The sequence below is a fragment of the Urocitellus parryii genome, chromosome 6, assembly GCF_045843805.1.
Source record: "Urocitellus parryii isolate mUroPar1 chromosome 6, mUroPar1.hap1, whole genome shotgun sequence".
NCBI lineage: Eukaryota > Metazoa > Chordata > Mammalia > Rodentia > Sciuridae > Urocitellus > Urocitellus parryii.
This window is the reverse complement of record NC_135536.1, coordinates 97,422,274-97,674,372: the sequence shown is the minus strand read 5'-3', so window position 1 is coordinate 97,674,372 and position 252,099 is coordinate 97,422,274. Positions and strand designations below refer to the sequence as shown.

At 35.6% G+C, this 252,099-nt stretch overlaps 3 protein-coding genes, 1 non-coding gene and 1 pseudogene across 6 annotated transcripts; 3 read left to right on the top strand and 2 right to left on the bottom strand.

The window, feature by feature from the left end:
- The first annotated feature begins 22,061 nt into the window (after positions 1-22,061).
- Lysmd2 (LysM domain containing 2) lies at positions 22,062-38,408 on the top strand. The gene is made up of 3 exons (XM_026392353.2): positions 22,062-22,339; positions 36,386-36,717; positions 37,862-38,408. The coding sequence occupies exons 1-3, from the start codon at positions 22,067-22,069 to the stop codon at positions 37,902-37,904; spliced, it is 648 nt and encodes a 215-aa protein (XP_026248138.1). The 5' UTR covers positions 22,062-22,066; the 3' UTR covers positions 37,905-38,408.
- Positions 38,409-41,985: 3,577 nt separating this feature from the next.
- Positions 41,986-80,801, bottom strand: Scg3 (secretogranin III). 2 transcript variants are annotated; one of them, XM_026392130.2, is made up of 12 exons: positions 80,711-80,801; positions 79,840-79,892; positions 79,330-79,375; positions 79,020-79,235; positions 74,337-74,479; positions 73,224-73,373; positions 69,867-70,044; positions 65,423-65,539; positions 60,552-60,635; positions 57,539-57,676; positions 44,822-44,902; positions 41,986-42,114 (listed from the first exon to the last, which is right to left on the bottom strand). In XM_026392130.2, the coding sequence occupies exons 1-12, from the start codon at positions 80,799-80,801 to the stop codon at positions 41,996-41,998; spliced, it is 1,416 nt and encodes a 471-aa protein (XP_026247915.2). In that variant the 3' UTR covers positions 41,986-41,995. The 2 variants fall into 2 exon arrangements, with proteins under 2 accessions (XP_026247915.2, XP_026247923.2); XM_026392138.2 differs by having other exon boundaries at positions 60,567-60,635.
- A 30,934-nt stretch (positions 80,802-111,735) lies between these two features.
- On the top strand, positions 111,736-250,945 carry Dmxl2 (Dmx like 2). 2 transcript variants are annotated; one of them, XM_077799441.1, is made up of 44 exons: positions 111,736-111,868; positions 132,168-132,293; positions 133,184-133,255; positions 136,590-136,668; positions 137,481-137,616; positions 138,258-138,324; positions 158,174-158,352; positions 160,615-160,798; positions 164,081-164,255; positions 166,599-166,838; positions 167,392-167,663; positions 168,287-168,980; positions 169,352-169,473; positions 185,521-185,610; positions 188,006-188,123; positions 197,747-197,866; positions 201,449-201,676; positions 203,539-205,218; positions 208,089-208,199; positions 209,756-209,925; positions 212,961-213,058; positions 213,532-213,697; positions 214,705-214,969; positions 216,443-217,521; positions 217,894-218,085; positions 219,603-219,679; positions 221,142-221,269; positions 230,454-230,702; positions 232,499-232,677; positions 235,192-235,322; positions 235,880-235,965; positions 236,369-236,570; positions 237,777-237,894; positions 241,058-241,120; positions 241,912-241,998; positions 242,079-242,200; positions 243,668-243,806; positions 244,372-244,432; positions 244,561-244,688; positions 245,236-245,313; positions 247,046-247,137; positions 247,843-247,895; positions 248,155-248,372; positions 249,549-250,945. In XM_077799441.1, exons 1-44 carry the CDS (start codon positions 111,782-111,784, stop codon positions 249,756-249,758), a joined length of 9,171 nt encoding a protein of 3,056 aa, XP_077655567.1. In that variant the 5' UTR covers positions 111,736-111,781; the 3' UTR covers positions 249,759-250,945. The 2 variants fall into 2 exon arrangements, with proteins under 2 accessions (XP_077655567.1, XP_026246297.2); XM_026390512.2 differs by having other exon boundaries at positions 221,139-221,269.
- On the bottom strand, positions 129,801-129,925 carry LOC113186221 (small nucleolar RNA SNORA11). Its single transcript, XR_003301247.1, has one exon. It is a non-coding gene; the product is annotated as a small nucleolar RNA SNORA11 (small nucleolar RNA).
- LOC113183969 (small ubiquitin-related modifier 2 pseudogene) lies at positions 226,164-226,434 on the top strand (annotated as a pseudogene).
- Positions 250,946-252,099: the final 1,154 nt, after the last annotated feature.

Sequence of the window (252,099 nt, the reverse complement as noted above, 5' to 3'; positions counted from 1 at the left end):
GAGCGTCTGGGTGAGCATCGTTACGTGGAGTCTTGTTAAGACGGGGTTCAGGAAAAGACTAGGCCTGCTCGAGGATTTACTGGCTGGGCGAGGGCGTGGGAAGGAGGAGTAACTGAGTTAATTGCCTCTGGAAGAGAGATAAGCAAGTTGGGGTTTAACGAGGTTAAAATTATGTCCTGAGGATGTCGGGGAGCCCACGCACACGTGGTGGCTTCATTACTTGTGAAACTGGACGGTTTAGCCTATCTGAGACTTAGTATCCTCATCTGTAAAATAGGCTTAAAGCTTAAAGATGTACTGAGGATTAAAGGACCCATAACATATGCCTGTGTCAGGCACTTAGGGCATACTCAATAAAGGTTCCTTTCTTGGAAGTTACAAGGAGTTCTTGGGCACACTTCCTGCCAGGAAAGTCCTGCATATAGAGCTAAACTAAAGAGAGATGAGGTCTCATTGGGCTGGGTAAATGTTAAAATCCACTGGGTTTATTCCTAGTCGTTTATCCCTTTCCCTTCATCCCTGGATACGTACTGAGATGTCCTCACTTCTGTTTCTCAGGAGTTGCAAGATAGAGAAAACACTGTCTTGTTTCTGAAGCATCAAAGTTGGGTGAGATGACATAGAACAAAGCCAAAAATTATGAAGATACATGATGTAGTAAGAGTTTATTTCCAGAAGCTTATTCTAATTATATTTAGTTTTTCCTCCTTTTTAATCCCTTGCTGCACGCCCTGATTACAATCTTTGCTTATGGCACTTATCTCGACAGTTTCAGATATGTTGAGTTTTGTTCAGTTGCTACTATGCAGTGTTTCACATTATGGTGGAATTGGCACTTAGAGATGACATGGAGGAAATTGAACCAAAGGGAAGGATGAAGCATGGCTGTGTCATCTCTGAAACTGGCAAAGGGTGAATGGAGATGAAACAGCATTGTTGTCTGACATGGGGGATACAGTAATCATGTGGCCAAAATAAAGTGCTGTAGAGGAAATTCTATACTTAAAAATAATCACTCTTGTCTGGGGCTGGGGCTCAGCGGTAGAGCGCTCACCTCGCATGTGCGAGTCCTTGGGTTCCATCCTCAGCACCACATAAAGATAAATGGATGAAATGAAGGCATTGTGTCCAACTACAACTAGAAATAAATATTTTAAAAAATAATAACTCCCCTTGGCATTTGTGAAAATATTTTCCTATTCATCTTCTCCTTTGATTTTTTTCAACAAGCCTGTGAAATGGACAGGTATTTTTCTCCAGTCAGAGTTATGTGAAGAACACAGAGTTATGTGAAGGACACTTAACTCAAGGTCCTTCAGCTGGTCAGTAAGCATAGGGTGTCTTTATGCTTTCCTTTGTACATTTTAGAACAGGACCATATCTTTCCCGATAAGTGGGGTGGATCAGAAAATAAAGTTAATTCTCTGAGGCTCTTAGAACTAGTGTGATGAACTCTGGCACACAGTAGCTGATGACTTGGGAGATCAGTGTTGTTTCTACTGTCAGTTGTGGTAATGGTCTGTACTATGGACCTCCTTGTCAGAATGACAATTCTGAGCTGAAAAGAATTAAATGTACCTTGTTTCCATGAGTGCATTACTTTGGCAGAGACCTGGATGGTGTTTATTCTTTGGGATACTATGTGTGTGTGTATATATATACACACACACTCATGCATGTGTGTGCTCATGTGCTTGTATTTTGAAGTTGTTGCACTTGAAAATTACAGCTGCTCTAAATTCTTAAACACTGGAAAGCCATCCTTTGGTTTTAAATGGTGGAGGGTTAGTAGAAGAGTACAATGGTGGTTTTAGCCCTTTAAAGCCTTTGGATAGTAACAGGTTCTTACTAGCCAACTCAAAAATTCTTTCCTTGACTGAGTGTCTCTTTTAGTAGGGTTTGTTCCTGAAAGAGAATACTATTTTTTTGTTGTTCTTTCAACATTAGCTTGGGTGACTTGCTCTCTCCTGAGCACTCTCATGTCTTTAGTTGAAGGGGAAAAGATGATGGAAGTGAAGGGAACTGGACTTGATGTTTATGGTTTGAGAGAGGAGAAATTAAGTTTTAATTAAGAACTAACTTTCTGCCTCTAAATTGAGGCTTAGGAGTAAAGAAAAAAATTATCTTAAATTTAACATTTCATTTCAAATAGCATCAGTAACTTTTGAACTCATGTCAAGCATTGGGTAGTTGGAGATTTTTGTAGACAAAAACTAAATAAATCCAGTTTCTAAGAACCCAGGCTGAATGAGGCTCCAAGAGTCAGACCAACAAGTTTTATTCTATGTTGAGTTTACTGGTAAGAATATTATTATCTTGATACTACCTCTCAAAAGTATTGTCACAAAATGCCACTTATGAACTGAACGTTAGAGAGAGAGATACAAAGAGTTATATTTGACAGAAGCTTGATGAAACTCTGGCATCTATTTGCCCTACAATGAGGGCTTTTGCTCTGTAATTTAATTAATACTTTATAGATACATTATTTGTATGTAATTTTATAAGTGTCCATATTTTTTTCATTTTGCATTGTGTAAAGTGTACAAAATCTCAAAGTATAAAATACTGCTTATATTGTTTGTAATTATAGTGTGTAAATATTTTCTAATCATGTACATTGATGGGGTGGGGGACAAGTGGGTTATTCAGGTTTTTTTTTTAAGTGACCCTTTTGTATTGTAGTTTCAACAGATAACTGCCCATCAAATTTAAAACCACTTTAATACATTTTTATTTAGCAGTTCCAATAAGAAAAATCTCTATTTTTAATTGTCTTTCTCCATTAAAAGAAAAATATTTCATCTGTCCATTTAAAATAAATGGCCAGACATCAGTTTAGGCCCTTCATTCTCCAGGTTATAGTCCAGTCAGTATTTGAATTTGGGTTCTCAGAAATTTTGTGATTTTGTTTTAGCACAAGTAGCCCATGGTTTTTCTCCCAAATAAAATATTTTCCTTCACCCTCTTGAGTCCTTATGCTTTGTCTCCCTCCTCTTGTTGCCCAGTGAATGGGATGGTAGAGAGGGAGAAAATGTTCATTGCACACAGAATGTCAGGCTGCTTTTGGGACTTGGCAAACAAAGCTTGCACTGAGTGGTGGTGTGTTTGGCAATATTACTGTGCCAAAAATTACCTTGTTTAATTATCTGCATATATATGTCAAACTTATTATCCTTATTGCAAGCTGAAAATTAAGATACTTATGTTTATGCTTTTGTGTGTAACCATTTGCCTTTTCTAACCTGCTTTTCTTGTTAGCTGAAAATATAGTTCTGTTAGTTAAGTGAAGAGGCTCATGCAGAAAACACATTTACACGGTAGTAAAGTAACAGCATTTGTACATTTGCTGTCTATCTCCTGATGGCAGTGGTGCCTTTGTCACCTTTTGGAAGGTTGGCGCTTTGTTTTTGTTTTGAAATGCAAGTAGTAGCTTGCTTTTAACTTCACAAGATCTCCCCAGATGAAAAAAGATAAGTAATGGCATGTTATCATCCAGATTTAGTTGGAGCATTTGCATTTTTATTTTTATCAAAACAGGTTATACTTGTGGGGACTGGCCACTAATAATGTATAGGGTCTTTAAGAATAATTTTTAAATTAAAGAAATAAAATTTTTGAGAAATGACCCATTAACAAGTGACTTGAGTTGGAGAATTAGTAGTTGACTCTTCTGGTTTGTCTCTGAGGGAGCAATAATAGTACAGGTGGCTGCCCATGTAGAGCAGTTAAGCATGATCTTGGTGGTTATTTCTCACTCATCAGCAGTGTTGGTGCACCTCATTATCTATGCATTTGTTTTCTTAAGAGTTGTGTCAGCCAGTGAGTCCACCAGTTCTTAGGTAGTAAATGCAGATTTCCCTCTTCATTCATTTTTTTTCTTTTTAATATTTTTATACTACATCTTGTTTAAAGTCCTATGAATGTATATGTGTGTTGTTAAAACTGCTTTTTCTCAGTTTGAAAGAAAAAATAATTAAATGAAATGGACCAAACCCATTTAAATCATAGTCTCAAATGTTCCCATTTATTTGTTATTCCAAATATCCTGTATAACAGTTTGTCTGACTTTTTTATATTGTGCATTTGTTAAATATTGTGCCTTTCGTTAAATAGGAACAGAGCTGCTTACAGATCCAGCCATAGGTTTTCTAGAGAAAGCTGATGGTAGCCTAAAAATAATGAAGCAGTTTTATTCATATTGTAATGAAGAGTAGCAAAGATACTTGGTAGTATGCTATCCTTTTCTTTGGTTTTCACATAGTTCCTCACAAAGAAGATGGCTACACATGATGAAATGAATGGAACATTACTTTTTTTTTTTAAAGAAAGAATGTGAGCCAGGTTTATGACTTAGTTGAAACCCATCATCATTTCTGGACCATATCTTATAAAGTTTAACTTTTCAAATTGCTTTTTGGAAAGTGAAAGTGTAGAAATGAAACAGAACTTCTAGAGCTGGAAGGGAACTTACCAATCATCTTGTGTTGCCTCTTCTTTATGTAAACGAGGAAGTTGATATATTGACAACAAATGTCACATGGCAAAAAGTAAAACAAAAAAATCTATGTGGCAGTTATAGTGAAGTACTTTAGTTATTCAAAATGGGATATGTATCACATCTCATTGGGAACAGGTAGTAGATATTGTGGGTTGCCTACTCAACTTCCAATCTGCTCTCATGTTTTTCTTTACAGAGTTCCATATGAGTGTTCTTCCATCAGGGACTGTGGCATTAACATTACCTCAGAGGCATACTCCTAAGCTTATTGTGGGCAAAAGGAATAGGATCCTCTTAACTGTACAAGATTAGGAGTGGGCACCTGGCTTTGTTCTGACCGGTAAGACCCAAGGAGAAGTCTGCTGAAAACACTTCTGGGAAAGTTTTCCTTGTTCTTAAGAGACATAAAGGGAAATGTGGCACCGTCTCCACTGGATGCTATTGTATCTAGCTGTGTGACCTGAAGTTAGAATGACCATCTTAAAAACATGAGAGGATCCAGCTTCAGGACCAAAACAGTAAACTGATGACGGCAGAGTGAAGAGACAGAATGAACTGGGGTCTACAATGTTGTCAAGTCAATAAACCAATCAGCTTTGGTGCTGTTCTCCTTCTGGATTTCTTGTTATATGAGATAATAAATATCTGCATTGTTGAGTCAATTTGAGATATGGTTTCTGTTACTTGAAGCTGAAGGCATCCTAAGTGTGACTTTGATCCTAAGATGAAACCTGAAAGTAAGTCCTTTGGGTAGACTGAAAGACTACTTCCTAGAACTGATAAAAACAACCAATCACCACAAAATCACAGGCAAAGAAAATGTGAGTGCATCTTATTGCATCACAGATAACAACATGGTTTTAACATCAGACAGACAGGTTTGAACCCAGATATTTACTGGGAAATTGACCATGGCACAATTGCTTTAACTTCTCTAAGCCTTATTTTCTTCACCTCTAGACTAAGAATAATAATACCACAGGGAAATGTGGAGAAAAAGAGTAATATCACATAGAGGGCTGGGGTTATGGCTCAGTGGTAGAGCACTCACCTAGCACATGCTAGGCGCAGGTTTGATCCTCAGCACCACATAAAAATAAATAATAACCAAATAAATAAAATAAAGGTATGTGTCCAACTACTATATATATGTATATATATATACATATATACATATATATAAAACTACTATATTGCTAAGAGCCACAGCCAAGTAATATGATGCATAGCATTTTTGGTTGAAAGGTGACGCCAGCTAGCCATTGAGATGATATGATTATGTTAAGATTTACATTCATATGGATATTGGACTCCTGCTGTCCACCTCGGCCTGCTATTGGACTCCTGGAGAGTTCCCATTGGTTGGGGAAGTGTGGTAGGAGGGATTTTCCGGAGGAGGAACTTCCTCTTGGGATCTGGGAGATCGCAGCGTGCGTCGGCAATCTTCCCTGGAGCGTCGGGGCATTGGCGGCAGTTTTAAAAAATAAAGTTTGTTCCTGCTTGAGTGGCTCGTGATTTTGTGCCTAGCCAGACTGTGGCACTATATAGGTATAAATACATATATATAAAGTAATATCACATAGGGATGTTATGAAGATCAAATGTGATAATTTGTGTTATGTACACTAAAAAGTTTGTTAGTAAGGACTATAAGGGCAGCAACTATGCTAATGATGTATGAATTAAATCTTATTCATAATGTAATTTGCAGCAAGCATTTTAAAGTGAATCACTATGTAATAGTGATTATGTTAAATGACGCACAGTATAACCATCAGCAAAATCCAGAATATGGGAAACTACGTGACAAACAACACAGTTTCTTCGATAAGTAAGTTGCAAGAAAAATAAAACAGGGAGGAAGAGCTTACATATACATGGAACTACAATAGACAACCAAATGGAATATGTGGATCTTTATTTGAACAAAGTAACTGTTTTAAAAAAAAAACATTAATGACACAATTGGGGGAAATATGAACACGGGATGTTTGATTATATGAAGGTTCTATTTGAAATGTTTTGGATATGATGATGGCATCATGATCATGTTTTTCAGAGTCCTTATCTTTTGAAGTGATAAACTGAATATTTACAGAAGAAATAATATGCCAGATGCAGTGGTACACACCTGTAATCCCAGCAACTGAAGAGGCTAAGGCAGGAGTGTTCTAAGTTCAAGGCCAGCCTCAGCATCTAGCAAGGCTCCACCTCAAAATTTTAAAAATAATAAAAAAAGGGGCTGGAGTTGTGGCTCAGTGGGAGAGTGCTTGCCTAGAACATGTGAGGCACGGGGTTCGATCCTTAGTACCACATAAAAATAAATAAATAAATATAATAAAGGTATTGTATCCATCTATAACTAAAAAAAAAATTAAATTAAATTAAAAGGACTGGGATGTGGACTGGGATGTAGCTCAGTGGTACAGCGCTTGCCTAGCATGTGTGAGGCACTGGAAACACTTCTTAAATAAACTTCTTTCATTCAAAAAGAAAAGGAGAGAAAGAAAGAAAAGAAAAGAGAAAGAAAGAAAAAGAAAGAAAGAGGGAGGGAGGAAGAGAGGGAGGGAGAGCAAGTTGGGCTCAGTGGCACATACCTCTCTCTAAATCTCAGTGATTTGGGAGGCTGAGGCAGGAGAATGGCAAGTTCCAGGCCAGCCTCAGCAACTTAGGACCTAAGTAACTTAACAAAACCCTGTCTCAAAATAAAAAATAAAAAGGGATGGAGATGTAGCTCAGTGGTAGAGCACCCCTGGGTATGCTTTTGTGTGTAACCATTTGCCTTTTCTAACCTGCTTAGAAAAAAAAAATCCCCAATCCAAAAAAAAAAAAAAAACAAGAAAAGAATGAAAGAACTAAATTCAATAACCTAACTTTATTCCTTGATAAGTTAGAAAAAGAAAAGCAAATCAAACTCAAAGCTAACAGAGGAAGGGAATAAAAATTAAAGTTAATTTAAGAAAAACAGAGGTTAGAAAAATAATAAAATCAATGAAATCCCAGTCTCTGAAAGCTGGCAAACCTTTAGCTACATTGACAAAGAAAAAAGAGAGGAGGTGCAAATAACTAAAATCAGGAATGAAGTGGGGACATCATACTGACCAGACAGAATGATAATAAAAGAATGCTATGAATAATTGTATGCCAATGAATTAGTCCACATGAAGTGAACAAACTCCTAGAAGCAAACAAATTATATAAACTGAATCAAGAAGAAACTGGAGCGGGGTAAAAATGGGAGTTCATAATCCACTTGAATCAAATGTATGAAATATGATATGTCAAGAGCTTTGTAATGTTTTGAACAACTAAAAATAAAAAAAGAAGAAACTGGAGTCTTAGTGACCTACAACAAGAAAAGAGACTGACCCCAGTGGCTTGGGATGTTGAGGCAGGAGGATGGTGAGTTCAAAGCAAGCCTCAGCAAAAGCGAGGCGCTAAGCAACTCAGTGAGACCCTGTCTCTAAATAAAATACAAAATAGGGCTGTGGATATGGCTCAGTGATTGAGTGCCCCTGAGTTCAATCCTTGGTATCCCCCAAATCCCCCCAAAAGAAAAAGAGATTGAATTCCACTTTCTCCCAACAGAGCAAAGCCTAGGACCAGATGGCTTCACTGGTGAATTCTACAAAACATTTAAAGAATTAACACCAATTATTTTTAATGCTTAAAAAAATTAGAACAGGAGAGAACATCATTCTATGAGGCTAAAATCACCCTGATACCCAAATCAGAGAAAAACACTAGAAAATTACATATGGATCAATATTCTTTATGAATCTTCAACAAAATACAAGCAAACTGAATCCAACAGCCCATTAGAAGGATTATACACCATGATCAAGTGGAATTTATCCCAGAAATTCAGGCTATTTAACATAAGAAAATCGGCATCTTATTTGTAGAACATGTCATATTTATAAAACAAAGGGGAAACACATTATCATCTCAATTGATGCAGGAAAGACATTTGACAATATCAGCATTCATAAGTTATTTTTTAAAAAGCTCTCAGAAAACAGGGAATGGAAGGAAATTTTCTCAACATGAACAACCCACAGCTAACATCCTACTCAATGGGGAAAAACAAAAATCAGAAATGAGGTAAGGGTACCACGTCCTCTTTCCTCTTTCGTCACTGCTGTTTATCATTTTACTGGATAGCAAGACCTATTACATGAGAAAAAGAAAGAAAAAGCATCTAAATTGGAAAGGAAGAAGTAAAACTGTCTCTATTTGCAGATCACATGATTCTATATGTAGAAAAGGATCCACAAGAAAGCTACTATAGCTAATAAAAGAATTCAGCAAATTTGTAGAGAACAAGATTAACATACACACAAATCAGATGCTTCTATCCACCAGCAATAGACAATTGGAAAAGAAAATTTAATAAAAGAAATTTCATTCACAGTAGTATCTAAAAGAATAACATTCCTGGGAATAGATTTAACCAAGGAGGTGGAAGGCTTGTGCTCTGGAAATTACAAAACTTACTACAAAATGAAAACACTAGTTTTGGCATGAGGAGAGACTTACAGACCGTGGAGTATAATTGAGAGTTCAGAAATAAACCATATATCTAGGGCCAGTTATTTTTTCTATTTTCCTTTTAGCAATTCAGAGGATCCAACCCAAGCACTCATGAAGGCTAGCCCAAAACTCTACCACTGAGCAATATCCCCAGACCATCAGTTGATTTTTGACAAGAGCAATAAGTCCAAACAATCGACAAAGAATAGTTTCTTCAAATGGTGCTGGGAAAACTTGATTTTTCTCATGCAAAAGAATGAATTTGGTCTCCTATCTCAAGCCAATTTAAATAATTAATTCAAAATTGATCAGTGGCACAAATATGAAAGCTAAGACCCATCTTTGTGACCTTGGATTGGCAATGGATTCTTGGATATGATACCAAAGCATAAACACTTAAAAAATAAAATTGGACTTTATTAACATTGAAAAATTGTGTCCAACAAAGAACATTAACCAAAATTGAAGGGGTTGGGGATGTAGCTCAATGGTTGAATGCATGCTTAATATATAAAAGCCCTTCAATTAAATTCACAACACCTAAAACAAAAAATGTGGAAATACAAGCTACAGAATGTGAAAAAAAACATTGCAAGTCATATATCTGATATGGGTTTAATATACATAAAATACCAATAATGTAAAAACAAAAAAAAGACTAAACCCCAAATTTTTAAAAATGGGCAAAGAACTTAAATGGACATTTCTCCAAAGAAGATATATACACATGGCAAATAAGCATGTGAAATGACGCTCAACACTATTAGTCATTAGTGAGATGAAAATTAAAACCAAAATGAGGTCTGGGAGTGTGGCTCAGTGGTAGAGTATTTGTCTAGCATATGGAGGCCCTAGGTTCCATCCCCAGCACTGCCTCCAACACATACACACACACACACACACACACACACACACACACACTCCACACCCCCCCAAAAACCCCAAATTAATGAGATACCATCTCACATACTAGGACAGCTACGATAATTTTTTTTAAAGGAAAATTGCAAGTATTAGCAAAGATATGAGGAAATTTGGACCCTCATACATGGCTGGTGAGAATGTAAAATGGTATAGCTACTATGGAAAACAGCTTGGTTACTTTACTCAAAAGGCCAAACATAGAATTACCACATGACCCAGTAATTCCACTTATAGGTATCTACCCTAAGGCATTGAAAGTAGAGATGGGAACAGATACTTGTATTTCAATGTTCCTAGTATACCAGTTGGTATACTTTTGGCTAGTATATATATAAATATTGTATGTAATTTATATATATATCTTAGAGTATATGATATTTTATATACTTAATTTTTAGAATCTATTTGGTTCCTGATTTTCATATAAAAATTAATTGCATTTTATGTAATGAGGCATACTTCAAATATTTTATTCAAACATTTTTGGTTTCTTGGGATACCTGTATCCTCCCTCAGTTTCTAACTTGTTTGATTTTCTTTAAGGTGTCTTTTTGTTAGGCAAAATTCTTGTTTTAATTGTCTTGCTTGTCAATCTTTCTTTTATGAGTACTCGATTTTTGCCTTACCAGAGAAACCCTTTCTTACTCTGAGATTGTATTTCTCTGTATATTCTAAAAGTTTTGTCTTTCTCAACTAAGTTTTTATCTGAAACTAAATTTTGCATATAACAGGGAATACAGATGTGGATGACCAATTGCCTTGATTTTATGTATTTCATAAACTATTCCCCAGTGATAGACAATGCCATCTTTGTCACAGATGAAGTCCTCATGCATTTGTGGTTCTGTCTCCTGGTTGCACTATTCTTTCTTTTATGATTTTATTGGTGCATTATAATTATACATAATAGCATGTTCATTGTGACATATGAACATGCAAATACATATCATACATGCAAATAACAAAGGTTGATCAATAATTCCCCAGTACCTTCACTTCCCCTCTCTTTTTTCCCTCCCCCTTGATCCCCATCCTCTACTCCAGTGGTCCTTCTTCTGTTTTCAGTGAGATCCCTTTTTTATTTCCTTTTTCCTCTCAGCTTCTGCATGAGAGAAAGTATTCCATCCTTGACTTTCTGAGTCTGTCTGATTTCACTTAGCATTATGCTCTCCAGTTCCATCATGATTGCACTATTCTTACCCATTAGTCTCTCAGTGAGAATGTCACTCTCTATTAATTGTCTTCTTCTCTGCTGTACTGGGGATCGAACGCAGGGGTCCTCTACCACTGAGCTATATCCCCAGTACTTTGTATTTTTTATTTCGAGACAGGATCTCACTGGCCTGGAACTGGTGATCCTCCTGCCTCAGCCTCCTGAGTAGTTGGATTACAGGCATGCTTCACTGCAACTGGCTTCTATATCTTTATGTATTTGTTTAAGCACATTGTTTATGGTTCTGCCTTTTAGGTCTTTCTTGTTTGGATACATAAGGTTGTATGTATTTTTTTAACTGCCTGAATTTTATTTAAAATATTTGATCTAAATTGTAGGTATTTGTTTTAGGAGGACTCTATGTTAGTTTAGACAGCCAGGTTGTCAGAACCAGAGCCCTAGATATGTACCTTTTCAATTTTGCTAGATATTGCTCTATAGTTCTTCAAAGTGATTATACCAATTGGCACTGCTACAACCACTCTTCGAAAGTTGTTTGACAACCTCAACTGTTCTTAGAATTAATTTTTATTAATCTAATGCCTGTGAGATTGTAGTTTTAGGTTGAATTTCTTTGCTTACTGGCAAGGTTGAACTTCTTTTCCAAGGTTTAGTGGCCATTAGAGTTTTCTTTTCTGTAAATTATTTGTTCATTATTTTGACCATTTTTTTCTAATTGGTGTTTGTCCTTTAATAATTTGTAGGCATTTTAATATATTCTAGATAATAACATTTTGTCACTTATATTTATGGCAAATATCTTTACCCATTTTTATCTTGTTTATTCACTGAGTTGCTTAGCGCCTCGCTTTTGCTGAGGCTGGCTTTGAACTCACCATCCTCCTGCCTTTAATGCGTAGAAGTGTTTATTGTTAAAGTATAGGATTTATCAGTCTCTCTTTTTCTTTGTGGTTTGTATTTTTGGTATCTTGTTTAAAAAATCCTTTGCTATCTCAAGGTTACAAAAATGCTGTTGTAAAATTGTTAAGGTTTGATTTTCCCGAGTAGGTCATGAATTAGTGTGTAGTTGATTTTGGTGTATGGGATGAGGTAGAAATCCAACTTCAACTTTTCTCACTTGGATAACAGCAACATTTAGTGAATATGTAATTTTATGTCTATTATAGATTAAGTTCCATAATATGCAGAGGTTTGTTTCTGGGTTTTCCTTATTATCTTTTTGTTATACTCGTCTATCTCAGCATCAGTACTATTACTAGTTTAGTCTTAGTGGTTTTACTGTAAATCTTGATGGCTGTGAGGGCAAGTCCTTCTTTCTCATTCTTCCTGAGGAATGTTTTGTCTTGCTCTCTGCTTCCTAGTTTTCACGTCCAGAGCTGCTTTCCTTTGCCATGCCCTTCCCCCATGATGTTCTGCCCCACCTCAAGCCCAGAGCAATGAAGTCTGCTATTTTTGGACTGAACCTGTGAAACTGACTTAAGGTTTTACTAATCTGTAACCCACTGAAAATAAAAGAAGCTGTGTTTGAAACATTAACTGCCGGAAGCCACCCTGAAATGTGCGTGGACCTTTTCAGCATTGAAGCCATTGAGGGGGAAGATATGGTATCTGGGAACTCAAAGCCACAGTCCCACTAAGGAGATGGCCCCAAACATTTAAACTCCCACTCAGCTCTGCCCAAAGTTTCCGCACAGCACCACAGATAGGTGTGACCCATTAGGAACCCAGCATCCTACCTGTCCCCCGACTCTAGCCTGTTTTTTTTTTTTTTTTGGTACAAGTTACATTTATTCTATGTATGTATAATATGTCAAAATACACTGTACTGTCATGTATATCTAGAAAGAATAAATAAAAAATAAAAAAGAACATTAAGATTGTGTCACATTTTTTTGATTACTATTTTTGGATTTATTTTATCATTTTTATCTAGATCTTATTCAGGTATTTTCACATACATAATGTATTCACAAAGTTCTATAGTTACAAAATGTATGCAGTGAAAATTTCTTTTTTTAAAATTTTTATTTATTTTTTTTAGTCATACATGACAGTAGAATGCATTTTGATATATAATACATATATGGGATCATAATACATACATCAATCATATTGTCTATTCTATTCTGCTGCCCTTCCTATCCTGAGAGAGAGAGAGAGAGAGAGAGAGAGAGAGAGAGAGAGAGAGAGAATTTTTAATATTTATTTTTTAGTTCTCGGCGGACACAACATCTTTGTTGGTATGTGGTGCTGAGGATCGAACCCGGGCCGCACGCATGCCAGGCGAGCGCGCTACCGCTTGAGCCACATCCCCAGCCCCTAGCCTGTTTTTTTTGAAGAACTTTCTATTGAATCCCTTTCATCTGTTCCGATATAAATAAAGCAAGCAAAGGCTCCTTTCTTTGTTAGAAGCTGCACCCCTCTGGTCAGCTTGACCCGTCTCTGGCTGGCGCTGAAACTGTGTTTCTGTGTCCTGTGGTTATTTCGTAGTACTATTTTTTTAGCTTTTATTTCTTAGCCAGCCCATCCCTCCGAAACGGAACCCTTTCCCTTGACCACGAGGGATGTGTGCAATAATTAACTCATTGACTAGAAGCAACAAAAACTCATCCCAATTAGGGTACCTGTAACTTTTTTTTCTTTTTCTTTTGGTACGGGAGATTAAATCTAAGGTGCTCAACCACTGAGTCACATCCCCTGCCATATATATATATATATATATGTATATGTGTGTGTGTATATATATATATATATATATATATATCGAGACCCCTCGCCGGCGAGGGAAAAAACGACACAGGATTCTTCCTTCAGCAGTTTACTCATAATGAAAAGACAGGAACAAGAGAAGAAAGCGCGCGCCCGCCCGAGCGGTCGGTCGGCCCTAGCTTAAGTACCCAGCCTTGCCAATGAACCAGCACCACATGGAAGAGTCTAATAGGTGCAGTGCAGCGGAAGTAGGCCAGAGCCCAGCCCACAGCCCAACAAGGAGTTGTTTAACAACTCTAACCGCTGAGTCATCAGAAGCAGGAAGCCAGCGCCATTTTCAGGGTGCAGTCGTCGGCTCCCAACATATATATATATAGTTAGTTAGTTAGTTAGTTTGTTTGTTTTGAGACAAGTTTTTGTTAAGTTGCTTAGGACCTTGCTAAATTGCTGAAGCTGGCTTTGAACTCGAAATCTTCCTGCCTTAGCCTCCCAAGCTGCTGGGATTACAGGTGTGTCACTGCACCAGACCACTACCTGGAATTTCTGCAGAGCTATTTTCAGACTTTTTCTGAATGTTTGAATGATGCCATTTTCCCCTAATCTTTTCAGAACCAGAACTAGGTTTGGCAAACTTGATGATGACAGAGAAATGTAAATATTATAGCATGACAGAGCTGAAATCCACTTCAAGTCAATTCAGTGTCTTATTTCAGTGACATCTTCAAGCTTGGACCAAATCCAACTTACATCAAATCCAGACCATGCCTTCTTGCCATCCTGTGCAAACAGCAAAACCAGAAACTAAAAGTCACAGGGTTAAAAACCAAATATACATCAATGTACTCTATTAATTGTTGCAGAAGACTGAATACTTCAATAAAGTAAAATACTATGATTAAATATTGTAATTGTCTTTCCTTTAACAATAAGATGTATTTCAAACATTAACCTACCTTGTAACAAATAACTCTTTACTAGTGTTAATAGTTATTTCCTTAGAGAAATATTAAACTATCATATAAGTAAAAGTACCATGGCTACAGTGATAGCTTTATTTACAAGGATACATACTACTCTAATGTTATACATTTTTATCACCAACTTCTCAAACATACAAAGTAGAAAATATATGAAAAATGAGATAAATTGTGGTATATATACAAAATAGAATCTTACTCAGCCATAAAGAATAATAATTTTATGACATATACTGGTAAATGGATGAATCATGCTAAGTGAAATAAGCCAATCCCAACAAAAAACAAAGGTCAAATATTCTCTCTGATATATGGTGGAAGCTAATACACAAGTAGGGAAGAAGGAAAGAATAGAAGTTCAGTGGATTAAACAAAGAGGAATGAAGGAAAGGGAGAGGGGATAAGAATAGGAAAGACAGTAAAATGAGTCTGACATTAATTTCCTACTTGCATATATGAATACATCACAGTGAATGTAAATACTGTATATATCCACAAGACTGGGATCCTAATTAGAAGATATAATCCATGTTTGTATAAATATGTCAAAATTGACTCAACTGTGATATATAACTTTAAAAGAATAAAAATAAACAAATAACTAAATACACAGAAAATGAGAATATCACAAAAAATGTCTTGAGACAAAAATAAAATTAGAAATGGCCATTCATGAATCATCTATCCACAGAAAGTTCAAGAAGAGAAGGCCTGGTATGTACTCAGCAGAGTCCCGAGAGAGTTAAAGGTCTCTCTGGTGCTGGTAAAATGGGCCTAAAAAAGTGGAAGCCTTAGGCTGGGGTTGCAGCTCAGAGGTAGAGCGCTTGCCTAGCATGTGCCAGGCCCTGGGTTCGATCCTCAGCACCACATAAAGATAAATAAATAAAATAAAGATATTGTGTCCAACTAAAACTAAAAAATAAATATTAAAAAATGGAAGCCAATCCATAACTTCGATGAAGCCATCTGCTTTTCATCTGCTCGCACTTTCTACCAAGAAAATACTTCAGTAGACTAAAGAGAAAATAGACCTCAGTATATATTTCCAGGAGAAGTAGAAAAATCCCAGGAAAGGGAAAAAAATATCAACCAACCTCCCTCTTCTCCCCATTTCTCAGTGACCCTAAAGGAAATAAATAATGCTTTTCTTCTCAGGGGGCTTAACCAATATGTATTTAATTCTTTTATACAAGTGCACTTGCCCCACCAAACCTGCTTAATCTGCTCACCAAGTCCTTCCATTTTATTGAAAGGAGACAGAACCTAATAGATTAAAATATGTTAAAAGCCTGTTTAAGTTAGTATCAGAGATTTTCCTATGGGGCAGGGATTTTGAGGGTGGCAAACACAAGCAAATTAGTGCTAGAGCAGACGGTTCACTCCCAAATCAGAGAGTTACAAGAAGGGATGGTAAAACACTGAATTACTAATTTTTCCGAAATTCAGCTCTGACATTTTCCAAAATTCATGAATGATTAAAGTATAATTAAGGATTTTTCTCCAATACACATTTTAAAAATATATTTAAGAGTGAAAATTGCCCTTTGAGACATATAAATCTCATCAACATGGCCATTTCTGATGTTTTTTTCTTTTATCATCCTGACTTCATTGTGAAGGAGATTTGATCCCAGAGAGCCCATTGTTTCAAATGATCATTATGACATTATTGTTCTGCTATGTGCTTAAAAATAGGCTTAGATATATGGGAGAGCAGAATGAACCATAAAGTTACTCAGGGGCTGTTGGAATTAAGGCTATATCCAAGATGGGGCATTTCAATAAACAGGGCTTAGGTGAAATTCAATGGAAACTGCAAAGATGTTGGGATTTCTTTTAGCTTGGGAGAATCCAGGAAAGTTTCAAGGTGAGGATGGTTTAACGACTGGACCAAGAAAGGTAGGTAAGACTTGAATATGTAGAATCGAGAAGGCTTGGGGGGGGGGGGAATGCATTGGGGACAAACTTAAATGCATTCTCAAGTATTCTAAGTCTTAGCAATGCTTTCTAGGCATTTCCAAGAGTCGTATCCCAACAACATACAATTTTTCATTCTACCTTGCATCCCTCAGCAACTCAAGTACATTCTTACATGACCTAACTTCTGGGATCAATCATTGTCATTGTTCCCTTGCATGAATCCTCAATTTCCTATACTGGCTTGGCAAAACTCCAACCATGGGTTTAATTAAATTATTTTCCTATTTCATACCTATACCATGCAGATGAACATGACCGGGTAAAATTACATAGTCATGTTAACTTATCTGTCTTAAATTTGTTACCTCAGCCAGTTACCATGGCACATGCCTGTAAATCCCAGTGGCTTCAGAGGCTAAGGCAGGAGGATGGAAAGTTCAAAGCCAATCTCAGCAACTTATTAAGGATTTAAGCAACTTTGTGAGACCCTGTCTCAAATTTAAAAAGTTAAAAAAAGGCTGGGGATGTGGCTCAGTGGTTAAGCACCCCTCGGTTCAATTCCCAGTGCCGGAAAAAAAATTATTACTTCATGTAATGACTCTTAAGACAGGAAGCTGTATTTCCCAGTTCCTTCACTTTCATGTCCTTCCATTTCATATTTCCTTTTTTCCTTGACATCTAACACTTTTTTTCTCATTTGTCCTCTTAGTGACATTACCTTCACTTTTATTGAAAAAAAATGTTATCAAAAGAGAAAGTATGGGGCTGGCGTTGTGACTCACTGGGAGAGCATTTTCCTAGCATGTGTGAAGCACTGGGTTCAATTCTCAGCACTACACAAAAATAATAAATAAACAAAATGAAGGTATTGTGTCCATCTACAACTAAAAAAACAAATTTAAAGAGAAAGTACAAGCTCCCATTCCCACATATATCCGCCTACTAGTATTTATACCTAAATTTTGCCTTACCTTCTTATTAATAGAGATAAATTTTGTGCCTCCTCTGAGATTGACCCTTTCATTTACATAATGGATTTTACCCCCAGGACATTATGCCAGAAATTTATTCATCTCCTATCCCAGAATTTTCCTCCTCTTTTGAATTATTCTCAATTGTATAAATGCATGCTGTTACTTGTTCTAAATAAAAACAAATAAATAAATAAATAATGTTATGATGTATGAAGTATACCTCAATAAAGCTATTATTTAAAAAATTAAATTTGAACTAAAAAAAGGAATATTTCATCTCTTCTTAGCTCTTATCTTTCATATGAATTTTAGAATAACTTTGCCAGGCCTTTGAAGAATCCTGTGGGGATTTGGGGATTTTAATGAGTTTATACATTAGTTTAGGAAGAAAATTATGTTTTAATTACTTTATCATTTCCTATTCATAATTTTGTATATATCTGTTTTTACTTATATTTTCTGTTATGTCCTTCAACAAAGTTTCATATTTTTCCATGTAAGGTATATATCTTTTTATCTAAATTTATTTCTAGGTATTTTTGTTGGGAAGTGGAATATCATCTTTTTAACACTTATTTTTCTCTGATTGAGTAATGCAACTGATGTTTGCACATTATTTTTGTATTCTATAACTTTGACTAACTTTTTTGGGGGGTGGGTACTTGGAATTTTACTCAAGGGTGCTTTACCACTGAGCTACAACCACAGTCTTTTTTTTTTTTTTTTTTTTTCTGAATCGGTGTTTTGCTAAGTTGCTGAGGGTTTCACTAAGTTGCTGAGGCTGGTCTTGAACTTGGAATCCTCCTGCCTCAGCCTCCCAAGTCACAGGACATACACCTGTCCACCAATGCATCCAGTTGTAATTTTGATTAAATATTAATAGCTTGAACCATTTCTGTTGTAGACATTATCTGTGTAGCCTATCAACATTTATTATTATTGACTGTGTTAGTTTTCTACCACTGTGACAAAATACCTGAGATGATCCTAAAGAGAGGAAAGGTTTATTGTGGTTTATAGTTTAAGTCCATAATCTGTTTGCCTCCACTGCCTTTGGGCCCATGGCAACCAAAAAAGTAGAGAAGATGAGGGGAGGGAGAGAGAGGTGGGGGAGGGGGAAGAAGGGAGGGGGAGGGAGGAGAAGAGGAGAGGAGAGAAGAGAAGAGAGATCATGGTTTTAATATTCCCTACAAGGGCATGTTCCCATAGGAACACTTTCAGTTAGAGCCCACTTCTTAAAGGTTCTGCTACCTTCCAAATGTACTATGGACGAAGGACCAAACCTTTAACATATGGGCCTTTGGGGGATACATTGAAGCCTTAGTACCTGCTATCTGTAAACAAAGGTTTGTTCATTTCATTTTAAGTTTCTCTTCTTTTTGTCCCTTTCTTTTGCCAAGGACATCCAGAGCCATGTTAAATAGATGCAGTAACAGAAGGCTTCCTTTCAATAGTCTTCTCAAAAGAAATGCTTCTGATATTTTATTAATTGTGAAGTTTGTGCTCTGGTATGTAGATACACATAAAAGGAAAAAAAATTGGTACTAGGGATTGAACCCAGGGGCCCTTTACCACTGAACCATATCCCCAGCCCTTTTTATTTTTTTTTTTTAATTTTGAGATAGGCTGTCACTAAATTGCTTAGTGCCTTGCTAAATTGCTGAGGCTGGCTTTGAACTTGTGATTTTCTTACCTCAGGCTCCCAAATCGCTGGGATTACAGGTGTGTGCCACCATACCAGGCCTCAGTTTTCAAAGTTATCTTTCTGTTTCCTTATTTAGATCTGTATTTACCCTTTAATTCAACATTTCTCAAACTGCAGGAGATCTGAGACAAGAGTTTCTACAGTTACATATGTTTGAGAAATACAGTGTCAAATGAAATAAAATAGTTTACTTCTAGAGCTTCATTATTCTTATGTGCACTGTGAAACTCCAAAAAAAAAAAAAAAAGAAAGAAAGAAATACAGCTTGTAATATCATTCCTAATTGATTGGAACTAATTGAAATTAATTATGGAGCCTGGCACAGTGGCGCATGCCTGTAATCCCAGCAATTTGGGAGGCTGAGGTAGGAGGATCTCAAGTTCAAAGCCAGTCTCAGAAACTTAGTGAGGCACTTAGCAACTCAGAAAGACCCTGTCTCTAAATAAAATATTTTTAAAAGGGCTGGGGAAATGGCTCAGTGGTTCAGTGCCCCTGGGTTCAATTCCCAGTATCAAAAACAAAACAAAAAATAAAAATATAAAAGCAGAAAAGTTAATTATGGAATTTTTTTGCACTGACCACCTAATAACAGCTTATGTGACCTAGTTCTTTAATCTTCAGATAGAATCATCCAGTCTTTTACTATGCTTTTCTGATGGAAAACTTGTTATATGCTGTCTCATTGCTAGACTGTAAACTCTTTGAAGGTGGATACTTCTTTTTGAAACATTACCTGATTTTATGTATGTGTAGAGACCCTGGGGTTCTGCCTGTCTCTTGAGTCTTGGAAGGGGCACACTGGATACCACCCAGAAGTTCATGCATGGCAGGCTTGAGCTATTCAATCTAATTCAGACTTCAGGATCTTTTTGTTACATCTCAATTATACTACTTGTGAATTTAGGAGCTAGGTACTGCTGGAGCTTAAAAGATGAGTAAGACCTTGTTATGCTTTCCAGTAGCATTTATCAGTGGTGGAGATCAGACAAGTGCATGAATGATTCAAACAACACACAATGAGTTCAAAAGAAAACAAGAGGTACAAAGCACATTTGGAGGACAAAGAAACAACTGGGCAGGTGAGGGAGAGGAACAATTGAGAAAATTAAGAAAAAAATCTCATGGAGGATATATTATTTGGGACAGACCTTAAAGATTTAAAAAATGTAGACTTTTTTTAGGGTAGGGTATTTGGAAGAGTAGAATTACAGATGGAGGGCATAGCATAAGTAAGGCATGATGTAGGAATAAGTAAGCAAGTTCAAGTAGCTCTGTTTTGCAGGAACATTTGGAATATATGGAATGAGTTACAGATGACCATTGCGTAAATAATAAAAATAGAAATAGGAACTTGAATGCCAATTTGGCTTTATATTGATGCTGCTGTCCTCAGAGAGTCACTATAAAACTTTTTTAATGGAAAAGTGATATGGGGACAACTTGCTTCTCTCCCACCTCTTTCCTTTGCCTCTGTCCAACACAGAGCTATTCCCTTTGCCTCTGTCCAACACAGTAATATATCAAAACTTCAGCCAATAAATCAAACTTCCTGTTTCCTGATCTACCTATGGAGATATTTTTGGAAAGCTGTCCAAAATACTATAGAAACTAGGATATTAGAATCTAGTATAATGTGCCTGAATCTTTGTATAACATGCCTGAAACCAGGGTGTTGAGGAGAGGGTGTCTTGGAGAAGAACGTGTTTAGATGAAGAGTACAGATAAGAGTTCTTAGGTGGATTTAACAATAGTACCGAGGGGAATTATGCTTTCAGGTGTCAAAAAGGAAACCAGTAAGAAAAAAACAACAGATGGATGTATATGGCAAATTCCAACTAGTGAGCCAGGAGGAAAAAAAAAAAATGTAGCTAGTAAGCGGTTGTGAAAAGGTGAGTGAACTCCAAACAACTGGAGGGTTAGTTCGAGGCCACCCACCAGCCTTTAAAAGCGCTATCCCTCCTGGGGTTATGTTTTAAGAATTTCTAGTAGAGTTGAGATGGGCCTAGGGAAGCTGTGTTTGATGATCTTAATGTTTCTGTGACCTGGACTTTGAGGTCATCAGAGTAAACGGGTTGGGGGAGGAAAGTACCTTTGGCATTGAAAGTGCTTGAAGGTCTGGGCAAGCTGGTCCCTGCTGGGAATCAATAAAAGAGGCAGAGCAATGCTTCCAGGAGGTTTTTCCCCCCCTCACTGCTGCTAAGACCCGGTTCTACTTAGGCTTTGTCGGCAAAGTCCAGGTCCCGGGGTCCACTAGAGGCCAAGGACGCCTCCGGATGGGCCTCTTTTAGCCCCTAGGGCCGCAGGCTTTGGCGCGCCCCCGCTTCCTCGCTCCATAGGGCCCGGCGGGCTCGGGCGGGCAGGGTGGAGCTGCCGCAGTCCGCCAGACTGCTGCGGGCGCTCACTTCGCCCTTGGCCTGGTAGGTGCGCCTGTGTCGCCGGCACCCGGGGAAGGCAGGCCTTGCAGGAGGGAGACGCCCGCCATGCCCGGCCCGCAGCTCCCCTCCTCGGCTTCCCGCCCGCCGCCCCCGCGGAACGACCAGCCGCAGCCCCTGTGAGGAGGAAGAGGCGGCGGCGGCGGCGGCGGCGGCGGCGGCAGAGGAGGCACCGCCCCCTTGGCAGCTCCCCGACCTGGCGGCCTCGGCAGGACCCATGGCGGACTCCTCGCCCGCGTTGTCCCTGCGGGAAGGCGGCCCCCGCGCGCTGCGGCCCTCGGCCCCCTCGCCGCCGCCGCGCTCGCGTTCCGGCTCGGAGTCCGAGGAGGCCGAGCTGTCGGTGAGCCTGGCCCGCACCAAGACCCGCTCGTACGGTAGCACCGCCAGCGTGCGGGCGCCGCTGGGCGCCGGCGTCATCGAGCGCCTGGTGGAGCACCGGGTCCGCGCCGACGACACGCTGCAGGGCATCGCGCTCAAGTACGGAGTCACGGTGAGCAGGGCGCGCCGCCGCGGCCCGGGCTGGCGGCTCCGGGGCGGGGGAGGGGGACGGGAGGACTCGGGTGTGGAGACGGCAGCCAGCCGTCCCCTCGCGGCTCGGCCCCAAGCACTCGCCTGGCGCGCGCTGCTGGCAGCAGCGATGGTCGCCCAAGCTGGTCCTGCAGCCAGAGGGGCGGGCTGCCAGTGCTCCCTCCCCAGGTAGCTGCCTCCAGTTCCCAGCGCCCTGCCCAGACTCTGAACAGATCTGTTGGGTGAGGAAGATCAAGGAGGACCAGGACTTTGGTATCACCGGCAGCCACCTTCACCCGATTTGCTCTCGCCATCTCACTACTATATATTTACTCAAAGCCGCACTGAGGTGGATTCTGTTCTCCTTGTAAACAAGCTCTATGATGAGTCAGGAAGGGTACAGTTGTGCCCGTTGTATGGTACTGGTTCTATCGATTATGCTTCTTTATTTAGAAGTGAAATTACACCCCAGGGCTCACTGGCAACCGTGAATGTGACACCTGTGGAGAGGGCTGTGTTTATTACGAATTTATGTGTGTGCGTCTTGGGTATATTGCATTACACCTCTGGGAAGAACATGGAAACCTGAGGGAACAAATTGTTTCATTAAAATTACTTATAATTAACTCTGAGCTATGTGATGGCCTTTTAACATTTGAGTTGAGTATCAGTTTCAGTATTCTTTCCTGAAGCACCATAGACAGCAGTGAGAAGAAATGTGATCATATCTTTCTCTTGAAGTGAAACTCCGACTCATTGCCAAGGATGGAAGTAATCTATTTTGCATATTTAAGCAGGTATATGTTTACCATTAGGTCTCTATGTCAGTTTAACATTTTTTAAAATTAATTAACTTATTTTCATTGAGTTTATATGACAGCAGAACGTATTTTGATTCATTGTACACAGTTGCAGCACAACTTTAAATTTTTCTGGTTGTACACTGTGTAGTATCGCACCATATGTGCAGTCATACATGTATCTAGGGTAATGATGCCTGTCGCATTCCATCACCTTTCCTGTGCCCTTGCATCCTTCCCATCCATCCCTCCCCTTTGCCCAATCAAACTTCCTCCATTTTTCCCACCCGCCCCTATTATGGATCAGCAAGCACTAATCAGAGAGAACGTTCTGCCTTTGGTTTTTTGGGATTGGCTTACTTCACTTAGCATGATATTTTCCAGTTCCATCCATGTACCTGCAAATGCCATGATTTTATTGTCTTTTAATGCTGAGTAATATTCCATTGTGTATGTATACCACAGGTTCTTTACCCATTCATCTATTGAAAGGCATCTAGGTTGCTTCCACAATTTAGCTATTGTGAATTGAGCTGCGATGAACATTGATGTGGCTGCCTCACTGAAGTATGCTATTTTTAAGTGCTTTGGGTATAGATGGAAGAATGGGATAGCTGGGTCAAATGGTGGTTCCATTCCAAGTTTTCTAAGGAATCTCCATACTGCTTTCCAGATTGGTTGCACTAATTTGCAGTCCCACCAGCAATGTATGAGTATGCCTTTTCCCCCACATCCTCACCAACATTTTTTGTTGTCTGTATTCTTGATAACTACTATTCTGACTGGTGTGAGATGAAATCTTAGAGTAGTTTCCATTTGCATTTCTCTAATTACAATAGATGTTGAATATTTTTTCATATATTTGTTGATTGTATATCTTCTTCTGAGAAGGATCTGTTCAGCTCCTTAGTCCATTTATTGATTGGGTTGTTTAGTTTTTTAGTGTTAAGTTTTTTGAGTTCTTTATATATATCCTGGAGATTAGTGCTCTGATGTGTGTGGCTAAAATTTGCTCCCAAAATGTAGGCTCTCTGTTCACCTCACTGGTGGTTTCTTTTGCTGAGAAGAAGATTTTTAGTTTGAGTCCATCCCATTTATTAATTCTTGATTTTATTTCTTGTGCTTTAGGAGTCTTGTTAAGGAAGTCGGGGCCTAATCTGATGTGATGAAGATTTGGTCTTACTTTTTCCTCTATCAAGTGAAGGGTGTCTGGACTAATTCCTACGTCCTTGATCCATTTTGAGCTGAGTTTTCATTTTGAGAGCAGGAACCTTGCTGTGCAGTCATATACTGATATGCCATGGAGAACCCCTATTCTGACCTCTTGGGAGTTCTCTAAATTGAACATAGACCTATAGTTCTCCATGTGTATCAGTGGGGCCTGGTTTGGGTCAGAGCCAGAGAAAAGCCCAGTTGGAAAATACCCATAGCTACTCTTTGTTAATACTTGCTATGTGTCAGGCATTGCATTTGTCCTATTGCATCTTGATTTTATTTGACTCTCACAATAAGCCTAGCACATAGGTGGAATGAATCTTTTTACAGAAGAGAAGAAGTTAAGAGGTAAGGATCTTTTCCCAGTATGATTTTTATTGAGATCAGCTTGAATTAACACAGTGATAAAGGATTTGCTTTTCTCTAGATATTATTTCTGATATCTACTCTTATCTAGAGGTCTCTCAGCATCTTGGTTACTGAAGAAGGAAAGTCTTTTTTATTTGGTTTCTGTACATCTTTCCTATTAGGCTAGGGTGCCTACAGCTAGGAATTTTTATGATATCCAGGAGTGTTATTTCCTATGTTTTCTTCCCATGGTGATCTCCCATTACCCACAGGCCTTAGTGGTTTCTCTTTAGTTACTTACTGCTCCCAAACAACTGATCACTGTAGTTCTCTACCTTTGATCAAATACTTCCAAATCCATGTTTTGTCCAATATAAATCCTATTACTTATAACCTTATTACTCCCTTCCATTTGAGAGTAAATCAGATTTTTCATTGCTTTTATAAAGACTTTTGATTTTAAGATGTAACTCAGGTATGATGAATTGGGAAATATAGTCTACGGTCACAAATAGTCCTTTACAATGTTTTTCAATTTTAGCACTATTGATTATATGGACTTTGTTGTTGGAGTCTGTCCTGTGCATTGTAGGATATTTAGCAGTATCTCTGCCCTTTACCCACTGGAGGCAGGTAGCATATCCCTCTCCTCATTCAGACATTGCTAAACATTCCTTTGGAGGCAAACTCATGCCTGGTTGAGAACCACTGTTTTTTTCCATATATATGTATTTCATTACCTTGGGCTCTGGTCTGTAGTTGATGAAGTTTTTGGAGACTTCTCTACTGGTTGTATAGAACCAGTGAACATAATAATACCATACAGTGAAGTAATATTCTTGCTTTAATTAATACCTGTATACATTAATTGGATTTACTTAATGGCAAATGAGATTTTAGGTAGAAGCTTAAAGGTAGAAAGGTTTTCTGTTTTTTTTTTTCTTCTTTTAACTGAACAGAAAGAAGTTGAATGAGTTTAGTTTTCTAATATTCACTGCCAGGATCATCTACAACATATTCAAATTGTTGTTTAAAAGACTCAGTGAAGAGATGTTGGGGACCAAGGGGCCCACAGTAGTGTTCCTGGAAATTAAGAGTCAATCCAGGCAAACAGTTGACCTTAACATTCCATGTGTGGGGATAGAGCACAGCTCTGCAGCTTAGAGGAGTAGGAACTCTCAGGCAAGCCTGACTACTGAGGGCAGCTCCTCAGCCACCCAGCTGGGTCCCAGGCAGGACTTCAGTCCCTTAGTGGGGAAACTGGGTAAAAGTCAGTAGTGCTCTTTGTACAGGAAGCTTCCCAGAACAGAGACTCTGGCAAGGGGTAAACACGGAGACCTGATTGCCTTCCCTGGTTTCCAAGGGGAACAAATTGGAAGCTGGGTATCCAAAGTGATATTCAAAAGCTGGAAGCCAAATACATCTCAGGATATGGGGGTAGACCAGTGTTCCTTCAGCTGGCCTGGGTGGGAGAGGAGTGTGCTGGGGCAGACTGAAAATGAAGAGTCCAGCTGACCTCAGACCTTTGGGATCAGAATATCTGGAAAAGGCATCTATGAATCTCTGTTTTTTTAGAAGTGTGGCCTCTTTGCTTATTCCCAAAGTCTTTTCCCTTCTTGGGTTCATTGTACTTGCTATTCCATATGCTGGAATGTTTTTTTTCCAGATAGCTGAAGGACTGGATGAGTGCAGGAGCCGCTGCATGGGTGTGACCTATGCAGTTACATAAGGCCCCATGCTTAGAAGGGATTGTTACTTGATTTAATGCTCAGTTGTGTCTTAAAATCTTTCATTTGTAAACAAAGGCCCCACATTTTCATTTTCCACTGGGCTCTGGGCAGTGATCTAGCTGGTCCTGGTTTTGTGACCTGCTCCCTTATTGCCTTCAAAACTTTGCTTAAGTATTTCCTCTGTGGGATCTTGCTTGACCATTCTATGTCAAATTGCAACCCTCTTTCACACTGGCATTTCCCCCTATTTTCCCTGTCTTGTTTTCCTAAAGTATTTATCATTCATCCAATTATTCTTTTTTTTTTTCTTTTTCTAGTTCCACCTTTCTGGTGAGACATTCATGAACAAATAAAAATCCATGCCCTCATGGAACTTATATTTTAGTCAGTTAAGACAGTAAGTAAACAAAGTATGTTATATGTCAGATATTGATGAACAAAATAAAAAAAAAAATCAAGGAGAGGATAGGGAGGACCATTGGGGGTGGTTGCAAGTTAAAATGGGATGACCAGGGAAGGCCTTACAAAGGAGGAAAGGGAGGGAGCCATGCAGATATCTGGTGAAGAACATTCTAGGCAGAAGGAATAGCCAGTGGTGCAAAGGCCCTGAGGTGGGAGCATGATTGGTGACTTCCCAGGAAGAGTATGGCTGGTGTTTAGAATGCTATTGAGAATAGTTGGACAAGATTACTTGAAGCCTTGAAAGCAGTTTTAAGGTATTAAGCTCTATCTCTCATTGGGGACCCATTGACAGTAGTGGTGGTGGGGTTTGAGCAGAAGAGTAACATGATCTTACTTATGCGTTAAAAGGATCACTCTAGCTTCTGTTTTGAGAATGAGCTGTAGGAAGGCTGTGCCAAGGCAGAGACCACATAGGGAAGATTTTGCATGTGATGCAGGTGAAAGAAGACAGTAGTTTGGACCAAAGCTAAGAAAGGAGATAGTGAAAAGTGGCTGGATTTTGGATGACTTGCTGATATGCTAGAAAAGTTCTGCTTATTTGTTTACTGTTCAGTTTGAATATCTCTGCCCTGGGGATGCACCTGAGGACCCAGGAGGCTCCATTATAGGAAAAAAAGAATGTGGAGGTTCAAGGACCTGGCCAGGCTGACACTGATGGGTCCCAGTTTTTCTGTCAGTGACTTGGAAAATATTTTTATGATGTTTTCCCATCACCCCTTTTAAAATCATTAATACTTACTTACTAATAAATGGTGTTCATTATTTCTTTCCCACTTTTATTGGGTCTCTTTGTTTGAGGCCCTGTACTAGATGCTGGGACTACATGTTCTCTTTTCATTTATAGTGAATTTATCAGCTAACTCCTTTCTATCTCGTAACTACTTGAGAAGCAAGGAGCTTGTCTGTTTCATCTTTTACTTTTCTTTTTTCTTTTTTTTGGTACTGGAGATTGAACCCAGAGGCATTTTAGCACTAAGTTAAATCCCCAGCCCTTTGTTTTGAGAAGGGGGTTTCACTAAGTTGCTGAGGCTGACCTTGAACCTATGATCCTCCTGCTTCAGCCTCCCTAGTCACTGGGATTGCAGGCATGTGCCACTGCTCCTGGCTTGTCTGATGTATCTTTATATCCTCCCGGCCTGGTACATAGCACCTGGTGGGTCCACAGGGACCTAATCCACAAGAAAGCCTGACTGATATGAAATTGTAAGTCCTACAGTTGAGCAGGTCCTGAAAGACCAGGGCCCAGGTAAGGGCTGAGTGAGGAGGTGCAGCCTGCTGGAGATATGAACTGTATGAGGTAGTTTGAAGCACATTCTGAAATCTATGGGAGGCTGCTGCCCTTGCTAGTGTTGGCTGTTGGTTTCATCTCCTCCCATAGCTGTGGGTTTTCACACTGAACTACACATAGGTTTAGGTTCGGACATTTTTTTTTTTTTTTTTTATCAGAGTAGTAAGCATTTGAAGAAGTGGGTCTGGGTAACTGAAACTATTTGGGTCAGGTTGGGAAACTGTTAAATACAGTTCAAACCTCAGACATAAACTTGCTGGGGCTGGAATTTCCCTAGTTTTTTTTTTTTTTTTTTAAATAATATTTACTGAGACTAACAGGCCCCTTCCTTAACCCTGTGTTCTAGATTTAGCCATCGCTCTCTCTGCCATCCTTGCTCCTCCCAGTTGGATTCAAGCCTCTGCAGGAAGTTGACCAGCTCTAGGTTGCCACTGGGAACTTTTTGTTTGGAAACCCTGGAGAAACCTCCAGAGAACAGCATAGAAACTGAAAGTGAAAAGGAGGCAGCCAAGTGCACCTATTATTTGTATAAACTTTGTCTTTTTACTTCCCCCAGGGAACTTGCCTCTTTTCTAAGATCCAGAGGCCCCCTCATCCCCAGTACCCTCGGTGACCTTCTGTCTAGTTTTATTCCTAGGGTCTTCTCTTCCAGTTAGCTTCTTGGCCAAGTTGTTGCTTAACATTTTCCCACATAAAAGTTATCTTGATGATTAAAAAAAAAAAGTGAAATGATTGTCATTTTAGAATAAGTACTGTGAGTTAGAAGCAGAAGGGTATGTAAATCTGCAGTTTTATAAATACTACAGACAAATAATACTTCAGTCTGCTGCTGGTAGAGATTGTTGACCCTTGCTGGACATAGTGCCACTTATAGTGAGAGGTATAGTAAAATAGCCTGAAATTTGGGGTGCTAGTAGAGTGAGTTCTCACATACTTAAAAAAAAAAAATCACAGCAACTTGGGAGGCTGAGGCAGGAGAATCACAAGTTTGAGGCCAGCCTTGGCAACTTAGTAAGACCCTGTCTCAAAATAAAAATTTAAAAAATGCCGGGGTTGTAGCTCAGTGATAAATAAACCATTCATGGGTTCAACAACCAGTACCAGAAAACAAAACCAAAAGCCAAAAAATAAAAACAACAATCCTCCGGAGCTCAAAGATATAATTACACACCACAAAATCCACCCTGTTTTAAGTATACAGTTCAATGATTTTTTTGTAAATTTACACAGTTGTGCAACCATCACCAGGGCCTGTTCTACTCTTTGTTCTTTAGGCCAGGAAACCACTGATCTACTTTTTAGTTTGTAAGTTACCTTTTTTGGAAATTTCCTGTAAGTGGGACTATATTTACTCTTCTGAGAGTGTGGAGAAGAAAAATATATCTTTTTTTCCCCCATGAGCACATGGCAATGGAGGGGTCTGATTGCCGCCAACACCTGGAACATAACATGAGACAGGTGTGGAGGTGAATCTTGAGAGAATCATTTAGTATTTAAATCTGTTTCTATTAAATAAAAATCAAATGATAGTTGTATGCATATATAAAATTGTCCTGAAATATTTTCAGAAGGGCTTGTCTCTTTTAAGGAATGGAGAGGAAGCAAAGAGGTTTTGAATATTACCTTCACTGTTCAAGAGGTGAGCTGATGATGGTGGACCTAGTGCCTTTTGTAAGGGTTCTTGTCCATCCCTCAGAGCTCCTGAGGAGCTTATTCCCAAAGGGGGAATAAGCTCCTCAGGAGCTCTGAGGGATGGGAATAAGCATTGTGAATTCCCTCCTAAATAATTTCACCTTTACAAAATGTATTTATGGGAGTCACTTTAAAAGGTTATTTTTAAGTTATTGATAGCACTTGTCTACTTTATTTCACCATGATTGACCAGGGCCCATCCGGTTAGTTCTTCCTTTAGTTCTATAACCTGTTTCTTAGTGACCAAAGAGTGAATTTTATTTCACTGAGTCACACTATTCAACCCTGATTAGGAGAAAATGAAGTGAAAGCATTTGATTGCTGTACTTCCGTCCTAAGAAACAGAAAGTAGTTCTATGTCATTTGCAAAAGGTTGCACTTTCTATTTTCAGGTTTAAGTGGCTCTTAGGAAATGTTGTGAGGTGGGCAGGTGGGAAGGCTGTGGAGTTTTCCAGCCCTTCCTTGGATTGGATAATGGCTTTTCTTAGTTTCATGTGGGTCCAATTTCCAGAACAGGAAACCTAACCTATGTTCCAACAGAAGAATAAAACATTCCAAACAAAACGTCTTTCACTGTTTTAGATTACCCACGGTTCTCATATGAGCCTCAGTGCTTACTTCCATAGCTGGACTTCCTGTTTCCACCAGTGCTTCTTTCTTTCCAACCCATTTTCTGCACAGCTGCAAAGTGATCTTTAACTGTAATCAGATCATGTCATTCTCTTCCTTCATCTTCCAGTGGCTTCTCATCACATTCAAAATAAATTCCAAATTCTTTACCTCGGCCTGAAGTTGGCTTATTACTCCCTACATTCACCACACAGTTTGGGGTGTTGCTGCTGCTCTTTCTGGATGGAATCCTGGGTATGTTTTGTTTTGTTTTTTTAAACCAGGGATTGAACCCAGGGGCACTTAACCACTGAGCCACATCCCCAGCCCTTTTTTGTATTTTATTTAGAGACAGGGTCTTGCTGAGTTGCTTAGGACCTTGATAAGTTGCTGAGGCTGGCTTTGAACTCGTGATCCTTCTGCCTCAGCCTCCCAAGCTGCTAGGATTATAGGTGGAATTGTGGGTATTTGTGTCTGTTCCCCCCCTCTCTGGCTTTTTGCATAGCTGTTTCTTGCCTTGACATTGCTATAGGTAACAGAATTTGGAGCCTATGCTCTTGGTCTAAGTTAGTGTAAAGTTTAGGTAAAATTCTTTACTTTTTAAAAATGTTTTGTTGGAGATATGTTATTCATGTTGGCTGGTTTATATACAATCTTTATATATTCTAATTTTGGGAGAGATTTTAAAAAGTTTAATGGGAGAAAATTCCTATCCTCCTCCTTCTCATTAGCTAAATATTTGTTAACAAAGATTTGCCCTTACCTGTTGCTTTCTTACTTTTAACCAAATATAATCATGATAGTTACTAACATTTTTTAGTGCTTCCTCTCTGCCATGTATTGTTCTAAATATTTTACATAAACCAATTCTTTTAATCCTCATAGCAGTCATATTGCATGAGAGGAACTATTCCTATTCTTACTTTACAGGTAAGAGAACAGATGTAGAGAATGGTAAGTAAGTGGAAAAACCAGAATGTGAACCCAGAAAGTGTGGCCTGTGTGTCTAACTACTAACTTAAACTCATTTACCTGTTTCACCTTCTCACTCAGCTCTAATCTGTCTGTAGATTGGTTCCCATCTTGATGCTAACTACATCTGGATATCCCTAATTTACTGGTATTGAACCCAGGGCTTTGGGTATGTCAGGCAATTACTCTACCACAGAGCTACACCCCCAACCTTTTTTTATTTTACTCGAGACAGAATCTCATTGAATTGTCTAGGCTGACCTTGAATTTGTGATCCTCTTGCTTTAGCTGGGATTATAGGCATGGAGTACCATGCCCATCCCATCAATAAATACCTTAAATGCTTACTGATCATTCTGAGTGAAAACACAGTCCCTGATGCCAGAAAGCTCAGGACTAGTTACAAGGCAATTCTGTAGTGAATCACTTGCACAGTAGTGCACAGAAGAGCCTGGAGAGCCCTGTTCTTCACTGCCTGTAGTCTCTCTGACTGCACCCAGGCCCCCACTCAGTCACCTTGTCTTGTGCTCAGTATCCTTGGTCCCTGGCTGGACCTTAAAGGCCTGTGTTGTTCTGCATGATGGATGTTATCAGTCCGGGTCCTAGCTGGATAGAGAGAGCATACTCAGAGGACATGGCAACTTGGGAATTCACAGACTTTCATGAAGGGACCTTTATAGAGTATGAACAGGGTGAAGGGAACCAACAAGGGGTAGTGAGGAACTCAGACACAGCCACAGCAGGAAGACATCCATCCTAGGCCTAAAGAACCAAGGGAAATCCAGTCTTCCCTTGGTGGAGGGGTGGAGTCTGGGATGAGGGACTGCCTGATAAAAAATTAAGACCATTGAAGAATGAAACCACCAGAATTATGGTGTCTTCCTTTAGTTAACCAACTAACATTTCGAGAATATGGAGGCTTGGGAAATGTAGTTCTTTTTTTTTTTTTTTTTTTATTGGTCGTTCATAACATTACATAGTTCTTAATACATCATATTACACAGTTTGATTCACGTGGATTATGAACTCCCCCTTTTACCCCATATACAAATTGCTGTATCATATCAGTTTCCCTTCCATTGCTTGACATATTGCCTTTCTAGTGTCTGATGTATTCTGCTGTCTGTCCTATTCTCTACTATCCCCCCTCCCCTCCCCTCCCCTCCCCTCCCCTCCCCTCCCCTCCCCTCCCCTTTTCTTTCTCTACCCCTTCTACTGTAAATCATTTCTTCCATTTGTATTATCTTGTCTTGCCCCTCCTTTCCTCTTATATGACATTTTGTATAACCCTGAGGATCGCCTTCCATTTCCATGCAATTTCCCTTCTCACTCCCTTTCCCTCCCACCTCTCATCCCTGTTTAATGTAAATCTTCTTCTCAAGCTCTTCGTCCCTACCCTGTCCTTGTTTACTCCCCTTATATCAAAGGAGTCATTTGGTATTTGTTTTTTAAAGATTGACTAGCTTCACTTAGCATAATCTGCTCTAATGCCATCCATTTTCCTCCAAATTCTATGATTTTGTCATTTTTTAATGCAGAATAATACTCCATAGTATATAAATGCCACATTTTTTTTATCCATTCATCTATTGAAGGGCATCTAGGCTGGTTCCACAGTCTTGCTATCGTGAATTGAGCTGCTATGAACATCGATGTAGCAGTGTCCCTGTAGCATGCTCTTGTTAGGGCTTTAGGGAATAGACCGAGAAGGGGAATAGCTGGGTCGAATGGTGGTTCCATTCCCAGCTTTCCGAGAAATCTCCATACTGCTTTCCAAATTGGCTGCACCAATTTGCAGTCCCACCAGCAATGAACAAGAGTGCCCTTTTCCCCACATCCTCTCCAGCACTTATTGTTGTTTGACTTCCTAATGGCTGCCAGTCTTACTGGAGTGAGATGGTATCTTAGGGTGGAAATGTAGTTCTTAAAAGGTCTTCTCCCCCACCCCCTTAGTTGGGGCATGGTGGCACACATGCCTGCAATTGCAATGACTTTGAGGCTGAGGCAGGAGGATTGCAAGTTCAAGGCCAGCCACAGCAACTTAGTGAGGCCCTAAACAACTTAGTGAAACCTTGTCTCAACAAATGAAAAGGCCTGGGGATGTGGCTCAGTGGTGTGCCCCTGGGTTCAATCCCATGTATCCCCTCAATTAAGAAAGGTTAGCCCCCAGGGTTCAGAACAGGTTCAAGGAGAGATGGGGATGGATGGAGAGGTGAGGATAGGTTTAAAAGGAAAATAACCATCACAATAGATAATACCACTTCTCATTTAATTTTTTTTAACTTGGAATTAGTACTTAAACATTTTGTTTTGTTTGGCTGGAGGCAATTCAAACCATAATACAAAGTGTATAATATTTATCAATATCATTTAATTTTAATTAACTAAAAGCCACCTGTATGCAAAATCAAAGATTTTCTGCTTATCTATAAAATTCAAGGAATCAGGAGTTGGTAAACCTTTACTATAGTTTCATGTGTCAGGAAATGTGTTCTTCTGTTTGTTTTTTTCCCCTCCAACTGCGTATACATGTGAAAATCATTCTTAGCTTGTGTGCTATACAAAAATAGGTGATGGGTCAGATTTGGTTCCTGGGCAGTAATTTACCAGCCCTTGTCATATATGTCAGTCTTTTTTTTTTTTTTTTTTTATACTGGGGATTGAACTCAGTGGTACTGTCTCTGAGTTACATCCCCAACCATTTTTTATGTTATTTTGAGACAGGATCTTGCAAAGTGTTGACGTTATTTAACACTCTCCAATCTAAATCTAAGCAAGGCCAGAGATACTTGGAAATTTTAATTTTTTTCTCTAAAATGGACCTGCGCATGACTTTGGTCTCTTTCTTGCCATTTGCCATCTCCTGCAACTACCACACAAAGAACCATCCTTTCTCTGTTCTTTTGTAGTATCTTTTGATACTACAAAACAAACAAAAGCTTTGAAGGTACTATTTGCATGGATTCAGCTTATCATGGGAAAGCAGGAGGAACAGGATTAATTTCTTTGACTGTTGTGTCTTCAGGCTCTTAGAAGTAGAAACATAATTCTTTTTTTTGCTACTTAGAATCAATTTAGTATTAAATGCTCCCATAATTTGATTCCATTAACTATTCACTTTTATCCAGACATATGGACTTTAGAGTCAGACAGAACTTCCAGTTCAGATATTGATAGAGCTGTATGCACGTGCTCAAATCAATTAATTATCTCTTGTGTGCTTGAATTTCTTCATTGGAAAACGGAGAATGGAAAGTACCATCCACTGCCACTCCTAACATCTATCTAATATGTGTAGGACATTTGTAATACTTTTGTATATATTCTCTCCATATGTATATGTGTTATATCGACACACACACACACACACACGTATCCACACATAAGTTACATCACGAGAAAGAGTGGTACAAATGAGATGCTGGAGTGTGTGTGGAGTGCCTGGTGTGGTGCAGGTCCTCAGACTGGTCATCTGAAGTCTATAGACACATTATAATACAGTGTGATGAACATAAGCACAGACATTTTTCCAACAAGCTCAGGTACAGCATAGTTTTGAGTTTTTCGCTCACCAGCATTGTGGACTCCGGCAGGTCACTTACCTCTCTTTCCTCATTTGTGAAGAGGAGTTGATAGTATTAATATTTAGATTGTTTTGGAGTTTAAATGAGATAACTTGTATAAATTCTGTTCCCCCCTCACCCTTCTTTTTCACATCTGTGGTTTGAGGGAGGCATCCACTAGCTATGAAAGAATTATAGGTTAGAAAAATCTCTGTTGCCAACTGCAGTAGCACATGCCTATAATCCCAGCTGCTGGGGAGGCTGAGGCAGGAGGATTGCAAGTTCAAGGCTAGCCTCAGCAATTTAGCAAGACTCTATCTCAAATTGAAAATTTAAAAGGACTGTGGTGTAGTTAAGTGGGAAAGGCCCCTGGGCTCCATTCCCTGGAGTCCTCCCTACCCCCCCAAAAAATCAAAAAAACTTTCAAAACAACAACATATCTATATTAAATACTAGATTACATTATAAACATATATTAAATTATAGCTTCTTCATCTGCCAGTTATATGATGATTCTTTCATACATAATATCTTTTAAGCCTACTGTCTTCTGTTTATAAAGTGGATCTTCACATACCCATTCCATGTGGGCAAAAGAATGAGATACTGCATGTAAAATGCCCCCATCACCTTTCTTTACCCATGTCTACTCATTTTCAAGGCCTACTTGAAGTCAAAGAGTCAAAATCAGAATCCACCTTCTCTGTGAGACTGACCGTAGCTCTAGCCTATATCATTCTTCCAAATCTGGTTGTACTGATGCCTCTACTACCTCCTGTATCTGTTAATTCACCAAGCACAATTCTTGAGACATAGGAAGCTCTCCACAAGTAAGTAGCAATGATAGGAAACAGGTTTTAATACAGACAATGCAAATGTTAAAATAAGAATAAAATGCATTAAATAAATGCTTAAAATCCTATATTTTTTTAACTTCAGAGACTTTGGGCCATCAATGCTAAAGACTGCCTTATAGCAGAAATAATATAGTGGGGGAAAATGAGTTTCCTTTTTTAAGATTGGGAAACAGAATTTAATGACATCTCTTGATAACTCCTTCAGCTGAAGTCTGTAGATGTACTATAATACAGTGTGATAAACGTAAGCACAGATGTTTCTCCAACAAGTTCAGATGCAGCATAGTTTGACCAAACTATGGGGTGAACAAACTCAAGTGAGGACTCGAATCAGAGAAGGCATTGTACATACATTGCTCATGAATTTAGCAAGACTCTATCAGAGAAGAGTCAGTTGAAGAGTCAATGTTGCTCAGCATTGTATAGTAAATCCTCCTCCTGGACTTGGATATATGTAACTCTGTGTTTCATTTTTTTTTTTTTTATATTTTAGATGGAACAGATTAAAAGGGCCAATAAACTGTTTACCAATGATTGTATATTTCTGAAGAAAACTTTGAACATCCCAGTTATATCAGAGAAGCCTTTGTTGTTTAATGGACTTAACTCCGTTGATTCTCCAGAAAATGAAACTGTTGATAGCAGCTTTTCACATGAAGAGGAGCCTGTGGTGGGTGGGGAAGACCTCCCTCCTCCCAGTCCTCAGGAATCTGAGATTCAGCCTGTGCAGCCTGAAGAAGTGTCAGCCAGAGATTTCCTTCAAAGACTTGATTTGCAGATTAAATTATCAACACAGGCAGCCAAGAAACTAAAAGAAGAAAGCAGGTAAAAATTCCCTGGTAAAAAATGTCAGAGGCTGATTAAATCACTCTTAAGATGTCCTTGCTTTACATTTTAATTCTAGAAAGAGATTTCTAATGTATGAAGTGCAAAGAGAGCTACCGCATAATGCTTAAGGCTTTATCTGTTACAAATGCTTTTTTTTCTGTTATTTATTATAAAAAAATTGCTTCTTTGCTTTAATAACATTAATGTCCAGCTAGTAATTCTGGATAGCATCTTGTTGACTGTTCAAAGGAAGCAGTGCCATAAAGAAAACTTGGACAATACCGACCTTTATAAAATTTGTCAAAAACATTGTCTCTTATTTGTTACCAAGTGTTTCCTACATAAGATTTCCTGTGAAATCTTTTTTTAATATTTTTTTAGTTGTTGATGGACCTTTATTATTTTTAAAAATTTATTTATATGTGGTACTGAGAATCGAACCTACTTGATAGCAGTTTTTCACATGAAGAGGAGCCTGTGGTGCCTCCCCCATGCTAGGCAAGCGCTGTACCACTGAGGCACAACACCAGTCCTCCTATGAGTTTTTTTTACTTTGTTTAAAATTTGGTACTGGAGCAAACCTTTCTATCTCCTCTAGAATTGGTTTCCTTCTGGCTTTATGATTTTAAGAAGGTACAAGCTGTTGTGTTTCTTTTTTCCCCCTGCATCCTGGGAAACTTACAAGTAAAATAGCCCAGGTTTGACCTCTATATAGTACTTCTATGGTTACTTTATTGGCTTCCTTCTTCTTTCCTTAATCCTGATTTTTTAATCTCTACTTTATTCATCTTGTTATAAATATGCTGTTTGTTTTAGGTACCTCAGTACCATTTGAGAAAGAAGTGGCATATAGAAAGCAAACAGATATAAATATAATTTACATAAATGTAATATATTTAATTTTTATATATCATTATTTGTTCCAATAACTGAGACACCAGTAAGATGGAGATAGTAAGGTATGCCTTAATTAATATTTGTTTTTCATGCCACTTTCAAGGTGTGCACAATACTCTTAAGTGGATACACTCTTATCCAGTAGGTATTAAGTTGTACCTTAACATATATATATATGTTTTAGATTTCTGATTGTAATTTTAAATACTAATTTATGCTATATTTGTTGTTTTTGTTTGTTTAGAGATGAAGAAAGTCCCTATGCAACGTCCCTCTATCACAGTTAGGTGATTAGTGGCATGATTCTAACCTGGATTAAGCGGTGTTTGGGCCATAAAGAACCTGGTGACTGAAGATCCAGAAGCATCCCTTTTGGATTCCCATAGCACTCATCTTAAAATCACAATTAAGTCTACCTACTGCAGTTGCACTGAAGTGGTTATTTTCCTCTGGCTTTCTAAAATGTTCAGTTTTTATTATGGCATGATAGCAAAATTATATTCTGAAGCTTATTACTTTTGTAGGTGGTAATAGTTTTTAGACTAGCTTTTGTAAATACTGGTGGAGATAAGCATCAAAGACTTTATATATTTAAGCTGAAAACAGTGTTTAGCTCCTAATGAAATTCTAATTATGTGAAAAACATGGTGGCTGTTTAAGTGATGCTGAATTTGCTGTGTGTTTCTAACTTAAGTGCTATATACATATATATATTTCAATATGTATTACATATTCCGTATTAATACAAAGAACCAAATTTTGTCTGCTATTTTGTAAAAATAAACTACAAAAGTCTGAGAAAATAAACTATGTTTTCACATATGAGTCTTCATTTTTTTTCAAAATGGGAAAAAATTTATTTTTAAATTAATTTTTAAATTATGTTTTTAAATTAATGGCTTTTGTTATTATAAATGCAATTTTTGAAAGAAATTTTGATGATCTAAAAGCAAATCAATTCTAGTTCCTAGCATCCTTTGCATTTTTGTTGACCCAATGTGATTCAGATATAATGAAAATATAGAATACCAATAAATAAATAATACCAAGTTCTGACACATTTCTTAATTCTAGTTCAGATTTTACTACCAAGTCATTTTATAGAGTGTTGTGTATGTAATCACTGTACAGTGTATTCCAATACATCACTATGTAATATATTCCACATTATTTGAATTTAGAGTTAGGTTTTTGTCTTATTTTTTTTATACTACAGGTTATAGCAGTAAACTTCAAGCAATATACTATTTACAATTAAGTATGTTTTTGGTATCAATTTCTATTTAACCAGTAGATTAAGTCTTTATGCTTCCACAGCAGTTCTCTGTATTTACTGGTCATCACCATCCCTAAGCTCATCGGCATCACCTAACAGGTGTTTGTTGTCTCTGGAGCAAAAGGAATTTTCATTATTTTTTTGTTTTTTTTGTACTGGGGATTTAAGCCAGAGGTGCTTTACCACTGAGCCACATCCCCAGCCCTTAGTTTTGAGACAGGGTCTTGCTGAGTTGCTTAGGGCCTCACTAAGTTGCTGAGGCTAGCCTGAATTTGAGATTTTTTTGCCCCAGACTCCCAGGAATTACAGTTGTGTGCCACTGCACCCAGCCAAAAGGGACTTTTGTTGTCCCTTTCTTATTTTTTCTGTTATTTTCTTCCCTGTTTTGTTCCTCCAGATCTTCCATGGAACAGGAAACTTGTGCCTTTAGATGGCAGTGCAGCAGAGCTTGCAGAACCAGAACTGCATGTATCCAACCTGGAGGCTGATCAGCAGCCCGTTGATGGGAAGCATTAGCTGTCTGCTCTTGACTTGCTCATTTCTTGTTTATAACTTGACATGCATTATCCCCCCATCTTTTTTTCTTTTCTTCATGCTATTATAGCATCTTTGAAACAGGGTGCTCTATTGATTATGCTTTGCCATTTCCTTGTATCCACTACTACCTGAACTGTAGGGAGTTAGTTGGAAAAAGAGAAAGCTAAAAAAAAAAGGAGGGGGGGAAACAAAAATGCCTGTAAAAAAGGCCCAAGCAAACCTCTGTGGAAGCCTAGGGACTTTTTAAAATGTAGTTATGATATTTAACATAAAATGATCTGAAATTTAAGAGTAATCCAAAAGACAAATCCAAAGATACTATCCAAAACATATAAACTCAAATTTGAAATTAAGACCACAATCTTGAATTTTTTTCATTATTTTATTTTTGCCTCTTTTAGCAATTTCAGGTGGAAATTCTGTCATATCAAGTTCCTAACAACTTTGTGGCCATAGTTGAGCTGTACAGGTCTAGAGTACTTTAGTCCCTACCTTGGTATAGAATCACTATGAAAGAGTGGACAAAGACAAGAAACCTGGCCTTTAACCATGTCCTGTTAAGATCCATCTTCATCATCCAGGCCACATGAGTTTGAGTATGTCTTTTTGTTCCTTAGGTGAACCACTTTCCTCATTTATAAAAACAAAGCTAATGATTTCCCTTTTGTCATTGTTATCAATGGGAGCTAACGAAGGTCACTTTACTTTGCAAATTACAATAATCTCTCTAAATAAATTTCATATTTTTAAAAATATTGCATATTTATTCATATAGAAAAGTAAATGGATAAAATGTTTAGTCCAGGGGCTGGGGATGTGGCTCAAGCGGTAGCGCGCTCGCCTGGCATGCGTGCGGCCCGGGTTCGATCCTCAGCACCACATACCAACAAAGATGTTGTGTCCGCCAAGAACTAAAAAATAAATAAATAAATATTAAAAAAAAAAAATGTTTAGTCCAAGCCAGTTCATTGTCTGATATAGAAGCAGCCTGTTTGACGTGACTGCAGCTGGTCGTGTTATCCCAAGATTCATTAAAGCTGTCTGAGTTGTGCTTTGCAAGTGGAGTTTGGGCAAAGGCTCCCTCTCCCTACTCACTAGTGGGTACTGGCTTCTCTAGAACATACTCAGCTTAGTTTGTGTGTCTGTCAGGCTTTGGTTTTTGTTTGCTTCTGTAACTCTCTGAAGAGATTGGGAAGGGATGCATTGGTCTCCTACTCCTGAAAAACGGCCTTTAACCAAGTCCTGTAAGTTTCTCAGTCCTCACTGCAAGGAGAATACTGGTAGGATCCTCAAGACAGCAACACAGGCATCAGAAGGCCAATCTGAAATAGTGGCTGATAATATACAAAGCATTGTGTTAATTTTTGATTTTTGACAGTAGAAAAATATTTATGTAATTAATTTACACTGAATAATACATTTCAAAGCCTTCTTTGGGAACCCTGACTCATTATTAAGAGGAGCCCTGGCCTTTGTAAGCTTGTTTCCAGGGCCATGTCTGTGGTAAGGGGAGTTGCAGGAACCTAAAATTCACTAAACTTTTCCTTCAGGGAAGCACTTCTAACTTAGTTCACAGGGAATTAAGAGATTAACGGTTGTCAATCTCTATTTCTACTCTACCTGGTCCTTTGCTCTCTGTTGAGCCACCTTGCTTGGGTCAAATCCAGTTTAGATAACCAAGATCTGGTATAAATTTTAAACATGCTTTTATACTGTTTACAACCTCTATTATCTTTTTGGAGAGTACATAAGTAATCCCCCTTTATCTGAAAACTCAGTATCTAAGAACTCACAGAAAATGCTGAGTGGGGATAAAATGTTAATAAATTCAACAAATTTTTTTGTTGTTGCAAAACTGGGTATTGAACCCAGGGCTGAGCCTTTTTTTAAAATTTTGAGACAGGGTCTTGTTTAATTGAACAGGTTGGCCTTGAACTAGTGACCCTCCTGCCTCAGGCTTCCAAACAGCTGAAATTATAGGTGTACACCACCTTGTTGGGCAGATCCAGCAAATGTTATACCCATTTTCAAGTTCCTTTTTGTCCACTGGGCCTAGTAAAGAGCCTCCTAAAAAGAGCAACTGAAGAAGCAGATGGCTTTCAAGCTATAGAGGGTTTGCAGAAATGTGAATTTATTTCAGTGCCCACTGGGAAACTGTAGTGGAAATGACATTTTAGAATAAGGTGGTTTGGGATCCATCATGCTCTGACAACAGAACCCCCTTCATTCTTCAGGGAGTGTGTGTAAGTGTGTGAGACAGAAGTCTTAGTTTTATATTCAGTCCATGAGAGGCTTTTCTAGAGCAACATTGATTATAAAATGTAAATCTATGAAGAAATAAGAATTCTATGTACAAAATCTCAGCTTACATACAATTTTACTTTTCAGATAGTTTTTGTGGCAAGAAAGCTATGTTTTATCCATTTCTAAAAGGTTAACTACTGTAAACTCAGCACTTTCTAATAATTCTTGGGTAAAAAAAAAATTAATCACAGAATTAGAAGTGTTTTAAGCTACATTATGTTTTCTGGAACAGTCAAAAGACTCCTGGATCTTTTGCCATTTTCACAGGCTGCTGTAGATGCGCTTGATGGCATCAGCTTCTTCTTTATCAAGGATGCCTTTCTCCACATAAGCGTCAGCTTGTTGGTTGATGAAGTCCCTCATCTTCGAAAGGTCATAGTCTGGAAAATATTATTGAAGTATCATGAGCAAAGATCAAGAGAGACCAATCCCATTACAGTGATTACCATTGAGAAACACTTTGTGTAATAACAAGATTATCATCTGTTTTCGCATTGAGGCAGAGCTCTGCAGTTTAAAATGATGTTTATATGTATCATATTATCTCATCTGTTCTTTATCACAACCCTGTGAGGTGTTCAAGTGGAAAGTACCATCTCATTTGACCAAAGAGCAACAAATTCAGACCAGGGCTTTACAAATGTCAATGTTTATAAGCCAATCGTCTGGGGCTCTTGGGAGAGTTTCAGATTCATATTTAGCAGATTGGGGTGAGAACTCAAATTTTACATTTTAAACAATGTCCTAGGAGAACCTGGTGCTGCTGGGCTAGGAAACATCATGAGGTAACAAGGTCCTGAAGCTAAAGAGCTTTGTCCAAGATCACAAAAGCAGCAAAATTATGGTTAGAACCAGGAGTCCTGACTTCCTGAACTTATAATATCAGGTTAAATTCCTGTTAATGTGACAACCCACATTTTTGTTTTCCAAATTTAGAATTACCTTGTTTATTTAATGCTGTTTAAATTATATGCGGGGAACAAGAAGCCAAACCGTAACCTCTTTATGGCAAGAAAAAAAATCTGTATAAACATCAATTCATCCATAAAACACAAAGAGACCCTAAGTAAGAAGGTTGCCTGTGGCATTTTTCTGAAGACTTAAAAACCCCCACACCTTCCCCGATTATTTTATTAGATAGTTATAATCATAAATGACCAAACCCTGCCTTCTACCAGTTTGTAAGGGAGAGAGAAAAAATGGGGGAGGGGTATGAAAACACAGAGGCTGCACAGCCACCCTAAGTTGGGCTGAATGTAACCTGAACCTGGGCATCTTTAGGCACCTGTGTGAAGGGAAAATGAAGCAGGAAGGACCTCTCTGTAAACACTGTTACATGGAGGTGAGCCTGAGGCTGAGAGCTCATTTCCTCTGCAGCAAACAGGGCCTTTGTTCCTGGTTAGGGCATGTATTTAGAAAACACCCAGCACTGAGCACTTTACAACCATCCTCATATCTGTTCTTCACAAAGCCCCATGAGGTAAGCATTAGCATGCTCATTTCAGAGATGAAGAACCAGGGCTGACAGCAGAAGGTACTTGCACAGGTAGCAGCAGAGCCAAGTTCCGAAACCAGGTCAGTCTGTGGTCATTGCTTTGACCATTCTGAAACCTTGAGTACTGAAGATAGAGCTTCTGACAGGTACATTAAGCACATGTTGAATAAATGCTTGTTTTTAACTTTTTTCTTTCTCTTAGTCAGAAAGTAGAAGGCAAACATATATTTTGTGTGTATCTCACAGAGATGATTCCTGGATTCCCGACTCGGCACAGAGAAGCACCTCTTGCTTTTCCTTGGTTCATTAATTCTGACTCTTCAGAATGACTTGCACTATTAATATTTTTAATGAGACAAAAGGCAGACTCTTGATGACAGATAAGGTCCCAGTGATTTGAATGAACAAACAGAAAAATATTTTGTCTTTTTCCTTTTTGGTACTGGTGATTGATCCCAGGGTGCTTTACTACTGGGTTATATCCCCAGCCCTTTTAACTTCTTTTTTGAGACAGGATCTTGTTAAATTGTATAAGCTGAGAAGCATCACTCAACTCATTGGAGGAACACTGTTTTGCAGGTGCTCTTGCCTGATACCTGGAATGCAACCAGATGGCTCTCAAGTTGCTCATTTCTTTATTTCTTCTGCCTTGCTTTGCCTTGGTTTAAAGACCCATCACTTTTGCTCCAGATCCTGGCCTCCTTTTTCCTGCCTTCTGGGGTCTTATTTTTTCAATTGCAACCACACTGCTACCAGATGGATTTCTTTTTTTAACCCAATTTGGCCCCCCTGGCTAAAGCTATCCTCCTTTGCAGAGTGTACAAGCATCTTCCCAGCCTGGCTGCTGCTCCTCCCCACAGACACCCAGTCCTGGGGAAAAAAAATGGCTCTGATCCCCAAAACAGATCCTTCTGTTTCACTCCTTTATGTCTTGGCCCCTGGGTTCCTTCTTACTCCATTTCTCCTCATTCAGTGGATTCTTCCTTACCTTTGCATCACGGCCTTTCCTGCTGTCCTTTCTCCCAGCTGGCTCTATCATGGTGGGATGACACATCCCACTGTCTCACCCCTTTGGTGCTCCAACATCCATCTACCACAGTCCTATTTGGGTTCACCATAGCCACACTGACACCGTGAGCTCCTTGTTGTATGAGGGCTGCATCTGATCATCCTTTGAATCTCTGGCACTCAGAACAGGGTGTGTTTTGTTTTATGTAAGTGAGAGGCTGCTTTAGTGACTGCATGAAGCACTCAGTATGTGCTCAGAAAAGAAAGCAAGCTGTGTGTGAGGGGGGAGGTGAAACAAGACTGGCAAAATATTCATCCTTATTGAAGATAGGTGATGGACATGTGGGGATACATTATATTATCACTCTTCTTTCACTTGACATTTTTCAAAATCAAATGTAAAAAAGAAGAAGATGCCTTGAATAACAAGATAAGTGAGGTTCTGTTCCTCTTGTCATCTCAGAGGCAGCTGCCATCTTTTTGGACTGATTCTTTAGACTAATTTGATTGCAGGAATCATTATGTAACAAGAGCCGTTGGCAAATGGGTGAAGTTTGCAATGTACAACCACACTGAATTCCTACCTTCTTTATTTCCTTTTTTGTCGTGTTTCTTCAACCATTCAATATTTTTTCTAATGGCTTCCAAATAGGCTTCTGTTTTCCCTGCAAAAGATAAAAGAATCATATCAAATAGTCATAAACCATCACTGTTTCTTTTTTTTAAAAGAACATACTAATGTTCAAAACCATAAATATTGGACTTATGGAGCAATTGAAAGGTGATGTCCCTAGCTAGGCAGTGTGTATGTTTGTATAGATGTGTGTGTCAAGCAGATCAAATGGGAAAAGAGTTTAGGAGACAGACCAAGTGGGTAAGCATTATGCCCACACACAAATAAGTACAGATTGATATCCAGGCAGAGAGGAGTTTTGATTTTGTTTTCTAGTTAGATGGATCCCTACTACTGTTAGATTGGGTCACTTCTGGTTAGGGACAGATTTTTCAAACTGAGGTCATTCTCAAGGAGTGAATAAGAGTGGCAAATGCATGAAGACTCTATCACCTCAGTTAAAAGTTCAAATGTGTGGCTTTGTGTAAATCTCTACAAGTCTTCTGCCCAATCCTAGGCAGGAAGCTATAAAAACTCAAGAGAAAGAGGCTGGGTATGGTGGCACACACCTGTAACCCCAGATATTTGGGAGGCAGAGGCAGGAAGATCACAAGTTCAAGGCTAGCCTCAGCTCTTAAGCAACTTAGTGAGACCTTGTCTCCAAATACAGAATAAAAAGGATTGGGGATGTGGCTCAGTGGTTAAGTGCCCTTGGGTTCAAGGGCACCCCCCCCCAAAAATATATCTATCTATCTATCTATATATATACACCCCCTTAGAAAAAAGGGATGACCAGGGATTCACTTTAAGATTCCAATGGTAGGCAGGGCACCGTGGCATACGCCTTTAATCCCAGCGGCTTGGGAGGCTGAGGCAAGAGGATCATGAGTTCAAAGCCAGCCTCAGCAAAAGCAAGGTGCTAAGCAACTCCTTGAGACCCTGTCTCTAAAGAAAACACAAAATAGGGCTGAGGATGTGGCTCAATGACCAAGTTCCCCTGAGTTCAATCCCTGGTACCCCCTCCCCAAAATATTCCAATGGTAGACTTTAGAACTGATTCTAATAAAACTCCCCTGGATATATACATCCCTAGTGGGCTTCCAGGCACCACTGAGCATCTACTCTATGATTCCTTTGCATTATCATCTGTAAGTGAATATTACCAACTTAGAGATGATGAATCTGAAACTCAGAGAGGCTCAGTAACTTGGCTAAGGCCAGGAAACAACAGAGCAGGAATTTGGACTCTGATCTTAGTTTCTGATATCTCCTGCATTATCTGAAAGATAAGGCTTCATCTTCAGATATGGACACAAACTTAGCCTTGTTCTATACTGAAGAAATCAACCATTCCCTGAATTAGGTGGATCCCTAATGCTCAAAGTTTATGCAGAGAGACCAGGTAGTCTGCCTGCCTCCTGTCCCCTCACCCCTCCCTCTTTCTCTCCCCCCTCCTTCTCTCTCATCTAAAAGAAACACAAGAAAACAAAACCAAACAAACAAACAAACAAACAAACAAGTCATGGTGGCGCATGCCTGTCATCCCAGCTATTCAAGAAGTTGAAGCAGAAAACTCTCAAGTTCAAGGCTAGCCGAGCAACTGAGAGAGACCTAAGCAGCTTAGCAAGACCCTGTCTCAAAATAAAAAATAAAAAGAGCTGGGGATGTAGCTCAGCAGGAGTGTGACCCTGGGTTCAATCCCCAGTACAAAAACAACAACAAAATCCAGGGCCTCTGCAGAAACAATGGCTGTCCAGGCATGGAGCAGTGATCACCCCATTCTAAAGTTGCTTTGACCCCTCTTGTCTTTAGTCTACTGCATAGACCTCTTGTTTGACTGTCTGTACTGTGTGCTTAAGGGGCTGTGCTTTGTGCTCCAAAATTCATTCTCATTTACTCCTTACAACAACCTTTTGAGGAAATCCTCTTACCATCCCTATTTTACAGATGAAAAAACGGAGGCACAGAAAAATTAAAGAAATATATAAAGGTTCACATGATTTGTAAGTAGTAAAGCCAGTTTTAAATTTGGGTATTTCTGACTAGAGTCTATAAACAATAACATTATTATTTTAAAATTCGCCAGTGTTCCCATTTCCAACACTGCATTTACCTGAAGGACTTCCTGAGCATCATTTTTCCTCTGGTTGTAGGGTCACCCTTGCCTTACCACTCAAGAGGAACTTCTATGCAAAAAGGGATAAATGGATTTTTTTTTTAAAGTGATCTACAATTTTCAGCCCCTACTTGTTGGGGGAAACAAATGGTTTCAGTAGTTGGAAACAACATTAGATTCAGGACTTTGTTTTCAAGAATATCAGAGCATGTGAAGAATCATGTCCCCCAGGCTAATGCTCTAACACTCAGTACAATCGATGTAGAGATTGTCATTATTACTCATGACTGAGAAGATCCACTGGATTTGATAATATTAACAGTGATTTCTACTAAAATATTCAGTTAAATAAGGATTTTGAATAAGGAAAGAGATTTTGATGAACTCAATTCTATCTAAGATTAGGAGCCATCTCATCACAAAGTTATGGAATGTTCATTTCTGTTTTACTAAGATTTCTATTTGGCCTGACCATACTCTGAGGGCTAATCTTATTTGAAATTCCTGCCCATGCTCTAAACTCACCCATGCCTAGCTCTTCTTGACCAGATAACAACCCTCCCTAAAACCTTAGCAGCCCCTCATAAATTCTGATGTTGGAATCTCAATATATTCCCTACCTTGAGATGTTAAGCCATGCAGATCATTAACCTGCTATCTGCCTTTGTATTATTCTTGCCAGAACCCTGTTAGCTGTAAGTTCCAGCACACCCTCTTGTGCTATAAAACCTTTTTCCTGGAGAGCTGGGGTGTTGTCCTCGGGCCCTCATTTTGGGTGAGGCAGCTGCTGGCCAACTCTTGTGTATACAATTTAAGCTTTACTTTGGCTTAAAATTGGAATCTGTAGTCTTTTCTTTGCATCGAGGTTCAAAAATCTTCATGTAGTGTAGAATGCAAATTTATTATTTGCAAAAAGTTTAAATCAAATTTAGTCTTCTACATAGGACTTGCTTTAATAAAGAGATAATGATAGCACATTAGGTAATTAGGGTTTCTGAAACTTTTTTGAGTTTGCCTGAAAATAATCTTGTTCTTTAAATAATTTTAAGCATTCTTCCCACAATCTAAAGTACAATAACATATAATGATGTGGAAAGCTTACTTGAAAAAGGGAAAACCACAGCTTAGTCTCTTTTTAAATACTGCACTATAATTTTGAATTTAAGAAGGTAAAAAAGTATTATGAGGTTCTAGCATAGTATGGCAGACAATCCCTGCCTGGTGCCTCCCTCTTTTCAGATATATTAATAGAGCAGCCCTCAACTGATGGTAAACTATATTGATGATATCAATATAGTGAATAAAATTTCTTGTATTCATTCTTGTATTCATAAACTGATTGGTACATCATTCCTAAGCTTCCTGTACCTCAGGCAGTCTCCCAGGGATCCTCAGTGTGATCAAGCCCCTGTGGCCCAGGTTGAGGCCTGCTCATTAACACACTACACCGACTTCTTTTCCTTCCCTGTCTCATGTAACTTCCCCAGCTCCTGGTGGTGCCTCCTGGGAGCCCCTTCCAATTCAACTACACTACCTCAGGTTCTTCTCTCAGTATCTCTCTGTTTTGGGGGCACCCAACGTAAGACCCTTTGTTATAAAGGTCTCACTATTATTTTGTTAGGTGGCCTTTTGCTCAGGAACCAATTACCTATAAAGTGGTGTTGAGTTTTTTTTGTTTTTTTTAAGTTGTAATTGGACACAACATTTTTATTTTATTTTTATGTGGTGCTGAGGATCAAATCCAGGGCCTCTCATGTGCTAGGTGAGCGCTCTACCACTGAGCCACAATCCCAACCCTGGTGTTGAGTTTTTAAAAAGAAGTATGAATGAATACAAGAAATTTTATTCACTGTATTGGTATTATCAACCCACAACAGAGAATGAGTTTACTACAGCTTAAAGAAAGCTAGTGTGCAATCTATTAAGAAACTAATACCTTCCGAGTTATGACATAGGATTAGGACAATGTCTGTAATTTAAAATAGAACACCCTATTCCTCTCATTCTTCTTTTTTGCTTATTTTTATCCATAGGACTTTTTACCTTCTACCATATCATATAATTTGTTTTCTTATTGTTGAATGGGGCTCAGTGGGGCACATCTGTAATCCCAGCAACTTGAGAGGCTGAGGCAGGAGGATTGAGAGTTTGAGGCCAGCCTTAGCAAATCAGCAAGGCCCTAAGCAGCTTAGCAAGACTCTGTCTCAAAATAAAAAGTTTAAGAAAGAAAGGGTTGGGGATGTAGTTTAGTGGTAAAGTGTCCCTGGGTTCGCTCCCTAGTACAAAAAAAAAGTCTTTTTGTCTAAGAAATATCTCAATTTCTAATGTACTTTATTCCTAGAACAAAACCTGATACATGTCAGATTCTCAATAAATATTTACCAAATAAGTGGATAAAGGACATAGAAAACAAATTAGAAGATTGCTCAGTGATCATGGAATATAAATTAGGGAAATAATATTTTTTAAAATTGTCTTTTTGTAGTTGTAAATAGACTAAATGCCTTTAATTTTGTTTGTTTTTTATTTTTATGGGGTGCTGTGGACCGAACCAGTGCCTCACACATGCTAGGCAAGCACTCTGTCACTGAGCTATAGCCACAGCCCACAATATTTTTTAAAAGTATAAATAATATAGATCTCTTTTTCTGTCTCCTTTTTTCCTTTTCTTCTTCCTTCTCTGCCCCAGAGAAAATGAATTGTTTATTTGAAAGACTTGAAATCTAATGGATCTTTTCATCTAAATAAGTGTATCAGAAACAACTGAAACACAAATGTGCTAGACATCACAGAACTCTATGTAAAAAGTATTATTCCTATTTTGTTCATGAAGAAACTAAGTTCAGGAAAGTTAAGTAACATGCCCAAGGGGACACATCTCAGTAAGCACTAGAGACTTGTTTTGAGCCAGACTGAATCTTGAGCCTCTAATGAGTGGAGCTAGGTCAAATCCACAGTTTGGACTAGGAGGATTTAGTTCCTGTTGTTTTCAAACTAGCCAAAAAGGCAGTGGTTCTCAAACTGCTGCATATTAAAATCACTTTTAAAATTCCTAACGTCCAGGTTATTCCTCATGTCAATTAAATCAAACTAGCTAAAGGTAGGGAAAAAGCATCAGCATATTTTGTAATCAGTTCTGAGGTCAGTCTAGTGTATGGCAAAGTTTGGAAGTCACCGCCACCCGTACTGGGATCTCCATATGTTTACTGAAGCACTGGTAACAACAGCAATGAAATCAGGTGTTCCTCTGCTCGTGAAGAGAAACAGCTGTTTCCTATTTACATTTTCTTTTCTCAGAGTTGTAAAGCAAATCTTTTATTTTCACAGTGTGCACTGAAAGCCCATGAGAGTCCACTTTGGAAAGCCAAGCTATTTTTCCCCCCAATTTATTTCAGCTTCATTTGGAAAAAAATAGCTCATGACGGAGTTAATATGGAGCAAGCCTTAAAACATATGCTGAAGCAGATGGGATGAGGGCCAGAGTCAAGAGGCAGTCCTGCTTTTCTGTCTGTCCTGGTTTTCAACACTGTAAGAGAAATATCCCTTTTTATGCATGAGTTTGTCCTGACTCTGATAGGCTGCCCTGACCACTTCCTAACTCTGGGGGATGGCAGGGGTGGGGTGGGGTATAGAAATCAACAGGGTTTGCCTATTGAATGTAGTATGTACTAAAGATATTAGATCTTTTAAAAGAGTATTTTAAAAAATTAAGTTTGATATGATGTTTAAAATTATGGCAAGATTATATTATTATAGTTATATTTATAATTACTATAAATAGCAAAACAACTAATATTGGTAATTTTGATGCCACAAAAGCCACAAAGTCATTCAATTCAGGAACTTCTCCATAGTGATGACATTTTACTTGCCCATAAGATGCAGTGAGGAATACTGAAGAGCACTGGACTGGGAGTGGGGACAAGGATTCAAGGCCCAGCTCCATCACTCTCTGGCTATGAGATCCTGAACAAGTCATTTCATCTTCTGGGTACTGCTTTACTGATTTGTTAATTAAGGGTGGATTTGAAAAAGGCTATTCATGGTTTCTACATATGGGAAGAACTTTTCCTTTGCTGTCTTTGAGAGACCGCTCTCAGGCCTGTGCTGAGCTCTCAGCCCCCCTGGTGTGTCAGGGGAGAAGAGTAGACTGTCTTTGGACATTTGTAGCAGAATGCCTTGGGACTTGAATGGAGGCATGAATTGTCTCTTCTTATGTTGCTTAAAACACAAGAGCATTCACATGAGTTAGTCAATTTATTATCAATTTATTAATTAAATAGGCTAACTTTTCTGGCTTAACGTAAAAAAGATGGGGATGATAGGATATTGAGGTGAAAGTTATCTTAGTGATCACCTTCTCCAACTAATTCTATTATCTAGCCATAAACTTGACAAATGATAGCCCTGCAATGAATTTATGGGTGTTATAAAGCTTATTTCATCCCTTGGATGATTTTTTAAAAAGATTTTCAGTGACTCATACATGAGAAGTCAGTGAGTAAGCATCCAACTGGCGCAAAGAGCCACATTTAGATAATGGAATAAAGTTCTAAACATCTTTAGTCTCCAGAGGGTAATTTACTTGAAAAATTAAGCAAATTCATAAATGTGGTTGGAATTAGAATACATTGTACTTTATTGGCATAGCTCTAAGTTTAGAAATAATTATTGAATCATTCAAATAATTGTAAGATTTAGAAATCAACATGAAAAAAAATCTTTGCCGGGCACTATGGCCCAGTGGTTCAGGAGGCTGAAGCAAGAGGATTGCAAGTTTAAAGCCTGCCTCAGCAACTTAGGGAGACCCTGTCTCAAAATAAAAAATGAAAAAAAAAAAAAAAAGGGCTGGGGATGTGGCTCAGTGGTTGACCTCCCCTGGGTTCAATCCTTGGTAAAAACAAAAACAAAAACAAAAAACCCTAATGTGAGTCACTGTAGAAAGCAAGAATCTAGTCTAACTAACTAAAATTATATTCAGGTGAGTGTGTCATTTTTCATCATTGGTAATTGTTTTTTAACATGAAACTTCAACTGAGATGCATGTAGACATGTTCTGTAGATTGAAGTGTGGCATAAATGTAGGGGGGTGTTGTTGTTATTCCTAGTTATATTGCTCATGGGACTCTGTCCAAGACTTGGCATGATTAATAAATATCGATTGCAGTTACATGGGCTAACATCTCACATCCCAAGTCCAAAACAAACTCCCTACAGATATTGTTGCCAGCGCGTTCTGCTAACAATTATTTTCTTAAGCGGTTTTAGCTGGGCCATTATTTCATCCTTTGTTCTATTCTGTAATGCCCTCCAACTTTCCTTCCTAAAGGGAGCCTCTTCTTCACATGCCTGGCTCATCAGTAAGTGGGATCTGCGTGTGCTCACATGGCCTATGTTGTACTTTCCTACACAAGGGGTAAGAACTATTCCTTGGTTGTTTCAAACTTTTTAAAGTCTTCAAAGATAGGCATTGGGTTTTTGTTTTGTTTTTTGTTTATTTTGGTATTTGGAATTGAACCCACAGGTGCCTTACCACTGAACCATATCTTCAGCCCTTTTTATTTATTTTTTATTTGGAGATAGGGTCTTGCTAAGTTTCTGAGGCTAGCCTTGAACTTGTGATCCTCTTGCTGCAGTCTCACAAGTCACTGGGATTACAGGCATATGCCATTGTGCCTGGTGCATTAGTTCTTATGGTCCCTCTCTAGCTGCTTCCTGTACACAGTGCCAGGCATTCAGATGGAATAAGTGCTTATTTATTGCAGATAAATGTCTCAGGAAACCTAGACAACGTTGTCTTCACCCTATGCATGCTTTTATTTTTCTGCCTAGAGATAATGGGTGTTGTCTCTCTGGGTTTTGTGACAGAGAAGTAAAACAGCCCTTGGAAAAAAGCACAAATAATCAACTGTAAGTACAAAGATTAAAAAAAAAAAAACTTAGTATGTCCTTTGGGGGATTAAATATATTTCCCCAAAAAATGTTGAGCATAAGCTGAGTATAAGCTTGGTTTTGTTTTTTCTAAACTGTATTGGAATAATGGGGTCAAGGTAGTATGAATAAATCCTAATTCTAAATAATGGGGTGGAAGGCTAATTTTAACCTTAAGTATCTATATTCTTCCTAATGTTTCAGGAGAGCCATTACAAAGAATAACCCTAGATGATAGAGCTTACCCTCCTTGCTCCCCATTTCTCTCTAATGGAAATCATAACAAAAATGGGAAATATTTCCTTACTATTAATTTCTAAAAACACTGATATGGTTTGGTCTTGAATGTTTCCCAAAGGTCTATGTGATGAAAACTTGTTTCCCAGGGTGCCACTATTGGGAGATTGTAGAAATTTACAGAGGTGGGGCCTAGTAGGAGTTGTCTAGATCACTGGGGACATGTGCTGAGGGGACTGTGGGACCCCAGCCCCTTCCTCATTCTCTTTTGCTTCCTGGCCATAAGGCATGCAGCTTTGCTCGACTATGTGTTCCAAACCAGACGCGCTGCCTCACCATAGGTGTAGTCATGGGGCCAACAAATAATGGACTATGAGCCAAAATAATCCTCTCTCTTTATAAGTTAGTTAACTTAGGTATTTTGTTAGAGTATAAGAAAGCTGACTAACATCACCTATATCCTGTATGGGCAATAGTGGGCCACCAAGAATCATCTCTGGTATATTCCCTTTTTATATGTTTTCTTTTTTTTATTTATATATTTTTTCTTTTTTTATTGGTTGTTCACAACATTACAAAGCTCTTGACATATTTCATACATTAGATTGAAGTGGGTTATGAACTCCCAATTTTACCCCAAATGCAGATTGCAGAATCACGTTGGTTACACATCCACAATTTTACATAATGCCCTATTAGTAATTGTTGTATTCTGCTACCTTTCCTATCCTCTACTATCCCCCCTCCCCTTCCCTCCCATCTTCTCTCTCTACCCCATCTACTGTAATTCATTTCTCTCCTTGTTTATTTTCCCATTCCCCTCACAACCTCTTATATGTAATTTTGTATAGCAATGAGGGTCCCCCTCCATTTCCATGCAATTTCCCTTTTCTCTCCCTTTCCCTCCCATCTCATGTCTCTGTTTAATGTTAATTTTTTCTTCCTGCTCTTCCTCCCTGCTCTGTTCATAGTTGCTCTCATTATATCAAAGAAGAATCCACAAAGTTACAACTATCTTATATTTGATAAAGGGGCTAAAAGCATGCAATGGAGGAAGGATAGCATCTTCAACAAATGGTGTTGGGAAAACTGGAAATCCATATGCAACAAAATGAAACTGAATCCCTTTCTCTCGCCATGCACAAAAGTTAACTCAAAATGGATCAAGGAGCTTGATATCAAATTAGAGACTCTGCGTCTGATAGAAGAAAAAGTTGGCTCCGATCTACATATTGTGGGGTCGGGCTCCAAATTCCTTAATAGGACACCCATAGCACAAGAGTTAATAACAAGAATCAACAAATGGGACTTACTTAAACTAAAAAGTTTTTTCTCAGCAAGAGAAACAATAAGAGAGGTAAATAGGGAGCCTACATCCTGGGAACAGATTTTTACTCCTCACACTTTATATGTTTTCTTAAAAAAAAAAAAAGCAAAGATATCTGTCAGCATCTATTCCTAGGAATCTTTGCATAGTAATATAAGGTATTGTCTTAAGCACTGAACATTCGCCTCAGCAAGATGAAGGACCTAACCTATGTTCTGCTGTGTTCTAGTGAAACACAATCATTGTGCATGGCTTGCTGTCAGAGGGGGTGACTGAGGCCTACTGACTATCCGCTGGGGGAGAGCTGTCATGCTGTATGCTGGTTCTCTCTCAGGCCATGAGCTACCCTTTTCCTGGTTAGCTATCTTTCAAGAGTTCACCACTTATCCTCTGCCTCACATCCATTAGTATAAAAACCTAAACTGGAGCAGGGGAAAACACACCAGAAAATAGCAAGTATTGGTAAGGATGTGGAGAAATTGGAACCCCTGTGCATGCTGGTGAGAATTTAAAATGTTACAGCAATTATGGTAAACAGTATGATTATTTCTCAAAAGATTAAAAGTAGAATTGCCATATGATCCAACAATTCCACTTCTGGATATATATCCCAAAGAATTGATAGCAGGGCCTCAAGGAAATATTGGTATACCAATGTTCATAGCATCATTGTTCAAAAGGTAAAAACAACCCAAAGGTCCATAGACAAATGAATGGATAAATAAAATACAGCATATACATCCAATACATCGGAGTATTATTCAGTCTTAAAAAGAAAGGAAGTTCTGATATGCTACAACATGAATGAATCTTGATGATATTATGCTAATTTCAATAAGCCAGTCACAGAAAGGATGTATACTGTATGATTCCACTTATGTGAGGTACCTAGAGTAATCAAATTTATACAGAAAGAAAGTAGAATCATGGTTGTGAGGGGCTGGGGGAGGAGAAATGAGAGGTAAAAAGTGTTCTGGAGATGATTAGTGTTCATGGTAGCACAATAATGTAAATATACTTACTGTCACTGTGCTGTAGATTTAAAAGTAGTTAAGGTAGTAAATTTTATATATATTTCACCACAATTTATAAAAAGCTATCACTCATCCAGAGTGGACGTACAGGGTCCTCAAATATGGCACAGCTATTACCAGTTCTGCTTTCCCTTGCCCATGACAAATATTATGAATTAATCATCCCCAAAGTCTTTCTAACTGAGCCCATGCAAACTCATATCCTTTCTCCACACAGGCTACTACCAAACAGTTGGAGTGGATATGTCACCTGTCAATGTAAAAGAAAATTGTGACGGTTCATGAAATCCATGCTAGATTACAGTAATATAAAGCTTCATGAGTTAGGAAAACTACATGAACTTGTACATTAAGAAGAAAAAAATTTTCAGCCTGTCTCTAAAAAGGCCCCAACAGCTGAAATAGAAGCAGCAGTAGCAACTTTGGCCACTATCACAACATATTTATTCGTTTTTTTGTTTATTTGTTTTTTGTTTTGTTTTTTTAAATGGTGCTAAGGATTGAACTCAGGGCCTTGGGATGTGAGTCAAGCACTCTACCAACTGTACTATATTCCCGGCCCTATCACAACATATTTGAAGCCATAAAACCCAGGTTCAAGTCTCTAACTATATTTTTATATAAGAAGGAACTAGAACTCCTTGAACAGGAGTTGGTTTCAAGTCTTGTGAAAGGAAAGTGTGAAGTGGGCCCATAATACCCTGTTGTCAGAAAGTAGAGAGGATATGCTAAGCAGACAAAGGAGAAATGAAGGGGAATCCCACTGCCCAAGTTAACCTATCTCCACATCATCATAATTATCATCAACTGCAACAACTTACAGGAATGGAAAATGCAATATAAAGTGTTAATGAAGGAGGTAGTTATTTTAAAAAAGGGAATTAGTTTGTACATTTTTGCTATTATTGAATTACAAGGTATTAAATACATAGCTAGTTTCTTTTTCTAGATCATATTTAGGCATTGTTAAGTATGGGTCTATTATCAAGTGTGAATGTGAACGTGTGTCTATTTGTGTAAGCAGGAGAGACTGGGTGGGGAACTTACAAGTGGACCAAGTAATCGCTCCAAAATTAAGAGCTATATCATGAGCATGACCAGTCCTTGTAGTCTCACATCATATCACAGCAAGAATAAACAAAGTTCATTCATTCATTGACAATGATGGTTATACAAAATAACCAGTGAAAAAAGAGCCCAATGATGTGGTTTCAGATGATAAATTATCTAGGTGCCAAGCTCCCTGCCTCAAGAGAGAGCACTAACCTAGCTATGTTAGCTCCCAGGGAAAAAAACCTTTACATGAACCTACTAATGAGAAATTGGTAAGACATAAGTAGGGTTCCAGTTATACCAAAGAGTTCACTGTATCATAATGACCAAAAGATAAGGTAGGTTTCGAACCACATGTTCACAGCTTCTGGTAAAGACACAAGATTTCAGAAAAAGAGTATCTGAGATACAAGGATGTAAATTTTCTATGAAGCAACAACATAACTTTGTAACACAGGGGATCCAGCTGGGCATGGTGGTGCATGCCTGTAATCTCAGCAACTTGGGAGGCTGAGGCAGGAGGATTGCAAGTTCGAGGCCAGTCTTAGCAACTGAGTGAGACCTTCAATAACTTAATGAAACCCTGTTTCAAAACAAAAATGGCTGGGGATATAGCTTAGTGGTAAAGTATCCCGGGTTCAATCTTAGTAATAAAAAATATGGGTTTTGGAGGCAATTGGACCATTGAACTATACAATGAGGTCCATATTCTTTTCTGACCTGAAATCAAATCAGGGGACTGACAACTTAGAACCTATATACTCAATGAATCTTTTTCTTTGGGTACCTGGAAAAGCTTCTGAAATCCTGGGAAGAAGTAAATTTTATATTGCACAGACATATTTAAGCTATTTAAGAAAATTCGATGTGCTGGATTTGTGGTTTTTACCAGGTCCCTAAAGGTGTTTGTTGTGTTGGAATCACTTGTTAAATAATTAAGGAAATTTGCTTCCCAATTTCATTGCCGACCTAGAGCTGTCAATTCTGTACCTTTTGGTTCATCTGTCTTTCCTCCTGGGTTGGGGCTGTCATCTTTTGTGGAATCCTTCAAAGTTCCATATTCCTTTTCCATCTTAGCGGCTTCCTCCTTGGTACTGTCTGTTTCTTCATGGCTCTTCTCTGATGGCACTGTAATCAGATTGGGCATTGTTGTTACAGCATGATTTCCTATGCGTGCATTAATTCCTAATGCAAAAATAAACTTTATTGAAACGGTACAATTTGAGGTTAGATTTTTTTTTTTTTTTTTTTTGGTGATTATCTAGTTCAACCCTCTACCTCGCTTCACAGAAGAAACTGAGGACCAGAGAAGGAAGAGATATTCCTAAGATCACCCACTGAGTTAACAAAAAGCTGGCCCCCGCTTCCAGCTGTCCAGATTCTAGTTTAGCATTGTTTCCCTTACGCTGCAATATCACTAAAGGATAGATTATTATTATTTTATTTACTAGAGATGGGATCTCACTCTGTTGCCTAAGCTGGCCTTGAACTCCTAGGTTCAAGCAATCCTCCTGTTTCAACCTCTAAGTAGCTGGGATTTGTGTGCCACTAAGCTCAGCCCAGTTATTTGTCCTTTTTTTTCCCCACCCAGTGCTGGAATGGAATCCAGGGCCTTATGCGTGCTAGGTAGATGCTCTATCACTGAGCCACACTCTCAGCCTTGTTTGATTAAAGTAAACTTTAATCAGTGTTGATGATCAAGTGCGGGTATGCCAAGTCCCAAAGTGAATTTGGTGGTCTTGATTCCAAGTGAGAATAACTATAGTTATCCAATCTCAAGGATTTGGGGATAAAGCAGAACTCTCTTTTTACCCTTTCTTCATGCTCCATTATCCCTGGCTATTCTAATGTAAAGAAAAGATTTGGAATCTTGCTGTCAAAATGGAGTAACATTTGCTCACTTCTCACTATATTAAGTAGCTGTATTCCTTCTAGCAATCCTGTGTTGAACTGAAACTTACAACCTGTAGGTAACCACTGGAAAACAATTATCACTAACAATCAAAACTACTCTAAGATTTCATCTCACACCAGTCAGAATAGCAGTTATCAAGAATACAGACAACAAAAAACGTTGGCGAGGATGTGGGAAAAAAGGTGTACTCATACATTGCTGGTGGGATTGCAAATTGGTGCAACCAATCTGGAAAGCAGTATGGAGATTCCTTAGAAAACTTGGAATGGAACCACCATTTGACCCAGCTATCCCATTCCTCAGTCTATACCCAAAGGACTTAAAAACAGCATACTACAGTGACACAGCCACATCAATATTCATAGCAGCTCAATTCACAATAGCTAAATTGTGGAAGCAACCTAGATGCCTTTCAATAGATGAATGGATAAAGAAACTATGGTATATTTACACAATGGAATATTACTCAGCACTAAAAGAATAAAATCATGGCATTTGCAGGTATATGGATAGAGTTGGAGAATATTATGCAAAGTGGAATAAGCCAATCCCAAAAAACAAAAGGCTGAATGTTTTCTCTAATAAGTAGATGCTAATCTATAATGGGGATAGGGGTGGAGCATGGGAGGAATGGAGAAACTTTGGATATGACAAAGGGGAGGGAGGGGTAAGAGAGGGAGTATGGGGATAGGAAAGACAGAGACATCATTCCCCTAAGTACATGTATGAAGACATGAATGGTGTAAATCTACTTTGTGTACAACCAGAGACATGAAAAATTGTGCTCCATTTGTGTACTATGAATTGAAATGTATAACAAATTAGAATAAATAAGTTAATTAATTTTTAAACAGCTAGCAGGAAACTCAAGCTGTCTAACAAACTTATTTTAACCCAATATTTTTATTATAGGAAAGAAGAAATTGGTTTTTGTATTGTGTGAAATATTCCCTTGTGCACTGCATTATATAAAAGTGTATAGATTTTTTTCATATTTGTGGTATAATTTTGTTCCTTGCTTTGGTCTCTAAGAAAGTTTATTAAAAATTGCTTGACATGGGGCCCTGGGTTCAAATCCCAAAACAAAACAAAACAACTGCTTGAGGGCTGGGGATGTGGCTCTGTGGTAGACTACTTGTATGGCAAGCATGAGGCCCCAGATTCAATCCCCAGCACTGCTACAAACAAAACAACAACCAAAAGTTCTCCTTTTAAAATTAAAAAAAAAAAACATCTTAAGGGGCCATACATTATACTATCAAGAATATGTACGTTGGGTTGGGGATGTGGCTCAAGCGGTAGCGTGCTCGCCTGGCATGTGGGCGGCCCAGGTTTGACTCTCAGCGCCACATACAAAACAAAGATGTTGTGTCTGCCGAAAACAACAACAACAAAATATTAAAAATTCTCTCTCTCTCTCTCTTTTAAAAAAATATGTACGCCATTTCTGCTATTGGGGCAATATTAAAGTATAATAATTTGCAATTGTCAGTCCTTTCTCATTTTGCTCCATCCACCCCCCTTGAAAGGAGTCTTCTTTGCACAGCTCAGCTCCATGGTATTTGTTTGCTGGGCTGACGAGGGTTGTGGGTGGAGGATATAGAACTAAGTAACTGAGAAGGAAGGAAAGTCGTACTACATAGAGGCCCAGACCTTCCCAGAGGAGAGAGAAGATCTGGGAGAGAAGGACAGTGTGTGTGTGGGGGGGTGGCGGGTAGATGACCAGGGACAGTATTTTGGAAAAGTGGTGATCTGGGAAGAAAAAAAGATACCTAAAAGAGACTTTTAGAAAGGATTGCTCAGTTTTGTGATGTAACCATCTTTCCTTCTTCACCAGCCACCTCAGAGAATCTTTGGTAAAGACCTACATTACTTTTCAGTGCTTTTTGAGATCAGATTTTTGTGCCATGATGCACCACGAAATACCCAAGGTTATATTTACTTAATTCTATGGTTATATTTAAGATTTTAAGACTTTTTGGAATCTGTAATTCTGTGCTGATATGTATTAAATTATTTATCATGCAAAAGGATTATTCTTCTAAAAGCTAAGTTATTATAGGAAAAATATTTTTAAATATATCCTACCTGGAAAAAGCTTGCTTTTATTGTCAGTAGCATTTTTTTCTAGCTTGTTCTTGGTCTGAAGAGCAATTGTTTCATCCAAGTTTTCTGGAGAAAGGAGGAGAAGAAATATAATTTCCTGAGCGATGATATCAAAGTTTTACTAAAAATGTTTAAATCTCACCAGAAATATCACACTAACAATTCCAAAATATTAATGTTGCTAGCAAGGTGATTTGACCTTATTTTATTCCCAAGAATCATAGATTCTCAGGATGTAAGGCATTTCATTTGAGATTCTCAAGTTCCTCCTTCTACTCAGTTAATTGCAGAAGTTTCTTCTGCATCTCTGTGGCCACTACTAGAGTACTTCCGGGGTTGACACCAAAAGTAGACACCTGTGGTTTTGACCTACATAATACCTTGTGGTTACTGTACCTAGATTTTCCCTTGGGAAACCCAGTGTTCTCTCAATCTCAGAAATCTTGTCTACAGTGGTGACTGGGTAACCCACTCCTGATAACCAGGGTCTTCATAACCCTGATCAATAGTGACTGATTCGATGAACACTTGACTCAATCTAGGTCCATGAGACTCGATGCTAGGACCACTGAGAGAAGGTGGCTCTCTTTCCACAGGGATTGCTATGTGATGAAGATGTTAAGATTAGATTAGGGCTGTCCCAGGCATCTATTTCCCACAGGGAGCAGCCTGTCTGCAATGAATCAACTACTCATGGACTTCACAAACTCAAAGTCAAACTAACCCCCAAACCCTGGTTAACTTTTCAGTTACCCGAGGCCATAAATTACCTTTTTGCTTTAGCCAAACAGTTGAATTCCTGTCATTTAGGATCTTCACTAGGGCCTTGTATAAGGAGGCAGCTAGCTTTACTGTTAGGTAGTCTTTTGCTTTGGTTTGCTTTTATGATACTGGGACTTTTATGATTCTGCTTTTTATGATGAAGTGCCCAGGGGCACTTTACCACTGAGCTACATACCCAGATTTTTATTTTTTAGTTTTAGTTAAGGTCTCACTAAGTTGTTGAGGCTGGCCTTAAACTTGTGATCCTTTAGCCTCGGCCTTTTGAGTAGCTGAGATAATGGTTGTACACCACCATACCCAAATTGTCAATTTTCCTACTCATACTAAGCTGAAATCTGTATCCTTGTTCAAAATTAGTAAGTTCTACCTGGAAAAGCTGTTGTTGCTATTGATGCATAACATACTGCTACTCTTAGTCTTTTTATATAAATATAAATATAAAATTTGAATTTTTGGAAACTTTAACTGTGCTGTCAACTTTGGAAAAAGTATCCCAGTTTACTGTGTTAAGTTGGCATTGTACAGAAATTAACAACTATATTGGTCTAGAAACATTAAACATTTTTTTTCCATTTGTATCGGGGTAACACACTGTATTAAATATGTAAGGTCTTATCTATGTGGATTTGATTTCAGAAACTAATATTCTCTAAATATAAAAAAATTTAGTAAGTTCTAATTTTGCTCTTTGAAGTAACATCACATAAGTTTTATTAGACATGAAGTGTCTAGACTGACATCCACCAGGTAGACAATGAGTTAGAATCCACATCCTAGGCACTTCAATATTCAACCAGTCACATATCACACTTGCTCTTTTAGGATAGATTTTTTTTTTTTTTTGCCATTTGCAAAGAAGCATTTGTAATTAGTCGGTAAAAATTCCATTAGTATTTGGTATAATTTCTCTTCAAATAAACTCCTCCCACCCCACTCCTATTTAGAGTAGAAAAGTAGTCTATTCTGTTGTGTAATGCATTGTTTTCTTCTTTTTGAAATAGTAACGATAGCTGACAAGCTTTGTAATCACCATACACTGAGGGACGAGAACAGAATGCTAAATCCCTGCTTGTCACTGGCTCAGAGGTCAGGAGAAAAGGCTGGTTGATTCTCTCTTGTACCCATACTGCCCTCACTCAGGGACCTGGAGATGGAGTCCCATGTTATCTGCCAAAAATCAGTATGCTAACACAGAACAATACCTGAAAATACAGCTTATATTCTGACTGTAAGAGTTAAATATATTTTGGAGAAAGTTAAGAAAACAGGGTTTTTTGTTTGTTTGTTTTTTAAAGATAGTGTTTTACTATGTTGTCTAGGCTGGCCTTGAACTTCTGGGCTCAAGCCTTCAGAGTAGCTGGGACTATAGATATATGCCACTGCACCAGCTACAGAAAATCATTTCTAAAAGTCACACTTATTATGCTCAGAGATGTTTGGTATATTTCCTTTCAACCTTATAGGTGTGTGTATCCATATATACAAATGTGTGTGTGTGTGAACTTTTTAATTATGTGAGTATAAGTTCCAAAGCAGAGAAAGAAGAAGGGAAAATTAATGAGAACAAAGGCACTGAGGAATGAAACCGACATGCCATTTTAACATAAAGCATAACATAACATACATACAACATTTAATAGTATTGACTATATATCCTTTTTTTGGTACCAGGGATTGAACCCAGGGGTGCTTAACCACTGAGCCATATCCCCAGCCCTTTTTAATATTTTATTTAGAGACAGGGTCTTGCTGAGTTTCTTAGGGCCTCACTAAATTGCTGAGGCTGGCTTTGAACTTGCCATCCTCCTGCCTCAGCCTCCCAAGCCGCTGGGATTAAAGGCTTGCACCACCACACCAAGCTATATATCCATTTTTAACTCCAAAATTAGGATATTTTTATCATGAACATTTTCCCTTGTCACCAAACATATAATAAATGTAATTATTTTGAAAACACAAGTATTTAAAATAAAATATTAATAGTCTAAGATAAAAATAAGTAAATTATTTATTTTAGATATTTTCTTCTTGTGGAACATCTAGTCTTTCTCCTATAAACCAATATCACCCAACAGAACTTTCTGCAATGATGGAAGTATTCGTTTCTGTGCCATTCAACACATTAGCTACTAGCTACATGTGATAACTGAGCACTAGCTACATGTGCCTAGTGTAACTAAGAAACTAGATTTTAATTTTTTATTTAAATGGCAACTTGTGGTTGGTGGCCACCATATTGTAGTAAGAAGCAGTAGGAACACCTGCCTTGCACATAAGCCTTTGCAGCATCCATGATGAATTTGTTCTACTTTTTTAAAGTTGTAGATGAACATAATATCTTCATTTTATTTATTTATTTTTATATGTTACCAAGGATCAAACCCAGTGCCTGACATATGCTAGGCAAGCACTCTACCACTGAGCTACAACCCCAGCACCCCTGATGAATTTCTATAGAACAAATATGAGGAATTCCTGTGTCTGTATCTTATGTATTGATATAAGATAGTTGTGGGTCTGAAAATATCTGTTTTATTGGTAAAGGACTAGGGTAGGCCACAACGCACTGTGTGTAATCTGAACTCATTTTTTGTTAAGACAAAGAAATTACATAGGTGTATATACACACAGAGAGAAAAACATCTAAAAGTATATAAACCAAAATGTTACCAGGATGTTGACATTGTTAGAAATTTTCATTTCCTTTTAAATTTCTTTTTGTGTTGAATGATTTTTCAAAATAAATATGCTCATTTATAATTAAAAAAATCAGTAAAACTATTCTCATGTAGAAAAAGTGGAGTTCATGCAGCATAATTCTGAGTTTCCCTATGAGATTTCTTCCTCCATTTATTTATCCTTCTCCACTCAGAGTAAGGAGCCATGAGGTCTTCCTGCCCAAACCACATTGGGGATGAAAGGTATTTGTTGACAAAAGTCCTTTTTAAAAACAAACAAAAATTGAGTATTTGCAATGTACAACTGAGAATGTCTAGTGCAACTGAGAAGACTGATTTTAAATTATGTTTAATTTTAATTAATTACAAAAACAACCTGTATGTAACATCAAAATTTTTCTGTTTATCTATAAATTCAAGGAATCACGTGTTGGTAACTTTTTTTATAAGAGTCAGATCTTTTAGGCTTTGTAGGCCATACAGTCTGTAGCAGCTACTCAGCTCTGCTGTTGTAGCAGGAAAGCAGCCATGAAACAAATGAATGGCTATGTTCCAATAAAACTTTATTTATGAACGTGGAAATATGAATCTTATCCAGTTTTCATATATGAGGAGATGCTGTTCTTCTTGATGTTTTTTCCAATCATGTATACATGTGAAAGTCCTTAGCTTGTGTGCTATACAAAAATAGATATTGGGCTGGATTTGATCCATGAATGATATTAGAGTGTGTATGTATGTGTGTGTGTGTGTGTGTGTATGTGTGTGTGTGTGTGTGTGTGTGTGTATGTATGTGTGTATACACACACATATATTATATATATATTTTTTTTATACAAGGTCTTGCTAAATTGCCAAGGCTGGCCTTAATCCTGTGATCCTCCTGCCACAGCACCCAGCTCACCCCAGTCCTTCATTTTATAGATGCAGGAAGTGAGGCCCAGCACAGCACAGTGCCTTCCTCAGCTTGACAGAGATAGACCCAGGAGTCAGGACTCCTCTTGACACCAAGGCCAGTGCTCCTTCCTCCTCACCATACAGTCTTCAAAGGGGAAAATCAAGACTTGTTAGTCCCAGCCTTCCAAACACAATTAAAAAAAAACTAATAAGTTAAATTGTAATATGATTGCCATCATGGAGATTGTTAGAAAATGTGAATAGGATTAAATATGATAAATGTGAAATATCTGTACTCAATTTAGATCTATAAGGAGTTGAAAACTCTGGTTAATTCGGTTTGTAGGTGTCATCAAACTGGGCACTTCTGGTTATCAAGTGATTTGGGCTGTTTGGCATAAATAATCAAATTATTGAGGGAATTGTCATCAAATTCCAAATTTACTTTGAATAATAAAAATACCATAGTATAAACAAACTAGATAGGATTCTCACCAAGGTAGGAAACACCTTCTTCCGGAGAAATTGTGCCATACTTGACCATCATCTTCACAAAGTCAATCAATGTCTTCATGATAGTAATTAGTGTTTCTTTCTCTTTTGCTTCTTTTTCTATGTAAAAAGACAAAAATAACTCAAAGGAAACAGTAGAGAATAGCTAGATTTTTCAATTTCAATTTATTTTATTTTATTTTTAAAATTTTGGTACTGAGGATTGAACTTAGAGATGCTTAGCTACTGAGCCACATCCCCAGGCTTTTTTCAATATTTAATTTTTAAAATTTTTTATTTTTATCTTTTGTACCAGGGATTGAACCCAGGGGCACTTAACCACTGAGCCTCATCCCCAGTCCTATTTTTTTTTTTTTTGGTATTTTTTATTTAGAGACAAGGTCACACCGAGTTGCTTAGCACTTTGCATTTTTGCTGAGGTTGACTTTGAACTCACAATCCTCCTGCCTCAAACTTCCGAGCCGCTGGATTTACAAGTGTGCTCTACTGCACCCAGATTCAATGTTTAATTTTGAGGCAGGGTCTCACCAAGTCCTTAGGGCCTCAATAAATTGCTGAAGTTGGTCTCAATCTTGCAATCCTGCATTAGCCTCCTGAGTTACTACTGGGCATTCACCACCACACAGCTCAGTGTCAATTTATGAAGCAGAGCATCTTATTTATTTATTTATTTTTCTGGTACCAGGGATTGAACTCAGGGGCATTCAACCACTGAGCCACATCCCCATCCGTATTTTGCATTTTATTTAGAGACAGGGTCTCAATGAGTTGCTTAGCACTTTACCCATGCTTAGGCTAACTTTGAACTCAGAATTCTCCTGTGGCTCCTGAGCCACTGGGATTACAGGTGTATGACTCTGCACCCAGCTGAAGTATATAGCACTTATTAAAATATTTCTCTCTACATTTATAGCTAAAACCATACATATTTAACTTATGAAATTTTAGGGCTTGATTGGAATTCAGGGCAATGTACAGCTATACCAAACTTTTTTAGAAATGGGCAATAATAACTTTTCCATGAAGCTTTAATTTAATCTAAAATACTGCACTAATAAGTATTAAAGAGGCAGTTTTCAACCTGAGATGACATGAACCCAAATGGAAGAGTAGAGGACTGATTAAGTAAGTGGTAAGTTTTCTAAGGTAAGAATGATTTGTGTTCATTAATTAGGCTTAATTTTCTTAAAAGCACTTTTAAAAAAATTGTAAGTTGGGTTTTCTAACAGTAGCTTACATTGCTTTTAAACTTTTTTTTTTCATTTGAAATAATATATACAGATAGTAAAAATATTCCAATGATCCACCAGTAAATAAAAGTGAAAAGTAGCAATCTCTTTCTCACCCCTGCCACGGGTAACCACTATTAGCAATTTCTTGGGAACCTATGGTATTTGACATACTGTTCTGCATCTTAATGGAACAAGATGGCCATTGATACCATGAGTAGCTCAGAAAATATATTAATTCTAAAATCAGAAAAAATATTTTTTCCATTTTTGAAGTTAAAAAAAAACAATATCTAGAAAGGAGTCCATTTTTTTCTCTCATTTTAGCTGCCATGAAAAATTTTCTCCAAATATTCCTAGCCTCTTGCCATTTTTTTCCCATCCTCCCATCAGATGTAATTGTTAGGTAATAGCCATTAGTCTAGTTTTCTCAACGGTGGGGATTTGGACCCTCTTTTTTCCACAGTGTTATATATTCCAAATTTGAATTTTAAAATTGACAGAACTGTATGTGTTTATCATGTGCAACATGATGCCTTGAAGCACACAGACACCTTATGATTAAATCTAACTAAGATATGCATTAACTCACATAGTGATCATCTTTGTAACAGGAACATCATCTTTGTAACAGTAGTTGTAACTAACAACTACTCTCTTAGCATTCTTTAATACTGAGGCAGTTGGAGATGGGAATAAGGAGATGTTGGTCAAAGGATACAAAACTATAACCCAGGGTTTATCAGTAACAGAAATGACATTTTGGTTTTCTATCTGTTTTTTATTTCTCAATTGGTTCAGGACCTTGGGTGAGGAAGACAGGTACTAGCAAAGACGTCAGTATAAGTATTTAAATTAAGATTATAGAAAAATAAAGGCAATAAGGAATCAGATAAACTAAAAGATAAAAACAAATAAGGAATATTCCATGAAGTGGAATTTTTTAAATATCAAAAAACTCGTAGGTAGGGAAGGAAGAAATGTGATAGAAAAAGTAGGGGAGAGATCCTGGGAAAGAACTGGTAAATAATTGCAGCAATCACATGGTTTGTTCCAGGTCACCTCTGTACATTTGGTATCATGCCAACGCTCTACACTGATGAGAAGTGACTCACCAGGATGACAGAGGTTCTCAGTTGGGCATCTGCCAACCAATGGGGCAAGATGGCTTGGAACGGACACTCAAGACATACCACCCCTACAGACACTGGCAGAGGGGCCAGTACCATCTGGCCAATGTCTGGAACTGAAGGACAAAGGATGTTCTCCAGGAATGAAAGCTCACTTTGAGGTCCTTTCTTCAGGGAAATAGATTACAATGAGAGAAATCTTTATACAAATGTTCAATGGGGGCCTGCATTTTTTGAAGAGGGCAAAGAAAAGCCATTAAGGCACTGCAGGGCATTTGTCTTAACAATAACAACAGAAATGTTGGACATTATTATCCTCTTTACAAATTAATCAAAACAAAAACAACAACAACAACAACAAAAAATCATGGACCAAAAATCTTCCAGTTAACTCAGTGCACATATGAGAGAGGAGATGAGGACACATAAGGACTTTGTTTAAAAACAAAACAGTTTCCCAAATGTGTTTTGTGCTTCTGGCTTCCTCTCATCCAAAGTCCATTTTAACTCATCTGAAGGCGGGAGCTGAATATGTCTATCAGGCAATGTCTTCAGTAATCTAAAGAAGGGTGAATTAGGTTCCATACACACTTCCCACTAAGAGAGGAAAATGAAGAAAGCTTTTAAAAAAGGTTTACTGAAAAGTGGCAGGTTTCCTTATTGTTGTGTTTGCTTATTTTGGTTTTGATAATGTGATGAACTTAGAAAACATTATGCTAAGTGAAATGAGCACAGAAAGACTGTAGGATCTCACATAGTTGGCCCTCTGTATTTACAGGTTCTATATTCATGGATTCATTTAACCAGGGATTGAAACTATCCAAGAAAAAGAATTATGTCTTTTATTGAACATGTATAGATTTTTTTCTTACCAATATTCACCAAACAATATAGTATAATAATAATTTATATAGCTTTATTTTTTATTCAGTATTATAAGTAATCTAGAGATGATTTGGAGCATATAGGAAGATATGCATAGGTTATATAAAAATGCTACATTGTTTCATAAAGAACTTGAGCATCTGTGGGTTTTGATTTCTGAGGGTGATTCTAGAACCAACCCCCTGAGGATACTGAAGGAACAACTGTGTATGGAATTTGTAATAGTTAAACTCATAGATGCAGTAGAATGGTGGTTGCCAAGGGATAGGAGAAGGGAAAAATGAGGAGTTGTTGGTCAAAGGACATTAAGCTTAAGTTATAGAAAATGAATAAGTTTGGAGACTATACGGCATGGTTACTGTAGTTAACAATATTGAACTTTACTTGAAATTTGCTAAGAGGCTAGATTGTAAGTGCTCTTATCTCAACAACAACAACAACAATAAGAGAGAGAGAGAGAAAAGAATAAAGAAAAGGAAGAAAAAGTGGTAATTATGTGAGAAGATAGATATGCTAACTAGCCTGATTGTAGTCATTTCACGATGTGTACATATATTAAAACATCGAGTTGTGCATCCTAAAGATAAATTTTATTTGCCAATTACACCTCAATATAACTGAAAACAAAAGTTACAATAAGAATTGAAGCTTGAGCTGGGGTTATAGCTCAGGGGTACAGAGCTTGCCTAGCACATGTGAGGCACTGGGTTTGAGTCTCAGCACCACATAAAATAAAATAAAATAAAATAAAGATATTGTATCCATAAACAACTAAAAAATTTAAAAAATATAAAGAATTGTGCCTGAACTGGGTCAGGGCAGGAACACTGATTAATCACCATAACTGCACCTGATTCTTCCTAGTACTGTGTACACAGCAGATGTTCAATAATTGTTTGCTGAACAAATATAGGAGTGCTCTGTTAACAAAAAGATCAAATTATCCAGAAACCCTACATTTCCTGAGTACCCTTTCCTAAATATTTCCATTACTTGAATGCTTGTTTTGGAAAAAAAAAAAACCAAAATAAATAAAACTGATGTGAACTATTTTTCCTAAGCTTACAGTGTATGTCATTGAGGATTACAATTGGAAACTGAAAACAGGAACTTATAAAACCACCCACACACTTCCTAGAATTACTATTTATGCTCTGCATGGTCAGAAAACATAGTGGTTACCTGAATCAATACTTTTCAGTAGTGCATAGAAGTTGGGGAAATACTGGAGTTCCTCAAAGTTGTCTTCTCCATAGGTTTTAGTTCTCCTTTCCAAGCCATTTGTCAAGGTTAAGGTGTTAGACACTGTTTCATCATTTTCTCCATTATTAAAACCATCCTGAATTGCTGCCATTGGAGTCTCCAGTGAGGGGGAAAAAATCCACACACACACATACAAAAGCCTTTGGTTAGAATCAACACAACTCCAGATTAATTCTTTTCCTTATGGTGCCCTTGAACATGAAATGCACAGATTCCTCTGTGAAATGCATTCCTCTTTCTCAAATCCCTGTGGGTTCAAACTTATTTCTTGGCATGCATGCATCACAGTTACATGGAAACTGAAAAAGGTGTTCTCCCTTGAGGAAGACCCCCTGAAGACTCTGGCTCCTGTTCAGGGGAGAAGAGACAGGAAATCTTCAATGGTCCTGCTCAGCCAAGTTCCCCCTCTAGGAATCCTCATGAGCCTCTCTTCACAAAATTGCCCTTCCTTGAGGACTAATTCAAATTGTTCATACACTCTAGCAAGGGGGTGGTACAGTTACAGGAAAGCCTTTCAGAATGTTTAGCAGGAGCACAACAAGTACATTTGGGAATTTCTGGATGATACTTTAGGAGCTGTCGGGATGGATGCATAAAATTTTTTTCTCCCTAGACCTGTTTCTTCTTGGTGTTCACCATCTTAGTGAATTCACTGTTCAGTGGACTACACAGAAATCTAAGAGCTTTTCTTAGCTCTTCTTCCTTTCCAAATTCACTTCTATCAGCAGCCATGTTGACCCTCCTTTCAAATTTTATGGCAAATTTGAAATTTCTCTCTCCACTATCTCAAGCAGCCTTGGATCTCTCATTTCTAACTGGTACACCACCCATTAAAATCTCTTCTCAACACTGAATTTTCCATATTGCAGCCAGAGTTATCTTTTTAGTTGTTGGATCACATAGCTCTTTTGCTTAAAATCTGTTATGGTTTAGATGTGGTTTCTCCCTGCAAAAATTCAGGTTGAAATATGACTGCCAATGTAGAGGTGATAGGAGGTGGGGCTTTAAAGACATGATTAGGTCATAAGAGTTCTGCCCTCATGAATGGATTAATATTTTTCTTGTAAGACTGGTTTAGTTTTTTTGAGACTGGATTAGTTCTTATGGAAATGCTTTAGTTCCTGTGAGAGCAGGTTATTAGAAGGTAAGCCTGGCATTTCCTCTCATTCTCTTGCTCACACGCCTACTTGTCCTTCTGCTTTTCCATCACCACTGAGAGCAGCTTGAAGCCTTATCAGAAGCTGACTAGATGTTATGGCCTGATCTTCAGTTTTCCAGCTTCTAAAACTGAGCTAAATAAAGCTCTTTACATATTACCCAGTCTCAGGTATTCTGTCACAGCAATAGAAAATGCTACCAAATAACCTTTTAGTGTTTTCCCATGTCTCTTACAAAAATATCAGAAACCATCCATGGTTCATAAGGCTCTATATGGGCTGGTCTGGGTCCACTCCCCCATCTCAGCTGTCACTACCCTCTTGCTGTATCAGTCACACTGTCCTTGTTTCAGTTGCTTGGATACTCCATACTTCCTTCTCTGCATGCTGCCTCTTATGTTTACATGCTAACCTGTATTTGACCTTCAATACTCAGCTCAAATTACTTCCTGAGGAAAGCCTTTTCTGAGCCTAAGTGCAGGACAGTTTCCTTTTTTTTATAAGGTCTCATAGAACCATGTCTTTCTACAGAGCACTTACTGCAATTGTGATTAAAATGATGATTATTTGAAAACAATCTGCCTTTTCCACTAGACCTTAACCTTCCTTGGAAAAAGAATTACACCTTTTTAAATGAGCAGGGTATTCTCAGTGCTTGGTAATATAGTTAGTATGCAATAAATCTTTGTTGAAAGAATATTTCATTTGCATTGATGCACTTAGATAACACAAGTGAACAAGTCAAGCATATGGACATTTTAGTGGTGAATGAATGGAATGGGATTGTAGGACCATGAAAATATCATGACAGTTCAGACCCTTAAGCTTGAGTTGTGAGTTCTTTGATAAATCTATAAAACACATTTACATTCATTAGTGGGTGGATCTTTAAAAGCTATTTTTATAGACGACAGATAGTGGGGATTGGAAGTAGGGAGAGAGATGGAAATTTTTAGGCCATCTAGTGAAAAATCCAGACCAAATTTCTATTTTTTTTTAAATATATATTTTTTGGTTGTAGGTGGACACAATACCTTTATTTTATTTGTTTATGTTTATTTACTTATTTTATGGGGGTGCTGGGGATCAAACCAAGTGCCTAACACATGTTAGGCAAGTGCTGTATCACTGAGCCACAACTCCAGCCCCCAAATTTCTATTTTCTAACCTCTCTAGAACAGAACCACCACCATCCTATTTTAGATAGGACGTTGGAGGAGAAAAGGGGCCATGGGTCTGGGTGCTTGGTGAAGAAAGTCAAGGGAGAGATGAAGAGTTTGATATTCTCTTGTGGTCAAATTCAATTAGAGTTTTGATGCCAAGGAAAAAATGAAAAGGCAAGGAGTCCATCAAAGGGAAGGATGAATGGCTAGTGTGGATAAAGGATGACAGACAGGCTTCTGAACTAATGAAAGGGAGAGCAGGTAGAAGAGCACAGCCTAGAATAGGGAGGCAACATCAGGCTGGGGGATGTAGGACTGTTCTTCTGTGGCACAGGATAGAATCAACACACTCTTTGGCACAGTGTATGTATGTATGTGTGTGTGTGTGTGTGTGTGTGTGTGTGTGTGTGTGTGTGAAGCAGATCATGACATCCATTATGAATAGAAATTGAATATCAGGGCTGGGTATTAGTTCAGTGGTAGAGCACTTGCCTAGCACATGTGAGGCACTGTGTTTGATTTTCAGCACCACATTAAAATAAATAAATAAAATAAAGATATTCATCTACAACAACAAAAAGACCCTGTTGAAAAAAAAATGAATACTAAAAATGCTGTGAGATTTTTGGGTCTAGTATACTGGGACTATACAAATAGATATTATGTGATATTGTTATTTTATACATGATGTGTTATTTTATAGTGTGGTATAAGATGTAACCTTTACTATAAATAGAAAATAATATGTAACCTTTACATTATTTTCCAAGTAAAATTCATTCATATCTTTTACCTTATTAGCATTTTATGGATATGCATTTTAAGTGGGCTAGAAATGTCACATACTTCAAATCTTCTTTGGCATCAAGGAAGGACGAATTATATACAGATCCAAGTACACACATCTATGCACATGCACATACCAACACACACACACAACATACACATATACATACCACTTTCTCTGGTATTTTTCCAGCCTGATTCTCAGTCCTGCTGGTGGATTTATTAAGCTCCTCCTCATAATTGTTGGCTTCCTTTGAAATTAATTTTTGTAAAGCCTCTGCGACTTCATCTTCCAGTGTGTGTGCCTGGCTTTCTGTGATCTGTTATAAGAGGCAAAATATATGAACTGCTAGTCCCATTCTTGTGATTTAAAAAAAAATCTAGATTAAACTTTGCAGTTGAACATAAATTTTTAAAAGAAGTATCATTCTGGGTGCACTGGTGCATATCTGTAATCCTAGCAACTCAGGAGGTTGAGTCAGAAGTATTGCAAATTTCAGGCCAGCCTCAGCAATTTAGTGAGATCCTATCTCAAGATTAAAAAAAAAAAAAAAGGACTGGAGATATAGCTCAGTGGTAAAACATTCCTGGGTTCAATTCCTTGTACAAAAAATAAAATAAAATAGGAACCTTGTGAATTCTCTTTCTGGACAATCCTTCCTATTACCCTACTACATGCCAGCTGCTATAGTAATTGCCCAGCACTCTGGGAAGACATATCTTTGGGCCAACCACGCAAACTGTCAGTCCTGCCTGTTGAAACTCATGGAACACTTACTTTGAGAAACACCTGAAAAGTTGCTCCTCCACAGTTGCATGTCATAGTCAGGTAAACTTTGAAACTCTGCAAAGATATCACCTTACTCAAACCTGCCAGAGCTATGGTATCAAGCTGAGGCTGGCTGAAATTAGCTTACTTCATGCATTGCATGTCTTTGCTCCTGTTATTTCCTTTTTTGCCACACACACCTTCTAACTTTGCTAGTTATATCTTAACTACCTTTTTAAGCTCAGTTCAAACACCTCTACCTCTGTAGCCTTTCCTTACTGCCACTCCTGGCATCCTGCAATGTTCTTACTGGCTCTTTAGCAGTTTGCATTATGGCCGTGTGTATACTTGTCTAGTTCTTCTGACAGACTGTAAATACCTCAAGGGAGAACGATGGTGCCCACTACAAAGTAGATGCTTTATAAACACTTGGCTACTTGAGTCAAGTGGCTTGGCTTCTTGGCATACTCCAAACTGTGCTAAGATTTGATTTACTTTCTTTCATACAACTTACCAGGCCCAGATTCAGCAGTTTAGAAACAATCTTGTCAAATACTCCTCTGTCATTTTCCTCATAAATCCTGGTAGCAATCTTATGGACAATGTCTTCAGCCGTTAAAGGAGTTCCATCTAGTTGATGAAGGCCATCTGGATCATCTAGAGAGAACAATCATTATTTCATATCATGGTAGGTATTTCACACATCATATTACATTTATAATCTGTACTTTGCTTTTCTAAACTCAGATATGCTTAAGATGTATATAGTGGTGCTTGGTCCACATAAACTCTTGGTTTGAAATAAAACAAGGCTTTTTGAGCTAAGAACCTAGGATGATAATGGAAATTCTGAAAGCCCATGACTATAAAAGCTGAAGATAGTACAGACCTCTCCATTAATTAGTATCACTAATAATATAAATAATACTAATTTTATTTACAGAGTATGCTGCATTTATATTATATGCCATATTAGTCAAAGCATCCTTCTATACATTTTGTAATTTGACATTCTATTTCTGCTCTGGGAGTAGGTTGGTAAAATCTCCACTTGTCTTCCTTTTGCAGGCAAATTCCTGGGCTGGGTGCAAGGGAACCTGCTACACATCTAGAATTAGAGATGTGAATTGAAGATTTTTATGACTTACCTGGGATAAATATTTACTCCTAAGTGACTGTGCATCACAGTATCTTTATGGAATGTAGCTTAATCTGAGAAGCCCAATTCTCCAGAGAATAGGGAATTTATTTTATGAGCCTGGAATTGAAACTTAAAATATAGCAATAGATCTGCAAAAAGCAATATGTAAATCTTTGCAGAGAAGCATGAAAACAGTATCTTTAGTTTTTCTGGGAATATGTTTGGCAGCACTACTTCAGACTAAAGCGCAAGGGCCCATTCAGAGGAAAAGCATCAGTGGCAATGAGGCTTCAGAACACATCTATAGGCAACTACTAGGAATCTATTAGTCTTTTCCAATCTATACAATATTGAGCAGATCCAATTTACAAGGCAATTAAATCTCCCTTGTCACTTAGGCAGACTGGAAAGAACAGAATTTGAGCTCAGTAATATTTCTTGTTATCTTGGAACACTGCAAAGAATTATAAGGGTATCAATTTCATGGAATTTTTGTGATGATCAGATAAAATAAGATGTAAAAGCACTTTTTAAATCACAAAGTACTATACGAAAGTGAATGGATTATTGTAATTGTGTACAGTGGATTTGGATTTTGAAATAAAGGAACTACAATTATCTTCTAAAGAAAATGGAAATTGAATCCCTGGCCAGATTCTGCCCAAATAATCCTCATCATATTCTTTCAAAGAAATAACAACCTAGAATTTCTGCTCTGATTCTTCCCTTTTCTTCCATGGCTTTGAGAATTTGGATAAGGAATTTCTCTCATGACCTTTCTTCCGAGACTCTATGGTGATATATATAGCCGCAGGAAGAATATCTTCTTGTTTGAAAAGAAACTTAGGAAAATAAGTGGGGTGATTACACATGGAGGACTAAAGTTTTCTGTCAGTATATAACTGCTGAGCTGTTGACCAGCCTGTGAGCTATGTGCCCTGTTAGCCCTGAGTACCAGAGTGACAAAGGAGTAAAAAAGCCCTTCAGGAAAAAAAATTAAAACAACAACAAAAACCCCATAAAATCAGTTCCCCTACTGCTTGAAAGGAAATCGGGTTCATCATCTATTTTTCAGGAGTACAGACTGTTATTTAGGTCTGAGTTTTCCATTTGTGAGCTGCAAGTTAGGCTCTTGGGAATATAGTCTGCCCCAGTCTGCAGAGGTGGAAGAATTTATTTCCCTTCTCACTCATCCCTGAGGATCTCAAAAAGGAAGAGCCCTGGTTGCCTGCTGGAGCTGGAAAATAACTGAGATGACTGTTTTTCAGTTCATTTACTTCACAGCAGGGAGAATGTTAGTAACTCACTGAAGAAATATCCTCTTTCCTCTGCGGCACTGCTGCATATGCTGATCCCAGGGACATAGGTCTCCCACGGCAGAGCTTTGCTAGATGGGGTTAATAACAGAGCACTTGGCCACTAACCCCTACCTGACATTGATTTCCCTTGGCTCTTCTGAAATGGACAGAATCAGTCATAATGACTTCCCTGCTGCTCATGGAGGGAAAGTCCACCCTCTCTATAGAGACCCTCAGAAGGAAGTCAAACATGGATTCAAAATTTAAACCTTTTATTAAGGAGTCACAACATTCTGAGTGGATGTCAAAGGGCCATGTCCCAAGTCATCAACTGTCCAGTTATGTTTTGAAACCTTTGCATCTAATATAATATTTGACATTCATTTGTTCAATAAAGTTTTTAAAGTCTTAGTATATGTCAGCCATTGAAAATAGAAATGGATTGGTTAGTCATGGTCTCTGATTGCACAAAGCTTATTATCTAGTTCATTATCTGAAACAGAGAAATTACATGATAAATATTTGTTAGGTGAATGCACACAGGAGCCCTAAGGCACTACCACATGAGGGACTTGGAAAAATCCTGAATCACATGTATTATAGAACAAGCCTATAGCACAAGCCTATCTGGTGGATTCCTAAATGCATTATTAGATTTGGGAACATATACTGCCCAAATTAGTCTCCTTCGCCCTGTCTTCTGGGACAAATCTGCATGCTTCCAATGTCCTATTCATCTTGGTGGTTCTAAACCCTCTAGGTCTGGGATTTTCAAGATATTAAGAGAAACAAGAAGTTTACCCATAAAATATTCTCTGCAAAATCTTTGGTTTGGCTTCTTTGTGATCTCAAGGAGAGGTAAAATGATCCCATGGGTACAAATAAAGCTATCAGGGATGGCACTTGGTAGTTCTAAACTCACTTGAGATGGTACTATAATGCCAGACAATTTAAAAATGGGTTGTCAAGTTACAAACATATTTATGTCTCTGCTTGCTCATACAACCAGTCAAACATTAGACTGTTTTTTTGTTGTTGTTGTTTGTTTTGTTAAACCAGTCAAAAGGATCAAATCTATTTTGTGCAGTTATGCCAATGTCTATTTCTAGTCCAAATATTTTAGGTTAAAAAATAACATTCAAGATTTTAAAATTTCCCCAACTAGTACAGATTGATATGTGGCAAAATATAAGCCATCGCCTCCATTCTATATCCCACAAGCACAACATACTTCTGAACTTCCCTCAGGCTGTGGTGTCCTCTGAAAGTCAGATTTAACTGACAGTTGTTTTCTGGCAGAGATAATCAGCATGATTCTTTTGTTGCTATGGAGCAAAATAGGGACATAGAAAGCTTGTACTCACTCCTAATCATTGGTCTGCAGAATGGAGAACACATTCTCTTCCTCAATGCCTAAGTATAGCAATTCATTTATTCCCTCTTGTATTCTTTTGCTCAATCATTTATTCATAAATTCATTCAATGAATTCATGAGCATTTAGGTACTGGGGTTATAATGTAAAATTTTCAGTTTAGTTTTGGAGAAAGACATTTATCATAGGTAGTTACACTTATGAATGTAAAATTACAAACTGCCTGAAGGAAAGTTAACAAAGTTTCTATTAGATTATGTGTGTTGGATGAACCTAGAAATGTACACAGGAACCAGTCTATGCAGACTGTGGAAGCCACATTAAGGATTTTGGTTTTTATACTAAGAGAAATGGGAATCTATTAAAGGGTTTTATGAAAACCCCTAATTTGTGTGTTGAAAAGAATACTGTATCTAGTTGCCACATCAAGAACAGATTGAAGCCAGATGCGGTGGTATATACCTATAATTCCAGCAATTTGGGAGGCTGAGGCAGGAGGATTGCAAGTTTGACGCCAGCCTTAACAGCTTAGGGAGACCCTATCTCAAAATCAAAAATAAAAAGGGCTGAGGATGTAGCTCAGTGGTAAAGCACCCCTCGATCCAATCCCTATTGCAAGAAAATAAAATTGAGAGATACATGGGAAGTGAAAATCAAATTTGATAGACCAGAATTTGAGAGGTGGGGAAGAGATAAATTGTTTAATTCTAGATTTCTGAATAGCAGCAAAGATCACTCTAAAAGGTCTTGTGAGGTAGACACTGATCTATAGTTCAATTCTGGACATGTTAAGTTCTAAGTGCTTTTGAAAATTCCAAGCAAGATGTTAAGGTAAGCAGACAAGTAAGCCTATAGCTCAAAGAAGTCTGAAGTAGTGGTTTGGCACATCAGAATACATAAACAGTACATGAAGCTACAGAAAGGTTAGGATGATCAAAGGAGAAAGGACATACCTAGGAGAATATTAAAAAGAAAACAGTGGGTATTTCAATAAATATCCTACAGGAGGTATAATATATATAATATATTCTAAGTATGGGAGATATTTTATTGATCTAATTATTTGACAATTTTTGATAATTTTGTTTGTACAAATTGTTAAACTAAATGAAATGGTAAATGAATTCAACATAAAACATAGATATATTGATTTTATTATTTTTTTCAAGGCATCCCTAATGGAACCTTTAAAGTAAGAGTAAAATTTGGGACTCTGTGAAGTGGGGACTTTGCACATTATCAGCAAATCTGAGCTTCATCTACCAGTATTAAATTTGACTATTAAAAGATTATGAAAGTATAAGAGATGTTTTTAAAGATATAGAACTTCTTAATCAAATAGGAAACTTCAAACCAGAGAAAATAAGTTCTTTTTCATCATTTACCTTGAAATTTATGATCCAATCCGCTCTTAGTAGAATCATAATCATCAATCAATTTTCGATTCTTGGTTGAATCAACATCTTCCACATTCAATTTGTTATCAAATGAGGAACTTCTTACAGATTGTCTTTCTTTCTCAGTCTTTTCCTTTTCTGTTATTGCCTTTAGCAGGTTCAAGTTATCAACAAAAGAGTAATTGCTATCACCTGGCTTGTTTTCTGGAAGAAAAATCCCAAGCCCAACACATCCATTTTAATTCATATTCTGATAGTTCACGTTATTTAAATTAACATCAATATAATTTCTTTTTACCTGGAGGGTACGTTTTTTTAATCTTGTCTGCCTCTGCTTCAGCAATCTGTGAAACAAACAGGAGACAGACTTAGTTTAAAATCAATGCTTCACTACTTACCAAGAGCCAAACGATTTAATCCCCATGGAATTTAGTTTTCTTGTTTGTGAAATGTAGATAATAATTCCTATCTCAAAGCATTGTTACAGGTATAAATGAGATAATGGGCAGAAACTCTATAAATGTGATTTCTTTCTCCTATAATATTTGTGAAAGAACTCTGGTAAATTAAGCAATCTTACAATCGGGTGGATATGATGTTGAACTTACTGGGTTCTTGGATAGTCAGTTTTATGTATTATACAGAACTCAATGTAATTAACTGTTAGAGCATAGAAATTATCAAAAACTAGATTTCCCATCCTTATTTCTACCAATTTACTATTAAACGCCAGATGTCTGTAAACAACAACAACAACAAATAACTAAAGCAAAATGAACTGGCATTTATAATTTTGCTTCTGACCTACCTGTTCATTCAAAGGTCTTTCTGCACTTAATTCTCTATTATGTAGAGATTTGTCTAGAATAAACACACACAAATATAAATTTAATTGTGCATTGGAAAGAGAAAATACATTTCTCATTAAAATCTTTTTTAAAGCTGGGGTTGTAGCTCAGTGGTAGAGCGCTTACCTAGCATGTGTGAGACACTGGGTTTGATTCTCAGCACCACATAAAAAAATAAATAAAGGGCCACCAACAACTAATAAAATATTTTTTAAAAAATCTTTTAAAAAAGAAAATAACAAATATTAGGAAAACATTTCTGGATGACCGAAACAATATATGTGAACAAATAATATAAGACAACAAATATCAATATTTCCTTGTTTATGATCTTGGTATTATTTCCTGAGTTAAGGGAATCACACTCCCTCCCACCCCCATCAGAAATTTAACACATAGTTCTGACACTTGGCTTCCCAGCTTTTCTCAACTAGAGAGGGCATAATTTGGATTGGCATTATTGGCATATTAAAAGCTCTTTCATCATATACTGCACCTGTTATGAATAGAGTATCTGAAAAGAGTTGTAAAACAACAAACAAACAAAAAGCCACTTTAGGTGGAAAAGCTACTCCCTCCTCCCACTTTGAAAATAACATCTTTTAAAACACCCATATTATTTCAAAATCTCTCTTTCAAAATAAAGTGGATGGTGGTAAATCTGTCTTCCGTTTGGTTCTAAATTCAAACTGACTTGCCTGTCAACATGCACGGATATGATTTGATCAGAAAACGAAGCAGGGTGATTTACAGCTCTCGGATCATACCAGGCTTTATCTTTTCGTGGCGAAATGAAAGGAAGGTGGGAAGAAGGAAAGTGTCCACACATACCTTGGCTGCCTCCCAGTGTGGGGAAAGCTTGAATTAGGGTGCTGTGGAGCACCAACACCAGAATCCAAGTGCCGGTCCAAAGGAACCCCATTCTTCCACTCTTGGCTTCAGAAACAGCCTGGCACCAGGCTCCCGGAGCTGGAGCTTTTGTTATGAATGAAAAGAGGAGTAAAAAGCTGGAAGGGCCAAGAGGGCGGGCGGGTGCGGGGAGGGAGAGTGGCAGGGACCGGAGGCCTGGGGAGCTCGGCGTCGCTCGGAGTGAAGGGAATTGACGGACTCGGGCGCTCGGGAGCCGGGTCTCCAGGTGGAAGAGAGCGCTGTCCGCTCGTGGGTGCTGAAGTTCCTGTGACGCGGGGCCAGCCGCGGGTCGGCTAGGGCGTAGCTTTACTCCGGCTCCCTCCCGGAAAGGAAGTGAGGGAGGAAGCGCATGCTCCATGCAAGCCAGAGGCGGGAAGGGATGGCGTCAGCGACTCCGGGGCTACTCCAGTGCCTCGGGAGTGGAGCGGGGGAGGGGCGAAAGACCCGCTAGCGTATTTTCTGTGCCGCAGTCCTGGGGGTGCTTGTGCGCCCAGGAATAGCCGGATTGCTGTAAGCTTGACATCACTGTCGTAACCTTCCATGTAACCTCACTTCAAGGACTAAATGCCTTCTCCACCCGTGCACCTGCCAAGGAGAGTTAGATCACCTTCGGCAAAAGAGTTTTGCTTTGGGATTCTTCTTCTGGTATAACTGCTCCAGAATCTCTTCTTTCCGTTTCACCTACTGTATCAAAAGGTAGATATAATTCTATTGTCCTTAGAAAAGCCCTGCCTTTCGTGACTTGTGTTGACATACCGAACAACTCTTGGATGTTCTTGGTCTTAGCGCCACAGTCTTTTATCTTAATTTCATTTTTCTTATAGTGCTGGGGATCCCACTCAGGGCCTTGTGCATGCTAGGCAAATACTCTACCCCTGAGCTACGTCCTCAGCCCCTGGTGGAGTCTTGGGAAATTCAAGGAACTTTCCGATGTTGAAGGAAAAATCAGTAGTCAGATTACTGCAAAACGTTCTCACTCTTCCTGATGCTAAAACAATAAATCATTGCCTGTCCATTCCTGAGTAGATGAGCAGCAATGGGCCAGTTTTATTCTCCTTTCCCCAACCAAGAGGGAGAAAAACAAAACAGCAACAACAAAAACTGCACTTCTGTAAAATTCTTCCCCAGGTTGCAGGTCTCAATTATGCCTGTGGACTTTGCTGTTCAAGGGGGTTTTTGAAGAGAAGGGGCATCCATGAAAAGCGTTTTTCACCATAAGTCTAGAGGTGCTTCCTATATTCTGAGACTAGTCCCAGAAGCCTATGATTATTGCATACAAGGAGAAATCCAAAGAGTTTTAAGTAATGAATACAAGCAACATAATGTGAGCAGGGTGCTGAGCAAGCTCTGTAGTCTCTAATTTTTTAAACAGAACTTGGATCCTTTCCTTTGAGCCATGGCTTGCTGGGAACCCGTGTGAATAATGACCAAAGAGAAGGATTCAGCACAATCAAGCCTTTGATTTCTGTACCCCTGCTTTTCAAGGAGCAAGTTAGTTATTCAAGTACCTAAAAACAAACAAACAACCAAGCTGACAAACAAATCTCCTTCATTTTGGAGGTTTTTGAGTTTGGAGGTCATTCAAATATTTTCTTAAAGAATCTAAAAAGTACTGCTTTTTAAAATTTCCATGTGAATCTTTTTTTTAATTAACACATAAAAATTGTACTTATTTTGGGAGTTATGGAATACTACTAAATCTAATGGTTACATCAAATAGCTCTTTTTTCACAGTAATAACATAATATTATTATCCTAGTATACTGCATTCTTAAAAATTAGGCCATATTTTAAAATCCCAGCTAAGTAAAGGGCAAATTTCCTTGGTTTCTTCTTCTTTAAAATGGAAATGTAGGGTTGTGACTCAGTGGCAGAGAGCTTGCCTAGCATACCTGAGGCACCGGGTACAATTCTCAGCACCGTGTCTACAGTGTACTTACACATATCAATAAATAAAATAAAGGTCCATTGACAACTAAAAAATATTTTAAAAAATGGAAATATAGGCTGTTTACCTCCCACTGTTATTGTGGAGACCAAATGGGTACATGTTTTGAACAAGTCATTTTGATGCTGAGATTTTTGACACAGCCTAAAAAAAATGTCATGAAATGTTTTCAGAAGATTTTTTTTTTTTTGGTGGCAACTGAAAGAAATGTTGCCACCAAAAGAAATAGCATCCAATATTATGTAAAATAGTTATTTACTAAATCTGAGACTTACTCTGTCACTGACAATCTCTTAGTCTTCCTCTATCCTTGTCCCACTCCTGACTCACCTCTCCCCTACTCTATATTTGCAACTGGGAGACTCAGGAGCAGAATGAAGATAAGTGATGGCTATTAAGTCTTTCATTTCTTATCCCCCAAAGAAAAAGGATACTTCATTTTTCTTTGCTATTTGGGCTAAAGTGATTATGTTAAATTGACACTTAATTTGGGAATGTTATGTTTTTGATTAAATGGATTGTGAAGAACTGAGTAAACTAAGAAGCTTGATTTAGTTTACATTCTTTAGTCTTAAAGGTTATCCCACTGGACTTAGTATAAATCTATAAATGGAGTCAAGCCAAATTTCATTTATTCATTCATACATTTAACAGATATTTATTGAGCTTTTGAAATGTACCAGATATAGATAGATGCTTGGTGTACAGACAATTAAAATGTTGATATCTGCTGGTCTTATAACCTATTAGAGAAAATATTGTGTTTATAACAACACCTGTTTAGTAAATAGGTTTCATGGGCAACATGCTGATCTTCTTTAAATATAAGTGAACAAATACTCAATTACATGTGCAAAGTTCAGATGGAATCTAAATGTTGGATTTCTTTCAAAAAGAAGATGGCTCATGTATAAATGATAAAAGATTAAAATGTTTTATTCTTATATATAAGTACACTATAGACATTAAATAACATTTTAAAAATTGAAAATTACAAGATGAGTGCATTGACACAGATCAAATGATTTCGAAATAGTGTAGAATGCTCAGTGAGTCTGTCAATGTTGCTTATGTTCTTGTCAACACACAAGTAGATCAACTGTTATGTGCTTATTGCTGTTGGGAAGATGCCTTCTGAGCTGAGACTTGAAGATACATTTAAAAGATGTTTTTTGTTTATTATAGAAAAATTATTAATAATTATTGCATATTTTATTACATAAAATTTCAAACGCAAAGGAAGATAAAATCTTGAAATATGTACCCATGAATCTATTACCCAACTTCAATAATCATTGATCCATGTCCACTCATTTTATATACCGAGGCACTTCATACTCCCAATGAATTATTTACTCAGAAAAGCCCAGAGGGCATGTCATTTCATCCATCAATGTGTCAGTATGTTTATGTAAAAGATAAGGGTTATTTTTTCCAACATTATTGTAATACCTTTAACATATCTCATAAGAATAATACTGCCTTAGTATCATCAAATATCCTGTCAGAGTTTAAATTTCCCCACTTTCCTTACAAATATTTTTACAGTTGGTTTGCTTGGACCAGGATCTAAACAAGGCCATGCATTGCATTTGGTTGGCATGTGAGAAATACATAGAAGTGCAAGACTGAAGAAGTGCAAGGTTTGCTTTAACTTCCCCAGAAAAGTTAATTGCTTCCTTGGGATAGTGTGTATACTTTCAATATAGTATGTATTCCATTATGTTGCTTTTTGTAAATGCTTCTTTCCTCCTTATTTTAAAAAATAGCACTTGTGTAACATGTGAAAGACCCTATATTCAATCCCAAGTACTGGTGGGAAAAAAACCTATAGACACACCCACACATGCACATACATTGAGAGAAAATTCCTGAAAATACAGATAAACAAAATGCTAACTTTTGATCTTTGTCTTTTTGGTACACATTTTTTGCTGAGAAAATATTTTTATATATATGTATTTATAAAATTGTGTTGCTTACTATAAATATATGCTTACATATCTGGCTGTCTACATGACTGAACTGTGAACTTACCAAGGGAAACTATCTTATTTCACTCATCTTTGAGCCCTTCTTAAAAGTATCTGGAAATCTACTAGCTTAAATAAATGAATGAAGTAATGATGGGTTGCCTATTTATCGTTGGTTTCAAAAGAACTATGATAGCTGTATGCCTTTGGAGGAGACACTATCAGAATTGATTCCCCACCCAGCATTTTCATTACAAAAGTCTTAAAGAGGAGGTATTTATGAAAAGCAATGATCCTCAGGATCACAGAGTTATAGGAATGGATCTGTTGTTGTAGAGGAGACTGGCACAGGATGCCTATACTAGAGCTGGCTGCTGGTGTAACTCAAATGTCAAGTAAATATGGGCAATTTTTTTTTTTATTCCTCGGTATTGAACTCAGGGGTATATAACCACTGAGCTACATCCCCAGTCCTTTTTATTTTTTATTTTGAGACAGGGTCTTGCTAAGTTGCTGAGAGCCTCCCTAAATTGCTGAGGCTGGCCTCAAACTTGTGATCCTCCTGCCTAAGCCTCCCAAGTTGCTGGGATTACACGTGTGTGCCACCATACCCAGCCAAGAAATAAATGTGGAATTTGGAAATTTACTGTCAGAAGAAAGTTGAATTAACCAAGCATAGTGGAGCTAATAGCAAGACTAAAAACAATCAAGGAAAAGGAAAACATGGAATTGAAAAGAGAATATGAATAAGGAAAATGGGCCCCAAATAACTAGATGTCATAGGCCATCTAAATGTAGAAAATCCCCAAAATGAATCTGAGACTGGGTGGGAGGAGAAAGTAGCCAGACAGCAAACTTTTCTTGTTCACTTACCTTGTTTGTACCATGGCTAAGCCAGGTCAGATCAATGGGCTGCTCCACGGGCTGTTGGAGGAAGATGTGAGACTATGACTGAAAGCTTCCTCCGGAAACACAAGTGTAGCAGTTTCCCAGAAGCAATCAGAGTGAATATACAAGGCCAACACTACAACGGAGGCCCACTACACCATTGAATACAGTAATTAAAACGGATTAAACATTTTTGAGTGAAAGTATCAGGTTGCCTAGTAGCAGTGTGATTCCTATTATAAAAAGTGTGTGTGGGGGGTGTGTGTGAGAGAAATTTATCTGGTAGTCTATTTCCCACAATATTTATAGTAGTTGCCTGATTAGTGCTTTTTCGTTTGATCCTTAGGCAATCCTTGATTTTTAAAAATATTTTTTTAGTTGTAGATGGACACAAAACCTTTATTTCATCCATTTATTTTTATGTGATGCTGAGGATCGAACCCAGTGCCTCACACATGCCAGGTAAGCACTCTACTGCTGAGCCACAACCCTAACCCAATGCTTGAATTTTCTTTTCTTTTTTTGGTGGGGGAGGGTAGGGAGGAGTACCAGGGATTGAACTCAGGGGCACTCAACCACTGAGCCACATCCCTAGTCCTATTTTGTATTTCATTAGAGATAGAGTCTCACTGAGTTGCTTAGTGCCTCCCTAAATTGCTGAAGCTGGCTTTGAACTTGCGATCCTTCTGCCTCCATCTCAGAGCCGCTGGGATTATAGGCTTGCACCACTGCGCCTGGCCTTGAATTTTGAATATGAGTATATATTAATTTTATGATCTAGGCATATAGTCTATATAATAAATAATTTTGTGTGCTACAGTGTTTCATATGCCATTATGTTTTAGATGTGTATAATAAATTTTTTTTTTTCTGGGATGTGAAATACATTGTGATAAGGTCAGTGGAGAGGAAACTAAAATCTGGTAGAAAGGATTTTTGTGTATTCTCTGACATTCTCCTACTATTTGAATGCCATTCTAAACCATTTTCCAGAGTGCATTGTCAGTACTTCTATGTCCTTTTTATTGTAACCTCCTGGAGGGGAGGAGCTGATCAGGATTCATCTATTTATCTCAGTGCCTAGCATGTAGTAAAAAGGTCAATAAGTGTTTGTTGAATGGAACCTTATCATTTTATAAATCTGCCTGTAGCAGTACTCTTTCATGAAACTTAGCACCTTTTTTTTTTTTTTTTCCGAAGCCAAAAGTCTACCTCAAGTGGCTGAACTGCACAAAATCTCCATCAGCTCTGTGTAGATCCTCACTTTCTAGGGGCAAAGCTGCCAGATAGCTATGGTCATGCTTGGGGTAGTCTAAGGCTTCCCAAATGCTCTCAGGTTAGCATCTCCCCTTTTCCCTACCGGGCCCTGTTGCTCTAGGAATTAAGAGACAATTCCAATTCTTCTCCCAGCTCAGTGGTGCAAATATGGAGTTTGAAATTTGGGGGAAGAGAGATAAAGGATACAAACTGGGTTTCCCTTCTGTAGGTTCCAGCATTGGAATATCTGCTAAAAATGCACATTCATGTGTTTTTAAATGACAAAATATGTTCTTCTTTCTTCTTCTTCCTCTTTCCCTTCCTCCTCCTCCTCCTCCTCCTCCTTCTCCTCCTCCTCCTCCTCCTCCTCCTCCTCTTCTTCTTCTTTGGGGGAGCTGGGGATTAAATCCAGGGGCTTTATCCTGAGCTACATCCCTAGCCCTTTCTATTTTATTTATTTATTTATGTATTTGGTACTGAGGATTGAACCCAAGGGCACTTTACCACTGAACTACATTTCCAGCCCTTTTAAAAATTTTTTTATTTTCAGACAGGGTCTTGCTAAGTTGCTTAAGACCTTGCTGAGTTACTGAGGCTGGCTTCAAAATTGCAATCCTCCTATCTTAGCCTCCTGAGTAGCTAGGATTATAGGCATGTACCATCACAGCCAGCAAATGATGGGATATGTTCTGAGAACTGTGTCATCCTTTGAACATGCACTGAACCAGGAGACTAAAAAGTGGAAGTTCAGATGCAGACAGTCTCCAGTGGACCAAGGTGGTAGTCACTTCTTGTTTCTTGCCTTGGTTCCATATTAGGTTACTCCAGAGGGAGCTTCCTGAGTCTTTCCCCCAAAGAAAAATGATTATGTGGAGATTCAAGAGATTCTGCCTACTGCAACTAGAGTTTTCTAGAGCTGGCTCTTAAGTAGGTTAGAAGTCTCTCTTAGGTTATTTTCTGGGTCTTTCTTGCTGCATGTCAATTTATCTACTTAGTGAGTCATGGATCTGGAAGAAAATGAGGAATATCTGGAAATTTTGCCTAGAAAGTTGAGGCAGTTGGGACAGGAAGGCAGTGACAGGGATCTTTTGGGAAATTCTCTTTTCTTTCTCCACATTTTTTATTGGTGCAGTATAGTTATAAACAATGGTGGTATTTGTTGTTACATATCAGTGCACATAGACAATATAACAATATAATTTGACCAATATCTCTCTCCAGTACTTTCCCCTCTTTGGGGAAATTCTTAATTTTTCTACTTTGAGGAAAATCCAAGTACTTAAGCAGTCTATATGTGTCTGCATTTTTTGACTCCCCACTGTATCTCTGACTTCATCTTTTATTATTAGCCCTCAGACTCTCTCTAATCTAGCTATGTAGGATTCCTCAATTATCCTCAAACACAGCAGGTCCATTTCCACCTCAGGGTCTTTGTATTTGCTGTTATCTCTTCCTGAAATGTTCTTCCTGTTGCTTTCAGATAATTCTGAACTTAATCCCTTACATACATCATATCTTTGCTAAAAAAGTCATGGTCTCTGAAAGGTCTACCAGCTCAGGTTCCTTGGGCAGCAAATTCTGAATCAGAGATTAACGTGCAGGAAGTTTATTAAGGGGCTGTCTTGATTCGGAAGAGAAGGAATGGGAAGGAAGCAGGATTTGCAGAGGGAGAAATTGAATTGCAAAGCAATCTCATTTAAAGGTTTAATCAACCCTACAAGGAGGTCTGAAGATGAATGGACCCTTCAGAGCTGTCCAGGGATAGAGAGGGATAGGCCTTTATACTCCTTAGTGGGTAAGTCACTGGGTGTAAGCTTTCCTAGGGAGGACTCATGAGCTTGGGTGACAGGGTGTTTTTCAGCTGCAGGGAAAATAAATCCTTGGGTCCTGAAGGGGGATCTGAGGAGTGCACCCCAAATTTACTACACAAACCTGACCCCATTTAAAGTCCTTCACTCCTCATTCCTCCTACTGCTTGTCTTTCTCTTCCCTCCCCCTCCTTTCCTCTCCCCTTTCTCTTTGTTTGCAGAGCTAAGGATTGAACTCAGGGCCTTACACATGCTAGGTAAGTGCTTTACCACTGAGTTGCATCCCTGGGCCTATAATTCTCCATTGCACTTATCACCCTTTAACATACTCTATCATTTACTTTCTTTTTTTTTTTCTGTTTCTCACATCTAGAATGTGAGATTTATATGGATTATAATTTTTGTTCATATTACTCCTTTTCATTGTTATATTTTCAGTATGTAGAGGAGTATCTGGCATATAATAAGTGCTCAACAAATATTGATGCCTGAATTTAGTTTTTTAATATCCCAGGAAAAATATATAGCTAGGTGAATTGAGAAAAATAAGGTTGGCCATTTGCTGATAATTATTTAACCTGAGTAATAAGTACAGAGAGATTCAATATACTAGCCTCTCACATTTATATATGTCTGAACTTTTCATAATAAAAAGCTGCATTAATAAAGGTTTATTTTAAAATTTACTGCTCACTGGTAGAGAGAGTGGTGAGAGAAACTGTTCTCTCTTTTTTTTCTCCCAAAGGTATTCTCAGAATTAGACATCTTTCTCAGTGAAACAGAAAATCAATAGCTTTTCTCTGGTGCTCCAAAGGCCATCTTGCAGCCATCTTCGAAGGTGTGCTGTGGTCACAGTAACCCAAAGCCACTTAGCTGCCAACTCCCTGCAAGATAAGTTGGGCAGTTTACAAACATTGGGGAACTAGGACAATGTTTCTTGCTGAATGCTGCATAGGTGTAATTAAATAGACCTAATGCATTCTTTGAAAGTAACAGTGATTACTGATTTTTCCCACCCGTAAAACATGGAGCAGTGACTAGGAGGAGGCTGTGTGGGAGTGCTTGCTTCTCCTGAAAATGCAGGAAATATTGACTGAGGGGAGGGGTTCCTTCCTCTCTGCTGCTCCTGGGGCTTCTCTTTTAATTTTATTTATTTTCTTTCAACCTGGGGATTGAACCCAAGGGCATTTTACCACTGAGCTACATCCCCAGATTATTTTATTTTTATTTTTTGGTACCAGGAATTGAACCCAGGATGCTTAACCACTAAGCAAGATCCCCAGCCTTTTTAAATATTTTATTTAGAGTTGCTAAGAATCTCACTAAGTTGCTGAAGCTGGCTTTGAACTCATGATCCTCCTGCTTCAGCCTCACAAGCTGCTGGGATTACAGGCATGCGCCACCATGCCTGGTTTATTTTTTTTATTATAAGACAATAATTTGCCCAGGCTAGCCTGGATCCTCCTGCCTCAGCCTCCTGAGTTGCTGGGATTATAGGCATTGGCCACCACACCGGACTCCTATAGTCTCTCTAGCCTCATTTCCTTCTATTCTCCCTAGGCCCCTGAGTGCCAGCCACTCTGCCCTCTGTTGCTCCTGACATGACCAGACATATCCTCATGTTAGAGCTATAAGAGCTTGGAATAGTTTCAGCATGGCCGATTTCCTCATCTCCTCTAAGCCTTAGCTCAAATGCTACTTTCTCGATGATGGATTATTTAAAATTGCATCCTCTTCTTACACCCCTGTACTTCTAACCCTGTTGCTCTGCAGCTCATTTGCATTATTTCTTGTCATTTGTCTCTTTTGAACATGTTATGTAATTTGTCTATCTATCCATCCATCCATCCATCTATCCATCCATCTATCCTGAGTGCCTGTAATAGAGCCTGTCATGTAAATATTTACCAAAAAAAAAATGAATGAATGAATAAATGAGTGGCCTATCCATGTCCAAACAAACATTCAAGATTTTTTCAAGTCCATTCTGGTTTTAATTGTGTTTCTGTCAATTTTTCTCTACTTCCTTTCCTCTTGACTTATACCTTCATCCCTTCAGTTCATAGTTTAAAGTAACCAGAGTTACCTTTTGAAAGAAAAAAAACTAAGTCTGATGAAGAGTAAGGGTGAAATTCAGGTAAAGAGTGTAATTCAGAGACTGGTGGATATTAGAGGTAGGGCTAGGTTTTCATCAGCTGTAGGAGCAAAGTTAGCAAACAAACCTCTTTCTGATAGTGTGGCATTCAGAAGCATGTTCATTGTACTAACTTCCTATTGATTGACTTTCAGATGCAAGGCACAAATGGATTCCATAGCAAATTGGATTGAAGGAAATGGTCAATGATGGATTAAATGGATTTTAAACCAGTTCTGGTGGTTATTTTTAACTATGGTTACAGAACTATCATTTATTGATTAAGCAGGTCTAAAAAAACAGTTATGGTGACTACTTGTTACAATAGCTTCAATATAATCTACCCTCTCTTAGTAGTGTGGGAACTTTTTCTATTTTCTACCATTATCATACAACATAATAATAGTTCCTTAATATCATCTGTGATATTATGATATGTATATATTTTTGCTTTTGTCCATGTTCCTGGCTCATAGCTCCCTCCCTAAGGCAGACCATAGGAAGCTAGAATTTCTCTTTTCCAAGAGCAGGTCATAGAAACTAATCTTTTTTCCCTTTCTTTGACCTCATATCCAGTTGCCTATTGTACCTGATGACCCACATTAACTCAGGTCCCAAATGAAACTAGTCAAGCTCCTTCCACCTTCGCTCCTCCTGTATCTCAAGAACCCAACTATCCACTGAGCCACCGAGGGTCATATTTAACTGCAGTCTTATACCACAGCCTATCAATTATTTCTATTGTTTGTCTAATCCATATCCTTCCTCACCTTTCCCTCACTGCCTTAGTTTGGGCTGCCATCATTCATTTATTTATTCATGCAGTAAACATTAAGCACATACCATGTGCCGTTCACATTCTAGGTTTTGGGACACAGCTTCAGTGAACAAAACCAACACAAAAATCCTGCTTTTGTGGAGCTTACATTCAAGTGGAGAAGAAAAATAGACAAAACAGATCAATTAAGATGAATGTTGATAAGACAAATAGAAATATATAATTAGAAAGTGAGAAGACCTTAGTAGGAGAATAAATGGAGAAAAGGGATATGACATTTAAGGGAGAAGTTGAAGGATCTCAATAAGAATGTGACTTCTGAGTAGAGTTGAGAGGAAATGAGGGACTGGCCTTGTGGATATCTGGGGGAAGCCCTCCAGAGGAAGGGGTACATGAAAAGGCCCTGGGCTGGGATTGTGCATGCCCTATGCAAGGAATGGCAAAGAACTCAGTGGCACTGGAGTAAAGTGAGCAAGAAGCAGGGTAGAAGGGGATGGAATAACATCAGAGAGATAATAAAGACAAGATCCCCTGGGTCATTGTAAGGACTTGGGGTTTTATTCCAAGTGATATGGGAGCTATTGGAAAGTCTTGAACAGAGGAGTAATAGAATCTGACTTACTACTTTAAAATAAAAGGATCTATTTAGCTGCTATTTTGAGAATCAACTGAAGTAGGGAAAGAATAGAAGGAGGAAGAAAAAGGAAACTATTGTAGTGATCTAGTAGTAGGAGGTGCTGGTGTCTTGGACCAGTGTGGTGGTGTAGCAGTAGAGGTTATGAGAATTGGCCAAATTCAGGATATACTTTGAAGGTAGAACCAAGAGAATTTGCTGATTAACCAGATGGAGGGTGTGAGAGAGAAGTCAAAGATTACTTGAGAACTTGAAGGATGGAATTGTCATTAGTTTTGATAGGGAAAACTGCCAAACAAATATGAGTGAGTGAGTGAGTGTGTGAGTGTGTGTGTGTGTGTGTGTGTGTGTGTGTGTGTTTGGAATGGCCGTCTAGAGCTCAGTTTTAGACATATTAAGCTTGAGATGCCTATTAGGTATCCAAATGGAGATATCCTGCAGACTGGTGGACATATAGGTCTTCATCCAGGGAGAGTTCTAAGTTAGAGATATAAATTTGGAAGTTGATTGTACAGGGCTGGTATTTAAAGCCTTAAAACTGAATGCAATCACCATGTGAATGAGTCCAGGTTGAAAAGAGAAGTGGTCCAATGACTAAGCTCTGTAGCTTCAAATACTTGGATGTGAGATGAGGAGAAACCAGAAAAATAGATTTCAGAGGGAGCAGCCAAAATGATAGGAAGAAATCCAAGCAAATGAGGCATTTCTGGAACCTAAGGGAGGAAAATATTCTAAGTAAGAGAGAGTGTCAATTAATACAAATGTTGATAAGGCAAATAAAATGAGGTCAGAAAAATTAACTTAGGATTTAGTAGCATGGAGGGCTTTGGTGACCTTGAGGACAGTTTCAGTGTGAGTCCTGGTGTGGACCTAACAAGAACAGGTCCAGAGAGAATGGGCAGATGTGTGGCTGCACACCCATAATTCTAGCTGCTCAGGAGGCGGAGGCAGGAAAATCACAAGTTCAAAGCCAGCCTCAGCAGCTTAATGAGGACCTAACCAACTTAGTGAGAACCTGTCTAAAAATAAATAAAAATTAAATAGGTTGAGGATGTGGCTCAGTGGTTAAGCGTCCCCAGTTCAATCCCCAGTATCAAAGGGAGAGAGAGAGAGAGAGAGAGAGAGAGAGAGAGAGAGAGAGAGAGGAGAGAGAGAGAGGGAGAGGGAGAGAGAGAGAGAGAGAGAGAGAGAGAGAGAGAGAGAGAGAGAATGAATGAATGAATGAATATGAATATGAGTATGTGAGATGGAAACTGGAAACTGAGTTTCCAATAGACTCATATTCCTTGGAGTTCTATTGTAAAGGGAAAGAGGGAAAGAAGCAGGATCTAGAAAGGAGTTTGGGTCAGGAAGGTTTTTTAAAGATTGGACACATACAACATATTTATTGGAATGTTAATGGGAACAATCCAATGGAAAACAAAACATTTTGACTTGAGGCAGAGAGGGAAGAATTGCTGAAGGAATGCTTTGAGTATGCCAGGATTAGATTCAGGATGCAAGCAGAAAGATTGGCTGTGGTATGAACACGTCATCTACAGGATGGCAGTGTTTGCAGGTGTTGGTGGATGGCATGTGCTAGATGGCTTGTGGACATTTTCTTGTGATAGCTTAAATTTTTTAACTGAATAGGAAGCAAAGTCATCAATAGAGAATTGAAATAATGTTCCTGTAAACTATCTAGTACATGCTTCTTGAAGCACGTTTTTATGCTTTTCTGTTGGAGGTACATCTAGGGGTAGAGATGTCCTTTCTCTTCCTCCTGCTACTCTTCCCTACTTCATTCTCTTTTCCATAGGATAAAAATTGAACCAAATAGAATTTTTAGGATCAGAGTTTTTTTTTTAATTTTAAAAACAGAAACTACAAAAATTTTAAAGAGATATATAACAATTGTCTGTGACTGCTTGTCCTGGGAATAAGTACATTTTATAATTACACATTAATATATTTTAAATATATAAATATGTAAGTATATAGGTGTATTTTAGAATATTTTACTTCAATATAATAATTTTGGATGTGATTAATACTAAGAGGAAATGACAAGTCAATTTTATGTACTTTGATTACAACTATAAGAATATACTTAGAGAAAAAAGGAACAGAAAAGGACATAAAAATATGCTAATAGGTTATGTTATTAGAATATTTAAAATATCTTCAATATAATAATGTCTTTAATGAGAAAAACAACATTACAAGCTTTAAAAAAAAGCACTATTTGCTGTAGCAACTCTTAAAAAAACTTCTAGAATTACTCAACCGTATTGACCTAGTATTTGCTGGAACAATTCTACTTTTTTCCACTCATGTGACATTGCACGTCACTTTATAGGATTAGACTTACATGGAAAATACTCTTGAAATAGCAGATGATACTTATTTTAGCCTGAATGGTCAGGATTTGGAAAATATTAGGAAATACTGCCACCTAGTGGATAGTAGGAATTTTATGGTAGTTCCATGCCTTCTAGACTTAAGTACCTTGAGGCCAGGGCCTTAGTTGGCTACCCAGGTTCTCGCATCAATCACTATGAAAGTGCCTTGCACAGGGACTGGGGTTGTGGCTCAGTGGTAGAGTGCTCATCTAGCATGTGAGAGGCCCTGGGTTTGATCCTTAGCACCACATAAAAACAAATAAACCAAATAAAGGTATTGTGTCCAACTACAATTAAAAAATAATTTTTTTTAAAAAAGTGCCTTGGGGCTGGGGTTGTGGCTCAGCAGAGAACACACACCTAGCATGTCTGAGGCCCTGGGTTTGATCCTCAGCACCACATAAAAATAAATAAATAAAATTAAAGGTATTGTGTCAACTACAACTAAAAATATTTTAAAAATAAATAAAAATAAAAAAGTGCCTTGCACAAAGTAGATATTTTAAATGTTTGTTGAATGAATAAATTAGTGCTAGTCATTGATTTATAAATTTACTTATTAGGATTAGAATTTCTCTTAAATTGTGGTGGCTAGAAGTTGAAAGTATTTCCCAGACACAGTCTGAATCAATACAGAATTATTGATTAAAGGTCTTGAATCAGAGTATTCATTAAAGGAGACTTCTATTACTACAGGAAAGCAGTATGGAGATTCCTTGAAAAATTGGGAATGGAACCACCATTTGACCCAGCTATCCCTCTCCTTGGTCTATACCCAAAGGACTTAAAAACAGCATATTACAGGAACACAGCCACATCAATGTTTATAGCAGCACAATTCACAATAGCTAAATTGTGGAACCAACCTAGATGCCCTTCAGTAGATGAATGGATAAAAACAATGTGGCATATATACACAATGGAATATTACTCAGCAATAAAAGAGAATAAAATCATGGCATTTGCAGGTAAATAGATGGCATTGAAGAAGATAATGCCAAGTGAAGTTAGCCAATCCCCCCAAAACAAATGCTGAATGTTTTCTCTGATATAAGGAAGCTGACTCATAAGTGGGGTAGGGAGGGGGAGCATGGGAGGAATAGAGGAACTCTAGATAAGGCAGAGGGGTGGGAGAGAAAGGGAGGGGGCAGGGGGTTAGCAAGGATGGGGAAATGTGATGGACATCATTATCCAAAGTACATGTATGAAGACACAAATTGGTGTGAACATACTTTATATACAACCAGAGATATGAAAAATTGTGTTCTATATGTGTAACAAGAATTGTAATGCATTCTGCTGTCATTTATTTTTAAAAAATCAATAAAAATTTGGATTCCAATAGAAATTTTGGCAAACAAGATCGCTCCAAAACTATTCTCGTAATTGATATTTTTAAAACCTATTTATATTATTGGTTTGGTTTTTTGCTTCAGTTTGTTTAAATTATTTTGAATTTTTTATTTTGTTTGCTTCTGCATTAGGTATCCTGAACATATACAGATCTGATAATTAAAACTTTACTGATGTTGTACAAACCTTTCAGACTGAAGCAGAGAGGAGAATGACTGTCAGTGACTCTTCCAGGTGACCAACACACCACTAGCCCACATTTGTGGGTTATATCCTGTAGGTGATCCATTAGGCCAGTGTAACATCAGGTCCTCCATGGAAGGACTGGGAGCCAGGGAAAGCAGGAATTTAGATAATTTAAAAGCAAAAGCTAAAAGCAAAAGCTAAGATATGCAGAGCACATACTTTTTATAAAAAATATTGTTTAATTATCAATGGATCTTTATTTGTATATAGTACTGAGAATTGAACCTAGTGCCTCACACATGCTAGGCAAGTGCTCTACCAATGACCTACAACCCCAGCTCCCAAAACACATTCTTAAAGAAATGCCTGTGATTATTTTTACTCTCTGTGATAGCCTTTTTTCCTATATTTTTATTGGTGCATTATAGTCATACATAATGATGAGATTTGTTGTTACATTTTCATACATGCATATAATATGACACTATAATCTGGCTTGTTTATTTATTTATAATGACAAAAATTGCTGCATCCATGTTTTCCTTATATATATTACTGGGAAGCCAAATAGCCTATGATGAGTAGAATTCTTGTGCCCTCCACTGGAAACCCCACTCCCCCCCTAGCACCTTGAGTTATAGCTTTTAACATGCAGGTAGTGCCGCACTTGCCTGACACCACACCACAGGTGTCTATTTAAATCTTTTGCTTGGGATAAGTGAGATCCACATACAGTTGATTTTACCTATTACTGTCATATAATTTTTAGAAAAAAACGTTTAGGCTTTGGAGGTACATCATTGCTTTTACTTGTTAAAACTTTGTTTGACTGACAAGTTTTTGAAGACTAGCTCCAAAAATACCAAGCTTTGTACTTGGATAAGAATGTGGTGAGAGGTGAAATGTGGGGGCTGAAAGATATAACTATATTGTTTTTCTGTTCAAAATGTCTTTCTGTATTTATATTATGAAAAAAGACATTGAAAAAGTTCCAAATACTTTATAGAAGTGATCTTAGTAAGTAAGTCATAATGGCTACTTTTATTGAACAACTATTTTGTTCTAAATCTTACACGTGAATATTTTACATTTAGTCCTTACAATCACATTTTTTAGCAGTGTAGTTTTGTTCTCATTATTCAGATAAAAACACTGAAGACCAGAGAAGTAAACTGCATCAGGTCACAGGGTAAGTAACTGGCAGAAGCACTCTGTGAGCATCCTTCTGGTTCTACAGTCTATGTCCTTTATTTCCATTATATTCATGAAACTGGTGCTGTCCTATTTTTAAGATCATTGCTTCTTCAACATCTAAGTCCTGAATCACAGAAAAGTGGAGCATTAGGATGATGGTCAAGATTTGGTGAAGTAAATATTTTGATAAGAGTAAACCAATTATTGGACAAAATTATGGACCGGGATAAGATCTGATCTTGTTTTGGGAGGTTGTCATACAGAGTATAGTAGTTTGGTTCCATAGAAGTTTTAAAATAATGAATAAGGCAATACCATCTAGGTTCCAAACTCCTGTGGATTTCACTCTCTGTATAGCAGTTTCCAGACTTTTAGATTTTATAAATATGAATAAATGGAGAAAAGAGAAAAATAGAGTCATCAACCTTTAATTTTTGGCCAGTTAAGGAGTTTAAAAATGATTACACTACTTACTATTAACTTTGCTTCCATTTTAACACTCCATCCCCCAAATTGGAAGAAGAGAATGTGAAAACAAAGGATTGATTGTCCTTGCAAAGAAAGAGTAGTTGGTAATCTTACTTTGTCTATGTATTCTACATTGTCATTATGTTTCTCTTATTGGCCTTAAATGGGAGAACCTCATCTTTTAGTGTTTCTTATACAATCGTATCAGAAAAAAATGGAACAATGTATCTAAAGACAACTGATAAAGCTAATTGCTCTTGTTTTGCACTTAGGTCTTTTTATTTTTAAAAAATTGCTGAAGACTAGGGGTACAGCTCTGTGGTAGAGAATTTGCCTATCATGCATGAGGCCCTGGGTTCAATTCCCCATACTGTTAGATAGATATCCAGATAGATAGATAGATAGATAGACAGACAGACAGACAGACAGACAGATAGATGATAGTTAAGTAGCATTTCCATTTCTGGCATTTCTAGTGTGCAGCATAAAGTTATAAATTGTTAGTCATTTGTTTTAGGTGGTAACTGATCTCTGAGATCTATACACCCTGTTTGTTAGTATTGGATATTAGCCTGAGTCAGGGGTAACTGAAGAACTAACAGGAACTTCTCAATTTACAAATCCAGAGAGAAGAAAACAAGGAAGTTTCATTACTTCAAACAAATATTTCATTAAGTGCTTATTTTAGTGTTGGTTATAGACACCAATAATATAGTTTCTGGTGCCACTAGACTCCAAGATCAGTGAGGGCAGAGACTCTAGATCCAGCTGCTAACAGAAATCCTGGGCCAATCAAGGAGCTCAGATAAGTTTTTGAATGAATGGGAGAATAAGTAAAAGATGCTCATAAAAATCAGAAAGAAGACAAGGTGAGCAAAACTCGTTTACCAAACCATGAGAAACCAGAATCCAGAGATACCCCATGATAGTTATAAGTTGAATTTAGGAAAAATAAAGGAAACACAAGAAAAAAAGTAAAAGTAAAAGCAAGCAAAACCAAAATAATTCGAATCCAATGCCAAAAACAAAGTCTTTGCCTCCTAGCAGTACTTAATCCAATACTGGGGACTGATCCTTATTTAAGAAGACTGTGGGGACTGAAGGTGTAGATCAGTGGTAGAACACTTGCCTAGCATGCATGGGGCCCTGGGTTTGATCCCCAGCACTGAGGGTTGGGAGGATGAGAAGAAGACTGGAATTAGGCATTCAGATCACATGCTTATTAGATGAAATGTTATCATTATGAAAAATACATATGCTGTTTACTGAGAGAGCTCACTGACATAGGCATCTTTTCTGCTGATCTCATTAGAAGACAGAAATAGGACTGTATATTTATTATAAATTTCTGTTGAATTTTCCAAGCATATAATGCAAAAGATAGGTGCCATTTTTTGAGTACCTGGTTCATAGCAAATGTTGAATAATGGGTCTTTTGATTATTTCCACTAGCAGTTTTACCAGGCTTCCTTGTTTTCTTAATGATACAGATATATTTATTTTAATTATTCGATCTGAAACATTTGTATAGCACTTTTCTGTGCCAGGCAGTATCCTAACTGCTTTTTATGTGTTAATTTATTAATTCTTTTTTAATATTAAATGGTATACTGTAATTATTTTTTAATACCTTTATTTATTTATTTATTTTTATGTGGTGCTAAGGATCGAACCCAGGGCCTCGCACATGCTAGACGAGCATTCTACTGCTAAGCCACAATCCCAGCCCAATTTATTAATTCTTACAACAAGGTAGATGCTATTATTACTCTCATTTTATAGATTAGAAACTAGGATGCCGCATGTGTTATGGATTGGATCTGGAATGGTCCCCAAAGTCTAGTGTATTTAAGGCTTTGTCTCTACTGCAGCAATGTTCAGAGGTGGGGCTTTGGGGAAGGTATTAGATCATGAGAGCTCTAGCCTTGTCAGTGGATTAATCCATTGATGGATTCATAATTTGATGGCATTGTTGGTAAAAGGTGAAAGATTTATATGGTCTGAAGAGAAACCAGAGTATTGATGGATTTGTTGGGAGGTGGTGGAAACTTTAGAAGGTGGGGCCTGGTTGGGGAAAATAGGTTAATGGGGTCATGTACTTGAAGGGAATCACGTCCCCAGCTCCTTCCTCATTCTTTCTCTACTTTCTGACAGTGAGGTGAATTGCTTTGCTCTGCTATACTCTCTACCATGATGTTCTGCCTGGCAACAGGCATGGAAACAATGGAGCCAGGCTACCATGGACTGAAACTTCTGAAACTGTGAGCCAAAAGAAATCTTTCTTTCCTTAGGTTGTTTTTTTGAGGTATTTTGTTACAGTGATGGAAAGTGTTAACACATATGGTCACATAATTAGCAAATGGTAGATTCAGGATTTGAACTAGCACGTTTCCCTACTCTTTGTGCTAAACTTTTTTCTAATTAAATTTTGTTCATTATAAACACCAAAGGAAACCTATACTTGCTACTAAGCCAAAATCTCTGGAAGTAGGACCCAGGGTTTTGAATTTTAACAGGCTTTTCAGGTGATACTTCAGTAATTAGCCCAGCACCAGCCAATGGTATGACATTTGAGAACCAGAGCCCTAGGTCCTTTTGCTGCTTCTTGCACCATTGGTCAGGCAACCATCATGATAGGTTTTCATTTCCTATGCTTCTGCATCAACTCTTTAGAATAAGTGTCCACAGCTTGGGAAAAATTCCAGAAATAATACTGCAACACTCTTATAGAAATTCTTCAAAGCTAATGCTTTTGATGATACAGAGAATTATATGGTATGAAAAAAATCTGATATTGAATTCTTAGTGGAAAAGTTATTCAGTAGATATGAGATCTGGCTGGGCACAATGGCACACACCTGTAACCCCAGCTGAGGCAGGAAGATCACAAGTTTGAAGCCAGCCTCAGTATCGCTGCAACACACTAAGCAATTTAATGAGACCCTGTCTCAAAATAAAAAATAAAAAAGGACTGGGGATATAGCTCAATGGTTAAATTCTCCAGGGTTTAATTCCTGGTACAAAAAAAAAAAAAAAAGATTGTGATCTGAATAAAAGGGAGTGTGGGGAACTTTTGACCAATTTATTTTGCTTGTATGGTAGACCCCTTATCCTTGGGAACACATGTTCCAAGATGTTCCTCAGGGGCCTAAGATTGAGGAGAGTACCGAACCCTATATATACTATATTATACTGTGTTTTTTTCCTATACCTATACACCCATAATATAGTTCAACTTATAAAACTGGCAAAGTACGAGATTATTAATAACTAACAATAAAATGTAACACTTATTACAATATGCTGTAACATAAGTTACTTAAAATTTATGTATTACTTATTTCTGGAATTTTCCATTTAATATTTTTGGACCATGATTGAACATGGGTAACTGAAACTGTGGATAAGAGGGACTACTGTTTTTACTTTTTTTAGTATAGGCTCAAGAGAGATAAATTGCTCTTTTATTATTAAAAAGGATGGTGCAACTGTCTCAGGTTTTTGCATAGTAATATGTGGAATTACTTCTTTCCTGTGAATAATACTTATGCCACAAATTTGTCCTCTTAAGATACAACTCATATATTGTATATTATTTGTTTATGTATCTTTAATATGTACTAGAATAAGTACCTAACATCAGGGGAAGATATTTTTCTGCCTTTGTATCATGTTTACATACGTAAAGTCTTGTTTGGTGACTGGCGTGAAGTAGCTCTCAGTGTTTGGCCAATGCCTAAAGTTCTAGTTCTGAACTTATACTCTAAAAGGAGTATAGACACAGAAATAAGCTATGAATTGCCAAGAAGAATCATCCAAGGCTTGGAAAGAGGCAAAAAAAAAAAAACCAAAAACATCAGTGTACTGTCTAGGGTGAGCTGAGAGGATTATCTGATTCTATTTGATTGATTTGCTATTGACAAAGCTATTTTGAAACACTATAAGAATTAAAAGTCAAGTGTTAAAAACCTAATAGGAATAGAGGGATATAGTGATGCAACTTGAGAGGTGAAGGCAGGAGGAGCCCAAGTTCAAGGCCAGACTCAGCAACTTAGCAAGACCCTGCCTCATAATAAAAGTAAAGGGCTGAGGATGTAGCTCAGTAGTAAAATGCCCCTGGATTAAAATCCCAGACCCCCCGTCCCCCCCACCCCAAAAAAAGAGACAGAAAAAAAAAGAAAGAAGAAAACTAATAGGAGGGCTGGGGTTGTAACTCAGTGGTAAAGCTCTAACTAACACATGTGAGACACTGGGTTTGATCCTCAGCACCACATAAAAATAAATAAATAAAATAAAGGTATGGTGTCCAACTACGACTAAAAAAATATTTAAAAATCCTAATAGGAATATCATGCAAATGAACTTGGTCAGGTAAAAATATAAAGCTCTATAAGCCAAATACTCAGAGTTGTGGGTTAGAGGGGAGAATAACTTCTAGGCAAAAGCAATGGTAGACATGGTAGATCTTTGGGGTTAACACTGATTACCAGGCATATGTTTTAGAATGATCACTAGAGCCTTACTAAGCACTTTTCAAAGGTAGTCAGATCTCAGAGTAGGCTCTGGAATTCATCATCTGCTCTAAGATCAAAGGTCCAGTGGAAACTTTCAGGTATCTGAATACATAATCCTTATAGACTTATTCAGTAACCCTCTGGAATGCTTGTCTGTTAAACAAACTTAGATATGACTTTTGCATTCATATTTGAAAATTTTACATATGTGCACAAATTTGTGTGTGTGTGTGTGTATTTATTTATGTATGGGTACTGGGGTTTGAATCCAGGGGCATTTTGCAAATGAACTACATCTCCAGCCCTTTTAATTTTTTGTTTTGTTTTGAAAGAGGGTTTAGTTGCCCAGGCTGGCCTTGAATTTGTCATCCTCCTGCCTCTTGTCTCCCCAGTTGCTGGGATTATCTGTGTGTGCCACTGCCCCTGGCTAGAATTATTATATTTTGAAGATAGTGAAATATACTCCATAAACACACTTAAAATTTTATGCTGCAACAGAAAAACTGACATAAATGAGTATGGTTTCCTAGTTTGTTTGTTTCTTTTTTGGTGAGGGGGTACCAGGAATTGAACTGAGTGGCACTCAACCACTGAGGCATATCTCCAGCCCTCTTTTGTATTTTATTTAGAGACAGGGTCTCACTGAGTTGCTTAGTGCCTCGCTTTTGCTGAGGCTGGCTTTGAACTCTTGCTCCTCCTGTCTCAGCCTCCCGAGCTACTGGGATTATAGGCATGTACACTGCCTAGTTTCTTAATTAAACTTCATCAGAGACTTAAAGAAAGATCATTTGTTTAAAAATTTAAAATCATTATGTTTTCTCAATATAAAAATAATGCCACAGTGTCTATTTTGTAGCATGACTGATTTTTATCCCAACAACCAGAAGAATGTAGTAAGTTTATTTTAGTTTCTAAAATAATCTTGTTTCTCCCTCTTTAAAATTTTATTTTGCTCAAGCACCATCCTGGAAAATTAATTCATTTCTCCAGAGCCATAAAATGGTCTCTTGACTACTCAATGCTACTAGCCTTCTATCTCTATAATCACCTCTAACCCTCTCCAAAGGATGTAGTATTTTGTTTTCTGATGTTGTGGGAAGGTATATGAGTTTTTAAGTATTTGTGACATTTTCACTAACTCAATTTATCAATTTACATAATGTACCACTGATCCAGTTAATAACTACTTGGCTTAATAAACATTTCATGAGTTCCTACTGTGTTCCAGGCACTTTGCCAGGTTTTAGGAATTAAAACAACAACAATATCATCTAGAAATAAAAGATAGGATTAGGAATAACATTAACAAATATATAAAAAATAATGGCTTAAATAAGACAAGTTTACTTGTTCCTCATATAAAAATCCAGATGTAGTCCAGGGATAATAAGGGGACTCTGTAGTGGTCTGGGAGTATAGTGGAAAGCTTTCTATTTTCCATCTCTAGGGTTGAACCCTCATTCTTGTGTTTCAAGATGGAGTTGCAATCTTCATATCTATGTTCTAGGGAAGAAGGATGGAAGAAGAAAGGTGAAGGTATAAAGGATATAATAGCTACTTTTAAAGGAAAATTTCTAGAATCTGGTGTACTTTTGCTTCAGGTATCATATCATTTATCAGAACATGGCCACATGATGAATTGGCAGCAAGGTAGACAGGGAAATGTGGTCTTTATTATGGGCATCTACTTCCCACCTAAAACTTGGGGCTCCTCATGAGGAGAAAATAGATAATAGAGAGAAGGCAATTAGCAATTGTTATCATCAAGACACAGTCCCTGACCTGTGGAAAGATAAGGAAAGAGAATACTATAGGAGTGCATAACAAAGGAATCTAATCTACATTATGCAAAGTTTTCCAAAGATGAAGGCCTCTGAACCAAATTTCTAAATTTTTAAGAAAGTTAGGCAAAGAGAGTGGCAATGGTGATGGGGTGAGAGATAGGGAGAATGGTCAGTGTCTAGAAGCTTGGAAGATTGAAGGAATTCCTAGTACTTCAATGTGGTTGGACAAAAATTGTCAGGATTGTTGAAAGATGAAGTAGGAAACACAAGAAGAACTCAATTCTCATGTCTGGTCTACTCTACATAAAAATTATTCAAATGGCTGAGTGTGGTGGTGCATATCTACAATCCTAGTAACTCAGGAGGCTAAAGCAGGAGGATAACAAGTTCAAGGTCAGCCTCAATGATTTAGCAAGACCCTGTCTCAAAATAAAAAATAAAAAGGGCTGGGGATGCAGCTCAGTGGTAAGGAACCCTCGGGTTTAATCATTAGTACCCCCCCCCCAAAAAAAAAGATATATGTAGACACACATACATTTAAATGGATGAATATTTTTAAAAAGTCAGTTCATTTAAGTTCTCAATGAGTTTACAAAAGCACTAACCAATGATCTTTAAGGAAATAAGTTACATTTGTAGAACATCTTGCTTTTTTACAGAATAATCATAAATCGGTGTCTGCAAAGATATGAACACTGGTAGCAATGAAAAATCTAATTATATGGAACATACACCCTACACAACCACTAATGTCACCTGTCAGACATGAGACTGTCTTATACTTTCTACTCCAAGAGACCCTTCCATTTGAATGCAACTTCATGAAGGAGCCCAAGTGAAACCAGAAGAGGAACTTCCCAACCAATGCATAGAGCATAAGAGATAATAATGATTGTTTTTTTTTTTAAGATAGAGAGGCGGGAGGGGGGGAGAGAGAGAGAGAATTTTAATGTTTATTTTTCAGTTTTCGGCGGACACAACATCTTTGTTTGTATGTGGTGCTGAGGCTCGAACCTGGGCCGCATGCATGCCAGGTGAGCGCGCTACCACTTGAGCCACATCCCCAGCCCCAATAATGATTGTTTTAAGCCACTAAGTGTGAGTGGTTTGTTACACAGCAGTAGACAACTGAAATAAGGTCATCCCCATGATATTTTAGATTAGAATGTGTAACTGCTATAGGTTATGATTCAAAAGCAATGAAGGTATTATTACTATTTTCAGTCCTAAAACAAAAGATTGCAAAAGTTATTGGTAATAGAGAGTCAGGGCTTCTGTTATCAACTGAAGAAGTAGCAGGTTAAAGTGTTAGACATCTGTAAGCAAACTGTAAATCCCACAACCAGAAGAAATATTTAGAAACATGAATATTAGACTCTAGAACAGAGTCACTTGAGACATTCAATATTTAAATTATATAGATAATTCAGCAATGAAGAAACAATATTAACTGTTTTAAAGATCAGCATTATGGTACTCTAGATTTATGAGTAGAAATTCATGTTACCTCTGTAGGTATGAAAAAGAATAATACAATCATGTCCCACCCCCCTTTTAGTTTTTGCCCCTTGACTTTTTTTTTTTGTTTGTTTTCGGTGGTACTGAGAATCACATCTATGGCCTCATGCATGCAAGGCACGCACTTTACCACTGAGCTACATCCCTAGCCCTTGCTACTTGATTCTTGAAGATAAAATTCTTGAGTTCTGTAATGTGGTAGATGGTCTTCAAGATGACTCCCTATGATTCTTTCTTCCTTGCACTCCATCTCTTGGGAAATATACAAAATAATGACTGGTCTATGTAACTAATGAAATATGGTGGAAGTGAGGATGTATGACTTTTGAGACTGGTTTGTAAAAGGTATTGCAGTTTCCACCTAGGTCTCTCAAATCATTTGCTTTAGGAGAAGCCAGCTGCCATGTCTTGAGAACACACAGCCCTATGGAGAGGATCATATACTGAGGAACTGTGTTTTCCAGACAATTGGAGAATCAACTTTGTCAGCCATGATAGTGTGCCATCTCAGAAGCAGGTCCTTTAGTCTCAGTCAAGCCTTTAGATGACTCCAGCATGGGTGATATTTCTTTTTAAGATAGTTTTATTGAGGTTATAATTTATTTGTCATAAAACTTACTAATTTCAAGGGTACAATTCAATGATTTCTAGCAAATTTAAAGAGCTACTCAGCCATGACTACAATCTAATTTTAGAATATTTGAATCATGCCCAAAAGAAACCCTATGTCCATTAGCAGTTACTCTGTTCCATCTTCAGCCCCAGGCAACCACTAATCTATTTTCTGTGACTATAGATTTAACTTTTCAGAAAATTTCACACAAATAGAGTCATATAAATATGTGGTCTTTTATGTCTAGCTTCTTTTATTTAGCATCTAGGAGACATTTTGACTCCAACTTTATGAGAGATTCTGAACCAGAATCTCCCAGCTTATCTATTACTGAATTCTTGATCCACAGAAACTGTGAGATAATGAATATTTATTTATTGGTCAGCCACTAAATTTGGGTTAATTTTTTACTCAGTAATAGATAACTATTATACATGGGCTATAGGATTACTGCTGGGAAGTTAAGTCCCTCTGACATTCCAAGTGCCATTAAATCCAGCCGAAGGTACAACATTTGTTACTATTAAAATTTGTGGACATGAGAAAGTATAGTTTATAATTATATAAACATGTTTTGTTAATGACATAAAATTGTCATTTAAAAAAAAATTTTAAAGAGAGAGTGAGAGAGGGGAGAGAGAGAGAGAGAGAGAGAGAGAGAATTTTTTAATATTTATTTTTTTAGTTCTCGGCGGACACAACATCTTTGTTTGTATGTGGTGCTGAGGATTGAACCCGGGCCGCACGCATGCCAGGCAAGCGCGCTACCGCTTGAGCCACATCCCCAGCCCCTTAAAATTTTTTTTAAAAAGAAAATAATTTCCAAATCAGAGGAAATAATTTCCAGTTTACTTTTAGGTTTACATAAAAGACTGGATGGACAAGGAAGGAATAAATGAAATTATGTCAAAATGTGGCCCAACAGTTCTGATGGACAAGGAAAGTTGCCATATTAGTTGGGACTGAGTTTTAGTTGATCATATTGGACAATAAAATTCTAGGTTATAATTCCAGGAGACTTAACTAGCCAACTGGAACCTTGAGATATATTTATCAAGAAGTCATTTAAATAACTCATGAGGGAAGAAAGGAACAGGTAGATGCAGGCTTCAGATTTTGAGTTAATATTGAGTGAAAGAAGGAAGAAGCTTACAGTTTCACAGCTGTGTAATGGGTCAAAACTTCATGGAATGCTACAAAACAAGAACCAATTGTGAAATGGTTTAAATAATGTGGAATTAGTAATGCTCTTGGCAACCTTATTAAGATTGATTTGTTGTTTGATAATGGTTTTGACTCAGTTTCTAATATGGTAAATGTTGAAGATCAAGAGATTCATCTAGAATCTAGTATTAGTTTTCAGGCTTTAAAATAGTTTCAAACTTTAAAACAGTATATCTTTAGGTTTTGAGAGGAAGATTAAAATCTTTATGACACTTAGAAGCAGTGTTTACTTCTAGTTATATAGCTGTTATTCCTAAAACACACATTCCATTTTCTCCTGTTATTTGATGTATATTAGTATTTGGTAAAATATTTGCTTTTATGTGTGAATATAATGTAGGAATTCCTTCAAATTTGCTACTTTGCTCTAAGTTTTGATTTAGTTTTTACTTTAATGGTTGCCTATAGGAATTAAAACTTCTTATAAAGGAATTTACTTGAATTCATTGTATTTAATTACTTGCTTTACATAAATTTTCACTAATACATGCTGTGTCTATATGTACAATACAAGAATTCTCTAAAATTTATTTGCTACTGTGATGTGTTTTTTAGTTGCTAATTCTAAGAGGAATAGCACCAGTATTTGCCTTCATGGATTTTCATGCAGAATAGTCTTCACTGATTATTAAACATTTTTGTTTTGTTGTCTGCTATATTTTCAATAACTGAAATAGTTAACTTTCAATAACTGTATTTTAAATATATTTATTTTAGTTATGCAGCTTAGTACCTTTACTCATGGTTAGTAGTACATAAGTATACAGAACCAGTAATTCCCTAGAACTCGGCATACTATACCCAGTGTCAAAAGGCAAAGATTACAACAAATTTAAAGATCTTCTTTGTTTTTATCTGTGATTCTAGAATCAGGCAACATTCATTCTATAAAATAAAATGGATGTTCTGATGAACTGAGCAAAAGAGGTTGGCATGATATATAGAAAAGGGCTGAGAAAAGCCAAATCAGAGAACAAAAACAGACTGACGACTTCTAAGTTATTTTCCTTATAAAGTTCAGAGCACAGGGGACTTCCTTATCATGATGGCTAAAATTGGCTTGTTTGGAGATCTGGCTATCATTGCTCACTCTCCTTGTTTCTCAAATCAGATAAACAACTTAGTTTTGTCTTAGGGACATGGAACTGTATTATGAATTTCTCCATTTTGGTTTGCTCTGGTCTGTTGGGACCTAGTGCAGCAGCTCAGCCCAAAGCAGTAGATTCCTGTAAGTTATATTTAACAATAGAATACACTATTTACCTGAATGTTTTTCTCCATAAAAACAATATAACATCATTTAGATCATTTTTCAAATACAAATAAATACATGTATAATGAAGGGTACTTTTCTTGCACAATTGGATGTTCTTATTCACATTTAACTCTTATTTGTCAGCAAATAATGTATTATGATTCGGATATTAGGAAAACAAAGAAAATCAGATACTGACCTGACTTGAAATATCCAGGATTCTAGTAGAGGAAACTGATATACAGTATAAATAAGAATTGTTATGGGATATGTGGCATATGTGTTTTACAGAGGTGGAAGACTCGAGATGTTTGGGTGGGGTCAAGGAAGGTTTTACTGAATAGATGACTTTTGAGCTCATATGTGTTTGTCAGGGGCTAGGGCTGTAACTCAGATGCAGAACACTTTCCTAGCATGTGTGAGGCAATGGGTTCCAACCTTAGCACTGCATAAAAATAAATAAAGTAAATTTTTTAAAAAATATGTTTGTCAGGTCAGCAAAGGGGACAAAGGCGTTCTAAGCAGGTGCTCTACCACAGAGCTATATGCCAGCCCCAGGAGGGCATTCTAGAGGAAAGAGCATGAGCAAAGGTAAGGAAGCATAAAAGAACATAGAATGCTCTGGAAACAGTATTAGCACAGTGGGGCTGGAGACTGGTGGGTGTGAGAGAACAGCCTGAGATAAAACAAGATTAGGCAGAAACCAGATTAAAATGGCTTATCAGCCAAGCCAAGGAGTCTGTCAAACTAAGGAGTTTGGAGTTTAATTGATAGGGAGGGGGAGATACTACAGGATTTCAAGCTGAAGAATTTTTCCTTTAAAAAATGTTTCTCTGGGGCTGGGAGCATAGCTCAGTAGTAGAGCTCTTGTTTAGCCTGAGGCCCTGGGTGTAATTTCCAGTACAAGAAAGAAAGAAAGAAGGAAAGAAGGAAAGAAAGAAAGAAAGAAAGAAAGAAAGAAAGAAAGAAAGAAAGAAAGAAAGAAAGAAAGAAAGAAAGAAAGAAAGAAAAAAGATTTCTCTGAATGGATTGGAGAGCAAAGCAAAGGAACTGAAGGCAGTTAAACCAGTTAGGAGGAGGTCTGGAGTGACAGTAAATGACTGTAAAGATGAGAATGAACTGGGAACCTCAAAAAAGAACCCATGGATATGGGGAAGGGGGCAGGGGAGAAAACCCTAAAGTGGCTCTAAGGTTTTTAGTCTGGGTGAGTGGGAGAACAGCTATGCCACTAAATGAAAAGGAAAATACCTCAGGTCACTGGTCTTTTGATTTCTCTTGTTCCTTTCCATTGAATAGATGACCATCTAGCCAAATCTTCGCCTCTAATCTTACTCACCCTTCACTTAATGCTTCAAAGTGCTACAAAAGTATCTTCCTGGGCTAGGGTTGTGGCTCAATGATAGAGCACTTGCCTAGCACATATGAGGCACTGGGTTTAATACTCATCACCATATAAAAAAATAAAGATATTTTGCTCATCAACAACTAAAAATATTTTTTAAAAAGGATCTTCCTGAAGCAGTTCTGATTATGTAAATTTCTGCTTTGAAACATCTGACAGATCCACTGTATGTAGAATGAAATCAGGGCTTCTTGAGTAGAGCTCTGAGACTTTCCACGTTCTGGCATAGCAAGAGATAAAGACCTCATGGATATCTTTATCTCTTATTAACTATTATTTCCTTTCCCCATCCTATATATGGTTCCATCTGCCTCCAAACATTAATCTTTGCACTCCCCTAAGCCTTAGTTCCTGCTATTTTCTGTTGGAATACAGTCTTGCTTTTCCCTCTCAGCCTGTCAAAATTCTATCCAGTTTACGTCAGGTTCTGTTTCCATAACGCTTTATCTATGCCCTTAGTCACCATTATTCTTCCTCTTTTGTGGTGCATAGACTTTTGTTTCTCAATCACGACACGTCTGGCGTTCTGAAGGCTTTTTAAGGTAGTTGTGCCTTCGTATCCCTTCTACTTCCTTGTTGTGACTTACAGAGTATGAGCTCGAATATTTTGCGATGAATTGACCTGGAGCAGAGATCTGATCCCTGTGTTAAACACTCAAAGTCTAGCAGACAGTCTGGAAAAATCAGGCGATTCTGCGACTACAATGACATCACCAGTAAGAAAAAACAAAAAAGGTGGGGGGGGGGGTGTCTAGAGGAATCACCTGTCTCTACCGGGACTTTTTGTTGTTTAGAATAAGCGTGACCAAAGGTGGAAGCAAAATAATCTGCCGTCAGGAGAATACGTTTCTCTAAATCGCTGCAAGATGTAAAATAAAGTATCTTCTGAACTGCACTTTAAAAAAAGACCCAAGGGCTTTAAGAATTCTTGAGATGGAATTTCCCAGTGACTGTAGTGTCCTTCTCTTGAGGTCAACTGCACTGATCATTACACACCGTACCGGGAATAGATTAAACACGCAGCAAAACAGGCCGGCTGCGTGTCCCAGGAGCTGTGTTGCTGTGTGGCTCCGCCCCCGTCCCCAGAGGCCGCAGTCCCGGCGGCTCCAAGGGAACTCCCGCACGTCTGCGCGCGCAATCCCTACACAGGGGGTCGGCGCGGCGCGCGCAATTGCCCTGGAAACCTCTGCAAGCGCACGCGCAAGCGCGGGGTTGTGGTGGGGGGGGGGAGGACCGGGCGGTCTCACTGAGAGAGGAGGGCTTTACCCTCCCGCTCGACCGTCGCTCCCCGGCGGTGGGCGTGCGCGCGCTGGTCTTTTCCCTCAGGCGGAGCGTCCCTTCTAGCACGCGCCCGGCTCGCGCGCTCCCTCGGGCGCCTCCCCCGCCTCACACGCACCCTTGCCCTCCTCCCGCATTTGTGCGCCGGTGCAGCAGGCAGTGGGAGCATCCGGGCACTTCCGCAGCCAAGCGGCGACCCGGGCGGCGGCGGCAGTCGAGGACCTCCCATGGCAGGGAAGAGGCGGGGGGGAGGTGAAAGGGGAGCGCGGCGTTAAGCCGGAGCCGCGGCGGGGTGGGTCCCGAGGGAGGCGGAGGGGGAAGTGGATCTGGCGGTAGGAGGAGGGCCGGGCGCGGGGCTTGTAGCCCCTTTCGCGCATTCCTCAGTCCAGCCTGGGCTCCGGAGATGCATCTGCATCAGGTCCTCACCGGGGCTGTCAACCCCGGAGACAACTGCTACTCCGTGGGCAGCGTCGGGGATGTCCCTTTCACGGTGAGCGGCGACCGGGAGACCAAGGGGGAGAGACCGGGGTCTGGGACTCCCTAGCCAGGGCCCACGCCTCCCTGGAGGCTGCGAAGGGTTAGTGGGCCCGCTGGCTCCCCTTGTGCAGCCTTGGCATTTAGTTTCCCCAGGGGCCGGTGGGAGTGTGTCCTGCGGCTGGGGTTGTAATTACTCGGCAGTGGAAAGGATTAAGAATCCAACGCGCTCGTCATCCTCAGCAAACAGGCGCGGGTGACAGGACTGGAAGGTTCCTCCTGGGACGGCCCTTGAGTGTGCGGTGAAGGAAGGTGGTTGCAGCTGCCAAAACCCCGGAGTGTCGGTTTCGCACCTGCTCCTGGTTGGAAAGGAAGAGTCGGTCTTCCTCTTGGAGCGTGGAGGCGATGCTGCGCCTTGGCTCCCGCAGCCAGTTGTGTTGGGGCAGCGAGGAGCTGCTGGAGCCTGTGGCTTTAAAGCCGGCTGTCTGTATCTGATATGGGAAATCTTAACACTAACAAGAAAATTGAAAAAATTTTCCCTGAAAGATTTGGAATGGAAGGGTTAGAGTGACAGTGGCCACGACGAGGTCGCTGTTTGGTAATCCTTCTGGGTAATATTTTAATCTGTTTACCTTTCTAGGTAATATTCTAATCTGCTTGCAAGGTAGGCTTTTTTTTTTTTTTTTTTTTTTTTAACCGAGGCAGTGTGAAAATTTTATGACTTTTCCTTTCGCGTGTGAGGAAAAATGTACATAAACATAACATTTTAGGACCTCTTTAATATCTGGGTGAAATAGACATATATTGGATTAATCAGTCCTTTTTGGGAATGCTAGGTTCAAACCAAGTCCTAGAGCTTCTTTTTATCAGAGTCCCATGGATTAAAGAGTTTTAAAAAAATTTTTAGTAAATTTATAAATGATCCTCCTTAGGAGAAACTGTAGGCAGTGAGATCTCGGTTAAATGCACATTGTTATTGATAACATTCTGCTTGATAAAATTGGAAATGCTTTTTAGACAAGGGAAAACCTTTGATCTGATGTCTGTTTTCCAGCAGCATGTTTTTAAAACTGCAGGAGGAAAAAAAAAAAAAAAGCCCCAGCAAAACTGCAGAATCATTATGTAGCAGTGCATTCTGGAACAGAATTTGTCTGTCTTTTAATGTTTTGTGATTCATTAAAAATAACCCCACAAGGTTGTTTTTTGGCCATATTAGTTTTTAAATGTAATCATCTTGGCTTTGTTCCAATTTAGAATGAATCCCTTAAAAACAGGATTTTCCTGACCTATATGGTAACTCCAATTGCAATTAATGCTGTCATCTGTATTTTGTTTACATGTGACTTAAAAGATCAGTGTAGAATTGAGCTTGGATTTCAAGTATGTAGAGAATATTTAGGGAATAGAGAAAATTTCTCTATTGCTCAATTGTGTAGACAGGGAGGAAGTTCATCAAGAAACAAATCTGAAATCTTTGGTATGAGGTATTTTCCCACTATCAAGGTGGTGATAGTTTACTGCTTCCATCTAAAGTGGAATATTTTCTCACTGCAGGACTGTCATAGAGAGTTGAACATGTTCAAATGCCATCTGGAAAAAGCTAGTGTTAGAACTGTTAGTGCCTAGCAGGTGTGGTTATGTTGTATAGTCCATCTCTGACCAGATACTTGGAATCATTTTCAACTCTTTACCATTTCTCTATCCTGCCAATCATCAAATCTAGCTGACTCTGCAGTGTTTATTCGATTTACCTCTTTTAATGTCTAAAGTCACCATCTTTATCAGAGAACTTTATTTACTTAATATAAAACCTTCCAAATGGGTTTCCTGACACTCATCTCTGATCATGTCAGTTCATCCCCCACACAGCTGTTAGGATAATTTTCAAGTACCATTTTATCATATTACTTTTGGTTTAAGAATATGTAGTTGTTCCTAATAGCTGTGTTAGGAAATGTAAGCTTGTTAAATATTCTCCTGCTGTGTATGTACTCTTTTTTTTTTTTTTTAAAGAGAGTGAGGAGAGAGAGAAAGAGAGAAAGAGAGAGAGAGAGAGAGAGAGAGAGAGAGAGAGAGAGAGATAGAGAGATTTTTTTTTTAATATTTATTTTTTAGTTCTCGGCAGACACAACATCTTTGTTTGTATGTGGTGCTGAGGATCGAACCTGGGCCGTACGCATGCCAGGCCAGCGCGCTACCGCTTGAGCCACATCCCCAGCCCACTCGTTGTACTCCTTACCTTAGTCCCACTGTTACATACTAATCTTCTTATTCTAGCCTATATATTTATGTTGCAACAAGAGAGTCCTTGCTTCTCATCTTGCCAAACACAACTCAAAATGTACATAGTTTAGAATGCCTGCTGAGACCCTGATTGTTATTTTGGTCCTTTGACAAATGGAAATACAAAGCCATTTTACACACCATCTTGCTTTAATTCCTTAGTTATGAATGCAGTGATCCAGTTATAATTTTACCATGAGTTAGAAATGACCTTTTGAGCTCTGAAAACAATTAAAAAAAAAAAGTGAGAATAAGCTGTTTTCAAGAACTCTAGAATCAACAAATGCTGTGAATGTCTATTTTTTTAGTAAAAATAAAATTAAAAAATTAAAAATAAAGTTCCTTTAAATGGAGTATGCTATTTAATATATATATGTATATTATATATATACATATATATTTATTATAAATATATACATACACATATATATTTATTTTAAATATATATAGACACACATATATATGTATATATTTATTGTAAACACACACACACACACATTTAGGTGTAAATATCTTTATTTTATTGATTTTTATGTGGTGCTGAGGATCAAACCCAGGGCCTTGGACATGCTAGGTGAGCACTCTACTGCTGACCCACAACCCTAGCTCTGCTATTTGATTTTTTATAGCAGTCAAATGGAAAAACTTTAGTTCTGCATCAGATGACTGAAGAGGGGACCAGGCAGGATTGGAATCAAGGTCTAGTGACTACTCATCTGGTGGGCTCTTTTTAGTAGTATATTTCCTTTTAATACTGGGCCTGCTCTAAACCTCTTTTTTGTGTGGAAGATCTTTTAGATGTGGTTGGTATAGAAGGAAATAGCCTTGCAGCTCACTAGTGGTTCTTAGTCAATGTAGTGTTTCCTGAGAAGTTTTTCAAAATAGGGTAGATAATTCATCTCAGTCTAGCTTTTAAAAATGGAATTATTATAAAAAGATTTTGAAGTGCATATGACATTGTAATAATTGAAAAACCAGGTACTATATTTTGCTGTACATAGTGGGTGGTTTGCTTGACTGGGCTGTGAATGACTGCTTGGTAATGCCATGATGTCCCAAATTGTGCTATATTGACATGGTGGTGCAGTTTGTAGTGGACATTCCCAGCGATGTGTGTAGGTTTAGTGGTGATATGTAAGCTATGGTGGTCTTTACTTTTTTTTTTTTTTTTTTTTGGGATAAGTAACAGCATTTTAAAAACATTCACTGTGAAAAACCTTCACGGTTGTATATCTTTGTGGGTGTGTGTGTGTGTGGGGGGGGGGCTGGGGACGGGGCTGGGAATTGAACCCAGGAGTACTTTACTACCGAGCTTCATCCTTATTCCTTTTTATTTGGAGATAGGTCTTGCTTAGTTGCTTTGGGCCTTGCTAAATGGCCGATGATGGCCTTGAACTTGTGCTCCTCCTGCCTTAGCCTCCCAAGTCACCAGGATTATAGGAGCCACCACACTCAATTATATATTATATTTAAAAACATCACTTTTTTTGGTACCAGGGATTGAACCCAGGGTCACTTAACCAAGCTACATCCACAGCCTTTTTTTAAATGTTTTTTTTTTTTTTTAATTTTGAGACAGGGTCTTGGTAAGTCCGGAGGTTCTCACTAAGTTGCTGAGGCTGGTCTCGAACTTTCAATCCTCCTGCTTAGCCTCCCAAGTCACTGGGATTGCAAGTGTGAGCCACTGCATCCAGCTAAAGTATCACCTTTTGATAATTCTGTTCTTTTCAGTGTAAAATCTAAATTTTGGAAATATTATCATGCATTAAGTTAGAGTCTAGGTTATCCAAGAAGAGACCTACCATATCTGAGCTTTATTATACTTGATTGTTTTTCCTTTAAGGTTTTTTTTTTTTTTTTGGTACCCTGGATTGATCCCCACATCTCCCATTCATTTTTATTATTTTGAGATAGGGCCTCACTAAGTTGCTTGAGCCTAGCTTTGTACTTGCTGTCCTCCTGTCTCAGCAGGAGGTATGTGCCATCATCTCTTATTTTTTAAAATATTTCTAACTATCCTTCAGATAAGTGAAAGGTTTGAGGCTTTGTGCAATAGGTATTGTAAACTTCTCATTACTTATGTTATTACTTTCTTGAAAAATAGTCATAGAGTACCTAGTTTCTTTTACTTTTCTATAAATATTAAAATATTAATTAAGATAAGGATTATACATAATGATTACAAGTATAATTAAAAATGCTCATCATTTGGCCTCAGGAGTGCAATCTGTGTTTTCAGATGTGCAGAGGCAATTGATGTTTTTCCAGTCTGACATGATTTAACATCTTGATCAAAGTTTACAAAAATTAGTAAATCATTAGCACTCTTACAGAGTTTATAATAAATATACCAGCAGAGATTAAAATGATGCACATTATTGTAACATTAGGAAGATGGAAGAGAGCATATATATATATATAGTTGGAGATAAAAAGTTTCATGGAATATTGACATTTGGCAAAAGAGATATTAGGACTTTCTAATGGCAAGAACTATAAAAAACAAGGAATGGTGTAATTAAAAAAAATAAATTATTGAGTATTCTTTTCACAAAACAACTTCCTTTTTTAAATGTAGGACTTCATTAAATGTCAAATACCCTTAGAAGTTGAAAAGTATAACTTGGAAACATTATGCATAACTTTTTAAGAAAACATCTGGTATGCTGACATTTTTGACTTTTGTTATTGATTTTATATTTTATTAAAGTACCACTAGACATTTGGCCTGAATGAAAAACCAGTCATTTAAAAATTAGAACATAATGTTACATAGCCTCTTTTCTGGCATTTAGGTGTGTTTTAACTCTTCTTGTAAATTATGGCAATACCACCCATTGAAAATGATCATTCTGTTTATACACTTAGCAGATTTTTGTTGAACACACAGGTGTACTAGGCTCTGGGAGATTAAAAAAAAAAAACCCTAAAAACATAGTCCTGATTTCAGGGAGTTTATTAAATAGTGTAGGAATCTGGTGACATAATAGGAGAGTTAAAACATACACTTAACCACAGTGGCCAGCTGTACCATGTTATTAGGCACTTGAATTGTGAGAATTCAAGAGGACTAAGAGGTTATTGTTGGCCAGGGCTGTTAGGAGTTGGACAGAAAAATGATTCTGCATTGGCATGTATAATAACTCATGCATTAATCAACTATGCATAGACTAAGGGGAAAGGCAGAAGTCAAGAATTTAGAAGGGACTAGTTTTACAAGAGCATTTGGCCCATTTATTCTTGGAGTATAGCTTCTTATTTATTTAAGTTGATATATACTATTTCAAATTTTATGGGCTTGCACTTAGTGTCACCTTGCATGTGAGTATGAAGTTATGTAAATTCTTATGTTCCTGTGTAAATTGTTAGTTAGACTTCTTGCTTATGATGGGAAGATATTAGTAACTACCTATATTCTGGTGTGATTCTGAATAAAGTCTTCCCCCAAATGGGAGCTTAGAGTCTAGCTACATTGCATGATCTTGGCTAAATCACTTAAACATTTTTAAGTTTTTCATATGTAAAATGAAGTGCTGCCCCCCTTCCCACATTGAACCCAGGGACTCACATGCTAGACAAGCACTCTACTACTGTGCTACATCTTTTGCCCTTTTTACTTTGAAACTAAGTTGCCTAGTTTAGTCTTAGATCAGCCTCATAGTAGCTGAGTAAATAAAGTTCTTAAATTAGGTCCTCTCCAAGTATTTAGGCCTTGAATGAACCTTATATGGGCTTCATTAGAGATTTCTAGGACTGAAAGAGAAAATGGACCAGAAACAGTGGTTTTAGTAAAGCAATAGGTATGGAGTCTTGGTTGTCTTGTTACCCCTCCACTTACGTTTATAAGACTGTTGATCACAGTTTGGTAGTCTATTCTTCCTGGCTCAGTAAATAGGCCATTCAGAGAATTATAAAGTAGTTGATCTAGGAAAGAGTCAGTCTTTGGACTCACAGTGAAGGAGAAGGCTCTTGTTTATGACTGTGTCCTCAGCACTTGACAGAGCTGTAAGTAGTTGCCTGGGACAGTCATAATAGGGGATAGAAGATAAGACCAGTGTGATGGTGTTCAGGTCTTTCTTAGGAAGGCCCTCTGGCCCTCTTTTCTTTTGCCTACTCCCCAACAAATTATTCCTTTACCTACCATTCTTAGAATTTGGGATATTTAAAATATTCTTTAGATATTAAAATCATATTATCTTAACTTGGAGCTTGGAAAAAAATTTTTGTAGTTGTAGATGGACAGTATGCTTTTATTTTATTTGTTTATTTTTCTGTGGTGTTGAGGATTGAACCCAGTGCCTCATAGGTACAAGGCAAGCACTCTGCCATTGAGCTACAGAGTGCTTGCCAGCTTGGGAAATTTTTAAAACAAATCAGTCTTAATATTTAATCATCAGAAAGAGCGGATGTTGGAAAAACAAGTCATGCCTGACCAATTTAATTACCTTCTAAGAAAGCAAGCAAAGCATTATTTAAAAGGGGATAGTAACAATATCTGTAATTCAGATTTAAAGGCTTTTCTAGTTTGCCACTTACTTGTGTTTTTTTTGGTGGCACTGGGGATCAAACCCAGAGGTGCTTGAACCCTGAGCTCCAACCTCAGCCCTTTTTATTTTGTTTTGATATGGGGTCTCCCTAAAGTGCTAAGGCTGACCTTGAACTTTTGATCCTCATGTCTCAGCCTTCCCAGTCACCAGGATTATATGTGTGTGCCATTATGCGCAGCTTCCCAGTTACTTTTTAAAACAAGTTTGGAAGCCAAATATTTTATCTGAGAGCAAAGTAACAGGACTTATTAGAGTAATAGACAGCAGAGCTCCCAAAGGGGGAGGGGTTCCAAGAGAAGGATACCTGTCAGTCATATACTTTAGAAGAAATCTTAGGGTTTTCAATGTTTTTGAGATTGTAAAATTATTTTGCATTATATTTTTGCTCTGGAACCCTAATTCATGATGTAAAAAGATAGGATCTCATTTTTGTTCTAATTAGTTATATATATGAAAGTAGAATGCATTTTGACACATCAAGTATAAATGGAATATAACTTCTCATAGGCCCTCTTTCAAGGAGGAGATATAACTTACACAGGTGCTATAACTATATTTTCTTTTTCTTTAGAAATAGCACATGTAACCCTGGACCTTTATGTACACATGTGAAACCAATTGCCTGTTCTTTTTATTTTATTTAAGTTATATTTTTAGTTATAGTTGGACACAATAATACCTTTATTTTATTTATTAACTTTATGTGGTGCTGAGGATTGAACCCAAGGCCTTGCCTGTGCTAGGTGAGCACTCTACCGCTGAGCCACAAACAACCCCAGCCCTGTTCTTTTTATTTTTAAACCTTCTCATTTCATGACTACTGAAATCTTCTTTAGTGTTCTCCAATTCTAAACACTTAAAAAAATGTGATGGTAATCTCATTATCCTTCTAGAGAAGTTAGATGTAAAGGGGTCTGGCTAAATAGAAACGGACTCCTCAGAACATAGTACATGCTAATTTGGTGGGTTGATTTGAAAGACATAAATAATGCACTCTTAGATGGGTTAACCTTGGAAATATATGTTCCTTTAGGTCTGTTTTCTTCTCTAAATATTAACTGCTTCAAGGATAATAACATTTCATTATAAAATTAATTAGTGATGTTTTCCTTCTTGACTGTAGGAGAAATCCAGGAAACATGAGTTCATAAGGACATTGTGCAAGTGGATATAGATACAAAAAAACCATAAAATTTTTGATTTAGATTCCATTCACAGGTACATGTAGCTCATATGGTAGCTGTAGTTCAAGAATAAGATGCCCCAAATTTTCTCAGGAGTATTGACTTTGGTTTTGTGATGTGGTAGCAGTTTTTTTCACACCATCTCTGGCCTTGACTGTATCTACATTTAAGAGGATCCAGTCAGCAGGAGGTTTCTAATTATTTTGTACTCTACCCATAGCATCTTCTGTCATTCTTTTATGTGAATGAATAGCCAGGGTTTTTAGCAAAGGACACTTTCTCTACTTAACACTGGTTTTTCTAAACTGGGGGTGATTTTGCCCCTCAGGAAGCATTTAGCAGTATCTGGAGACATCTTTCATTGCCATGACTAGGGTGGGGGATTGATATTGGCATCTAGTGAGGAGAGGCCAGGGATTGTGATAAGTATCAAAGAATGGACAGGACAGCCTTCCACAGCAAAGAATTATCCAGCTTAGAATGCCAGCCCCAATGGTGTTGAAGTTGTAGGAAATGCTGTTTTATATGCTAAGGTCCCTCTTTCCAACTCAAGGACATTGCTCTGTCAGTTTCCCCTTTTTCTCTTGTAAAATTGCTTTTTCTGTTCTATTGAAGTTCTTTGTTCCTTTAGTTCTCTTTGATTTCCTTTCCTCACTTAATTTCTCCTTTTCAGCCTGCTTCCAGATATATATATCCAGCTGTTTCTTTGATATTTCTTTTTTGAATGTGTAATAACTATCACCAATTCCTCAACTTATCAGTTTTTTACACAGACTTTCAAATCACTTCTTTTTTTCCTTACACTCCAAATAAAATCCCAAGTGCCTTCAATGTCTTTTATTGCAGTTACTATAACACCTGGAGCAGAGCCTGGTAAAATGTGTAATAAATTAATAAATGAGAAGGACACAACATAACATATTTTTGCATAAATACAGTGACCAGTTTCTTAATAACTTTTTGATATAGATCCGTGGCTTTGAGTCGGACTTAGAAAAATCAGTTTTACAGGATTGGAGCAGAGAGCTGATATAATACAATCCAGGTGTAAAGCTCTGCTGGTCTGGTTAATTCAAGGATGTATATTAATGTATTAGGAGGTATTGACAGATTATACTCATTAGGCAGTTCTCAAATGTTCTTTAGTTAACTCTCTTAAACAACTTTAGTATGTGACAAATTGTATTAATCTGACAAATATCTGATGTGTAGAGATTCTGTATTTAAGAGTTTGAATTACACATTGTATTAGTTTGTGTAGTATTGGCTGCCATAATAAAATACCACAAATTGAGTGACTTAAACAACAGAAATATGTTTTTTCACAGTTCTGGAGGCTGGAAATCCAAGGTCAAGGTTGGGCTGATTTTCTTTCTCTTGAAGACTTCTCCTTAGCTTATACATGGTTGGTTTTCTTCCTTGCTATCTCCTACTATTGCCTTTTCTTTGTGTACATGCATTCTTGGTATCTTTTCCTCTTATAAGGACACTAGTCCTGTTAGATCAGGAGACACTTTTAAATTTGAATTTATTTATTTTTGCTAATATATGAAAACAAAAATTATACATATTTATGGGGTACCATGTTATATTTTAATCTAGGTATGTATTGTATTATGTTTAAACCAAGTTATACATGTATCCAGACATTTATAAACATTTCTTTATGGTGAAAATATTGAAGCTCTTACTTTCTAGCTTTTTGAAATATATAAAACTCCTTTCTTTTCTAATTATAAATTAGTACCCATTAATCAACCTTTTCCTGTTCCTCTTTCTCTAGTTTTATGACATCGTTTAACCTTAATTACTTCCTTAAAGACCTTATCTCTGGGTCTGAGGTTGTGACTCAACAGTAGAGCACTCGCCTAGCACTTTGAGGCCTTGGGTTTGATCCTCAACACCACATAAATAAATAAATAATTAAAATAAAGGTGTTGTGCTCAACTACAACTAAAAAATATTAAAAAAACCCTTATCTCTGAATACTGTCACATTGGAAGTTAGAGTTTCTACTTAACGTTAGGTCATTTATTTGTTGACTTTCTTCTTTTAAGGAATGAACTCCGTGCAATAAACTTTCCTCTTAATACTGCCTTTATAGTGTCCCAGAGATTTCAATATGTTGCATCAGTATTCTCATTTACCTTTAAGAATTTTTTAATCTCCCTTTGCTGTCTTTTGCAACCCATTGTTCATTCACTAGCATATTATTTATTCTCCATGTTTCAGTAGCTCTATTTTTAATTTTATCATTGATTTCTAATTTCATTCCATTTTGATCTGATAGAATTCAGGGTAGTATCTCTACTTTCTTGTATTTTCTAAGAGTTGCTTTGTGGCACAGTATATGGTCTGTTTTAGAGAAGGATCCATGTGCTGTTGAGAAGAAAGTGTATTCGCTCTGTGATGGATGAAATATTCTATTATTCTGTTAAGTCTAAGTTATTGATTTTATTATTGAGTTCTGTAGTTTCTTTGTTTAGCTTTTGTTTGAAAGATCTATCCAGTGGTGAAAGAGGTGTGTTAAAGTCACCCAGAATTATTGTGTTATGGTCTGTTTGACTCTTGAATTTGAGAATAGTTTGTTTGATGAATGTAGATGTTCCATTGTTTGGGGTATATGAATTTATAATTGTTATGTCTTGTTGATGTATGGTTTCCTTAAGCAGTGTGAAGTGTCCCTCTTTATCCCTTTTGATTAACTTTGGCTTGAAGTCTACTTTATTTGATATGAGGATGGAAACCCCTGCTTGTTTTCACAGTCTATGTGAGTGGTATGTTTTTTCTGAACCTTTCTCCTCAGTTTGTGGATGTCTTTTTGACCCATGAGATGGGTTTCTTGAAGGCAACATGTTGTTGGGTCTTTTATTTTTAATCCAGCCTACCAGTTTATGTTTTTTGATTGGTAAGTTTAGGCCATTAACATTCAGGGTTATTATTGTGACATGACTTGTTTTCCTGGTCATTTTTGTTTATTTTTTTGGTATTTAACTTGACTTAGTTTCCCCTTTGATTGGTTTTTCATTTAGTGTAATATCTCCCTTTACTGATTTTCATTTCCTCCTCATGGAATATTTTGTCGAGGATATTCTCTAGTGCAGGCTTTGTAATTGTAAATTTTAACTTTGTAGTTGTAATTGTAAATTTTAACTTTTGTTTATCATGGAAGGTTTTTATTTTGTCATCAAATCTAAAGCTTAATTTTGCTGGATAGAAGATTCTTGATTGGCATCCAACTTTTTAAAATTCTTTATTTATATATGAAAGCGGAATGCATTACAATTCTTATTACACATAGAGAGCACCATTTTTCTTATCTCTGGTTGTATACAAAGTGTATTTTTTTTTTTTTTTTAGTTTTAGATGGACACAAGATATTTATTTATTTATTTGTGGTGCTGAGGATCGAACCCAGTGACTTATTATATATGCAAGGCAAGTGCTCTGCCACTGAGCCACAATCCCAGCCCAGGTCATCGTATTAAAAAAATATATATATTTTTAGTTGTAGATGGACACAATATTTTTATTTTATTTATTTATTTTTATGTGGTGATAAGGATCAAACCCAGTGCCTCGCATGTGCTAGGCGAGCGCTCTACTGCTGAGCCACAGCCCCAGCCCCATGTCATCATATTTAAAAAAAATTTTTTTTAATATTTATTTTTTAGATGTAGTTGGACACAGTACCTTTATTTTATTTATTTTTATGTGGTGCTGAGGATCGAACCCAGGGCCTTTCATGTGCTAGGCAAGCACTCTACCACTGAGCCACAACCCTAGCCCCTAGGGCATAGTATTTTATCAATATTTCCTGACTTTGATAATTGTACTGTGGTCATATATGAATATTTTAAAGGAAATACTAAAGTACTAAGGAATAAAAGGAATCATGCCTCCAACTCTCAGATGATTTCAGATAAAAATATGTGTGTATAGAGAAATGGATGAAGCAGATGGGGTAAAATATTAACATTTGGGAATCTAGATAAGGTATATACAAGAATTCTTTGTAACTATTCTTACTACTTTTTGTAAACTTGAAATTATGTCAGTCAAAAGTAAAAATGTTACAAGAGAAAGAAGACATTATTGATAATATGGACTACTTTAAAATAGGAACTTCCTCAAAAACATTATTAAATCTGATGTGGTGGCACATACCTGTAATTCTAGCCATTTGGGAGAGTTGCTGAGGCTGGCCTAATTTGAGGCAGTGGGATCACAAGTTCCAAACCAGTCCAGGCAAAGTAGTGAAACCTTTTTTTTTTTTTTTAATTTTGTTCTTTTTAGTTACACATGACAGTAGAATGTATTTTGACATCATACATACATAGAGTATAACTTCCCATTCTTGTGCTTTTACATGATGTGGAGTTGCACTGGTCGTGTATTCATAAGTGAACATAGGAAAGTTATGTCTGATTCATTCTATTGTCTTTCCCATTCCATCCCCTCTCCCTTACCCCCAACCCCTCTTGTCCAATCAGATGAACCTCTATACCTGCCCCCATTGTGAGTCAGCATCCACATATCAGAGAGTTTATTGGACCTTTGGTTTTTTGGGATTGCTTATTTCACTTAGCATGATATTCTCCAGTTCCATCCATTTACCGGCAAATGCCATAATTTCATTTTTCTTTATGGGTGAATAATATTCCACTGAGTGTATATATCACATTTTTATTATCTGTTTATCTCTTGAAGGACACCTAGGTTTGTTCCATAGCTTAGCTATTGTGAATTGAGCTGCTATGAACAGAGACCCTTTTTCAAAATAAAAAATAAAAAGTGCTAGGGATGTATCTCAGTGCTAAAGGGTTCAATCGCTAGTGTAAAACAAAAACAAAAACTGAGTTAAAACAGAACTAGTCAAGGCAAATTACCTTAGTAATGGGTATTTATTATAATTCTATAGAAGGGAAGTAGAATATAAATCTGCAAAGAATCTTGTAATACCAGTTTTTGTACACCAGAGTTTCAGTTATTAGGAACTTGTCAGCTCTGTGGACTGGTTACTTTGTGGGCTATGTGATCTCATACAGTGTTTTGGTCTCTCTTTCTGTGGATCTTTTAAAACCTACTTGCATGAGAACCATTGTCTTGGCCTCTGCATGTAAAGTCCTTTGGGTTTAGTTTTGTTATTATCTGCTATAGTTTTTGCTATTTCTTAGTTGAATATCTGGGAAAAGAAATTTGGCCCAGCTTATTTTTTTAAGCTAAGCCACACCACATTATATTTTGCTTCCCAGTTTACAGTTTTTGTTAATTCTTGGCCTTTGGATTCATGTGTCAATCCATGGTCCAATAAGTTATATGCTGTGAGTATTTGTCATGTGGTCTGCCAGGGTTCCCCTTTCAGAAGGATAGTGGATGGGGCAGTTTTGCCTAGAAAGGCCTGTGAGTTAAGATGGGACAATATACTTGATATGATAATGCATGATTTTCTATTATGGGATGTTTAGGTCATTTCTACTTTTTATTTCATATAATGCATATCTTAGTACATATCTTAGTACTAATTATAATCTTTGTTTGCATGTTCAATGTTTTCTTAGGATAGAGTCCTAGAAATAAAGTTACTGAATCAAAGTACTTAAGTTTATTCACAGTCTCTTAATTTATATTTTCAAATTGCTTTCCAGAAAAGTTGTGTGGTTTTATATTGTAGTAGTGTGAGAGTGATAGATATGTCGTGCTCTTGCTCATTATTTTTCACTATTCTTTATTAAAGCGTAAAAAAAAAGTACATTTGGTTATCTCATGCTCAAAAGCCCTACTCTCTAGGTACATATTCTGAATCTCAAGGGATCACAGATCCTATATCACTGTTATACATCCTACTTTGTTAGCATTTTATTCTAGCATTCGCACTGTATTCCCTACTCTAATGTCCTAGCCAATTCTATATTTTCTTTAAAGTTGCATTTTGAATATTGCCAATGCTTCATCAATTTGGGGTCTCTTCAGGACAAGAGACAGATGTATTGAAGTAAAAGCAAGATTAATTGTCCAGGTATCCAGTGAACCATCAAAGAAGGGCAAATGGGCTTCAGAGTGATTGGAACTACAAAGCTGGTAGGATCAACTTCCTTCTCTTAGGGTTTTTATAAACTTCTTTTCTTGTGGTTTCTTCTTGTCTTCAGGCATCTGATCTATTTACTTCTTGAATTGAAGGATTCAGGTTCAAATCCTACATGTTTCTTAATGGCTGTCTTATTCCTTATATGTATTTTCAGTTCAACTCTTCTTGGGTTAAATTCTCTAAGGTGGGTTAATTGGCTTAGCTTGTCTTTGCCAGCAGGCTATTAGCCACTTGTCATTATTGTGGACCATCTTCTAATCTTGGCAGCAATAAGCAAGGGAAAAGTCAAAAGACAAGAACAAAATGTGCCCACCTTCCTGGGGCTCAGTAAAATAGTATGCACTGCATTATTTATTTATTTATTTTGTAAATGGTACTAGGGATTGAACCCAGGGGTGCTTTACTATTGAGTTACATTCCCAGCCCTTTTTATTTTTTATTTTGAGACAGGGTCTAACTAACTTGTCAAGGCTGGCCTGATGCTTGTAATCCTCCTGCCTGTCATGCTTCCTGGTATTTGGAATTACAGGTGTGTGCCACCATGCCTGGCTTTTGGGAGCTTTTTGGAGCACATTTATGTCCTCACAGAATTATAGTTTGAAAGTTGAAAGGAACTTTCCCTTTCATTTATAGAGAGATTGTGATTTGCTCATTGTTATAGTTGGTGTTAGCACCTCTAAATTCTTAGGAATGTACTCTTACCATCATATTAAAGGTATAAGTTTAATTACAACTTAATAATACAATCATGTTATATGAGCAAAATATTTAAAAACACTGGTAGAGCCATCTCCCTCAAAACATTAACACTTAGGTTAATTGGTTTTCTGGAAATTTCTTATATATATATAAAGTATTATGAAGTTGTAAAAAATATTACATATTACAATTTGTATAATATACTTTTTAAAACTCTTTCAAATGTAAAATGTGTTAAGAACAATTTAGAAGCAATGTTTGGTCACAAAATATTATAAATTTAATATCATCAAAAAAGTCATTATTTCTTTGAAAGTAGTCATTTTAAAAAGTGGTATTTTGCTTTATTGTTTTTTATGAAGCAAATTGTTATATACTCCAAGCTTGAGAGAATGAATTTGAGGCCAAAAGGTAACTTCAAGATTTTACATGCCCACAATCCCTGAGGCTGGTGTTTTTACCCATATTATTATGATTTTCTTTTTTTTCTTTTATTTTGTGATTTTCTTTAGAAGTTTTTGATCATTAGTACTTTGAGAATGTTTATTTATTTATTTATTTTTTCCTGTACTGGGGATTGAACCCAGTGGCACTTTACCACTGAGCCACGTCCCTCAGCCTTTCATTTTTTCTTTTGAGACAGGGTCTTGCTAAGTTGCTAAAGCTGACCTTGAACTTGTGATCCTCCTGCCTCTGCCTCCCAAGTTGCTGGAATTACATGTATATACCCCCATGCTCAGAAAAATGGTTTGTTTTTAATGCTAGCATATAAAATAGTTATTTATAAGAGATAAGTTCTGGTTTCTGTTGTTAGATCTACCTTTTAATAGAGTGCATGCAAGACGGAGACAGAACAGGTTTTGTGATGGTTAATTAGAATGAATTATTTAATTATTGCATATTTTCCTTTTCAAGGTTTCATTTTCCTTTTAGATTTACTAGCATCAGTAAACATTTTTCTTTGTGCAGCAGTATAGAATTAGTCTTATGGTAAGTAACTTAGTATGTAGACATTTGTCATAGTTCTGTTAGCAAATTATCAAAATCAGCTAGTTTTTGACTAATATTAAAATTATCTTTTGAAATTTAAAATTTTAACTAAAGAAAGCTTTTTTGAAAAAAAAAAGAAAGTTTTTTTTTTGAGGGGGGCTCAAGGGCCTTGTCCATGCTAAACACATGTGCTACCTCTGAGCTATACCTCTAGCCCAAGAAATTATTATTAGTAGTATTATTATTTATTGCTTTTTGGTAGTTATTATAGAGAAATAAAAATAACATTTTACCTTATACTATTTAATCACAAACAAAATATTTTCTCATTTTATTCTATCTTCTTTATAACCATCTATTTTTGTTTTCATATATTTGTATTCAAGTTTTGTCTTCTGTTTTGTTCAAAAACACCACAGGTAGCTTTACTTTTTTCTACTGCTCTTTGTAAGTACTATTAATTTTACATTTCCTGATGTCAGTTATTTCTAAAACAAATGTTCCCTTTGGTTACCACACAATGATTATTAGATCATTTCTAACACTCATCATTGACCTAGGGTAATTTTTTTCCTCTTTATACATAGTATTAAGTTCTTTTTTGTTTTTTTATTTTGCTCACTCAGTACTCTTTTTTAAACTTTTTTTTTAGTTGTAGATGGATATAATACCTTTATTTTATTGATTTATTTTAATGTGGTGCTGAAGATCAAACTCCATGTGTCATACATGCTAGGCAAGTAGGCTACCACTGAGTCATAACCACAGCCCTCACTCAGTACTCTTGAGTGGACGTTAGGTGTTGCAATGACTAAATTGTGTCAGTAAAATGTGTTCTCACTCTTGTGGCAAGAAGAGCAGCTTCTTCAAATGTTGCCCCCTTGCTGCTTTTCTAACTGTAGGGTGAAGTTACAGTGAATGGCAGGGCTTTTCTAACTGTAGGGTGAAGTTACAGTGAATGGCAGGAGGTTTATTTATTTTGGGCGTGGTAGTGGTGTGTATTAGTTGACAGAATAAGCAATGGCTCTCAGCAAGTAACTAAAATGAAGAGAGGGAAAGAATGTTTTCTTGGGATTTTTTTTTTCTTTCTTTTTTTTTTTTTTTTTTGAGACAGGATCTTTCTGTGTTGCTGTGTTGTCGTCCTCCCACTCTTGGGCTCAAGTGATTTTCCCTCCTCAGCCTCCTGAGTAGGTGGGACTTCAGGCCTTTGTGCCTGGCCTCTTGGGAAACTTTAGTCAATCTGTGCTTTACCTTCCTGATGGAAATATTTTTCCACAGATCAGCATTGGCCTCCCTAAGACTACTTTCAGAAGAGAATTCTGTACAACCAAGTGACATAACAGCCCTCTTTCTCTTTAGTCTTTCGTTCGTTTCTAGAGCACTTTGTCATAGTCACATAATGATGAAATTATCTAACAACATGTTTTTCAGAATGTGTCCCCGTTGAGTGGCACAGGACTATATTTGTACTCTGTATTTCCATAGGGAAGGTCATGTTGGTATAAGATTTTAAATAGTTTTTATTTCTTTACTGAACACTTTTAATTTATCTGAGATACAAAGAATATCTGAGAAATCAGAGCAGTGTTTGTGGGATTAGATTGTTTTCCTTTCTGAAAATAAGTCAAGACAAATATATAAAAACTAAAGTTAGAGAAGACTGAATGAGTCACATGCACTTAATCATTCTTCACAATGACATTAAACTCTCTAGAGAAGCTAGCAGTATCTTTATTATGGTAATTTAGCATGTCATTTCAGAGAACTTTATAACTTCAGAAGATATTTAACTTTTTTCATAAAGTATTGCAAATATTTTCTTTAGATGTAGAAACTTGTAGAAGAGATAAGTGGACCAATAGCATGAATACTTAGTTTATAGAGATGAAACACAAGTGGCTGATACATATGTGAAAAGATGCTTAACTTTCCTTCTAATGAAAATACAAAGTAAGGGCTGGGGATATAGTTCAGTTGGTAGAGTGCTTGCCTCACATGCACAAGGCCCTAGCTTCAATCCCCAGCACCACACACACACACACACACACACACACACACATTTTTTTTTATTAAGGTAAAAGAAGAAGCTCACTTTTTTTTTAAGTCTCAACTATTGGCAAGGCTGTTCTGATGAAATTTTGGATATCACAACTAAAAACATCAAAAGGAACCTTGATAAGGCCACTCCATTTTTGTGCCCTTCCTTAGAAAACCCCAGATTCCTATTGGGTGTATTATAAACAGAGGAACCAATCTTCAGTCCCCTGCTCTGAGCACACTCTATGTGGACTATTTTACGTCTCTTTGATATACAATGTAGGGAAAAGATGTAAGAATTTATAAGGGCCTGAGTTTGAACACTTTCTACTTACTGTATTATCTTGGGCAAATTAATGCATCTTTATACAGTGATAAAATCTACTTTCCTGGTTTCTAGCAAAGATTAAAGAGGAAGTGATGTAATATTTATTGAGTATTTCTTTTGTCTTTTGGTAATATTTTGTCTATATCTGCAATGGCAGTTTGTCATTTAGTTGAGATTGGTGATTCACCTGTCATCTCCCCATTAAATTAATGGGGGCCCATATTTTGTGGTTTTGTATTCATAGTTCCTAGCCTAGGTGCATTGTTCTGTTTCTTAAATGAATGATGGATGTTTAGCACTATGCAAATAGATTTTCTACTTTAATTTTCAGTTTTCCTAAGAGGTAGATAATATTTCTTGAATTGTATCATGGAGAAATACTCAGAGAGCTTAAATAACTTGCTTAAGATCACACATTATGGCAGAACTAAAATTGAAAACTCTTATGTATGATTTCAAACTATGCTTTTGTATCATTCTGCTTTTCTGAGGTAGTATTAGGCACTTCAGAAATTGTGATATGTTCAATATAAGATTTTTTTGCTATTTATTAATATAATTTTAAAGATTAGCATGGTGACACAAACATTTCTTCTCTTTATACTTAATATTCCCTTTCAGTTTAGACTTCCTGACTGCATGGTACAGTAAGTCTGCCTTGTCTATAAGAATACAAATAGTCACTTCCTCTTGTGAGGGATTTTCTTATTAATTTTGCTTAAAATTCTGTCTTTGCTTTTCCTTTAGAGAATTTTTTTTGATATTTATAAGTACATGGGTTGAGGATGATTTATACTAATTATATCAGAATTTTGGTAACATCAGAAGTTTTAGTAATCAGAAGAAGTAGTTTGTCTCCTATCTGCTTCTTATATTCATTTTTCTTTTTCATTAGCAGCCATAATAGATGCTATGGGCATAGGTCACTGATTTAGATGTCATCACATGTTAGCACTGCCTTTTGGACCTCTTTTATAGGATATTAACACATTACTTAAGGGCATGGAAATAGGGAGAAAGATACCACCTCATAAATTTTATATTTATGTTGTTTTTATTGAGGATTTTTCATTTGAGAATCAGGTTGTTTTGGATATTTCATCATAAATAAAGTTTGAAAGAAAAAGAAAAGTTTACTCGCATCTGTCCCTTATTACCATTATAAAATTCACAAAATTGTAAAACAGATACCAATAATGTGGCAATAGAATAAATATGTGGTTTTTGTCATTACAGTTACATTGAATGAGGACTTCTTGTTTTGGGCACTTGGGATTGACCTGAAGGGTACTTAACCCCTAAGCCACATCTCCAGTTCTTTTTATTTTTTATTCTGAGACAATGTTTCCCTAAGTTGCTGAGGCTGGCTTCGAATTTGTGGTTTTCCTGCCTTAGCCTTCTGAGTTGCTGGGATTATAGGCATGTGCCACCATCCCAGGATGAACAGTTTTTAGTAGCTCTGTGTTATAGTTTATTTTTCAGACTATAGAGTTATTCTTACTCAATATTTTATGTAAATCATTTTATTTTTAAATTTATTTAGTTTTTTTTAAAACCACTTTGGGTTGGATTCTTTTCTCCCTATACCTGGTTGGGGGTGAGCGATAGAGGCAGGCTACATCTTGGATTCTCTTGAGCAACTGATGACTTTAGTTTTTGCCTCACTGCATGTAATCCTGCCTTGGGTGTTCATCTCTGTTTAACTAGCTCTTTAAGCTATCTGGAATTGTGTTAGAAAGTGCATGTCTGATTTCTCTCTTGATTTTTCTTAAGGCTGGTTTGAATCCTGGATATACAGTTGTAATTTTCAGTAGTTTTAATATTTTCAGGTAGAGGTTTTATTCTTTAGGGTTTTCAGAGATGTGCTTTGGAAAGAAACTAAACAGAATGATTTGTGACCTGCAGGGACAAAGACTGCAGTAAAACTGGAAGAACTCATTTCCTGTTAGTAGCAGTTTTTGAATGATAATGCTTGGAGTTCCATCAATTTATTTTTTGATGTGACTTTTAATATTCTTAGTTGTCAATTGATACTCTTATATTAACTATTTCATAAAATGTGTCAATGTATATATTAAAATGGCAACAAAATCTAAGATCAAATATAATAATAATTAAAAAGTTATATATATCTTACATATCATAAATCTTCTTTTTAGGCATATGGATCAGGCTGTGATATTGTCATTTTGGCAAGTGACTTCGAATGTGTGCAGATCATTCCTGGTGCTAAGCATGGAAACATTCAAGTCAGCTGTGTGGAGTGTTCTAACCAACAAGGAAGAGTAAGGGATTTAATTACTCAATTTGTCATTTTTAATGTATTTAATAATGTTAGAATATTCTTATGCTTTTATGTAAGGCTTTTCTATGATTTTTATTTATATTTCTGTGTAAATGGCTATTGATTGGAGTTGTAACGGGAAAAGTTGTGTGCAACTTGTAAAGTGCTCTTAAGCTGACAATGTCATAATTATTTGTTCTACAGGTATCTACTGTTTTGAAAGATCTATAGCTCTCACAATCTCATACATACTCCTTTTCTGGCAGTAGATAATTCCAGCAGCAATTAAGTTAATAGAAGGGAAGTAGTAGGCTTTTATCTTCTCTATTTGACATTCCTTATGTGATTAAACCTTAACTTAAGTCCTTTGAAGACGACTGTTCAATTCTTTTCCCTCCAGGTACAGTGGATGACTTCGTGATATCTCCTTAGTTAATTTCTCCTTCTTGATGGTTTCTCAATTAGCATTTATGTTTGATGATACAATTAATGCCATTTTATTTGATACATTCTTAAGACCTGATGATGTCTTTCTCTACTTTTCATGGTTTTTATATTATTTTTTACTGGATTATACAATTTCTGATAAAGAGATGTACCATTGAAATGTATTTTTGTCATTGAAGTTATTTCTATATTTAAAATTAAATAATTATTTTGGAGAAGATGATTTCTTTAAGTAGGTGAGCTTTGTATTTGTTACATAAAGCCTGTTGAATTTGTTGATAACCCAGAATATTAAGTCTGGTACACTTCCAGGTATGTCTGTGGAAGGAAATAAACCACGAATGCTGCATTCAGATTATATTGTATGTAATTAGTTTTTTGAAAAGAAGATGGTCTTTATTTTACTTTTTCCTAAATATTAATGTTATGTTCATTCTTTTTTAGATTGCAGCTTCATATGGTAATGCTGTTTGTATTTTTGAGCCTCTGGGCATAAATTCTCATAAGAGAAATTGTGTAAGTACTAATTGATAGTAGAATACCTTAGAATCTAGTTAACTTTACTTTTTTATTGAAAAACTTTTACTTTTAATCGTTCTAGTTAACTTTAGAATCTAGTTGGTAGAAATAAAGAGTTAAGAGCTGGTGCTGAAAGTGGGCTAGAATATCAGTGTAAAGTTGATAAGGGTATTTTAGAAACCCACATTTGTAGAGTATTGCTAATTGTCACTTCTTATGTTGAGATTTATGCTAGTCTGAACTATTCTAATTTCTTACTATCTCTATCTGATGTCTGGTTCCCTATTAATTCTTCTTTTCCTCTTCCCATCTTTACTCTCAACAGAGCAGGTTACGATACTTCTTTTATTTAAATTCTATAATTACTCCATATATCTCTCAAATTAAAAGCCCAAAAGCCTTAAAATAGATTATTATTTTTTTAAAAATATTTTTTAGTTGTCAATGGATTTGTATTGTATTGTATTGTATTTATTTATTTACATGATGTGCTGAGAATCGAACCCAGTTCCTCACACATGCTAGGCAAGCGTTCTACCATTGAGCTACAACCCAGCCCTTAAAATAGATTATAACCTCCTTTTCCCCCAGTGCCACATTTAATTACCTCTCAGCTCATCTCCTACTGTTCTTATTCTCCCTGATTCCACTCCAGTTGCACTGGTAAATTTTTACTGTTCCTCAATTACCCTCCCATTTTAGGGCTTTTGCATTGGCTATTTTGGGAATGTTTTTCCTCCATATAGCTCCAGGGCTAGCTTCTGCATATTTTTTTTTATAGATTTTTGTTGAAAAATACTTTTTCAGTGAGGCCTACCTTGACCACAATTTTATAAAAATTACAACTTACTTCTACTCTTCCTATCTATTTTAAACTTTTTTCCATAACACTTATCTTGTGTGTTTGATGTATCCATATGGAATAGGGAACATTATTTCTTTTGTTCATTGATTCATTATAAATACTTGGTACTTGTAAATATTTGTTTATTGAAATCAGAGGCTTTGATAAGTTCACCACCAGCTTCGTGATCTAGTACACCACATTGAGAAACATTCACAATTATACTGAGTACTGAATTTTATTTACTATTCAGAAAATTTTACATTCATTTAACCATTCATTCTGTTAAAAATTACTACATGCAGCTGGGCATGGTGGCATACGCCTGTGATCCCAGTGACTTAGGAAGCTGAGGAAGGAAGATTGCAAATTCAAGCCCAGCCTTAGCAATTTAGCAAGACTCTGTCTCAAAATAAAAAGGCCTGGGGATGTAGCTGATTTGTAAAGTGCCCTTGGTGCAATTCTTAAAACAAAACTACATGCATCAGAATTCCTCAGTCACTCAAAATAATCAAAACTGCAAATGTTAAATATGAATGTTGAATATCTATTTATAAGTAATTTTAAACTATATTTTTCCTTCCCTTCCCTTCCCTCCCTCCCTCCCTTCTTTCCTACCTTCCTCTTTCTTTTCTGCCTTACTCTTTCTTTTCTCTTTCTCTGTTTTCCTCTTTCTTTTGAAACAGGGTCTTCCTCTGAGGCCCAGGCTAGTCTCAAACTCCTGGATTCAAACCAGCTTTCTGCCTCAGCCCTCCTGAGTGACTGGGACTATAGTTGTGCACCACTATGCCCAGCTTCTTTAAAAAGTTTTTTAAAAAATGAAATGCATTAAAATTAGTTTTGGTATATTTCATTAAATATGTATATTTGATAACTTCTTTATGTTTCTAAAAAAAGTTGAATTAAAATGCTGTTCTTTATAGTAATACTGTGAAATGAATGTCAAATTTTGAAGTACTTATGAGTCACTTAGAGTGCTTACTCATAGAGTGTTTATCTAGCATGCATGAGCCCTGGTTCATTCTTGAGCTCTGTGAAAAACAAAGCAAAACAAAACATTGTCACCTAGAGTACATATTTAAATTCATATTCCCTCAAATTTCTGCAGTTGTAGCTGGTTCATGGATTACATTCTAAGGAACACTAAAAGAAAGCATATTAGATAATTATATATATATATATATATATATATATATATAATTATCAAATATATATATTTGTTTTAAATGTCTGATTACACTGTGATATGGTCTTTTATACATACTTTCATTACATTTCTTTAAAATATACATTTATTTTAAAGTTTGTAATTTTAGGAATTATTTAATTATTATTTTAAAATAGATTTGCTGAGTAGTTTTTAAAATACATTTGTTGAGTAGTATTTAAAATACTTTTGAGGTTGATGTTGGTTAGCAATGGTAGGCTTTAAAAAACAACTTTTCCCTGATTATAAAATACAAAATTATTTTTAGATAATGAAATGCAGGTTTACATGTAGAAGTACTCAAGAAACCTTGTATAAATTATTTATTAAAAATTTAAAAAATATTATAAAGAGAAAAGGTATTTAAAAACATTTTAGTTGCTAGACAGTTAATGTATAACTTATCTGAGGATATATGGCTTTACATTGCACTGTATTTTTACAAAAGGATATTATATTTACATACAGCAAAGAAATGTGTTAACTTTTATGCTGTATTTCGTGTTGAAGGCTTTCGACTTTGAAACTTTAAATCTCCTTTTAGAATGAAAATATTTTTTAAAATGGGTGGAAATTATTCAAATATAATATACCTCAGGTTTGTGCATTATAGGTTATGTAATCTGTTGACTTCTTGAAGTATATTTAATTTTCTTTTAGACATTAAATCCATTGGATTATGATATGCATTTCTTTCTTTACACTTTTTAAAAATATACATTTATTTTATTAAACATTTTTGGCCATCTTTGTAGCAAGCATTAATAAGACTGAAGATACAAAGACTTTTATGGTATAGTTACTACCCTTAAAAAGTTGCAATTTACTAAGAGAGTCAGATACATAAATGACTGATAATTATGTCATCAATGTTTTAATGACAGAATGTCAAAGTGCTTTGGGTGCTATCAGAGTGTCAGAGAAAGCTTCATAACAGACATGAAGATTTAGCTAAATCTTAATGGAAACTTAGGAATTTTCAGATGGAGAAGAGGGGAATATATCTTAAGTATAAAAATATACTTATAGACGTGGAAGGAAGCCTGAGAGAACATGCTTGTTTGGGTTTGGCCAACAGCTTAATGTGGCAGAATAAATGCTAAGTGGGACCATTTATTGGAATATTATTTTAAAAATAGCATATGAAAATAATGGTGAAGTATTTACATCTTCATTTTAGATCATAAGGGCTTAAGTTGAAGAAAATAATGAAATGGTGATGTTTTGGGATGTTTTTAAAATATATATTTTTCTTTTTTCTTTCTCTCTACATGTTTCAGCAACTCAAGTATCAGTGGCTTAAAACTGGGCAGTTTTTTTTGAGTTCCGTGACATATAACTTAGCATGGGACCCTCAAGGTACTTGGCAGTTATATTTACAAATTATTAAAATTAAATATTTGTTTTAAATGTATGATTACAGTATGATATGGCCTTTCATAATAAGAAAACAATCAATATTATATTTTCCTTTTGTTGATGAATAAGTATACTTCTTTCTTGATATATACTGCTTTGAACAATGCTTAATTTACTATTCTGTGCTTTTTTGTCTTTGCCTTTTAGTGTTTTATTTCAAGAAATAGTGATTTTTTCCTTAGTTAACATGTGCTTCACCTTACTCTTATCATATTTACTAAGAGACAAAATCGTCAATAAAACAGAGACCAAAAAAACTCCACCGTATTTTGTTATCATTTATAATTCAGGAAATTTCTATCTTTAATCTCCAAAGATTAGGAACTTCTAATGATAATAGCTGTTGGCCCCTTTTACATTCACAATTAATAAAAGTTATTTTTATATTCCATGTAGAAAACCAAATTTCATTAATTTGTAGTTATGCCTCATGTCATTTTATACTGTATATAGTATAAAATGACTATATACAGGTTTGGGGATTTCTTATTCTACTTTTACTCTCCCTCCTTTTTTTTAAAGACTTGCTAGATACACAATAGCTCTTCACTAGTAAGCTTTTCTTGTTTAGGGATTCTTTTTTCACTCTCTTCTAGGGGATGCTTCTAAATATGTATACTCCAAGTGTTTTTCATAGGAAAGTATTGTGTGTTTTTCCTCTGATAGTTTGCAGACCAAGGCAGAGGCCCACAAGTGCATTTCTTTCCCAAGATAATCCTTGCTTATTCATTAGAACTTTCTTTAATTTTCAGATAACAGATTGTTGACAGCAACTGATTCTGTTCAGTTGTGGGCTCCTCCAGGAGGTGATATTCTGGAAGAGGAGGAAGAAATTGATAATAAAATTCCTCCCGTTTTAAATGATTGGAAGTGCGTCTGGCAGTGCAAGTTAGTGTCTAACTCTGTTGTTATGATCATTAATTTAAAAAAATGCTTTCTAAATTATGTTTCCTTTTACAAAGATTTTTATTTTTTGATGGTACCATTTCATTCAGAAGCCTCAAAAGTAGAATTTTTCTAACCAAAACCGATTACATTATAATGTCATCCTTCAGTTTGTGCCATAAATGTTTATAAAAAAGTATAGCAGTATTTTCAGGAAAGCTCCAGGACTTGAGTTGACAGGATTGACATGTAAAAATTATTAATTAGTAGGTAATATATAAACTGGGAAGCTTCCAGTTATTCTTTCAAGTGGAAGGATGGCTGCACCATTAACATTAACATGGATTATATGAAAAGGGCCAGTTAGAGAAGATGATGAGCTCAGTTTTTAACATTTTGTGGGTGGAGGTACCCTGTATTCATATTACTTACGTTTTTTCTTTCTCTAAAGTGAACTTTGTATTAGCTTTAATTAATTTGTTATTAAGAAGGTGTTTTTTTTTTTTTAATTTTTAGGGAGGCAAAACGTTCGTGTTCTGATGATTGTAACTTTGATGTAATGAAAATTTTATCTTGATCATTTAGATGCACTGGGTACCAGATTTTAAAAATGCTAACTGTTTAAGTTTGTTTTTTTGTTTTAGAACTTCAGTCTCTGTACATTTGATGGAATGGTCTCCTGATGGTGAATATTTTGCTACTGCTGGAAAGGTAAAGGATCAAACAAAAAACTAAAACAACTAAAAATGTTCCTTATTCATCTGTATTTTCTATTTCTTTCTTTGTAAAATTGGGATACTGCTATTCTATACAGCTGACCAGAGAAATAGTAATAATGTTTATGAGGTTGGGAATATAGCTCAGTGGTAGAACACTTGCTTGCCATTTGTGAAGCCCTGGGTTTGATCTCCAGTGCAACCAAAAAACCCCACAAAAAAACAATAGAAAAAATATAAACCATGTGTAGAAGACCTGGTATGTACTATGTGGTACACAGAGAAATAATGGCTATTATTATTAGTTTTACTTGAACTTAGCTCATATACATTTTTAAAAACTAATTTTTACATTTACAAATAGTGTATTTAATTTAATTTTAGTTAATGAATTTATTTTGGTACTGGAGATTGAACCCAGGGCACTTTACCACAAGCTATATTCCCAGACCTTCATATTTTTATTTAGAGACATGGTCTCCCTAAAGCTGGCCTTCAACTTGTGATCCTCCTGCTTTCAGCCTCCCAAATATAACTTTTTTTTTGGCACTGGGGATTGAACCCAGGAGCATTTAACCAATGAGCCACATCCCCAGCCCTTTTTTGTATTTTATTCAAAGACAGGGTCTTACTGAGTTGTTTAGGGCCTTGCTAGTTTGCTGAGCCTGGCTTTGAACTTGCAAATTCTCCTGCCTCAGCCTCCCAAGCCACTGGGATTACATGCATGCGCCATCACACATGGCCCAAATATAATTTTATTAAAAGGAAAATTGTACTACTGGATTCATGATGAAAAGAAGTTCTTTAACCCATTCTTCCCACTCTTATTTCCAGTGTATTGAGGCAATTATTCATCAAGTTGAATGTTTTGATATTTCCTTCCCTGTTCCTAAATAACTTGCTAAAACTTATGTTTTTTTCTACCCTGTTTTATGTATCATTTCTTACCTTCCTAGGAGGGAAGCTGAGATTTTAGCTTTCTAGCCGCTGCTTCCAGCCCTATCCCCACATCTAATGCATATTTGCTTTCCATACTTTAATCTTCCTGGTGTAGATATCTGATATTTTGGGGTAAATTGGTATTTATTATTACATTGTTAAGATGGGCCTGGAAATGGGCCTCATTCTCCTTCAAATGTGTTTCTGCTTTCCCAAATGAACCTGTCTCTGGAAAAAAAAAAAAAGAGATTGTATGATATTCTTCATAGGTATAATTACTTTGTAGACAGTAATATCTTATACCTAACTAATTCTTCCACAGAATTACTGACAGAATTTGGTATTATATCTCAGAATAATCTCACATAGAAAATATCCTGGAAATGTGTTTTCTCTGCTCAAATCTGGCTTTGTTTCTCTACAAGTATAAACTAACAAAACTATCATTTGAGGATTTTCTTTTACCAACTGTGGAAATTCTCTTTGTCTTTCTGCTTTGTTAAATTCTGTTTTTTTTAAATCATTATTTATCTTCTCTCCTTGTTTTGATAGAGGTATGCTCCAGTAGGTTTCTGAGAAAAGAATAGGAATAAATGTTTTTGAGGCCTTGTATATCTTAAAATTTTTTTTCCTTCTCCTTGATTTGGTTGGGCCTAGAATTAGTTTGAAATCACTGTTCCTAAGAATTTTTAGTGTCAGTATTTTATTGCCTCCTGGCTTCTAGTGTTGTTACTGAGAAATACAATACCAGTATGGCTATACTCCCCAGTCTCTAGCTACAGAGGTTTTGAGGCGGTTCTCCTTATCCCCAGAGTTCTGAAACTTCATTATGATGCCTATGTTTTGAGTTAGTCCTCTGGAAACATTTCAGTATCTGCCTCTAATGGATAAAGACTTTGTTGTTTAGGCTATTTGGCGGACCTGCTTAATCTAGAAATTCATGTCCTTCAGTTCTGAGAGAATATTTTTATAGTATTTCCTTCTCTGTCTTTCTGGATCTCTTCTTATTCAAAAGTGTGCCTTATTTTCTAACCCTCTAATTTGCTATTTTTCCCTTCTATATTTTCCATCTCCTCATCTTTTTACTTCATTTCTGGGGTATTTTTCAGCTTAAATTTTGAAATATTTTTTTTTCCCTGTGATTACATTTTTAATTTCCAAGAGTTCTTTCTTATTATCTGTTTCTTTTTAAAATTATATTTTTTATGAGTACAGAAAGTGTGTGTATATATATATATATATATATATATATATATATAAAACTTATAACATACTTTGTGTGTGTCTGTGTGTGTGCATGTGAAAATTGAACCCAGGGGTGCTCTACCACTGAGCTACACTTCTGGTCCTTTTTATTTTTTAGTTTGAGACAGGGGCTCAACAAGTTGCCAAGGCTTATATAACAAATTAAAATGAAACAATTTAAAAAATATAAAACAAATTAAAAAATCACTACTCAACTGGAGACAACTAAAATTAATGGGCCCCTTATCTTCCTCTTTACATCTCTTCTTTCTCCTCCCACCCCAATCAGAATCTTGAATTTTACGTTTTATCATTTTATTGCTTATTTAAAAAAATAATTTCACATGTGTAAATTCTCAAATAATATAATGTTTTACTACAGTTTTGAGCTTACACCATATAGTTGATTTTTTTTATGCAACTTAATTTTCGTAATCTTTGGAGGTATTGCCAGTTTTCCAAAGCATTTATACTACTTAACACTCTCACTAATAGTGTACATAGTTCCTATTGTTTGTTGTCAGCACTGATGTAGTCAGACTTTTAATCTTTTGTATTTGGTGAATGCCCATGTTACCTCATTGTAGGTTTAAAGGACATTTCCATTTAATAAGGTTGTTAAATACCCTTTCATAGGTTTATTGGATATTTGGATGACTGATTTAAAACCAAACGATGGGTCAGTCCCTTGTCTAATTTTTAAACAGTTGTTAATCTTTTTTCTTACTGATTTTTTTTATTTCTGGGTATGAACTCTTTATCAATTGCATTTTGTAAAGATGTTATCTCACTTATTACTTATTCATTCACTTTATTAATGGTATCTTTTTGTGAATAGTGGTATTTAATTTTAACATCAAGATTATTAAGTTTTTTTCCTTTAAGGTTGAGCTCTGTTTAATAAATTTTTCTATGTTGAGATTCTGAGGATTTTCATATATTAATAGTAATTTTTCCCCTCTTTTTTTGGTATCAGGGATTGAATCCAGACATGCTTAACCACTAAACTACATTCTCACACATTTTTTTTTTTAATTAAAAAAAATTTGAGAAAGGGTCTCACTAAATTGCTGAGACTGACTTCAAACTTGTCATCCTTCTGCCTCAGCCTCACAAGTTACTAGCATTACAGGCATGTACCACTGTGCCCGGCTTATTGTATAATCATCTAGATGAGTTTCTTAAAGTTTTGTTTTGTGTTTTTGTCTTTTATCTAGTGGAGCCTATATATCCTTCTAAACAGTATTATTTTTTAAAATGCATAAAAGAAAATACACAACATTATAAAGGAAATGTTAAGATAATGACTTCATGATACTGAATTTTGTGATAATAGACATATATATTTTAATAAATGCATATAGTAACAAAAAATTAGATCTCAAATATGGACAGGTTAAAGTTTAATTGCATTTCATTTTTGCATATGTAATAAAACTTCCATATATCACTTTATAAAGTAAAGCTAAGCTTTCCAAGAATATCAGTATTTATCCATGGCTCTTTGAGTTAATCTCTAGTTGTGAAAACATTCAAATTTACTGTTTTGTGGTTGCATAATTACTTGGCATAGAGTTAGTTGCTCAATAGTTACATGAATAACATAGACAGGAAAACTGTGCAGCACATTATAGCCAGGAAGATTGCAATCATGTGTAGTTTAGTGGTAGTTTCAATAACAAACAGTTTCCAAGTAAAGATGAATATAAAAACATTTTGATATATAGCAACTGTCATATGATATGAAAATATTTATGATCTCTAAGATCATGTGTAGTGCTAATGTTACTTTGGTTTATTGAACCATTTCCTTCAATTAGCAGTTTTGAAAATAGAGAATTGTTCTTCTAGTTCATGGTACTACTGGGTCTTAGTTTTCTTAGTTTCCCTAGATGTAGACCTTGAGATAAGGATTCAAATATCAGTAGTTAATATGGGAATGATTACAAGAAATATACTGACTTTGAGGAATACATTAATGAACTTGAAAATATACCCTTTTTTTAGTGCCTTTCCAAGCTTAATTCTCTGGACACCCTGGTAGCCAGTGTTCCTTGCACACAGCATTCTTTACACATGTTCATTTTCCATACACGTCAAAAATTGAGGGCTGGTGAGGACACAGCATTGATTCTCAGCACTCAACCAGCTCCTTGAAAACTGCAGGCAAAGATATGTAGATGCATTCAGTTGAAACTGGCACACCAAAATCTAAGGCACAATGAGATACAGATGATGTATTGCAAATATCTTTTGTATCTTGACTTCTAACCATGGAACCTTTGGGTCAGGGGACCTGAATTCCTATTCTAGAATCTGGAAATTTTATGTTTTGTTTTTCACATTTAGGTCCAAAATCTTTATGGAATAATTTTTAGGTATGGTTAGGAAGAGACCAAGTTTAATTTTTCTATATGACTATCCAATTGTCGTATACAACTTATTAAAAAGCCTTTCTTTTCTTCATTGCTCTGTATGCCTATTTTTGTTATAAAATCAAAGTCCATATTTCTGTGGGTCTGTTTCTGGGCTCTTTTCTCTAGTCCATTGGTCTTTTCTTGTGCCAGTGTCATCTGTCTTAATTGCTATAGCTTTTAAATTGTTTTGATATCTGGTAGAGCAAGTTCTCCCATCTTGTTTTTTCTTTTGTAAGATTAGTGTGTTTATTTTTGGCCCTTTGTATTTCCATATAATTTTAGAATAAGCTGATAAATTTTATAAAACAAATGAACAGAAACTCTTTTATGATCTTGATTGGTATTGCATTGACTTTATACGTCAGTTTGGGGAGAATAAACATTTTATAACATTTAGTTTTTCCATCTAGGAACATAGAATGGACATTTGTTTATTTAAATGTTTCATTTTCCTCAGTAATATTTTATTAATTTTCTATGTGGAGTTCATAAACATATTTAGTTAGATTCATTCCTAGGTGTTTGATATTCTTTTTTTTGGGGGGGGGGCGGTGGTTACTGGGGATTGAACTCAGGGGCACTTGACCACTGAGCCACATCCCCACCTAAGGGTCTCACTGAGTTGCTTAGTGCCTTGCTTTTGCTGGGATGCTGGGATCACAGGTGTGCACCACTGCGCCTGGCTGTTTGATATTCTTGATGCTGTTATAGATGATATCATTATGCAAATATCACTTAATAATTGTTGCTAGTATATGGACGTGTGATTAATTGAAAAAAAATTTTATTTTTTAGTTACAGTTGGACACAATACCTTTATTTATTTATTTATTTTTATGTGGTGTTGAGGATCGAACCCAGGGCCTCGCATGTACTAGGTGAGCGCTCTACCGCTGAGCTACAGCCCTAGCCCCTGATTAATTTTTGCATATTGGCATTATGTCCAGCAATCTTACTAAACCCATTAATTCTTATAATACCTTTGTAGATCCTTTTGGATTTTCTCTATACATAATTATCTATGAATAGTGAGTACTATTAGTTCATTTTTTATAACACTCATGTTTCATATTATTTTCTTTTTTTAACTGAAATATCTAGGACCTCTAGTATAGTATTGAATAAAAGTGCTGATAAAAGTTATCTTTTTCTGGGGTTGGGGTTGCATAAAAATAAAATAAAGGTATTGTGTTCACCTGTAACTAAGTAAATATTAAAAAAAGAAAATAGTTATCTTTTTCTTATTTTTCATTTCAAAGAGATACCTTATACTATGTCACCATAAGTAAGTATATGTAAGGTATTTATTGTAGATATTCTTTTTCAGATAAAGGAAGTTTCCTTTTACTTGTAGTTTTTTTTTTTTAAGAGAAAGAGAGAGAGAGAGAGAGAGAGAGAGAGAGAGAGAGAGAGAGAAGAATTTTTTAATATTTAGTTTTTAGTTCTCGGCGGACACAACATCTTTGTTGGTATGTGGTGCTGAGGATTGAACCCGGGCCGCACGCATGCCAGGCGAGCACGCTACAGTTTGAGCCACATCCCCAGCCCTTACTTGTAGTTTTTTGAGGGGGGGATTGAACTCAGGGGAACTTGACCACTAAGCCACATTCCCAGCTCTATTTTGTATTTTATTTAGAGATAGGGTCTCACTGAGTTGCTTAGTGCCTCACTTATTAATCTTTTAATAAGGTGAAATACATAGACTGATTTTCAAGTATTAAACAAACATTGGATTTCTGGAATAATCTCAATTTGATTATAGTGTATTATATTCTTGGATTCTGTTTGCTCTTGTCCCCCCCCCCCCCCCCCCGCTTTTTTTTCGGTACTGGAGAATTGAACCCAGGGACGCCACTACTGAGCTACATCCCCAGCTCTTTTTACTTTTTATTTTGAGACAGGGTCTCACTAAGTTGCTTGGGGCTTGGCTAAGTTGCTGAGGGTGGCCTCGAATTTGTGATCCTCTTGCCTCAGTCTCCGTATGCCACGACACCTGTTTTTTTCTTTTTTTGAAAAGCCAATTTAATCCTTAGAGATTGTCTTTGGGGTTTTCTTGGCAGTGTGGAAGTGCTTCTGAGCTGACTTTTCATAGAGCTGTTTTAAAAAAAGCTTTAGCATTTGCTTACTGTAGGTTCATTCCAGAGATAATCAGAACACAGGTAACGTTCTACCAACTATCTATGTCTGTTCACTTCTCTACTATGTATCTGTATATTCTGCCGTGTCTTATTTTACCATAGATGGACTCTGTGCTTTTACATAGGGCCAATTCTTTCGCAAATATATATACTAGATCTTATTTGCTTGTTTACTTAGGGGCATCATTATTAGTTAACTCTTCTATTTTCAAATCTGTTTTCCCTTTTCTCCTAGGTCATTTAATTAGCCTGTGTTGTAAACTGAATGTTTGTAACTCCCCAAATTCATACACTGAAGTGCTAACCCCCAGTTTGATGGTGGTAGGAAATGGAGACTTTGGGAAGTACTTTGGGTTAGATAAGGTCACAAGAATGGATGTGTTAGGATTAGTGCCCTTACAAGAAGAGATAAGCAAGCTTGCTTTTTCTGCCATGTGAGGGTACAGTGAGAGGATGGTCACCTACAAGACAGGAAGAGAGCCCTCACCAGAACTCAACCAAGCTGACACCCTGATCTTGGACTCTTAGCTTCCAGAGCTATGAGGAAATAACTTTTTGTTGCTTAAGCCACCCCAGTGTTTCTTTTTTTGTCTGTTTGTTTGTTTTTTGTTATGGCAGCCCAAGCTGACTCATACAGCGTGGTATACCAAATGTGCTATAATCGTGTTCATTGTAGAATAAGTAAATAACAATAACTCGTGGCTTTCCCTCCCAACTTCTGCCACAGTTCCCTGTCTTCCTTGTAAAATCTAGAAAGTGTTGCTGTCTGCCACAGTTCCCTGTCTTCCTTGTAAAATCTAGAAAGTGTTGCTGTCTGCTTGTGTTGAGCCCTCCCACCATCACTTCTCTGAAACTGTCCTCATGAGACTTCCTATTACTGAATCCTGTGGTTAATTCTTACTAAACCTATCAGCATAATTTAACTTGGTTGGTTATTTCCACCTTCTTTTAAAGCCTTACTTTTGTTTAGAGAAGTTTTAGATTCCTAGCAAAATTGAGAGGAAGGTATAGAGAAATCTTATATACGCTCCACTCCCAAACATGCATAGCTTTTCTCACTAACAGCATCTCCCAATAGAGTGGTACATTTGTTGTTAATGATGCACCTACATTGAAGAATCATTACCACTTAAAGTCAGTACTTATATTACACTCTTGGTGTGTACATTCTGTGGGTTTGGAAAACTATAATGACATATATCTATTACAATGTCATATTGGATATTTTCACTGCCCGAGAAATCCTGTATTCCTCTTTTTAATTGTGGCTGCCTTTCCTGTTTTTTTGGTGTCACAGTCTCTATTTTTAAATTTTGGGGTACCTAGGACTCATTTCTTGGACCTCTCCTCTCTCTATACTCTTTATTCTTGGAGATCTTGTCTTATGGTTTCAGATGCCACTTAATTGCTATTTTTATATGCTGATGACATTCAAATTTATATCTTTTGGCTGTATTTCTCCTCTAATTTTCACTCCCCTCACCTTGAATTATTCCTCTGATGGCTCTAACTTCAGAATATATCTACATTCTACTCACTTGGACATTATAATCTGGTTGAAGTCATCATTTATCACTCATATATTTTGTTTTTAAATATATTTTAGTTGTCAGTGGACCTTTATTTTATTTATTGATACATGGTGGTGAGAATCGAACTCAGTGCCTCACATATGCTAGGCAAGCGCTCTGCCACTGAGCCACAACCCCAGCCCTTATCACTTGTATTTTTACATTATTTAAAAAAAATTTTTTTTGGTGGTGGTACAGGGGATTGACACCTGGAATGCTCTATCATTGAGCTATATCCCCATTCCTTTTTATTTTGTATTTTGAGACAGAGTCTCAGTAGGTTGTCTAGGGTGGCCTCAATCTTATGATTCTTCTGCCTCAGCTTCCTGAGTCACTAGGATTATATGTGTTCACCATTGTGCTTGGCTTATATATTAAAATTTTCATTACAGTATTTTTCCAGTTTTTGCTTTCTTCCTGTAATTTCAAACCGACTGGTGGAATTAATCTTTTAAAAATGGAAGTCAGATCATGTCACTCTTCTGTTAAAAACCGTCAAAAGGTTTCTCATTTTATTTCTGAAAATCCTGAGTCTTCATGATGGCCTATCAGGCCTTATATGTACTAGGTCCCCCATCACACCTTTGACCATATCTCTGGTTATTTTCTCCCTGTATGCTGGACTCCATTCAAACCTCATTGTTGTCCCTAAACAGGGTAAGGATGTTCCCATCTCAGAGTTTTAAACTTGTTGTTCTCTTGGCTTATAAAACTCTCTTTCCCCAGAGATCAGTAAGGCTTTCCCCCGTTAATTATCACCTGAGTGTGGTTCTCCCTAAGCACCTCTTTTAAAATTTTACAGTATCTTACTCTGCTCTATTCTTTTTGCTTGCCTTAATTTTACTCATAACATTTATAGGTAGGAGTCTTTATTAGTTTTCTTTTATCGTGTAACAAATGACCACAAACTTAGCAATTTAAAATCAAACGTCAGGCTGGGGCTCTAGCTCAGCGGCAGAGTGCTTGCCTTGCATGCATGGGGCACTGGGTTCGATCTTCAGCACCACATAAAAATAAACAAATAAAATAAAGGCATGCTGTCCATCTACAACTACAAAACAAAAAAACCCCACCCAAATATCTATTAGCTCCTGTAGATTAGGAGTCCTAGATGGTTTATCTAGAAGCTTCTGATCAGGGAGGATCGGAAAGGTAAATAAAAATGTCAGGGCTGAGTTTTCATCTGGTGGCTTGACTAGGAAATAATTAATTTTCAAGCTCACTCAGGTTTTTGTTGGAATTTATTTCTGTGCAGCTGCATGACTAAGGGGTTTGCTTTTTGACTACTGTTTGCTGAAGACTTCTCCCAGACCCTAGAGGCCTCTCCCAGACTCTAGAGGTTGCCTGTAGTTCTTTGCCATGTGTGCTCCTTTTTGCTTCCCTTCCTAAATAATAGAGCTACCTAAACAACCTGGCTAAGCAGAAATCAAGGAGCCTAAGGGAAAAAGAGAAAATAAATACAGCTAAAATAAGTGGGAAGGGAAAAAACTTAAACTGGATTTAAAAAATAAAACCCTGAGAATTTTGATAAGCCAGTTCAATCATCTTCAAATTTAAAAAAAATCCTTAATATGCAGAGATTCACAAAGAATTTTTCTTGATGTCCAAGAAGCATGGCCCAATAAAGGAAAACTTTTCAGAATCACAGGAAAAATAGTTTGAAAAATAAAAATAGATTGTACTGTCATGTATAACTAAAAAGACCAAATAAAAATAAAAAAGAAAAAAAAGTTTGAAAAATCATGTAATTCATGCTTTTGATCTCTTAAATTATCAAAGTTAAATTACCTTTAACTTTGGATTTTTAACAGTTAGTGCCCCATTACTTTTAAAATTTAACCATGAAAAATAATTCAGATTTTTTTAAACTCATATTTCTTAAGATTAGCATAAGTGAATACTTAGGATAGTCAGTCATTCCTTTGACTTAATGAGACCATTTTGGTGAAGTCTTGAATGATTTAATTGAACCAATTCAGTATGATCAGAGAGCTGCTCTAGATTCCTATTGGAATGTAGCTTTATAATATTCCCAGTTAGTCATTGCTTTGATATCAGCTTGCATATTGTGCATACTATGTATTTAGAACACATTTTCCTGTTATCCCCTTTGAAATATCATTAATGGCATTATGATTATGGGCAGGTAGTATATATACTTTTATTTGAGACATGTACTGTATTTTATTTTTTTAGCTTCCCCCCCATAGCTTTATTGAAGTAAAATTGAAGTATAATAAAATGCACATATTTGAAGTATGCAGTTTGATCAGTTTTGGCATGTATGTAACTAATACAATCAATATAAAAAGCATTTCCATTACTTTTTTAAAATTTGAAATCATGCAGACTGTGTTTCCTGTATGATTTATTACATTAGAAATCAGTCACCTTAAGATATACAGAATCCCACCCCCACATGTCAGCTATTTCAAAATTAAATGCCACACTTATAAATATCTCAGAGGTCAAGGAAGAAAGCATAAGGAAAGTAAATAAAAAGTGCTTTGAACTAAGTGAATATAAAAGCTTAAAATATCAGGATCTCTGGGATGAAACACTACTCAAACGAACATTTATAACTTAAAGTACTTGTATCAGAAAGAAGCTAGGAAATTTTATTTTCATATTATGTAGTAGAGGCCTGGGGATATAGCTCAGTTGGTAGAGTGCTTGCCTTCCATGCACAAGGCCCTGGGTTTAATCCCCAGCACCATTCCCCCCCCCCCCAAAAAAAAAAGTAGTAGGAAGGAAAAAACTAAGATTTAGGAGCAGAAATATATGAAACAGATAAGAAATAATATAGCTAAAATTTGATAAAAATCAAACAAATCTAATTAAGAAAAGAGCAAGAACACAAAAATTAATATCAATGGAAAGGGAGCTATCAGAATTATTCTACAGGTGCTAAAAATATATTAAGGTAATATTCCAATTGTATGCTGACATATGTGACAGCTTACATAACATGATTTATATTAGAGAAGGATCTATGTGCTGCTGAGAAGAAAGTGTATTCAGTCATTGATGGATGAAATATGCTATGTATGTTTATTAAGTCTAAATTATCAATTGTATTTTCTTCTATAGCTTCTTTATTTAGTTTTTGTTTGGAGGATCTATCTAGTGGTGACAGAGGCATGTTAAAGTTATCCAATATTATTGTGTTGTGGTCTATTTGATTCTTTTTTTCTCTTTTAAAATTTTTATTTGTAGAACAAATAGTTGTACATGACAGCAGAATGCATTTTAATTCATCATACATAAATGGAGTGCAATATTTTTATTCTCCGGTTGTACATGGTGTAGAGATGTACCATTCATGCAATCATACATGTACCTAGGGTAATGATGTTGATCTCATTCCACCATCTTTCCTATCCTCATAACCCCTCCTCACCCTTCCCTTTGCCCAATCCAAAGCTCCTCCATTCCTCCCAGGCCTGCCCCCCCATCATAGAAAACATTTGGCATTTGGTTTTTTGGAATTGGCTTACTTTGCTTAGCATGATATTCTCCAACTCCATCCGTTTACCAGAATGCCATAATTTTATTCTCTTTTAATGCTGAGTACTATTTCATTGTGTATATATACCATGGTTTCTTTATCCATTCATCTATTGGTGGATGTCTAAGTCAGTCCCACAGTTTAGCTGTTGTGAATTCAGCTGCTGTAAACATTGGTGTGGCTATGTCATTATAGTATACTGATTTTAAGTCCTTTGGATATAGACCAGGAAATGAGGAGGTTTGTTTGATGTATGTAGATGCTCTATTGTTTGGGGCATAAATTTATGATTGTTATGTCTTGATGTATAATTTCCTTAAGCAGTATGAAATGGCTTTCTTTGTCCCTTCTGATTAAGTTTGGCTTAAAGTCCACTTTATCTGATGTGAGGATAGAAACTGCTGCTTGTTTACGTGATTTATGTGAGTGATATGTTTTTTCCCACCCTCTCACCTTCAGTCTGTGGATGTCTTTGATAGTTGTTCTTATCATGATAGTCTCTTCCTCATTTCTCTTTCTCTTTGTGTGTGTGTGTAAAAGAATTGATAGTACGTTTTTGGAGGAAAACTATTAGGTAAGTCTTTTTCAGACAGCATATTGTTGGGTCTTTTTTTTTTTCCTTCAAACTTTATTGTATCTTTTTTGAATGTCTTTATTTTTATTTATTTATTTTTATGTGGTGCTGAGGATCAAACCCAGTGCTTAGAAATGCCAGGCAAGCGCTCTACCACTGAGCTACACCTTCAGCCCCAGGTCTTGTTTTTTAATCCAATCTTCCAGTCTGTGACTTTTGATTAATGAATTTAGGCCATCAATGTTCAAGGCTATTATTGAGATATGATTGGTATTCCCATTTATTTGTGTTTATTTCTAGTTTTTAATTTGAATTTAGTTTTTCCTTTGATTGACTATTTCTTTAGTGTAGTTCCTTCCTTTGCTGGTTTTCACTTTTTTCCCCCCATTTCATCTTCATGGAATATTTTGTTGAGATTGTTCTGTAGTGCAGGCTTTCTAGTTTCGAATTCTTTTAACTTTTTAAAACATGTATTTTAATATGTATATTGTTTAATGTATTTTTTCATGGAACTGACCAAAGAGAAGATATTTCAGGATTCTCTAGGATTGGGGCTCGGTGGCAGATCCCTGGGTTTTGATACCTAGTACACATTCCTCTTCTGCCCTCTATCCCCCACACTAGTCACCTACACTTGTAAGATGTATGAGAATCTTTGATAGTTGTTCCTATATCATGATAGTCTCTCCCTCATTTCTCTTTCTCTATAGATGTGTGTGTGTGTGTGTGTGTGTGTGTGTGTGTGTGTGTGTGTAAGAGAATTGATAGTACATTTTTGGAGGAAAAACTAATTTGGAATTGTACCTGAAATTAACCTAATTCCCACATATAACAAATATTCTTTTGAATTTTGCCATATATCCTGAACTGTTCATGATGAATATGACAGGTAAGGTTCCTATCCTTGTAAAAATTACCTTCTAATGAGGAAAGAAAGACAGGAAAAACATCAAGTATTAAAGAGTGGTATCCAGGAAATTAAGACAGGATGATGTAGTAGTGCAACTGGGTTTCTGTTAGAATAGATAGTCTTTATAAGAAGGTTTTTTGTTCAGGGAACATCAAGTATGAAAAGTATGAATTATCTGAGGTTGAAATTAGCAGGGATTTTTTTTTCGGGGGCAGAGGGAGTACTGCGGATTGAACCCAGAGGTGTTTTATCACTGAGCTATATCCCTAGTCCTATTAAGTTGCTGAGGCTGGCCTTAATTTTGAGATCTTCCTGCCTCAGCCTCTTCTGCTGCTGGGATGATAGGTGTGTTCCGTTATGCCTAGCAGGAATAAGTGGAGATTATTGCAGAACAACAGAATGTTATAGTGGCTAGAAGAGAATTTAAGATACATCCAGGTTAAGATGTCAAATAGGAAGGTTCTTTTTTAGAGAGACAGGAGTTTGCTGGAAAAGTCAAGATTAGAGATGTGGAGTTTGAATTCATGAGCAAAAGGTGGTGTTTAAAGTTATAGGCCCAGTGAAATTAACTGGAGAGACAGTTTATAATAGAGAATGGGACTCAGGATCAAATCCTTCAAGCATTAAGTAGGAAAAAAGGGGGAGAAGCCTACAAAGAATTCTGAGAAAGAGTGGCCGTGCAGTAGAAAGAAAACTAGGAAAATGTGACATTAGAAAAGTCAAGAAATACAAAAGAGGGCCGGGGTTGTGGCTCAGTGGTAGAGTGCTTGCCTAGCGTGTGTGAAGCACTGGGTTTGATCCCTAGCATCACATAAAAATAATAAAAAAAAAAATGTATTGTGTCCATCTAAAACTAAAAAATATATATATTTAAAAAAAGAAGAAATACAAAAGACTCAAGAAGGAGGAATAGTCAAATCTATCAAATGGCCTAGAACACATGATAGAACAGTTTGAATGTGTGTACGTAGTCTAGTCCTAACAGTGCATAATTAAAATATAAGCTTAAGGAAACTCAAAATCATATGATTTTATGATTTTAGCTATCACAGAAGAAGCTGTAGTTTTTAGAGATATAGTCTACTTCTCTGCCCCTCCACTTGGGTAGGACCCAAGTTAGCACCTTCTTAGATCTAGACCCTTAGTGTACTCTCTTAAATGGACCCTCCTGTAATCCACTCTTCTCACAGAAGTTAGTTGAACATACCACTCCCCTGTTCATAGTTCTTTAATGACTCATATTTGCTCATAAGATGAAGATTACCAATTCTTACCCTGGTCTGTGAGGTTCTTCTGTGTAATCCGGCCCTTGTAGCTTCTCTCCACCTTAATATCTACCACAGTGATGTCCTTTCAGGGCTTTGAATTTGCCAAGCTCTTTGCTGCTTTCAAGGCCTTTAGTCTTCCATTCTCTCTGTTTAGGGAACACTCATCCTTCCCTGTTCATCTTCTAAGCATTCTCCCATTCTTTTTTTGGTACTGGGGATTGAACCCAAGAATGCTTTCCACTGAGCTATATATCCTTAGCCCCTACTCTCTTTTTAAATTTTTTTAAAATTTTGAAACAGGGTCTTGCTGAGTTGCTTAAGGCTTTGCTAAGTTCCTGAGACTGGCCTCGAACTCACCATACTCCTGGTTCAGCCCTCCAGTTAACTAGAGATTATAGGTGTGCACCACTGGCTGTGTCCCTCCATTCTTGATGTAACCTCTGACTGTGGTAGGCCGCCATGTCATGTGACCAGCGTTTTTCCTCTCCTGATTGGTTGAGGCACTGTCGGTCACTTTCAGTGATCTGGCCACTTTTAAGTGGCTGTAGATGGTAGCCTAGCCCCGATTTTGAGAGTAGTAAAAAAAAAATGTAGCAAATGTTTGTTCATCATGCATAGGCGTGTCTTCCTACAGCCCCATGGGTCGAGCTATGCTCACCTGTTCCTTTGTGATATTAATCCTTTGCTCTGATTGAGATAGAATGTTCCATGGAAACGCCCTTTGTGTGTCCCCTTCTCTTACTCTGCCCTTGGGTGTGGCCTTCCTAGACGTCAGTCAACCTGCTGACAGCAGACATCATGAAGCTAGACTCAGCCCCCTGAAACCTGACTCCTTGCCTCATTTGAATGGCTTTTCCTCAATAAAAGGGGTCAGCACGGGTTTGCGCTCTCTATTTTTCTGTGGACCCTTAAGGTCAGAGGAGCCATCACAGGACCCCCAAAGAAAAAGGTATCTCTGTCTCTTATGTGGTTATTTTGTGCAGCCCAGTTCCCCTGGAGTGATTCTGAGTGTTTTAGTCACGAAGAATGTGACATCTGACCTCCCAGATGGGGTCAAATCTCCCAATTAAATGATTTCCTAGTTCCCTCTATTTTTTATCTGTAGAATTTATTTCATTTATAAATGAAATGATAATGTGTGTCCCTATTAAGTGTTGTCTTTCCTTCTAAAAAATATATTTTATTGTCCCTGTCTCCATCCCTGCCCCAACTGTATCTCCAGCAGTTCAGCCTGCGTTTAATAAATATTTGTTGTTTGAATGAATCTTGTAACTTATTCTGTAGTTGTACAGGTAGTTAATACCATACCATTATAACCCATTTGTGTACTACAGGTTGATTTTGATTTGAAGTAAAAAAATGGCCTGAAAACCTTTGAATTTCCTAGGGTGACATTTGGCTCTTTAATAAATCTGTATCTGGATGTGAACAAATGCAGTAAAATAATTGGTTCTTATGAAATATATTTTAAAAGGCATGTAATTGGATTGAATTATAAGTATGTTTGGGATGGGGAGTTTATTTCAGTGGTAGAGCCTTTGCCTAGTATGTGCAAGGCCCTTGGTTTGATCTCTAGCACTGTCAAAAGAAAAAAAAAGGAAAGAAAAAAAGAATAGTATACTGATACAAATTTTGTGATTTTTAACCCCTCCCTAGAAGAACTGTTAAATACCCACAAAAAATATTGTTTATTTTCAAGATTCTTCCTTTTCTGTTAATGATTTCCTTCCCATTGTTTTCATGTTTCTAATTATCTCTCTTTGCTTACCCTAATATGTGATTGTTTTCTTTACCTGTAACAACTGAGTAAACACTGGGATTATTTTAGGGTCTATGGTCTTTAGATAGAGTCCCTTAATACTTCAAAAACTACTCAAGACATATGTAAGATAATCATTATTCATTGTCTGAACATCTCTTTGAACTCTCATCCCTAATGAATCTAAAGGATGCCTTTGTACTTCCAACAGAGATAAATAATAATACTGAAAGCACATTCCTCTTAAATGGAGCAATTAGGCTTTAAGCTTCTTAATGTGGTTCCCCTCCAGTTTGTGTACTCCAGTATCTTCTTTGAATTTTTATTGCACACAGACTTAGAAGTAGATCATGGAGGATTTTTTTTTTTTCATTGTTTAAGTCATCTTGCTCTAGGCATCTTATGTTCAGTTCTCTTAAGAGCTAAGTATTTCATAATTCTTATGGAAAGATAAGAATCCTTTATTGGTAAGAATCCTCTGAGGGTTAAACAGATGTGTCTTGGGTTTAAAAAGTTTATTTCCTCATGATTTTGAAAAGATACCACATCTAATTAAGCTTCTCTTGATAAAAAGAACAGAAATTAACTTCAGAATGTTGGGCAGTTTTTGCTACCCCCCCCAATCTGTTTTGCTTCTGTTAATAAAGCTAAGTTTGTCTAACTTCATAAAACAGATGGTAACCATGTGGATCTCTCACTGGAAGGCATTTTCTACCACCTCTGCTAGACATGACAGGATTTCAATTTAGGAGTTATGGGACCCAAATCCAATTACTTTCAGAATTTTTGGTACTATAGTTCATTGAATACTTTTGTTGATATGGTCCAATTAAAAAAAAATGTGGGGAGTTATATTTTTCTTGGGGTTAAGAGTATTTGGAATTTTTTTTGAGCTTAAAATAAAATCTTACTTATTAAAGAACTGTTTCTCCCCACAACTCATATCTGACTAATTTTTTTTTGTCATTTATTTTTTTAAATTATTTATTTATTTATTTTTTATTTTTTTTATTGGTTGTTCAAAACATTACAAAGCTCTTGACATATCATATTTCATACATTTGATTCAAGTGGGTTATGAACTCCCATTTTTACCCAGTATACAGATTGACTAAATCTTTAGTTCAAGAATTGGTTTCTTTAGTTTATTTGCTAGAAAGTGTTCTTGAAATTCTGTTTGTTTATGTTCATAAAGTTTATCTCTCTGAACATTTTATATGTAACAGTTTGGTTAATTTGTAAAAATTTTCAGGTAATTTAAAATATTCTGATTTCTTTATTAGAAGATTGCGTCTTTGAGTGAAAACCTGAGCTTTCCAAGACCTAGAGTGAGATTTGAGGGGGGTGATTTAGCAGGAAAGAGGATAGGGCCACAGGTTTTCTAGAAGCTTTTTTTATGAGAATGCTGTTCCCAGATTCAGTGTTTCATTTATTTAAGAATTGACAGAGCAACCTCTTTTCCCATTTCAAAATGGAAATCTTTCGTATTTTTACCATAGGATGGATTTAATATAAAAATGTGGAAAGTTTTCCTGCCATAGTATGTAACCCCCAATTAAAACAATTATTATTTTCTATTTAATATATATCTTTACAAACTTTTTAATGCCTTTGCAAGTAATACAGCCTCAAATTATGTCATGTTCTTAAAACTTAATTTCTTTCACTGGATGCTTCAACCATTAGAGACATTTCTTTATTCATGTAATCATTAAAAGCTGTGTATTTCCTTTAACCACTATTATGTAACTGCAACTGCCATGTATTGTTATGTTGTGCTTCATTTTCATTTAGTTGAACTTATTTCATTCAGTTCTAATATTTCAACATATTAAAAATATTCCTTATGAATTAGAAGAAGTGTTTAGTTTTTAAATATCTGGGAATTTTTAAAGATCTCTTTCTGTTATTGAATACTCATTTAATTCTGTTGTGGTTTTAGAGTTTCAGGCAGTAACATGAAAGTGGGGCTGCTTCATTTGAGGGAGAGTCCGTGGAAATGGGAGAAGGTACTAGAGTACCACCTGCTTGTGGAGTTCTTTTCCTTTGTCACTTCTGGGGCGGTCTCAGGTACAACTAGGGTTTTTGAGGTACATAGTCTGTAAATTGGTTACTAGAAAATGATGCTAAGATGAGGAAGATAACATAGAGGAAAACACCTGGTACAATGTTAGGTGATTGTTTCAAAGTAGGTACTGAAAAAGCTTTATTGTATGATTAAAATATCCAAACAAGTGAGACATTAATAGAAACATAACATTTCTTTAATGCAGTATAAATTGAGACTACCAGGGAAGGAAAAAACATAGATTTGCCTAACCCAGATGAAAATATTTGAATCTATATATGCTTTTCAGAAATATTTAATTCCAGTGTTTCTTAAGAGGTTGATATTTTTGTATAAATGATGATATTTATTATTTTCTTTAATGTACTTTTCACTGTCCAGGATAAAGTATTGTAAAGCAGGTAGTTTCTATTAAAGAAGATACAATTACTTAGGTCTATAACAAAATAGTCAGAACTAAGTAAAATGATAAAATTAATATCTATACCTTTAAATATTTTAAATAGGTATAGAAATGATTCTTGACAGCTTCCTGAATGCTTTCTCATCATTTAGAGTAGGGATCAGAAAACTATTGGCCTATGCAATAAGAATGTTTTTTACATTTTAAACAGTTGTAAGAATAAAACGAAGAATAATCTGTTTTGCAGATGTAGTGACCCACAAAACCTAACTTATTTATTGTCTGTCTGGCCCTTTAGAGAAAAAGTTTTCTGATTCCTAATTTAGAGCAGAAAGTAATTCGTATTTAAGAATTTCACCCTTCACCTGCCTCTAAGGTGTCTTTGGTTTCCTGTCTTTGAACATGAAAGATTTGGATTTGGAGAAGTCTGGAGCCAACTTGCTCTCTTATGCTCAGAGTCAATTATCCCACATAGAAAGAAAAACCAACAAAACAGTTTCACCTTTTGAGAATTCAAAAAGGAAAGGATGATAATAGTGACTGATGAGATAACATGGCATATTTCTTAGCCATTTTGAACTTATCTAAGAAGATACCATCAAAATCTTTTCAGTGACCCATGGATCTTGAAATAGGAAAAATTGGTATCAGTCTTTATTTCAAAAACTCCATTAAGGGTTGGGGTTGTGGCTCAGTGGTAGAATGCTTGCCTAGCATGCACAAGGCACCGGGTTCAATCCTCAGCACCACATAAATGTAAAATAAAGATATTGTATCTACCTAAAGCTTAAGAATAAATATTTTTAAAAAACTCCATTATGCAGAGAAGATTGCTAATGAAAAAATTGTTCCTTTGTTTTTCAAGAATTGTGTTCTTTAGATCATTTTAGGTTTGTTTATATATATAATACATAGGTTTACACATTAGTTTTTAGATCTATCTTAAGTTTTTAGAGATGTCTTAAGTTTTTAAAGTTTATACTTCTTAAATTTTGATTTGTGTATGTGCAAATTAATTTTATATTGATGTCTGATATTTTGCAGGATGACTGTCTTTTGAAAGTATGGTATCCTATGACTGGTTGGAAGTCTTCAATTATTCCTCAGGATCACCATGAAGTGAAAAGGAGACAGACTTCTACTCAATTTTCCTTTGTTTATTTGGCACATCCCCGGGCAGTGACAGGTTTTTCATGGCGTAAAACTAGCAAGTATATGCCCAGGTTAGATAAATTTAACATATTTTTATATCTTTATAAACATAATGAAAATAAAATCCTTTTACTGTGCTGACATGGTTGCTCAACAGAATAGACACTGGAGTCAAGCTGTCTCAGTTCAGGGCCTGCTATTATCACTAGCTTTATGAGCTTGTGACTTTATGCTTTTGAGCTCTTTATGCTTCAGTTTTTCTTTCTGTAGGATAAATTTAGTTTATCTAAAAAACTAAATTTATCTCTGAGATACCACCTCAGAGAGTTATTGTGAGACGAAATGTGTTTATGTGTGTGAAGTACCTAGTATGTGCCTGGGAAATGTTAGCTGGTATTGTGAGTAGTAACTGTCATACTAAAAGATTCTAAGATTTATATGAAAGTAGTAGGAAAACACACAATGAGGGCAAATAAAGCATAGTAATAAGCTGTCAATAATACATGTGGTGATAATATATACAGTGAATAAAATGCATTTTTTAAATTTTTATTTTATCTTAGGGCTATCAACAGAACTTTCTCAGAGAATTTTTCTTATAGGGGGCTTTACTAGGAATTGAACCCAGGAGTACTTTACCACTGAACCACATCCTCAGCACTTTTTATTTTTATTTTTGAGACATAGTCTCACTAAGTTACTTAAGGCCTCTATGAGTTGCTGAGGCTGGCCTTAAACTTGCAATCCTACTGCCTCAGCCTCCTGAGTTGTTGGAATTACAGGCATGTGCCACCATGCTCAGCCTTTTCAAAGAATTTTTTTTATTGTTGTTGATATTCCACTGTAAATATCTGTTTTTTTCCCCTAATGTCAATCAGAAGATGCTGCCTTTTTTTTTTTTTTTTTTTGAGATGATGTCTTGCTGTGCTACCCAAGCTGGTCTTGAACTTCTGGGCTCTAGTGATTCTCCTGACTCAGACTCCCAAGTGCTGGGATTATAGGTTTATAACACCATGCCAGGATTCAAAGTATTTTCTATTACATCAATGCTCAATATCCATGGGACATTGTTTCTGGGACCTCTCACAGATACTAAAATCTGTAGATGCTCAAGTACTTTATGTAAAATGGTATAAATTTTTCATCTAACCTACATAATCTTCCTATATACTTTAAACCATCTCTAGATTACTTATAATACCTAGTACAATGCAAATGCTATGTAAATAGTTTGTTATACTCTATAATTTAAGGACTAAGGACAGGAAAAATGTCTGTACATACTCAGTGCAGATGCAGTTTTTTCCTCCACAAATATTTCCAATCTGCTGTTGAAAATCCATAGATACAGATTCATGGGCATGAAGGGCCAACTGTGTAAATTTTCTCTTATTGTTTTGACATCTCTTAAAGGTACTTATAAAATTTTTACAAAACAAGTTATACAGATGATTCTTGTATATACAGATCTAAGAAAGCTGTTTGACATTCAGAATCTTACATAGACATTTGTTTCCTCCATGAAGTAGGGTTATTTCACTTGCTGAATGAGAATAGCATACATTATAGAGATGCTTAGGAAAAGAAAACAGGGGAAATGTATACATTTTTGGACTTCAAATTTAAATATTTTTCTATTTAAATTATTCACATATCTTGAAGACACTTGTAATATACTTTTTTGACTGAACTAGATTCTGTATAAACATTTTTTGAAAGGAAAATAATTTTTTCTCTCACAGTAAGCAGTTACTTCAACTGCTTGGTGCTATGATGTTTTTACTGAATTTAATAGACATTGGTTTATAGTTTGTAATAATAATTTACAGTTTTATTATGAAGATGCTTATTTGTTTGCCTATTTATAGTTGCTTGAATTATAAGAAGTATGATGCAAAATAAAACTTCTGCCATAAGGCAGATTATTTAATTACATTTAATGGTCTTTTATTATAATCATTCTGTAACTTACAAGGGTTTCTTTTGATGTTCTGTTTCAAAAATAATATTCCTTGAGAGAGAAAGAGAGAGAGTGTGTGTGTGTGTGTGTGAGAGTGTGTGTGTGTGTGTGTGTTTACTGGGGCTTCAGAGTCTGGTTTTCAAGCTGCACATATGTAATCAGACCTTAATTTCTATTGCTTTTATCAAGAGCACTTCCCAGTTTTTATGATTGTACAGTGATATAGGATTTTAAGCTCTTTGATTGCTTCTGCCCATACAGTGTTTTATATTAATGTCATCTTCATACATGAAGAACCAAATATTAATAGCTTTTAATTGATTAGTGGAATTGTTATTCATGGAAACCTTTGTTTACTTCTCTTTGATGTTAGGGGTTCTGTCTGTAATGTGCTGTTAACTTCATGCCATGATGGCGTGTGCCGGCTCTGGGCAGAAACTTTATTACCAGAAGACTGTCTTTTGGGTGAGCAGATTTGTGAGACTACTACTTCCAGCATTGCCAGCACCCTTTCTCATTCTGGAAGACAAAAAGACAGAATACAACATGCTCTTGAGGTATTGTATTATTTAAAGTGGTAAATGAATTTCAAAGGTATTTTTCTGTCCCAAATTCATAAGCTAAGATAGCAGACGGTACTTGTAATGATGAAATTTATAGCAATAAATTCTCATTTATTTTATGCTTGTGAGTATATATATTTTATGCCACTGTAAAGCCAGATAGAAATAGTAATGATCTCAGACATGTAGTCTAGGTAAGTCATGTAATTTTAATTTTTTATTTTGCATATCAAATATCAAAGTCTATGAAAGTAGCTAAACATGTAAAGGTTCTTGAAATTAGTTGTAATTAAAAGTGTCTGGTTTTTGTTTCATGAGGTTTAAACTTTATTTTTATTTGTCTCATTAAAAATGACCATTTGTTCCTTAAGAATAAAAATTTTGTTTTTTTTAACAAAACAAATAAATCATATCATTGCTTTATACTAAGGTTGAATATTTTGAAAATGAAATCATTGTTTTCATTTTGTAAATACAGTATGAAAAAAGGTTCTTTATAAAAGATTAGATTACTTATGATATATACCATCAACTGTTGTGTCTAGTAGGGATTAATGAATAAAATGAGATATACATATATCTTATTGAAAATTATCAAAAATTTCTTAAACATAAGTTCCTCTTTTTCTTGTGACTATTTTTATTACATAGGAATTCTTATTCACAAATTAGACTAAGAAAAGGAATGTATAATCAAGCCAATTCAGTCATGCATGTTAAATATATTTTTCTTCAAAAGATTGAGATCATATAATATAGAAATGTTTTATAGCTTATTTTTATACTTAATATATTATCAGCATCTCTCTACATTACTAATTATACTTGTACATTATATATTTACAGTAATTGTTTAATAGTTGCATAATCAAAGTGGTTTTGCTAAGCAGAAATATTTTATGAGTTGAATAGTTTAAGGATATGGTCCTTTAAAATTTTATATAAAGTAGGGAAGCTATGATACTATTTGTTATTAGCCATTATTTATATGCTTTTTACAATATTCAAAGCATAAATGAAATTAAAAGTGGAAGTCAGAACAGTTCCAGTTATCTTTTGTTTTGATATTGAAATTTAGTATAAGACAGAGTCCTAAAATTTAACTTTATATTTATTTATAATCATTTACATACATAAACTCATGTAAATTGGTTTTTTTTTTTTTGGTACTGGGGATTGAACCCAGAGGTACTTTACTACTGAGCCACATCTCCAGCACTTTTAAAATTAAAAAAAAATTTTTAGTTTGAAACAGGGTCTTATTGAGTTGCTTAGGTCCTGGCTAAGTTGCTGAGACTTACCTCGAACTTGAAATCCTCTTTTTTTTTTTTTTTAAAGAAAGAGTGAGAGAGAGAGAGAACTTTAATATTTATTTTTCAGTATTTGGCGGACACAGCATCTTTGTCTGTATGTGGTGCTGAGGATCGAACCCGGGCCGCACGCATGCCAGGCGAGCGCGCTACCGCTTGAGCCACATCCCCAGCCCTTGAAATCCTCTTGTCTCAGTCTCCCTAGTTGCTGGGATTACAGTCATGTGCCATCATGCCCAGATACTCATGTAACATTTTATCTTCAAATTACATAAAGCCTTTGGAGACTAAAGGTTTTTAGACATCTTTGTATCATCCATGCTCCCTAATATGTTGCTCTTCAAGTGTTAAAATGAATTACTAACTGTGACATAAAATAAAACAAAAAAGATTGGTAAACATGTAACTACAGATTTGACAAACATTTCTATGTTTTAATAATGTCATTAATAATTATATTAATAATGTTACTTAATGATGTTATTAATAATTAAAAATATATATTTTTAAAAAGCCTGATTGACTCTAAGCTATTTTGCTTTCTGATAGCCTTTCTTATAAAATTCCTGTTAGGTCTATATAACTGTATATATATTCTTTTTTAATTTCTTTTAAAAATATTTTTAGTTGTCGATGGTCCTTTATTTGATTTATTTATATGCGGTGCTGAGAATCGAACCCAGGGCCTCACACATGCTAGGCAAGTGCCTTGCCACTAAGCCACAACCCCAACCCCATGTATATATATTCTTAAATTATACTTTTTGTTACTAGGAGAAAGTACCATTGGTATTTGGTCACTTTTGCCAATATAATTTAAAATTATGATAAATGTCAGTGATCTACTGAGAATAATTTGATAAGCAGTTTGGACCAATGGAAATAAGAAATCCATAGTAGACTAGAGGCAGAGGACATACCATAGAACTGATAGTGTTTTCTATATGAAAAGGGATAAGGGTTAGAGAAATTGAAAAGGAAGATCAGATATATTACTTTAATAGAGAAATAATTGATAGCATGCTAGTTTATTTAATTGAATGTGGGAAACAAAGGAAAATAATTAGAAAGCATGATATTGGGGGCTGGGTTAGGTTAACAGATTAAAGAAGTACTGTGAAATGGGGTTATGATGTGAAGAAAAGATCATGTCCAAAATAGTCCACATGAGCAGGTAAGCTAGTGAAGAATTCTAGTCATACAGATCTATTTCAATTTAAATCACATAGGTCAACACTTGAATAATGAGGACTTTCCTGTCTATTCTTATCTAAGTAGGTTTCTCTTGTTATTTTAGTACCTAGTTTTCTTCTTTATATTAGAGAGAATTTAATTTGGTTGTTTAGCTCACTGTTTAGTTCTAAGGAAGAATTTTGGTAGGCAATATTCTTCCTGGTAGGAAGATTCAGTAGTTTTATTTTTACTGTTCTGATTAGGAAATACCATTTCAGTAGGTAGAGACCTACTGAAAGCAGTCTTTGAACCTCCTAATCTTAACCAGAAGTATTTGTACCTTGAATAAGTATTTCTGAGAAATTTATAAATTTATAAAAACTGTAAAGAATATATTCAAAATTGTTCTACCATAATTATGAAAGATGGGGCTGGGTTTTGGCTTAGTGGTAGAGTGCTTGCCTAGTAGGCACAAGGCCATGGTTCAGTCCTTGGTACCACTACTACCACCACCACAAAACAAAATGAGAAAAAATAAATGAAAAAGTTTTTCTTAAAATTGTCAGGTTCTACAGGGAGGAAAGTCTTAAAATTTTTAATAACCAACAGTTATTTGGGGGTGTGGGAGTATAACCTAGTGGTAGAGTGCTAGCTGGCATGGTGAGAGACACATTTTGATCCCCAGCACCACAAAAAAGAAGAGAAAAAAAGAAGGAAAAAAAAAAACAACTTCTTTGGTTAGCATTTATTAGACCTTCCAGAGTTGGGTTCAGCAACTATATTTTTATTTTAGACCATTCACCATTTGAAAAATTTAAGAAAAGGACAAAGGAGATCTTCTGTTCTTGTAACTCACACTGATTTAACACCTGACCAGATGGCAACACATGAAGTTCAGAGACACATTTCCCACCATGCCAATGCACTGTGTCATTTTCATATCGCAGCAAGCATCAACCCTGCGACAGGTAAAGGGTAGTATGGTTTTTATTGCTTCTAAATGTGTTGAGGTAAGGTAAAAAATTGAAAAGTGTGACGAATTTTTATAACCTTTTTTTAATTTTATGTTATTATACCATGTTCCCTTTAAAAATACTTATTAATTGGAATGTGTGTGTGTGTTTGTGTGTGTGTGTGTGTTTTAAGAATGGTAACAATTTCTTAAATTGGGTGCATTAGTCAGCTTTGCATTGCCATGACCAAAATATCTGTCTGACAAAAGCATCTTAGATAAGGAAGAGTTATTTTTGCCCATGGTTTCACAGTTTTCAGTCCATGGTCGGTTGGTTTCAAATCAGAAACATCATAGTGGAAGGGGTGGGGTAGAGCAAAGCTGCTCAGCTCATGGCAGCCATCAATGAGAGAGAGTGGGTAGAGAAGGAGGGTTGTGGGGGAAGGTCCCCTAGAGAAGGTAAACCCATTCAGGGCAGGACCCCAGTGACCTACTGCCTTCAACCTGCTGCATTGGAAACCTTGTGTTAAACACGAGACTTTGGTGGACATTCAAAATCCAAACCATAACACTAGGATTTATGTACTTCTCAGAGTATGACTTCCATAAGTGTTTTTGAGCACCTTTGTCTAGAATCTAACAAGGGTTCCAAGTAAATTAGAGCTTGATTGAATCTGGAAACACAAATGGTGGTAGCCTAGTTAATTAGTAAAATTTGTATTTAATATATATGTTTTTAAAGTTATAGTATAATATCACATATAAGTGCACCACATTTCTAGCAAATACTAATTTTTAAATCTCTGGGATTATTGGCATGCATCACCATGCCTGGCTCATAATTGTCAAATAAGAAGGGGATTTGTCTTCATAATCACAATATTATTACTGTATTCATGGAATATGGATAAAATAATATTATAAATAATATAGTTTATATTTAAACCTAGATTTTTTTAAAAAAATACATTTGATTGTTATTTCTCTTTAAATTCCTCTAATCTAGAATAGTCCTTCTCTCAGTTGTCAAAAAAAAAAAAAAGTCTCTGGTCTCAAAAAATTGTCTCTCAGTTGACTTTTAGAATGTGTTGCAGTCTGAGAATGTTTTGCAGTTTGAATACTTGTCCATTATAAAATTTAGATTCAACATTTTTAGCAATAGTATGTACATAGGTAATGTAGTGTTTAATAGGATTATTAACTTATAAATCTTATTTTATATGAATTACTTGATTTTTATCATAAAATCAGGATTTTCCTCCTGATTAAGAAAGAAAGGGAGGGGGGGGGATGTGGCTCAAGCGGTAGCATGCTGGCCTGGCATGCATGCGGCCAGGGTTCGATCCTCAGCACCACATACAAATAAAGATGTGTGTCTGCCGAAAAGTAAAAAAATAAACATTAAAATTAAAATAAAAAGAAAGAATAACTTAGAGCATTAAGATTGGTATTTGTTACCAAATTCAACCAGAGTCTTCTATCTTAATAGACTTTCACTCCCTTTTGCAAAGGACAATTTTTTCTTTCTGTTGAATGAATAATTCATAATATGGATTCAAATTAAAGAGATTAATTTTTTGATTTAGTTTGTTTCTCATGGACTTATCTGTATCATGGATTTCAGTTACCCAAATGGAGAAATTCTGCTATACTTAGAAATTTATCTGGTTTTTGTATTCTTTTGTGGCATTATTTCCTCCCAACTTTTCAGGAAAGTTTTAAACATTCAGAAAAGTTGAATGAATAGTACAGTGAATACTTTTACATGTTCCACTTAGATTCAACAGTTGTTAACATTTCACACAGTTGCTTTATTCTCTCCATATACGTGTGTGCATGTGTGTTCATGTGTGCATATATGTGAGTGAATTTTTTCTTAATCTGCCCTTGTCATGGCACACCACCCTTACTACATAACTTTTAGCAGGTATCTCATAAGACTGAGGAACATCTCTTACATGATCATAATATCATTATTATACCCAAGAAAATTACAAATATTTCTGTAATATCTAATATTCAATTCATATTTAAACTTCTCCAGTTATCTCATTTTTAGCTGTTTTTTTGCTTTATCTTTCCATCTCCCTATCTCCAAACCAGGACTTAATATATGCATTGGTGTATTTGGGTTTTAAATTAGTACTTTAATTTCATGTGAGTCTATATCATTAGTTCTTAATATTTACATTTATCTTTAAATTCAATTAAGGTTTTTTCAAATATTGCTAGAATCATGTTGACTTATTGTTTAGCATCTTTTCTGTGTAAGTTTTTAATTAGTTATTATATAAGTACTAATCATATTTTTAAAGAAATTAAGAAGTCATATTAAAATCTTATCTTTTTTTGTTCGTAGATATTCCAAATGTCCTGATTGGCACTGCATTTAACATTGATGATGGAAATGGGGGATTTGTAGTTCACTGGTTAAACAACAAGGAATTTAATTTTACATCATCAACTGAAATATTTATGCATCAATTACGAAAACTTTCAGAAAAACAATTAGATCATGAAGGTGATGAAACAGATAGAGAAGATGAAGAACGTTCACAGGAGGAAAGAGAAAGAGGTTTACATATGAAACTAGACCATGGTTAGTATCCTGTGTTCAGATTTTTCTATCTCTGAAGTTAACAACTTTCTTTTGTACAGCTTTTAGTTTGAAATATTTTCTTCTTTTTACTTTCCCATTTATTCCATAAGTATTGATCATCTGCCATGGATCAGGCACACTGTGTTAATATTATCTAACTCTCTCTCTCTCTTTCTCTCTCTTTCTGGTATGTATGTGTGGTTCTGGGGATCAAATTCAGGGAATGGTTCATGCTAGGCAAGTGCTCCTACACCCCCAGCTGAAAGTATATGTTTTGTTGTAACAAATTGCTTTGAGTAATATATTACTTCAGAAACTGTATCCTTTTGGGGGGAATAGGTTTTGCTAATCTTAATAATAATGGTAATATGAGTGAAGTAGTAAATATAGTAATTTTCAATTCAGACCAGAGTATAGTTTTCCTGACCATAAGTCAAAAAGGGGATTTGTGGTTTCCAAAGGTAGGGTGCTATTTGTTTATAGTCTTAATGAATAAGTGAATTTTAATAGCATTATTTAATATGTATTCCAATAAATGTATTTTCTGATTCAGAATTATCCCTGGATAGAGAATCTGAGACTGGTACAGGATCATCAGAACATGAAGATGGAGAAAGAGAGGGAAGTCCTAGAATCTATTCACAACCTAGCATCTCAATGCCACTGCCTACAATCCTGCTTGATCGGAAGATTGAAATGCTACTAACAGAATGGAATAAGAATCCTGACATGCTTTTTACAATACATCCTGTAGATGGTACCTTTCTAGTGTGGCATGTAAAGTATTTGGATGAATATAATCCTGGAATATTTAGACAAGTCCAGGTATATTTTTTTGATGAAGCAGTTGTTATATTTCTTAAAAGAAGAAATAGATGCCATGTAGACCTAGCAGATTTTGTTTTTGATAAACAATTTAAAAAAGAGTCTTTTTGCTTTTGAAGAGGACCAATGGCCATTCATTTTGAAAACCTAGTTAGTTAAAGAAAATGAATTTTGGATTTTTTTCCCCCAGTACTAAACATTTGAATATATATATTTTGACTTTTTTCAGAATTTGTGGTATTTTGAGTAAAATTAAGAAAATATTTTGAAAATAAGATTCAGGATGACTCCCCTCCCCCCTGTATTCTAAGATTCATTAGCTAAATTAAAAGCTTTAATGTATTATGTTTCTCAACTTTAGTGCCATGTAGATCATGATCATTGGTCATTTTGATATAAAAGCAAGGCATTAGAAACTTTTTTCTTCTCTCTTTCCTTAGGACATGAATACTGATATGATTATGCATAAATCGAAGAGGGGGATTAGACTGTAATGAGGTTGAAAATGATATGTTTTTGCTAGGAAGCTGGGATTTGGTATTTTGAAAATAGAACTATTTTTGGAGGACTTTTTTGAGAAAAGGCAGATTCGTTACACTGAATTGTATAATTGTGTTTTTCAGGTTTCTTTTTCTTCTCGGATTCCTGTTGCATTTCCCTCTGGTGATGCAAGCTCTCTTAGTAAAAATATCATGATGTATGCCTGTATAAATGCTATGAAAGAGTCTCATCATACTCCATTACACCAGGAGCTGATGTCTGTAGACAGTCCTCATGGATCACAGCCACACAAATCACACACTACAAATGTGAACATTTTAGCTCCCACAGTAATGATGGTGTCTAAACACATAGATGGATCTTTAAATCAGTGGGCAGTCACATTTGCTGATAAGTCTGCTTTTACCACTGTTCTAACTGTATCCCACAAATTTAGGTATTGTGGTCATCGATTTCACCTCAATGACTTGGCATGTCATTCAGTTTTACCACTGTTACTGACATCCTCTCATCATAATGCTTTGTTGACTCCTGAATCAGATTGTCAGTGGGATTCAGACAGTAAATTAAACAGAATAATGGATCCTGTAAAAAATATAAAAGCTTTGTCAAAACAACCTCTCAGAAATGCAGCAACCCGTACATTTCATGACCCAAATGCGATCTACAGTGAACTTATTCTTTGGCGTGTTGACCCAATAGGGCCTTTGTCATACACTGGAGGAGTGTCAGAATTGGCTCGAATTAACTCTTTACATACCTCAGCCTTCTCTAATGTGGCTTGGCTTCCAACTCTTATTCCCAGTTATTGCCTTGGTAAGTGTTCATTTTAATTGTGAAATTAATAGAAGCTTTAAAACTGTTATTTGTTATACTCAATGATTTACATTTTGTCATTACTAAGACATTTTTAATAAGTATCGGGATGTAGGCACCAGACTTATTTTTAGAACCTTTAAGCTTCTTTGTGATATTTTCCTTCTCATAATTTTCTTGTGAATTTTTGGTTAATAATTTTATATTCATTAGTTGTATCTGTTTAATTATGATTCTGGACCATAGTTATGCCTAAAGAGAAAAGTGTGAATATTTGTTTCTCATACTTTTTTATTGACTAATTTTTAGTCAATAATAAAGACTAAAAATTCAGCCGATAAATATTTTAATTCATATTTTTTCTTTCTCAGGCACATACTGCAATTCTGCAAGTGCTTGCTTTGTTGCTTCTGATGGCAAAAATCTGAGATTATATCAAGCTGTGGTAGATGCAAGAAAATTATTGGATGAACTATCAGACCCAGAGTCTTCAGTAAGTATTTGCTAATCATTATTAATACAGCTAAACTGATAAGGAACTTTCTTTTTATTTTGTCTAGGACCTTTATTTGTTAGTTGGTGTTTATGAATAAACATTATGTCTTGACTCTATATGACATACATATGACAAAGTTTTTTGTCTTAATGTGTGTTTCAAGGTACATGAATTAAAATTCCAGTCTATATATCGCACATCAATACATTTACCATATATAAAGAATTTAATAAAGTCACACTATATGCATATATAAATATACCACAGGAAGTTCCACCTTTATGTGTATCTGTAAAGCATCAATCAAGAATAAATAAATAAGCTCAGCATGGTGGTGCATGCCTATAATTCCTGCGACTTGGGAGGCTGACATGGGAGAAACTTAAGTGTAAAGCCAGCCTCAATAATTTAGCAAGGTTGTAAGCAATTTAGTAAGACCCTGTCTCAAAATAAAATAAAATGGGCTAGGGATGTGGCTCACTGGTTACGTGTTTCTGGGTTCAATGCCTAGGACCAATAAACAAACAAACGAATGAAAGGAAGACCAGCAGAGTAGTGGGGGGAAATAAGGGAGAAAAGGACAGGCAAGAAAGGGGGCACCAGGGACTGAAATGGAGTTAATGAAATTCAATGCATTATTTTGTCACAGTGAACCCATTTACTATGTATAACTATAATGCACTAATAAAAGAAAAAAGAAATAATGTGTTTTGAAAAATATGTGTTCCTGACATTTTTCACTCTCTAGTTTGATTCTTTTAATTTTGCTTTTCTCGAAAAATATTTTAAGGAATCTTTACCAAACTGTATGTTTAGGTTGAAAATTTTGAACTTTTTTCAAAGGTTGACTCACCTTTAAGAGGTCCTGTAGTGGGCCAGCATTGTGGTTCAGTGGTAGAGCACTTGCCTAGCATGAGCGAGGCACTGGGTTCGATCCCCCGCACCATATAAAAATAAGCAAATAAAGGTATCGTGTCCATCTACAACTAACTAACTAAATAAATAAAATTCTGTAGTTAGATTATGTTATCAATGGGAAATAGTATCTAATTCTAGTAGTTCTGTATATGAACTGGAAGTCGTATATATTAATTAATATGGAGATTTGAATAGTGAATTTTTAACTTCCCAATGAAAACATTTTATAAAACAACTGTTCTGAAAAATATTTCCAGTATTAAACACTAAATACTGTTTTTGAGTGTCTGTGTACCCATAATTGTATAAAGGATATAAAATACAAGTTTCAGTGCCTACTTTTGAGGGCTTTTAATTTGGATGTGAAGACAAATTATTAATGAAATATTAAATTACAGTTAAAGACAGAAAGAAGAGATATCTAGGGGTGATATGTAATTCATTGCCAGAAGGATGTTATTAGAAGTGTTTTACAATTTAGAGGAAAGAGAGATCAGGTTAAGGTATATATGGAAGCCTTTTTCAAAGACAGTATTTTTGGTTTGTTTAAGATTTAGAAAGATGATACTTTGTCTTTGCCTGGATGAAAGAATGACCTAAAATTAAGTGTCGAGGAAAATATGTGTAGAAAGCTTGTTCAGAGATAGAAAACCAAAAGGGCTAGAGCTAAAGGTTTTGCATAGAGAAAGCCTAGAATAGTACCATTATAGAATTGGAGTTGGAAGATAGTATTTTAAAGGTCATTTAGTCTGACAAGCCATCTGATGTTTTATTCCCTTCTACAACATTGTTGCCAATTTTCTCATCTGGCCACCATTGAAGGAAAACTCAACTCCAAATGCAGGTCATTCTGTCTTTGCATTACTTTTAGTATTTAATTGAATTTCATTTTCTATTGTAAGTCCTAGCCCCACTTGGAATAAGTCTAATATTCCTTGCATACTAGAGTAATTTGGATAATTGAATATAACTTATAACCCCTGAACCTTTTTTCTTCATGCCAAACCTGCTCTTCTCTCAATTTCTTTAACTGTTTTAGTTTCAGACTTGACTACTCTTGTGAGCAGATTTCAGTTTGTCTATACTAAAGCATTATAGGATGAATAGAATAAGTAGTATTATGATCTTTCTTGTTAGATATTGTTATATTTGGTGGTAATTACACATTTTTTGTAATTGATTAATATTGAGCTGAAGTTTTATTTTTGCAGTTAAGTCCTGTGTTCTCCATTCTGTATTTGTGCATTTGAATCTGAAGTCAAAATATAGGCCAATTTTCCCTGTTATATTTTTGTCTTACTTAGTTCAGTGTAATAGACTAACCTTTCATTATATTTTTGAATCCAGATTGTTATTCAATATATTTACTGCTGCTTTATACTTATGTCAGCAGCCTATTTGAGGAATGTTGTTTCTGTATCTTCTAAGTCACATTTTAAAAAATGCTCAACAGGACAGATCTGAAGAAAGAGCTTAGCAATATACATTTGAAATCTTTATCCAGTTTTAATTTCTGGAATATTTTCTAGTTGTCCCAACAATTTCCATGAAGCAGATTATCATATATTTTTCTGAAATAAAATTTTTCCTGTCTACCAAATATTCTGTAGTAAAAGGAAGTAAAATTCATAAGAATGACTCATTTTAATGTATAAATAGGCTTAATGTATAGGCCATAATGTCTCTTCATGGCTGAAACACTGTGCTAGATTGACATCAAGCTCTTTGGTCTGACTTATAGAGGTATGTTATTTTCCTTTTTGAAAACTGAAATATTTGTCTGTTTTGAGTTTTTTGCTACCTGTGGCATTCTCCATGATTTGGAGGGTTTGATCTTTTCTTATGGCCCTATTTGGTGTCCATTAAAGGTTTATTAGCTACCCTGTTTTGTTTTTGTTTCCTCTGAGGTTTACAATATGCATTTACAACCTCTTACAGTCTACTTTCAAGTAATGAAAGTGTGATTTAAACAACTTATGACTATCCTTTCATTAGTCTCCCTCTTCCTTTTGTGGTGTTTTCAGCATAAAAGTCCTTTACATGTTTTGTTAGGTTTATACCTAGATATTTCTTTAATTTTAGTCATTGTAAGTGGTTTTTATTTTAAATTTTGGTGTCTATGTATTCATTACTAGAGTATACAAACATGGTATATTTTTAAATGTTTGTCTTATATATTGCAATCTTGCTTAACTCAGATATTAAATGTAGGAGACTTTTTTTTTGGGGGGGGGAGGAGGTGTAGATTCCCTTGCATTTTCTCTGCAGATATAATGTCATTATAAATAGGAAGTGTTTTCCTTTTTAATCTATATGCCTTTATTTGAATTGCTGGAGCTTGAACCCAAAACCTTGCACATGCTGGGCAAGCACTGTACAACTGAGCTATACTTCCAGTCCTGTTTTCCTTATTTTGTTGCACTGGCTAGAACTTTTGGCACTATGTTGAATAAAAGGGATGAAATTAGATGTTCTTGTCTTGTTACCATTTTTAAAGGGAAAACATGCAGTGTTTTAGTATTAAGTCTGTTAGCTGTAGGTATTTTATAGTTGCTGTTTACCAAGTTGAGAAAGTTTTCTAAGTTTGTTAACTTCTTGATACTTTTTAAAGAGCCTGCTTTTTTTTTGGGCTGGAGATGTGGCTCAGCGGTAGCGCGCTCGCCTGGCATGCGTGCGGCCCGGGTTCGATCCTCAGCACCACATACCAACAAAGATGTTGTGTCCGCCGAGAACTAAAAAAAAATAAATAAATATTAAAAATTCTCTCTCTCTCCTCTCATTCTCTCTCTCTTAAAAAAAAATAAATAAATAAAGAGCCTGCTTTTTGTTTCCTGAGCTTTTTGTTTTTGTGTTGTTTCCTTGCTTTTATTTTTATTGATGTCTGCCTTCATTGTTCCCTTCCTTCTGCTTACTTTGAGTTTTTCTTTTCTTTTTGGTTCTACTTTTTCTAGTTTTAAAAGCTTAAATTGTTAATTTGAAACTTTCTTGTTTTTTAATATATGTATTTAGTGCTATGAATTTCCTACTTGAAATTTCTTTAAACATTTTTATATGAAGAATTTTCATTTTCATTTAACCCAACATATATTTTAATTTTCCTTAATAATTCCTATTTGACCCCTTGATTATTTAGGAGTATGTGATTTAGTTTGCAAGTGTTGGCCATTTTCCTGATTTCTAGTTTGAATCTATTCTGGTAGTAAAATACACTATATGATTTTGTCCTTTTAAGTTTGTTCAGGTTTGTTTTATGATCCAGATATTGTCTTTGTGTATTTCAGCACTTGAAAAGAAAGTATATTTTGTTGTTGTTGGATAGAGTGTTCTGTAAATTGCGGATTCTATTCTGACTGATGTTATTGTTGAGTTCTGATATATCTTTGCTATCTAATTTTTCTATCAAATATTGGAGAAGGATGTTGAATTATCCAACTTTAATTGTGAATTTGTCTGTTTTTTTCCTTCTAGTTCTAAAAGTTTTTGCCTAACATATTTTGCAACTCTGTTTCTTGGTGCATATATGTCAAGTTTTTTTAAAATTTTATTTGTGCTTTTTAGATATATGTGGCACTAGAGTATATTTTGACATATTTATACAAACATGGAGTTTTTTCTTATTCTAATTAGGCTCTCAAGTCTTGTGGTCATATATAATGTTGAGATTCATTGTAGGCAAGTTGTCAGATTCATTCTACTATCTTTCCTATTCCCATTCCCCCTCCCTTCCCTTCATTCCTCTTTGTCTAATCCACCAAGCTTCTATCCCCAACCCCTTGTTGTGTATTAGCATCTGCATATCAGAGAGAACATCCGGCCTTTGGTTTTGGGATTGGCTTATATTACTTAACATGATAGTCTCCAGATCCATCCATTTATTTGCAAATATCATAAAGTCATTCTTCTTTATAGCTGAGTAATATCCCATTGTGTATATATACCACATTTTCTTTATCCATTCATCAGTTGAAGGGCACCTAGATTGGTTCCATAGTTTAGCTGTTGTGAATCTAGCTGTTATAAACATTGATCTAGTTTGAAATCAAGGTGTTGTCAAAGCCATGCTTTCTCTGAGTCTCTAGGAGAAAATCCTTCCTTGGCTATTCCTAGTTTCTGGGTGTTCCTCGTAATCCTTGAGGTTTCTTGGATTGTCATTCTATCACTTAAGTCTGCTTTTCTGGGTGTCTCTGTGTCTTCTTCCTTCTGAGTGTCTCTGTGTGTCTTTTCTTCTTAAGATACCAGTCAATAGATTTAGCAACAACTATAATATAGTATGACCTTAAGTTATATCCATAAAGACCCTATTTGCAAATAAGGTTACATTCTGAGATTCTGGATGGACATGACTTTTAGGTAACACCATTGAGCTCAATACATTAGCTGACTTGTTTTTTCCTTATCAGTTATATTTGTTGTTGCTTAGTTAGGAAACTTTAAAGTCTATTGAGCCTCCAGATGCTCTTGAGCCATTTTGACTTTCAGAGCACTGTACTCTAAGGAATTCTAGAGTTATTGCCTTTTAAAAATAAAGTACAGAGCTTTGCCCTTATTTTTTATATTAAACTCTTAAGATGATATGATTACTTTTGTCAAGTTCCTTATTTCTGCTCATTTTTTTTTTTGTAAGAGCAGCTGTTCTGGTTACTTCCTCTACTAATTATGAGCCAGTGTAGCAAGAAGTTGTCACATGCTTTTCTATTCCTCAACTTAGAGTTTTAGTAGATGCTGAGTAAAGGCCAGCTTTTTTTTCAATAATAGATATTGAAAATATTTGAATTTTGTCCTGTAGATAGAGAGGTGGATTTAGGGGAGAGGTGGATTAAGGGGATACAGAAAGCGTTTGGGCAGAGAATTAAAGTGGTTACCTTGTGGGATGGAGTAAACTTGGTATGTACTAGAAGCATGGAGATAGCAAGGAATTGTTTTGAGATCAACTAGATGTTGGAAAACCTGAGCTACAGTGGAATTTGGTAGATAGTGGAAAGGGGAGAAGAGCAGTACTTACTAGTTGCTTGAATATGGAGACAAAGAGATGATTCTGAGATTTCTAGTTTGCAATAGTGGCTCCACAAGTGTGGTAATGTTGGTGAGGTATTTATGAATACTTAAAATTGGGATACACTGAATATGAGGTGACTATAATATTAGATTCCTAAGTATGGTTTAGATGACTGTTTTGTAGGCAATTAGAAATAATTCCTAGTGTTCCACATTAACTACTAGTATACATTTGGGATTTGTTATTACAAAGACAGTACTAGAAGTCATTAGACCTGTACAGGCATTAATGATAATTAATGTATATAAATGTGACCTTTAGTCATCAAAAATTTATATTTACAAACTATTTATGAGAGCAGGGTTATTCAGATATTTCAAAAATTTCCTTCTAAAATATCAAAGATTTTGTTGCCTAAAACAAATGTTTGACCAGACATAAAAGAAAAAAAAAACCCACAAATGTTTGCATATCTTTGCCCAGTGATGCCAGGGCAGCAATATCCATTCATTTGAAAATTTTTTAGGAAATGCTTAATGAGGTTGTCTGTAATTGAATAAAGGAGGAGAGAAGGATGATGTTGTAGGTGCTGCTACTACTAAAAATGTGTTTGGAATACCAACCATATAACATGTAATTTGTTTTCATTCATTTATTTGTTTAATCTTTGATTTTTTTATTGAGAACCATGCTGCATAAGCTGTGGTACATTCCAGAATAAGTATATATTGTACCAAGTGCTGAGAGTGTTAAAATGAGTAGACATAGTTTTTACCCTTAAGGTATATATTTGTTGGGTATATAAATACATGCAGTGTGTAATAAATGCTATGTTAGGAGGACAAAAAGGCCACTATAGAATTTGAAATGCAATTAAATGACCTCTGCTTAGCGAGCTCCCTGGATGCTGTCCTTCCTTCTGCAGAACATAAGACTGATGCACCAAAGTAGTATACTAGGCCTTATGGATTCTAAAAGTTGAGTTGTAGTCTTAATAATAACAATAACAAGCTTTATCTAGTTATTATTTTGTGCCAATCACATTTCTAAATACTTTTCATATATTAACTCATTTAATATTCCTAATAACCCTATGAAGAATATAATATTATCATTACACTTTAGAGCAGAAGACACTGAAGTATAGGGAAACGTAACTACTTGTGCCATTTAGTCAGGTAGCAATGGTAGAGCCAGGATTTGAGCCCAGGCCACCTCCCTCAGCTGTTATCTGGATTGTTGACCACATCTTGAGAGCCAGTTTTGTTCATTTCCAAACTTGTATTTGTCAAGTTGTTTACATTTTTATAAGTGTGATTATAACAATGTAATTTAGTTAAATATTTTATAAATTGATGAATTGTGAATGTGAAAAATGTGTTTTTATTAAAAGAACAAGTGATTTGGAAGCTATTTTGCTAAAAATAATTTTTTAAATTGGACATGGAGATGACAACTATAAATTCAGGGGATTTTTTTTTAAACATCACTCAATTGCTTTGTGTAGGTATCTTTGTGTTTTTATTTCAATTTAAAGAATTGAAAAATGTAGCCAGGGCCTTACAGGGATGTCATAATGTTATACAAAAGAAAGGTCTATTGGCAAACCATACTCAAAGGCCTTGACTCTACACCAAAATTTTGGTTGTTTATGTATGTTTATATTTTACATAAAACAATGTTTAAGCTGTACATTCATTATTAAAAAAAATGATTCTCTGGGTTAAATGGCCTCGCTGAGTAATTTGTAATTTATCCTTTCTTTGTCCCAACTATGTCAGATAAGAGAGCTTTTCATACACAGTAGTAACAACTTAATCAAGATTATATAGTCTAGATTGTGGTGGTTAGGAAACACTTTCTGGTAGAGATGATATCTGAGATGAGATTTATTAAATTAGTGTGGATTGAAAGTGAAGGAGGAAAAGAATAGGTATAGGGATAATAACAATTAAAAATGCACAGAGTTATAAGAATGTGTTTGGTCAGTGATGGACTGCATATATCACAGTGATCCCAAAAGATGATACTGGAGCTGGAAAATTCTTGTTGCTGAGTGATGTCATTCATAGCTATAGTAACTTCATATAGCGACACATTACTCATGCATCTGTGGTAATGCTGATGTGGACAAACCTACTGTACTGCTAGTCATATAAAAGTGTAACATCAGTTATTTACAGTATATGATACTTGATACTTGATAATGATAATATATGACTGCCCAACAACCTCCTAACTTTGTCTTCATATTTCATTGATTTATGTATTTACTGTAGTATGTGTTTTGTGGTTACTTTAGACTGTACTCTTACTTATGAAAAATATACCAAGTTTACTGTAAAACAATATGCTGTGTTATGCAGTAGCAACCTCATACATCTCTTGATTCATCAAGATGCCCTGTACAGTGATTGAACTACACCATCTAGGTTCGTACAAGCACATGCTGTGAGGTTCATACAACAATGCATTTCTCAGAAAGTTTCCCTATCATTAAGCAGCATACAACTGTATTATAGTTTATTCAGAAATGGCTTAGAATATAAATGGCTGTTGGAAATAGCTGAAACTTGATAAGCAGGTAGAGAGGCTAGATTGCGAAAAAATTGTATTTCTCTCTTTATGATTCTGTTCTTCTTTCTTTCAGTCTATTCACATTATAGGAGTTAGAATGATGCTTTAAAAATATAATTCAGATAATATTATTCTTAAGCCAAAGTCTGTACAGTGACCCATGAGGCCCTTATGCTTTTACCTTCCCTCCCCCATTGGCCCTCTTATTTCTCTCCTCTCCCCCCCCTCCTCCTTCTCTTCCTCCTGATGGACACAATATATTTTTTTTCTTGTTTTTTAAATTTAACAAATATTTATTTACCTACTCTAGTCAGATATAAATGTTACATATAATAATATTAAGGTCCTTATCTAGAAAAACTTGTGACAAGGGAAATTTCATTTCCTTCAAATAGCATTTTCAGAAAACAAGTTAAAAGATCTAAATTATCCAGAGTTGCATAATTCATTCTGAAAGAAACAACAACAAAAAAAACACCATACAAAAATTAGAAATAAGCAAGTCTATTTCCTTGTAGTTGCTATTATATTTTTATAGGATATTGAGAATATGAATTATTTCATTGTTTTGAAAACTATTTTGCATTTAAAGATTAAAAATTATTATGAGACAATTTCTAAATTATTTAGAAAATTGGACACAATATCTTTGTTTTATTTTTATATGATGCTGAGGATCAAACCCAGTGCCTCAAACGTGCTGGGCAGGTGCTCTACCATTGAGCCACAATCCCAACCCTCTTCTTATTTCTTGATTCTATATTTTTAATACATGTCCTCTTGGTTATTTTGGCTTCCTCCCTGCTAACTTCCTGGATGGTCCTGGAATGTGCCTAACAACCTCCCAACTTTATCTTCATACTTTACTCTTCTCTCTGGGTTCTACCCCCAGGTATCCACATGGCTTGTGTTTTTATTTTGTGGTCATGAGTCAAATGAGGCCTTCTTTGACCATTTCATCCCACTGCTCCCTGTTTACTTTTCTACTTTGTTTTTTCCTGCAGTACCATCTGATGAACACTTTGTTTATTTATTTGTCTTTTTTCATTTGAATATTAAGATAAGGGTGGTGCTGTATCCTCAGTGTCTGATACCCGGGAAGCACTTAATAACTATTGTTGAGTAAGTGAATAAATTAAAGAACATCATATTGAAGAGTTTTATTATCTGTTGAAGGCAATGGGAAGCTAGCAGTCTGATTTGTATTTCATTAGCAGACTCTGTTAGCATGTCTTTTCCCCATCCTTTTTCTTTTTTCTCTGAAAATCTTCACTATTTGGAAAAGATATCTAGGTGTTTTGATTTGTATGCTTTTGATTACTGAAGAAATTGACTGGTCTTTCATACATTCTTTAGGATATTTTTATGTATGTAGGTATGTATGTTTGTGGTACTGGGGATTGTACCCTGGGCCTCCATATGCTTAGCAAGTTCTGTACCACTAAGCTACATATCCAGGCCTATATTTCTTTTACTTTCTTTAAAAAATTTTTTTTTTAGTTGTAGATGGACACAATACCTTTATTTTGTTAACTTATTTTTATTGTGCTGATGATCAAACCCAGCACCTCAGCACCTCATACATGCTAGGCAACAGCTCTACCACTGAGCTATACTCCCAACCCCCTATATTTCTTTTTTGAGCTGCTTGATTTTGTTCTTTGTGGGAATATAGCATTTAAATGCAACAGCAAAACTGTAGTACTAGGAGAGAGAGCATGAAGACCTCTGTGTTTCGTGAAGAACACATTGTTAAAGGTTGCACTTTCCTAGTGAGAGACAGACAGTACTACCTTGACTTAGTCTCTGGATCTCTCTGGGTCTGAGTGAGAAATAGATGACACATTCATAAAGATGTAACTGAGGAGAGTTAAGTGCAAGAACTCCGTACAAGATGTGTATATGATTGACCCAGAAGGGCTAGTAAAGCACTCAGGATCTAGTAACAGGATGAATTGTCCAATGGTAGGTAGAGTAAAGGGTTCTCAAAGATGTTCACATATGCATGCCCAGGACCTATGAATACGTTACTTCAAATGACAGAAGATGCTTTGCAGATATGAAAAAGTTAAAGATCTTAAAATATGGAGATTATCCTGTATTATTTGGATGGTCCCATCTAATCACGTGAGTCCTTGTAAGTAAAGAAACTTGCCTGACTATCGACAGAGAGAGATTAACAGAAGAAGAATGATATCAGGACTGGTATTGCTGGCTTTGAAGATGGAGGAAGGGAGCAATGAGCCAAGGAATGTGGACAGCCTTTAGAAGCTTGAAAAGGCAAGGAAATAGACTGTTCCCTAGAGTCTCCAGAAGGCATGCAGCCCTGCTGATACCATGATGCTAGTTTACCAAAAACGGCTTCAGACTTCTGACTGCCAGAATTGTAAGATAATATGTTAATTTTTTTAAACCACTAAATTTGTGGTGATTTGTTGCAGCAGCAATAAGATAAATAATATATGTACTTATGCCTGAAGGGATAAGAGGGAAATAGGAAAGTACCAAGACCTAGTGAGTGCCAGAGCTATGGAAAATGAGCACTACTGGAACTGTGGGGAGCAGAGAGAATATATACTCCTACCCTTTTTTCTTTTTTTTTTTTCCTCTAATCTCTGGCCAGTGACTCCCATTGATTGAATTTTACCTGAAGCAGAAGAGGGCATAGGAGCTGGGTGATATGGTTCAAAGGTCAACCTCCTGGAACCCAAAGCAAGACCAAGAATTTGGAGAATAGATCAAGGATTGGATGCAGATAAAGCATAGCTAACAAAATCTATTCCTTTAGCATCTATTTCTGTTTTTTATTTAAATGAAGAAACTTTCTCTCCAAACTAGGGGAAATACAAATTCTCATTAGGCATTGTATCATTGTGTAATTCCAGTTTAGTCATAATCTCACTTGGAGCCTGAATTGTAGTTGTTAACCTTTGGAACTGTCACTGTTAGGAAAGTGGTAAAAAAATACAACAGGAAGGGACACTTAAACAGCCAGTGCTTCCCTAGATGGACACAAAGCCTAAGTTCTGTAATCGTAGCTTCCTCTACCACCAAATTTCACATTCCCTCAAACTTCTCTGCTAGCACCTTGATTATTAGATCCACCCTACCCTACCTTTTTTGTGTGTTGTACCTGTGTGTGGTACTAGGGATTGAACCCAGGAGTACTCTTATCATTGAATGCATCCCCACTCCACCTTAAAAATTTTTTTAAATTAAATTTAGAGACAAGGTTTTGCTAAGTTGCTGAGGCTGTCCATGAACTGATCTTGCCTCAGCCTCCCTAGTTGCTGGGATTACAGGCATGCACCACCATGCCCGACTTTTTTCTTTTTTTCTCTTTCTTTTTAAACCTGATGAAATTGCCAAAGGATCCAAATGCTCTTTGGGGTTGCTACTGTTTTCTGTCAACTTGTCATAGATTATGGTAGTGCCAGAAAATTCATAGATGGCAAACATAGTCTTCACTTCATGTTTTAGTTACATAGCAGGATTGGTCACCCTGACCAGTCACTCTTCTCAGCATCTTGGTCAAATAATCTGAGTTCAAAGTAGTCAAGGGCCAATCTCAATTTCCAATATAACAGTATTTTGTGTTTTCTCATGGAATATTTCTTCCTTGAGCAATAGCATGCTGCAAATACATTGAGCCCAGGTTATGGAGATAGGAATTAAAAATTCTACACGTGAGTTATTAGGTGGTAACTCCAGCCTTTAGTTTGCAGATATGGGTATTTTGCCTGTGGAGGAAATGATGGAATCTTTTTTGGTAATTAATTGAAGATATATGCTGCAGAAGGCAGCACACTACCCCTGCCACAAGGGAAATTATTCCCTGGTGGTACTCTGACTTCGGGAGACATTCTACTGTTCTGTTAACTTCAAATTGCTGCCAGATGAAGAGCCACACGATAAGCCTGATACATTTTGTGGCAGGAGACACACTGCCCTCTTCTTCCAGCTAAACTGGGATTAGGGTGAATGAGGCACTCACCTTGGGTGCAGAATTTAATAGGACACCAAAAATGTTAGCAATTGTGATAAACAATATTTTAAATAATCAAAATTAATATGAAAAAAGAAACCTGTTGAATAATGTACCAAAAATTTATATAAAGACATGATCCAGCAAGGCCATGATAAGTTGTATTGGAGCCTGAAGCTAAAAGAAAAAATGTGTACTTCTATAAATATATGTTTCTGTGTTTTTTCAATGTTAATTTTTCCTGGAACACTCACATATTGAAAATAATGAGAATTGAAAAGTAAGTGTATTAAAACTTTCAACATTAAGTTGAAATATCTTATTTATATCAAAATAATATTTATTATAATTTTATTTTTTTGGTTGTAATAGAAGTAGATTCTTCAGTACTATTATCAAAATATTAAAAAGCTAAAAAAAAGGAAAAGAAATCCCCCAAAACAAAAAATCTATTTCTTGACTTATCTCATTTTCTCATTTTCTGTTGAGAGTTGTAAATTACAAAAAATGAGAAAAAGTAATTCAGAAATTATGTTCGATATGAATATCAGGTAGGAGGTATGAATATAGTTCCTGAACCTGAAAATGAAAAAAAAAAAGACAGTGGAACTGCACAAATTACTAGATGTAATATTGGAAAAAGTGCATATCAGATAAAAAAGTAATGATTATAGAAGATTATAGGCACCTGTATTAATTTTCCTATTGTTGCTGTAACAAATGTATTATCAGATGTATTCTCTTATAGTTTTGGAGGTCAGAAGTTCTAAAATCAAAGTGTTGACAGGGTTGCATTCTCTGTAGAAGTTCCAGGGAAGAAAATATTTTCTTGCCTTTATTAACTTCTAGAAGCCATTAGTATTTCTTTGCTGTTGGCCCCTTCTCCGTCTTTAAAGCTAACAGCATAGCATTTTCAAGATTCCTCTGGTTATTGCATCTGTTGTCGTATCTCTTTTTCTGAATCTAATCCTTTTGCCTCCCTCATATACATCCTTGTGGTTACATTAGTCCCAGTCGAATAGTTCAGGATAATCTTCCCATTTTAAGATTCAGAGTTTACTCACATCTATAAAAGTCTCTTTTATAAAATAAGGTAGTATATTTATAGGTCCTAGCAGACATGAGGAGTAGACATCCTTGGAGGAAGGGCACATTATTCTAATTATCACATCATACTAATTTTATGCTTAAATTGGAGATATAAAAAAATTAACTGAGGTATCTATAGATTTGAATTTTTAAATAGATAAAAGTTTTGTTATGTGGATATATCTGGTTTACATAAAGCAGCCACTGACTTGGTTCTTAAATATTGAAAGTTTAAATTCTATAGAAGTTCATCTGAAATAGTTTTAAGTGGCATGCAGTGTTGATATTTTGTAATGTAAAATTAACTTTTTGTTTGGATCTTTGAAAAGTGATGCACAAATTTTTCTTAGTGTAATATCCAAATTTTAGAATGGACTTGAGATTTTTTTTTTTTATAGTTGGTTATCCTACAAAATAAGTTTCAGTGAGCAGTTAAACAGTTAATTAAAGATTACCTGAGGCTACCACTTGGTCAAGAGATATTATCAAATAAGGGAGTTATTTTTATTGAAAACAAAGAAGTAGTTTCTGAAAGTTTTTTTTTTTGTACTGGGGAGTGAATCCAGGGGCGCTTAATCACTGAGCCACATCCCCAGCCCATTTGTTTGTTTGTTTGTTTATAAAGTCTTACTGAATTACTTAGGGTCTCCCTAAGTTGCTGAGGCTGGCTGTGAACTCATGATCTTCCTCCTTCAGTCTCCTAAGCTGCTAAAAGTATTATTATGGAGTTTGTGTCCATTAAACCCAGAAAAATTGTTATAATTAATCTTGTTTTGAGTATAAATAAATTAAAACTTTAATGTTTTCAATTTTAATATACCTGCTTTTCAGTATTTTTCAACTGCTTTAATGTGGAAAAAATTAATTATTAAAAATCGCATAGAAACATGTTTGTACAGTTTTCTTTTTGCCTCAGGCTGGAGACACTATTAGAACCTATATTTAAATTTTTTAATATTTTATTCATTATGGATTTTTGTATTAATTTTGATTTAAAAATTGCATTAAAATATTATTTGTCATAAGTTTTTTGGTTCTTTCTAAAATTTTGTGCCCAAGGTAAATACTTTACCTTCATCACACTGATTCCAGTATTATCTTCCACTGTAAAACGAATTTGTTAGTAAAGAGTGAGGTTGAGTGGGATTCTGTAGATTGAATAAGGTTTTTGGTAAGTCCACTGGTTATATAGTACTAGCAGAGAGTTGTGAGCAGGGAATATAAATCCTTAGCTGGAACATGTATCTGTTTCTCTGAGGGAATCTCAAGTCTTGGCCACGTACTGGAAATACCTGGAAACTTATGATGATTAGATTACACCCTAGATTAACAAATCAGTCTCTGCGATTGGGGCCTAAGGATCAACTATGGATAAAACTCTGCAAATGAGTCAGTGTGGATCAGCCAAGATTGAGAATCACTGATGCATCACAATCCTTATTTTGTGTGCACAAGAATTTGGAGATCCTGTTAAAATGTGGATATATTACTTTGAGACCTGAGAGAGCATTTATAAAACATTTCTTGTTGCTGTTGGCCCATTGACCACATTTTGAATAGCAAAGCTTTGTTGTGTGCTAAAGAAATTCTGATAGTTTAGCTTCAAAAATTGTAGGCTGCAGTTAATATTTCAATGAATAAACCAAGCACACTGTCAACACCATTGTAGGTGTTTAACCTAGTACTTTAAATCCTCAATCTTGGGTGAATGTATTCATATTAACAAATTCAACCCTACCCAACCACTTATATTCCCATATATGTTCCCTGGAATCCTACTGATAAAAATGTAAAGATCCTACAACTCCTGCATGGATATTGTTTTATCTTAGAGCTGTCTTTCGGTTAAGTTGGGGTCTAAATTCATAGCCAAGAGGCAGTGAAAGATAGTGGAGATGCGTGCTGAGGAGAATGGGTATCTTTTTTTGAGGTGAATCTCTCAGGTGAAGTTATGGAAAACTTTTTACTCAAGAGAAAGCTTCTTGGATCGTGGTAGAGGGAAGACTACTTTGTTTCAGCAGAAAGTTTGGGAATTTTGTTGATCCAAAGTTAGGTTTTATGTATTAATTCAGACATCCTCATCCTAAGATGCAGAGTCCTAGTTCTTCTCAATCATGACCCCTACCTTTGACCTGGCAGGGTTGTACATTTAAGTGGTGTTGCATATCTGCACACCACACACTTAGGCTTTGGGTTAGATCCTTAGTCACATCTGTTTTGAGCTTTAAGCTTGCAAACACAAAGAAGACATGTTAGAACTATGCTTTGAAGTTATGTAATATTTATGTAAACTGTCAATTTTTCTAACTTTTTGATGTAATTTTAAAAGTGAAATTGAATATAGAGAGTTGACATATTTCCTTGAATGTATTTGTTGCCATGTCAATCAGTGAATATTTAGTGCTCAAGATACTGTATCATATTGACAGTAGATTCATAAATTTATTGATTAGTAACATTTGTATGTTTTTATTTACAGAAACTTATTGGAGAAGTGTTTAATATTGTGAGCCAACAGTCTACTGCCCGACCTGGCTGCATTATTGAACTTGATGCAATAACTGACCAAGTAAATGCTTGTGAATTGGTGATATTAATAGACATTTATTCCAGAATGTTTTAGATGCATATATTTCAGTCTGAGAATAATTATCCTTTGATACTAAATACAGTCAACTTTCGTTGATACCCATAGTGAAACTCTACTAATGATATAGAAATTTTTATTTTCCAGTTGAATTATATTTGGTTCCTTTTCTTCTGTAAGGAAATTTGATTCAGTCAGGGAAACTGTGATCTTGAAATTGAAATGCTGAGGGAAAATATAGAGGCTCAGGTTGGGAGTTCTACTTTTATGTGATTAACCATTTCAACTCAGTAGGGGGTGGGTGACCTCAGCTATACAGTGTTTGCTTTTTTAGGCTTCAGACTTGGTATTTTTATGAGGACCATTGAGATGCAGATGAAAATAGGATCAAAGTTTATCATATTCCTTTGTGTAGGCAGCATTCCTCCCCAGCTACTCCCTAGGAAAGAAGGAGAAACCTTCTCCCTGCAAGGAGTTTGTAAAACCCATTTAGACCTGAGGATATTTGTTTCTTCAGGATCATGTTTATGGACTGAGGTATAGAACTACTATAATCATTTAAGTGTAAAAAGTATGATTACTTTGGTGAGGAAGTTACCAAATCTTTTGAACAAGGAAATAAAGAAAGAACCAACTATATTTAAAAACAAGTATAGAATTATGTCATAATTTTTCCATGGAGCTTTGAACATTCTGTGGTAATCATTCCCACTATGTAGAGAAATTACCACAACAGCTCTTGGTAACAGAACTGGAGCTGCCAGACTCAAATATAATTATTAATGGCACCTAGAAAATCCTTTACTTTTTTTTTTTAATCCCCAAGCTCTTTGCTTTTGCTTTAAATTCAATCTATGATTTCCTTTTTTTTAATTCCCCAGGGACCTGGAAGAAGGGTATTGTCTTCTTTTCCATAGATATCTTAATTTTTAATGAACTGGATGTTGAGTTTATTCCCTACTTTGGTCCCTCTGCACTTTTTACCATGAGTCTGACCTAGTATTCTTTTTACTTCATACTTACTCTTGATTTATTTCCTGTCAGCTTAGGCTGTTCTTAACACAATGGTGGTAAACTGCAAGCACTGATAAAATGACTTAGGCTTATATGACAAAGTTTAAAATTCATTCTCTATTTGTTCCCACTACGTTCTTTGATTTCTGTATCCATGAAGACACCACCCTTCCCCTCCCTCCCTCCCTCCCTCTCTCTCTCTCTCTCTCTCTCTCTCTCTCTCTCTCTCTCTCTTTCTTTCTTTCTTTCTTTCTTTCTTTCTTTCTTTCTAAAATATTTTTAGTTGTCAATGGACCTTTATTTTATTTATTTACTTATATGTGGTGCTAAGAATCAAACCAGAGCCTCACACATGCCAGGCAAGCACTCTACCACTGAGTCACAAGCCTAGCCCCTCATTTATTCTTTTTTACTTGAGAAGGTATCCTTTGATATTTTGAATGCAAAGAGAGTTTTTATGTTTCTACCTGGAAAGACATAAAAACACCCTTTAACTTTCATAAAATCTTTGTGGTACAACCAAATATTATATTCCTTTATTTCCTTCTATGTAAGGAGGCTGATTTTCCTTTTTTTCCTAAAATCATTACTTACTTCATCCAGTGCCAACACAATCATAGCTGCTTCCCTTTCTTTAAAATCTGTGGGGCAGCCATCTAATTGTCTTGACACACATTCACAATATGCTTTTGTTTGGGTCTAGCCTTTTCCTTGAATTTCAGCTCACCTTTGTGATTCTGCATAGCCCTTTATGATTATCTTTTCACCATGTAGTCCTCAAACTGTGATCATGTAGCCTAGCAGCAATCCTCCTTACTTATAGTAAATATATTTCTTTAGAGGTATGTCATCCCACTGGCTATTAATAGGATCCTGCATCATTCCCATGAGATAGGTTGAGGGGGTATTTTGAGGACCTTTCTGAGGTTTTTGCTTATTTATTTTTGTTGTTCTCAGGTGGAATTTGAAAAACTATTATTTCTGTACTAGTTTAGTGAGCCTTATGTAGTTAGCATAGCCCTCTCTAGCCAGTCATGAGTCTGTTGTTTTTGGGGTACAGATCCCACTTCACTATGGGTTGTGAGGTTTTTTGTTTGTTTGTTTTTTAAGAAGCAAATTTGTTGATCTATTTTTACCGGAGCTCTTCTGTTCTGCTATTGACTGTGACATCTTTGAATGTAATTTTTCTCTGACCAGGGTAATTTTAATGATTTTTTTCTGTTGCTCTTTTGTGCCTTAGTCAGCAGATTAAGAATAGAAATTACTAGAAAGATTTATTTCTTCTATATTTGTGTTGGGAAGTGGTGGGTGGGAGATAGGGAATTTCAAAGATGAAAACTGTTTTTTTTTTCCATATTCGTAGTGTGGCTCAAATACACAGTTGCTTCATGTATTTCAAGAAGACTTCATTATAGGATATAAACCACACAAGGAAGATATAGAGAAAAAGGAATCAGAAATATTTTTTCAGCCATCACAAGGTACTCGTGTGTGTGTGTGTGTGTGTGTGTGTGTGTAAGTATGTATGTTTTGCTGAGATTGAAACCAGGGCTTTCAGGCATGCTAGGCAAGCACTGTATAACTGCTCTATATTCCCAACCCCCACAGAGTACTTTTAAAGATGAACCTGAGTATACTTACCTTAATCTTTAAAACAAACAAATAAACAAAACCCTCTAAGCTTTATTGAGTATGGATCTTCCAAAGTCATTGCTTTTATTTATTTATTTATTTATTTTTTAGAGAGAGAGAGAGAGAGAGAAAAAAGGAGTGAGAATTTTTTAATATTTATTTTTTAGTTTTTGGCGGGCACAACATCTTTGTTTGTATGTGGTGCTGAGGATTGAACCCAGGCCGCACGCATGCCAGGCGAGCACGCTACCGCTTGAGCCACATCCCCAGCCCCCAAAGTCATTGCTTTTATAACTTTTGGCAGATATGTCTGTTAGTTCTGTTAAAATTGCTTGTTTGTGCAGCATACTATAGTAATGCAGCCACATCAGTGTTTATAGCAGCACAATTCACAATAGCTAAATTATGGAACCAACCTAGATGCCCTTCAGTAGATGAATGGATAAAGAAACTGTGTTTTATATATACACAATGGAATGTTACTCAGCATTAAAAGAGAATAAAATCATGGCATTTGCAGGTAAATGGATGGAGTTGGAGAATATCATTCTAAGTGAAGTAATAAGCCAATCCCCCAAAACAAATGCCGAATGTTTTCTCTGATATGTGGATGCTGATCCATAATGGGGATGGTGGGGGAGCATGGGAGGAATGGAGGAACTTTAGATAGGGCAAAGAGGAGGGAGGGGAAGAGAGGGGGCGGGGGAGGGTAGGAAAGATGGTGGAATGAGATGGACATCATTACCCTGAGTACATTTATGAAGACACAAATGGTATGACTCTACTTTGTATATAACCAGAGACATGAACAGTTGTGCTCTATATGTGTACTATGAATTGAAATGCATTCTGCTGTCATATATAACAAATTAGAGTAAATATATAAAAAAATATTAGTCGTGATGTACAAGGTAAAAAAACAAGAGTTCTAGATACTGTGGTTTTTATAAAGGCTTTCCCTTTTACCTATAAGAATGAGGTAGGTCTTGTGATAGATTTGTCTTTGCTCAAAAGAGAATTTAAGCATTAGAAAGAACTTGGGACTTTCCCATCCCTCTTAGGGAATATGAACAGAAAATACTGTTCCACTTCCTTCCCCACTTTATCTAAAAAGAATACAGCTATGATTTGGTTTTAAAAATAACTAAAATAGGAAAAATAATTTCTTCAATATGAAATACTGAGTTGTAAGTGACATGTACATGTTCAAGAAGGGGAAATTATGGATGGTGGGCCTTCCATTTTGGAAATAATAAAGATTGCTAGTTTATGATGCCTGGGGTATTCAGGAAAAATATTTGTTACCTTTACTTCCTGTGTCCCATCTAACTTTACTTGCAGTTTTCAACAGCTTCCTTTATGATCATTGTATTCCTTGTGTTTCTGGGACAATATTTTAGGTTGTTTATATGTGTCCCAATTGTTCAGAAAGGATGTAAGTAAATTTAGTAGCAAATATGTATGAGAGTTAATTTCTGTAGAATATATATTCCATATATAAATAATAAGAAATTGTTTTTAAAAGTAACATTTATTTCTGAGATATTGCTACCCTATTAGAGTAACAAACGCAATAGTAACTAACAGTTTAGAGATAAAGCATCCTGTAATTTTGACCTCTGAATTGTTATTATTTTTTTCATTATCACTTTAAATAAATATTTATTTATTTAGTTAGTTAGTTTTAGGTAGACACAATATCTTTATTTTATTTTTATGTGGTGTTGAGGATTGAACCCAGTGCTCTGTGCATGCCAGGCGAGCGTGCCACCACTTGAGCCACATCCCCAGCCCTGAACTGTTATTTTTTAAGAGTTTTTTTTAATATTTATTTTTTGTAGTTGTAGTTGGACACAATAACTTTATTTTATTTATTTATATGTGGTGCTGAGGATCAAACCCAGGGCCTTGCACATGTCGAGGTGAGTGCTCTACTGCTGAGCCATAACCCCAGCCCCAAGTTTTTTGCAAGTTTAGTCAGTGGATTGAGGTTCTGGTAAATCATCTCCAAAGATATGAAAAACTAACTATTTATATTTGTATACAAATGTAGAAAATGAGCACATTGTTTCTCTTGTTAACAATTTCATCTTATAACTCTCATTGCATGACCATATTTTAACTCTGCAAGGGGAAGTCCAAGAAGTGTTTACTAGAAGCATAACTTCACTACTTTCTCTACAATTGATTCAGATGAGTATCCACCGACACAGCAAAACAGAAAAACATTTACAACATAAAAATTTTCCTCTTTTGCCATTTCGGAAATCCAGGAGCATTTAAATCTTTTCGGTAAAGAGCCAGCTCAAGCCCTTAGGAACACCAGATATATCTGTCAGTTCTGACAGATGAAAGTTAAAAGTATTCCAGTGTTAACATATTTAACATGGGGTAATTTTTTTAAAGTACTTATTACTCTTTAGTATTTATTTCATCCTTTCTCTGTGTACAAATAATTTTTCGACAAGCTTAGGATAGATAATAATTTTTTAAAATTTAAAAGTATTTCTGCTGGCCTTTGTCAAAGTCCTAAAGTGATCAAGATGTCTATGGGATACTTGTTGAAAAATATATGGAACTAAAATAAAGGATGAAAAAGGCACATGCTGTTCTTCCCAAACAACTTTCCTTACATCTGTTTTAAATACTGGAGTACCTCATAAGTTTACTTGTCAAAAGTGGATCCAGCTGACAGACGTTTGAAACCAACTCTTCTAATTAAATTGCAAGCCATAAAGCTATCCATTTCTTAAGAAAGAAAGAGTCAATTTAGAAAGAAGATCAGATAAACCAATGTTTACACAAAGAATTACAGATAGGTGGACCATTAATTTGTCATCTTTTAGATAATTATTATTCACCTTTTTACAGAAGAATTAAGGCCACTTCTTTGTTACTCTCAATTCTTAACAATGCTTGTGGTACATTTTAAAAATAAAAGTATTAAGTATCTTAATCATTTATATAATTTGAGGCCATGAATTTGCCTACCTTGCAGCAGTAAACACCTAACAATCCCCAGAAAGGGAAAGGCATAGCTATATGGTGTTAAAAGCAGGTGTCTTTATTCATGGATCATGTAGAGTGTCTTTAAGAATTATATAAAAAAAATTAATCCAGATTGAGATAAATGATTAGTAATGTATGCAACAAACTAAAATATTCCCCCTTACTCTGAAAAACTACATAAAAAGACAAACCACAAACTGTGCACTAAACTAAGAATTAGAAAATCTTCCTTTTCATGATTTTGGCCACTTCAGGGTAAGTCTGTATGACCGATAGTAAGTTACTTTACTTGAATGAGCCTCTGCAACTTATCTGTAAAACCTGGGTGTGGAGAGGGAATTTGAAGTAGGTTTTCTCCAAGAGCTTCCATGGGTATAAAGTTATTTGTAGTTCTAGCAAACATCTATTTGCATCAATTTTTTTCCATTAAAATAGGGTGGAAATTTGCCACCAAAAAGTGTTGTGCCTCCAGTCCAAGTAATTACTAGCAGCAGGAGTGACCCTATAAAAACAATTAAAAATGTAAAAACATTACATGTAGTAAATATGTAGGTTTGCTCCTGTGATCTTCTATTTCTTCTTCTACATGTGCTTAATTTTTCCCATTTTCTTATTTCAGCAACTTTCCTCTTGCCCCTAAATTTCTTTTTTCACCCTCTTCATTCTCAACTCTTTGATTACAAACTATTCCACCACCTGGCTGGGAAGAATCTTTTAAACTAATGGGAGCAGTACAATAGATCTCAAGGTTAAAAACATCATATTAATGTATTACCCCTCTAACCAACTTCTAGGTTAAGATTCTTAATACAACCCAAGTGTAAAACATCACAGTACTAATGGTGGGATTACAAGCACTGTGGAAAGATGAACATGAACCCCACCAAGCAGCATATTAATTTTCTATTCCCCCTCTAAGGTGGTCCTGGACCCAGACTAATAGAAAAGTCATTTAGGTTTGTAATATATGAGTCTATATATTGCCATGTTTTCATCTATAGGAATAATATGATTAATTTGAATACTTCTTCAGCTCTAAGTGACATAATCTCACTTAAAAAAAGAAACGTAACCAAAGCTTTTTCTGTCTGATTAGGAAAGCAGTGAAGCAGAAAGAACTTCATAAATAATCAAAAAATACAAATCAATCATTATCATCCTGCAGTATTTCTGTATTGGGTCTTATTTTGCATGAGTTTTGCCTACTTGTTTTTATTCACTCAAGGGTCTCATTTTATTAAATATTTTTAAAACATGAAAAAATTTGCTTGTTTGTGGATGAATGCAACATGTGGGTGAAACTTACATTTAGAAAGACAATTCATAGGTGTCATAGACTTTTGCCAGGAAATGGTATTTATGAAATTCAATTTATTTTAAAAGGTGACTTTGTTCAACTCTGTAATTAGTTGTTTTGATTGGTAGTAAATTCCCTATGATATCATGAGGAGACCAGTTAATTCAGATAGAGGTTTCAGAATGTTCCCCGTAAATTGCCACAGGACAATGATAAATGAAGTAAGGCATTATGTTGCATGTTATGCCAGAAACTTCATGGACATGTGAGTTAAAAGTACTATCTCGGTTTTCCCCTTTGAAGTGTAGTATTTCTTTTTCCTTTTTGTGAAAGAAAGTTATTTTTCCATAAGAACCTTCAAAAACAACATTGTATTTAGTTTCAGCTTAAAATAATTCATTTATTTATTTCATTTATTCGTTCATTCATTCGTTTATTTTGGGTACCTGTGATTGAACTCAAAGGCACTCCACCACAGAGCCAACATCCCTAGCCCTATTTTGTATTTTATTTAGAGATAGGGTCTCACTGAGTTGCTTAGTATCTTGCTTTTGCTGAAGTTGACTTTGAACTTGCGATCCTCCTGCCTCAGCCTCTTGCGCTGCTGGGATTACAGGTATATGCCACTGCATCTGACAAAATATTTCTTTTAGAAGTTATAAGTTTGTAGTTATAAAACTGTCATGTTCTATTTGAATGAAAAAACATATCCCATTTTAAGAATTTTATTTGATGAACACATTTTTAGTTAACAAAGAGTTTCCGTATACTATATCTCATGTGGTCATGTACTATGAGTGTCTAGATGGACATATTTAATTTCCTTAGTATGGTCTTTATCACAGAATTATGTATAGACATCTAAGAAACTTTCTACTGAATTTGTGCAAATAATTTTCTTTGCTATAGAGGAATGTTTGAATGAGGTCCTGTCTTCTATGAAGCTGAGCTCAAATATTTTTTTACCCTCAGACTAGAATTTTTTTCTTTCATGCATCTGTTTTTGTAAATCAGAATTTTTCTTATTTATAAGTTGTTGTCACGCTCAGGTTTATTGTATTATCACTGCAGCATAACAGCACTACTTTATAGATTTAAAATTTGCTTTTTTGTATATTTTAATCTTTATCTGGGTTCAATTTTTAAATATCTTTTCCAACAAGTCTAACTACCATTCATCATGCTATTTCCAAAAGTAAATACATGCCAATCTACTAGAAAACAATGCTTAAATAAAGTTAGTATTTTTCTTTATAATATTTTGAATCAACAGGCTTAAATTTAGAATTTTAAAAACTTCTCTTTTATTTCTTCTGCTTTTTCCAAATCAGGCCAGAAGATTTTCTCACTGCTTTCTTGGTTTTACTTTAGTTTTATGTTAAGTTTTCCTGTGGTTTTCTTCTAAATTTAATATGTTTTCTTAAAGGTTTTAATATGTACATCTGTTGTCTTCCCTGCCCACTTCTTATTTGTACTTTCTAAATTTAAATTAAAAATTAATTACTCTTTTAATTAAGAAAAATACCAAACATGGATAAAGGTATTTTGAGTGCAACTCCATATGCTATAACATCAATTGAAGATTTTAAGATTTTATTATACTTGCATTATCTATTATATTTTCTTTTCCTTTTTCCCTGATATACTTCAAAGCAAATCCAGCCATCATGTTATTTCACTCCTGTGTACTTCCATATGCATATCTAAAAATTACTTGCTTACGTTTAGCCATTTCAAGTTAATAAAAAATTCTTAGAATCATGTAATAACTAGCTTGTATTTTCTTCAGTGAATTGTTTCAAAAATGTTGGCTTTTTTTTGTTTATGTGGTCCTTTTTTCTTCTTTTATTTTCCCACATTTTTTGTTGGTGCATTATAATTGTACATATATTGATGGGATTTGTTGTTACATATTCGTATATGCACACAATATAACAGTATAATCTGGCCAGTATCACCCCTCCTTCCCACCTTTGGTCTCTTTCTTCTTCTGATCCACCTTTGATTTTTATGAGATCCACCCACATGTTTGTTTTCCTTTTTCCTTTCTAGCTTTTTTATATGGGAGAAAACATATGACCCTTGACCTTCTGAGTCTGACTTATTTCATGTAATACGATAGTTGCAAATTCCATCCATTTGCCTGCAAATGTCATAGTTTTATTTTTTCTTTATGGCTGAATATAATTCCATTGTGTATATATACTACATTTTCTTTATCCATTCATCCATTGGTGGACACTTAGGCTGGTTCCATAGTTTGGCTATTGTGAATTGTGCTGCTAAACATAGATATGCATGTATCACTGTAGTAAGATGACTTTAATTCATCAGGGTAAATGCTGAGAGGTAGTATAGCTGAATCATATGGTGGTTTCAATGCCTAGTCTTTTTGAGGAGCTGCCATACTTATTTCCTTAGCTGTTATACTAATTTACAGTCCCACCAGCAGTATGAAAGTGTTCCTTTTTCTCCACACCCTCTTCAGCATTTCTTTTATTTGTATTCTTGATGACTGCCATTCTGACTGGTTGGTGTGAGATGAAATTGCCGTGTAGTTTTGGTTTGCATTTCCCTAATTGCTAATGATATTGAACATCTTTCATGTATTTGTTGGCAATTTGTATTTCTTATTTTGAGAAGTGTCTGTTTAGTTCATTTGCCCATTTATTAATTGAGTTATTTAATTTTTGGTATAAAGTTTTTTGAGCTTTTTATATATTCTAGATATTAATTCTTTGTCAGAAGATAGCTATCAAAGATTTTTCTCCCACTCTGTGGGTTCTCTCTCTCTTCGTGTTCCTAATTGTTTGCTTTGTTGTGCAGAAGCTTTTTAATTTGATGCCATCCCATTTATAAACTCTCAGGATGATTTCCTGAGTTTTAGGGGTCCTATTGCTAAAGTTGTTACCTGTGCCTAAAAGCTGAAGTGTTGACCCTGTGTTATCTTCTAGGAATTACATAGTTTCTGGTCTAATTCTGAGGTCTTTAATTCATTTTGGGTTGATTTTTGTGCAGGGTAGGAAATAAGGATGTAATTTTATTATTCTACATGTGGATACCCAGTTATCCCAGCACCACATTTTTGAGTTTTTAATTTGTTTTGTTTGAATCCAGATACAAACCAGGTCCACACTATGTTTCATTGTCTGTCCAGAGTGTTTTAATCTGAAATAATTCTCCTACTATTCATCTTTATTGTGCCACCAACATTTTAGAGCACTATCTTTATTAGGAACTTCTTTGACTACTTGCAATGTCATTTGAATTTTTTTCTTGTCTACTGTATTTCCTATAAAGTGGAGGCTAACTCTGGAGATTTGATTATATGTAGGTTCAATTTCCTAGGTGATGTTGTATATTTCTTGCTCCAACTTGGTTTCTTCCATTGAATATTTAAAAATTAGTTACTTAAAATTAGTCATTTCATTAGGGATTGAAAAATTATGATTTTTCTATTTTTATCAGTTCTTGTTTACTTATTAGTTGGCAAACATCTGTAAAGAAAAACATTCCCTTATCAACTAGTACTATTTAATTACTCTGGAAAACAGAATTATTTTGGAGAAAAAACATATGTGCTTAGTTCCTTCCCTTTGACAATTTTAGAATAAGGAGTTTGTGCTCTAATTAACCCTAGTGTAATGATGAATTTCTTGTTGTTTGGCTTTCTTTGTGTTTTGAATATCATTATGAATCTATTTTTTAAAAGCCCCTTATTGAATGATAATATACAGAGAAGTATTCATATAACTTACGGATTTTAATGTACTTGGCACATTTCAATTAGTTTGCAATCATTATTCTTTAAAATGTTCATTGCCTACTATACTAGACTAGTATACCTCTTCAGGTTTGTTCTGACTCCTTTTGTCTCATCTTCATTATTCTGATAACTTACATTCTTTTAAAAAGAAGATATCTCAGGCTTATCTGGATATCTATCCTTTATACTGTTCCTTTTAATAAGGAATGTTAGTTAGAAACCACAATTTGAGCTCTAACAAGTTCATTGCCAATGAATTGTCATCATGAGTTTTCAATGTAAAAGAAAGTTTTTATTGTCCTGTGGAGATCTAATTTTCATTTATGAAGAATATAATTGTCAGTGGGGAAATTACGTTTACATGTCTTTTCATAAAAAAATACATGAAATTTCTACAAAGTTTCTGTGGCCCTTCACTGCTACCCCTCCCCCAATTACTTTTAATTTTAAAAATGCTATTTTCATACAGGAAAGGTAGGTTAAATGTTATTTTGTTCTTTCCTTTTAATTGCAAATTTTCCAAAAAGGAATCAATGCCCCAGTTATTTGAGGGGGCTTTGTTTGAGGCTAGCTTGTGCTCTTATATGTTTGGTTTCTCTCCTCTCTTTTCTGTCCTTCTCCTGTTCCTTCCTTTTCTTTCTTGCTTTGTGTGTGTCTCTCTTTCTCTCTGTATTTTGATGAACTCTTTGTTAAAGTATGATCAATATGTTTTAATAAATTGTATTCATTTTTATTCTTTGATTCTTTGAACATCAAAGATTGTTCCTTCTTGGGTTTCCCTTTGTGTTGGCTTTTGTGTACTTTTGACATAGTCTCATTAGTCTTTGATAGGAACCCAATAGCAAAAAAATGGTATAAAAATTCTAAAAATCTATTTTTCCTTGTATTAGTCTTTTTTTTTTTCTGTTGCCCAATAATACAATACCACAGACCTGGTAAATTATATTTAAAAAAAAATGACATTTAATTTGGCTCACAGTTCTGGCCAAGGTTGAGAGGCTGTATCTGATGATGGCCTCCTTGCCAGAAGAATTCTGAGGCAGCTCAGGGTATCATTTGGGGAGAGATAAGGAGTGTTTGCATGTGTCGTGATTTTTCTCCCTCTTCTTAAAATGTCACAGTATTCAATTATAGAGGCTCGACTCTGATGACCATATCTAATCCTGTCTCCCAAAGCCCACCTCTAAACACTATATTCAAATTATATTTCCACTTTCTTAATATCTCACAATGGAAATTAAATTTCAGCATGAGTTTGCGGGAGAAGACAGATCATATTCAAACTATAGCATTCCTTTTTCTTTCCAACTTCCATGCATGTGATGTTTTTAGCTTTTAAAAAATGTTTTTTAACCTTATGAAACACGTTAATTTAATTATTGTTTCCCTTTGAATAATAGGGTATCGTCCACCACCATTTTCAGAAAAGTTTTTTCTAGTAGTAATTGAAAAGGACAGCAATAATTACTCTATTCTCCATATGTGGCACCTTCATCTTAAATCTGTACAGGCGTGTTTAGGTAAGTAATTATATTACAGTTTATACAGAGATGGTGTGAAATCAATTCACTTTATAGAATATGCTTGCTGGTGTGGTGGTGCATGTCTATAATCCCAGCAATTTGAGAGACTGAGGTAGAAGGATCTCAAGTTTGAGGCCATCCCCAGCAACTTAGAAAAATCTTGTCTCAAGAATAAAAAAGGACTTTGTGAAAATGAAGACAGTTTAGTTTAAAAGTACTTTTGATTTCAGCTGTAGCCTCCTTGCAATCATGTAAAAATAATTATAATTCAAATGAACAAATGTTAAACATCAAGCTGTACCATTAACAGAGCCTTATTCCATAAAGCAATTATCTCTGCAAAAAAAAGAGGACTTTGTAGCTAGGTGGTAAAAGGCCCCTGGATTCAATCCCTAGCTCCCCTTTCCCCCTAAAATACACACACACACACACACACACACACATGTATCTACTAAACTCTTAATTCAAGATTATTGTAAAATAGGGAAATCCTAAAATCAAACCAATTATGAGCATATTACACATTGAAAATAATTTTTTCAATTAATCTTTATTGAATGTCTACTATAATTCTTTTCCAAGATGTTGTCTGCAGAATTAATATTCTACTTTTTGTTGATAGTGCACATTGCCATCTGATAGAGTGTATAACAACATTAGCATCTTTATTTTACTATTTGATAAACTATGCTAGAGCACCTGAAACTTATAAGCAGAATGGTTTTGGAGAATGTTAGGAAATTCTTCAATGTGAATAATAAATTACTTCATATTTCTGCTATACACATTCAGCTTAATCTCTTAATAAATTATGAAATCTGTAGTATGAGGCAAAGAAATTGATCATAGACCTTTTCTCTTTTGTTGTTTTTGGTTTTTGGTATTGGGGATTGAACCAGGGGACATGATACCAATAACATACATCCCTAGCCCTTTTAACTTTTTTATTTTGAGACAGGTTCTTGCTAAGTTGCTGAGGCTGGGGTTGAACTTGAACTTGTGATCCTCCCACCTTGGCCTCCTGAGTTGCTGGAATTATAGGCATGTACTACTGTGCCTGGCTTGATCATAGACCTTTTCTTTTCTCATTCTTATTTTTCAGTGCTGGGAATTGAACTTAGGGCCTTTTACATTCTGGGCAAGTGCTCTACCACTGATCTACACTCACAGCCCAGATTCTTTGTTTTAAAAAAAAACAATTTTACTTTTTGAGAGATAATTATTAAAGAATTGCATGGATAGCCATATCAACTGAATCTACCCTTTTAAAAAAGATACTAATATTTATTTATCATTATTCATTTTTATTTAAAAATATATTTTTATTTTTAATTGACACAGTAGTTAGACATGTTCATGGAGCACGGTATGGCATTTCAATACCTGTATATAATGTATAATGTTCAAATCATGTCAGTTGACATATATATTACCTGAAACATTTTTTATTTCTTTTTTAAACTGAATCTGCTCTATACTAGTTAACTAAAAATATTTAAAATTTGTAAATAAATTGTATTGTTTCTGTTAATTATGTAATTTAACCAGTATTCACATATTAAGCAGTTAATATAGTGAACCAATGATATGTATTTTTTTATTCCTTTTATATTGCACATTATCACATAACTAACTGGGCCATTAATTGTCATTAGAAGAGCCAAATAATTCAATAGAACTTTGACATGTTAGTTGGGTCTAGTTTTGAGGCATCAGAAATTTTTAAAAATCTTTCAAAGTCTTTTGAGTAAATTTTTGGCATTATATGTTGTTTCACAGAGATGCAAGACTGAGGAATATAAAACTAGTTGGTCAGGAAGAGATTTTTATCTCACAGAGAATGTGATATTTTGTAGAATTGAGTGCAGAGCCAGGGATGCCTTTGAAGAGATTTTCAGAGGTAGTTACAGATACTTGGTTTAAAAACCATGTGATACCTTCTGTTGCCAATCTGTGAGGGGAGCGTCCCACTTTTGTTGCCCTAAAGCCAGGATTAGTGTTAGAGTTGCTTGCCTACCCTGTTTTGTATGAGCTCATAGGCATTGAGATTATAGTAGAAGCAAACAAATATGTTCTCTTCAACTCTGACAGGAAGAACCTATCTTTGATTCTGACATTCACTGCAGGTTGAACATAATGTGTACTTCCATTCACGGCTAAAACTTGAAATTACCAGTGTGTTGTCTATACTATGACTGAATGAAATGATTGGCTTAAATTTAATTGGGGGAAGGAAATATGTTGTACTTTCTGGATTCCAGGCACTGAGATTGGTTCTTTGCATATGTGAAATAGATATTATCTCCATTTACTAATGGAGTAAGGGTAAGTGGCTTAACCAAGTTCCATTCATTATATACTTAGTTATATAACCAAGTTTCATTTCAAAATCAGGCCTTCCCAGCTCTGAAATCTTTGCTTTTTTTTGCTCATATTTTCTTTTATAGTATGAGATATACAGTAGACAATTGCCTGGTTTATAGGAAGAGAAATGATGTAGTTCAATTTTATTTTGTGGATGAGAAAATAGCTAGAGATGGTGATGTGCCTTGCTTAAGGAATTACATCTAGTTAGTGACTGGGACTCCTATATTTTGATGACTGATGCATGCCTATAATCTGATTCCATTTTTGAAAAACGTTTTCATAACTTTTATTGATTGACCTGCCATTGTAAGATAGACTGACATGTTTAGCATTCACAGAAGCACACGGAGATTATCTCTTGAAATGTCCTGGTACTCCTTGAGATGTACAAAGCAATGAGAAATTATCCCTGCCCTTAATATATTCAGTCTGTTAAGGGGGAAAGAGACACATAAAAAAAATAATGTGAAATATCTCTCACCTATTACGGAAACACGGATAACTAAATCTGCTTAGAGATTTATCCTTCACTCTTGATATGGAAACTCTTTGGAAGAAGATTAAGGTTAACATACCTTATAAAATGACAGTTAACTAATATTATTTTAATATGTTTGGAATTTTTTTTGGGTATTTGTTCTTGAAATCATTATCTTGTTTGAGCACTTGATAGTTAAAAGGATGGCATTCCAGAGTGTTGTCTTTGCTACTACCTAATTATATGAGCTATTCAAGTTTAAATTTATTTATCTGAGGCAATATACTGTTATTTCTAAAAGTTTGATCCATGATTCATTTTTGCAAGAAAAAGCTAGTCTGCTTATTAGAAATACAAGTAATTGGGATCTACCCCAAATCAGTGGAATCAGTATCTTTATGGTTAGACCTGAGAATTTGTATGTTAACAAATGCCTCAAGTTTTGAAGGTTTCTAACACTGGGCTACATAATTAAAGTTTTATTTCTAGCTCTTCAGTGTTATGGTTCTCACCTGAAAGTTTCCCTGCAAAGGAGTTGGTGATGCTAAGGAATAAAGTAGCTTCAAAATATATGTATTTATTAAGGAGACCAAGAAAAAAATCTGAAAATTGGCCTTGTTTCCTAAGAAGTACTTCTAAGAAGACATAGTTCTTAAATAATAATAAAATATTATTATAGCTTATGTGTCTAGTGATGGTGATACATTTCATGAATTTATAATTTCTTTTCAAAGCCAAAGCTTCAGAAACTATTTCATCTGAAAATCTACTTTCAGTCCCTGGACAGAAGAATGTGGACTCATCTCCAGAAACTTCCCCTAGCATGAGCCCCATGCCACATTCTTCATCAATTGCCAATCTTCAAACTGCTAGTAAACTTATTCTGAGTTCCAGACTGGTATATAGTCAACCTCTTGATCTCCCAGAAGCAGTTGAAGTGATAAGAGCAACACCTTCTGCAGGTAAGGTATTTTTAAGACTGAGCAATTATAGTTTAGACTAATAAAGTAGATGAACTCTTCTGAAGCATGTGCTGTGTAGACATTGAAATAAAGATTTGTTTTATAACAATGATACATCTATTTAGAAACGTGTTCATTAGAAATAATTTCTTGAGGCCAGGTGTGATGGCGCAAGCCTGTAATCCCAGCAGCTTGGCAGGCTGAAGCAGAAAGATTGCCGAGTTCAAAGCCAGCTTCAGCAACTTAGGCCCTAAGCACCTTAGCAAGACCCTGTCTCAAACTGAAAAAAATTAAAAAGGGCTGTGGATGTGGCTTAGAGCTTAAGTGCCCCTGGGTTCATCCCTGGTGTTAGTAGTAATAGTACTACTAGTAGTAGTAGTGGTAATATATTTATTATTATTATTATTATTATTATTATTATTATTATTATTATTATTGTTTTTGTGATAAATGTCAACTGGACAGAAAGTGTGTAAATATTTTAATATGAAGTGTCTGTCTATACTTTGGAAGCTATGATAGTAAAATTTCAAAGAACAAATGTATTCATGTATGAATTGCTGAAGTTTTATTTTTAAGACTTCATATAGTCATGTCTCACTTTTATTAAGTATGTTTGAATGAGGGCTGATGAATACTTTGGGGGGAAAATGTAGGATAAAAGGCTATCATTTGGCTTAAAATGATATTGAATTTAGCAAGATGGATGAGATCATTTGGAGGACAGAACTAGAAGCTATATTTAAAATGATCTGCCACTTACGGAATTCTAATTAAGGAGCTCTAAAGTAGTGTTTTTAGGGAACCCAAATTGGAGGTTCAACACTCTTCCAATTACTGGTATTGAGTATGGGAATTTTCTTATTCCTTAAAGAGGTTTGCATTCACAACTGACAGATAACCTTGAGAAGAATTTATTATGTTTTTTTGTGGTGGATATAGATCTAGATGAATTTTTTAATCTTTCAAAATATTTGCAAGGTTTGGGATATACTTTCATAAGTTTATTGGAGCTTGTCATAGTAATCTATATTTTGCAGGGGCTTTATACAATGTTTTCAGATGTCTTATTGATAATAATATTCCAAGGGAGACAATAACTCTTCCCTGTTATTTAGATGGAACAGGCTTAGATGTTTAAATGTCTTTTTCACTCTTTGGGAGTTATTAATGGAATGAAATTTAACCCTGGCTTTCTGACCTCAGAATTACACCTTATATTGTACTATAGGTGGGTAGTGTTAGTTTTTGACAGTCTGGGATAAGTGAGATTTCTGGTTCAGTGTTTAAAGTGAACACTGGTAAGGTCGGGGGAGGGGAAGAGGGAGAGGGAGAGATCTCCATTGATATGTTTAGTCTGAAAAAAAAATTAATGGTAGGCGTAAATCTAGGGTCTGGATTATTTGAGGGCAGGTTTGGCACATTTGATGGACAAATTGCAATGACCACTTATGCTTCTATGATGAAAGTGGTAAAATAGAGAGAGTGAAAGTCCAGTGAGGCATGTTCTGGTGGAAAAAACACATAAATTCTGGCAAATAATACATTTATTGATTAAGGGTTGACTTGGTTTTTTTTTTTGATTTTGAGTTTTATTTTGTTTACTTCATTTAAACCTAATTACCTAAAAACAAATTTTGTGATTATTTTTGCATATTTTTATTTTATCAATTGTTCAAGACTTCTATAGATATCTTGGCCAATGAATGGGCATTTAGTGTAGGACACTAATTAGGTGGGGGATGGCAGAGTTACTCTGAAGAAGCCCATAGTGGCTTTTAATTTATGACATTTTAGAATTTTATTATTAGCATTTTATTTTGTGGTTCTAGTGTTGTAACTGTCTGCTTTTTGTTTTTAAGGTCATCTGAGTTCCTCTTCAATTTATCCAGTATGCCTTGCACCTTATTTAGTGGTTACAACTTGTTCTGATAATAAAGTACGCTTCTGGAAATGTTGTATGGAAACAAACCCACCAAATAATACAAACAATGAGAAAGAAACCTATCATTGGAGAAGATGGCCCCTAATGAATGATGAAGGAGAAGATAATAGCAGTACAGTGAGCATTGTGGGAAGACCAGTTGCTGTTAGTTGTTCATACACAGGTCGCCTTGCAGTAGCTTATAAGCAACCTGTCCAGCACAATGGTTTTGTTTCTAAAGAATTTTCGATGCATGTTTGTATATTTGAATGTGAATCTACGGGTGGGTCAGAATGGGTTTTGGAACAAACAATTCATCTTGATGATTTGGTTAAGGTTGGGAGTGTACTTGATTCAAGAGTCAGTGTCGATAGTAATCTGTTTGTGTACAGCAAATCAGATGCACTTTTAAGCAAGGATAGATATCTTATTCCAAATATCAAGCATTTAGTACATTTGGACTGGGTGTCAAAAGAAGATGGCTCCCACATTCTCACGGTGGGGGTTGGCGCTAATATCTTCATGTATGGGAGGCTTTCAGGAATTGTGACTGAGCAAACCAATAGTAAGGATGGAGTAGCTGTCATTACTTTACCACTAGGTGGTAGTATCAAGCAAGGAGTTAGGTCAAGATGGGTTCTTCTTAGATCTATAGACTTGTTGTCTTCTGTTGATGGTACACCTTCACTGCCTGTTTCTCTTTCTTGGGTAAGAGATGGGATATTGGTGGTGGGAATGGATTGTGAAATGCATGTATATGCCCAGTGGAAGCATGCTGTCAAATTTGGAGACCCCGAAGCTGATAGTCCTGTTGCAGAAGAGACAGCAGTACAAGATCATTCTGCCTTTAAAGCTAACATGTTGTCAAGAAAAAGTATTGTTGAAGGAACAACTATTGCTGATGATGTTTTTTGCTCACCAACTGTAGTTCAAGATGGTGGCTTATTTGAGGCTGCACATGTACTTTCCCCTACTCTTCCACAGTATCATCCAACTCAGCTATTAGAATTAATGGATTTAGGTAAAGTTCGAAGGGCTAAAGCCATTCTCTCTCATTTAGTAAAATGTATTGCAGGTGAAGTTGCAATAGTTAGAGATCCTGATGCTGGAGAAGGAACTAAACGGCATCTTTCTCGAACCATTAGTGTAAGTGGCAGTACAGCAAAGGATACAGTCACCATAGGGAAAGACGGTACTCGAGATTATACTGAGATAGATTCTATTCCTCCATTACCACTATATGCATTGCTTGCTGCAGATCAGGATACATCCTACAGAATTTCAGAAGAAAGTACAAAAATGCCACAGAACTTTGAAGATCATACCGATAGTCAATCAGAGGATCAATATTCTGAGCTGTTCCAAATCCAGGATATAACAACAGATGATATTGTTTTAGAGCCAGAAAAGAGAGAAAGCAAATCAAAAGTTATAAATCTTTCTCAATATGGACCAGCTTACTTTGGCCAGGAGCATGCTAGGGTACTTTCAAGTCATCTTATGCACTCAAGTCTACCAGGCCTTACCCGTTTGGAGCAGATGTTCCTTGTAGCATTGGCTGATACAGTGGCTACCTCCAGTACTGAACTCGATGAAAACAGAGATAAGAATTACTCAGGTAAATAGTCTTAAGAAAATTTTATAAAGTTATAAAGTTGCATTATCTGTATAATGATTCACATATTGAATTATGGTCTTTCTTTCAAACCTTGTAGGGAAAAGGTCTCCCTAATAGACAATTACTACTATTTAATATGCTTAGATGAAAGATAAAAGACAGCTGAATCAGGCTATCACTGACATGTATGCAACTGAATTTGTGATATATAGGCATTTTCACACATGTTCTTACACCGAAAATTTTGTGTAATTTTGAATATCTTTTCCTTTTTTTTTTTAAGATTAATTCCTTTTGTGGGTTTTTTTTTTCCATTGCGTGAGTGATAAAAATGGCCCAATTGTTAATTTTGCCATCAAATCATGAGTCTTCTGGGATCTCGTTGACTCAATTTACCTTCCCATTACTAAACACAAAAAACTTTTATAGTTATGTAATTTTCTACAAATGTTGACTTAAGAAAGAAGTTTTTAGACATTTAATATTATTTTGTGTGATTATTCTGTAACTAGAAAATTTGCAGTTGTCTTTTGAAACTGGATTTTATTCTCTTCTATACAGCTAGTTGAAGGTAATTATGTTGACTGAAATGGTGACATTAGCAAAGGAAACAAAAAATTATTGATCTTTCATTCATTTATTCATTCATTCATTCAATATTGTAGAGGAATGAGGAATTACTATGTGCCAGACACTTTGTGTGTTTTATCCCATTTAATTACAATAATAATCTTATAGTAGGTAGGTGGCTACAATTGTATTTAATTTTATAGATAAAGACACTGATCCCTAGGAATTTGACTCATCTAAGATCACATAGACATTAAGTGGGAGAAATGGAGTTCATAGGTAAAGGATGTTGCTTCCAAGCTGGCACTCTGTTTTTAACTACTTCATGAGATTTCTAGTGAAAAATCACTTCTTCTCAAAGCCAGTTAGAAAATCTCTCTTTAGATAGATTCACACCCTTGCATGTGTGCCCAGTATTTCCCTTTAGGAGATTAAAATAACAGGAGACCTTAAAGGATTTTTTCTATGACCTATTTTTTCATTGTGTTAGAAGGAAAAAAAAAAAACACCTTTTAAATTGTGAGGTTATGTGCAATTGAGTGAGGTTCTTCCCAGAGTAAACCTTTGTTAATATGTATTAGTTTTCACTCTGGGGTATTAAGAAGGCATGCCATAATCCATGGAAAATAGTTTAAATTTTCTGACACAAACTGTATCATTGGCTAGGAATATAAGCAATAGCTTATCCTGGTCACAGTAGACATCTGTGAGGTAGATAAGACAGGAATGAATGTCTCCATTTCACAGGCAAGAAATTGAAAATCAGAGATTAAATGAATTGCACATCTCAGTATAAGGATTCTGAGTAATTGGATTCTTCCATTTATTGAGGTGAGAAGACACAGGTGTTAGTAACTCTGCTTTCTCTCATACTCTATACCCAGTCTATTGGCAAATGGTGTCATTTCTTTTACATCCAGAATCCAATCATTTCTTATCACCTCTGCAGTCACTGTTGCCCTGCCTAGTTACTGACAGTCTCCTAACTGCTTCATTTATGTGAATTCAATCTGTACTTCACAAAGGACAGTGACTCGTTTGAAGTCAAGATACATTAAATCTCTCCTCTGCCTAATATGTACCAGTGGCTTCCCATGTGTCATGTTAGAGTAAAAGTCAAGATCATTTTAGACTTCTGCAAGGTCCCACATATCTGGGGTCATTTCCATTTCTATGTTTCCCCTTCTTGCTGTCCCACAAACACATAAGCACATTGCTTTCTTGAAGTCTTTGCACTTACTGTTTCCTTTGCATAACTGTGCAAACTGCTCTTCCACGTGTGTGCATGGTTCATTCTGTTATATCCTCAGAGTTCTGCTGAAATTTTGTTTTTTTGGAAAATTCTTCCTGGCCACACTAAATAAAATAGAGCCTTTTTATTTCAGCAGTCCTTATATCTCAATCCTGCTTTATTTCTCTTCATAACATTAATTTCCACATATTATTTGTTTGTTTATTGTCTTATCCTACTAAAATGTAAACTCCATCAAAGTATTAACTCTGCCTCTTTCACTATTAAATCCCCAGTACCTAAACTGTGCCTCACATGTAGTAGATGCTAAATTTGTTGAATGAATAAATGGACGAATGAGTATAGGTAATGGGAAGCAGAGATGGAACTTGAACTTTAATAATTTAAAAAATTTTGTTTTCTTCTGAAAATATTATTTATTCTTTACTCTTTGAATACTTCCTATGTGTTAGTTACTAGTCTAGGTGCTATCAATACCTTTGCATTGCTGTTATTCAGAAGTAGCCATAGTTTTGATTAAATTTGACATACTTGTGTACCTTTTTCAACTTTTGACTAAGTGGAATCAAATTTATATATGTAAATTTGTGGAATCAATTCATCTTAATTTTGTAATACTAAGTAGTCTGGAGAATCAAATTTCAATCTTCAGAAGTATCATATTTCAGTCAAACTAAACAGCCTAGGAAATATTACCTGTTTAATTATGTACCAAATAATTTCACTATAGTTATGTAACTCCTTAAATCTCACCTGACTTCATGTAGGAAGTATTTTTATGAATTATACCTAACTCATTACAGTTAGATTTTATTATATTCCTGAATCATTTTTCATTTAGAAGTTTTAGTATTCACATGTTTTTTATAGAAATATGTTCTTCATAAAGTTATTAAAGTATTCATAAAGGAGCACAATGAAAGTATCTTATGTATTTTATGTAAATTATTAATACAGAACTTAATGCTTATTTTGTAGCTTTAAAAAAAATCAGTTTGTGACCTTTGAACTCCTTTTTTCTTAAACATATATTCTACTTAAATTACAGGAAGAGACACCTTAGATGAATGTGGTTTGAGATACTTGTTAGCTATGCGCTTGCACACATGCCTTTTAACATCACTGCCTCCTTTATACCGAGTACAGCTACTTCATCAAGGTATTCTACTTATTGTTTGACCCTTTGTACACTTTTATTTAGTATTGAAGTGGTGAGTGTGTTCATATTTGTATATGATCAGCCAGTGAATCATTATTTGTTCACCTATCGCTGGTCTTAGGATCTGTCACTTAAGTACGTACTTAACATTTTCTTATGTATCCTTCAGCTTTATCCTATGACTTTTGTGCAAGTAACTCAGTTTTTGAGACTTTACTCACTGAGATTGTAGTAACTTAGTAAATGTAGTTTTCCACTCTATAGAGTGGCTCTGAATTTGTCTGGTATCTGTTCTTTTAAAATTCTATAGATTTTGCTTTTTATGTTGTTATTGTTTTTATCTTAATATAAGCATCATGTTCCAAGTTGCCAGCAAGTAAAAGTGATGTTTCAGGAAGATCTACCATATTGATCCAGTGGATTTTCATATATCTGGCATGCTACCATACACCCACCCTGATTTGAGACATAAGAATTCATATCACCTTCTTACTTACAGATTAAAAAGTATAGAATTTAGAGTGACCTACGTAGGATGTAGGACTCTTTATTAGTAGACATATACTTAGACTCCTTGTTCAGGGCTCATTTTTATTAGACTATATTTCTTTTGAAACCTAAAGCGCCATAGAGTATGCATTAGTATTGTGGGCCCTGAAATACCAGGCTTGATGAACTGTTACTGTTACCCATGTTGCTTACCCTTTACCTATAAATGTCCTTTGAAAACATGATTTTAAATATCTACTTAATATTCTGTCATCTGTCTAAATTATATTTCATCTATCCAACTTTTTAAATTTTTGAAACATTTAGATTATGTTGGTTCTAAAATTTGAATTATCATTATAATGAATGGCCTTATAACCTTGCATGTAAGTATTTATGCATATTTCTGTTTATTCTTCTGATAGTTTCCTAGCAGTTGAATTCCTGAGTCAGAGGGTGTGAAAAATTTTGCCATAGCTTCAGTATTAGGCAGCTTTAATCAAGGCGTGAAAGGCATCTTTATCCCAGATTTATCCCAGATGTTCACTGGAACTCTTGTGACGTTTAGAGCTTGCTTTAAAATTAGGCTTAGCTTCTTGGCCAGAGGGAATAGTGAAGTAGTTTTCAAAATTCAGTGTTGAAGGATATTAAGACTTGTTGCATTAATTTTACAAGAAGTGGCAGTGGCAGTGTGAGACAACAGCCAGGCACCTGGGCCAAATGCTTTCACTTGAATTTCAAGTGAACCAAAACTTTCACTGTTGATAATAAGTTTGATATATGTATGAATAGCTTAGTCTTCAAATACATTTCATTCCAATGATAACATTTTAGTGCCTGTATTTTTGTATGGGGGGAAAGAAACCCACTTACGTTCAGGAAAAAAGTTAAGAGATTTGGGTTTTCTGTTTCCTGTTTCTCATCTTATATTCACAAACTTACAGTATAAAATCCTGAAAGATGACACACTTCCTTTCATTCTTTCATTTATATATAACTATGGAAAAATTGTTTTTGTTCTTTTTTTATATAGTTCTGAAGGTTATTATTTTAAATTTCCAATTTAGGTGTTTCTACATGCCATTTTGCCTGGGCTTTTCATTCTGAGGCTGAGGAAGAACTGATTAATATGATTCCAGCAATTCAAAGAGGAGACCCTCAGTGGTCTGAGTTAAGAGCAATGGGAATAGGATGGTGGGTGAGGAATATTAACACACTTCGAAGATGCATTGAAAAGGTAACTTTGCTTCATTGGATTTTGAAGTTTAAAAAGTCTTAAATGGAAAAACACAGTATCAGTATCTTGCTGAAAAATTGTCATGAAGAATGAATTTGTACATCTGGATATCTTAAGAATTTTATATATATATATATATATTATATATATATATATATATTAGTGGTAGTTGGACACAATACCTTTATTTTATTTATTTACTTTTATGTGGTGCTGAGAGTTGAACCCAGGTCCTCACTCATGCTAGGCAAGCGCTTTACCTACTGCTGAGCTACAATCCCAGCCTGAGAATTTTTTAAATAACATTTTTTGGAGATTTAAAAAACTTGACCTTTGTCTATGTATGTATGAAATGGGAATATTTTTTATTATTAGTTGAGATATATCTTATTTAAAAAAATTTTTTTTTTAGTTATTGATGGACCTTTATTTTATTCATTTATTTATATGTGGTGCTTAGAATCGAACCCAGTGACTAGCACATGGTAGGCAAGTGCTCTACCACTGAGCCACAACCCCAGCCCTAAAAGGTATATCCTATTTTAAGAAAATAATAAAAATTTAAATTTAGGAAGTATACTTAAGTTTTTGTCTTTTATTTCCATTGCATTAAAAAAAGTCTAGTTCAGTAAGTAGTAAACTTGCTTTACACACTTAAAATACCATTCAAAAACCAATTTTTATTTATTTCACTTGAAGAACATATCTGTGCCAGCCAGTGAAACATGATATTTTTTAAGACAGTTTTTTTCTTAAAATCAATTGATGGGTAGATTCCTTCTAGAAAAAAAGAAATTTCAATTTTTTTTTGTTAATGGAAATAATATTAATGTAATATTATTACATTAATATTAACTAAGCACCTGTTATGTACCAGGCTTGGTGCTGGTTTCTTTTCATTAATCATTTCATAAAATCTTTTCTTTAGCCCCATGTTATCATGTCCATTTTATAACTGATGGAATTAAGAATCAGAGTTTGGGTAACCTGCCCAAATTCCCAGTTAAGTGTTAGTTTTAGTATGTTCCTTTTCTATTTAAGCAGAGTTGAGAAAGTAAAATTATCATTCATATTTTACTTTAGGAGTCCATTGAAATTCCCTAGAATTCAATCATTGGTACTATATTTGTGAAGTATGAATTTTTTTCTCCCAAGAATGTAGAACTCTTCATTATTTTATTCCTCTACAATAGGAATTCTAATGTGAGAAACTTATTTAAAACATCCCACTCTGAAATATTTTAATTTGGTAGGTTGGTGGTAGGGCTGTGGCCTCTTCATATTGATTACATCTTATGATTCTGGTATACATGGTTATCACATCACAGTTTAGAATATGAGTATTAAAGAATCATTTTCCTACTATGTATAAGGCAGCCAACAAAAATATCAGTATTCCAGTTCTGAAAATAGCCACAATAGGAATTTGCTCCCACATCAAGAAATAGTTTCTGCTGTAAAGGAAAAGCTGATTATTTTAGCATGTAAATAATTCAGTATCTATATTAAGTATTTTATAGCCCAAAGCAGTGGAAAAAGAAAACATTTTACCTGAAATGTTTCAGATGTATTTTATAGAGATCTCTTTACTTTGTAAACACTGTGGTTTTGCCATTATAATTGAGTATTTTCTGATAGGTATAATTTATTTATTATACAAGTAACTTATTTATTGAAAATAAATAAAAGGACTACGTAAAATTTTTGTCCTGAAGTATTTTTTATAAATCTTTATCTGAATATCAGCAATAATTTCTTAAAAGATGACAGAACATATGGAAGCACTAAGTTAAATGACGAGAGAAGAGAAAAATACTAAAGGGAAAGGAAATTAAAGAATATTGACAGTAAAACATTTTGTGTTGCAATTTTAGATGTTTTTTCCAATTTCTTCCATAATTCAGTAGCTTCTTGCTTCACCATTGGTCGATGAGTTCTAATAAAATATTCACTGGTTTTTGTTAGCCTCTGCAAAAATCACTAAAATTAAGAGGCTTATCTCAGCATCTTTGAGGACTACAATATAGTCTGTATGCTATTGTGTTCAAAAAAATACAATTACATGTAATAATGATATTGTCTTAATTTTTAAACTGACAGAATTGATTAATGCTATATAAATTCAGCAACTTTGGTCATATGAGTCAAAGGGTATTACAAATTATAGTACATGGAGAATTATATACTCACTGAAACTTTTTAAAAAATGTAATTATTAAAAACTAAAATTTGTAAGCCAGGGGCTGTATGTTTAGCTTATTGGCAAAATGCCATATGTGAAGCTCTAGGCTCAATGTCTAGCCCAAAAATAAATATACTATACTAGTTGAGAGAACCTTAAATTGTGAAATCATATTTACCATATACATCAATATTTTTTAAGTTTTACAAAACATTAAGAAATGGAGTATGTTGAATTTTTAAGAATTGGTCACATCTATTAAATAAATAGTCTGTTTTTATTGTTTCCTATGTTAGTTTTTAAAAATATTTTTTAATTAAACATGAACACAATATTTTGTTTATTAATTTTATGTGGTGCTGAGAATTGAACCCAGTGCCTCACATGTGCAAGGCAAATGCTCTACCACTGAGCCACAACCCCAGCCCCCTATGTTAGTTTTATTACTACCTGGGTTCTGATACCTTTCTACTCCTTGCTGTGTGACTATAGACCATTCACAACTTCTTGGTGTCTTAATCACCTCACCAGTAAAATGAGTATGGTAATTGTACCTCGTGGGTTGTAGTGATTCAGTAAGATCAGTGAAAAGTGCTTGATTGTACTGGTGCCAGTTATATGGTAAGTAGTCAATTAATGCTAGATGTTATTCTTATTTATTTTCTAATCACTGGTGTGCAAACTGTCTTTAGGAGCATGTGTCATAAGTCTTTTGAGATTGTGAAATAGAGCCAAGTTTTCCTGTTTTTATTGTTCTGTCATCCATTGAAGTAGCAGGAAAACATTGATTATTGACTACTTGGTTGTAATAGTTTTGTCAGATAGTTAAAATAATATTTTATTTACTATTTAGGTTGCCAAAGCTGCTTTTCAAAGGAATAATGATGCCTTAGATGCCGCATTATTCTATCTTGCAATGAAGAAAAAAGCAGTAGTGTGGGGTCTGTTTAGGTAAGTTGCCTCAACACTTAATATGATTTAGTGGAATGAAGAGTGTGCTTCATATCAGAAACTTAGTGCTTTTGAAGATAGATACATTATCTTGGTCAAATCAACTTACTTCTTTATGCCTTTGTTCCTTTATCTTCAACAAATGGTCAACATATCTTTTCAACTTAACCTAAAGGGTGGGATGTTGTTCTACATAAAGTTGATACAAGCTCATTGGAAAGTAAAAAATACTCTTGTGTCCTGTTTGTGTACATAAGGTACTATAAGCTTTCCTTATTAGAAGAGAAGAAATGCTTGAAAACCTATAAAAATATATACAGTTACATACTTATAACTAAAGTTATTTTTTAGATGGATATTTCCGTTTTTTATTTTCTATTTTTGCATTGCAAAGGATTTCTATTTTTAATTCTATAAAGAATTAAGATATTTTAAATTGATTTAAACACTGATATTTGTGCTCTGATTCCCAGGTCACAACATGATGAAAAAATGACATCATTTTTCAGTCACAACTTTAATGAAGATAGATGGCGTAAAGCTGCTTTGAAAAATGCTTTTTCTTTACTTGGAAAACAACGTTTTGAACAATCTGCTGCTTTTTTCTTGTTAGCGGGTTCACTGAAAGATGCCATAGAGGTATAAATAAGAAAAAATGCTTTGAAATACTTGTAAAAGATTGAAAACCTGAAAAGGTCTTTGAGGAGATTGCAATTTTTTGGTGATATTTTTGTAAGAACAGAATATAACTATAGAAATTGTTGAACTTAAAATAGTAGCACTGTGATAAGTGAAATTATAAATAAGTTCAGAGGAGAAACAGTTTTATATACGGCATATTATATTTCAAGATAATATATAAAATGGCAAAATGGTTTATGAATGCATTTTTTGTGGTCATCTTATGATTATGAACAATTAAAGTACATAGGTCACAATCTCCTTATCTTGTGCAGAAAAGCAGAAATTTCAATTTTTTTTCCTAAATGAAATTCATAGATAAGAAACTAAAATAGTGATTTGTACTGTTCTGTGATATAATTGTCTTAGATATTGAAAAAATAAATGTGAGGAAATTCTCTGTAAATTTTCTCATTTTAAATATATAATGCTGGCAAGTGATTATGAGAGCAATGTTAATTTTCCTGTTACTTATAATTTCTTCCTTATAGTTACTGATTATCATTCTGAGCAATTAAAACAGGTGATTGAAAAATAGAATAGGAAATATTACATGATAGAAGAAATAGGAACTATCTAACAAAGTAAAATTGCTAATAAATTTAAAATTAGTCATTCTTCGTGATTATCTCAGGCATGATTTTTTAAAATTATAAATGCTATGAATTTGAAATGGGAAATTTAACTCAAGTGAATTAGATTTTATTTATTTATTTATTTGTTTATTGGTGCTGTGTTATGGGACCAAACCCTAGGCAATTTCTAAGTTCTAGTTCCTTTTATTATTCTTATTTTTCCTTAGTCTGCTGTGAAATAATCATTTAACTGCCTTTCATTGTCTCAACCTCTGGACTGCCTCCTTCTACCATGATAGCAGATGATTTTAGGGTATTAGTGAGATAGTCCATATCACTAAATAATTATCACTAAATAAAATAAATATTTCTTAAAATTTAAATTTTCAGGTATGTCTTGAAAAAATGGAAGATATTCAGCTAGCTATGGTTATTGCCCGCTTATACGAATCTGAATTTGAGACTTCATCCACTTACATATCCATCTTGAATCAAAAGATTTTGGGTTGCCAAAAGGATGGGTCAGGATTCAATTGCAAAAGATTGCATCCTGATCCTTTCCTGCGTAGTCTTGCCTATTGGGTGATGAAAGATTACACCCGTGCCTTGGATACATTACTGGAACAAACACCAAAAGAAGAAGATGAGCATCAAGGTGAGACTTTTATACATTTCTTTCTTTTTTCTTTTTTCCTAAAGGAAAACGCTTCAGAACTTCATTCAGATTTTTAAAAATATCATTACCAGATTTACTTTTCAACTCTAAGAAATTATCGATTTTTTTGTCAGTTTAGATTAACTATTAATATTTATTATAAAATCTAGCATCTTATAATTTAAGTAATACTAAAGAGACCACACATTTTTAATCTCACAATTATATTTTGAGGAATATAAGTAGAATTATTATACTGTTCTGGTTTCATATACATTAAAAAAGTATGTTTTTAAAAAGCACATTAAAAAAACTGAATGTTAAGGCAAGAGAGTCACAAGTTTGAGGCAAGTCTGGGCAACTTAGTGATACCCTGTCTATTAATAAAAAATAAAAAGGGCTAGGAATGTAGCTCAGTGTTCGAGCAACCCTGGGTTCAGTCCCTAGTACCACCATTAAAAAGAAAAAAGAATAAAAAAATAAAGCATACAGAATGTTTATTACATTGCTTAGCTCTTCCTAAGTAATCATATAGCTATGTTTTTTAACATGGAAAATTTGTATGTTTACACATATTGGTTTGATGCACGGGACTGGAAAATCTTTACTTTTTACACTTTTGGATATCCTAAATAATTTAGATCTTTTAAGCACCTGGAGAGTATTTGTCAGCTTTGTTTGCAGTAAAATTAAACATGGGCACATGGTAACAGAATAGCTAAATAAATACTCTATCCATATACCCAAACAGTATGCCATTTATTTTTATAGTATATCCTACTAAGGACATACAGTCAAATTTATTATTTTAAAGTCACTTTTCTAGTTCACGTCTGTATGTGGTTACACTACCAACTTAACATACAGATTCACTTAATTTTATGGGAAACTTGCCTATAATCACACTGACTTAGAAGGTTGAGGCAGGAGGATTGCAAGTTTGAAGCCAGTCTCAGCTACTTATTGAGACTCTTTCTCAAAATATAAAAAAGGGGTAGAGATATAGTTCAGTGGTATAGTGTCTCTGGTTTCAGGTTCTAGTACCACAATAAATAAATTTGCTTTTTGTAATTTACTTTTTAAAATTTTATTTTCTTTTAATTTTGTATAAAATGTTGACATGGTTTTGAAATTAAATATATAAAACCCAAAGTATTTTCAGAGAAATATAGCTTATTTTCTTGTGCCCTTCTCCCTTTTCAGGGAACCAATTAAAATTTTATACATGTAAGCCTTCCTTCTGCATCTCCTTTTACTTAATATATCCTGGATATCACTCCATAGTATACAGGGAATTTTTTTTTAATTTCAGTTTTATGGTTTTAATGATTACATGAATGTAACAGAGTTTAACCTACCTAAGGTCAATATTTATGTGTCCTTTATTATGAAGAAATGCTGACATATTTTATTCTTTTGCAGTGTAAGTACAAATTAATACTAACTTTTGATGTATCTATTTGGTTTCTGTAGTTATCATCAAATCTTGTAACCCAGTGGTATTTAGTTTTTATAACTACCTTCGAACACATCCTTTGCTTCTTCGAAGAAACCTTGCCTCCCCTGAAGGAACTTTGGCAACCTTAGGTCTCAAAACTGAGAAAAATTTTGCTGACAAAATTAACCTCATAGAGAGAAAATTATTCTTTACTACTGCAAATGCTCATTTTAAGGTTGGATGTCCTGTTCTAGCCCTGGAGGTACTTTCCAAAATTCCAAAAGTAACCAAAATGTCTGCCTTACCTGCTAAAAAAGATCCACCTGATTTTGTTTCTAAAAAGATGGGTGATGTGTCTGCAGAATCAAAAACTATGAGCGATGGCAATGGGAGTTCTGGCACTGACTGGTCAAACATAACTTCAGCACAGTTTGACTGGAGTCAGCCAATTGTTAAAGTTGATGAGGAACCTCTTACTCTTGATTGGGGAGAAGATCATGATAGTGCCTTAGAAGAGGATGAAGATGCCATTGGTTTAGTAATGAAAAGTACAGGTGCCAGAGGAAGAGATGAACAAGAAGATCAGAAGTCCTCAGAGCTTAATATGTTATTGACTCCTCAGGAAGAAGATCATCGTGAAGGTGATACTGAAGTTGATGTGATTGCTGAACAACTAAAATTCAGAGCTTGTTTAAAGATCCTTATGACTGAACTAAGAACTTTGGCGACAGGTTATGAAGTAGATGGAGGGAAGCTCAGATTTCAACTCTATAACTGGCTTGAAAAGGAAATTGCTGCCTTGCATGAGATATGCAATCATGAATCAGTTATTAAAGAATATTCCAGTAAAACATATTCCAAAGTAGAGAGTGATCTTCTGGATCGGGAAGAAATGGTGGACAAACCAGATATTGGTTCATATGAGCGACACCAAATAGAAAGACGAAGATTGCAGGCTAAACGAGAGCATGCAGAAAGACGAAAGTTGTGGTTGCAGAAAAACCAAGATCTCCTAAGAGTGTTTCTTAGTTACTGTAGCCTTCATGGGGCCCAAGGTGGTGGTCTAGCCTCAGTAAGAATGGAACTCAAATTTTTGCTGCAAGAATCACAGCAGGTATGGACATACTTTTGCTTTCGTAATTTCAGTGGCCCTTCCAGCTAGGGCTATAAAACTGTTTTTGCATTAATCCAAATATATTTAGCTGCTCTGTTCATAAGAGGCAGATATTTGTAGTCTATATGGTTTTTTATTTAAGTGAAAGTTTTGGTATGCTTAAAAACTTGAGAGCAAAATTCTCCTCTTTGTATTTTCTTCATCTGGCATAGTACCTGATAAATACCAGGTGCTGAATAAATTTTTGTAGATTGAGTGAATAAGTAAATGAACATACTACTTTTACTCAAGTGTATTTTGTCAGATAACTGTTATTTTTTTTTCTCCTTCATTTTAACTACTTTGAAAACAAAAATTTACTCTCACTTCCAGGAAACTACAGTAAAACAGCTCCAGTCTCCATTACCATTGCCTACCACCCTACCTCTGCTTTCAGCAAGTATTGCTTCAACAAAAACAGTTATAGCTAATCCTGTATTGTACTTAAATAATCACATCCATGATATACTTTATACTATTGTTCAGATGAAAACACCGCCTCATCCCAATATTGAAGATGTGAAGGTAATGTAAAGTTTGTTTATTTGATGTTGTATATATTGAGAAGGTAAATATGTTATATTTGTAGGTCCTCAAACTTGAACTGACAGAAAATATTCTCAAGTGTTCTTACGTGCTACCTTTTCATTTCCAATCAATTCCGGACTATCCAATGAATGTAATTTAAAAGTAAGCATTTTTCTTATTTTTGTAAAAGTTATTGTCTTCCTTTAAGACAGGTATGCTTTTTTGGTAATAAAATTAATTTTCAAGACAGTGTTCTTGCCACTTCATATCCCTTTAGATTATACATTCCCTTAAATGTCATTAAAATTAGAAATATTTATGATTCCTGTTTACATGCCAAAATCCAGTAAAAATGTAAGTTGAGGAATACCTGGGAGAGAACCATGATTAATCAAAAATGGTTCCAGAGATAGTATCCTGTTAGTGTTTCCTTGATGATTGTGTTTATTGAAGGCTATGTAATACTTAGGGACAATCAGAATTTTGACAGAGTTACCACTCCAAATTAAACCTATGCCCTGTGCTGAGAAAATTGAAAATTGTTACATTGCAAGAACTACAAGGGAGCTTGGCAGGATCTGAAGAGTTAGACTTCCACTGTATCAACTTAAGTGTATTTGTGTTCTGCTCTTCAGTTCCTGTGGTGGATGTACAATTCAAATACCCATAATTTTATTTCTTTTATTTGACAACATGTTTGATCTCTGCTAGTACATTATTCTGAAGGATCTAAGATTTTACTGATCACATCAACCTTCTAGAGACTTCTCATTGGTAGTGTGAATTAAGTGTTTGCTAGGTGAAGCTAGACATGTATAAAAGTGATAAAATTTATACAAGTACCAAGTAAACATTTCCAGTTCATAGATATTTGGGTAAGGATTTCAAAGAGACTGAAATAATTTCTAAAGTCCCTTCAAATTTTAAGATTTTATGAGTCTGAAAATGTTTATTCAATGTGGGATATCAAATGTGGTTTTATATCAAATAGAGAATTTTTAAACTTTATATGAATATTAAATGAATTATTTACTTTCTACAAAATCAGCCATTTCACAGTGATTGATACACTTAATAAGCATTTTATTATTATTGAGTATTTTTGTCAAGAGAAATTTATCAGACAAGCTTAAAGAAGAGTTCTTAAAATTCTGTACTTGTTTTTCCTTTTTAAAGAAAATTTTAAATTAAATTAACAATTTAAGTTAATTGTTGGTAGCCTAGGACAAGTCCCAGTAACATCAGTGTTGATGCTTTGCTTAGGGCCTGGTAGATGGCAGGTTCACAGTAAGTAAATATTTGATAAAGATGTGTCTGAAGTAGTTAGCTTTGTTATGGGCATGCATATAAAGATGGGTGAGACTTAGAAGTTTAAAAGCAAAGTTAGTAGTATCATATAGGATCTAGTCTTCCTTATGATATTGCTAGTTTCCTGAGTATTTTCTAATTTTTAATATATTGCTGTTATGTAGAAATGTTAGTATAAAATGTAATTGTGGCTGTTTTGGTTTTAGGTGCACACACTTCATTCACTAGCAGCATCACTTTCTGCATCAATTTACCAAGCATTATGTGACAGTCATAGCTACAGGTAAAAAAAAAAAATCACCCAAAATAGTATTAATATAGCAAAAACATTAAACCATTTCAGAGTTTTATTAGGATTCTGTTTCCAGGGACTGAGAAATCCCCAAATATGACTGACATAGAATCAGAAATAAAATGATTATTTGTTTAGTTATCTCCCAGAAACAACAGATAAATATAGAAAATGACAAGTAGTAAAAGTAAATTATCTTCAATACCATCTTTTTGTTTTCAAGAATGAAAAGCTTACTGTCAAATAACTTACACTAAATTTTTTTCTTAGGAATTATTTCTTTTTGTATTGGATTAGCTTTTATTATTTTTAACTGGTTTTTAGTTAAAAACCTTGAAAAGTGAAAAAGTACATTTCTAAAGTTGAATTATTAAAGTCAAATTTATGCATTTATGTATGATGTAAAAGTCTTTGGAAGATATATCAAGTAAAAGTAACGGTTTGAATTTTTCTAAATGTCATATCGCCTTCATTTAGTGTATACTTCACATGTTAATAAGTAGAGCCATGTAAGTTCTAAGAAATTGAATCACTTGGAAGGATGACCCAGATTTAAATGTAGTATATTTAGAAAATTTTAAAAATAATAGAAGTACGAAATTTATATTAAAATATGTTTAGACTTTTTCTCGTAAATTTAGCAGCCATTTGTGAGAATATTTGATATTCAATAAGGAGTTACTCTTTTAAAATAACCTGTGCTCTAATTTTACCCTTTCTAGGACATGTCTAGACAAATTCCAAAGATCTGGGAATGTAGATAAATGGAAAAAAAAATTGGTTTAGTTGGCATGGTCATCTAAATGATTATTGATAACTTGTTTGATATCAGTCACTGGTAAAAATGGCACCAAAAGAGAATTCAATTACATTGTTTTCAAATATGTACTTTCCAGTTCTTAGTTATACTTTAGTTTCTGCTTTTGTATTTATTCAATTTCACAAAAAGACCCATTCTGAAGAGGAAAGTAAATATTTAGTGACTTTTGGCTTGAGGTTTAGATATTTCTAAAATTATGATTCTCCATAGTTTAGCTCATATTTTTTTAAATTCAGGGTTAAGCTTGTACAACTTTGCAGAGATAAGAAATCCAACAAACTAGTACCCTGAAACTTTCTGTCTACTGTATCTAAACCCAACAATAGTCTGCTTACCTCACACTTCAAAATGAGTGCAAATAGAAAAGATTTCAAAATATTAGGTGGATTCTGGAAAAGAATTTAAAAGAGTAAATGACCTCTGCCCAATGTAGTAAAGTTGATATTTTGTTTTAAAAAGCTATCAATAAACATTTATAACTAATTTCAAGAACTAAAATAAATTCTCATTAGAACAGTGAATTCAAGAACTTTTGCTTTTTTTTAATCTTCTAAAACAGATTATTTGTATATAGTATAATTTCTTATTACCTCTCTTAGGATGATAAATAACTGAACCTATTTGTTTTAGCAGTCAAACAGAAGGAAATCAGTTTACAGGTATGGCTTATCAAGGACTTCTTTTAAGTGATCGTCGAAGACTGAGGACAGAAAGCATTGAAGAACATGCAACACCAAACTCATCTCCTGCTCAGTGGCCTGGTGAGAATTTTAAGTGTTTTTTGTTTGTTTGTTTTTTATTTTTTGAAATCTGTTTTGTAATTCCTTTTTTATTTTTTAATCTTAATTCTTCATGTCTATTATTTGGTTAATAATAGAAATCGAGTTCCACTGACATTTCCATACTCCATATATTATGCATTGATTATATCCTCTCTCCCCTCTTTCCTTTTTTCCCCTGGCCCACTTCTCAGTACCTAATTGTTCCTCTTCTTTTAGATCTATTTTTTGATATGAGAGAAAACATGTAATACTTGTTTTTCTCTCTGCTTTATTTCACTTAACATGGTGTCTTCAAGTTCAATTTATTTTCTTGCAGATGACATGATTTCATCCTTCTCTATGGCTAAAAAATACTACATTGTATGTATATATACACACACCATATTTTTTCTGTGTGTGTGTGTTGGGGGTGAGGTGCTGGGGATTAAATTCAGGGGCAGGGGTGCTCTATCATCAAACTATATCCTACCCCTTTTTTAAAATTTTGAGACAGGTTCTTGTTAAATTGTTGAGGCTGGCCTCAAACTTGTATTCTTCCTATCTCAGCCTCCCAAGTTGCTGGGATTACAGGTGTGTGTCACTGTGCCCAGCCAGCCCTTTTCATTTTATAATTTTAATACAAGGTCTTGCTAAATCTCCAAGGCTGGCCTTTAACTTGGAATCTTGCTTCAGCCTGCTGAGTTTTGGGATTCCAGCATGTACTACCACCATGCCTGGCTATACCATATTTTCTTCATTTATTCATCTGTTGATGGGGCACCTAGGCTGGTTCCTTATCCTGTGTATTATAAGCAGTGCCACATAAACATGGCTATGTCTCTTTTGTATGTTGATCTCATTTCCTTTGGATATATGCCCAGCAGTGATAAAGCAAGATCATGTGCTAGTTCTATTTTTAGTGTTTTGAGAAACTTCTGTATTATTTTTCCTCAGTGGCTATATTAATTTACATTCTTATTAACAGTATATAAGGGTTTTCCTTTCTCCACATCCTCATTGGCATTTAATATTATCTTTTTTATAATAGCCATTGTAATCAGACTAAGATTGAATCTCAGTAGTTTGATTTGCATTTCCCTGATAGCTCAAGATATAGAACATTTTTTTTCATAAATCTATTAGCCCTTTGTACTTCTCTTGAGAATTTTCTATTCAGATTATTTGTCTATTTGTTGATAGGATTATTTATGTTGTTGAATTTTTTGAGTTCTTTATATATTCTGGGTATTAATCCTTTGTTAGATGAATAAATATTTTTTCCTATTCTGTAGGTTGTCTCTACATTTTGTTCATTGTTTCCTTTGCTGTACAGAATTGTTTTAATTTTATATAGTCCCATTTGTCAATTCTGGCTTTTGTTTCCTGACCTATTAGGAGTCCTATCCTGGAAATCATTGCCTGTGCCAATATCTTGAAGTGTTTCCCTCTGCTAGTCTTAAAATTTCATGTCTTATATTAAGATCTTCAATTCATTTTGAGTTGATTTTTGTGTAAGATGAGAGATAACGGTCTAATTTCAGTCTTCTACATGTGGATATTATTTTTCCAGCACTGTTTACTGAAGAGGCTGTCCTTTCTCCAGTGTGTGTTTTTGGTCCCTTTGTCAACAATCATTTGGTTGGAAATATGTGGATTTATATCTGGTTCCTTTGTTCTTTTCCATTGGTCTCTGCTTTTATGCCAGTACAATGCTGTTTTTGTTTGTTTTACTGTGGCCCTGCAGTGTGTTTTGAAATCAGGTATTGTGATGCCTCCAGCATTGCTCTTTTTGCTTATGATTGCTTTGACTATTTGGGGTCTTTTGTGCTTCCCTAAGAATTTTAGGACGTTTTTTTCTAGTTTTATGGAGTTTCATTGGTATTTTGATGAGTATTACACTTACTCTGTAGATCACTTAGGGTAGTATGGCTATTTTAACTATATTAATTCTCCCAATCCATGAATATGCCAAATCTTCCCGCCTTCTAGTGTCTTCTTCAAATAAGATATAAGAAATTATTTAACTCTTAAAAATTTGTTAAGACTTTGGAGTCTCATTTATGATCTATTTTAGAAAAAGTACTGTGTGCTGATGTAAAGAATGTATATTCCATAGATGTCTGTTAAGTCAATCTTATCTGTAGTATAATTTAACTTATCTGTTGGTACAGGAGGGGTGTTGAAATCACCCACTGTTATTGCAGTAAGGGCTTTCTCCCTTTATGTCTAGTAGTGTTTGTTTTATAAAACTAGGTGCTCCAACATTTGGTGCATCTATACTTATTATAATATCTTCTTGATGTATTATTCCCTTCATCAATATATATTGACCTTTCTCTTCTGATTTTGTCTAAAAATTCTATTTTGTTGGATGTAATCCTATTTGCTTTGGGATATTCTATTTGCTTGGAATATCATTTTCCATTCTTTCACTTTAAGTCTGTGTGTCTTTGCAAATGAAGTGATTTTCTTAGATGCATCAGATTGTTGGGTATTGTTTTTTAATCCATTCGGCCAGTCTGTGTTTTTTAATTGGAGCATTAAGACCATTTACATTCAGAATTATTCCTGACATTTTGTTGATTTTTCTTTTTCTAAAAAAAAAGTATGTTTTTTCCTTTAGTACTCATCTTAAAAGTTTGATGTTTACTGTATTTGATAATGTTTGAGTCTTTTCTAATTCTCATTTATGTATCTAATCTTTTAGTGGGATTTATTTTTTCATGTGCTCTAATAATTTTATCATTCTTCCTCTTCTGGGTATAGGATTCCCTTATGCATCTTCTGTAATGTTGGTCTAGTAAGTCATGAATTCCCTTAGTTAATGCTTATCTTAGAAGGCCTTTATTTCCAGTTCTCTTCTAAAGGATTTTCTTTCTGGCTATAGCAATCCTTCAAGTAGTTACTTTTCTTTTAGAACTTGAAATACATCATTTTATTTTTTTTGTCCTGGTGTTTATAGAGTTTTTGCTCAAATTTTACTGTTAATTTAATGGGTTTGCCTTTAACTGTGATGGTGTCTCTCTCTTGCAGATTTTAATATTCTTCCTTTGTCCTGTACTTTCAGCAATTTGTTATGAAGAGGTTCTTTTCTGCATGTCTATTTGGTATGCTATAAGCCATAGCTGGATGTCTCTGTCTTCCCCAAGATTTGGGAAGTTTTCTGCTATAATTTCATTGAATAGGATTTTTTATGCCCTCAGTCTATAACTCTTCTTATTCAGGTATACCAATTATGCGTATGTTTGATCTTTTAATGGTGTTGCAGAGATCTTGTATGTTTTCTTTATGGCTGTCTGAATGTAGTGTTTTGTCAGACTTGTTCAAGTTTTGATGTCCTTTGTTCTGTTTGATCTAGTTTATTGTGGAGGTTTTCAACTGAACATTTTTTCTGATTTATTGGGCTTCTCATTTCCAAGATTTTTGTTTGGTTCTCTTTCATAATCTGTCTCACTTTATTATATTTCTGATTAATATCCTGAATTGACTTTATTAATTCATTCAACTGTTTATGTGTATTCTCTTGGGATTCTTTTGACCTTTTTAAAAAATCATTCTTTTGAATTCTTTATAAGGCATTTCATTTATTTTGATACCTTTGGAATATGTTACAATAGAATTATAAAGTTTAGGAGATGTCATATTACCCCATTTTCTTCATCTTCTTACATTTCCATGTTGAGATTTATTGTATATCCATTGGGATGTATATCTCTTCCATTTGTATGTAGGGGCCTTCTTGGTAAGTGGCTTTGTCTTAATTATATGTCTTGGAGTATCAGTTTGTAGAATAGTGTTGAGTTTATTTCCAATTGAAATTCATAGTATTATCTTCCTGTGACTTCTTTGGCTTTGATTAGTGGGTTTTGACAATATGTACTCACTTTCTCTGTATTTCTCATAAGTGAGATTCCTCTGCTAGTTCAGGAAAGTATGGTATAGTCAGCAGAATAGAGTTTATTCTCTGGTTACTTCTATGATGGGATTGGAAGCCCTTATGAGGTGATGGGGGTGTCCGTGGGAACTGTTGATACTGGCTCTGTTACTAAAAAGCAATTCTGATACTGGTTGCTCCAATTGTTGTAAGGGTCCTGAAGCTTTTATCCTTTGTTTATACCCTGGTGCAGTTCTTGGTGTTTCCTGATATTTTGGTGGGGGCCAGAATCACAGCTCTGCCTCTGTAGTGCTCATATCCAGTTTTATCTATACTGTGCAATCTGACAGGGTATGAAGGTGACCCATGCTGAAGACCCTCAAAAGTGTTATGTCCACAATAGTTGTATTTTTTCTCTCTGCTGTTACCATGGAGTGACTTCAGGAACAAGATATCACATCCCTCTTGAGTATGGGTCACTGGCTGGGGCTTTTGTCCCCCCACACTTTCTTCAAGATGAAGTATTTTCCAAGGTTCAAGCTGGGCTAAGTGTGGATCAGTGGCAGCACACCCACATAATGCACATGAGATCCTGGATTTGATCCTCAGCACTAAAAGAAAAAAAAAAGATTAAAAGAAAACAACAGCCTTAACAACAGAAAAGGGAGGAAATATAGAGTAAAATAAAAACAAAAACCTTCAAAACTTCAAAATAAGCTGAATGTGGTGGTGCATGCCTGTAATCCCAGCAACTTGGGAGGCCGAGGCAGGAGGATTGCAAGTTCAAAGCCAGCCTCAGCAATTTAGCGAGGCCCTAAATAACTTAGTGAAAACCTGTCTCAAAAAATTTAAAAAATGCTGCAATGTAGGTCAGTTAGGTGAAGCACCCCTGGGTTCAACCTCTAGTACCAGAAAAAAAATAAAGAATTTAGAAAATAAAGAAAAAAGAATCAGGCTCATTCGGTGTGGACCTGGTACCTTTTTTGTGAAGTGGCAGCTGAGGAGACTCTGGTGCTCACCATGGCCGACGAAAAGCCCAAGGAAGGAGTTAAGACTGAGAACAGTGATCATATTAACTTGAAGGTGGTGGGGCAGGATGGTTCTGTGGTGCAGTTTAAGATTAAGTAAACTAATGAAAGCATATTGTGAACGACAGGATTTGTTGATGAGGCAAATCAGATTCTGATTTGACGGGCAGCCAATTAATGAAACAGACACACCTGCACAGTTGGAAATAGAGGATGAAGATACAATTGATGTGTTCCAGCAGCAGACAGGAGGTGTATACTAAAAAGGGAACCTGCTACTTTACTCCAGAACTCTGTTCTTACAGACCAAGAATACATTCTCAATTAGAAAACTGCAATTTGGTTCCACTACATCCTGACTACTACAGTATAGTTTTCTTTATTCTTTCATTTTCTCCTTCCCCATTCTTTTATTGTACATAAAGTAACTTGTGTATGTGCACAAGCATATTGCATTTTTTCTTTAAACTAAATGGCCAATGATATGTTTTGATTAACATCAAATGGAGATGGGATGGGGAAAAATACTGGTTCTATGAAAATATCCCCTTTCTCCATTAGTGGCATGCTCATTCAGCTCTTATCTTTATATTCCAGTAAGTTATTTTGCTCTCACTGTTTTAACAAAAAAAAAAAAACAACAAAAAAACCTGAACAACATAAAAATCCATGCATACCTTGTTTGATTGGAGAATTTTAATGTTTTTTATTTATCATTGTAAAACCAAGGACAATTTTATAACTTTTTTGTACGTAGCTGTTACATGTAGGGCAATCTGTCTTTAAGTAGGGGTAAATTACTCTTAAAAAAGATTCCTAGATAGTTTTCCCTTCAAGTCAAGCATCGTCTTGTTGTTTAAATGAACTTCTTGTTTAAAAAAAAAAAAAGAAAGAAAAAGGAATAAAAGAGCAAAACAAAACTAACAAAAGAAAGCAAAAGAAGGAGAAAATGGAAAAAAGGAGAAAAGATAAATTAGAAAATTAACAAACTGTATGTGTGTATATATATGTAAATATATGTACATATATAGAGATTTATATTATTTTGTTTTTTCATACTTTTAGACTTCATATAAATGAAAGTTTTCTCCTTGCCAGAGTGCTTGAATGAGGGACCAAAGGTGGATAATCACAACTTCTGCTGATCAGAGCTTCTCTTGGGTCTTCTTAGGCTGTGTACCCAGTGGATAGAGTGAAGGTTGAGTTATTTATCCTTGGTTCTTTCTGTTGTGCTTTCCAGGTAACTCGTGGGATAGATTTGTGGCTGAAGCTGGTTGGTATTCCTCTCAGTTGATTTCCATGCTGGAATGAGCTAGCATGGAATGTGGATCTTGCAGTATTTTTTTCTGTAGCTTTTTGGGCTGTATGCTCCAAGGGTAGGGCAGACATTGGTACTCCACCATGTCTGTGAATGCCTCTAAGGGAAGGGGAGGCAATGGAGCTGTGAAGATCTGTTTTGTGGTGGGAGAGTGAGTGGGAGAAGAGGCTCTGAGTGATCTGCCACCCTAGATTCTGGTGCTCTCAGATTCAGTTCCCATGCAAAACCAAATCACTCAGGACTGTTAACTTCCCCAGAGAATGATGACAGGTTTCCTGAACCCTGATTTTAAAGGGAAGCACCTTCTGCTTTTCTCTGCATGAATCACAGGGGGTTTGTTTCAGAGTCTCCCTTGCCTCAAACTCTTTAACTAGAGAGTCAGTTGCAGAGACAGTGCTTGTGGAATAGCTGTGGGTTCCTGGAGATAAGACGATGCAGGGATGTCTGACACTTAGAGTGGTAAGCTTGGTCAACAGGGCCTTTCTCAAGATGGCTATGCTTACAACTCTGTGATTATTCATTGGGAAATTCAGATGACTCCTCCAAAGCCAACTAGCTGTTCAGATCCCCAGTCTTAGATGTCTATAAGATACCAGATTCTGTTCCCGTAGAGTTCACTAGAACTCTCTTTAACTTGTACCCCAGCTGAGGGGATACTCCTACTCCCTTGGTCTTGCTGCCATGCCAACAGTGCTGGGGTACTCTATTTCTAGTACTGTTCTGTTAGCCAAAAATCTCTGGGTTTCGCTGGGTTTCTGTCCCTTTACTGTTGAGTTCCAGCACCCTCCCACAGCCACCCACTTCAACATGTTCAGCGTCACTGAGAAGCAGGAGTGTGCTGGGTGCTTCTAGTCCACCATCTTGTCTCTTAGTAGTTCTTTTTTAAAAAACCTACTAGCTAGTTTCCTGATTGTTGCTTTTTGTAGATTTGGTGAATGGTTTTTTGTTTGTTTTTTGATGATGTTTTCCACTATGGATTAGGAATGCTTAGATACTGTAACATTATCTAAAGACTCAGAAACCCAAGGTTTCAAACCCAGTTGTGTTGACCAGCATAAAAAGCAAGGACTTAACATCCTTCATAAGAGTGAACATATCAGTCCTTTATCCTTAGAAATTCTGTATTAGAGTTACAGCAGTATCACAGACATACTTTCAGATACGCCAGAGAAAATACAATTATTTTCAAGAGTGTATATTTATGTACTAGAACAGGAGTGACCCTTCTGTGCTATGTATGTTATGTTGTCATTCCTTCCCTTTTTTCTGGTTAGCTCTTTCTTATTCTCCACTTTAGCCTGTGACCAGCACTGGCTTCATGAATGAAGGTTTGAAATGTGAGAAATCTCTAGGGAGTTTTGAATTAAAGAGACAAGACTCTAATTACCTTTAAACTGGCTCCAGGACAGCTCCTCCTAGCTCCAGCCTCCAGCCACCTATTGTGGTATCGAGGTTTACTGAAGAAGCTAGTGAGAGAGAGAGAGAACACGCCAGGGAGTGGACTTTTATTGGGGAGCAAAAAATTCTGGGGAAAATCTCATCCAATGAAGATTAAGGGGGGGCAACGTCCCAAGGTCAGGGGCGACAATTGGGTCTTCAGGGTTGTGGCTAGACATGCCTCCACACAGATAAGCCCTCGGACCTGAGAAGGGTGAGGAAAGCTCTGGACACAAGATGTGCCTAAGTGCCTCTTGCCCAGCCAGGGAGGTAACTCAAATCACATGCAAGGATGGCCTCCCACACTCCACATCAGTTATTTCAAACCTTCTCTATTCCCTTCAGTACTCCATATATTTAAAATTAATTTAAGCATAAGTTTCTAGAAATATGTTGATTTTGTTTTAAATCCTTATTTTGAAATAATTTCAGACTTATAAAAAAGTTTCAAAAAAAGTATAAAGAATTTTGTATAACCTTCACCCAGACTTCTCAAATATTACCAGTTTATTATCCTTGTTTTATTGTTCATTTCTTGTCTCTCATTTACTCACTCCAGATGTGTGTGTATATCTTAATGGCATTATTTTTCTGAAATATTTGGTATTAAGTTACAGACAGTATATCCTTTTGTATCTAAATATTTTTGTGTTTTCTCTAAAAATAGACATGCTTTTACATAACTACAGAACAATTACCAAATTTAACATTCAACATTGATTCAGTACCGTGCTCTAATCCATAGATCTTTCTAAAATTTCACCAGTTTTTCCATTCCTTTTTCTTCTCCATTTAACATTTAGCTGTAATGTCTCTTTAGTCTCCTTGAATGATGAATGGATTTTCTCCTTCTTTGTCTTTTATGACTTTGACACTTTCAAAGAGTACTGGCCAGTTACTTTTTTAGAATGTCCCTCAATTTGGGCTTTTTAAAAATTTTTTTCTTAATATTAGATTCAGATTATGTATTTTTATCAGGGGAATCATGAAAAAGATGTGTCCTTCTGAGTGCATAGTATCAAGAGGCGTTTGATGTCAGTTATTCCCATTACTTGTGCTGTTAACTTCGATCACTTGGTAACATGGTTTCTGTCAGGTTTCTCCTTTATAAAGTTATTATTTTTTCCTTTATAATTAATCATTATCTTTTGAAGAGTTGCTGAGTAAAATATCACATTTTAGCATCCAGTTATGATTCCTGTGTAAATCAGATATTACTGTGGGTTGACTAGATTGTGCTCTTCTAATTATGCCATCCTTCTGCTTATTACTTAAAATTTTGTAAGGAAGATTTTTTTCCTTTCCCCTTTGTATTTAGTAATTCACTTATTATATCACTAAAGACTAGTAGATTCTTATTGTATAGGTTATAATTCATTCCTATCATTTATTTTGTTGTTCAAATTATTGAATTATTTATTTTGTAGAATACAGATATATAATTTTCACTATACTCCAAATTTAGATATTTTTTCTTTCTGGTGCTTTATGCTGATATACTTCATGTGATATTCTATACTTTTACAGGTGTGAGCTCACTTATTAGTCTTTTGAGTTCAGCACAAGATGAAGACCAGCCAAAACTGAATGTTTTGTTGTGTGAAGCTGTTGTTGCTGTTTACTTAAGTTTATTGATACATGCTCTTGCCACAAATTCTTCCAATGAATTATTTCGGCTTGCAGCCCACCCATTAAATAACCGAATGTGGGCTGCTGTTTTTGGAGGGGGTGTGAAACTTGTTGTGAAGCCTCGGAGACAATCAGAAAGTATTTCGGGTAAGATAAGTCTTATACCTATACTGTATGTATGATCATTGTAAATTCCAAAATTAGAAGATTTTTTTTTTGTTTTAAGAAAATTTACCTTGAAAATCAGTGAGTTTAAAGTATAGTCATCTTCTTTTTTTTTTGGTATAAATAACTAAACCCATGTTAGAATATTTTATTTTCATAGAACAAACATTTTTGAGGTTAATAAAACAGGGCATGTTTGAAGAGGATAATAAATAGTAGAAAGGTAAGTAAGGAGATGATGTTAAGGAATGAGGTTATGGAAAAAGTATAGTTCTTAGATTTAAATAAATCTTCAGCATTTTTCAAGATTGACCAGTGACTTTAGATTAAGTTCATGGTGCTATATAAGGCAGCCATTTCAGTCATGCACAGGGCCTTTTAAATTCCAGTTTCTCTTTGCATGTGTATGTGTAGATATTTTTTCTTTATGGGCAACTGTGTTTTCATCCCACTTTTTTAAGATGGTAGGATATAGTGAGTTACACACAGATACTTTTTTTCTTGGTGCTAAAACATGGAAATAATCTTAATTCATCCCTGGAAATGGTCATATTATACTGACACAGAGTTTAAACGACTCATATTCCAAACTCTTTCCTTAACTTATGCATAGGTTCCTGTGTAAGCTAATGTAAAGGAAGTGATCTCACCAATTCCCTTTGCTTCTGCTTCTGTTATAGGTAGATTTCTCTTTCTTCCTAATTGTAGTCTACTTTAAATCTAAAGGTTATCCCTACAAATCACTTATTTCTCTTCCTGAATTTTCTGTTTTTCATTTCTGGTTATTTTATCCATCAATAAATATCCAGAGTAAGTATCCAGAATAGAAAATCCACAGAGACAGAAAACAAATTGATGGATTGAGTGATTGCTTAGTAGGTGTAGGGTTTCCATTTGGGGTAGTGACATACTTTAGAACTAGATAAATGTGGTACTTGAGCGCTGTTGTAAATATATTGGATACTACTGAATAGTATACTTAAAAGTAGTCAATTTTATGCTATATAAGTTTCACCTAAAGATTTTAAAAAAGAAAATGGATTTGTTGTTCTTTCTAACTCTCACATAACCAATTAGTTCCTAAATCCTGATTTTTTTTTTTAATGTATTCCTTATATCAAGCTCTCCCTGTAGGTTTAACAGCCTACCATACTAGTCAGGCCCTTCTTATGCCATCTTCTGTTTTCCTCTCTAATTGATCAAACAGACCAGACCTCATCTAGGGACTAGGTTAAAAACCTTTAGTGAAAATTGACCTTAAATTCCTAGCTTCAGGTCCAGAGGCTGGTCCTAGCCCAAGTCTAGACTTTGTAATGGTAATTACTCCCCTCCTGATTTCTGTCTAGCACAAACGATATTTTTACTCAAACCTCCCTTGGCCATTTGTTCCTGTTCTCTTTTCCCTTCTTCCCATGGGGTTTCTGCCTTTCTTTTAAAGACATGCTTTAAATCCTATGTATTCATTGAATCTTTCTTGCTCCATGTATCCATTCACTCTCTCTAATACTTATTGAATATACCACTTATTTAATTCATTTTATGGAGATTTACTTTAATCCTTATTCTATATAGCAAATAGGCTACTCTATGGAAGATATTCATCTCCAACTTTCCCATGACTGCTAGAAAACTGACACAGTCACTAGAACAATTTAGAAGTGCACATATAAGTAATTTAATTTTGACTGAAATATGGCAAGAGTGGGTTGAAAAGAAAAGTTAACTCTATAAATTAATGATGTATAACAAATGCATATTTTAAAAAAATCTTTATTCAGCACCTCCTGCTCCTTCTGAAGACATAGATAAACACCGTAGGAGATTTAACATGAGAATGCTGGTCCCTGGAAGGCCTGTAAAAGATGCTACCCCACCACCAGTGCCTGCAGAAAGACCATCTTACAAAGAAAAATTTATTCCTCCTGAACTTAGTATGTGGGATTACTTTGTTGCAAAGGTAAGGAGTGTGAGGGATGCAAGCTTTAATTTAAGTGCATTTGTTTTATTCACTCCTGTGTTTTTGTCACATAGGAATTATGGAGCCCCTTTTGGATTGAATCACCACAGTTTAGACATTTAATTTCTCAAATCCAGAAAATAAATAGTCCTAGTAACATTTAAGAATGATCAGATACTTGATGGATGAGACAAATTAGTTCATATGGAATTTAGGTATAAATCAGAAGTCAGTTCTTAAAATATAATCAGCATCTTTTGCTAGTGACTGGGATTCTTGTGTTTACTATTAACTTTTCTGATCATTAGTAATTTCCTTGGTCACCATGGAATTAGATCAGGAAACAGATGAATATTTGGTGGTTTGATCAGTTTGTGGTGAGGCCTCATGATATATCACTTTTTCCCCAAAGCAGTAAACTTCTCTGGAACTGGAGTACTCATGGTGATTGCATTCCTTATACCCCCCATACATACTATGCTGGGTACACACTAATACTGCTATTTCTTTCCTGCACTATGCTTTTTGGAGTTCCTTATTCTTCTGTTGATGTTTCCCTCTTTACATGTGTTAACACTGTTGTCACTTTGCTGTGCATCCCCATAAGACAATGCATTTGTTGTGCTTCTTTCCCATTTAAAGATTTTAAAATCTTTATTAGGTCTCACCTTATTTTTTTTGCTATTGGGGGTGTGGTACCAGGGGTTGAACCCAGGGGTGCTTAACCACTGAGCTGCATCCCCAGCCCATTTTTTATTTTGAGACAGTTGCTTAGGGCCTTATTGAGTTGCTCACTGAGAAACTCTGAGAGAGTAGGAACCAACAATTTGTGTTTTAACACGTCCTTCTAGTAGTTCTGTGTGCTAAAGTTTGAAAACCACTGGCTTACACAAATTGTGAGTGCAGGTTTCCAGGTTTACACTCTTAACAGGATTCCTGCTTATTCTTCCAGGATCTTTCTGGCTTTATCTTTTGAAATGTTGATCAAGTTTCATTTCATTGTATTTAGTTAGAAAACCAGGGAATTAATAAAGTGTGCTTAAAAATATAAGTTAGGTGTCATATTGCAGTGTAAGTGTAATTAATGATGTTTGCATAATGAAAAAAATCTCCTAGCAATGAATTTCTCAAAATACATTCTAGTTGTTAAGCAGCATGTGGCTGTATATAGGCAGTCCCACCCACTCATCCACCCACCCACCCATCCACCATCCATCCCTCCTCCCTCCCTCCCTCCCTCCTCCCTCCCTCCCTCCCTCTCTCCCTTCCTTCCTTCCTTCCTTCCTTCCTTCCTTCCTTCCTTCCTTCCTCTAAGTAAATTTAATTTTTTAGCATTTTACTGTTCCATATTTTTATTGATGCATTATAGTTGTACATAATAGTTGGATTCATTTTTACATATATGTACATGCATACAATGTAAACAATATAATTTGAGCAATATCATTCCCCAGTATTTCCCCTTTCTTATGCTTTATTAATGATAGTATTGATGTATCTTACTTGGAATACTTTTTCCAGTTCATTTGTTTTTAAATTTTGATGTTTTGATGCATAGAATTTTTAAAAAGTATTTAATCATGTCAATGTTTTATGATTTATTGCCTTATTTTTATGTAGAGAAAGTCTTTTTCTATTAATAAATATGTTTACTATTATTTTCCACCTGCTCTTCTTTCTTCTTCTTTTTAATTCTGTATCTAGAATAAACCAAGGATCAGACTTTATCTCTTATTTCCCATAAATAGCTTAGTAGTTTTTCTGTCATTACTCATTAAATAATGTCCTCTCCCCTCATTGACTTATGATATTGTCTTTATCATGGATTAAATTCTTACACTATTTTGGACTATATCTTTGCATCAAAATCTATACTGTACTTCTTAATTACTACTTTAATATTTACTAACAAATTATATCTTTCATGCATAAAATGATTTCTCAGCTACTCTTGTTTTCCCTATTAACTGTAGACTCATTAAATTTCAAAAAAAGGAAAAGTAATCCCCATAGGAATTTTTATTTTAGTTATTTAAATCCTCTACAAATTGAGGCTTAGAATGTGGGTCAGTAGGAAAGCGCATGCATTATGCACAAGAGTTCAGCCTATAGCAACACATACAGAGTTAAAAAAAAAACTATAATTAACTTGTTAAAAATCATAGTTTTATGCTTCTTAGTCTGTTATGTAGGTATGGAAAGGTTTATAATTTCCTTCATTTTATTGCTTATCTGTAAAAATAAAATTATTGATCTTTAAAAATGTTATATATAGCTACTTAATTATTTTATTAATCTGAGAGTTTTACCTGGTTATCTTGACTATTCTTAAGTCTAGAAACAGCAAAAGAATATTTTAACTGAGATTGACACAATTTAACATGTTCAATATTAAATAAGAATTCTTAAAATTATGTTTTAAGAATATATATTTAAGGCTTAAAAGTATATTTATATAGTATATAAATTATATATCTAATTACATATTTAAAAATCATTTTACTTTTATCGCAGCCATTTCTTCCTTTATCTGATAGTGGTGTAATATATGATTCTGATGAAAGTGTTCATAGTGATGAAGAAGATGATGATGCCTTTTTCTCAGACACACAAATACAGGAGCACCAAGATCCAAATTCCTATAGGTAAATGAGGCCTTTTTTTTCCTTTTTATCTTTTGTAGGCAATCCTGGCATTATTCATTTCGAATGACATTTTTACCATGAGTTATGTTAAGAATTGACTTACATTTTCAAGTTAGAAATTTTGTACCTTTGAGGTAAATTTTTCTACAGAGTGTTTCCTTCATATCCAGTCTCAAAGAAAACCTTTTGTAAAGATTATAAACACATTTTTAGTGAGGAAAAACATGCAATTTATTGATGTGCTGTTAGAACTTATTAGGTAATTTATTAATATGTTACTAGATTCCATATGACCATGTGATAAATATTTTCTACTAGGTAATTTTCAGATAAGGCAATTTTGATATATTATTGCGTGTATTTATTTTTCAGACTACAAAGATACCATTTTTTTTTTTTTTACAAAGATACCATTTTTTACATAGTAAAATTCAGTAGTAGTTTTGGGGGAGTGGGGTTTGGAGATTTTGCTACACATTTGGTAGGGAACATTACAATTGCTTCTCCCATGGTTTTATTTTTCAATTTATGAGAATTTTTTTTTCTCCCTTAAATAGCTGGGCTCTTCTGCATTTGACAATGGTTAAGCTAGTACTTTACAATGTCAAGAATTTCTTTCCTATTGCCGGACTAGAATTCTCTGGTGAGTTTGGAATTTGAGAATTCATATTATTAAATGTAATTTATTACCATCAAGCTTCTTTTTTTTAAAAAAAAAACTATATAAAAGGCCATTTGGTACTTAACAAATACTGCATTGGAGATTTTATAAAGTCTTATTTATTTTAGCCTCCAACCTATGATAACAAGAGTTACTGTGTATACATAGAAGATTTAAAGAACAAGAAACTTGACCAGGAAAGCTAGATATTTTCTTAGCTCATTTTAGAGAGCTAGCCTTCTGTTTTGTTGAAAATATTGAGGCTCTAAATTGCATTAGATAAACATTTTCAAAATCATCAGTATTTTCAACTGTCTTGGCTCTATGTGAATGATGATCAATATATTTTACCAAAATGAAATGACATATTCTATCATCTATTTAGAGCTGCCTGTAACATCACCCTTGGGTATTGCTGTAATTAAAAACTTGGAGAACTGGGAACAGATCCTGCAAGAGAAAATGGATCAATTTGAAGGTCCTCCCCCTAACTATATCAACACATATCCAACTGATCTTTCAGTCGGAGCTGGACCAGCTATTCTTCGAAATAAAGCAATGCTGGAACCTGAAAATACTCCATTCAAGTAAGAAAGCTTTTACACTGCTGATGACAGTTTAGCTTTAACTTTTCTGGAAGTCATATTTTGTCAATATGACTTTCAGAAAAGTTAAAACTAAACATTCATGACTTTGAATCTGCAGTCTTTTTTTTAAGCAGAAATCTGGGTAAAAAATTATTTTTCCCCAGAATTACATATTATTCAAAAGACATATTTCTTTTATATTCAGGAAAGTATCTTTATTCTATATTTCTGTTCTGTTATTTTCAGAACTATTAGAGAAATTTTATTTTGATAATAATCTACATATGCAAAATGCTTCTGAACTTATGTGGGTAATTGACACAGTAAGAGTTTTTGTTGATGTTTTGATTTTTTATATGCCCACCTCAGGCCCTTTTCATAAAAAGCATGGCTTTTTTAAAATTAAATTTTAGCTAGTGCATTAAAAATATAAGAATTATACAAAAACTGTACTCTGATTCATCATTTAATTGAAAATATAACAGAGCCCTTTAAAGGCATTTAGAAATGAACAGATTTAGAAGCAACAAATTCAGATAATTTCATGAGAGCATAAACTACAGCCTTGCTCCGTAATACCAAATACGAGTTTGGCATTGCATGGTGATTTTAAAGCCAATAGAATTAGTAATGTATTGTCATACATGATTCAAGAAGAATGAGGAATTTAGGTTACTGGCAAATGATCTCTTTCAAAGATTTTTTTTACATGAACCTTTCAATCAATTTGGACATATTAACGGGGTATCATATGATGTTCCACACATATATACAATGTGGAATGTTGAAATCAGGTTAAACATAGAAGCATGCTCTTTTTGAAGCAGCTGGCCATGATTAGGAGTATTGCTCATAAGCTTGAAAGGGCAAGTCTGTTTAATCTTAGGCCATTAGAAATGTTATCTGTCACTTTATGTTCCTTGCTTTAACTAACAGGACCAACCTAAAGTGTAATTTTAAAAGAGAGTAATAAGAAATTCATTTGATACTTCGCTCAACCAGTTCATTTGATGTAGTTAAATAATTATAGGATAAAGGAATTCTTTTTAGGTGAACTAAAAAATAAAAGTAAAATAATCATAAAATTTTGTTGGGTTCAATGCTATCTCTGCAATAGATTTTAGAGTTTTCAAAATAAGTATCTGCATACATGAAACCCTTTTCCTATAGACTAAAATATTGTGGTATGTTAATTATTTTTAATAGGTCCCGAGATTCTTCTGCACTTCCAGTCAAGCGACTTTGGCATTTCCTTGTTAAACAAGAAGTCCTTCAAGAGACATTTATTAGATATATTTTCACTAAGAAAAGAAAACAGAGTGAGGTATTTTTAAGAAATATATTTTCTATTATAATTTTTCTGTTTAATTTTTCTTTAGTATTCCTAATTCAGTACTTGATTTATTTTGAAAATTTATTTTTGGTTCAAACTATTATAGTATCTTTCATACATTATGGATAATAGCTAAAATTACTAAACTACAGCAAACAGTGAACTTCTTTTTTTTAAATATTTTTTTTAATTGTTGACAGACCTTTATTTATTCATTAATTTGTATGTGGTGCTGAGAATCGAACCTAGTGCCTCACAAGGCAACCACTCTACCACTGAGTCACAACCCCAGCCCCAGTGAACTTCTTTTAAGATAAAATTCTGTCATTTTCATTTCTTAGCAATGAAAGAACATAAGTCCCTTGATAAATCATATATACTCAAGTGAATGTTGGTACTCCCTTTAGTATATTTGCTTTTAGACTTTTTTTATGTAACAACTTTGTGGTGGATGGTTTTGGGAATTTAATATTTAAATAAGATTCTCGAAATATCATTTAATAAAAAATAGAACAGAGCCCTTTAAAATCATTTATTAAGTATTTAGAAATGAACAGATTTCGAAGCAGCAAATTCAGGGTAATTTTGGGAGAGATTAAATTACAGAAATACCAAATACAAGATGAATAATTATTGCTTCTACAGAGCAAGGCAGAAGTTTGGCATTGCATGGTGATTTTAAAGCTAATATAATTAGTAACATAATGCCTTACATGATTCAAGAAGAATCAGGAATTTAGATGACTGGCAAATGATCTCTTCCTTATCAAAGATCTTTTATATAAACCTTTCAATCAACTTGGCCAGTCAGTGAGGAATTGGTCAGTTCAGAAAGTGTTTAGAGTAGTAATCAGATATGATTAAAAGTTTGGCAAACAGTCTATGAGAAGAGAAAAATGAATTATATTTCACTTGGTAAAGTAAAACCTGAGAAGGACAGTCTAGAGGATTCAGTTTCCCAAGGGCAATGGTAGAACTACTTTTTAGTTTTTCCCCATACCTAGAGCAGCAGGACATACCATTAATTTAAAAATTAAATGAGGAAGTAGGGGGAATGGGCTATTAGAGACTTTTGATTCCTGCATGTTATAAATTTTCTAAACAACAAACAAAAGATCCTGATAGTATTGAAATTACCAACATAGGATTTGTTAGGGAAGTCACAGAGCCACATTATTTGCCTCTTTTATCTAAGCCATTGGCTATAACATTTCCTGTAGTGATGCTGAACAAATCTCATAAAATAAGATAGGAATCTAAGAAACAGATTTAAAATAAAAGATATTTGCTCAGTTAGGACTCTGATTATTCATAGAAAGCCATTCTATTTAAGCATCAGTTTTCTGAGTGTTTGGTTCTTCAAATTATTAAACTTAATGATTTACCAAAAATATGCTTTAACTATTGATAAGGTCCATAGCAACTGGATTTGGTTGGACTGCCAGAGCCTAAAGTGCTGTGGGAAGCAGCTGTGTCTAATCTTCCTGAACCCTTATAGCTGGCTCTTCCTTAACTCTCCTCTCTCCTGTAGTTTCTTCTTTGTTATGTCTTGGGATTGGCAGCTGTAGTCTCTGCTATTTTTCCTCCAGCAGAGAGTTCCCTTGGACAGTAGAGAGGACAGAGAGAAATTGAACATTTCTTAAAATGCTGAATAATCATTGGTTGGCTTTAGGGAAGGTAAACACATGGCTGGGAGTTGGGTGAAAGGCTTTTCATTCTATACCCCTTTGGATTTGAAAACATTGAATGAAATCACTTTCTTGACCAGTCCTGTCCAGTAGCACTGTGATAATAGAAATCTCTCTCTCTAAATAGTCCAGTGTAATAGTCACTAGTCACATGTGGTTATTGAGCCCTTGGGTGTGTGGCTAGTGTGACTGAAGAACTAGATTTCTAATTTTACTTAATTTTAATTAATCTAAATTTAAATAACCATGTAGGATTCATGGATATTAAACAGATCTGCTGAAAAAGAAAAAAATTATGAAAAATAGTTAATGTTATTGAGGCAAAAACTGGTCACTAAGCTCAGAAATATGAAAAATTAAAATTACCTATCCAATAACAGTGTTTTATCTTTATAAATGTTGGGTTTTTGATAATCAATTTTAATAATGAATTGATTAACTGATAAAATTGACAGACTGACCCTGAAAATATTGGTGTTGAATAATTTTTAAAAAGCAATTTTTAAAATACTTAAATTTAGGTATATACCAAGGAAATACTTGAATTTTAGATATATTCATAGGAAGATATATTTACTCATTGAATGTTAAAAATATTCCACAAATTTGGTTTTTGTGAAATTGATAAATGTGGCAAACTCAGCTAATTAAGGCAAATAGATTCTTCAGCAATTTGGCTTTCACTGAGTTAGCCCATATTGACACTCTGTCCTGTATTTCTTGGGCACTTCTTTGTCAGCTACTGCAACCCTAGGGGAGTCTTCATGGCACAGTTAGAATATGCATGGCCTTTTATGCTGAAAGAAAAGTAGTCACATCAAGAGGTATGAGGAAAAGTTTAGTGCTCTGATCATACCGTTTAAGGTTTCCAGCACAGCAGGAATATTAGTTCTGAAGGTAGCTATTCTCTATGACCTGTCATCAACCAGGAATAAGTTATTCTTATGATATTTTTTCCCTATGCCTCACCTATTAAACATTTACTTATGAGGGACAATAATCATGGGATTAGGAGAAAAATGTGATTACTCATGTGAGTAAGAGTGAAATAATTACCAGTACTTTGAATCTATTTAGAAATAAATATTTTGATTTATATTTTAAGTCAACCCCTAAAGAATGGGAATCTATGAAGTATAGAATGCATCTGCTCTTAAAAGTGGACTTTATTTTCAGATATTATAGTGTAAGAACTTTTAAGTTCCATACTGGTATACAAATAGCTATTATTTTGTTTTGAAATAGCTTTTGTTTTTGTGTGTAATAGTCACACCAATTTTAATTTTGCCCTTTTTGCTTTGTGTTATGTTTATCTGATGACATTTTATTATTTTTTCTTGATTCTTCAAATTCATTTTTGTCATCTTTAAGTGATGGAGTGGCCATTTCAGCTTGAAATTTTTCATTCTCTTTATAATTTCATTTCATGCATGTATTTGTGTTTGTGACGGTGTGGTGTTACTTAGTCTGTAGAAGAACATGTGGAGCAGGTCAAACAAAACTGCATAGCAGAAGATTGCCACATCAAGGTAGTATTCTCTGCTCTTCTATTTAGCTCATTCTTTAAAATTTAAAGAGCTAACCCCTCATCTCTAATGCTAACCATGGCTGTCCAGCTGGTTAACTAATCAGAGAACTCGTTGCTCCTGTTCCACCTCAGAGGCATAGGGTAGGAGATGCTTCACTGTGTCTTAGCTTGCTGTGTGTTGCTATTGGTTCTTCTCTTTCTTGCTCCCTGCTTCATCTCCACTTTGTCATTTCTTTCCAGTCTGTTCTAAAGCATGTCTATTTTACTTTTCCTTCTTGATTCTGCCTCTTCTTTCCTTTCTATCACCTCTGACCCTAAGCTACTAAACTTTCTTGTCATTATCGGTTTCATTCATTCCTTTGCAAAATATCCTTTCCAACTTTCCCCTATTGATCACCTTTGAAATGCTTCTCTTTTATGTGGCTCCTTAGTTATGAAATTTTCCTGAACTCTATGCCTCTCAACGTATACTTTCTTATTATGTAACATTTGTGCATTTTGGAAGAGCTATATTACTGTTTTAAATTACTAATGAAAATATATTAGTCATCTTTTGTGACAAGTAACCATTGTCTTACAACTGCAATGGAAATCTTTATAATTGGGGTGATCACAGGGCATCAGAGTATCCAAGCAAATTTTCCAAAACTAATTCTCAACACATTAAAGTTACCCTTACTATATTTCTTGCTGCTGCTACATTTTCTTCTTATCCAGCTTTTAAATTTGGTGGATGTGCATATTTCTATATAGAGTTGTGCTGCAGCAACTAAACTCAGCAGTGTTTCATAGGTTGAAGCTGACCTGGGCTATCCTGGAGGAAAGGCAAAGATCATTCATAAGGAATCTGACATGATCATGGCATTTGCTGTTAATAAGGTAAAACTGTATTTATTATAGAAAATATACTTCTTTTTAGTGAAATTGCTTAAATTATTGACTCTGCCTTTGCTTTACAGGCAAACTGTAACGAAATTGTTTTAGCTTCAACACACGATGTTCAAGAACTTGATGTTACTTCTCTATTGGCCTGTCAATCATATATTTGGATTGGAGAAGAATATGACAGAGAATCTAAAAGGTGTGTCTCATAGTCAGTTGTGGTTTTCTTCAAGAAATATCCACAACATCATTAACTTGAGATAGGTATGTAGTCTGTTACAGAGACTACATAATTGGTTATCTGCCAATAAAAAGCTTTACCAACATTGAATAAATTTACTCATACTTCTTCCACTATTCATAGTGTTTGAGTCAGAGTAATCTCTGATGTCAAAGACTAATGCTAACAATTGCCACTTTGATATTTAATCCCAAAGAAATGCCAGGAATTATATGATATTCTGTAAATTCAGCTGATCAGGATAATTAAAGCAAAAAATATCTTGCACAAAATATTAAACTGATTGATGAAACACATTTAATAAGTAATTTTGAAGTGTTTCTTCTTGTCACTTGATAGATATATCTTCTCTACAAATAAAGATGTAGATGAATTTACTTTTCATTAAGACAGTGGACACTGCACTAAGAGTGTTTATAAATACTATTTTGGAATTTCTTCTCCATGTTTACCCTCTCTCTCGCTTTTCTCTGTACTCAAAAATTTTATGCTTGGGAATGGTGCCTTGTTTTTTTGAATTCTTCTTTTGTTAGTATGTAATATAACCAGATTTAAATCACACATCAGAGTAGATATAACTATATAATTTGATATACTCAATCATAAATATTACTTTCACATTATAATGTAATGATAAATTATTACTTGAAGAAATCTTTAAAGGTGAATTTTTTTTTTTTAAATTTTGGGACTCTGGAGATATAGCTCAGTGATAGAGTGCTAGCATGCATGAGGCCCTGGGTTCAATTCCCAGCACCACAAAAACAAAAACAAAAATGTAATTAATCTGATTCCTGGGATATCTGTATTTGAAGAATGCATTTAATCTTTTTTTCTATGTATGACCAAAAGAAAATCTGTATTCCTATAACACTAGGTATTCATGAGTTTGAGGCAAGAGTACCACAAGTTCGAAGCCAGCCTGGGCAACTGAGCAAGACCCTCTCTTAAAATAAAAGAAAATCTGTACTAAAATGTTTACAACAACAATTTTTTTAATTTATGCAACAGTAAAGTAGCCCTTGAACACATTAGTCTAAATTTACATTTTGCTTAAAGGGAACAAATTAAGCAGTACTAAATTAAGACTTGTATTTGTGTTGGGTGCGGTAGTGCACACCTGTGATCCCAGCAGCTCAGGAGGCTGAGGCAGAAGGATGGCAAGTTCAAAGCCAGCCTCAGCAAAAGCAAGGCACTAAGACCCTGTCCCGAATAAAATACAAAATAGGGCTGAGGATGTGGCTTAGTGGTTGAATGCCCCCAAGTTTAATCCCTGGTACCAAAAAAAAAAAAAAAAAAGAGACTTGTATCTGTTTTTCTCATGAATGTTTATTTATTTTTTTAAATAATGTTTTGGGTCTGTAATTGGAATTTATGTTAAGAGGAAATTAAACTTGCACAGTAACATGTGAATATTTTCCACAGTTCAGATGATATTGATTATCGTGGTTCCACCACAACCCTTTATCAATCCAGTACAATATCCCTTCCAGCGAGTCAGGTGCATCCACCTTCATCTCTGCCCTGGCTGGGCAGTGGACAGACCAGCACTGGAGCTAGTGTGGTATGTTTTTTACTCTTTGGTATGGTTTCTGCATATGGACTCCCTGAAAAATAAGTTGACATCATTTTGATATAAGTATGATCGTAAAGATCAGGTGCAGTGAACAGTAGGTATACCATGATAATAGTAGCTATCATTTACTATGAGTTTCTCAGTGTCAAATGCATGCTTTTTCTCACATCCCTAGTGGCAAGTGCCATTATTATCCTCTAATATTATTTTATAATTGAACAGACCAGGCAAAATAGTAAAGTTAAAGAGGAATTTGTGTCTACTTGTGTTTGAATGTGCATCAGTAATATTCTTGTTGGTCACTGTAGTTGAAGGGATCCCATGTTTATGTTCTACTCTGAAGAATCTGGAGATACCCCTGATTGTGTTCAGAAAACACTTAGAAGCCAGTTCCCTTTATCACTAGATAAAGCTATTTAATACCAGCAAATCTATACAGGGTTTATCTCAGTAAAGTTGTAAGAGCATGTTACCAGAATCAGTGTTGCTCCAAAGCATTTCCTTCCTCTTCTCTTCTCGTTACATTAAGTAAATGTATTGTCTTCTTTTAAAGCTTATGAAAAGGAATCTACACAATGTTAAGAGAATGACCTCACACCCTGTCCATCAATACTGTAAGTATTTTATTTACGATCTAAGAATTTTAAGTGTTCTCTGTCATTTTGAGGTTGATGTATACGACAGAAAATATTGGAAGTCTGACTTTTCAATTACTTATGTTCCACTTTTCCTCTTGTTTCAGATCTTACAGGTGCTCAGGATGGCAGTGTACGAATGTTTGAATGGACACGACCTCAGCAACTTGTCTGCTTCCGTCAAGCTGGCAATGCAAGGGTTACTAGACTCTATTTTAACTCCCAAGGCAACAAGGTTAGTTCTTGGGAGTAACTGCTAAATTAATTAAAAAATAATTGTGGAGATTAAGGAGTAAATGATAAATGAAATAATATTTTAAAAAATTTCAGTGACCCTGGATTTAAGCAGAGCAGGGCAGGCAGTTTTTTGGGTTCTGTTTATCCTCTTTTCTCCAATAGAAGCATAAATCCACAAAATATAGTGTGGATTAATAAATTATGCATTCAAAGATACAAAAGCTTTGTGAGAGAAGAAAACCCTGCTGCTGTGGAGTGTTTTGATAATGTCTGCCAGCACCATAACATTCAAATACTTGAGAGACATCTAATTTTTAAATAAGTTTCATTTTAGAGGCTTAGAGGAAAGTAATGAAATGGATATGGAAAAGCTCTTAAAAGATTACAGAATCTTTGGTACTTGGACTTTCTTGGGAATAACAACAGGCAGAGCTAGCACGGGATGTTTGTTAAGTAAGGTCTGAGTGAATCTCCTTTACGTAAATGATTTTACCTTTGACAGGAGTTCTAAGAAACTATGTTTAATGTTTTCATCTTTCTTACAGTGTGGTGTTGCAGATGGAGAGGGTTTTCTGAGTATCTGGCAAGTTAACCAAACTGCATCAAATCCTAAACCTTACATGGTAAGTATCACTTAGGTTCCCAGAGTATACTGAGAACACGTTTACAAAGTGTCTGTTCAGTCCCTGAATTTCATTGGTGGTTCTTTTAGGAAGGGGATAGTTACACCCAGCTGTCACAGCCTAGCATTGTCCACCTAGCTGTACCCTAGTTTATACTGAAATGACCTTAAAAGCAAAAAACAAACAAAAATCCTTGCTTTTTTCCTTGAAGGGTAACCTTATTTGGAAAATTTCAGGGACTTGCCCTATGATTCAATTTAGAATACAGTTTTATTTAGTTTTATCCATTTTTGAAAACTAAATTTTTAGTGGTAGCATTTCATAATATTTATAATTAAGACTCAAGTTCTAAACATATTTTTTCATTTCCTCTAGAATTTTGCTTACCAGAGTATATAAAATAATCACAATAGGCTACTTCATTCCTTAATCCAAATCATGTTAAAATACTTGGTGATGAAGATAAGCTTACCTTTCACCTGGGGAGGTATGGCACAGGAGGGGTAGAAGATGATGCTGTCTTGCCTGGAATTTCTGGATCTCATATACAGAGGTTGAAAATGTCTTGAACCTTCTGGATGAACTAAATTATCCAAATACTTTTAAATTTTCTTTTCTAGAGAATACACACATTCTTAGTTATATATGAGACATGATATTTCTCGTACATTATAGACTGTACCATAATATCTTTATACAAATGGAAATAATCTTGAATTTATGATTTTGCCTTCAGTCCGAATGATTATGATTATTCCAAGCAGAAAAATGTCTGTTTTAAAATACCCTAATATCTTTCTTATGGGAAGAATGGACCTTGAAATTTCTGTCCTCATCTGATCCAACAAGAAAGTCATACCTGACTTAGTAGGTGGTTTCCTACACTGTTGGAACATACATAAGCTACTTAAGAGTCATTTGGCCTTTTTTTTTTTTTTTTTTTTAATGCAGTACTGGGGAATCATAGACTGCCCAGGGCCTTCAGCATGCCAGGAAGGCCTTTTGGGGCAGACTGTTTGCAGACTACTTTTGACAATGCCTTTATCTTTAGAAAAGGCTCTTCACCTGGGGTCATGGGTAGGGAACATGAAGGTAACAAGAAAGGTAGATGTTTGTGTTTAGGTTACAATGTTAACTTAAGCCTTTCACACTGCTATCTACCACTAGATAGGCATGTAAGAGTTTTCCTTTAGGTTTATTATTATTTTTTTATGATTTATATAATTAAAGTTTATTAAATATATTTGTGGTCATTAACATTAAAATTGATTGATTGATTAGGCTTTTAATATAATTGAATGGTTTGTGAAAGTACATATATTTCTTTTGTTTTTTTTTGAGATGGGTCTCGCTATGTTGCCCAGGCTGGCCTTGAACTCCTGGGCTCAAGTGATCCTCCTGCCTTAGCCTACCAAGTAGCTATGACTACAAGCACATGCCACTATGCCCAGCTAGTTTATATACTTTGATGCCCTTTTCTTTTCTTACATAATCTAAAAAAAACCCCTTTAATTCCATGTTTTTACTCTTTCCAGTTTTAAAAGATTAGATAGTAAGTAGCCAAATAATATGCAAATGTCCATTAATCCTCTTACTATCATCTCTTTATTCAAGACTGTTTTTAAACACTGTTCTTATTCAGGCATATAATATGTTATTAGCAGAACTGTGTTTGTACCATACCAAATGTTATTGGATTTTTAGATAACACTAGTTTCACTTTGTTTTGCAGAGTTGGCAGTGCCACAGTAAAGCCACAAGTGACTTTGCATTTATTACCTCTTCAAGTCTAGTTGCCACATCTGGACAGTCCAATGATAACAGGTAGGCTAACAGAAATGCAAAACAAGAAATAAGAAAATTTTGGACAGAAAGCCATTGTTGCTAGAAAATATGGATTTCTGTCTAGTAGGATTTCCACTTGTAACAAAAGAACTATGTTACATAAGTCTTTTCTCAGAGTGGTTTTCCTTATCAAAAAGAGAAAAACAAAACCAATTTCTCATGTAGTCTAGCAATAAGCATGTATAATCTTTATGTTAAAGTTATTCATTCTTAAAAAATGCTGATTAATTCTCTTAAGTTCCTCAGAACTAGCAAGCATTTGACATTCTGTAGCTATAATTTTCAACATTTTCTTTACTTCACTGTTTTCATTGGCAACGTATGCCTATAACATCTCTCCTTTTTCAGCTGTGGTTTCCCTCAGGGGTATAGAAGCATCACTTCTACTCAGGAAATCATATCATAATTTCCCTGGAGTGGTAATTGGAAAAGATATGAGGTTGGGGAATGCAATGACACATAGGACCTTGTAAAAGACAGGCTGTATACTAATTTGAAAAAGGATAAACACTTAAAAGAGAGATTTACCCAGTCACTTACACTGCCCCCATCTTAGTTGAAAATCTCTGCTCTATAAACAAGAGAACAAAGAAGATTCAGTAAATTTGACTTGAAGACAAAATTTGTTCTGAATAATGACTTCGAACAATTGTTTATGATGTATTTTTATTGTTTCTTTAAAAGAAATGTATGCCTCTGGGATACATTAATATCACCTGGAAACAGCCTCATTCATGGTAAGTTCAGATCTTAAACTTCCTTTTTCTGTATATGTATTTCATGTTAAGATTATGAGTGAATAATTTTTTTCTAACATTGCTTAGCATTTTCCTTTATTCTTTAGTCATAATTTCAAAAATTAAATGACTTAAATAAGTGTACCTTAGAATGAAAAATGCATCCATAATCTCTGTATTTTTAAATATGAATTGAAGCATTATTGGAATCCCCAAGATAAAAGTTGTTTTTGGAAAGTGTTTTGGTTTTCTTCTTCAGGTTTCACATGCCATGATCACGGTGCCACAGTACTTCAATATGCACCAAAACAGCAACTCTTAATCTCTGGAGGTAGGAAAGGATATGTCTGCATTTTTGATATCAGACAGAGACAACTAATTCACACATTCCAGGCACATGACTCAGCTATTAAGGCTCTAGCTCTGGATCCCTGTGAGGAATATTTTACTACAGGTTCAGCAGAAGGTAACATAAAGGTGAGTCAGTACAAGAAGTTGGAATTTACTACATATTATCTTTACTTGCTGTCAAGACTGATTGCAAAAAGGAAACCAAACCACTATACTCTTTGGCATGAGGGCATGAAGTAAAGCTTTGTGGAGATGTGGAGTGTCTTGATACCCCACCCTATCCTGTGCTTCTGTGTGGCTCTTTCTAAACAATCTGATCTGGAAGATGAGATGATCAAAATGATTAGATTCTCAGGTCACTAAAAAGCTTTAAAGATGGGCTGGAGAGTCAGGAGGTGCAGTGGTAGAAATGTGTAGGATGCATTTGATGTAGGTGTAGGATGCATAAGACCCTGGGTTTGATCCTCAGCATCTCAAAAAATAAATATAAAGCTTTAAAGAATTCTGTTTTGAAGGCTAAGGATATGGCTTAGTGGTAGAGCACTTGCCTAGTTTGTGCAAGGCCCTAGGTTCAATCTCTAGCACCACCAAAAACACAAACAAGGGCTGGGGCTGGGCTCAGTGACAGAGTACTCACCTGGCATGCATGAGGCACTGGGTTCGATCCTCAGCATCACATAGAAATAAAATAAAGATATTGTGTCCACCTAAAACTAAAAAATAAATTAAAAAAAAAAAACCACACAAACAGAAAAACCCCAACCCTATTTTGAGTAAAGTACGTGAAGTTTTTCTGTTTTGGTTTGGTCTTTTTGAGGGCCTCAAGCCCTCAGGCATGCTAGGCGAATGCTGTCCTCCTGAGCTATTCCCCAACCCCCATACTTGTATAGATTGTGTTGTGTGACATTTGCTTGGCTACTCAGAACTTTCTCCCCCACCTCTACCCTCAGTACTTGACTCTTATATGACTGAGGCAAAGTTTCTAGACAAGTGAGATAGTAACCACACTTATACATTGTGCTATTAGCCTAGTTACCATTAAAATATATTTAATTAGTTTAAATATTTTATTGAATTAGAGATTGGAGATATATATGGTTAATATGAAACTACCATAGGATGTAAAGAGAGAAATTTGAAAGAAGGGAAGTATAAGGACAGTAAATGAATCTTCTGTTAGGACAGGAGCAATAGATGGGAAAGTTGGGTCAAGGAGCAGAAGTAAGAGCCATGTTTTTGCTTTTGGTCTCTCTCTTTTTAATGACTTAAAATTGTTGTCACTTTGTTCTTGTTTTAAACTAGGTTTGGAGATTGACAGGCCATGGCCTAATTCATTCATTTAAAAATGAACATGCTAAGCAGTCCATATTCAGAAATATTGGAGCTGGAGTCATGCAGATTGATATCATCCAGGGCAATCGGATCTTCTCCTGTGGTGCAGATGGCACACTGAAAACCAGGGTTTTGCCCAATGCTTTTAACATCCCTAATAGAATTCTTGACATTCTGTAGACTTAAAGATTGGGGCTTTATTTTTATATATACTTCAATTAAAAACATAATGCAGTAGTTATTAGGCAGTTCTGTTTTCCAAGCAGTTGTTAAACACATTGGAAACAATACAGAGAATCTCTGTAGAATTTGAATCTGATCCATGCTGAGTGTTATGCTGAGTATTGCCTATCCAGGTTGGTAGGATGAATGTGCATGTACCTTGTTATATTGCTGACATACTTAAAACAAACAAACCTTGTATTGTATGAAGGGTAGCTATTCTTTACAGCATTTAGCAAACCTGATTCAGAAAACATTGGAGGTTATTAGCTAATTAGCAAGTTGAAATTATGAGAAGGACCTTTATACCAAATTAAGGAAGAAAATGTTGCTGATTCAGGTTTTTCTTCCTGTTCTTACCACTGATCGAAGCATGCCTGCAGTTGCCTTCTTTGTTGAATGAAGGATAGTCATGAGGTTTTGGAAGCTCTAGACCACCAGAAAACTTCTTAGCTGGAGCAGTGTGCAGTGACTAGTTCTCTGCAGTGAGAGGCATTTCCATTCTTTCCTGCTGAATATTTTTCCTGTTAGTGTTTATACTGAGATAGTACTGTAACTTGCAAATGAGTGCAAATTTAAATGCAATGTTTTCTTCACAATTTGCACATTCACATTTTTTGGACTGCTAGTTTTTCTATTTAAATATTTGCCTTCATGTTAGGAATGTAATATGTGAACATGACATATTTGTAGTTAACCATACCATATCTTCTTGGTCCAGGTTAGTACTTTTTCTTTTCTTTTCATGTATTCAAGGTTAAACATCCACAACATTTAAGACTATGTTGAAACTACAACAATAGAGCATTTCATATCAATTAAAATGAATGTTAGGCTTTTTGTGGCCAGTTAATAGTTGATGAAATTGGTGATATTATTTATTGCCACAGCCTATTGTATAAACTATGCAGAGTTCAATATTATTTGCTTGTAAATTATTAGCCAGTGTTGTCATATTTTGATGTATTTCCTTGGTTATGACCAAAAATATGTTCTTGAGATACTGAAACCAATGTCTGTGTGTGTTTAATTGTTTACCAGCCAATTGTCTCATCATGTTAATGAGGATGTTTAATGCCTTTGTGGTAAATAGTAAAATATAATGGTATAAATGCACCTTTCTCTGAAGGCAATGTGATGTTCAGGCTGTGAAATACATATGTAAAAGAAAAATAAATGTTATTTGTTAGAATTTTATCTTAATTTGGCTTATTTAAATAAACTAGTGTGGCATTCTTTGATACTGTTTTAACAGTTGATATTTGTAGTTTAACAAAATGTTTAGGGAATTTTTAAGCCACTAGGCAGTTTACCCAAATACTTACTGTGTACCTTTATGTACCAGAAGACATTCTAGCAAAATGAGATACATTGGTGGGCCGGATAAAGAACACACTCAGGGCTGAAGTTGTAGCTCAGTGATAGAGTACTTGCCTCACAAGTGTGAGGCACTGGGTTCAATCCTAGCAGCATAAAAACAAAGGCATTGAGTCCATATACAACTTAAATTAAACAAAAAAGAAGACACTCAATGTGGAGATTTAGTTGGGTGAAAACTAACTTCACTGTACTTTCTTCAGACAGATTTAAAGTTGTTGAGTGAAATGCTGCTTTTGCTGCTAACACTAGTAAAGGAGCTCATGTGGGGATAGTACTCTATGTAGTGTTCATGAGAAAAGGAAGAATGTGTCTGAATAGATAGAATATAAATTTGACAAAAATTACAAAAGTACATAAACTTACCACAGTTCAGTACAGTAACCCATATATGTTGCATTCTATTGTGTATTTTAAACTAGTGCTAGCTGATTTATTAAGAGTTGGAAAAGTAACAGTTTTGCAACTGAAATTCAAGTTTTTCGTTGTGGTAGTTGCTGCCTTGTTTGAGTTATTACTTTTTAATAATCTGACATTTTCATAGTAATTTGTATTTTTTCAATTAATAGACTTTGTTTTTTAAATCAGTTTTAGATTTACAACAGTATTGAGCCATATACACAGCCATTTACTCGCCTCCCCACAATTCCCCTTATTATTGCATTAGGGAGATATATTTATTATAAGTAATGAACCAGTATTAATTATTATTATTAACTAAAGTTCATGGTTTATATTAAGGTTCACTCTATGTTGTAAGGTTTTATGGGTTTTGAAAAATGCATAATATATATTCACCATTACAGTATCATACCGAATAGTTTGATCACTCAGAAATTCCCTGTACCATACGTATTCATCCCTCCTCTCTACCTCCCAGTCCCTGGCAACCACTGATCTATTTACTGTTTTGATAATTTTG

Excerpts from the sequence above, each read along its gene's own strand:
- Scg3 (XM_026392130.2), bottom strand. The coding sequence starts at position 80,801 with ATGGGGTTCCTTTGGACCGGCACTTGGATTCTGGTGTTGGTGCTCCAC. Across the intron at positions 60,636-65,422 it reads AGAAGGTGTTTCCTACCTTG|AAAACTTGGATGAAACAATT; the intron begins GTGAGAATCCTA and ends TCCTTTCTCCAG. Across the intron at positions 57,677-60,551 it reads TAAAAGCAAGCTTTTTCCAG|TGCCATCAGAGAAGAGCCAT; the intron begins GTAGGATATATT and ends ATCTGATTACAG.
- Dmxl2 (XM_026390512.2), top strand. The coding sequence starts at position 111,782 with ATGCATCTGCATCAGGTCCTCACCGGGGCTGTCAACCCCGGAGACAAC. Across the intron at positions 138,325-158,173 it reads ATTTTGCTACTGCTGGAAAG|GATGACTGTCTTTTGAAAGT; the intron begins GTAAAGGATCAA and ends GATATTTTGCAG. Across the intron at positions 160,799-164,080 it reads GAATACAACATGCTCTTGAG|ACCATTCACCATTTGAAAAA; the intron begins GTATTGTATTAT and ends TTTTTATTTTAG.
- Lysmd2 (XM_026392353.2), top strand. The coding sequence starts at position 22,067 with ATGGCGGACTCCTCGCCCGCGTTGTCCCTGCGGGAAGGCGGCCCCCGC. Across the intron at positions 22,340-36,385 it reads CGCTCAAGTACGGAGTCACG|ATGGAACAGATTAAAAGGGC; the intron begins GTGAGCAGGGCG and ends TTTATATTTTAG. Across the intron at positions 36,718-37,861 it reads AAACTAAAAGAAGAAAGCAG|AGATGAAGAAAGTCCCTATG; the intron begins GTAAAAATTCCC and ends TTGTTTGTTTAG.